The following is a 232,563-nucleotide window of genomic DNA, read 5'->3' as shown; positions in this document are numbered from 1 at the left end:
AAGTGTGCACAGAGATGATGAGTAAGCAGGATTTGGTGCACGTTATTTGGATAGCTAATACATACATTTTCAAATGAAAAATTTTAGTGCGATGCAAAAGTTAAATAAATGAAATATCCAGTAGTGAAATAGTCTGGAATTTTTAAAGAATGAGTTTAACTTAGATAAATGTGAGGTGCTGCATTTTGGGAAAGCAAATCTTAGCAGGACTTGACTTTGAAAAGTACATAAACAGAGGAAAGAAAAGCTTAAAAAAAAAGACAATAATTGAGTTAGTAGTTCTCAATGCAAGGGTGTAGTGAATAAGGTAGGTAAGAAATAGGAAGTGGAATAGGCCATTTGGCCCCTCGAGCCTGCTCTGCCATTCAGTAGGATCACGGCTGATCTGACATTCCTGCCCTTTTTTCCCCATAACTCTTGATTCCCCTGTTGATTGGGAATCTATCTATCTCTGCCTTAAATATAAACATGGTCCCTACAACTCACTGCAGCACAGTGTGCCAAAAACACTCAGCCCACTTTGAGAAGAAACCCCTAAGTCATAAATTGGTGACCCGTTATTCTGAGTCGATGCCTCCTAGTGTCCTAGACTCTCCCATAAGGGGTAACATCTTCCCAGCATTTACCATGTCAACCACTTAAGAATCCAGTCAGTATAGTCCTAAACTCTTGAAACTTTGCTCATAAGACAATCCCTCCATACCAAGATTGATCGGCCTAGCAAACTGACTAAACGGTCGGCTGCTTTCTCTTTGCAGATGCTGTTGAACCTTTTGAGTTTCTCCAGCAGTTTGTTTTTGTTTAGAACTTTCTGTAAACTGTCTCTAATGAAGGGGACCGAAAGTAAGACTTCCACTCTTATACTGCAACCGTCTTGAAATAAGGGCCAATATTCTAATAACCTTCCTGATAATCTGCTGCATCTTTGTGGTAGCTTTCTGTGATCCGTACGCAAGTACCCGTGACCACCTCCTGTGTTGCAATTTGTCTGTTATTAAATAATATTCTGTTCTTTTGTTTTCCTTTACAAAATGAACTTCACATTTTCCCACATTTATACTCCATTTGTCAACTTTTTGTCCACTTAACCTTATCAATATTTCTCTGTAAACTATTTGCATCTGTCATATGAAAATTTGGCTATAGTTCATTTGCTTCCTTCCTCCAAGCCATTAATATATATTAACAATTGTAGTCCTAGCAGTGATCCCTTTGGAACCCACTGGTCCCGGGTATACAGAATTTTAGTGTTCCTGGTTATAGGGCGTAAGAAAAGTGGGGGTATTTGAAAAGGCTGGACACATGATTAGTTTAAAAGAGAATATATTTGGGATGATATGCTAGTAGCATCATCACGGCTATAAGGTTGAACTTAAGAAAGACTTGCATGTATAAAGCATTTCAAAGCCAGTGAAGTATTTTTGTAATTGCTGTTGTAATGTAGGAAATCTGGAACCAAATTTGCATGTAGTAAAATGCTGATAACTGATATAAATCAGTGACCCAATAATTTGTGTTGTGATGCTGACTGAAGAATAAGTATTGCCTAGAAGATTGGACAAAATACCCTTGACCTCCTCCAAAAAAGTTATATGATCTTTTACAGCCACCTAAGTAGGCAGATGGAACCTTGGTTGAACATCCAAAAGACAGCACCTTTCAACAGTTCTGTATACTGCTAGAGTGTCATCTTGAAATTTGTGTGAAGGTATTTTATTTTTTTTACATGATGTGGGACATCATTGGCTAAGTCAGCTTTTGTTGCCCATCCCTGATTGCCCTTGAAAGGATTGTGGTTAGTCACTTTCTTGTTCTGCTGCAATCCACAGTTTGTTATAGTGGAGGTGCTATTAGAGAGGGGAATACCAGAATTTTGACGCAGTGATCATGAAGTAATGGTCATACAGTTCCAAGTCAGGGAGGTATGTGGCTTGGAAAGATTTGGGTGATGGTGCCATTCATTTCCTGCTGCCCTTCTGGATTTGAATTTGAATACATGGTCTACTGATTCAGAGGCAAGAATGCTCCCAATAGCTAGTAAAGTATGGGAAAAAAAATCAAATGCTGGAATATAGTTATGAATCCCCAAACAGTCAGGAGATTTGATGGTATATGTAAGTAAATTTCTTGAACTGCCAATACAATAGGGCAATAGGAAAGAGATTCCAACCACTTTAAAATTAACTGGATTTGAATCAGTGTAATAGGATTAAAGTTGAGATTTTTTTACAAAACGTTCAGTACTGCTTGTTTAACCAGTACGTGATGGACTAACAAAGATACACGTCTTACCTAGTTTCAGGAAATTGAGCTGGACAGATGGAAGATGTAGAATATTTTCATGGTAATGATTATAATGCAGTTATCTTTTGCCTGGTTATGGAAAAAAAGGACAAGTTTTGTAATATAATGAAATAAACATAAACAATGCTGGAACTGTTCATCCTTTTTTCTCCGCCAGACACTGTCAGACTGCTGTGTTTCTCCAGTGTACACTGCTTTTGCTTGTGATACAATGGCTAATTTTCCTGTCTCTAAGCCATTCTATGCTGAAGAACCATTCCAGGACCCAGCCAAGGTAAAATGCTTTCATGACATTGCGACACAGGTTGAGTCTTGTAAATCCTTCCAAATATTTTGGCATGGTGACGCAGTGGTTAACACTGCTGCCTCACAGCCTCGGGTAACTGTGTGGAGTTTGCAAATTCTGCGTAGGTTTCCTCCGGGTGTTCTGGTTTCTTCCTACAATCTGAAGATGTGCAGTTTAGGTGAATTGGCCATGTTAGGTTGCCCATAGTGTTCAGGGACGTGTAGGTTAGGTGTATTAATCAGGGGTAAATGTAGAGTAATAAGGTCAGGGAATGGGTTTGGATGGGATACTCTTCAGAGGGTTGGTGTGGACTTGGGCCAAAGGGCCTGTTTTCAAATTGTAGGGATTCTATGATTTTACATGCCAGTAGCAAAGGATAAGAATGAGAGAGATTCATGCTCAGTTATGTGATTTTTAAAAAAAAAGCTTTGACCAGTAATATTCATAGATCTGGACCTTTACATCTAAATAAAATCACATGATGCTACTGCTTTGACTGCTTGGGGATGGGGCATTTGTCTGGATGACTGATGTTGCATGGCCTTCCACTAGGGTGGATTAGGGAATTTGGTGGAATTCATATCATTGCAGTTTGGCCCTGCGTTTGAGTTGCCAACTTCAGAAGAATGGAAAAAAGTCAGAGACTTGGAGTAAATGTACTCACTTGGGTAAAGGCCAATTCTGGCTGCAATGTGATTTAGTAAAAATATAGTTTATATAGTTGCAAGGCTTGTGAAGGTTTGTAGCTCAGGTTGAGGTTTAGGATGTAGATTTGCTCGCTGAGCTGTAGGTTTGATATCCATACGTTTCATTACCTGGCTAGGTAACATCATCAGTGGTGACCTCCAAGTGGAGCGAAGCTGTTGTCTCCTGCTTTCTGTTTATATGTTTGTCCTGGATGGGGTTCCTGGGGTTTGTGGTGATGTAATTTCCTGTTCGTTTTCTGAGGGGTTGATTGATGGTAACAAGATCTGTGTTTGTTTATGGCGTTGTGGTTGGAGTGCCAGGCCTCTAGGAATTCTCTGGCATGTCTTTGCTTAGCCTGTCCCAGGAAAGATGTATTGTCCCAGTCAAAATGGTGGTTTTTTTCATCCGTGTGTAGGGCTACGAGGGAGAGAGGGTCGTGTCTTTTTGTAGCTAGCTGGTGTTCGTGTTTCCTGGTGGCTAACTTTCTTCCTGTTTGTCCTAAGTAGTGTTTGTGGCAGTCCTTGCATGAAATTTTGTAGACGACGTTGGTTTTGTCCATGGGATGTACTGGGTCTTTTACGTTTGTTAGTTTTTGTTTGAGAGTGTTGGTGGGTTTGTATGCTACTAGGATTCCAAGGGGTCTTAGTAGTCTGGCTGTCATTTCTGAAACTTCTTTGATGTATGGTAAGGTGGTTAGGGTTTCTGGCTGTGTTTGGTCTGCTTGTCGTGGTTTGTTCTTGAGGAACCTGCAGACTGTATTTTTTGAGTATCCATTCTTCTTGAATACATTGTATGAGTGGTTCTCCTCTGTTTTCCAAAGTTCGTCTGTGCTGCAGTGTGTGGTGACTCGTTGGAATAGTGTTATGATACAGCTTCGTTTGTGTGTGTGTTGGGATGGTTGCTGGTGTAGTTAAGTATTTGGTCAGTGTTTGTCAGTTTTCTGTACATGCAGGTTTGTAGTTCTCCGTTGTCCTTTCTTTCGACTGTGACGTCCAGGAATGCGAGTTTGTTGTCTGTTTCTTCCTCCTTGGTGAACTTTATGCCTGTGAGGGTGTTGTTGATGATGTTAAATGTCTCTTCTATCATGTTTTGTTTCAAGAGAGTTCCACCCACGAACAACTGTACTTCCTGCATGAATGTTTGAGAAAACAGGTACTGCCAAAACGTCTCCAACACAAACCGCCGATTAAAAACATCTCAAGCCAGAAGTTTAACAGAATGAAACGGCCGCAGAATGCTCCGAGATCTAATCAATGTCGCCCACCACAGACTCCGAAAATACAACCGGGAAATTGTGCCCCAAAAACTGTTATTCAAACAAGTAACAAATCAAGAATGGACACACGCGGTAGAACGAGCCATAAACGACAAACGCAGATAAAGAAAAATCGGGACCTGAAGAAAAAACTTGACAAACTCACAAGCAAAGACAAAACGATAACACAGGCATGGATAAAGAACTTATCAGACACAGAAAAAGCGGTACTAGTATAAGGACTAAATTTCAATTACCAAGACGCTGACAAGAAGGATTTCCTTGCGGCATTAGAAACCACATTGAAGGACAACAATCTCACGGAAGAAACACAACAAACTATCAGACAGACAGTTGCACCTACTCTGAGCTGAAAGAGAGAAGGAAACAAACTGAACACAAGAAAAGAAAGCCCTAGAAAACCTAAAAAAAGACAAAAACATCGTTATATTACCTGCAGACAAAGGTCGGCGCACAGTCATCCTGAACAGAAGGGATTATACGGAGAAAGCCAATGCACTACTCGCAGACACCAACACCTACCAACAGGTGGCGCTAGACCCGACCCCACAACGAGGAAACAAAATTACATATCTCCCAAGAAAACTACACAATTCCAGACAATTAAACAAGACGGAATTCCAGAAAATGAAACCAGACGGGACCAACACCCCACGATTCTACAGACTACCGAAAATCCATAAACCAGGAGCCCCCCTCAGACCCAAAGTCTCGCTACCCGGAACACCAACTTACAGACTGGCCAAAGAACTATACGCAAGACTGAAATACCTAGTAGAAGAGTCACGGCACTCCATCCATTCCACACAGGAATTCCTAAAAATCATCAAAATAGAGGAAGACGAAACAATGATCTCATTCGACGTAACAACACTGTTCACCTCCATCAACATTGACCTGGCAAAGGAAACACTTACCACACTTTTAGAGGAGACCATCACACACACCCCAACCACCATCAACACATTACCAACGAAAACATCATGAAGCTAGTGGACCTGTGCCTCACTACCAACTTCACCTTCAACAACATAATCTACAAACCAACGGCACACCCATAGGATCTCCGCTATCAGGATTCGTAGCAGAAGCGGTAATGCAAAGACTAGAACAAACAGCCCTACCATCAAACCAAAAATCTGGGTCCGCTACGTAGATGACACTTTTGTCATCACAAAACGAAACAAGATAGAAGAGACATTTAACATCAACAACACCCTCACAGGTATAAAAGTTCACCAAGGAGGAAGAAACTGACAACAAATTCGCATTCCTGGACGTCAGTCGAAAGAATGGACAATGGAGAACTACAAACCTGCGTATACAGAAAACCGACAAACACCGACCAAATACTTAACTACACCAGCAACCATCCCAACACACGCAAACGAAGCTGTATCAGAACACTATTCCAATGAGCTACCACACATTGCAGCACAGACTAACTTTGGAAAACAGAGGAGAACCACCTGTACAACGTATTCAAGAAGAACGGATCCTCAAAAAATACAGTCCGCAGATTCCTCAAGAACAAACCACGACAAGCAGACCAAACACAGCCAGAAACCCTAACCACCTTACCATACATCAAAGAAGTTTCAGAAATGACAGCCAGACTACTAAGACCTCTCTGAATCCTAGTAGCACACATACCCACTAACACACTCAAACAAAAACTAACAAACTTAAAAGACCCAGTACATCCCATGGACAAAACCAACGTCGTCTACAAATTTCAATGCAAGGACTGCCACAAACACTACGTAGGGACAAACAGGAAGAAAGTTAGCCACCAGGAAACACGAACACCAGCTAGCTACAAAAAGACACGACCCTCTCTCCCTTGTAGCCCTACACATGGATGAAAAAACCACCATTTCGACTGGGACAACACATCTATCCTGGGACAGGCTAAGCAAAGACATGCCAGAGAATTCCTAGAGGCCTGGCACTCCAACCACAACGCCATAAACAAACACACAGATCTAGATACCATCTATCAACCCCTCAGTAAACGAACAGGAAATTACATCACCACAAACCTCAGGAATCCCATCCAGGACAAACCTATAAATAAAAAGCAGGAGACAACAGCTTCGCTTCACTTGGAGGTCGCCACTGATGATGTTACCTAGCCGGGTAATGAAACGTCTGGATATCAAACCTACAGCTCAGCAAGCAAACCTACACCCTAAATTTATATAGTTAAAGCAGTTTCTCGGTGGTGGGAAGTATTCAACGAGAAGATAACAAGAGTGCAAAACAAATGTTCCCACATGGTAAAATTCAGGCGTCTTTGTGTGGTATGATGTTGTTACTGATCACTTGAATGACGTCAGGAGGAGAGAAGGCAGCAGCCTAGAATGAAGACTCTCTAGAAAAACACTAGAAAGCTATATTTAACCAACTGTGTAGATATTTAAAAACAGTGCTACAGGACAGTAATAATTTGAAGAGATTAATTAATGGTTAATAATAATTTGGGCGGGGGAGGTGATGCCCGTGTGGTATTATCGCTCAACTATTAATCCAGAAACCCAGAATAATATTCTGGGGATCTGCGCTCTGGAGTCGCATGTAGGCCAGACTAGGTCTTTTCATTTCCTAAAGGACATTAGTGAACCAGATGGGTTTTTCTGACAATTGACAATCGTTTCATGGTCATCAGTCGACTCTTAATTCCAGATTTTTATTATTAAATTGAAATTCCACCACAGAGCTGAATTCCAGAGGTGACAGCCCTTGACATCAAGGCTGCATTTGACCCAAGTATGGCATCATGGGGCCCCAGCAAATCTGATCTGGAATCAATGGGTATCGGGGGCAAACACTCTGCTGGTTAGAGTCCTACATGGCACAGTGATGATTGTGGTTGTGGAGGGTCAGTCATCTCAACTCCAGGACATCTCTGCAGGAGTCCCTCAAGGGAGTGTTCTATGCCTGACAATCTTCAGCTGCTTTATCAATGACCTTCCCCCTCTCATGAGGTCAGAAGTGAGGGTGTTTGCTGATGATTGCACAGTATTCAGCACCATTCGTGACTCTTCAGATACTGAAGTAGTCTGTGCTCAAATGCAACAAGACCTGGACAATAGCCAGACTTGGGTCGACAAGTGACAAGTATCATTTGCATCACACAAATACCAGACAATGACCATCACCAGTAAGAGACACTCTAACCACTGCTCCTCGACATTCAATAGTATTACCATCACTGAATCCCCCATTGTCAACATCCTTGGGGTTACCATTGACCAGAAACTCAACTGGATTCACCACATGAACGCAGTGGCTACAACAGTAGGTCAGAGACTAGGGATACTGCGGTAACTCCCCTCCTGACATCCCCAAGTCTATCCACCATCTACAAGACACAAAACAGGAGTGTAACTTGGAAATCTACCACTGTTACTTCATAGCTGTTGTGTCAAAATCCTGGAATTCCCTCCGTACTGGTATTATGGGTCAACCCACAGCAAGTGGATTGCAGCGATTCAACAAGACAGCTCACCACCACATTCTCAAGGACAAATAGGGATGGGCTTTCAATACTGGCCAGCCAGCGATACCCAAGTCCCAAAGTGAATAAAAATGTAGAGCGAGCAGCCTCTGGGACAGTGTACATGCAGACACCAACAAAATACTTTGGACTGGTACCTCAATGGTTGAAAGCACAAGATAAAGTCCTGGGATAGTGAGGAACATACAGGTTAGAATAAAGCAAATAATAAGCATGTCGGATCCTAAAAGCCTACAAGTGTATAGGAAGCAAAGGGGAGCATGAAAAAATATTGGCAAAGAAAACAAACAAGAGATAACCTATGTTTGAAAAACACTGAGTACATGTTTTTGGAAATGAAGGGAATGATGCAGACATTGTAGTTAGGGAAGAGCAGTGTGAAGTATTGAGTTAGATAAAGAGGAAATATGAAAGGATTTAGCATTTTTGATGTAGATAAATATGCAGTCCAGTAATGAGAAGCAGGGAAGAATGTGGTGGAAGTTTCTATCATTTTCCAATTCTATCTGACCATGACTATGGTCGCTATCATTGGTATTCACTCGCTAATCAGTATGATTGTTTACTTAGGAAATTCTGTCATAAGTTTTGTGGGTCCTCGTGTGGCTGATGAGCCAAATTCTAGAGTCACATCACCAACCACACGTTTGGCAAGTGTTTGAGAGATGGGATTAGTCTTGACCGTGAGATAAACTGAGGACTGCACTGTCCTGCTCTTCTGATGCTGCTTGACCAGCTGTGCTTTTCCAGCACCACACTCTTTGACTCTTGGCCTTGAGGTCACTGGTATTTCTCCAGTTCTTTTTCTGCAATTCATCTTGTGCCAGGCATTGTGCCCCTTCATACAGCAGTTTCCTCCTAGGTGGTTTCTTCTGAACAAGGGCCTCTCATGCATTGACATCTATGTTGCATTCTTGAGGGAAGTCTTCATGGAGGCTTTAAAATACTTCCTTGATCCTCCTTTTGTTTGAGCTCGGCAAAAAATACTTCCTTTGGTAGTCAGAACTTGGGCAGATAATCATGGCTTCAATGCTGGTGCTATTAGCTGCTTAAAGGATACTGATGTCAGTATACCTAGCCTCCCAACTGAGGCAGAGAATTCCATCTCAAACAGCATTATTGGTACTTTTCAATGGTTTTTAGGTGGTGTCTTTATGTAGTCCACATTTCTAGCCATATAGACAAGTCAGAAGAATGATTGCATTATACACAAGGATCTTGGTATCAGTTAGAAACGCATTACTGCAGTTGCTGGAATCTGTACTGAAAACAAAAAAAGTGCTGGAAATCACAGTGGGTCAGGCAGTGGAGAGAAAGCGAGCTAATATTTCAATTCTAGATTACTCTTCTTTAGAGCAGATTTTGCTATCAGCACAGATGTCACTATCGTTGAAGATTCTGAATTGCCTGAAAGCGGCGCCTACAGTTTGATGTAATGTTGAATCTCTGTTTCAATGTCAGCCTTAAATGTTCCACATTTGGAGGGATTTTTATTGAACTTAATGGAGGGATGAACCAGAACTTGACCTGGGACTGATTGGTAAAGGGTTTCAGCCTTGAGGTTGAGACCAATTCTTTCGATTGCTTCCGCAAAGAAATCAAATGTACTGTGAAGATTCTCTTTGGCAAAAGCAGAGATGATGTTATTTTCTTCTTGGATTTCATCCAGTTGAAAGTTGCCATTCGTCCTGCAGGCACAGTCTATACCACTAAGAAGCTTCTTGACCAGATAAAGCTAGTGGCAATGAAGATGGAGAAAAAGGTGGGGATGATAACACTTTGCTGCATGATCCCTGTCCTAGCCACAAAACATTCTGTCATATTACAGTTGGTGGGGATGATTGACATCTTGTGGAGACAGACAATTGATTCATTTCACTGGACAGGATCTTCGATAGCATTTCCTGAATGACTGACTGAGTTAAAAGCCTTCGTCAGGTCAATGAAGGCCTTGTAGAGTGGTTGGTGTTGTTGTTCTTGGAGTTACTAAGCAGTGAAAATCATATACATAGATTCACCGTTTGTATAGTGCTGAAGTAAAAAAAACTGATAACTTTCTGCCATCATTTAAAAAAGTACAAACCTAATAATTACAGGCCAGTTAGCCTAACTTCAGTATTGAGTAAATAATTCTTAAAATTCTGAGGGACGATATTATTTCTTATACAGAAACATGTAAAAAAAAGACAACCAGCATGAATTTAAGCTAAATTGTGGCTGGATAAGTAAATTGAATTTCATAGCAAAGAACTTGACTGAAAAAAAACATTTTGTCAAAGCTTTTCATCTTGCACGCGTGAGGACAATTTGCACCAAGAAATATCAAAGTCCATAAGTACGAGAGAAGAGTAATTATTAGTGACCAGTAAATTGATGGATAGAGGCATTGCCACAGAGAACACAGCAGTTAACGATGACAATAACTGTCCAGCTTTAAATTTTAAACTAGGTAGATAGACATTGGTCAAGGCACTGTCCTGCGAAATGAACCAGTGAATGACTATTGTTATTTTGTTGAATTGAGACAGGTGCAGTATGGTGTACATGTTCTGTCCATAAGTACCTAATATATAATATATTCAAAGTGTGGAAGAAACTTAGTAGCTCTGGTAGCAACTCTGAAGAGAGAGATTTAACATTTCCACTATGACTTCAGAACCCAATTCCTATGTATATCAGTTTTGCATGGTTATTTTGAACTTTTTTACAAGATACTTCGTACCTTGGAATATTATTTTGCAATTTGTATTAACATACTTTTAGTATAATGATAAAGTGTGATTCTTGCCAATGTCACTTTCTTTTTGAAGAACCAAAGAAGTCAAATGTGTTTTGACAGTATAGTTAATTTAGTACTTGACTTTTAAATATATATATCTATTACTAGAAGTGGGAATTCTTCAGAACATTTGGGATGCTATTAATCATTCAGATGTGAAACCACATGTTGTTTCAACAGGCTCATTATGCTAGTGGTGCCACACAGTCTTGGTGAAAACCTTGTGTGCTGCTTTTCTAACTTTCTGGATGATACCAAATCTTAACACAGGGTGACAAGTCAAGAACTGACCTTGCACAGTTTGTCTATTAACAAGACATGTAGAGCCCGGCTTTTACTTGTAACTTTTTTCTTTAATTCAGAATGAAAAATGTTCATGAAAGATTTATTACTTCACTTTATTATTTTGCCTTTAATCTTTTATCTTCATTTCAACAAGTATTTTCGCAGAAATCACAAAAGTAAATGAACTTTATACTTGTATATTTACACTTTAAACACCTAACATTCACAATAAAGGAAGGAAAACATACACAATAATTTTAAAACAATGCGCAGTTTGTGTATTATACCAAGAAACATACAAAAAGGTGCATATATGTACCATAAAGAATTTGCACTTATTTCATACCTTTCCACAGTTCTTTACAGCCGATTAGATACATTTGAAATGTGGTCATCTTTTTGAAAATTCTTAATAGGATGTGGACACTACTAATAAGTCATCATTTATTGCCCCATTTTAATTTGACTTAAGGCAGTGAGCTGATTTCACAAAACAGTTATATTGTGAAGTTTCACCCATATTGCTGATAAAAAGAAGTTACAGGAGTGTGAGCAGTAACAGTTTTCTGACTGTTTTTGTCTTAGATCTTCAGTATCCACGGTTCTTTATTTTACCTTGTTTGGTCTTCTGTTCTGCTAAGTTGCAGTTGTATGATTACAAGCTGAACATTCAATGGTTGGCAAGCAGATTTAACTCGAGTCCTTTCATTTTCAGGACTTGAAATTGCATGCAAAACCTTTTAAGCTTTCACATTCCTAATCTATACAGTTGTTGCAGGCTTTTGTTGCACTGTAGTTGCCCTTTTGTTTTTAGCTGCATTTGCCATAGATTTAATTTACTTTAATATGTAAAATTATTTGAAGCCAAAGTAGTTTGAAGCTGTTCAGACTGTTGCAATTTGATATTAAGCTACTGCATAATGCTGGCTTTGAAACTCAACTAAAACAGCTGCATCATGTTAGTGGCAAATCCTATTATGTTGCTTCTGAGCAGCAGCATGAAACAACTAGCTTCACTGGATGCTCAAAGTTTTGAGAAATCTTAAAGCCTGACTGCACCGACCAGTTCATGCTTGCAAAACTCCGAAGTTGAACCTTAGATTTTGGAATTGGACAATATTTGATTCCATTTTCCAGTTTATTTCTGAGGGTAGTACTTTGATAAGAATTCATCTGCATGGTTTAAAATTTCAAAATTTGGCAGTTAACCATCAGTCATTAATTGATTCTAACATTATTCATTATAAATTATACATTAACAATTTTAATATTTTAACATTCTATCACTCTCCATGTCAATGCCTATACCAGAGTTTATTTGCCAATCATTTAGCACTCTATTACAAAATAAATGTGTTTGCCCGTTGCAACTTTTTGCAAATTGTTCTGATGAGCACAAGATTTTGACAAAATGTCATTGTCCTTTTTCAGTGATACTCAAATTCTGTGCTACCAAATGACTTAAATGGTTGAACTTGTGTCAGTTTCAATACTGTTTTTCATTTATTGAAACAAAAGGCAAAGTACTTTACAAAATGGTTTAATAAGTGCATGCATTTCTGATACAATGATCAATAAATTTATTCAACTATTGAATTTGTTTACATTTGTAAACATTATACATACAAAGCTTTTGATTAAGTAACTTTAACAGAATTTTTTCTCATTACTGCTTTTGTTGGAAGACTCAGCCAATTGTACAGTGTAATTAAACTGATCAAAATTAGTGGCACAATAAATGCTATGTATGCTCTGTCTGCACATGTCATGCAATGAATGCTTATTGCAGATTTCTTTTTGTATAGTATAATAACCAGTCTTTAGTGAGGAACCTTGGTATTTAAAGACATTTCCAATAAGCTGTAAATATATAACCAGAGATTAAAGACGTGAGCAGTCTTAACCATACAAGTAATCAATCAGAAGTTTCAGTACAAACACTTTACAGCTTGTACTCCAGTTTTCACAAACGTATCTCATCATCTGACTGACATTTCATACTGTAGTTCTGGATAGATCCTGGGAACTTTGGCAACTTGAAACATTAAACACCTTATGTTGTCGATTCACCTAGCTTTGTGAAAGATGACTAGTACATCAAGGCTCAATGGCTAGTGACTTGTTCAGAGAAAAAAGTGCAAGAGGAGGTCTGCACAAATAGCTAACTTGCTGATGCGATTGACCAATTGTTTTTCTGTTGCATAGTTCACACACTAGAAGAAATGTTGTATGTGAGTATTTATTTCAGATGTAACAAGAAAGGAGATTGTTGTGAAGTGTCCTCTGATAAACCTGGGACATGTTAATCCATGCAGAATTTCTGACCAGGAAGGCTGCTACCTACTAGATGCAGAATACTGATTTCGTTTCTGTTGCAACAGTTCTGTAATCGCCAGAAGTTTTTTCAAGACATGCTGAAAAATACAGACATCAGGAATGTCATCAGATACTGTTAACAACACATGAAAACATGTCCCTAAAACTATATATGATTTAATATTGATTTACTTATTTAATGTATAGGACATAGACAAGGAAGCAAGTTGGAATAGAGCATGGTGAAACAGATTAGAATCACTGATCACAGTCTGTATTGTAAAGCAGGAGCATAGTAGATTTATGATGTAAGCCAAGAGATCGAGATCGAGATCAAGATCAGATATAAAGGAGTAGAAGCAGAATAGAGATTCAAAAAGGATAGCAAGAGATCAGATAAAAAGAAGCATGGAATCAAAATGTGAACATGAATGAAATCAAACACAGGAAAAAAACAATATGACCTCACAAGCAGTGTTAAGGTTGAGAAAGTAAGCCAAAGTATAAGATAAGAATTAAGTAAATTGAAAATCATTAACTATAAATTATAATCTAAGATTTTTAGAAGTTAAAATAAAATGTTTCATTTAAAACTCCTATAAAATGAGAAGCAGCTCATGCAGCAGTAACTCACATGTCTATTTATTTATTTATGTACAGTTTAACAGTTGCACACATAGGAAAAAAGTAGAGAGTTTGGACTCGATGGCATGCTCACACTGCTCAATGTGAACAATCCTGGATACTTCTGGAATCCTTGATATCCAGGTCTGTAGGAAGTGTTATCATCTGCAATAATTTGTGCTCAAGAGATTCATAACTTGAGCCAGAAGTGATACCAACTGCTGCTCATCAGTGAAGTTAATAGCTTCATAAACAGTGCATTTATAGATGTCATATCTTACAGTTTAAATACTTGCAGACAGAGAATTACTGTGGTTAATTGATTTAGATTACTTAAGTTACCAGACCAGTAAACCTAGAAACTCAGGGTAGTTCAACAATTATGGCTCAATTCATATGAATTAAGTTCCCATACATTGCCTTTCCCATTGCAACTAAAAATTTTAATTAGAATTTTCTTTAATTTTAATGAAGTGACAAAATTAAAAATGGGAGTTACCTGCTGGACTCCTCGTTCGTTGCTTAATGTGCGAAGTTCATCCGAATGTGCTGCACAAACTTCGTGCAAAGCTGCCAAGTCACGAGACAAATCAGTCCTAAAGTGCTCTGTAGTGTCAGGAAGCTCAGGGACATTCTAAATACAATGAAATATCTCATTTAGGTTTAAATTCACTTTATTTTTATTAAATGAAATCCAGGCTGGTCATCAAATGTGAACCTTGCAAGAATGCATCTGTTCTTTCCCAAGGTGAAACTAAATCTGTTGTGATGTGAGCACGTTGATGGATACAGATCCATTTAAAAAGGGACAAGATAGTTCCACAACATGGAATATCTGACAATCAGAAAATGAAGACATCATTTTCCCTTAGGATTATGTAATTTAGCTGTAGCATTGCCATTTATTGAATGGAGTTAAATTCTCATATACAATAAGAACACATAATTAAAACTCAGAGTACTTTGAGATGCTGATGGTCCAGTAATTTTGTATAAAATTCGTTCATGGACTATCAGAAATAATAAAATGAGTGAGAAATACAGATAAAAAAATGAGACATAGTTTTTTCCTGGTTTGTTTACAATTGTGATCAATTAAAGAGTCAGAAGGATAGAATAAACTAAGAAAATATTTGATCATATAAAACTTTTGGCACAGAAGGAAGCCATTTGGTCGATCATATCTGCACTAGCTCTTCAAATAAGCATCAGGACCAACTATCAATTCCCCTGCCCTCTTGAATGCCTCAGTTGAACCTGTCTCTACCACACTTCCAGGCAGGGTATTCCATAACTTAACGATACACTGAGTAAACAAGTTTTTTTCATATCAATCTTAGTTCTTTTGCAAATCAACTTTAAATCTCTGCCCCCTCATTCTTGTTCTTCTTTACAAGCGGGAACAGTTTCTCCCATCTAGTCTATCCAGTCCACTCATAATTTTTATAATGTTTATCAGATTTGCTCTTAGTAGTCTTCTCTCCAAGGACAGCAGTCCCAAAAATCTAATTCTATCCTCATAACTGAAATTTCTCATCACTGGAACCATTCTTGTAAATAATTTCTGCAATGCATTTATATCATTAATATAAGTAATACCCAGAACTGTACAAAATACTCCAGCTGAGGTCTAATAAGCATCTTTAGAAGTTTAACATCACTTCTTTGCTGTTGTATTCTATACCCCTATCAATAAAGCTGAGAAAACTGTATGTTTCAGTTATTGTTCTCTCCAACTGTCCTGGCTATCTTCAATAATCTATGCACATATACATCCAGGTCTGCTGCTTTGCACTCCCTTTAGGATTGTACCCCTATTTTCTGTCTTTCAACATTCTTCCTACCAATGCATCAGTTCACACTTTTCTGCATTGAAGCTCACTTGCCACTTATATGCCTACTCCACCAATCTATGTCCTATTAGAGTTCCACAGTTTACAATTTTTCCAAGTTTCATAGCATCTGAAAACTTTGGAATTGTCCTCTGCACATCAGGATCCATATCATTAATATATTCAGGAAAAGCAATGGTCCCAATACCGACCAATACCGTCCCAATATCCACTTAGCATTATTCTGTCTCCTATCACTCAGGAAATTTTGTATCCATGTTTCTTTTGCCCCATTTATTCCATGACCTATAACGTTCCTCATTAGCATTGTATCCAATGCTCATTTATACCGCACCAGTGTTTCCCTCATTGAACCTTGCTGTTACCTCGTCAAAAACTCCAGCAAATTAATTTGACATTTCTTCTTTCAAAATCCATGTTGATTCTCCTAATCAACACATCTTTCTCCAAATACCTACTAATTCTAACCTGAATAATTGTCCCTACCACTGAATGTAAATTGAGTGGTGCGTAATTACTGGACCTTTCTTGGTCAAGATCATAATGTTTGCAATTTTTCAGATTTCTGGCATCTTCCACTAAGTCTAGTGAAGACTGAAATATTATTGCCAGTGCCCCTGCAATTTTCACACACACTTTCTCATCTGGTCCTGGTAGCTTGTCGACTTAACGTACCAAACGAAGAAATGTCACTCGCCCCAAAACATTAACTCTGCTGTCTCTCCACAAATACTGCTAGACCTGCTGAGATTTTCCAGCAATTTCTCTTTCAGTTTCAAATTTACAAAATCTGCAGTTCGTTCTTTTTTTAATGTACCAACTCTACTGGTTTAGAAACTGAACAGTCACATAGAGGAAGAAACTCTGTCAATCACCTGGGCCTGAGTAGCATTTTTCTCTTTGCAAAGACAGATGCAAAATATTCTTTTAACATCTCAGCCATGACCCCTGCCTCCATGGTCTTGCCATTAGTGTTATGCTGGTCACTGTGGCTGTCTACTTCAGAAAATGAACGTGGATATAGAAGAGCAGGGTGAACAGCAGGGTTAGGTGCAGGCCAACACGTAGGTTGAGAAGGGCTCAACTCACAAAGAGGTCACAGCCACAGGGCTCCTCAAGATGCACAATATGTGCAGGAAGCCCAAAGTATATCTTGGACACTGATGAAACTGCCAGGTGCCGGAGTGGGTTAGGAATGCTACAGTAGAGGGTGCGAGGCCACTGGTTCCTTTGTGCACCCACACATGCAGCAATTAGTGAATGATGCCATCTAACCAAGATCTCAGTGATTGATTTTGTTTCCCAATGATGAAGGCAGTGCTGTAACCCAGACAATAGAATTCAGGAACACTGCAGGGATCCTTGAGGTACAAGGTGTCATTGATTGCACACACGCAGTGTTGAGAGGGCTACAGAATAATGCTGCATGATTCATGAATAGGAGGGGCTCCATTTGACTAATGTTTAGGTTACCTATGATTGCCATTATCACTTCCTGGAGATGTATGCCGATTACTCTGGCTCGAACATCCTAGAGTGCTTGTTTATCTTGTTTGTTTGGGGGTGCATGTGCTTTATAAGATTGGTTATCAGCAGGACAGGGGGTGCTCACTGCAACAATCCTTGACTGCTGTGGAGCACAGGTGTGATACTCGTCCCTCATCTAGGACCACAGTGGATCACAGTATAGGGCTGTTGAAGATACAGTTCTGCTGCTGGGAATAGTGACAGAATTTGAGTACAGGAATACAGACATCTTCCTGCAATTGTACAGGGCATTTGTGAGTCCACACCTGGAGTACTGTGCGCAGTTTTAATCTCTTTAGCCAAGAGTATCTTTTCTCAGATAAGTAGGGAGTTCAATGAAAGTTTACTAGACTGATTATTGAGGTGGCAAGACTGACACAGAGAGAGAGAGAGACTGGATCAGTTAGTATTATACTCACTATAGTTTAGATAAACGAAGGGGGGTGATCTTATACAAACCAATTAAATTCCACCATGACAAGAGGATAAATGGAGAAAGAATGTTCCTGATGACCAGGGAATCAGGGGTCACAGTTTCAGGATACTGGGTGGGCCATTTACCACTTGAGCAATTTCTTCAGCCAGAGAGCAGGGAGCCAACGGAATTATCTTCCACACAGAGCAGTTCTGGGCAAGCACTGAATGCTTTCAAAGAGCTACATATAAATATATACTAAAGCTGGGGAAACAAAGGATTTGTGGAAAAGCAGGAACAGGGTACTGAACTGGGTGATCAGTCATAATCATGTTGAATAGTGAAGTAGGCTTGAAGGGAAAGTTGGCTGCCCTACTCTGGCTCCTTTTTTTATGTTTACCCATATTCACAGCCATTGCAATTCTCAACCTTGGGATTTAAATCCCATTTTACCTCTCCCGCTTCACTAGCTTTCTCAGTATGTACTGCTCTCTGTCTCTAACTCTAGCTGTTATGCACATCCAAGAATGCTTCTTCAGCTGTCTAAGTCTGGAGTTTCCACTTTCAGCCTTTCTCTGTCTTTCCATCTCCCCTATCTGTTTGACTAAACTTGGTCTTAATTCCCAGTATCTTCTTCACATCATGTACTTATTTGTGTTAAAGGAAATTAAACGTAATCCTGTGGATACTGTTAATTCAGCTAATTTGAAAACAAAATACAAAGTGGACACAACCAATGTGTTCTGGTTCAGATATATCAACTGTTGTCTTAAAGATTATTAATTTTTGGGGCAACTAAGTGTAACTTACCCCTAATTCATCTAAGAACATAATCATCCGGTGCTTGTTGTTCTTGATAAATGGATTTACACCTTCCATGTAGGGCTCCTATTAAAAAAAACTTGCATCATTATTCCAACTTTGATAATAAATACCCCACAGCATATGGAACATAAGCCTTAATTGTAAATTCACTAAGTCTAAATTGTCTGAGTCAATTCTATTTAAGAAATACAATGGTACAAGATAATCAGCAAATGAACTAAGAAGATTACCCTGACATATTGTTTCAAACACTGATCATTGAAGTTTTCCTCAAAATTATTGAAGTTTTAAAATTACATTAGCAATATTAATGTTCTAGTTTTACATTTATAACTTCTATTTCATTGTTCTGGTTTCATGTCCTAATCATTTCTTAGGAATATCTTTTTCACAGTGATGAGGTGTGCAAATGATGACTATCACTACACTTCCAGGTCCCTTTCTACAACTCCTACTGGCAATACGTATAATTGCATATAGCACTTAACTAATTATTCACTATCCTATTATATGCTCTTTCTCTAGTATCTTCTCAATGGAGTCAACTGTGATGCAAGATGTACGTTTTGATTTTGGGATTTTTGAACTTCGATCTTGTGGAATTTTTTTTTGTGCATCTCTGAAGGGGTTTAATGATTATCTTGGAGATATTTCATAAATCATAGAATCCCTACGCTGTGGAAACAGGCACTTCGGCCCAACAAGTCAACGCTGACCCTTCAAACAGTAACTACCCAGACCCATTTCTTCTACCCTATATTTACCCCTAACTAATGAACCTAACTTACATATCCCTGAACACTATGGGCAATTCAGCATGGCTAATTCACCTAAACTGCACATCTTTGGATTGTGGGAGGAAATCACAGCATCCAGAGAAAACCTACACCAACACGGGGAGAATGTGCAAACTCCACACAGACAGTTGCCAGAGGCTGCATCAAACCTGGGTCCCTGACGCTGTGAGGCAGCAGTGCTAACTCCAGAGCATTTCTTCTGCAGCCATGGTGCTTTATTTTTCTAAAAAGAGTCTACATTGGATGTTTTTTGTTAAGCAATAAACTGTTGTGCATTAGGTTTCTCAGTTAGGAGATCAAGGGTTGATTTTTTTTCCCTTTTTTGATGAGAAAGCTTGGGAAGAAAACTTTTTAGTTTTAGTTTGGATCATATTCAGAAGCCTTAACTGACCTGGATGTGTAGACAGTTGCTCCCAAGAGGAGGAGGTAGCTAAGCACTGCTAGAAAGAAGTTCCTCAGTGTAAGTAATTGTGTCTAAAAGTTACAGACCAGAAGTATACAGATACAGCCCTGAAGGAATTAAGCAAAGCTTTGAAAAAGTAAATACTCAGTTGAATGAAAGCACCAGAAACCATTCATCAAATTCTGAAAATGAAGAATTGAGCCACCGTTGAATTTAGCTCTGTGGACATCAAAGAGAAACGAATTCTCTAGTTGTGAATATTGTAAAGGAACGTTTTCAAGATTAATGAGATTCTATTTTGTTGTATGTTTTGAAATCAAATTTGTGTTATATATACTTTGGTTTATTCTATTTTCGCTTCATTTCTTTGCATTATAAATATATTTTATTGTTAAATTGAATCTGCAACCTTGTGTATGTGTGTTTGAGTAAAAGACGACCTCATTAAAACACAACGAAAAAGTCAAATCAGATTTCAGTTGGGATCTGCCTTACCCAGTAATAACAGCCATTGGAATCATAATACTATTCCATAAAAAATCTTGATGATAAAACATAGTGACTTCAGAATGGGATAAAAATATTATTGAGGTTCTTTGACACTGACACTGTTGTGATGAGGAAAATGCATGTTTCAATATAATGGTATTGTGTTTTGAGACATTACTTATAAAGCAGTGGAAGAATTTTGAAGGATACAAAAGCTTCAACAAAATTAGTTTAGCTTGAACTTCTAAGATTCAAAGTGAGTACCTTAGCTCCAAATTCCACCAAATTTGCTAAATTTTGAAGTGATTTTGCAACAAGAGTGAGAGTTCTTGCAGCTGTAGAAGAAGGAGGATCTAAAAATAGAACAACAAAAATAAGTTATTATTATTCTGTTATCCCATATTTTATGAAAATTCACCTGATTTCTACCAAGTTAATCAATGATCATGCAATCAGAAATAATTTTGCAAATTTTAAGCGTAGTTGTACAGGGCATGATTTCAAACTTCACACGATAAGTTCAAATGCAGAATACCAAGCAACTTCAGGATGCCTTGCAGGTTAGCAAAATGTAAAGATCAGATGTAAAATAAAGAATAATAAAGTGATATACTTTTGTTGATGTAGTGACTGGAACCAGCTGGATCTTGTTCACCATGAGATCCTTGATTGGGGTTGTGAACCTAAGCCAATCAGGAAAGCCCTGGATGACTAATATAACCAGAAGATCACACCTGCGCACAAAACAGGGGTGTTGGGGAAATTATAAGCACTACTGCAGTTGGGGCTCAAAAATATATAACCAGGAGATTTAGAATCTCCTCAGTTTAGAGCACTGACTCTGTGCTGGCTGGGTCACAGTCAGCATGTTATTGGTTTCTGTGTTTTTTTAAAAAAAGGGGTAAACCAAGTTCCTGAACTGGCTGGATTATATAGTCAGTTTGTTAACTGGTACTCCTTTCGTGAGGACTGATTTCTAAACTCCTCATGCACACAATGTGTTTCAGGTGAAACTCAGTTCTCATTAGGGGGTTGTTTCACTGGCTGGTTACAGCCTGTGTGCTACTCTTTTTCTCTTTCACTTTTGAGAAAAGGACAACGTTGATTTTTGTGGCATTCTAGTTTTGTTTTTTTTTGCATGTGTCTTGTAGGACCTTGGATCAATCTACCAATTTACTTTCTTCTATGTGTGAGCCTAGTCCTGCGTGTTCTTTTAAATGAAGCACTAGGAGAAGATATTCAGTCTCACACTCTTAATTTATTTTAACCAGTAAGTGGACAAAGCATTCAGAGCTCTGGGTCTAAACCCCTTTACCCTGACAAACTACCATGTGTGCTAGTTCAAAAAGTAAGACCTCATTCTGTCCCTGCCCCAGTCTTTTATACAAAAAAAAGTCATACAAACAGTGAGGTAGAATTATCTTCTCATTGGCTGTTGATCTGACTCCATTCCCCACCTCCTCGCACTCCCAGATGTCTGACCTCACGTGAGCTTCTTTTGCCCGCGAAATGGAGCATCACGCGACCTCCTCGGCCCGCTTCCGGTGTGCGAAACGAAACGTCACGTGACCGCCCCGCACTCTTCCGGGCGTGAAACGGAACATCACGTGACCACCTCGCACTCTTCCGAGCGTGAAACGGAACGTCACGTGACCGCCTCCTGCGTGGGTTACACAGCATCTCCACAGGCTTCTGACTGCTGCATACATTCACAGTCACAGCCAGCCTTCAGTTTTTCGAGTAAGCCATATATTTACAGTCTTCACTGTTCTTTGGTGTTTGGACTGAGCCCTTGTGAGAAACTACAACTTTCCAGATGAGCTGTTCCTGTGGATAGGCCTCACCCTTGGACTAGGCCTCTGCAAAGACTAAACACCTGTGTGTGTGCTGGGAGGTGAGCACTTGCTGTATCCTGAAGTTTGGGAGAAGACCTTGCCTTCAGGAGTGGACCAAACCCCTGTGAGTTAACTGCACCTTTAGAATGTACTGTGTTCCTGTGAGTGGGCCTGGTTCTCCAAGGATGGGCCAGGACTCCATGGAGACTGAGTACCTGTGTGCTCTGGGGTGTGCATTTGCTGCCTTTGGGAGTGGACTCTGCCCTTGGTTGTGGACTCTTGTTTTTAGCAACGGACTCTGTATTTGGAGTGGACTTCATTTCTGACAATGCACTTTTTATACTGGAGTGGACTCTGTTCATATTTTGAAGTGAACTGTCTATCCTAATGTATTCTGTGCATCATAAAGGTCTCTGATAATTAGCTCTGTCATGTTGCTTGTTGGGTTATCACCTGCACTGTCGTCTGTGTCCTTGGGTCTGACAGGCCTTACTGAGCTGGGAGGCTCATAGGTTGTCCTGAGAGCCAGAGGATGATAGGCTATCCTGTGAACCTGATAGTTGGTAGGCTGTCCTGATAGCTGGAAGTGGGTAGGCCACCCTGATGCCAGTTGTTGTGAAAAACAGAAGGTGAGTAGGCTGTTCTGAGCGCTGTTGTCCTGAGAAGGGGTAATCGGGATGGGCTGTCTGAGAGGTATTTGGAAGGTGTGTCAGAGCAGCTGGGAGCCAGAAGGCGCATAGAGGCAGGCTGAGGTCCGGAAAGCTTTTGGGCTGCCCTGCATGCTACCTTCCCAGGGGAAGGGGTTGGGCTGTTCTAGAGGTGGCCGGAAGGTGTGTCAGGGCAGTCCGTGGGCCAGATGATGCATCGGGGTGGGTGAGAGCCCAATGGTATGTTGGGGCAGACAGAGCCAGAAGGCGGGTAGGCCATCCTCAGCACTTTCGCCCTGGGCGGGCTGTCCTAGAGGTGGTCGAAAGGTGTGTCAGGGTGGATTGAGAACTGGAAGGAGCATGGGGTGGACCAAGAGTTGGAAGGTACGTAGGGATGGGCTGCCTAAGAAGGCTGGAAGGTGGGAGGGGTCCTGCTGGGTTTCTGGGGCTCCGAATTGTATGCACTGTTTCTTATGTAATTGGATAGTCTTATATGTACTTGTCATTGTTACTGTTTTGTGGTGATTGAAACTGGGATTTGAGGTTTGTCCTCCTTTCCCTGAAAACTGGTTGAATGGGGTTTGGGGCCTGGCTTTGCTGCTCCTCTCCCTTGTAAAATTGCTGTTTCTCTGTATACAGCTGTTAATGTTAACTGTTTTGTAAACTGTGAATTGTTTAATAAAATTTTTAAAAGGAAAAAAATATAACCAGGGGATCACACCTGCACGCACACAACAGGGGTGTTGGGGAAATAATAAGCACCACTGCAGTGTGGGGGGGTGGGAGTCTCAAAAAATATACAACCAGGAGATTTAGAATCTCCTCAATTTAGAGCACTGATTCTGTACTCGCTGGGTCAGTGTGTTATTGCTGCTGTTAGGTTTCCCTGAGCGAAAACCAGAAACTGATTCCTGAACTGGCTGAGTTATATAGCCAGTTTGTTAACTGGTATTCCTTTTTTAGTGAGGACCGATTTCTAAACTGCCTGATCTACACAATCAATGTGTTTCAGGAGTAACTCAGTTTTCATTAGGAGATTGTTGTTTCACTGGCTGCTTACAGCCAGTGTGTTACTCCTTTCTCTTATACTTTGAGGGGAAAAAAAAGGCAATGTGGATTTTGTGGCAGGGCTTGGCTCTTGCACTCTAGATTTTTTTGTATGTGCCTTCACTGTTTTTATTTTTTGTTGTTTTTAGTGTTTGGACTGAGTCCTTGTGAGAAAATACATCTTACCAGATGAGCTGTTCCTGTGGGTAGGCCTCATCCTAGGATGAGGCCTCTGTAAAGACTAAGCGTGTGTGTGTGTGTGTGTGTGTGTGTTTGTGTGTGCGCGCGCGCGCTGGGAGGTGAGCACTTGCTGTATCCTGGCAAGTTGACCCTGCCTTTGGAGTGGACCAACCCTCTGTGCATTAACTGCACCTTTACAATGTACTGTGTACTGTATTCCTATGAGTGGGCCTGGTTCACCAATGATGGGCCAGGACTCTATGAAGATGGTGTGCATTTGCTGCTATCAGGAGTGGGCTCTGCCCTCGGTTGTGGACTCCATTTCTGACAATGCACTTTGTATACTGGAATGAATTCTACATTTTGAAGAGAACTGTTTATGGTAATAGACTCTGTACCAGAAATGACTGTTTGTTGATCATTGACTTTGTCTTGTTGCTTGTTGGGTTTATCACCTGCACTGAAAATGTGTTGCTGGAAAAGCGCAGCAGGTCAGGCAGCATCCAAGGAGCAGGAGAATCGATGTTTCGGGTATAAGCCCTTCAGGAATCATCTGCACTTATCACCTGCACTGTCTTGTCCCTGGGTCTGGGAGACCTCTCTGAGCTGGAAGGCTCATAGGTCAGCCTGAAAGCTGTCACCCTGAGAGTCGGAGGGTGGACAAGCCATCCTGTGAACCTGAAGGTTGGTAGGCTGTCCTGAAAGCCGGAGGGTGGGTAGGCCACCCTGTTGCGGGTCGCCCCCAAGAGCCAGAAGGTGGATAGATCGTTCAGGGTGCTGTCCTCCTGAGAAAGGGTGATCAGGATGGGCTGTCATAGAGGTGGTTGGAAGGTGTCAGAGTGGCTGAGAGCCAGAAGGTGTGTAGGGGCTGGCTGAGATCCGGAAGGCTTGTGGGCTGCCCTGCATGCTGTCGTCCCAGGAAGGGGGGGGCAGGAGGTGGGAATAAGGGGTAACTCAGTTCTCATTAAGAGATTTGTTGTTTCACTGGTTGGTTACAGCCTGTGTGCTAATCTTTTATCCTTTTTTCTCTAAGTGAAAGATAAATGTTAATTTTTGTGGCAGGACTTAGCCCTTGGACTCTAGTTTCTTTGTATGTGCCTTCACTCTTTGGTGTTTGGACTGAGCCATTGTGAGAAAATACATCTTACTGGATGAGTTCCTGTGGGTCGGCCTAAACCTCTGCAAAGACTGAACACTTGTATGTGGGCTGGAAGGTGAGCATTTGCTGCATCCTGGAATTTGGGAGTAGACCCTGCCTCCGGGAGTGGATCAAAACCCCTGTGAGTTAACTGCACCTTTTACAATGTACTGTGGGCCTGGTTCACCAAGGATGGGCCAGTTAGTTCTGGAGATTGGATAAAAGCAAATTACTGCGGATGCTGGAATCTGAAACCAAAAGAGAAAATGCTGGCAAATCTCAGCAGGTCTGGCAGCATCTGGAAGGAGAGAAAAGAGCTGACGTTTTGAGTCTAACTGAGCTGGTTGGCTGCCCAGCATGCTGTTGTCCTAGGGAAGGGGACGGGCTGTCCTAGAGGTGGCCAGAAGATGTTCGGGCCATTCACAGGCTGGTTGGTACATCGGGGTGGGCGAGAGCCCAATGGTACATAGTGGCAGACCGAGAGCTGGAAGGCAGGTAGGCCGTCCTCAGCACTGTCACCCCAGGCAGGTACTCGGGTGGCCTGTCCTAGGTGTCCTCTAGGTGGGTAGGCTGTCCTGGCCACTGCTGTTCTGGCAGGTGGTGGGTTGGGGAAGCAGGACAGGCTGTCATATAGGTGGTCGGAAGATGTCAGTGCGGACCAAGAGCTGGAAGGGACGTCGGGCAGGCTGTCTTAGAGTGGCTGGAAGGTGGGAGTGATGGGTGACTTCCTGGGGGTATTGTATTGTATGCTCTGCATTTTTTTATATAATTAGGCTGTCTTATATGTATAAACGTCATTGTTATTGTTTTGCAATTATTGAAACTGGGATTTGAGGTGTGTCCTCAGTTTCCTAAAAACAAGTTGAACCTGGCTTTGCTGCTCCTCTCCCTTATAAAATTGTTGTTTCTCTGTATACAGCTGTCTAATGTTAATTGTTTTAATAAACTGTATTGTTTAATAAAATAACAACAACCAGAAGATCTCACCTGCACCCACACAACATGGGTGTTGAGGAAAATATAAGTACTACCGCAGTAAAGTTTCAAAAACAAAACTACCAGGAGATAGTCAGTCCCCTAAACTGAGGGGACTCTGTGTCCCAGGTTAACTGCTAACTGGTGCTACAATCAGGAAAGCCCTAGCTGAGACAAAGAGAAAAAAATAAATAACTAGGAGATTGTGCCCTTAATTTAGGGAACAAAAATATACCAGATTAGAATCTCCTTCGTTAAGGGAAAAAATGTAACTAGGAGATCCTCAATTCAAGGAACTGACCCTGAGCTGGCTGGCCATAGTCAGTGTACTGTGTAAGTCAATAAAGGGTGACTTGGTGTTGGTTACCAGCTTCTGTACAGTTAGAAAAAAGTCAGGACATTTGGAATCCTTTCAGTTTAGGGCACTGACTCTGAGCTGGCTGGGTTATAGTTCCTGCTTTTTGGAGGAAACCTGATTCTGGAACTGGCTCAATTATGTAGACAGTTTTGTTAACTGGTATTCCTTTTTTAAGTGAGTACTGATTTCTAAACTCCTAGATCTATAGTCAGTGTTTCGGGTGTAATTCAGTTCTCATTAGAGCATTGTTGTTTCACTGGCTGGTTACAGCCTGTGAGGTATTCTTTTTCTCTTTTTTTGAGAAGAGGACTATGCTGATTTAGTGGGAGGACTTAGCCCTTGCACTCTAGTTTTCCTTTTTTTTAACATGTTTTCACTTTTTGGTGTTTTTGGACTGACCCCATCTTTCCAGAGCTAGCCAGCCCCATGTGGATAGGCCTGGCCCTTTTTGTGGGTGACGAGGTATCAGTAAAGATCTGTGTGCTAGGAGGTAAGCAATTGCTGCATCCTGGAGTGGATCAATCCCCTGAGTTACCTGCATCTTTTATAATGTACTGTGTTCCTGTGAGTGAGCCTAGCCCTTTGGGTGGACTCTGCCTTTGGGACTGGACCAAACCTCAGAGTTAACTGCAGCCTCTCGATGTACTACATTCGTGAGTGGACCTGGTTCTCCCTGGAAGGGCCAGGCTCTATGGAGGCTGAACACATGTGTGTGTATATGTGCATGCTTTGAGGTTGGCATTTGCTACATCTTAGAGTTTGGGTGTGGACTCTGTACAATTTCCAGTACAAAGACAGAGAACTTTGTGAATTCTCTTATGTATGTGGGTTTTGTAATTGTGTAAGTGTGGGCCAAAATGGGCTAGTCAGTGCATGGGGTAGCTGGGAGCTGGAGAGCCTATGACTAGCCTGGGCTGTGGGGGGGTCTATTAGTATGCAGGGTCGTTGGGGGGCTAGGCAGTTCAGTGTCCTCGTAAGGGGGGTGAGCAGGACGGGCTGTCCAAGAGGTGGCTGGAAGGTGTCAGGGTGGACAGAGCTGGAAGAGGCATTGGATGGGCTGCCTTGGAGAGGGGATGGGTGGCTTGCTTGCTTTGGGGGGGGTGGGTGGAGGAGAATCTGTATTTTCTGCAGTTTCTTATCTAATCACACTGTCTTGTATGTATTTTTTCTTTTTTTTAAAAAAATCTCCTGGGTTTTTTCCTCCTCTTAACCTTACCCCTGCACTACTGCCTAACTGGAGCTGGCAGCATCTTGTATGTATTTTTTTACTGCTACTTTTGTGATGACTGAAAGTGGAGATTTGAGGTTTGTCCTCATTCCCTGAAAAGTGGTTGAACAGTAGGGTTTGGGGCCTGACTTTGCTGCTCCTCTCCCTTGTAAATTGCTGTTTTTCTGTATACAGCTGTTAATGTTAACTGTTTGTTTGTAAACTGTGTACTGTTGAATAACAGTAGGGGACTGGTGTAGGGGACTGACTGTGCTGGCTAGGCCACAGTCGGTGTGTTCCTGTTGTTTGTTGGTTTCTTTGGACAACCTGATTCCTAAACTGGCTGGATATAGCCAGTTTGTTAATTGGTATTCCTCTTGGACTGATTTCTAAACTGCCTGATCTAAACGTGTTTCAGTTTTCATTAGGGAACTGTTGTTTCACTAGCTTGTTACAGCCTGTTACTACTTTTGAGAAAAGGATTATATTGATTTTGGGGCAGAGCTTATCCCTTGCATTCTAGTTTTCTTTTTTGAATGTTTTCACTTTTTTTGGTGTTTTGGACTGAGCCCTTACGAGAAAATACATCTTTCTAGATGAGTTGTTCCTGTAGGTAGGCCTGGCCCTGATTAATGGCCTAGCCCTCGGCGCGGGCTTGGGGGGGGGGGGGGCATCAGTATTTGCTGTCCTGGAGTTTGGGAGTGGACTCTGCCTTCAGAGTGGACCAAACCCCCCTGAGTTAACTACACCCTCACAATGGTACTGCGTTCCCATGAGTGGGCTCAGTTCTCTGTGGATTAAGCTGAAAATGTGTTGCTGGAAAAGTGCAGCAGGTCAGGCAGCATCCAAGGAACAGGAGAATCGACATTTCAGGCATCAGCCCTTCTTCTGATCTCCAGCATCTGCAGTCCTCACTTTCTCCTCTCTGTGGATTAACCAGACCTCCATGGAGACGGAGTACCTGTGCTGTGGGATATGTATATGTTGCCTTCAAGAGTGGACTCTGCCTCTGGTTGTGGAGTGTCTCTGACAATGCAGACTGGACTCTTTACCTGGGAATGCACTCCATTTTGAAGAGAACTGTTTATGGTAATGAACTCCGTACCAGAAAGGACTGTTTATTGATAATTGACTGTCTTGTTGAGTTTATCACCTGCACTGTCTTGTATGTCCCTGGGTCTGGCAGTCCGCATTGAGCTGGGAGGCTCAGATTGTTCCGAAAGCTGTCTCCCTGAGAGCTGGAGGGTTGGTAGGCTGTCCTGTGCACCGGAGGTTGGTTAAGCCACCCCAATGCCAGTTGCACCAAGGGCTGGGAGGTGAATAAACCATCCTGGGTGCTGTTGTCTGAGGGGTGGTGGGAAGAGAAAGAGTTGGTGGGTTGGAGAAACAGGATGGGCTGTCCTAGAGGTGGCTGGAAGGTGCTTAGGGGCAAGTTGACATCCAGAAGGCTTGTGGGCTGTCCTGATGGGCTAACCTAGAAGTGACTGGAAAGTGTCAGGATGGGCAATAGCCAGATGGTACGTAGAAGCAGACAGAGCGCCAAAAGGTGGGTAGACTGTCCTTAGCGCTGTCACCCCGGGCAGGTTTGGGGTGGGATGTCCTAGTGGTGGCCAGAAGGTGCGAAAGGCGGGTAGACCGTCCTGATTTCTGTCGACTGGGGGTGGGAAACAGGACGGACTATCCTAGAGCTGACAAGAAGGGGTGTACTGCCTCAGAATGGGAGCTTACTGGGGTAGTCTGTATTCTATGCACTTTTTAAAATTCTAATTGGACTGTCTTTCATATGTAATTTGTTACTGTTCTGTGATGACTGAAAGGGGGATTTGAGGTTTGTCCTCATTTCCCTGAAAATTGGTTGAATGGTAGGGTTTGGGGCCGAGTTCTCATTAGGGAACTGTTTCATAGGCTGTAATCAGCCTATGTGACTTTTTTTATTTTGAGAAAAGGACTGATTTTGTGGCAGGGCTTAGCCAAGGACTGTCTGATCAGTATGTGGTGCGGATGGGTGTCAGGTGTCCTTTCATTATAGCTATATTTGATCAGTGTTCTATGCACTGTTTCTGATTTGATTGCACTATCTTGTCTGTGTTTATTGTTTTATCTTTGGATGAAAATGGGATTTGAAGTTTGTCCTCATCTCCTTGAAAACTGGTTGAACAGTGGGATGTGGGGTTTGGCTTTGCCCTTTCCCCTGTACATAATGGGTTTTTTTTGTGAAGTGTATTTTGTACTGTTTTTAATAAAATTTTAAAAAAACAGGTGATGTCAAGTCTCCTCTGTTTGGGGGAACTGACTGTGGGCCGGCTGGACCAGTCAGTGAGTTACTGCTGCTGTTGGTTTCTGTTTTATTTTTGGAGAACCTGATTCCTCAGCTGGCTTGTTTACAAAGCTAGTTTTAACTAGTATTCCTTTTTTTTTGACTGTAGTCCTCAGTGTTTCAGGTGTAACTCAGCCCTCATTAGGGACCTGTCATTTCACTGGTTACAGCTGTGTGTTACTCTTTGTCTTCAAAGTAAAAAGAGAATTTTTTTTCTTGTGGCAGGACTTAGCCCTTGCTTTTTGTTTTGAATGTGTTTTCACTTCTTTGGTGTTTGGACTGAGCCCCTGTGAGAAAATACATCTTTTCCAGATGAGCTGGCCCTTTTGTGGGTGACTAGGCCTGTGCTTGCTGGAAGGTTGCATCCTGAAGTGGACCAAACCCCTTCAGTGTTCTGTGTTCCTGTAACTGGGTCTGGTCCTTTTGAATGGACCAGGCCTCTACGTATATTGAACACCTGTGTGTGTGCTGTGGATCCTACCATCTTTTTGGGAGTGGACCAAACCCTGAGTTAACTGCAGCTGCAAAGTACTGTGTTCCTGTGAGTGGGCCAGGACTCAGTGAAGACTAAATCCCTGTGTGCTGCAGGATGTGCTTGTTGGAGTGGACTCTGCCTTGTACTGGAAACTGGTATTGAGGATTTTGTGAAATCTGTTAATATATGTGGATTTCATAATTGTTTGAATACGGGCTAGTCAGTACATGGGGCAACCAGGAGCTGGAAGGTAGAATACTGGCCTGGGGGTGCGGTCTGTTTGTATGCAGGGTGGCTGGGAGTAGCTAGGCAGTATGTGGGGTAGGTAAGGCCAGGCAACGGAGTGTCTCTCAGGAAAGCTGGTATAGGGCAGGCTGGGAACCAGCTGATGAACAGCTGCTTCATAGGAATGCTGGACAGGAGAAAAAGTGGGTGAGTCAGAGCGACAGTCTGAGTTAGGAAAGCAGGTTGGGGTGGTTTAGTTAGTATGCGGGGTGATTGGGGGGCTGCTGTTTTTCCTGGAAGAAAGTGGGCTGGGGGAGGGTCAGTCAGTACGTAGGATGACCGGAGGCAAGAAGGCAAGCCAAAGATGGTGTGATTGGTGGCAGGTGTTGTTTTTAATGACTACGTTTTATGCACTTTCTTATTTGATTGGACGGTCTTGTCTGTAGTGGTTACTGTTACCTTTTGACAAAGTGGGATTTGGGGTTTGACCTCCTTGTTATAAGAGTGGTGTTTTTGTGAACTACTGTTTTGTTTGTCAACTGTATTTTCTACCACATATAAATGACCTACTTATTTTTCTTCTTAATCTGAGTGCAAAGGACTGACTCTAAGCTGGCTGGTCGCAGCCAGTGTACTGTGCACAAGTAAATTTAAAGGATGATAGAAGATGGGTCTCTCTCTGCAGTTATTTTAATGGAACAGAGTGATACAATTTTAAACACAGGAGATCTGGGGTACACGTACACACACAAATCTTTGAACTTAGCAAGTCCAGAAGTCTATGAAAGCGTTGGCTTTAATAAGAGATGATCCAAATACAAGGAAGTTCACCAAACCTCTAAAATATTGCTTTGTCTTAAGGTTGCGGTATGCTATTCATTTGAGCGCACAACTTAGGAAGGATGCTAGAATACAGAAAATATCAACCAAAATGGTGCTAAGGATGACAGCCATCAGTTACGTAGACAGACTTGAAGCTGAAAACATCAGAAGATCTGAGGTGTCCAAAATCATAAATGGTTTAATACAACAACAGCAAACTTTTAAATGTATTGGCTAGTTCTCAGCCCTTCCACCATTGAAAGTGAGTAGTATAATCTAAAATGTATTGCATAGAGATTATACAGCATGGAAACAGACTCTTTAGTCCAATCTAGTCCCACCTACTGGCACCCAGCCCATATCCCTCCAAACCCTTCCTATTCATAAACCTATCCAAATGCTTCTTAAATGTTGCAATTGTACCAGCCTCCACCACTTCGTCTGGCAGCTCATTTCATACAAGTACCACCCTCTCCGTGAAAAAGTTGCCCCTTAGGTTTTTATAATCTTTCCCCTCTCACCCTAAATTGAACCATACAGAAGGAGATTAGATCAATACCTAAAAGATGCTCTACATATACAGTGGAAAAATTGGGACTACCTGAACAATTCTAGTAGTGAATAGCCTCCTTCCATCAAGTACCATGGTAAAATTTTAATATTTTCATTGTTTAATAGATGCAGTCAAGACATTAACCTTCTAGAGAGAGAGCACAAACCTTTTCATCTGTGCAAGCATTGAAAGTGAGCTGCACTTGATCAGTACTAATATAAAACCCCATAAGCTTTGAGCACAAGAGCTCACATTTAAGTTAAGATCTACTCAAGGTATAAAAAGGAAAATCATTTCCACTGTCCCCCTTCCTTTTATCAGCGGTTTCTTTCATTCTTATTTATCCTCTTTATCACAGTTCCTCTAGTTACATAGTCTCCTCTCTTCACATAACATTTTGCCTTTTGTATAAGTTAACTAACCTCTGGCTTAATGTTTTGTAGACATATGCAAATCATGTTAACACAGCTGGTGGAATTTAAATTTACTGAATAAAATCTCATCCCTGTAATGGTGACCATTTGACCATCATTGATTGTAGTAAAAGTATATCTCTTTCCCTACTGGGAAAGAAAACTACCATCCTTATCTGGTTTGACTTGCATGAGCGTCCAACTCTCTCAGCATTTGAGCAAGAAGCATTGTCAATGGCATGGGACTCCAGCAGAATGAGAAGTGCATTATTGACAACACTACTGGAAATTTTACTGCAAGAAGAAAACTGTCCAAAGTGAGAGGAAAAAAGACATGAGCATGACATGAGTTTTGGGAAAGAAGCTGATTGGAAACATTCCCCAAACCTTATCAGTGTTTAGATCTTCAGGTTTTTTTTTAAGGAGTAGATTCCCTACAGTATGGAAACAGGCCCACTGGCCCAACAAGTCCACACCGACCCTTCGAAGAGTAACCCACCCAGACCCATTCCCCCACCCTCCATCCACCTCTGACTACTGCCACCCATATGGAAACTATTCTTATAAACTAAAATTTAAAAAAACACAAGTATCATTACAGCAATTTGCAAAGAGCAGAGAATCTCAAGAATTAATCTATATGCTAATTCAAATATTGGAGTAGATATTGAAAATATATTTGTGCTCATAGTTGAACATTAATGTTTCAAATCCACCCGAAAAAGTAGTGCTTTTGATCCTTGTTTAGCTTACTGCATAAGCCTTGTTAGAAATATTTCTAGTAAGGCAGTGATCACTGTTTAAAGGAAAAGATTATGGACAAACAGATCAACCGAAAAAAGGGGTTATGCTATAGAATGGTTTGTCTCATTTAAGTGTGATATGGAACAGGTTGGGAACCACTGTTCTACAGGCTCTCTAACTATATGGTGGGATGCCACACCATAGGTAATGCATTTATCATGGGTGACATTAATCTTCATGTAGATTGGGACAATCAGATTGGTAGATAAAGCCATGAGAAAAAATTCAGAATATTTGGGGGAGTTTCCCAGAACATCACGTTCGGGTCTAACCAGGGATCAGACTATGTTGAATCTGGGGATATGTAATGAGGCAAGCTTTAATAAATTTCAGACAGAAGATAATTAATTATTATGTCTTAATCTCTTTGGAAACAGACCACAGCATGGTAGAATTTCGCATTCATTCTGAGGGACAAATTTGTATTCAAAGCAACTGTTCTAATAAGAATAATTATAAAAGGCATGAGGACAAACCTGGTTGGAGTGGACTGAGAAAGAAGTTTCGCAGCAAAGACGGTTGAAGAATAAAAACAGATATTTAAGAAAATAGTTCAAGACTCTCAAGAAAAGTATATTTCAGTTGGGAAGGGGGATTCTAGGTAGGGGATAAGCCAACTGTGGTTAACTAGGGAACTTAAGGATCGCATGAAAATGAAAGATAACCTATACAAAGTGGGAAATATTAGAGGCAAGCCACAAACCAGCAAGAAACTACCCAAACGAGGATAAATTTGCAAGATTGTTCAAGATGGATTGCAACAGTTTTCATGAAGATATTTTTTAAAAGCCAATGTGAACATATGCTCCTTAGAGAAAAAGGCTGGAGAAATTATAATGGGGATGCAGAAAACAGCAGAGGAGATGAATAAGCACTTTGTTTAGGGTGTAGGTTTGGTATCCAGATGTTTAATTACCTGGCTAGGTAACATCATCAGTGGTGACCTCCAAGTGAAGCGAAGCTGTTGTCTCCTGCTTTCTATTTATAGGTTTGTCCTGGATGGGGTTTCTGGGGTTTGTGATGTAATTTCCTGTTCGTTTTCTGAGGGGTTGATCGATCTAGATACCATCTGTGTTTGTTTATGGCGTTGTGGTTGGAGTGCCAGGCCTCTAGGAATTCTCTGGCATGTCTTTGCTTAGTCTGTCCCAGGATAGATGTGTTGTCCCAGTCGAAATGGTGGTTGTTTTCATCCGTGTGTAGGGCTAAGAGGGAGAGAGGGTAGTGTATTTTTGTGGCTAGCTGGTGTTCGTGTATCCTGGTAGCTAACTTTCTTCCGGTTTGTCCTACGTAGTGTTTGTGGCAGTCCTTGGAAGGGGGGCACGCACATTTCCAGGATGGAAATCTACAAATAAGAGTACTACTGGGATCAATGCTAAGGGCACAGTTATTTTCGATTATTTATTTTAATGACTTTAGAAGAGGCAAGTTTAATGTACGATAATCAGGTTTACAGATGACAGAGTCTGCGGAGTGATAGACAAGTTAAGTGAATGGGCAAAATCTTGCTCTAAGGACTATAATGTGGGAAAATGAGGTGATACACTTTGGAATGAGAATAGAAGAACTAAATGTTATTTAAACAGAGAAAGATGCAGAATGCTATTAAACGGAGGGCTTTGAGAGTTCTTGTGAAGGAATTACAAAAACCTAGCATCCATGTTCAGCATGTAATAGTGAAGGTGAATGGAATGTTTGCTCTTATCAAGTATAAAAGTAGGGGGTGGCTTTGTTGAAACTACACATGACTAGTCAATTCACACCACAGCTTGAATACTGTGAACAGTTTTGTGCCCTTTATCAAAGGAGGTTATACTGGTATTGGCAGCAGTCCAGAGAAGATTTATTAACCTGACACCAGGTGTTTTATTAATCTGATACCAGCTGTGGGGAAACTGTCTTATTGGAGTTTAGAAGAAAGAGGTGAACTTTTTGAAATAGGGACTTGACGGTAGAAGTGGAAAGGTCAATTCCCATGGTGGAGAGTCCAGGATCAGATGGCATAAGGTCAGAATAAGGGCTCCCCCAATTTAGACACAGATGAAAAGGAATTTCTTCGGAGGGTAGGGAATCTGTGGAATTTTTTTATTGTGGATGGCTGTTGAGGCTGGATCATTAAGTACATTCAAGGCCAAGAGTTTTAATCAGTAAGGGAACCAAGGGTAATGAGGAAAATAGTTCAAAGTTTGCAATGCTCACATGCTATGGAAGAATAAGGACGAAAAAACAAATGTTGCACATGCTGAAAATACCTTAACAGGTTCTGATGAAAGATTATTGACCACAAAAATGAAGGCTGTTTCTCTGTCCACAGATGCTGTAACACTTAGAGCAATGCTCCTTTCTGAGCTGTACAACAGCTCAAACTAGACAGTATCCATGCAGAATGAGCACAAGTCAGCCCTTTTGAATCACCATGTGTGCATAGTTATGAAAAACATAGGTAGGGGCAAAACTTATCTACTGTCTTTCCCTGTAAGTGTGTAACAAAGAAAATGTCGAGGCTATGCAACTGCTGAGTATTTAAGGATATTCTATTTTTTTTTGAAAAATTCTATAGTTTTGCAATCTCTTGTTCCTGCGATATTGGTTAGGGCTACAAGTGCAGACAGACTCTTGAAATGAGTATAAAGGCAGTTTACTAGTAAGGCAATCCTGCAGACCAGGCAACTTTGCACTCTATAATTATACAAAGTAAGACAGTGAAGCTGGTTTCACCTCCATGTATACAAAAGGAGGAAAGCTGCAAGAATTTAAGTTGGATCCAAGAAGTGGAAGATGTAAAAGATACCATGGAAACAAATTATCAAGCAGTGCGAACTTTCATAAGGGAAGACTCACCCAAAATGATACTGAACATCCGTGGATTGAGAATAGCTGGACAAATCAACCGTAAGAAAACAAACCCACTACAACATAGAGAAAGAAAGAGAAAATAAATATTATACACAATTCACCAAATACATTGTAGTCGAGAAGAAAAACTTCAATACATGACAAGCAAACATTAAATGGAAGTAATATTCTCTCATTTTTCAATCTCTACATAAGATTAATGCAATGAGGCCTGAAGGTTAACTTTTTTTCAATTGTAATTTTTATTGATAGGTTTGTCAGGACAGTGAACTAGAAGATTTTAGTACCAGTGTTAATATATTAATAAATTCAAACATTCAATCTAAACCGAATAAATTTTCAGACTTTTTAGAAAACTGAGGGCTGGAAAGAAAAGCACAACTAACACTCTATCCAAGGTCTTGGCAAGCTGTGCAAATAAACAGTGGTCCATCTAAATTAATAAATATTGATATAAAAGTATTATATATTAACATGATCCTAATAAAGACTTAAGTGAAGACAGAAATTAAGGTTCCCCAATTCAATAATATCTTGGCTAATCAGATTATAAACTGAAATGTAAATTCTTGACAACTTTTCACTCTTGCTTAACAAGAATCTACCCTATAGTTCTCACTTCCATATCAAACCTGTTGGATAATTACAAATTGAGGGCCCTGCCCTCTGCACCTCTTTAGCTGTTTCACTTGCAGTCACACTCTCCTGCCTCTGGGCACTGACCAAATCAGATAACACAACCCAAGAGGTGTGACTACCAACTGGTACAAAGAATCTCCCACCAATCATAGTGCCTGTAGTTCAGTCTCTAGTTTTATAAACGGAGTCAAATTTATTTGAACTTCAAATATGTGCTGCAGTCATGCTTTAGTATCCAGAAACTCCTATAGGCTACCACAGTGAATCATCACATGTCCTGCTATCCTTAACATGTTCTAAGGAACTACTTATTTATTTTATTCAATTACATATTAAGCTACATTGTCATATTTTATTAACTCTACCACCAGTTCCCATTCTGTGTTGAACCTTAGATAGAGAATAAACTTCAGTAACTTATTATTCACCAAATAACTAACTGGTTCTCCTGCAATAACAACAACAATCAATTCCTGAGACTAAAAAGCTTTGGAAAAGCAAAAACAATAAAAGACCTCCTTCCTTTCCTCCCCTTAAATTCCTTAATCTTTATTCCAGTACTCCATTATAAATTAGAGGCCAGTCACACTAAATTAGATAGTTTTACAAACACGAGGACAGCAGTGATTTGAGAAGGCAACTCACCACCACCTTCTCAAAGGCAACAAGGCACAGGCAATAAATGCAGATGAGCCAGCAACGCCCACATCCCATGAGTGCACAAAATACAAGTTAAAAAGACTCATCTGAGTGAGGATCCAGTTTCAGCTGCTTCTTAACTAAGCTGCTATTTCATCAGAGGCATCTTATTAAAATCCTTTACAAGGTGGACAACAAACTGATTTCAGTTTAATGCCAAGAAGTTTAATGCCATCTAAATTAGATTTCTAGAAAATGAAAATTTATACTTTCTCACTCAAAAACTGCAAGCACTCAGTCCTAGCTCACTATTAAGTCTTATACCATATACAGTCAGGCAATGAGAAAACTGAATCCTCCATCACCAATAACATGCATTTAAAAAGCACCTGAACATCAAAATATCCTAAAGTGCATTATAAAGTACCTATGAAACAAGATTTGACACAGCTATATAAGGACAAATTATCAAAGCTTAAACAAAAAGGTAGGTTTGAGGGGGAAAGAGACATAGCGGTGTCGATGTTTAGGAAATAAATTCCAGAGATTAGAATTTAAGCAGGCGAAAATACAGCTTCCAAAGGTAGTGATTTTTAAAAGAAAAAATCAATATTCTGGGAGCTATCTTTGACCAGAATCTGAACCAGTCACACAAATGTTATGGCTTCTGCTTTCATTTAACTGTGGTCCCAGTTTCTGAAAGTTTCTCCAACAATGTTGCAACTGGAACAATACTTCAACTTCAAAGACCTCTGCACCACAAGAGGGACCCTCAGTTGCACTTCTATAGCATCACCTTTCAATTCCTATCCAAGACACATACTGACCTAACCCAAAAAGTTGTCTCTTAACCAGGGTAACATATTTTGGAAACATCTTCAATATCTGGACAGACACATCCATATACAGAAAATGAATAGAGGTTAGGCTATTTAGGACATAACTTCTCACTTTTCTAGTTTAAATTCTATTTGCCCCACCCTCTCAGCTGCTCATCACATACAGCTATGGCCTTAGCTCTGACTGGTTTACACAGATAATCCATGTTTTTCATTGACACGTAGGCAGGCAGGACACAGGCAAGTGGAAGTTGTTTGTTCGTGCAAAAACCACATGAAGAGGGCCAAAGGATCATCCCTGAATCTGGTCTCGAAGTATGAGCTGTTATTTGCTTAATCTTTGGCTCATATCAGAAGTTAGATCAATAACACAGTGATTTGTACAGTAAAAACAATTTTAAAAAATATTTCTGTATTACAATGATCACATACAGCATGGTTACAGCCCTTCCCTCCTAATCTATACATCCAATCCGGTAAAACCACCAATGACTGACATCCCTACGGCCAGCCTCAAGTTCTCATGGTCTTTAACAGGCACTATAATCTCTAGACTTTGGGATTTTTTTTATGCATCCTATTCATTTCCATTCTGAAGTTAATTGCTACTCCTTCAGGCCACTCAAGCTGGCTTTATCTTTAGAGAATCTGAGTTAGTTATTTATTATCTCACGTGCTGTCTTTATCAAATTCAGTTATTCCTCATATTTTCCACTGTCCTAATTGTGTGTAAAAATACAAAAGAGTTAGTTTTAACAAGGTGCTGTAAGATTTGTAATATTGATGTCTGTTACAAAGTTAGTTATAAAAGAAGTGTTAAATGCATACAACTATTTCTACTTCAGCATTTTGTGGTTAATGGGCTGTGAACAATCTATTTTGTTTAGGGCACAAAAAGAAATCATTTTCCTCATTAGTTAACTACACATCCAGATCTAAATGTTTTTTCTTTAATACTTCTATTAGGTGTTGGTTATATGTATATATTTTGTGTTGAAACTTATCCCTATGATTCTATTAAAAAAAGGTTCTAGCTAAAGATTTTTATGTTCCGAGTAACACTAACTTTATCTGTCATTCTGTTAGCTGCCGAGGGAGTTAAGCTATATCTTGCATCTGGTGTCCATCCATTTACTAGGACAATTATCTTTTCATTAATGAACGTCAGGGTTGGTCACTTGTCTGTTTGCCAAGTCTGTAAGCATGCTCTTATCAAAAACAGTCTGGAAAGGCGTACTTATGGTCTTGGAGTAGGTTCATTCAAAGATGTTGTCGTTTTCTTTAATTAAAGGCTGGAACTCACTGTTATTCTTGTTTATTTCCCCTCAGACATCTTGTGTTTTGATTCTAAGACATGCTGCCTCTTTCTGTTTGTCAGCTATTTTGAGAGTGCGAACATGGGCCATTTTCTTATAAGCAGGTATGGGTCGCCCCTACAGTCCATCACTCTTATTGTTTACCAAAAAATTGCTTAAGCCAGATACATTTCAGGAGATTCCCTCACTTCCTACCTAATCCCATTTTTCTTTCTGGCAGTCACCTCTTTGCCTGCACTTCCTTAAGCTGAAGGGCAATCATATCCTGAAATATGCTTCCACAAACCTTTCAGCCTTATGACATCTTCCAGCTGTCACTCAAGCTCCAAAATGCAGTGTGAGGTGCAACCTGTGTTTTTTCTGGGAACGTACACTTGGAGCACCATGGGAATTCAGTGCAGAGGGGACGAAGTGCTTTTTTGTTTTGGATCATAATTTGTAAATTTTTTTGTGGTTTATATTTTGTAAGGCTATATTCTTCCGTTCTAACAGAGGAGAATGAGGGAGCTAGCAACAGGATAAATTGAGGACCAAGATCAGGGGGAGGGGAGTCCTAGTTTAACAGTTGGAGCTTCAGGAGTTTGCTGATTGGAGAACAAATCAAACAGCAAAGTAGTGTGTTAATTGGCTCATTATTTTAAAAAGTGTTTTGTTTGGAAGAAAGGATTAGTTGTGAAACAACAAGAAGAAATGAAAGTCAGGTCCAGTATAATAAAATAATAATGAAAACAAAATAGGAAAGGGGATTATAGTAGCATAAGGGAAGTTAACATTATTCATAATAACCGTAATTAATTTTTAAAAAGGATAGTATTTAAGGGGTTGAGAGGGAGTCACGGCAGCAAAGCTTGCACCTGTGATTGCTCCTCCTGTGCTATGTGCCAACTCATGGAAGTTTCAGTTGTCCCTTGTAACCTTGTGTGCAGGATGTATGTCCAGCTGCAGCTACTGTTTGGCTGCAATTCAGAGCTAGAGATGCAGGTGAATTCACGGTGGAGAATCCGCCATGCAGAATATGTCATGAATTGCACGTTCAGTGAGATTGTCATGTTGCAGATTAAGATTAAACAGGCAGAAAGGGTATGTATGACCACCAGAGTAAGGTAGGTAGACATAGAGTCATAGAGATGTTCAGCACGGAAACAGACCCTTTGGTTCAATCCGTCCATGCCGACCAAATATCCCAACCCAATCTAGTCCCACCTGCCAGCACCCATATCCCTCCAAACCCTTCCTATTCATATATTCATCCAAATGCCTTTTAAATGTTGCAATTGTATTAGCCTCCACCACTTCCTCTGGCAGCTCAGCCTCCGACACTCCAGAAAAAATAGTCCCAGCCTCTCCTTTATAGCTCAAATCCTCCAACCCTGGCAACATCCTTGTAAATCTTTTCAGAACCCTTTCATGTTTCACAACATCTTTCTGATAGGAAGGAGACCAGAATTGCACGCAATATTCCAGCAATGTCCTGTATAGCAGCAACATGACATCCCAACTCCTGTATTCAATACTCTGATCAATAAAGGAAAGCATACCAAACGCCTTTTTCACTATCCTATCTACCTGCAACTCCACTTTCAAGGAGCTATGAACCTGCACTCCAATGTCTCTTTGTTCAGCAACACTCCCTAGGACCTTACCATAAAGTGTATAAGTCCTGTTAAGATTTGCTTTCCCAAAATGCAGCACCTCACATTTATCTAAACCCCATCTGCCACTTCTCAACCCACTGGCCCATCTGATCAAGATCCCGTTGTAATCTGAGATAACCTTCTTCGCTGTCCAGTACACCTCCAACTATACCTCTTATGCTCACATCCAAATCATTTATATAAAATGATGAAAAGTGAACCCACCACTGATCCTTGTGGCACTCCACTGGTCACAAACCTTCAGTCTGAAAACAACCCTCCACCACCACCCTCTGTCTTCTCCCTTTCAGCCAGTTCTGTATCCAATTGATTAGTTCTTCCTGTATTCCATGAGATCTAACTTTGCTAACCAGTCTCCCATGGGGAACTTTGTGGAAAGCCTTACTGAAGTCCATATAGATCACATCTATCGCTCTGACCTCATCAATCCTCTGAGTTTTTTGAAGAAGTAACAATCAAGTTTGAGAGACATTATTTCCCCTGCACAAAGCCATGTTGACTATTCCTAATCAGTCCTTGCCTGTCCAAATACATGTACATCCTGTCCCTCAGGATTTTCTACAACAATTTGCTCACCACTGAGGTCAGGCTCACTGGTCTATACTTCTCTGGCTTGTCCTTACCACCTTTCTTAAACAGTGGCATCACATTAGCCAACCTTCAGTCTTACACCACCTCACCTGTGACTATCGATGATACACTTCCCTAGCCTCTCACAGAGTTCGAGGGTACACCTGATCAGGTCCTGAGGATTTATGTTTCAAGACACCCCAGCACTTCCTCCTCTGTAATACGGACATTTTTCAAGATGTTACCATTTATTTCTCTACATTCTATACCTTCCACATCCTTTTGCACAGTAAATACTGATGCAAAGTACTCGTTTAGTATCTCCCCCATTTTCTGCGACTCCACACAAAGGCCACCTTGCTGATCTTTGAGATACCCTATTCTCTCCCTAGTTACCCTTTTGTCCTTAATGTATTTGTAAAAACCTTTTGGATTCTCCTTAACTCTATTTGCCAAAGCTATCTCATGTCCCCTTTTTGCCCTCCTGATTTCCCTCTTAAGTATACTCCTACTTCCTTTATACTCTAAGGATTCACTCGTTCTATCCTGCCTATACCTGACATATGCTTTTTTTTAAACCAAACCCTCAATTTCTTTAGCCATCCAGCATTCCCTATACCTACCAGCCTTTCTTTTCAACCTAACAGGAATATACTTTCTCTGAACATTTCTAAAGGCTTCCCAATTTCCAGCCGTCTCTTTACCTGCTAACACTTGCCCCCAATCAGCTTTTGAAAGTTCTTGAAGGTTTTCTTTCTGATGGATGTACTGTTCGAGATAATGTTGGAGGAAAGGACTGTGCAGGGGAAAGCAGTGGGAACCTACTTCATGGCACCATTGGTGGGTCTGCTACACAAGAGGGGAGGAAGAAGAATGGCAGTGCTATAATGGTGGGTAATTCAATTGTACAGGTGTACAAGAAATATACAGGTGTTTTTCAACTGCAAAGGAGACTCCATAATCATGTTTTGCCTTCCTATTGCTAGGATTAGGGAAGTCACTGAACAGCTAGAGGGCACTTTGAAGGGGAAGGGCAAACAGATCATGGCACATACTGGTATCCAATGACACAGGTAGATAAAGGGATGAAGTCCTCTAAACGGAATTTAGGGAGCTAAGCAGTAGATTAAAGAACAGTTTCAAAAGGTAGTCATGTCTGATTACTTCTGGTGCTATGTGCAAGTGAACATAGAACTAAGAAGTCAGTCTAGATGCATGCCTGGCAAGACAAATGGAGCAGCAGGGTTTTAGATTTCTGGAACATCGGGATTGTTTTTAGGGACAGTGTGACCTATACAAAGCACATGGGCTACATCTGAACCGGAATGGGACCATCATCTTTGGGGAAGGGAGGTTTGCCAGTGCAGAAGTGGGTTTAAACTAATTTGGCAGGAGAGTGGGTTCCTGAGAGGAAGTCCAGCAGTAAGACAGTAAGGACAGACCGTAAGGGAGTCTAGAAGGCACAGAAATCATTGGCTAGTTAAGACAAGGAGTTTGGCAAGTTTGGATGGTAGTTATTTAAATGCAAGGAGTCTGATAAACTAGGTAGAAGTGTTGAGGGCACAAATTAAAACATGGCAGTATGATGTAACTACAATATTGTGGGGTGGGGGCCGAGCACAGAGGTGGGAGGAAGGATAGGGCTGGGTTGGCATTTCAATATTCCAGGATGTAGGGTCTTCTGGGACGGAGGTAAAAAATAAGGGGTGTCACAGTATTGAGCAGGGAATAAATTACAGCAATAAGGAGGATAACATTTTAAAAAAGGTTCCTCAAATTAAGTCATGTGGGTAGAACTTAAAAGTCAAACAGGAACAATCACATTACTGGGAGCGTACTAACATTCCAGAGAAGTGTAAAAGTAGCATAGTGATAACTGGGGATTTCAATTTCCCCAACATTAACTGTGATAGTCACAATGTGGAAGACCTGCAGGAAGTGGAGTTCTTAAAATGCATCCAGGCAATTTATAAGCCAGTATGTAGAAGGCATTACAAGGGAGTGAACAGTCCTGTTCTTAATTTTAGGTAACCATGTTAGATAAGTGATTGAAGTATCAGCAGGAAAGCATTTTGTAGACAGTGATCATAACTCCATGAGATTTCAGATTCTAATGGAAAAGAACAAGAATGTGTATAAAATCAAAGTTCTAAACTGGGGAAGGTCAATTTTAACTAGATCAAGTGTGATTTGCCCAGAGTAGGCTGGCAGCAGGTACTTTTAATCAGTATCAGAGAACTGAAACACATTCAAGGAGTAAACAGGGAGAGTACAGGGGCAACATGTTCCAATAACGACAATGTGTTGGACAACAAATCCTATAATCGCTGGCTATCAAAGGGTATTCAGGATCAGATAAAGAGAAATGGGAGACTTATGGCAGACACTGAGCTCAAAATAGCAGAAGCCCTAGAACAGTACAGAATGTGGCACGGTGGTTCAGTGGTTCGCACTGTTGCCTCCCAGCACCAGGGATGTGGGTTCAATTCCAGCCTTGGGTGACTGTTTGTATGGAGTTTGCATGTTCTCAGTGGCTGTGTGGATTTCTTCCAGGTGCTCCAGTTTGGTCCCAGTCCAAAAATATATGTTAATTGAATTGGCCATGTTAAATTGCCCATAATGTATGGGCAATGTATAAGTTAGGTGGACTAGCTATGGGAAAAGCAGGGTTATGGGATAGGGTAGGGGTTGGGTCTGGATGGGGTCCTTCTGAGGGGGCTGGTGCAGATTCAATTGGTTAAATGGCCTTTTCCCCACAGCAGGGTGCATGGGGAAAATTAGAAAAGGAAACTAGGAGAGCAATAAGGGGGCATGAAAGAATAATGGCGTGGAAAATAAAAGGAAAATTCTCAGTTTGAGTACATTCAGGATAAAAAGGATAACTACAGAATATGTAGGATGATAATTTGTTCATAAAGCCACATGATACTTTGTGTCATGTGAGAGGGATGATATTATGTGGTTTCCCCTTGACCTTCTCTCCTCCAATGTGTTTTTTTTCAAGGAAGCTAGAGATAAAATAGGGGACAACAGGGCAGTCAGTCTAATCTCAGTAAGTGGGGAAACTACTGGAAGCAACTCTTAGGGACAAAATTAATCTGCATTTAGAGGGGCAAGGATTATTCAAGAACAGTCAGCAAGGCTTTGTTAAGGAAATGTTCATATCTGACCAACTTGACAGAACTTTACAAATAGGTGTGGTTGAGGGCAATGCATTCAGCATAGTTTACTTGGACTTTGATTTGGGAGGCTTATATAAAAAAAAAGGAAAAAACCCAAAGAATCCAAGGATTGTAGCTAATTGGATCCCAAATTAGTTGAGTGGTAGAAAACAGACAGCGATGGTAGAGCGGTGCTTTTGAGACCGATATATATTAACACACACGATTTAGACATGAATGTAGGAAGGTTAATCGGTCAGCTCACAGATAAAAATTGTGGGGTGGTAAATGACCAGGGTAGTCCTAGATTACTGGAGGATATAGACAGGCTGATCAGTGGCAAATGGAATTTGATCAGGAGTAGTGAATGGTCATGAACCTGGGCAGGGCAAACAAGGCAAGGTAATATTTGATAAAATGGTAGGATCCTGGGAAGCAGAGGATCAGAGGGACATTAGTGTGTGTGTGTGTGTCCATCATTCTTCTGAGGTAGCAGGATGAAGTGGTTAAGATAGCATATGGTCTTTATTAGTTGAGACACAAAGTTTGAGTGCAGGGAGGTTATTCTGGAACTGTATTAAAAGTTGGTTAGGTCACAGCAAGAGTATTGAGCACAGTTCTGGAATCCCTGGTAGGGATGTGATAGCACTAGCAGGGTGCAGAGGAGACTTGTCAGGATGTTTCCTGGTTTGGAGAGTCAAGTATGAAGACAATTTGGATGGACTTGCAGCAGAAGAAACTGAGGGGGTTGTGATTGAGATATATAAACTTGTGAAGGGCATAGACAGGCTAAACAGGAAGAAACTCTTGGTGGAGGCATCAATGATCAAGGAGTATAGATTTAAGTTAACAGGCAGTAGGTTTAGAATGGATTTGAGGTGATGGGAACCTTAAACACACTGCCTGTAAGGGTGAGAGAGGCAGAAGCTTTCACAACATTTAAGTAGTATCTGAATGTACACTTGTGACGCCAAAGCATACAAGGCTATAGATCAAATGCCTGAAAATGGGATTAGAATACTTAAATGGCAGCTTTTGACTGGCAGTGACTTAATGGGCTAAAGGACTTTTCACTGTGCTACAGATCTGTGTCTATGACTAGAAACATAAACAAGAATAATATGTTCAAGAGTACCACTCATATCCATCGCCAATCTTTCTGCTTCTCAACTTGCCCAATCCTCTCAGTGATTCTGGCTGCCTGTATTGATCCTCACCTTGCCCAGTCCTCTTATAACCAGTAGGTAAATCAGACTTTGTCAGAACCCTTAACTCTGCAGATTTATGGCTAGTCAAAGGTTCAAAGACAAACATGAATGAATGTCTGAGGGATAAATTACCTCTTAAACAGACTGGTTGTGCACTTATGCCAGAGGTGAATAAACCACTAGCTGAGATACGCTTGTGGCAGCTATTCATACAGAAATACGGAAAATAGATGCTGGAGTAAGCCATTCAGCTCTTTGAGCTTGTACCACCATTCAAAATGATCTTGACTCATCATGCAACTTCAGTATCCCGCTCCCTCTCCAACAGCCCTGAGCCCTTTAACTGCATGTCCAGCTCCCTCTTGAATCTATCTAGCAAACTGGCCCCAACAGCTTACTGTGCTAGAGAAGTTCATAGGTTCGCAACTGAATGAAAAAAGTCCTTCCTCATCGCAGACCTGAATGGCTTTTCCCTTTTTTTTTGGCTATTACCCAGATTTCTGGACTTACCCAACATTGGGGATATTCTTCCCATACGAATCCCTTCCAGTCGCATTAGGATTATTTATGGTTTCTATGAGATCCCCCCATATTCTTTTAAATTCAGTGAGTACAAGCCCAAATGATCCAGTATTCAGTGACCCCCCATATTCTTTTAAATACAGTATTTCCTTATATCTGCCATCCTGGGAATCAGTCTGGTTAGGCTTTGCTGGACTCCTTCAATAGTAAGAATGTCCTTCCCCAGATTAGGGGACCAAAACTGCACACAATCATAGTATCACAGAATTCCTACAGTGTGGAATCATCCCTTCAGCCCAACAAGTCCACACCGAGCCTCCCACCCAGACCCATTCTCCTACCCTATAACTCTACATTTACACCTGACTAATGTACCGAGCCTACACATCCCTGAACACTATGAGCAATTTAGCACAGCCAGTTCACCTAACCTGCATATCTTTGGACTGTGGAAGTCAGAGATATACAAAACGGAAACAGACCCTTCGGTCCAACCTGTCCATGCCAACCAGATATCCCAACCCAATCGATCCCACCTGCCAGCACCTGGCCCATATCCCTCCAAACCCTTCCTATTCATATACCCATCTAAATGCCTCTTAAATGTTGCAATTGTACCAGCCTCCACCACTTCCTCTGGCAGCTCATTCCATACACGTACCGCCCCTTAGGTCTCTTATATTTTTCCCCTCTCACCCTAAACCTCTAGTTCTGGACTCCCCGAACCCATGGAAAAGACTTTGTCTATTTACCCCATCCATGCCTCTCATAATTTTGTAAACCTCTATAAAGGTCACCCCTCAGCCTCCGACGCACCAGGGAAAACAGCCCTAGCCTGTTCAGCCTCTCCCTGTAGCTCAAATCCTCCAACTCTGGCAACATCCTTGTAAATCTTTTCTGAACCCTTTCCAGTTTCACAACATCTTTCTGTTAGGAAGGAGACCAGAGCTGCACGCAATATTCCAACAGTGGCGTAACCAATGTCCTGCACAGCTGCAACATGACCTCCCAACTCCTGTACTCAATACTCTGACCAATAAAAAAAAAGCATAACATACACCCTCTTCACCCTCTTCACTATCCTATCTACCTGCGACTCCACTTTCAAGGAGCCTGAAGGAAACCCATATGGACACCTGGAAAACGTGCAAATTCCACCCAGTCACTGGAGGCTGGAATCAAACCCAGGTCCCTGGCACTGTGAGGTAGCAATGCTAATCACTGAGCCACCGTGCTGCCCGTACAATATTCCAAGAATGACCTCAGCATGGCCCTACATAACTGCAACAAAACATCCATTCTCCAATCTTCTCACTATGAAGGCCAGCATGCTATTAGCTTCTTCACCAACTGCTGCACCTGCATGCCAACCTTTAGAAACTGTTCCATCATGACACCCAGGTCTCGATGCATCTCACCTTTTCCTAAACTGCCACTATTCAGATAATAATCTGCCCTTCCTGTTTTTGCCATCAAAGTGGATAACCTCATATTTATCCACATTATATTACATTTATCAAATATCAACTAGCCTGTCCAGGTCACCCTGAAGCCTCTTCGCATCCTCCTCACAGCACACCCTGCCAAGCAGCTTCATGTCACCTGCAAAATTGGTGATATTCACATTCCTTCATCCAAATTATTAATATATATTTTGGACAACTTGAGCCCCAGCACTGAATCTTGCAGTACCCCACTTGGAAAGCCTTCCACTCTGGAAAGGAAACATTTATTCCAACATATTGTTTCCGGTTTGTCAACCAGTTCTCTATCCACGTAAATACATTATCTCTGATAGCATGAGCTTTAATTTTGCTTAGCAATCTCTTACGTGGGACCTTGTCCAAACCCTTTTTGAAGTCCAGGTACACAACTTTCACTCTTGTCCACCCTACTGGCCACATCCTCAAAAAGTACAAGATTTGTCAAGTATGGTTTCCAGTTAATGAATCCATGCTGACTTGGACCGATCCTGTCACTGCTTTCCAAATTCTGAGTTATTTCATCCTTAACAATTGACTTCAGCATTTTCTCCACCACCAATGTCAGGCTACTGGCCAATAATTCCTCTTTTTCTCTCTCCTCCTTTTTGTAAAACGTAGGTTTACAGTAGCTACCCTCCAGTCTATTGGAACTCTTCCAGAGTCTCCAGAATGATGGAAAATGATCACAAATTCATCTACTATTTCAAGGGCCACTTCCTTAAGTACTCTGGGATGTACAGGATCAGGCCCTGGGGTCTTAATGAGTTTCAATGAGTCCTAAATGTCCCCATTTCTTGACTAATAAGGATTTCCTTCAGTTCCTCCTTCATACTTGACCCTCTGTCTCGTAGCATTTCCAGAAGTCTATTTGTGTCCATCTAAGTCAGATCTAAAGTATTTGTTCAACTGGTCTGCAATCTCTTTGTTATCTATTATGAATTCACCTGATTCTAACTATAGGGGACCTACATTTGTCTTCACTAGTCTTTTTCTCTTCATATACCTATAAGGTAAACAAAAAAGATATGACAAAGATATAATTCCTATTCTATCATTTGTGCTTATGGTGGAAGAAAATTTAGCATAAGAATGTTTTTTTTTCAGAAAACCTGGGTATAACATCAATTTTATCTCCTTATTGAGCAAATAAGGATTTTTTTTAAACAAAGTGCATAAAATGATGTAATTGGTTAAGTTGGAGAATGCTTTACTCCACCTTTTGGAGGAATAGACAGGATAAGATTTTGTGAACTAACTCATTCTGCCACCTGTTAAATGGATTTTGTGTTTTTTGTTTACAAGTTACCACAAAATGTTACAAGATGTCAGCAATGTCAAGAATTTTACCAAACCTTGGAGACACAAGAAGAAATTAATCCTTTCTGGTGATGGCTAAATTTTAAGTTTTTGGATTTACAGAGATGAGAGGTTATTAACTCATTAGGCTACTACAACAGCCACATTTTAAATGGATTTCAAGAATCACTAGGTACTGATATCACAGCAAGGGAAAAGTGTTGCGAATTCAAGGATTTACTTGATTTGTACCACAGGCTTTGCCTGAGGCATTTGACAGCAAAAGTTACTTCAAATCAATAAAAGCGTTTTCTCTCTGATGTCAAAGCAGTATTACAATCACCAAACTGGTGCACAATTGTTTTTGTAACTGGAACTGACAAAATAAATTTTTCTTTTAATATTGATAACCATAGAGAAGCTGGGACCATGCAGGGGAGATGAAGCTGATCAGGTTTTCAGGAAAGATTGTATTTAACAGAAAGGGGAAGGAGCGATGGTATTAAGGAACTCACTGCAATGCTGGATAAAGAGGATGTCCCAAAGTAGTCGAGGACAGAACTAGTCTGATTATAGCAAAGCAACAGTAAAGGTGCAATTGCATTGCTTGATGTACTTGATTGGTAACTGCAGCAGTTACCAATGGCTGAAAATGACAAAATGGGTATTAGGGATTTTCTTCTTAACTGACACAGACAATCAAAGGAAATTTTAGCAGATGTAGTATTTCATAGAGTTCAAATCATGGCCTTTACAGCCAGACAACAAAATGCCTCCGAGTCTTAGTAAAATGGGACTAGAATGCAGCATTAAGACTCTGATAATGCAGCTCCGATGAAAGTCATTGATTAGATTTCTGATTTTTATATGAAATAGAAAGGGAAAGCTTGACCTACCTGGGATGAGGCTTTTTAAATAATTATATTTTAGAGTAGACACATATTTGTAGAAGAATAGGCGTAAAAGGAAGGCAGTTAGCTCTAGACACAAAGTAGTTTTGATAAACGTCCTTGAAGAAACATTCTTCTCAGTCAGCAAGGAGGTTAGGACAACAAAACGGTATGAACAAGATAACCTTGTAGGAGTACCATGACCTGATTCCTTCCATGAACCAATGAACTTAAACTAAGGGAACAGTTCACTGAGCATCACAGCCGGGCCCGCAGGAGCTGACCTGACCTCACCTCCCAGTCACTGCCCATTTCAATTCCCCTAACCACTCCCTTTCCGATATGACCAAAGTTGACCGCCTTCATTGCCACAACAAACCACAGCACAAATTGGAGGAACAGCCCCTCACCTTCTGCCTGGGAAGCCTTAAGCCCAGAAGATTCAACATTGAGTTCTCCAATTTCAAATAGCCTCCCTTCCCAGCCCCTCCCCATCCCTTCCACTGCTCCCTGCCACCAACTGGATTCATTCCTCCCACTGACCAACCAAACCATACCCTTTACCTGTCTTCACCTATCTGCCTCCGCCACCCCTTTATCTGCAGCTCTCCCCAAACCCACCCCCAGTCCTGAAAAAGTGTTACATCTGAAGCGTCGACTTCTCCACCTCCTGATGCTGCTTGGCTTGCTGTGTTCTTCCAGCCTCTTGCCTGTCTATTTGAATTCCACCATCTGCAGGTTTTTTTGTCTCTAAGTTAACACATCCTAAGTCAAATTTTAAAAACAGTCTTGTGCAAAAACTTGACTCAATACTGTACTATAAAGCTACACCATGAAATGTTACCAATGACATTAGGTTTAATGGGATTAACTGATGTGATAAAAGACAAGGAGTCTGTGCTGTTTCAACTGTATATCTGAAGACCTGCAAGAACAAGTGTGAGACCAAACCATTAGCCAAGAAACAATGCTACATGCCCATAGTAACATACATGGCCACATAGAACTCATCACAATATTGTAGCTACTAAAGTCAAAGGGAAAGTAATTCTCAGATAGGCTTGTCAATGCTGTCTCCTACAGTTAATCTGCAATTTACTGTTTTCTTTTCCCCCCCAAAATAAGTTGTTTTTGTTAACTTACAGCTCAATTCAACAAAGCACCAGCATGGAATAGCTCTCCAAAATGGCAAATCACAAAAAATAATTCACAAAATATTGTTACCTCACAACTCTGGTCCTCATAGTGGGATTTTCTGGCCATTTCTGCTGGACAGATTTTTGTAAACATCCGTAAATGTATCTTAAAGCCCTGTGGAAATATAATACATTGCAATGACACATCAAGGTTTGCCTGGAGTTCAAAAACCCTTATTTAAAAATCAAGTACAATTTTACATTCTCTAAAGGCTGGTGATGCATCACATTATTATTTCTTCAGGATGCTCAAGTTGGTAACTATAGCATAAGGTCTTCCACTGAAAACATAATAAACAATATTAAGTCACTGGATACAAATGGGTCCTAAACAGGAACCTGCTGCCTGCAATCTGTATTATTCGATCCTTACCATAAATAATAAAGGTATGACAAATATGAACCTCATTCTTGAAAAATGGTACATTGCAGAAGTCATCCTAGGTACTGTGAAATCACTGAGTCAAACTCAGAGAACTCAAAACCCTGGTTGTGGAAAAGTTGTCATCTATTGCCACTGACAATAGGAAATCCAAGAGATGTCTGTGACAAGCCAAAAGTCTGGATTGGGAACCGCATTAGCTGAACTTGTACATTCTCGTTATTATGATCATATCAACCAAATAGTTAGGGTTTGCCAAAGCACAGAATCTGCAGACTTGGTTGAAACCACAATAACTTCATTATGTCTGTTGTCACTGTAAAGAAGTTGGCCAGCTGGACCTCATAGAATAGCAGTTCCCTGACTGGGGCTGTTAATCTGGTCAAATTAGGGCTATCCGGCTGATGTAAAAAGGTGAATGTCAGGGCTGAATACATAACTCAGTTGAAGGCAGTTTAGTGGGCAGCGCGGTGGCTCAGTGGTTAGCACTGCTGCCTCACAGCACCAGGGTCCCAGGTCCCAGGGTCACACTTGGGCGATTGTGTGTGTGGAGTTTGCACATTCTCCCCATGTCTGCGTGGGTTTCCTCCAGGTGCTCTGGTTTCCTCCCACAGCCCAAAAGATGTGCAGGTTAGGTGAACTGGCCATAGTAAATTGTCCATAGTCTTAGGTGCATTAGTCAGTCAGAGGGAAATGGGTCTGAGTGGGTTACTCTTTGGAGGATTGGTGTGGACTGGTTGGGCCAAAGGGCCTGTTTCCACCCTGTGGGGAATCTAAATCTAAAATCTATTGTCAAAGGAAAGGGTAACTGGTGATGGGATGCTGGCCTCTAAAGAGAGTTATTTCACTGGCCATGAAAATAAAGCAGTATCCTGAAGATACTCTCTCATAACCATTATTCTGAAGTTGGGAGTGAGCATTTTCTTATATCATGCCTCTGTTTGGGAAGGGTGACCCATTCGACTCAGTAATTGAGGACTGGGCCCAGTATGTGGAAAGAATTTATTTTGTGCAAATGACATTGTAGCAGACGATAAACGAGTAATTCTCCTGATAGCCTATGGAGCTGCAGCTTTTTCTGTCATGAGACATCAGATAATAAAACCTTTCAAAAACTGATTGACATTGTTTAGGAATATTATGACCTCGTGCCTCCATTAATTCTGAGGCACTATTGCTTTGACTTGGCAATTCAAGAACTAAGAGAAGCTGTATCAAGGTTTTTGACTAGGTTAAGATGACTGGCAGAAGCCTGTGAATTTGGTTTAACTCAATGAGATGCTCAGAGACCATCGAGTGTGTGGAATTGATGATATAACTACAGAAAAATGCAAACTGGCTGAAGCTCAGCTGGACTTCAAACAGGCACTACAACTGGCTTTACCATTGGAAAACGCAGCAAAGTGGAACATACGAGTTGCTAGACATTCTATGAAAGTGGTATTAGGAAGATGTGGGTGTACTATACCGTTAAGAAAGTTAATGGCTAACAGAGCTACCTGACAGCACTAAGTGTTCTGAACAAGATATAATATAAACTTTTGGTCCAGCAACTAGTATAGCTGGTTGCCTGGAGACAAAACTAAATTTGAATTAGGCCAATCAGTTTAAATTATACCCCCCCCCCAAAAAAACAAACTCCCAATAAAGTTTGAATTAAGTATACAGACAATATTGAAAGCCAATGACACAATCCAATGCCTTGGGGGTATAAAACCAGGAACAGCTGAACAGTTGAGAAAGAACTGCCAAAAGACCAGTATGCTGTTAGTCAGAATTCTCTGCGAGGTACCTGTCTAGAGTAGGGGTTTGCACAGAGAAAAATATCAACTCCGACTTGGAGAACATATCTACAGTAGAAGATATAAAGAGATGATTTGACCACTAGCCGGTTTTGAAATTTGAATTTTTCAGTAAACCTTACTTAGATTTAGATTACTTACAGTGTGGAAACAGGCCCTTCGGCCCAACAAGTCCACACCGACCCACTGAAGCGCAACCCACCCAGACCCATTCCCCTACATTTACCCCTTCACCTAACACTATGGGCAATTTAGCATGGCCAATTCACCTAACCTCCACATTTTTGGACTGTGGGAGGAAACCAGAGCACCCGGAGGAAACCCACGCAGACACGGGGAGAATGTGCAAATTCCACACAGGCAGTCGCCTGAGACGGGAAAAGACCAAATCTTAATTGGGGGTTTTATTGGACTCGAATTATAGAAGGGAAAGTAAAAAATAGTTGTTAGTTAATTACTCTGTTATACTTTAAGGAATAAAGTTGTTAATTTTTATGATGTAGGTATGCTCACTGAGCTGTTCCTGACTCTCTCATTCATATCCTTACATATAGGTAAAGAAGGACCCCACTTTGACTGGGTCAATACATCCATCCTAGGACAAGCCAAACAGAGACACGCACAAGAATTCCTGGAAGCACGGCATTGCAACCAGAACTCTATCAACAAACACACTGACTTGGACCCCATTTACCACCCCCTGAGAAAAAGGGCAGGAGATGACATCACCACCGGAAATGACATCACCAATGCAAGGAAACACAAACATATAAACAGAAAGCAGGAAAAACGAGCAGTGCTTCGTCTGGAGGCTCGCTGAAGATGTTACCTAGTATGGTGACAAAACATCTGAAAATGAACCTTCTAGCTCAGTGAGCAAACCTACACTCAGAACCTCAACCTGAGCTACAAATCTTCTCAACTTGTTAATTTTTGCTTTAAACTGTTCTTGGCCTCTCGAATTTTCACAGATTATCGCACGAGATAAATCTTTTCTGTGTTGCTGGTTTAAAGTTAACAGAGGGATTTATCCCATGTCATAAGAGTGGGCACCCTCTCCTGTCAGCCTGAACTTGGAAACACCTAGAGTGCAGGCAACTGTATAGCTTCACTCAGGAAATATTCTGAAAAGTAATTTTAAGTTGGCCCACAGCAAAACCCCAGAACAAAGTCAAGTTTCAGCTAAATAGTTACAATTTTCTTTAGGATCACACCCGGTAAGACATTGTAATTGTTGTTGATATGCAGATTTGAGATAGCGACAGAATCCTCTGAGACTTAAGCACAGCAAGATAACTCATAGGCCGGTATTTAGGAAGGTACCCAGAAGAGTTAATAACTGAGAAACTCTACTTGACTCACACAGACACAAAATTATTTGTCACAGATATTGGGCCATTGTTTACCAGCAAGGATTTTAGTTACTTCTTAAAATTGAATGGGATTTGATATATTGGTACACTTTAGATCATAGAATAGCATGGCAGAAAGAGTTGTTCAAACTTTGAAATACCCATTTGATGATGGGACCAACTGACATGCAACTATTGGGACAGCACCAGCAGAGCTGCTAATGTGTAGAAGACTCTGCAACCATGCTAAGTTCAATCTCCCCAGACCTGGTGGAGGGAGGGTGAAACAGTAGGAGAAACTCCAAAGCTAAACCCAAGACTCCAAGCGAGAGGGACAGTTTGATACAGGGGTCAAAATTAGCAGCAAAAATCATGGAATGCCTCACATGAACAGCAGGCATGATCGATGCATGAGTTCAGTGACAGTATGTTCCTGTTAATGAGAAGGGCAAGGCTGGTACATGTAGGGAATACTGGATGACTAAAGAAATTGAGACTCTGGTCAAGAAAAAGGAGACTTTGTCATATCAACAGCTGGGATTAAGTGAATCCATACGGGAGTATAAGAGCAGTAGAAGTACACTTAAGAGAGAAATTAGGAGGGCAAAAGGGGTCATGAGATAGCTTTGACATATAGAGTGAAGGAGAATACTATGGAGAGAATAGGGTATCTTAAAAGGTTGTACATGGAACCACAGGAGATGTGAGAGATACTAAATGAGTATTTCGCGTCCATAATTACTGTGCAGAAGTACTAGAGAACTTGGGGAAATAAATAGTGATGTCTTGAAAAGTGTCCATATTAAAGAAGAGTGCGTGCTCAAGGTCTTAAAACCCAAAGGTAGATAAATCTCTGGGACCTGATCAGGTGTATCCCAGAACTTGGTGGGAAGCTAGAGAAGAGATTGCTGGGTCCCTTGCTGAGTTATTTGTATTAGTGACATGCCAAAAGATTGGAGGGTGGCTAATGTGGTGCCATTATTGAAGATGGTAAGGGAAAGCCAGGGAACTATAAGACCAGTGAACCTGACAAAAATGGTGGGTAAGTTGTTGGGGGGGGATTCTGAGCAACAGGATTCACAAGTATTTGGAAAGGCAAGGACTGATCAGAGATAGTCATAGCTTTATGCATGGGAAATAGTGATTTGATTGAGTTTGTGAAGAGGTGACAAAGAAGATTGATGAAAGCAAAGTGGGGGATGGTGTCTACATGGACTTCAGCAAAGCATTCAACCAATTCTGCATGGCAGGCTGATTAGCAAGGTTAGGTCACATGGAATCAAAGGGGACCTAGCCAATTGGATACAAAACAGACTTGAAGGTAAGAGAGCAAAAGTGGTGGTACAGTATTGTTTTTCAGACAGAAATGCAGGGTGGGAGTTAGTATAGAGGAGGAATTTTAATGATGAGGTTTCTTTATAACACTCAATTCCTACATGATCAAGAATAGATCCATCTCAGCCTTAAATGTACACAAGGATCCTGCAACCACAGCTCTCTGTGGCAAGGAGTTCCAAAGACACTCAATCCTCCAAAAGAAGACATTTTTCCTCATCTCAGTTTTAAATTGGTGCCACTTTATTGTGGAACTCTACCCTCTGGCCCTCTACTCTCACATGATGGGAAAGGAACACTTAAGTTTGTACAAGGACATTCTTAACAATGAATGGCAATAATAAATTGCAGCAAATGGAAAACTTCAATTCTTTTTCATCCCCCTATCTTTCTAAAATTCTAGGTTTTGCCTTTCGAACCCAACTTTGCCCATCCCTTTATTAGATTAGATTAGATTATATTACGTAGACCGACCCCTCCGAAGAGAAACCCACACCCTATATTTACTCCTGACTAATTCACCTAACACTACAGGCAATTCACCATGGCCAATTCACCTAACCTGCACATCTTTGGACTGTGGGAGGAAACCGTAGCACCCGGAGGAAACCCACGCAGACACGGGGATAATACTCCAAACAGACAGTTGCCCAATGTGGGAATTGAACCCGGGTCCCTGGCACTGTGAGGCAGCAGTGCTAACCACTGAGCCACCGTGCCGCCCTGTAATGATGGTGGAAGTAGTCAGATCTCTAAGTTACTGTCCTACTCATCATATTTAACAGTATTTCAGATCTTTAGATATTTGTATCAATAATGTACAGCTACATATTTTGATACTTACTGAGGTAATTCTTCTGCAGCCATGAAAATCTTCTCAACCAATTCTGAGAGGAGGGCCAATAGGTGTGCCAGATTAGTGTTCACATCTTCATTTTTTTCAAGTTTGGAAGGATTTAGCTGTAAATTAGAAACAGAGTCATAGAATATCACAGCATGTAAAAAGACCCTTCAGGCCACTGTGATCTCACTGGTCATCAAGTACCTATCTACACTATTACGATCCTTTGTTTAAAAGCAATTGGCAATACTCTTATATGCTGTGGAATTTCAAATGTTCATCTGAATACCTTTTAAAACTTCCAATAACCACCACCCTCTGGATGAGAAAAAGTCTCCTTAAATCCCCTCTGAACCTCCTGCCCCTTGCCTTAAACTTGTGTATTTGGCTACTTACCCTTCTAGTAAAAGGGGAAAAAATAACCATAATATTCTTATCCATAGTCTAGGTCACTTCCTCAAAATAGTTCAGACATAATCGCCCCCAGCAACCAATGCTGTCCATCCTTGGTTAGTCCTGGTCTCTCTAAGTGAAGATAAATTCTGTCTCTCATAATTCGGGAAACTGGAGGAAAACTATGATGTCTGAAGTATTGGCCTGGAGATACCTGTTTTATCACTACCACTCTTCTTGAATGATGGTACCATATTAGTTGTCTTCCAATCTCCTGGTATTTCTCCTTGTCCAGACAGGATTTGAAGATGAACGTCTGGGTCCTCACAATCTCTCTCTCTCTCCCCTTTCCACAGAGGGCTAAGATAATGTTGTCTGGGCCTTGGAATTTAAACAGTTTAATCTTTGCTAAAATTGCTTATAGCTCCTCCCTCTCAATGCTAATTTGTTCAAATTAACACAATCTTCCTCCATTATTTAATTATGTACATCATTCTTCTCCACAGCAAGTACAGATTCAAAATAATTAAAAATAATTAAGACATTTACTTTGTGAGTTCTGCTGACACACAAGTTGCACTTTAGTCCCAAATGGGACCTACTCTTTCCCTGGTTATCCTCATCTTTAATATAAAATGTCTTTGGATTATCCTTTATTTTCTTTACCAATGCTTTATCATCTCCCTCTTTTACTTCCCCTCCTCCCCCAAGTAACATCATGTACTTTCTATATGCCTCGAGGGATTTGGCTGTTTCTTTGCTTTCGATATTCAAGAATTTTCATCTTATCTAACCTGTACATTTTCATGGCATCTAAGGTTCCCTGTGCTGCACTCACCCCACCCCTTTACTTTACAGGCCCTGCACACTCACTACTTCCTTCTTAAATGACTGCCACTGTTCGAATGCAGATTTCCTACAAGCGGCTGCTTTTAGTCCACTTTGGCCATTCAATGTTTTCATATCAAAACTGGTCTTCCTCCACACAAATTCTGAACCTTTTATTTCTTGTTCAACGCTATCCCTTTCAATAACATCTTTAACCTTACACAGTTATGGTCACTATCACCAACATGTTCTCCAACTGACACATTTACTACTTAATGACTCTGCTCCCCAAAATTAGGTCCAGCGTTGCTCCATACTTTTTAAAAAACAAAACTTTGAGTATTCCTACTCCAATATGGCTCCCTTGATAAACCAGGCTCTTCCTTTTTCACTCTATATTCTTAATACCACCCGCTGGCGTCTCCTGGTTCTTCTTCCACTTTTCTATGCCCCGACATCTCTCCACAAATCCCCTCGTGAGTTATTCACCCTTGGCAGTTCGAAGCCCTCATGCCTTATGCAGTCGAGATGAACAAAGGAAACAGTTAACCTTACACACAACTACACAAGTCTGATAGATGCACACCATCTTTGAACAAATAGAAACCATGAGCCAAAAGATTCTCATGTTTACCTGAGAATCTTGTTTACCTTTATCTTGAAGGAAAGGTATAATTTTAAAGACTGTTGAACAAGTGGGTATTCATGGTATGCAAATATATATCATATGAATCTGCTACAGGCCAGTAGGGGCTTTACATGTCTCAAAATTTATTACTGTATCTCAATCTGCTGACAGAAAATCAAGATTTTGCACACCGTTTATCATGTTTCTGACTCTTGTGGGCTCCACAAAATGACACACCAAGTTTTCAACCAACAAATATTCCTGCCTAACTCCTTACTGATATTATTTACATTTTAGGTATTCATGTTGCGTGCTTAATGGTAACGTTATACCATTTAAGTATTCAAATTGAAGCACAAAGTTGCGAAGTGTTCAGAAGGCAATGTCTGGTTATTGTATACCAGTGATTTTGATGTTAAACTGCTTTTATATTCCATGAAATGAGGAAAGGAATGAACATTTTCTCCTCCCAGAGAACATAAATACATTAGTCCTATCCTTATTACTAGATTCAGACCCCAGTATCTTACCTCACATGACTGTTTACTCTCCATTATCTTTAGAATCGTTTCTTTCAGAGCATGATGGATAAATGGTGTTGCAGTTGATTTCATATATTGCTCCATAAGTGTGCTTGCTAAAGTTGTGGCACGGAAGAGAGTGGTGGATTCATCTGAAGGAGTCGTCATATAAATAAAAGACAAGTTGAGTGTGGAAAACCATTTAGCTCTTGGATTGGAGCTAGGCAGATAAAACTGCATCAAGCCTTTAACTCCAATAATGAACTTGATTTGATTTCCTACAGTGTGAAAACAGGCCATTTGGTTCAACTATTCCACACCTACCCTCCAAAGAGTAACCAACCCAGACCCACTCTCTGAAATTTACCCCTGACTAATGCACCCAACACTATGGGCAATTTAGCTCAGCCAATTCACCTTATCTGCACATTTCTTGGATTGTGGGAGGAAACCAGAGCAGACACAGGGAGAATGGGAAACTCCACAGAGACAGTAGCCCGAGGCAGGAATCAAACCCGGGTCCCTGGCAATGTGAGGCAGCAATGCTAACCACTGAGCCACCATGTACAATTAACAGAAATTTGCACAATGTAGGAAATCAACAGTTTTTATTGGTTATTACAGATTTTTGTCACCTAACTTGATGAAATGATTAAAAATTTACAAGTTGAAAAATTCTAAACCATGACCAACACAATCACTGTAGCATAACATGCAACAAAATTAATTCTTAGACTGGCTGTCAAGGGAAACTATATTAAAGTTTGACGACAATTTCTTCAGATTTGTACTTTACTAATTCACCTACATATTTTAATGTTTTATAGGTTTTGTTAAAAGCTGATTCAGAGATTCCTAGGTTCCATTACATTTAACTTGTAACATTTAACATCCAAATGCTCTTTATGAATAAAATGCTCCACCAATTTACCTTTACATGTGCAACATTTAAAGACATTTCTGTGATTATTCTTCTCATTTACGTAGTGTCCAGCTAATTCTGTAAACTCTAGAGTGCAATCTCAAGATTCCACTGTCTGATAATAGTTAGATTTTTAGCACTAATTGAGCTGCCTTCTTGAACTGCTGCACAATGGACTGCACAGTCCATTTGACGTATTCCCACGATACTATGCTGCTGGAATGGCAATACATTTCAAAGTCAGAATGGAAGTGGCTTGGAGGTGGTGGTGTTCCAATATATATGCTGCTCTTGCCCTTCTGGATGGCAGCGGTTGTGGGTTTGGAAGCTGCTGAGAGAAAGTGCAGATTGCTGATGCTGGAGAGTCAGAGTTGAAAAGTGTGTCGCTGGAAAAGTACAGCGGGTAAGGCAGCATCCACGGAGCAGGAGAGTCGACGTTTCGGGCATAAGCCCTTCACCAGGAAGGTGGTGGGGGGCAGGGGACTGAGAGATAAATAGGAGGGTGGGGGGCTACGTGCGGGAAGGTACCTAGGAAGGCGATTGGTGGATGCACAAGGTGGGGGCAGGTTGATTGTGATAGGGTGGAGTGGATAGATGGGAAGGAAGATGGATAGATGAGGGATCAAGAGGGCGGTACTGAGTTGGAGGGTTGGATATGGAATGAGTTGGAGGGAAGGGAGATTTGGAAACTAGTGAAGTTAGCATTGGTGCAGTGTGGTTGAAGGGTTGCAAAGCGGAAGATAAGGGCTTCTTCCTCCAGAGATCTGGTGGCTTGGATCTGGCGGCTTGGATCTGGCAGTGGAAATGGCCCAGGATTTGCATGTCTTTGTTGGAGTGGAAGGGGAATTTGAAGCAGTTGGCCACAGGGTGGTGGTGTTGTTGGGTGAGTGTCCCCTAAAACGCTTCGTGAGTTGGTGGTCTGTCTTCCCAGTATAGAGGAGACCACATCAAGAGCAATGGATACAGTAGATGAGATGGGTGGATGTGCAAGTGCTGTCTAAAAAGTGTCAGTGCACTTTTGCAATGTAGAGAATAAACACTATGGCTACTGTTCAGATGTTGTCAAGCTTCTTCAGTGGGAAGCATTCCATCATGCCTTCTAAATGCTGGACAGGCTTTAGCGTGTTACTCATTGAAGATTTCCTAGCTTTTGACTGGCTGTTGCAGTAACAGTATTTGTGTAGCTGATCCAGTTCAGTTTCTGGTCAACTGTATCCCTCAAGATGTTTATAATGGTATCAATGCCAATGAACATCAAGGAAAGATGGTTAGATTCTCTTTTGGAGAAATTCATTCTTGCCAGGCAATGTTAAATGCAGTGTGTCTATTCAGGCCAGAACATAAATCAGATCTTGTTACATTCCAACATGGATTGCTTCATTGTCTGAGAAATCATGAAATGTGTTGTACAGTGTTAACAAGTGCACAAAGATTTTCACTTCTGACCTCATAATGGAAGATAGATCATTGACAAAGCAAATGAAGATTGCTGGGCCTAGGACACTACCCTGAGGAAATACTGCCTTGGAACTAAGATGACTGAATTCCAACAACCACAACAAAGCTCCTTTAATGCTAGGTCTGACTCAAATCATTGGAGTGTTACCATCCTGATTTCCATTCATGCAGTTTTGCTTGGACTTCTTGATGCCTGATTCAGACAAATATGACCTTTATGTCAAGGGCAGGCATACCCCTTTGTGTCTGTTCATGTTTGAACCAATGAAATCTGGGGCTGAACATGTCTGGTAAAATGCAAACTGAACATCAGTCAGGAGGTTACTGTTGAGCAAGTATGGCTTAACAGAACTGGTGATGACTCCTTTCATCAGAGCAGACTGATGGGCAAGTAATTGCAAGATTGGATTTGTTCTGCTTTTGTTATCAGGACATGCCAGAGCAATTTTTTATATATCAAGTAGATGCCAGTGCTACAGCTGCATGAAAACAGCTTGGTGAGGGGGCATGGAAAATTTTGAAGTACAAGTATTGTTGCTCGAATGCTGTCAGGGCCCACATTGTTTGCAGAATCTAGTGCTGACTGGCATCTGTGATTCTGAGGATTTCTGGACATGGCAAAAATAGATCATCTAACTTGACACTTCTGACTAAAGATTGTTACAAATACTTCAGCTGCATCTCTTTCACTGATGTACTCAGGGCTCCTCCATCATTGTGAATGGAAATACATGAAGCCTCTTTCTCCTGTTAGTTGTTCAAATATCCACGATCATTCATGACTGGATTTGACAGGACTGCAAAGTTTAGATCTGATCTACTGGTTGTAGAATTGCATAGCCAAGTCTATTTCTTGAAGCTTATGATGCTTGGCATCGCCCCTGTGATGTACCTTTACCAGGCTGACACTTTATTTTTAGCTAAGTGTTATATTGCACACTTGATAGTAATAGGAATGCCAGGGCATGAACTTGCAGATTGTAGCTGAATACAATACCAATGCAGCTGATTGCTCATGGCACCTCAAGGTTACCCAGGCTTGAATTAATTGATCTGTTTGAAATATATACCACTTATTGCAGGACCACAAAAGATGATAAAGGAATATTCTCAATTGAAGATGGGATGTCATCACCACAAGGTCAGTAACGGCCACTTCTACAATACTGCCATGGACAGGTGCAGCCACAGCAGGGAGATTGGGGAGGATGAGTTCAAGTATGTATTTCTCTCATTAGTTCCTTCAATACCTGCTGCACACCCAGGCTAGCAGGCTATTTCCTTTAAGACTCGACGAGCTTGTTCAGTCATGGCCACTACCAAGCTACTCTTAGCAATGGACACTGAAGTTCCCCCACCCACAGTATGTTCTGTACCCTTGTTAAATGCTGCTAATCAGTTGAGAGTGCAGTTACTTTTTCCATGTTTAGCTAGAGGTAAGGAGACTTCATGGGATCTACAGACAGCGTCAGTGTTGAGAACACAATGTTGAGGGTAACTCCCTCCTGGTTGTGCATCATGTGCCACTATTTCTGCTGCTGGGTCTATTCTTCCAGAGAAACAATGTGTACCCAGGGACGATGATGGTATTGTCTGGATTGTATGATTCTGTGGGTACAAAACTGTCAAGCTGGTCTTTTTACTAGTCTGTAAGATTATTTTCCCAATTTGGACATTATATCCCAGAAATTAGCAAGAAGGACATTGCAGGGTTGATAAGGCTGAGCTTGTTTCCAGTGCCTTAGTTGATGCCAGGTAGCCCGCTCGATTTCATTCCTTTTTTAGACCTGTTAGATGTTTCATACAACTAAGTGACTTGCTAGGCTATTTCAGAGGCCAGTTAAGAGTTAACCACATTGCTGCGGAACTGTCAACATATGGAGGCCAGACTAGGTAAGGATGGCAGATTTAGTTCAGTAAAAGGACATTAGTGAACAGATAGATTTTTATAAGATTCAATGCTGGTTTCATATCATTGTTCGACTTTTAGTTCCAAATTTTCTTTCTGATTTCAAACTTTACATCTGCCATTATAGATCCCCAGACCACTACCTGTGGGTGTCTGGGTTATTTGTCCATTGACGATATCAGCATTTTATTGACAATTATTTAATTACCACAGAGAAATCATTAACAAGCGAGATGGGACTACACTTAAACTACAAGATTTACACAGTAATGTTTCCTCAATGCAAGCACAACAGTGTCTTAAATTGCTGACAGCACAATCATACAATGGTACAGGACATAACAATGAAAGCAGAAAATAGATGCCAGTCATCGGTCAATTATAATCACTTTATGGAATATCAAAAAGTGGCAACAAGGATGATATACAGAAAAAGTTAGGGCACTTAACAACATTCTGTGAATGGTACTCCACACTTGTGTTCCAGAACTAGCCACACTCTTAGCTAAATATTGCTATCTAACCAACAATAAGGCTGATTTTCGAGGTATGTCTTGTTCACAGAAAACAAGAGCAAAATAATTCGGTGAATTACTTACAACCTGTCTACTTTCAGTCATGATTTCATTAGAGTCTTGGTCCAAAAATGGACGAGAGTTGAATTTCCTAGTTGAGTGTCACTTTAAGAGCCCTAACAGAATTAAAATCTATGGGAAGCATAGGTAAACTCTCTACAGGCTGCAGTCAAACGTAAAATAAAGGAAGATGCTTGTTGTTAATACAGGCCAATGGTCTTAGGACCAGACCAGTGATACAGAAGTTCCTCAGAGTAGTGTCATCAGCTGCATTGATTTTCTTTCCAATAAACTCATAAGGGAATTTTTAGTCATAAATATGCAGCAAAATTTGAGTATTTAAAGCTTAGACTGAGAAGTGGCATAAGAACCAAGGCTGATTTGCCATTTAATACAATTGTGGCTGATCTTATCTTGGCTTTAACTCCACTTTTCTGCCTGCTCTCTGCAATGCTTTAACTCATTACTAATTTAAAAATCTGTCTGTCTGTCCCCTCCTTAAATTTATTAAGTTTCCTAATGCCCCCCACACTCCGGGCTAGTGAATTCCAGAATTCACATTCCTTTGAAGTAAGTAATTCCTCCACATTACTGAAGAAATCTGCCACACCTTAGCCTAAAACTATGACCTCTCTAGAAAGAGTGCCCTACATGGGAAGATATATGTTCTACACCTACTTGGTCAATCCCCTTTAGCATCTTACATTTCTCAATTACATCTCCTCTCATCCTTTGAAACGCTAGCAAGTAGAGACCCAAACTACTCAATCTCACCTCATTAAACAAGCCTTTCACAGAATCATAGCAGCAAGTCAGAAGTTACAGACCATCTGACTTGGAATGCTATCAGCATTCTTTCATATGTTGGGTCAAATTTGGGAACTGTACTTATTATACCTCTGTGGTTGTACTTATTTCAGATGGACTTCAGTGCTTTAAAGATGGGAAATACCACCACATTCTCAAAGGCAGTTAGAGAATGGTAATAAATGTTGGTCGTTGCCACTGCTGTTCACAAAACAAGAATGAATTACAACACAATTTCTGTAACTTCTAGAACAGATTATATTAAATGTATGTAAGCTTGGATTTTTAGGTTTTGAGTCAACAATTAACTTCTAACTATTTCTGTTGCCACAGTAGTTTATTTTAAAACTGTTTTAAGGCCCAGCTTTGGACTTTTCTTTACTTAAAATTGTTTTGCAAGTCGATAGGCAAATAATGGGGCCTCTTGGTGTGTTAGATATTTTTGAACTGGTTATTAAAGGTTAGGAAAACACCCTCTCACTGTGTTCCTTTAACGTTTTACTTCGAGCTTTGAGCAGACCTGTGAAGTACATGGAGGAAGACATGGTCCTGAGAAAGAATGGGTGTAGTGAATTAGGTTACTTGAAAATAAAAAGTTCATGTTATTGTTAATCTCAGAGCAGAAGTGTTGGGAGTAAGTCCTGATGAGGTGACTTACAGCTGAATGTCTTTTATCTCAGATGTGTAACAGCTCCAAGAAGCTTTCTGCAGTTTTAATCTATACTTTAAAATCACACGACTTAAACCTGTTAAGGTGCTGGAGGCAGGGATTCTACTGACAGTACTATAGAAGCTGTTTTTCGGTTTTATACCAGGGGTGCGCACTTTGGATATTAAACAAAAACTGTTGTACTTCTTGCAATAAAGAAAGGAATGTTTTGGGATTAGTGAGATTCTATTTTTGCTGTGTTTGGAAAAAAAAACCTTGAATTTGTATTATAAGTAGGTTTATTCTGTTTTATCTTCATTTGTGAACAAAATTTGCGACATTGCATACTTATGTTTCAGCAAGAGACCACATTGTTAAAACCAAAACAAAGCAAGAGCTATCAAGCCAAGTTTCAGTCTGGGGTCTGACTCCTCTTGTTATGACATCTGCTGAGACCATAACAGAATAAAGAACTAAAGTTCTTTCAGAAAGAAGATAAATTACTTTCTTAAAAAATAAACTAGTTATATAAACATGGTATTCAAATCAGGGTCTTTGAATGATACATATCCATTTCAGATTCAGCACCAAACTGGATATTTGAAGAAAATTAAGCTACAATAATTCAATGTTTTATAATTTTACATTGTATCACGGCATATGGAAAGTTTGAGATTAATCTTATCGTTAGTATTTATTGTTCGAAGTTTGCATCTCAATTAAAATATAGGTCAAAAAGTATACCTTGCATGATATAATAGTGGCATCCATTCAGATAAGAACTGTGGAACAGCAAGCTGTACCAGCACAACTATCACCTTTAGTATTTATTCATTAAAAACTAATGGAATATTAAATTATAAAGTGGAAAAACTATTAATTCAAACTCACTCAACTTGCATTTTTTTTGCGACATCTCAAATACACAAAAATGATTTTCAGTGCTTTAAATCTAAATGTCCATAACTAATATACTAAATCCAATAAACAACCTCGATTGACTAGGTTAATAACTTAAGTTCGATTGGCCTACCTTCCATACTAATTTCTCTGTCATTGAGTATTTGTAGTAAAAGCGATTCAAGTCTCTCATGCCGAAAAATTCTTAGTAAAATACTAGCCAATAACGTCCGATCCTGACCACACACATGGGATAAGGCATTTATCACATGGAATTCTTTTTGAAGAATAAGCTACAAAGAAAAAGGAAATCATGAACTATTCAAAATGTAATATACATTAATTTATTTTCATACACTTCCAATAAAATGTAATTTCAAGAAAAATATTTAAGATTTACTTAGACCTCCAAGTTCTGCATATTGGCAATATAATGATGGAAGTTAATCAAGACTGATTTGAAGCTCTGATACTCGAAGGACTTCTTTATACAAATTTGTTGTCAGATGCTAGCCACAAGATCACCTTGAAAGTCCTACCCTTTGTGTGCCCAAGTTAATTAAAATACTGACTGCCCACATCATAGCAGACCCATTTGTCCATCTCCACTGTTCTCATTGACCTACGGCTCCTAGTTAAGTAATCCTTGATAGTAAAATTAGTATACTTGTTTTCAAACCTTTCCATGACTTGAACCTTCAAATTCTTTCCAATCTTCTTTAGTTTGACAACCCTCCAAGATACCTGTGATGACTCAATTCGAGTGTATCCAATTTTAGGCGTTCTACTATTGGCAGTAACTCTGGGATTAGATCTTAAATTGTCTACCCCTTTCTTCCTTAAAATTTACCTTTTTGATGAAGGTTTTGATAACATGACTTGATAAGCTTATGTGACTGAATACCATTTTTTTGTTTTACAACCCTTTAAAAGTAATTTAAGATGTTTGACTATGTTAAGGGCATAATACTCAAACTCACTGTTCTTTTGGCAACAGGCTCTTATACAAACTTCATATTTCATGACACAATTAAAAATCTTTCTTTTTGCCAAATTGCGACAACACAGAATTCTACCTTCCAAATTCTCCATCTCCCTTCGCTAGGTAACCAGCTTTAAAGTTCTTACTTGAAAATTATGATTATTTCCTAATGAAGGGCACTTTACAAATGCAAACTTTTGCTCATTGCACAGCTTGATGATTAAGTGGGCAATCTCTCTTGTAAACTAAATTTGGAGAAGGAATTACTGATGTTGATTAGAAACAGCTGATCAATGAATATACTAATTTAGAGAGTCAAAAATGTGCCTGCACAAATAAATACTTGTGCAGCACACTAATGTTTGACATTATTTAGGCAGTCAACTAAAATCTACTTAGCCCTTTCTACATGCTTCTGCAGTTTCAATTTAAATCCAGTGGCATCCAGTTGAGCAAGCACCAGAGAACTGGCAATAAATATATACAAATTATACTTGGTAATACATAACTTGAGTACTGCCGATTTTAAAAAAAGGACATTTTGTCTTGTACTTATTAGGACATTTCTCAAGAATACAAATTCAAAAGGAAACCCAAGATTTATATGACATGAGAGGACTGTGCTAATTGATTGGAAAGTGGACTCTGATTGGTTGAGGCATTGCCACAGAAAATACACTTATAAATGCAGGTTGACAGTAAAGACAAATTTTGTCCAATCGCAGAATCACATCTAATAATGAACAATATGTTGCAAATGAGGAAGTTTTCTGGACAATCCTAAATGTAGAAGAAATTATGCTGACAATCAATTTAGGACTGTCAGTTGGACTCAGTGTAGCACACTTGCATTTGCTGGAAGCTTCATATGTTCATAGGTACCCTGTTCTTTGCAGACAGAAAGAACATATACATGCACTGTGACTGTTTCAAATGAACAAAATAGATGACAGCCATTTGCACTTTCACCTTGAGGGTCTGCAACAAATTGTTTGATCACTATTTATATGAACATATAAATCTGTTGTAATGAAGTTAGTGACAAGTGGGCGGCATGGTGGCACAGTGGTTAGCACTGCTCCCTCACAGCGCCAGAGACCCGGGTTCAATTCCCGCCTCAGGCAACTGTGTGTGGAGTTTGCACATGCGTGGGTTTCCTCCGGGTGCACCGGTTTTCTCCCACAGTCCAAAAATGTGCAGGTTAGGTGAAACAGCCATGCTCAATTACCCGTTGTGTTAGGTGAAGGGGTAAATGTAGGGGAGTGGGTCTGGGTGGGTTGCTCTTCGGAGGGTCGGTGTGGACTTATTGGGCCGAAGGGCCTGTTTCCACACTATAAGTAATCTAAAAATATTTAAGTGGACCATCTAAACATATCACTCAATCATTCACTTCCCCATTGTCAAGGAAAAAAATTTCAACTTAATCTGTACCCCTCGTGCTGTTAACCTGTAAAGTTAAAAGGTCCAGGTGCAGGCAAGTAGGATTATAGTGTTCTCTATCTTGCTTACAGTGCTATTAAGATTTAGAAATATTGCATCTTTTAAAATATACTGTTTTTCTGCTTTTAATACCAAAGTTCGTAACTTTACAGTTTTCAGTATCATATTTCAGCTGCCACCTGTTGCTCACTCAATTTGTCCATCCCTCTTTGCAGTCTGTGTTTGACTCACAGCTATTTTTTTTTAAATCATCAGTATATTTAGAAGAAGTCAAACAATAAATTGTCAATAGCTGAAGTCTCAGCACGGATCCTTGCATCACTAACAATCATAGCCTGCAATCTTGAAAATACCATTCCAAATCTTCATTTCCTATCAGCCTATAAATGCTCTATCCATTTTAATCCATCTCCTCCAATACCATAAGCTCATACCTTACATATTACGCTTTTGTATGCAAATTAATGAATGACTTTGGAAATCGGATCTACTGTCTCCTAATTATCCAACTAGATGTAACAATACATGGAATTCATTCAATCAGATTGTGAATTTTGAAGCATAACATGAATTCTTATCATGAATTCAAAAATACAGATGTTTTTATATTATTATGACTTGACAGGATAGTTCTGTTGGATTGCATTGTGAGATTGTTCAAAACAAGATGTGATTTTACTGTTATTGCAACTGACATTAGTGTTTAATATGATGGAAGAGACCAGAAGAGGAAATCAATTCAAAATCAGAGTTTTCCACAACTTGTAAACAGTGTGATTGATTTTCTCTTGTTTTAAAAAAAAAGATTGGCATCATACACATTTTAGTTAATATTTGATAGATAATGCTTAATGAAATTTACACACAAGACTATGAATACACAGAGCACCGAAAACAAACACATAAAACAAAAATACCTCTTTGAATTCACTGTATTCCTCTTCTGGCATGATTTTTTCCAATGAATACCGTGCTCTTACCCGTACAGAGCCTGGTTCAATGCCTTTTAGTGGAAAATGTGAACTGAGAGGAAACCACTCATCAATCAGTTGCCCTTTCTGTAACCTACTCAACAGGCAGCGCATGAATACTGAAAAACAAAAGTTTTTGTTAATCAAATTAAATTTTAATATTCAGATATATCAAATTCTGAATATCCCATACTTTTCTCCAGTTTAACATAAGGATGAATCATCTTGATTGCTAAACATCATAAACTGAGCAGGCTGGCATTCAATATTGTCCCCTTATAACTGTGACCATAAAATGCAATCCAAACTATATATTCAGCCATCACCAGAGTACCATACAGCCTTAGGCGGCTATTGAAATTCTTGATACATTTCAGTTGTGGGGAGAAAATAACAAAAGATTAAAGATTTTGGTGTGGAAAAGAATGCACTTTTGTGAAGTCAGAATTACAGAATCATTAAGCAACAATGGGCAGAGGTCAGTGCTACAGAGGATGCAAAACATGGGAATCACAATTGCAAATAACAGCACAAGTTCAATTGAGAGAAAGAAAAATTAAAACAAGTGAACATAATGACCATAAAGGAAGAGACAAATTATAGAATTTGAATAGAATTCACAGAACCAGCAAGCAACTAAGTGGGAAACACAAAATGTTGGGATGGGGGGGGGGGGGGCGGCGGGGGGGGGGGGGGTTGGAGAAGGATGGTGATACCAGGCAGTTCAGGACAGGGGTGGGAGAACTAGTGCCAGAGTATGTGTAAAATTCCAGTAAGCAGATGGAGATAGGACAGGGAAGACTTTGGTGGCCCTATCACTCTTAGGCCAGTTTAGTCATTTTATGACTGAAAAGAAAATAAAGAACTGCAAATGCTGGAGATCTGAAATAATACGAGTTATTTCCAGTGAAACCCAGTAAAGATTTGGAAGCATCCATGGACAGAAAACAGAGCTAATGCTTCAAGCCCAGTGATCCTTCTTCAGAATGGATAGCAGCTAGGAAAAGATGGTATTTATGCTGGCGATGGAGGGCTTTTCCCTTTCTTTGTGGGGGCATGCACTCTAGACAGAATGGAGATAGTAAGGTAGATAGATTAAGAAGCTACATAGGTAATAACAGGACTGTGAGTGAGTGAAAATGGGTTGGCTGTGCTGAAAGCAACCAATGTCATGATAGGACCTGAGGAATCCAGTGAGTAATAGACCACGAAGAACTTGCTCATGCTCTAAAATTATTAAACTCAAAATTAAACTGAAAGCGATAATGTCCTCAAGGTGATGAGGTACTGCTCTTCCATCTTATGCTGGGTCTAGCTGGAGTACTACAGCAGGCCTGAGACAGAAATGTTGGTAAGTGGCATGTTCAAGTGGCAAACTACTAGAAGCTTGGACTCATTTCTTTCACAGACAGGATGAAGGTGTTCTGCAAAGTGGTCACCTACTCTGTATTATCACACCAATGTAGAGATGACCACATTGTGACTCGTGAGGACATTAGACTAGATTGAGTGAAGTGCATGGAAATCACTACTTCTTATGCTAGGCAAGTCTGGGGCCTTAGATAGTGAGGAGATAAATGACCAAGCATTGCACCTTCTGCAATGGCATGGGAAAATACCATGAAAGCGTTGGGAGTGAAGACAGTGTGTCCCAGAAGAATGATCCCTGTGGAATACTGACAGAAGATAGGTGATTGGCAGGGGCATCTCGCTGGAGGTGGTGATCTTTGGATGTTGAGTGGCTTATGATTCCTTTGGATGTTGAGGCTGTTGGGGTCGAAAATGAGGACTGGGGACTCTATCTTTTTTGTGAGAGGGAAAAGGAGGAGTTCGGGCCAAGTATGGGAAGTGGGTTGGACATGGCCAGGGGACCGGTCAACCAGTCCTCAGTTGCAAAATAAGGTCACATTTCTGAGGCATCCCCACAGAAGGTGGCACCATCTACACAAAAGTGATGGAGATGGAGAAACTGGGAGTAGTTACAACAAGCAGGGAGCAAGGATGCATAGTAAAGGTAACTGTGGTAGTTGGTGGGTTTGTTATGGATACCAATGACTAGTCAATCCCCAAAAATGGAAAGATGTTAGGAAGGGAGAAGTCAGAAGTGGACCACGTGAAGGTAAGAGCAGGGAGAAAAACTGGAAGCAAAATTGACATTTTTCCAGTCCCAGGTGAGATTGGGAAACAGCACAAAGTACGTCATTTGATGCATTGCAGGAAGAGATGTGGGAAGGTACTGGAGTAGGACTGGAACAAGGAATGTTCCATGAACCCCACAAACAGCCAGTCATAACCGAAGGACATGTGGGTACCCAGAGTCACATCGTTGATCTAAGATCCAGCATTTACTGATTTTAATTTCACTAGTGATGTGTGGAAATAACCATAGTACATTGTCTGATGACCAATGTCTCAGTTCAATTGCAGCATAAGCGGAGGTTATCGAATATCTAAGGGATGCAGTGGAAGCTCTGCTTACGGAAATTAGATTGCAAAAATTATGGCTAAGGATATCAGTCTTCAAAAATCAAGTCCTTCGAGTTATGACTGTCCAGCAAACGTCCGTCAAAAGATTATTATAATTGCTGAGGTCCTGCTCCAGAGAAGAATCCAGAGAAGTATTCTGCCCTCTTTCCAGATGACAGTATTCACCTGCTGATCACTAACTCCACTGGTGACTCTGCCATTGCCCAGCAGCCAGCCAGTGTAGAATATTACTCCAAATGCAGAACTGTATTGCCCAAAGCAGACCAGAATGTTCTTGATGATATCACAGTCAAAGGATATAGGGAAGTCATTTAGAACTGAGACGAGAAGAAAGTTTTTCACCCAATGAATGATGAGCCTGTGGAATTCCCTGCCATAGAAAGCAGCTGAAGTCAAAACACTGAATACTTTCAAGAAGGAGTTAGATATGGCTACAGGGCTAAAATGATTAATGGGTATGGGAAGAAAGCAGGAACAAAGTACAGAGCTGGACGGTTAGCCACGATCATACTGAATGGTAGAGCAGACTTGTAGGCTGCATGATCTACTACTCTTATTTTCTGTTTCTATGAGCATTCTAAGCACACAATTATTTGATGCCATCCAGCAAAGCCATCTGCAGTCACCCTCAAAGTCAGTTGCCTTCGATCAGAAATGGTTCAGCCACTTGGGAGCAAGCCAACAGGCAAAATACAAATAGGTATAGAATGCACAAATGTATGGTTATACGAGGATTGTGGGGTTAAAAAAGAAGAGCATGTTTCAGATTTCATAATTTTGTTTGAATTATATTTTTCTGTTGGTTTTTATTTTTGCATTATCGTTTAATTGCCATAGAAACTGTTAATGTTCAAAGAAACCTGAACATTCAGTTATTTGCTGGATCCTAGTCAAGATTTCACTTTTTGAAACTTTTATTAAGGCAGTAAGATGTGGGAACAGAAGGCCATTCAGGACTCCATTCAGTGAGGATAACTCAGCCAAAACAGCCCCGTGATAAAGAACTCCACAGATCCACTACTCATCTTTGTCTTAAATACATAACTCCTTTTGAGATTATGCCCTCAAGATCCAGACCCGCCCATAAGAGGAAACAACCTTTCTACATCTACCCTAAGAACCTTGTATATTGCAATAAGGTCATTTTTGATTCTTCTATATTTCAATGAGTATAGGCCCAAAATGTCCCTCTGTAGCCTTGTGAACCTCTCTGGATTATGTCCCATGCCAATGCAACTTTCCTTTGATAAGAGACCCAAAACTGTTCACAGTATTCCAGCTATGATCAGACTAGTGCATTGTATAGTTTCAGCAAAATATTCCTAATTTTACTTCCCATTCACTTTGAAATAAAAAAAATCCTGAAACTGGATGCTAGCTTTCTGTGATTCATGGAGGAGGACTCCCAAATACTTCTGTTTTGTAGCTTTTGCCAGTCTTCATTAATTTAAATAATATTCAGCATACCAAAAATGCGCAATGTCTCATTCATTCACATAACATTGCATTTGTCAAGTTTTTGTTCACTGGATTAACCTGTCTATACCCCTCTTAAGGACGCTTTGTATCATTCTCAACACTTCTCCTCACATTTATTTCTTCCATCATCCATAAATGTGGCTATAGCACATTCAATACCCTCATTCAAGTCACTAATATATACCACAAATAATTGTGGCTCCAGCATTTATTCCTGTGGCATTTCACTAGTTAATTTTTATACGGTTGCTATGCTGAAAATGCACCACTTATCCCAATTTTCTGTTTTCTATTATTTAGTCCATCCTCTTGTAATGCTAATGTAACCACAATGGTCTCTTAACTTATTAAGTAGCCTAATGTGTCCTTTTTAATCCATTTGTGGAAAATGGGCATCACTGGCTGGACCAGCAGTTATATTAGTCTTCAGCTCACAAACCTGTCTTTTCAATCTGCTCACCTCACAGAACTTCATTTGTCTACGATACTCAGTTAGTTGAAGGGAAGCTTGTAACTTAATCTTGCTTTCTTTCCTATGACAACATGAAACATATTCACCTTCCATCTGGGCAGAAGTGTAATTATTTGACATGGATCCAAGGGAAATGGCACTCTTCCAAGGAGTCTATACATTTTTGTGAATAATTGATTTTGTCAAAATTCTTAAAACCACAGCAATATCTTTCAGCACCTACCATACTCAAACCCCAACTTTTGCAGGCAACTTTGAAGAATTTTAGAAAGCAGCAAATATATGTAAAATTGTTGCAACAGCCAGTTTGCATCATCAAGGCATTAACATATAATGATTGGTAATTCCTTTAAATAGCACTTGTGGCAACTGGAGATGGGAGGTGTGGTGGTTCTGGTGGGAGGTGGGGGTGTTTAGGGGAGCATCCGTCCTGCTGAATGTGCATTCCATCATGACTACATTATAAAAGGTTATTAATAGGTGCTCGGGACCTCAAAATGACAACATAGGCATCTAATCAGCATTGATGTAGACTGTTGTCATGATTTGGCTGCAAGGAATATTTCCCATGTGTGTTTGCTTTGCTTCTCCAAGCACGCTGACAACATCATCTGTTGCAACTCACATCAGAAGCATACCTACATGCTATGGACATTATGTGAAATCTTCAAAACCATTATCAAACAAGTGTTGTGAATGCAAATTTTGCACTACAAAACTCTGCTACTCTCTAGCTCAATAAAGCACATGCAAACTTTTCCAAAGCACTGCTGCCCATAACTTATGTTTGCACCAGTATACATACATAAGTCATTTGCTTCATTATAACCCTGCTCCTTTAACTGCACATTTTCCCCTGCATTTGCTTCACAAACATTGGTCATATTCTACAGTCTAAATTATTTAGAAATTAAAAATAATTTGCAAAACCACCACTGTTTTATTCAAGTTACACCTGGATCTTAACCTTTTTCCAAGTCCCTTTCAAATTATAGGACTTCTGAACATTGGCAGCAAACATTATCCTGAGACAAAACAAAAAAATTATATATACCCAAAAAGCTCATCATCCTAGGACTAACTTTTGGGTGGAGAGTAAAATACTTTTACGCAAAGTCAAACATACTTACAGATATCAGGATCCTTGCTCTTCTTTGTTTTGTTACTGAGACTTATCTCAAATCTGTTTATATCAGACGAGACATCACTAGGGAAATGAAGGAATAATTTGAGAATTCTGCAATCTAAGGAACTTGTAAATTACATGCCCTTGTATATGCCATAAACAAAAAAGGATGACGCATCAGCAGATAACAAACATTGAAAAAAAGAATACCATTGAAATAAGTACAAAAATCTCATCAATATGACATAATAAATGTGCACTTTTGCACATCATATCTAAGATAAAAATACTCCTCTATAAATCAGAGATGAATAATTTCAAGTAAACCATAGAAACCGGTTATCATTTTCACTCTCTGCTACAACATTAAAAAAAAATACACATTCAGCAGGTTGTTAGCTTAATTATTCAATTAAGAATTAGAGTGCTGCTTTTGATACTGAAAACTTTTATAAAAGGAAACAAAGGGCCGAGTAGGTCCCATAGTAAGGATCATGATGTTACCACAAAATGATAAGTACAATAGGAGACAAATTCAGGACCTTTGGGAGTGTGAATAGTGAATTGATGATAGAAAGATGGGAGATAGAGTTTAGATTAGATTAGATTACTTACAGTGTGGAAACAGGCCCTTCGGCCCAACAAGTCCACACCGCCCCGCCGAAGCGTAATCCACCCATACATCAACATCTACATCTACATCTACATCTACATCTACATCTACATCTACATCTACATCTACATCTACATCTACATCTACATCTACATCTACATCTACATCTACATCTACCCCTTACCTAACACTACGGGCAATATAGCATGGCCAATTCACCTGGCCTGCACATCTTTGGAGTGTGGGAGGAAACCGGAGCACCCGGAGGAAACCCATGCAGACACGGGGAGAACGTGCAAACTCCACACAGTCAGTCGTCTGAGGCGGGAATTGAACCCGGGTCTCTGACGCTGTGAGGCAGCAGTGCTAACCACTGTGCCACCGTTGTTGTTGAATGAACATTTTATGTCAGTTTAAATGACTTAAACATTTCACAAAGATACTTGAAAATCAAGAAACAAAGAGCAGAGCAACATAAAACTATCACTTGGGAAATGCATTGGGAAAACAATTGGTGCTAAAGTTTGTTAAATCTCAGGACCAGATGGCTTGCATCTTACGGTCTTAAAAGTAGTTGCAGAGATAATCTTCTAATATTCCTTAGATTCTGAAAGGGTTCTAATGGATTAGAAAATAGCGAATGCAACATATTTCTTCAATACAGGGAGAGACAATGCACAAAATTATTAGGCAGTTAGTCCTAATATCTAGAATCCATTAAGGAGGTCAAGTGGCGTTGAAATGACCATCAGCCATGATTGAACAGCAGAGTGGACTCAATGGGTCGAATAGCCTTACTTCTACTCCTATGTCTTATGGTCTTATAATACTTTGAAAATCGTAATGTAATCAGGCAGAGTCAACATAGCTTTCTGTAAGGTGTGGGGGCGGTGTTTAATTAATTGGCTATCCTGAGGAAGCGCTAAGCAAAGTAGATGAAGGGGAAGACATAGATGTGGCATACTTGGATTTTCAAAAGGCTTTCTCCACAACAAAGACAAAAATTGTTTGATTTGGCAGGTTATAATAAGAGCAAATCTGTGTGGCACAGCTCTAATGTCACAATTATTTATAAGATATATCAATGACTTTGACATTTAGATGTTTATTTGGTTGAGAATTTAGGAGGCATATTAGTAAGTTTGTTAAGGACACCAGAAGTGGTGGTATATTTGAAAGTGAACAAAATTATCTAAGATAACAAAGGGATCATGATCAATTGGGCTAATTGGCTGATGGAGTTTTATTTGGATAAATGCAAAGTTTGTATTTTGGCAAAACAAACAAGGGCAGGACTTATACAGTTAATGATAGGGCCCTAAGTAGTGTTGTCAAACAGAGACACTGGAGGACTCAGGTACATAGTTCTTAGAAATTTGTGTCACAGGTAGACAGGTGGCTAAGAAAGCATTTAGCACATTGGTGTTCATTGCTTAGACCACTGAGTAAAAGGAGTTGGGATGTCATATTGAGGTTATACAAGATGCTGGTAAGGCCACTGTTGGGAGTATTGTCTACCAATTCTGGTCACACTGTTATATGAAGATTATTAGCAAATTGGAGAGGGTTCAGAAAAGATTCAGTAGGATGTTGCCAGGACCAGGGTGTCTGAGTTATAATGAGAAGCTGGGACCTTTTTTCACTGCAGCACAGGAGGTTGAGGGGTGACCATAGGGAGGTCTTTAAAATCATGGAAGGGCATTGATAAGGTGAATGGCAACAGGTCTTTTCCCTAGGGTGGGGAAGTTTAAGATTACAAGGCATATTTTTAAGGTGAGAGAAGAGTCCTGAGGGGATACTTTTTCCACACAGAGCGTGGTTAGTATGTGGAATTAACTGCCAGAGGAAAGGGTGGATGCAGATACAGTTACATTTAAATGACATTTGGCTGGAGATTATGAACAAGAAAAAGTTTAGAGGGATACGGGTCAAACGCAGGCATGTGGGACTAGTTTAGTTTGGGAAACCTGATCTGCATAGATGAGCAGGTCCGAAGGATTTGTTTCCGTGCTGTATGACTATAAGCAACCCTTTATATAGTTGTTAAATTTGCTGACGACTTCACGTTACATGGGAAAGTGAATTGTCATGAGGAGAATAAAAAAAGAGTCTGCAAGTTAAGTGAGTAGGCAAAAAGTTGGTACACAGAGTGTAAGATGGGAAACTGTGAAGTTCTCCACTTTGGCAGGAAGAATAGAAAAGTGAGTACAGAAGTCTATTGTACTAGTCTAGATGCTCTGGTACATGAGCCTGAAAAGATTAATACAGCAAGTAATTAGGAAGGCAAAAGGAATGTTGTTGTTTATTGCAAGGGGATTGGATTACAAAAATAAGGAAGTTCTATTGCAGCTGTGAAACAGAAACCACATAGAACATTGAACATTACAGTGCAGTTCAGGCCCTTCGGCCCTCGATGTTGCGCCAACCTGTCATACCAATCTGAAGCCCATCTAACCTACACTATTCCATGTCACTCCATCTGCTTGTCCAATGACGACTTAAAAGTACTTAAAGTTGGTGAATCTCCTACTGTTGCAGGCAAAGCATTCTATATCCTTACTACTCTCTGAGTAAAGAAATTATCCCTGACATCTGTCACACCTCAATTTAAAGCTATGCCCCCTCGTGCTCGCTGTCACCATACTTGGAAAAAGGGCTCTCCCTGTCCACCCTATCTAACCCTCTGATTATCTTATATGTCTCTATTAAATCACCTCTCAACCTTCTCTCTAACGAAAACAGCCTCAAGTCCCTCAGCCTTTCCTTGTAAGACCTTCCCTCCATACCAGGCAACATCCTAGTAAATCTCCTCTGCACCCTTTCCAAAGCTTCCACTTCCTTCTTATAATGCAGTGACCAGAACTGTACACAATACTCCAAGTGCGGCCACACCAGAGTTTTGTACAGCTGCAGCATAACCTCATGGCTCCGGAATTCAATCCTTCTATTAATAAAAGCTAAAACACTGTATGCCTTCTTAACAACCCTATCAACCTGAAGGATGTAATTCCAGTCGAAACAGTCAGAGATAGTTCACTCAACTCATTTATGGGACGTAGGGCTTATGAAGAAAATTGAACGTGTGGTACCTTCACTCATTTTCATTTCAAGAAATGAGAAGTTGATCTTATTAAAACATAAGAGACGAGCAGATACCAGGAGGATGTTTCTTCTTGTGTAGACAGTACAACTTGGAGAGACAGATTCAAAATAAGACATCCATCTTTTGAAATGATGAGAAACTTCTTTTCTCTCAAAGGTTGGTTAGAATGTGGCACTCTCTGCCAGAGGAAGTGGAACTGAAGCACCAAATTTAGTTAAGGTTGAAATAGGTCGACATTTAATATGGGAACAAACTAAAAAGTGGAATTAAGACCACAGACAGATCAGAACTGGAGTCCTGCTCCGAAGTCTTATGTCACTGTTAATCAATACTATATATTTATGGCCCTTGTTCAGATCTAACCAATGAACAGGAACAGGTATACTTCTACACTATCAAGCACTTTTATTGCCTTCCTCCCAGTAGTCTTCTTTCTAAAGAAATAAAGCTCCACCTGTTCAATCTTTCCTGATAGTTATTAACTCAGTTCTGCTGCTATTAGTATTTTTAGTTCTTTCTCCAGTGCTTCTAATTCCTTTCTATAAACATTGGAACTGTTCACAATACTCCAAGTGTGATCTAATGAAGATTCGTCACAGGTATAACAGAACTTCTCTACATTTTAATTCTATCAGGGATTTTTTTTTAAAAAAGATGCATTAACGGTGTTGTAATTATCATTTTATTTTGAGTTTTGGGTCCCCTTTTTGGGTCTCCGGTCCCCTTGCTCCTTTACCCAAATGAATAATTATTTTCCAAGGAGCACGTAGCTTTCTTATGCTTTCTATCAAAATGGATCACCTCATATTTGCCCATATTACATTGTGTGCGCTTAAGGCAGGTCCTTGATCCATTGTGTGCTAATGCTGCATCATGAACTGTTTCGTTGGCAGTGAAGGTTTGCCATTGCCTTCTACTCTTAACAGGAAGGCAAAGAAGTAGGTCCCAAGTCTACCTCACTGAGATTCATGAACTAATTACACACTCACTTGGCAAATTAATTTAAAGCTTTCCTGTAATTTGTCAGACCCCACCTTTGTCTGAATTACAACTGCATTTGACATTGTCAATTTTGAAACTACGCTTCTGATTTCCAAGTCCAAAACAATTATATAAATGATAAAAAAAAGTGAGCAGGGGCAATTCACACTCCAAAGTTGCACACTCTTGTATCTAAGCAGTACCCTAGAATGTACCGATAGATATACAGGTGCCTGACAATTCAGTTAGTTTATCGGAAGAAATATCCAGCGTAAAGCATTTTATGACTTTTAAAAAGTATACTGTCCATCTTTAACCTGTAAGCTGTAGGACCGGGAATATTCTGTTGTCCACCAATACGATGAAAATTTAGAGAGCAGATATCCCAACAGATCTTGTGGAACACCATTCACCAATTTAAGTAATCCTTTCAACTCCTACTTTAATTTTCTCTTTTACAGCCAACTTACTAATTGTTGATGCTTGCCCCATGATGACTTTAGTCATTAGTACAATATGTTACCTTATCAAAAGTTTTTTCTTTTGGAAATATAAATTTACTATATTTACATTACTTACTGATTTTTAATTACATCAAATAACTCAATGGTCTTCTCTTCTGGAATTTGTACTTACTATGCTTTATTTTATTTTCAGCCTCTAGAACATATTCTATTGCATCTTTGATTAAGTATTCTATCATCTATGTTATTAAATTAATTGGTCGACAGCTATTGTACTTCTTCTATCACCATTTTTATATACAGGAATCACATAAGCCGTCAACTAATTTTCTGACAAGATTCTTTTTCTAATATTTTAAAATTTATTTTAGTGTCTCTTCCATCTTTTCCCAACTTCACATATGACTGGTGTAATCCACTCAATTTTATCCCAAGTTCAATTAGTTTATCAATTAAGCCCCTTTCAATGCTGTGTTTATCATGTTAGTGTTGTTGATACACTAATTTATTGAACGTTATTTAATATCACTGCATTTCCAAATTATTTGGGAGTTTGCATAAATCAAAGGACTTAATCAATTTTTTTATTAACATGCCTTTTATTAACATACTATAATCATTGACAATTTTGATTTGAAGATGTCCTCAAATCCCCTTTAAACTGCTAACTCCTTACCTCAAAATTGTCCTGATTATTGGAAAAATGTTTCCCTATCTACCTTGTCTATACAGCTTAGAACTCTGTACACTTCAAATCAGGTCTCCCCTCAGCCATCTCTGATCCAAGGAAAAGAACCACAGCATGTCCAGTCTCTCTTCATAGCTGAATTGCTCCAGACCAGACAACATCCTGGTGAGTCACTTCTGCACTCTCTAGTGCAATCACATCCTTCCCATAGTGCAGCAACTAGAACCGCAACACAGAATACCAGCTGCAACCGAATTAATGTTATAGACAGCTCGATTGTGTATTTGCTGTCATAATCAATCAACGCCTTGACCAATAAAAGCAAGTATCCCATGTGTCTTGTTAATCTGCCTGTCCGACAGCCTTCAAAAATATATGCATGCGCACACCAAGTTTTCTCAGATCCTCTGTACTTCCTAGGCTCTTATCATTCAATATGTACTCTTTTTGCCTTCTTAGTCCTCCCAAAATGCATTCACTTCACACTTTTCATGATTAAATTCTGTAACTGTTCAGCCCATTTAAAGGTCAACCTCAATTATCCGAACGACATGGGTAGGGAGTATTTTGTTCAGATAATCGAATGTTCCGCTAACACAGTTTACCCAAGCAGAGACCCTTGAGACCTTGTTTGGGTAATCCGAAATTCGGATAATTGATGTTCGGATAACCAAGGTTGTCCTCCTTGCTACTTACCACACCATCAATTTTTGTGTCATTTGTGACACAATGATCATATATCCTAAAATTCATGTCAACACAACAAACAGCAATGGGCCTAGCACTGAATCCTATGGTATGCCACTGGCAACGGGCTTCCAGTCGCTTTCCACTATCATCCTTTGCTTCTTGCCACTAAGCCCATTTTGGATCCAATTTACCAATTTTTCCTGAATCCCATGAGCTCTTAGCTTCTTAACCAGCTTGCTTTGTCAAAAGCTTAACTGAATTCCAAGAAGTCTACATCAACTGCACAACACTCATCTACACCCCTAGTCTCATCAAAAAAATTTGTTAAACAGGATCTCCCATTTACATTTCCTACTACATGCTATCTCAATACTAATTCATTCAAAATATCACAAACTATCTCCTCCCTGATTTCTGTACTGACATTGAGGACAGGTACAAAGTAATAATTTAACACAGTAGCTAATGGTACCATGTCTTCAATTTTGGTTCTGATGGACCCTATTCTTCTACTGCCCTTAATATACTTAGAAAATTTGATTTTCCTTAATGTTTTTCAGCTCTCCTAATTTCTTTGATAAGTAACACTCTGCACTTTTTATGCCCGTCTATGGCACGACTGCTTTGAGCCTTTAGTGAATACCATAAGCGAGATTTCCCTTTTTGAATCCTGCACATTCCTTGGCAAAATCACCACAGTCCCAGAAGACCAAAGAGCTACTCGGTCATTGCAAAAAGATGACTGGTGTTGTGTTTAACTTGAAGATCACAATGCCTCAGGTGTGGGCAAGGTTGGTAACCTCAGCCAATGCAGGAATTGAACCCATGTTGTTGGCATTAGTCTGCATCACAAACCAGCCATTCAGCGAACTGAACTAACTTAGCTTATCCTCAAAACAACTGGCAGGGTAGCATACCAGTGTGAGTGTACTCTCTTAGGCCAATATCCCCAACATCAAGACACTAGTCATCCATGACCAGCTGCGATGGGTGGGCCACTATCGATATGCCCAACACAATATTGCCAAAATAAGTGCTCTACTCTGAGCTCTGCCATAATAAACAATCACTAGGAGGGCAGAGGAAATGCTACAAGGACACCTCGAAAGCTTCCCTAAACAAATGCAACATCTCCAATGACATGGGGAAAATCACTTGCCTGAAAACGCACAAACTGAAGAAGCCTGTGTGAAGGCTCCAACCAATTCGAGAGTCACCTTGTACAACATGTCGAAGTCAAGTGCAAGCAGCGCAAGAAGCTTGTGGAATTCAGATCATTTCATCTACCTGCTCCTGTGGCAGAGTTAGTGGATCCAGAATTGGACTATCCAGCCACCACAACAGCCACTCCCCTCATGTAGAAGTCATTTAAGACATTTATAGCAACCTTGACAACTAGGATTCTCTGCAGTTGTTGGTCCCACCTTTCACCTTCATAGGACTATGTTGCCTTTGCACTCTCATTATGACCTTTTGAATGTCTCCTGAGCATAAAGGAAGTAGGAGTATACTTAAGAGTGAAATCAGGAGGGCAAAAAAGGACATGAGATAGCGTTGGCAAATAGAATTAAGGAGAATCCAAAGGGATTTTACAAATACATTAAGGACAAAAGGGTAACTAGGGAGGGAATAGGGCCTCTCAAAGATCAGCAAGGTGGCCTTTGCATGGAGCTGCAGAAAATGGGGAAGATACTAGATAAGTATTTTGCATCAGTATTTACTGTGGAAAAGGATATGGAAGATACAGACTGTGGGGAAATAGATGGTGACATCTTGCAAAATGTCCAGATTACAGAGGAGGAAGTGCTGGATGTTTTGAAAAGGGTAAAGGTGGATATATCCCCAGGACCTGATCAGATGTACCTGAGAACTCTGTGGAAAGCTAGAGAAGTGATTGCTGGGCCTCTTGCTGAGATATTTGTATCATCGATAGTCACAGGTGAGGTGCCGGAAGACTGGAGGTTGGCTAACGTGGTGCCACTGTTTAAGAAGGGTGGTAAGGACAAGCCAGGGAACTACAGACCAGTGAGCCTGACATCGGTGGTGGGCAAGTTGTTGGAGGGAATCCTGAGGGACAGGATGTACATGTACTTGGAAAAGCAATGACTGATTCGGGATAGTCAACATGGTTTTGTGCGTGGGAAATCATGTCCAACAAACTTGATTTGATTTTTTTGAAGAAGTAACAAAGAGGATTGATGAGGGGAGAGCAGTAGATGTCATCTATATGGACTTCAGCAAGGCTTTCGACATGGTTTCCCATAGGAGACTGACAAAGTTAGATCTCATGGAATACAGGGAAAACTAGTCAATTGGAAACAAAACTGGCTCAAAGGTAGAAGACAGAGGGTAGTGGTGGAGGGTTGTATTTCAGACTTCAGGCCTGTGAACAGTGGAGTGCCTCAAGGATTGGTGCTGGGTCCGCTACTTTTTGTCATTTACATAAATGATTTGGATGCGAGCATAAGAGGCACAGATAGTAAGTTTGCAGGTGACACCAAAATTGGAGGTGTAGTGGACAGCGAAGAGGGTTACCTCAGATTATAACAGGATCTTGACCAGATGGGCCAATGGGCTGAGAAGTGGCAGATGGAGTTTAATTCAGATAAATGCGAGGTGTTACATTTTGGGAAAGTAAATCTTAGCAGGACTTATACACTTAAAGGTAAGTTTTTAGGGAGTGTTGCTAAACAAAGAGATCTTGAAGTGCGGGCTCATAGCTCCTTGAAAGTGGAGTCACAGGTAGATAGGATCGCGAAGAGTGAAGGCAGCGTTTGGATTGCTTTTTTTTAAAAATTGGTCAGAGTATTGAGTACAGGAGTTGGGAGGACATGTTGCAGCTATACAGGACATTGGTTCGGCCACTGTTGGAATATTGTGAGCAATTCTGGCCTCCTTTCTATCGGAAAGATGTTGTGAAACTTGAGAGACTTCAGAAAAGATTTACAAGGATGTTGCCAGGGTTGGAGGACTTGAGCTATAGAACATAGAACATTACAGCGCCCTCAATGTTGCACCAACCTGTCATACCAATCTGAAGCCCATCCAACCTACACTATTCCATGTCACTCCATATGCTTGTCCAATGACGACTTAAAAGTACTTAAAGTTGGTGAATCTACTACTGTTGCAGGCAAAGCATTCTATATCCTTACTACTCTCTGAGTAAAGAAATTATCCCTGACATCTGTCCTATATCTATCACACCTCAATTTAAAGCTATGCCCCCTCACACTCGCCGTCACCATACTTGGAAAAAGGCTCTCCCTGTCCACCCTATCTAACCCTCTGATTATATGTCCCTATTAAGTCACCTCTCAACCTTCTACTCTCCAACAAAAACAGCCTCAAGTCCTTCAGCCTTTCCTCGTAAGACCTTCCCTCCATACCAGGCAACATCCTAGTAAATCTTCTCTGCACCCTTTCCAAAGCTTCCACATCCTTCTTATAATGTGGTGACCAGAACTGTACACAATACTCCAAGTGCGGCCGCATCAGGGTTTTGTACAGCTATAGCATAACCTCATGGTTCTGGAACTCGATCCCTCTATTAATAAATGCTAAAACACCGTGTGCCTTCTTAACATCCCTATCAACCTGGGTGGCAACTTTCAAGGATCTGCGTACCTGGACACAGATCTCTCTGCTCATCTAAACTACCAAAAATCTTACCATTAGCCCAGGACTTTGCATTCTGGTTACTCCGACCAAAGTGAATTACCTCATGCTTGTCTGCATTAAACTCCATTTGCCATCTCTCAGCCCAGCTCTGCAGCTTATCTAGGTCTCTCTGCAACCTACAACATCCTTCATCACTATCCACAACGCCACAGACCTTCGTGCCATCTGCAAATTTACTAACCCACCCTTCTACGCCCTCATCCAGGTCGTTTATAAAAATGACGAACAGCAGTGGACCCAACACTGACCATTGCGGTACACCACTAGTAAATAGACTCCAGGATGAACATTTCTCATCAACCACCACTCTCTGTCTTCTTCAGCAAGCCAATTACTGATCCAAACTGCTATATCTCCGACAATCCCATTCCTCCGCATTTTGTACTATAGCCTACTGTGGGGAACCTTATTGAACGCCTTGCTGAAATCCATATACACCACATCAACCGGTTTACTCTCATCTACCTGTTTGGTCACCTTCTCAAAAGAACTCAGTAAGGTTTGAGAGGCATGACCTATCCTTCACAAAACCATGCTGACTATCCCTAATCAAATTATTCTTTCTAGATGATTATAAATCCTGTCTCTTATAATCTTTTCCAACACTTAACCAACAACTGAAGTAAAACTCACTAGTCTATAATTACCAGGGTTATCTCTACTCCCCTTCTTGAACAGGAGAACCACATTTGCTATCCTCCAGTCTTCTGGCACTATTTCTGTAGACAATGACGATTTAAAAGATCAATGCCAAAGGCTCGGCAATTTCCTCCCTGACTTCCCAGAGGATCCTAGGATAAATCCAATCCGGCCCAAAGGACTTACCTATTTTCACACTCTGCAGGATTTCTAATACCTCTTCCTTGTGAACCTCAATCCCACCTAGTCTAGTAGCCTGTATCTCTGTATTCTCCTCGACAACGTTGTTTCCTCGAGTGAATAATGTCGAAAAATATTCAGTTAGTGCTCCCCCTATCTCCTCTGACTCCACACACAACTTCCCACTACTATCCTTGATTGGCCCTAATCTTACTCTCGTCATTCTTTTATTCCTTAAATACCTATAGAAAGCCTGAGGGTTTACCCTGATCCTATTCACCAACAACTTCTCATGTCTCCTCCTGGCTCTTCTGAGCTCTCTCTTTAGGTCTTTCCTGGCTACCTTGTAATCCTCAAGCGCCCTAACTGAGCCTTCACATCTCATCCTAATAGAAGCCTTCTCCTTCCTCTTGACCAAAGATTCTACTTCCTGCGCTCTACAACTTCCTCCCTGCCTGACAGGTACATACTTATCTAGGACACTCAGGAGCTTTTCCTTGAATAAGCTGCACATTTCTAATGTGCCCATCCCCTGCAGTTTCCTTCCCCATCCCATGCTTCCTAAATCTTGCCTAATCGCATCGTAATTGTCTTTCCCCCAGCTGTAACTCAGTGGCATACATTTATCCCTTTCTATCACTAAAATAAACATAACAGAATTGTGATCGCTGTCACCCAAGTGCTCACCTACTTTCCAAGTCTAACATCTGGCCGGGCTCATTACCCAGTACCAAATCTAATGTGACTTTTTGCCCCTTGTTAGCCTGTCTACATACTGTGTCAGGAAGCCCTCCTGCACACACTGGACAAAAACTGACCCATCTATAGTACTCGCACTATAGTGTTCCCAGTCAATATTTGGAAAGTTGAAGTCCCCCATGACAACTACCCTGTCTCTCTCACTCCTATTGAGAATCATCTTTGCTATCCTTTCCTCTACATCTCTGGAACTATTCGGAGGCCTATAGAAAACTCCCAAAAGGGTGACCTCTCCTTTCCTGTTTCTAACCTCAGCCCATACTATCTCAGTTGATGAGTCCCCAAACATCCTTCCCGCAACTGTAATACTGTCCTTGACCAACAATGCCACACCTCCCCCTCTTTTACCATCTTCCCTGTTCTTACAGAACGGATTAGCTGAACAGGCTGGGGCTGTTTCCCCTGGAGCATCGGAGGCGGAGGGGTGACCTTATAGAGGTTTACAAAATTATGAGAGGCATGAATAGAGTAAATAGACAATGTCTTTTCCCTGGGCTTGGGGAGTCCAGAACTAGAGGGCATAGGTTTGGGTTAGAGGGGAAAGTTATAAAACAGACCCAAGGAGGCAACTTTTTCACACAGAGGGTGGTACGTGTTTGCAATGAGCTGCCAGAGGAAGTGGTAGAGGCTGGTACAATTGCAACATTTAAAAGGCATTTGGATAGGTATATGAATAGGAAGGGTTTGGAAGTATATGGACCGGGTGCTGACAGGTAGGACTAGATTGGGTTGGGATATCTGGACGGGTTGGACCGAAGGGTCGGTTTCCATGCTGTACATCTCTAGGACTCTGACACTGCTCTGATGAGAGATTTCCTGCAAGCAGCTGCTCCTAATATACACTGGCTAAATCCTGTCTTACCTTATTAAAATTGGCCTGCACCCAATTCAGAACTTTTATTTCCATCTTTGCACTTACCTACAATTATATTAAACCTTACTAAATTATGGTCAATACCTCCAAACTACTCCCCCATTGTCATATCCAATATGTGGCCAGCTCTGCTCCCTAAGATTAAATCAATCACTATCCCCTCTTTGAAAGATGTTTCACACACTTAAAAAAAAGTCTCTTGAACACATGAAGAATTCTTCCCACTAACTTTTTCACACTTTATCCCAGATGTTATTGGGCGAGTTGAAATGCCTACTCTCATTGTCTTATTATTTTATATCTCTAAAATTTGCCTACTCATTTTCTCTATCTCTCTGACATTTTGGGGGTCTGGAGTACATCTCAGCAAAGTGATTGTCCATTTTATGTTTTAGGTTCTATCCATAAAGCATCCTTTAATGAGCTCTCTAAGATATCATCCCCTCTTACTCCAACAACTGAGTCATTCATCAACAGTGCAACGTTATCTCCTCTTTAACACTCCCCCATCTCACCGAAACATTCAAGATTCTGTAATATTGAGTTGCATGTCCTGAATCTCTTTCAATCACGTCTGTGTTAACAATGATGTCACATCTTCACATTAATCAAGATCCTCAACACATTTGCCTTACTCATAAGACTCTTTGCATTAAAATAAATACCATCCATGTTTCCTCACCTCTCTGTTTGCATCACTGACTACTGTATTACCTGCCAATTCTGTTCTCCCTCTCTTTCTTCTCATCTCTTGGAGAGGATGCAAACACTGTTAATTGTCGTAAAATCTATTTTGTTCATTTATGCCTTTTAAGGAAGGAAATCTGCCATTCTTACCTGATCTTGCTTACATATGACCCCAGATGCACAGCATTGTAGGTGACTCTGAACTGCTCTTTGAAATGGTCTAGCAAGCCACTCAGCTCAAAGGCAATTAGGTATAGGCTCTAAATGCTGGCCTAGCCAGCAACACCCACATCACATGAATGAACAAAATAACCTCCTTGCAATAAAGGACAACATGCCATTTATCTTTTTAACTGTCAATTGCACCTGCATGCTAATTTAGTTTCTGGTATGGAACAAAAAAAAACTTGAATGCCAGTATTTAATAGACTTTCACGAATGCAAATTCAAAACGTCTTATAGGATTTGGGTATTTTACGGGATTCATCACTGAGGTCAATGACTTCAGAGCTTGACCACTGCAAATGTTGCGCTGCAGTACTGTTGTGTTATTCTTCTACAAGCTATGAACAATAAGGTCTAAGTACTTCAGGGAGAGACAAGTGGTCCCAGAGTAAAATTTCAACAGAAGCAAGAAGCTTTGGCCATTCTGAGAAACATTCTTATCAAAATCAGCTAAATTGGACACTACATGTCCCTCCAGCTAGCACACTTCAAAGTTGTTGTTGAAAGCCTTCATATTGCTCAGAGACACCAAATTAGACACTTAATAATTGTGTGTTACGCGTAAATCTTCATAAAACATGAGTACTGAAGAGATTTTATTCTGAAAGGACTCACTCAAAAATGAATTCTTCTGTCCATACAGGATTCTGCCCTTCCCTGGCATGAGTTTTTGCTACTTGAACACTGTTTAGGGAGATGTTACAGTAAGGGTGTGTGAAATACTTCCCTGGAAGTTTATGGGCTTCTTCCACATACAACACCAGACTACTGACCTGAGGAAGAGAACAATTTTTTTTATTACATGATGGGAAATTTCACATGGCACCAGTGTCAGATTGCAGCAACGGGTTACTTATACTGTACACCTTAATGACATCCTTTGACAAATAATTTTATATGACAAAACTAAGCAGCCTAGTATAACCAATTATGCTGTGCCAATAACCTGCAAGAGGCATGTTATAATTAGTCACCTAGATGTGCAAAACTTAAATATTGCTGAAGTACAAACAGAAATGTTGTCAGAGCTTTTCAACTTGTACTCCTTGGAAATGTGGCACTTTTGTTGTCCTGTTGAAGCCCAGAACCTATTACTTCAGCAGGCTGAAGGCTTCTGTCTCCCTCTTTCTACCAGAACACTTGAAGTGTTCACCTACTCAGCAGCCAAAGAATTGTCAACAGTTGATGACTTTTGATGACATCCACAACTGGTCACGATTCTACAAACCAATCAGCAATCTACTGCCGAACAAATATCATTCTGCATGCACAAACCCTGCTGTTGTAGCATCTCATCTCTCCTTGCCCACTGTTTGAAAAACAAATGTCTAAACAACTCAGTTCCAGTGATTTGTTTTTAAAAGAACAGCAACTTCTTCCATGATTATAAACAGGCCTTTTTCCATTTTAGTCCTGAATTTAAATATGCAAGCTTTACAACATAAAATCAGAAATCAAGGACAATCACCTCTCCAGAAAGTTTCTGCGGCTGGAGGAACTTCAGCACAAAGTCATTGAATTTGAGACAAGCTGCAGACTCTGACACATCACAAATGGGAAGATATACACGGACCTTTTGTTCCAAGTAGTAATCAAAAATTCTTCGTATAGGATTGTCTACTTTGATCATCCCTTTGATCTGGTTGATGGATACGGGCAACAGATTGAAATATTGTGCAGATGTAAACATCCGACTGCCAGAACAATCCACGGTCACCCAAAATTATATGCAATGGGGATCCAATGGCTCCTTCTGGATTCTCATTTTTCAAAAGCATACTGTGGCCTGGCCTGATAAAAGAGTCACAGCTTTTGATGGTACAACTGCATGGCGACTTGTGATTGGAGAGCAGCACAATTCAATAATATTCAAGTAAAAGAGGAAACTTCGATTACATGATTCGGAGAGGTCCATGAAACTGACTTTATCTCAAAAAATGTGTTAGGATTAATTATCATCTATTTCTGGCCAGTGCAAATCACTCTATTGTAGCGAACTATTTGAGGAAGCATTGCATGCTGCAGCTTTTCCCATTCTTGGTCACCCCGCTGTGGCAGTTCTTCCTCAATGGTCAACTTCCAAGCTCAGAACAGATTGGTATGCTCGAAGACACTAGGGCATTATGCTGCAGGAATCAGGAGTAAATTCTTCAACCCCAATATGATCAGTAACAATACCTACATTAAGCTAATACTCTAATAGCAAATCTCTGTCAATGACCGATGTGATAGTTGCTGCTATCTTTATTTTATTGTTTGGAGTATAATTCATTTTCAGGCTTCAAGATGCCCTGCGTAGCATTCATCTCCTGAGTTGCCCAGTTCCAGAAGCTGCATGTGAGTTATGCACTGTAGATGAAGAGCCACTGTCATGAGAAATTAGCTCTTTAAATACTTCAACTGGCTTCCTGCCACTGCTACACAAAATTCTGAGAGAGCGTGGCCACACATTGCACCATGAGAAAATAGGAGTAGGTAAAAAGATATGGGATAATGTACCAAATGTTGCTTCTATCTAATTTTCCAGGTCCAACATCTCCAAAGGTCAGGAAATCTACACCAACCTCACGCTGTCCCATCCACTTTAACTTCACTTTTTAAGCCCTGTAAATGAGTGAACAAAATCCTTCTTCTTTTTACCTGTCGAAGACGCTTGTTGGAGGTTGATGGCAGTGGTTTTTTCAAGTTACTGCAAAATACATGCAAGCACTTCATCCAGTCCTATAAAAGCAGAAAATATTTATCATGAATATCGAGATAGCACTAAATAATTACTAACTTCATTTTCATCTTTTATTTAACTTTGACAAATTATTCAACCAACTATATAAGGTAAAGGAAGATTTTCAAATCGGGTAAAAACCACACTATTGCACACTAAGCAGTTCTGTTTCTAAGCATATAATGCATCTTTATATTATTTGGATCCTACATTTCAAAAGTCTAATCTATACACAACAATGAAATGTTTTTAAGAACTTACATGTACTAATTTTGGAAATATAACATGAACATCACCTTGTTCATCGCTAAGAGCTCTGCAAGATCGTTATAACAATTCAAATATCCCTGTCAGTTTATTTTGTTATCAGAAGTTAGCATAACTGTACATTTGGTTAACACAGACATTTCAAGGTTAGTGATCAACATTTTACCTGAACCTGTTCTGGAGTTTCCGTTGCAAAGTAGAAGATATAATGGTCTTCACTAAAGTGCTGCACTACTATTTGAAAACAGTTTGGCCTAAGAAAAAAGAAATTAAAGGCAACAACTTAAACCATGAAATACAAATAATCTTTGAAAACTACTTTAAATTAATCAAACTGCATTTTTTGATATCAACGCATGTTTCATAAATATTGGCTCAATTCTAATTTATTCACCTATTTGACACATAGGTGAGTGCTGAAAAAGCAAGTTTTAAAAGACAACTAGCACCTCATGAAGACAGTTATTTCAAATTCAAAAATGTTTGTCTACTCTTTTTGCTGATAACCATTGTACAATTAATAGACTATTATTTCTACAGTTTGGAAATCAAAATCTATAAAAATCTTAAATCTTTGATCAGGCTGAAGTATCTCAACATAATTTTAGCACTTAGAACAGAAACAGATTCTGAACAAATTCCTGCTTTCTGGAATTCAAATTCTGCTATTTGTCATGGTGTTATTTCAACCCATGTCTCCAGAACATTGGCCTGGGGTTCTGGGTTCCTATTCCAGTGAAATTATCAGTACACCACTGTTTCTCCTAGAGGATTTGGATAAGTACAACTTTTTAAAATGTTTCATAATGTTTTTAACCAACAAGTGTGTTTTTATGGTTTATGTAATTTTGATTAGACATTCTAACATCATTCTATAAACCAGAAAACTGCAAAATGTAGAAATGAACTAGTCCCTAGTCCTATCAATAGAGATTACAGAATACATAATCACAAAATGCTAGAAATACTCAGGTCAGTTAACAATGAAGAAGAGAGAAAAAGTTAGCATATCAGATCAATGATTCCCAAGTTCAAATGAAAGGCCAATAACTTGAAGCATTTATTGTTTATCCCATCACAGATATTTCGAAGAACATTTCCATAACGATGCCTTTTCATTGTCTAAAGTACTTTGATTTTCAACTATTTTAAGTTCCCTTGCTATAAAAGTGATGAAAAACTAGGCAAAATAACAGTGGTCAATTGTGCAAAAATTGCGAAATATTTTCACTAGAAATGGCTGCTGATGTTAAAGTATACGTATTTGAGACACAGCCATTTATCTAGAAATAATGGTGGTTATAAACTACTGAATGATTTAAAAACTTTCTTATTTTGAAATAGGAATGCAGATTTTATTCTGTTTACCAGAGAGAAATTTCTCTGTATCTTGGAAACAATAAACTATATTTAATCCTGTAACCAATATTTCCATGTATTTTATATTTTTATAGGTACATATTTTAAAAATCGTAATGGAAGAAACCACCTGAACTAACAAAAACCCTGTTTGAGGAATAACATTCCCAGGTGACTTCCTACTATAACGATATGTCCAAAATGTTGAGTACCACTTGGAGAAAGCACAGGGGATACCAAAAGTGGACAATGTACTCCTGGTGGGGGCCTTGCATGTCCATTGAAAGAGTGGCTCAACAATGCCAATACTGACCAAGCTGGTCAGGTCCTAAAGGACGTAGCTGATAAAGTGAATCTGTAGCAGAGGTTGAAGAACGCAACGGGAGGGGAAAACATAATGATGTCATTCTAACCAAATTGCCTATTGTAGACACTTTCATAAATGTATCCGTCGAGTGTTTATAGACAAAAAAAAAATGATGTTTGGACGAAATACAATATTCTTGCAAAGAACCAACTGAGGCATGATGGACCAAATAGCTTTCTTAAGGAGTTGTAGACTTTTTATAAATTTTTCACAGAAAAGGAGGATTATCAACTGTGCAATGCACTGTTATTGCAAATGAAGATGTAGCTGGAAAATTGCATGAGAGAGACCTGCTTCAAAATATCTGGGTAGTGGAAAGTTCTGAACTACAAAGGATTTGCCCAAGATAAAATAGATGGCACTTCAAACAGAGCTCAGCTGAACATCCTAGCTGAAGTTTGTTCATGCTGTAGAGGAAGATAAGTTAATATGGGGGGGCGGGGGGAAGAGAAGTGTGGTGATGGGGACCATGATAAACACTGAAGTAGTGGAGGAAGCATGCAAGTTGGAAGATGGCAAGTTCAGAAGGCTGGAAAAAACAAGAGTAATCCTTGCCTTTGTTAAATCAGACATAAAAGTACAATATCAAGGAGGTCATAAAACCCTTATAAAACAATGGTTAGGTCTCAGTATATGTTCAATTCCTGGCATGACATTCTGGGAAAGATGTGAAGGGCATGGAGGGGATATAAAAGAGCTTTATTAGAATGGTAGCCCAGATGAGGGACTTCACTAATAGAGAGAAGCTGAATAAATTGTTTCACTTCAAGCTGAGAAGTCAAAATACTGAAAGTGCTGAAAAGCACAAAATGCTGGAAATATTCAATGGGTTAAGCAGCATCTGTGAAGAGAAAGAGTTGCTGTTTCAAGTTGTTGACACTTCATTAGAAGAGGAGATTTGAAAGAAGTGTTCAGAATTATGAACCCTTTTGGGGCGGATTTCAGTATCAGAAAAATTGTCAGTCAATATACTCTGAAAGTATTTGGAATAAGATCCAGATATGCCATGAGGAATCATTGCTTTCATGCAGTAAGTTACTATGGCAGGGAATACACTAGCAGTAATGGTGGCAGAAGCAGACTTAATAGTAACTTTTAAAATGAAATCGATTGATGGGAACAAGTTCACAGTGTTATGGGAATAACCAAATAATGGTTAGCAATTTCGATCGCCTGGCACAATGGCAATTCAAGCTAAGGTGAGTGAGTGCGTGACTGACTATCATCTTGAGATGACAACAAACCTTACCAGTAAGTTAGTTATATGTTTGGAGAGGAATATAACAGGATATTTGTTATACAAGATCAGCACTATTGATCAGTTTGGAGGACAAACATGAAAATAAACCAGTTACGTTGAAAAGACTATTGAACAGCCTATGCTAGGCTGCAGTGCAATCTACCTTTTTCTCCAAACAGAAAATCAAATAACACATCATGAAAAGGATGCTACCACCCTCCATCACAAGTACAAATGGAAAAATTATTGGTACGTTAAAAATGTAATTATAAAGGATTGGTTTGAAAATGGAGAATCTCTTGTTAATGCAAGTTATAGATGGTCAGTGGCACTGACGTCATTTGTGTGGCTTGGAGATTGATTCATTTAATTATTTTAAGAGTATAGAAGCAAAAGTAGGACAGTTGGTCCCTTCAGTCTATTCCAGTGATCAATGGTGGATGATCAGCGAACTAACGCCAAATACCTGTTCTTAGCAAACAGAGATCTATCAACCTCAGTTTTTAAAATGAACACTTGACTTAGAATTTGTGGGAGAGAATTCTAAACGTCAACTGCCCTTTGTATGAAATGATTTCCTAATTTTGCTTCCATAACATCTGATCAAATTTTCAAGACCATGCCGAATAAATCCTGTACTTACTAACCAGAGGAAAAAGTTCACTATGTGCTCTTAATATTTTGAAAACTTGAATCAAATTATAACGTAGCATGTGAAATCATTCCATTTAATACATGGGTGATAGGTATCATTTTGGTTAACTACACAGCACTCCAAACAAAGTCAGTGTATTCTTGCTAAGGTGGGATGCTTACAAATGCTTACATTTCTCCAGGAAAGGTCTAAACAGGGCTTTACACAAATGAAGCCTGACTTCTAATCACATATATTCTAAGCCTTCAGATAAAAAGGCCAGCAGCTAATTAGCAATTATGATTATTTTTCCAGACGCTTTCACAACCCACATACTTAAGAGTGATAGTCATACAGCATGGAAATATACCCTTCATTCCAACCAGTCCACGGCGACCATGTTCACAAAATAAACTTGTCCTACCTGCCAGCACTTGGCCTGTATTCCTCTAGATCTTTCCTTTTCATGAATCTTTCCAAACATCTTTCAAATGTTCTAATCGTATATGCATCCACCACTTTGTCTGGCAGTTCATTCCACACATGAACCACTCTCTTGGTTTAAAACAAAAAGATGCCCCTCATATCCTTTAAAATATTTCTCCTCTCACCTTAAATTCCCTTTGAACTCCCCCACCCTCAGGAAAAGACCCTTGCCAATCACCTTATCTATGCCCCTCATGATGGCCCTGTACCTTTTATAAAGTACTTGGCTTAATCCTTTTAAGACCTAAAATAAATAATTTTGCTATTCAGTAAAATAAAGTCCATTTACTAGAGTTTAGCACATTCAATCAAAATCTCTGTAATTTTGTATTTCCACCTACATGAATTTCAATACCATCTAACTTTGGATCACTTACAAACTTTGAGTTACAATTTTTCACAGTAATCTAAAACATTAATATATACATGTGTGTGCGTGTGTATGTGTGAATTGTTAAGCTCTTAACACAGGTTTTTGAAAGGTGTCATGGGTCACATCTGGACAATTAAAGTAGCTGTCCATTATGCCTTTTCTCATATCCTGGCACTTAATCATTTCGTAATAAGGCCAATCATTTGCCATTCGTTGCAATTCCAATTAGCAGTTTCTTAAAATGATCAAATCCTTCTGGAGTTCTATTGAAGTAATATGCACTTTTCCTGTAATTTCGTCAGGTTTTCAAAGTTTTGATCAGATTAATTAGACTTTTTAAAAAGAAAGGTGGAGGCAGATTGCCAGCAAACCTGAGAAGTTTTGCCTTCTTATCTTCTTTTCAATTAATGTGGGCACAAAATAAATTCACCTTTAATAATGTTACTTAATCTGAGTCAAAGTTTTATGACTAAGTTTTTCCAGTTTAGTTAAAAAAAGAGTTCTCCGGATTCCCAAAGCATGGAATGCTTGACACAAGCTCTAGTTAAGGGAAGAAATAAATCTTTGAGACAGACGGTGAGAGAAGGAAATCAAGGAGGAAGTGCTTGGGTTTTGTTTTGGATTATTCCATGTTGAAGCGCTGAAAACATCAAATGGTATATACACATAAAAACAACTTTGAACAATAGATAAATTTATACCATTTCAAAGAAAACCAGAAATCAGTGGCAATTTCCACTTTGTAATTAAGCCCAGGGAAGTAATTAGTGGAGATGCCAGTGTTGGACTGGGGTGGACAAAGTTAAAAATTACACAACACCATGTTATGGTCCAATAAGATTATTTGGAAGTACAAGCTTTTGGAGCACTGCTATCTGACGAAAGCTTGTACTTCCAAATAAACCTGTCGGACTATAACCTGGTGTTGTGTCACTTTTAAGTGTGAGAACAGTTAGAGGCTTTATTTTGCAATATATTATTTCCGTAGATTTATGATTTCATTAAAACACTTAAACTACTGCTAGCTTTTGCCCAATGGATCAGCCAATTTCTGCATTCTGTGCATATTTATATCTCTTGAATACAAACACTGGGAACAGGAACATTTCTTTCCTTCAGCATCAGCCTTTTGTGCACAATACTTTCTCGTAAAAGTGGCACTTAAACCTGCCTCAGAAATCACTATTTTCATTTCATTTTCATTTTTCCATGCTAATTAACTTAAGGCTCAAAGTGTGTACAATGAACATGAAGTTATGTTGTAGTAGTCCCACAATTAATGGAAACTTAAAGACAACCAAAGCATGATTCTCAAAAGAATCCTAGTACCCTGCGAAGAGGCTTGAATCTTCCTTCTCTGGGCTAGATTCAAAGCGAAGTTCCAAAAAGTGAAAACTGTATTACTAAATATTTCTGTATATCTATTATATCTACCTTCAGTCAGTCTCCAGATCGCATAATATTCAAAATAATGTTTAATAAATGAAAATATTTTTTCCAGATTGTCAACTATAATTGGCAACCAAATTATCTGAATATAAAATTAGATACGGTTATCAGTATACCTTATTTGGTGATAAATTACAAGGTAGTCAAGGGAAAATTTTCAAGTTGCATTATTATAAAGAAAGTTGTGAAGAAATGTTGAACAGAGCGGCGAGGAGAGAGGGCAGAGAGAAACGAGGGCTGCTGAGTAAGTCAGCTGAGTGAGTCAGCTTTTCCCACATAAAAACAGACTTAGCTTGACAGTCAGGCTTTCACTTTGAACAGAGTGAAGAGAGAGGGCGGAAAGAAACAAGAGCTGCCGGGAAGTTTTTAAAGTGGGTAAGATCTAAATCGGAGACCCTACACTGTAGGGCCTCCCTCCCATCCACCACCTCTAACCTTACTAAGGGTCTGTAAACTCAGTAAGTTTTCAGGTATTCTCATTTCTATCTTCTTTTCTTCTCTTCTCTTCCTTATTAGTCCTGTGTGGGCTTTCAGATTAGCGGGGTATGGCTGATAGGGCTGTTGTATGTTCCTCCTGCACAATATGGCAGGTGAGACACATGACACATGCCTCTGCCGACCACATCTGCGGGAAGTGCACCCAATTCCAGCTCCTCAAAAATTGAGTTAGGGAACTGGAGCTGAAGGAACTGAGGATCATCTGGGAGGCTGAGGGAGAAATTGAGAGGATGAACAGGGAGGTGGTCACTCTGCAGACACAGGATAAGGACAGCTGGGTTACAGTCAGGGGGAGGAAAGGGAACCAATAGGTAGAGCAGGGATCCCCTGTGGCCATTCCCCTCAGCAATAAGTATACTGTTGTGGATACTGCTGGTGGGACAGCCTACCAGGGGAAAACCATAGTTATCAGGTCTCTGGCACTGAACCTGGCATCGAGGCTTAGAAGGGAAGGGGTGAGGGGGGGTAATAGAAAAGCGCTAGTGGTAGGGAACTCAATAGTTAGACGGATTGACAGGAGATTTTGTGGTCAGGAACTGGACTCCCGGAAAGTATGTTGCCTTTCTGGTGCCACGATGCTGGATGTCGCCGATTGGGTTTACAGGATTCTGAAGGGGGAGGGTGAGCAGCCAGAAATCGTGGTACATATTGGCACCAATGACATAGCCGGGAAGGGATTGAGGATCTGATAAGTAGCTATAGAGAGCTAGGTTGGAAGCTGAAGAGCAGGACGAGTAGAGTAGTGTTCTCAGGTTTGCTACCAGTGCTACGAGACAGTGAGGTGAGGAATAGGCACAAGTGCAGCTTAACACGTGGCTGCGGAGCTGGTGTGGGAGGGAGGGCTTCTTCAGATATTTAGATCATTGGGATGCCTTCTGGAGAAGGTGAAATGTGTACACGAAGGACAGGTTGCACCTGAACTGGAGGTGCACAAATGTGTTGGGTGGGAGATTTGCTCGTGTGGTTTGGGAGGTTTTAAACTAGATTACCTGGCGGGAGGTAGGAAGGGGTTTGGGTGGGAACCAGAGCTTCATTTCTGAGAGGTGAAGTACTTAGATATGGGGAAATGACACGATGTAGTGAATCTATCGGTAAGGTTATTCATGTGATGGAACAAAGGGATCGGTTAAAGTGTGTCTGCTTTAACGCAAGGAGTGTCAGAAATAAGAGATGTTAACTTAGAGCACAGTACTTGGCACTATGGTGTTGTGGCCATAATGCTGACGTGGGTTTCACAGGGGCAGGAATGGTTGCTAGATGTTCCAGGGTTTAGAATGTTTAAAAAGAACAGGAAGGGTGGAAAAAAAGGGGGTGCAGCATTGATATTCAGGGAGCGCATCACAGCTACAGAAACGAAGGCTGTTGAGGAAGGTTTGTCTACTGAGTCAGTATGGGTGGAAGTTAGATACAGCAAGGGAGCAGCCACCTCATTGGGGGTTTTCTACAGATCCCGTAATAACAGTAGGGAGATTGAAGAACTCATAGGTGGGCAGATCTTTGAAAACTGCAGATGTAACAAGGTTGTTGTTATGGATAACTTCAATTTTCCCAATATTGACTGGAACCTCCATAGTGCAAATGGTTTAGATGGAGCCATTTTTGTCAGGTGTGTTCAGGAGGGTTTCCTTACTCAGTATATCAACAGGCCGATGAGGGGAGAGGCCATTTTGGATTTGCTGCTTGGCAATGAGCCAGGACAAGTGTCAGATCTTGCGGTGGGAGAACACTTTGATGACAGTGACCACAACTGCCTCACATTTACCATAGCCTTGGAGAGGGAAAGGCGCAGTTACCAAGGGAAGATATTTAACTGGGGAAAAGGAAATTATGACACTATCAGACAGAAGTTAGGAAGTGCAGACTGGAAGCGATTGTTCCACAGACAGGGCATAACAGACATGTGGAGACTGTTTAAGGAGTAGTTCTTGCAAGTGATGCACAAATTTGTTCCTCTGAGACAGGTAAGAAGGGGCAAGATTAAGGAGCCTTCTCATCAAAATGAAGAAAGCAGCAGGAAACAAGGATCTAGCATACCTTTAGAGGATTACAGGCTTTCTAGAAAGGAGGTCAGAAATGGATTGAGGAGAACCAGGACAGGGCACGAAAAAGGCTTGGCAGAAAGGATTAGGGTGAACCCAAAGGTATTTGGCACATACATGAGAAATAAGAGAATGATCAAGGAGCAGGTAGGACCGATCAGGGATAGCATAGAGAACTTGTGCGTGGAGTCTGAGCAGGTAGGGGAAGCCTTAAATGGGTTTTCTGCTTTGGTTTTCACTAAGGAAAGGGACCTTGTTGTGAATGAGAACTTTGAGGAGCTGGGTAACAGGCTTGAACTTATCAAGATTGATGAAATTGATGTGCTGGAAATTTTGGGAAACATTAAGATTGATAAGTCCCCAGGGCCAAACCATATTTATCCTAGGTTGCTTCGGAAAGCAAGGAAGTTGTTAAGCCGCTGACGAAGATCTTTGCCTCCTTATTCTCCACGAGAGTCGTACCGGAGGATTGGAGGGAGGCGAATAGGGAAATCCCTGGCAATTACACACCAGTCAGTCTTACATCTCTGATCAGCAATGTTTTGGAAAGAATTCTGGAGGGATAGGATTTATGACTATTTGGAAAAGCATAGCGCGATTAAAGGCAGTCAGCATGGCTTTGTGAGGGGCAGGTCACGCCTCTCAAATCTTATTGAGTTCTTTGAGATGGTGATGAGACAGGTCGACCAAGGTCAAGCAGTGGATTTGGTGTATCTGGACTTCAGCAAGGCATTTGATAAGGTTCCCCATGGTAGGTTCATTCATAAAGTCAGAAGGTATGGGATACAGGGAGATTTGGCTGTCTGGATTCAGAATTGGTTGGCTGACAGAAGGGAGAGAGTGGTTTCAGATGAAAAGTATTCTGCCTGGAGGTCAGTGGTGAGCGGTGTCCCGCAGGGCTCTGTTCCTGGGCTTCTGCTCTTTGTAGTTTTTAAAAATGATTTGGATGAGGAGGTTGAGGGGTGAGTTAGTAAATTTGCCGATGACACAAAGGTTGGAGGTGCCGTTGATAGTATTGAGGGCTATTGCAGGCTGCAGCGTGACATAGGCAGGATGCAGAGCTCGACTGAGAAATGGCAGATAGAGTTCAATTTGGATAAATGCGAAGTGATGCATTTTGGAAGGTTGAACTTGAAGGCTGAATCTAGAATTAAAGATAGGATTCTTGGCAGTGTGGAGGGACAGAGGGATCTTGGTTCAAGTGCATAGATCCCTCACTGAGTGGATAGGGTTGTAAAGAAAGCATAAGGTGTTTTGGCTTTCATTAACAGGGGGATCGAGTTTAAGAGCCTCGAGGTTTTGCTGCAGCTCTACAAGAGCCTGGTGGGACCACACTTGGAATATTGTGTCCAGTTCTGGTCACCCTACGACAGGAAAGATAGAGAGCCTTTGGAGAGGGTGCAAAGGTTTACCAGGATGCTGCCTGGAACTGGAGGGCTCATCTTACAAAGAGAGGTTGACTAAGCTTGGACTTTTCCTGCTGGAGAGGAGGAGGAAGAGAGGTAACCTGATCGAAGTATACAAGGTAATGAGAGGCATGGATAGAGACAATAGCCAGAGACTTTTCCCCACAGCAGAATTGACTGGCACCAGGGATCATAGTTTTAAGATATTAGGAGGAAGGTATAGAGGAGACGTCAGAGGTAGGTTCTTTACGCAGAGTTGTGAATGCATGGAATGCATTGCTAGCTGTGTGGTGGAATCAGAGTCATGAGGGACATTTAAGCGCCTGCTGGACATGCACATGAACAGCAGTGAATTGAGGGGTGTGTAGTTTAGGTTATTTTATTTTAGATTAGGATTAATCCTCGGCACAACATCGTGAGCCGAAGGGCCTGTTCTGTGCTGTACGTTTCTATGCTGTATGTCATAAATGGTTCACACCGTATATTTTTAACAGACTGCGATGAAACAAAGACATATTTTGTTTAGAAGGCAAAACGTTTTTTGAAAATATTCTTTCAAGGAATGACGGCCAGGTCAGTATTTATTGCATATCCCTAATTGCCCAAAGGGCAGTTAAGAGTCAAATGCACTGTCTATCTGAAGTCACATTCAGTTCAAAGCTCATAAGGATGGCAGACGCCTTTCCCTAAAAGGATATCAAATGAACCACATGGGCTCAAACAGTAGATATGATTGCCACTTGATTAATTTTACATTTCATAATTTTATTGAATTCAAATTTGATGGTAGGATTAGAAACCTTGCCCTGAGAACCATAGCCTGGGGTTCTGGATTACTAGTCCAGTGACATTACCACTATGCCATTGTCCCATGGAGGAACACAGATTGTACTTGAAAGTATCATAAAATGCTTATCAATGATAGTTATATTGGGTATTGGAACAATTAGAAATTTCTTGCAACAGGACATTAAAAAATCTTAAGATACTTAATATGAAAAGACAAGTACTTAAATATTTAAGTATTCTCACCTGCCAAACAGACTGTCATGAACTCCATATACAGTACAAACACTGAGGTCTATTAATCCTTTTGGTTTTGTGGCTCTCTTTTCACTTTCAAAATAGATTAGTTGGGAATCATTCCCTTCCAAAATGAAATACAAGTTTTTCCATCGTTTACCTTTGCCTGGAATAAAAACACATTTAAGGTCTGTAGTTCAGAAAAAAAGTTATGGGAAAGGATCAGAAACAGTTGGCTCTTTATTCTGATATTATACACGATTATAGCTCAAATTCATTCTAGAAAGGATGTAATCAATTTCCATTCTATTTGAAAGAATCCAAATGCTCAAAACAGAATGTGAAATCCTTAGGCGGTTATAAATTAATCCCATCTTGCTGTTCAATACCAGGTCTAATACTGGTTGGCACAAGAATGTACTACTATAAGAATTTTTTAAAGTTATTATTGCCAATCTGACTCACTCCATCGACGTTTGGAATAAAATCACCCATGATTATTGCAGTGGCTTGTTTACATGTTCCATTTATTTATTCCGGCATACTCAACTTTAAGGTTTTATTACTATCATGGGGCCACAAACAACCTCTTCCATTTCCTATCTTTCTAAACTGATTTTATATCTTAATCTTTTAGGTCATACTTAGCATTCAAAACTGTATCAGTGTTATACTCAACTAACAGGGCTAGCCTACTACGTTTAGCTCATTTTCGGTCTTCCTGAAATGTCAAATAGTCTTCAATATGCAAGTTCCAGCCTTGCAAACAGGACTCTAATGGTAATCACATCCTTCATATTTAGTTCTATCAATGCAAACAATTCTTCCAATAGGGTGCATATTGTACAGCTTGGATTAGGAGGATTTTATATCAAGTATTTCCTGGATATTCTGACATTATACCTGAGAGATAAACAGAAATTCCCCAATATATTTTCCTATATTGTCCTTTACTTTTCTCATCAATTTTGTTAGTCTTTAAAAGGAGGTTATGATTAATGTAAAAGCAACATACAATACATGCTGAAAATCTAAAATAAAAAAAAACACCACATATCTGACAGACTTGTGGATAGAAAAACAACTAATATTTCAGGTCTTAGTCTTGCAACTGACTAATGATTAAGGTATAGTTTCATCATGTGTAGACTTGGCACACATGTAGGTCAACATGCTTTTCAGGTCATTTTATGGTGTTCTGTAGTTATGCTAATCAACAAAAATATTGCCCAAGCGAAAGAAAGGAGCTAAATCAGCACAAAATTATTAGGTGGTTTAGTTTATAAATTCAACAACGGAAAATTACTTTCTTCCAGTAGCAACCACACAAAAGGTCTGAAACCAATTGTTTGATTATGAGGAGGAGTCAAATTCAACAATCTCCAAGATAGGTTTCTTACTTTTTTTCCAGAGGTAGCCATCCTTCACTATATTCTTATAAAGTGCATCCTTTGGCTTGCGCCGGATTGTATTGTATATTTCTCTACCATCATACTCACTGAGTACTTGCTCTTGATGCTGAAGAAGATTAAAATCTTTCATTAACTCAATTATCCAAATAGCAAACCTGAAAGGGTAAAAGTCAACTACAAAATTATGCAATGTCAGAACTAAAATCTGCAGTATAATAGTCATGTTCCTTTGTAATTAAAACTACTAATTCGGCTCAACAGAGTTTACTAATACTGGACAACAAGTCGTGATTTATTCATCGACAGTCCACACCTGTCACAACCAAAAACAAACCTGGATTCATATCAAAAATGTTGCAGCTACACTGCTTTGTCCTGCAAATATAAAAACTCCAAAGGGAAACCACTTAATTGCCCCATTACACCTAATTTTGATTGGGTGTTAAACTGATATAAAAGAAACAAAGAAAATTCAACAATATAGTTCATTATTAGAACTGTCCTTCAGAGAAAAAAGAAAACAGAACTGACTGCTTTGGTTTAGACCGTATTTCGTTTTAGTTCACATGTCATTATTCGGACTCAAAGCAACCAAAGAAACTTTTGGGTCACCAGTTCCAAATAATACCTTTTCTTATGGACATCCATTAATTACCTAATTATCCAGTTAACAAATACAGCGAAAGAAGATTATCATTTGTCTTGGGAGACAGCATTCTTAAATAAGTGATAAAGAGGACGTATGGACTCATTCCACAAAACAGACTTTTAAGGAAAGTGATACATAACAGTATTAAAAAGGGACAGTAGATACAAACAGAGTAAATGGTCAATGGATACTTCTTGGGAGGGGGCTATTTAAACACTTATTTTCCTTGATATAGATTAATGGCCTGGACCTTAGTGTGCAGGGTATTATTTCAAAGATTGCAGATGACACAAAACTTGCAACAATAATGAACTATGAGGAAGATTGTGTGGAACTCCAGAAGGACACTGACAAATTAGTGGAGTGGGTGGACACATGACAAATGAGGTTCAATGCAAAAAAGTGTGAAGTGATACACTTTAGTTAGAAGAGCATGGAAAGATAGTAGAAAGTAGGCAGTAAAATGCTAAATGGGATGTAGAACAGATCACTGAAAGTGTCAAGATAGGTGGAGAACAGCTACTAGCAAAGCATAGTTCTCAGCTTTAATAATAGGGGAATGGAGTACAAGAGCAAGATGTTGAACTTGAGCAAGACACTTGTCGGACTACCTGGAGTAATGTATATAGTTGTGGGGTGCCATATCATGCATTCGAGAGAGAGTGCAGAAGGAATTTACAAGAATATGAGAAACTTCATTAAGGCAGATTGAAGAGATTGGGACTGTTCTTCATGGATAGAGGATTTCGGAATTATTAGCAGGCTGGACAGTGTAAATGGGGAGAAGTGTTCTTGTTCTTAAAAAAAAATGAAAGAGCATAGATTTAAAATGAAGTGTAAGTGAAGCAAGGGTGATGTGAGGGAAACAAAAACTTCACACAGGCGAGTAGTTAGGGTTTGGCATGTACTGGCTGGAAATGTGATGGAGACAGATTCAATTGAGGCATTCAAGAGGGCACTGGGATGATTATTTGGTTTGAAACTGTGTGGAAGGATATAAAGAAAAAGCAGGAGACTACCGTTATGTAAGAGAAGCAATCCAGGCATGATGGGCCAAATGGAGTCATTCTGCACAGTAAGAATTCTAAGATTCATCTAGTGGAGTGAGAAATAATTTACTGTGTAAGAAAATGTCTAGATCTTCAACTTGTGGAAGTTCTTTAGACTGTAATTTGTAGTTTGCATCAAGAGAAATCAGCAGGGACAAAGTCTGCTGCAAGCTTTGAGATGGCTTATTTTCAATAGGTGCATTGAAAGAGCAGCTTAATAAAGAACCGGCTGAAAATGAACCTTCATTTATTGAGTGAGCTAAATCTTTGCGTTGGGAACATATGCAAGTAGGAGAAAGTGAGGACTGCAGATGCTGGGGATCAGAGCTTAAAAATGTGTTGCTGAAAAAGCGCAGCAGGTCAGGCAGCAAAGGAGAAGGAGAATCGACGTTTCGGGCATAAGCCTGATTCCTGAAGAAGGGCTTATGCCCGAAACGTCGATCCCCTTTCTCCTTTGATGCTGCCTGACCTGCTGCGCTTTTCCAGCAACACATTTTTAAACATATGCAAGTATCCAAGACAGTGCAAATGGGTTACATTACAGCAAGGGAGTTAAGCCTCTCAAGGAGTTCAGCAAAAGGAAATAGGCGTTTAGTTGACTTTTGCCTCAAGGCAGCAACTCATTACAGTAGTTAGTATTTTCAGTCTTAAACTGAAAACTTTATTTTCACTTTTTTATGTTGAAGACTCTTGTCTTCTACTTTAATAAAGAAGCAAAAAGATAAAGAACTGGTTATGTATAAGAATGACAGTAATGCATTAAAAAGGGAAATAATTCATTGGAGGGCAAAGAGCAGGGATACTAGTGTGATTTCCAATAATTACTTAACTAAATGCAATCGTGATGGCAGTTCACACGATGTAGCTGTAGTACACGGGACCTGTTGGACACCAAAATGATTCAACCCTAACTCTTATTTGCAGCTACAGCAACTTTGGATCAGAGTCGAGGATAGGAGTCTAAGCTGAAGATGTCAGAGAGGGGGGTAAGCTACCTGGAAACTTTGGTCCAAGCGGCAGTCACACCTATTAAATTAAGTCATTCAAACTTGGTCTGTAATCAAGGATAGGTGTGTGTTATTATAATGAGACACGCATGGGGACCCAAGGAACAACTCTTATGGATGAAAGTGGAAACTGGGAGGGACCGGATCACAACACCATGCTACAGGGAGCCAATCAATGCAGGGGAGAAAATAACAATGTAAAGTTGATAGGGGTAAAGTATAATTAGATACTGTTCTCTTCAACTATGAATGGAAGCACTGAATGATGTGTGGTCGGCCTCGTATCAGGGTTAAATTACATAGTCTTGGTTTTGGAGAAGAACTTAGAGCACAAAGAGGGGAATCCAGTTGTTATCCACGTTGGTACTAGCAACAGTAAGAGGACTGGAAAAGAAGATCTGCAGAAAGATTTTGAACATAAGATAAACTAAAATACGAACCCTTAGATGATAATCTCAGGATTATGACCTTATGACTGGCATAAGGTAAATAAACTAAGATTTAAATGCAGGGCTGAACTTTTGATGTGGCAGAAAAGGGTATCAGTTCATGGGGTACTGACACCAGTGATAACGTAGAAGGGAGCTGTTCTAGTTGGATGGACCATTTGAACTGTGCTAGGACCACTGCCTTGGGAAATTCAATAATTCAAGCCATAGTTGGGCTTTAAATTTTTGGGGGTGGGGGTGGGAAAGGAAGGAGAACATGAGGATATGGGCTTGCAAAACAAAGATACAGCAGCATTGCAAGGTACCTATTTTGATAGTGATACCCAGAGTAGAACAGAAAGGGTCAGAGAATACAAGCATGAAAAATGTGAAGCAAACAAGATCAATGGGAGGTACAAAAAAAGAGCAAAGTTATTGGCTATTTAGTTGAATGTATGTGGTCTTTGAATCAAAATAAATGCACTAACAGCAGGGATAAAGGTAAAATTTAGTAGTTTTATAGTCTTTAAAGATTCATGGTCACAAGCAAATCGAAGCTGGGAATTGAGCATTCAGGGTAGAGACCTTTTTAAAGCACAGACAGAAAGGAAAAGAGTGGAGGACTGACTTTGTTAGTACAAGAATAGAAACAGAATATAGAAGACCATTCAACTCTTCAAGCCTGCTCCACCATCCAACTGGATCATAGCTGATCTGAATTTCCTCAGGCCCACTTTCCTGCATTTTCCCCATCACCCTTAATTCCCCTACTGATCAGAAATCTACCTTCTTCAGCCTTATAATTATGCACAAGGACACTGTCCCCAGGGTTCTCAGTAGCAAGAAGTTCGAAAGACAACTCCCAGAAGAAATTCCTCCTCATCTCAGTCTTAAATTGGTACTTCTTCATTCTGAGAGAATGTCCCCTAGTCCAAGAGGGGAGACATACTCAGCATTTACCCTGTCTAGCCCTTTAAGATTTACCAGAATGCTGCCTGGGTTGCAAAGATTCAGTTATAAAAGAGAGATTGGGCAGACTGGGTTTTTTTCCCTTTACAGCAGAGGAGATGCAGAGGGGTCATGACTGAGATGTATAAAATTGTGAGGGATACAGATAAGACAGACATGAGAAAAGTTTTCCACTTGATAGAGGAATAGATGACCGGAGGGCATAGATTTAAAAGGTATGGGGTAGAAGGTTTAGAGGAGATGTGAGGCAACAATTTTCATTCAGAGGATTGAGAGAGTCTATAACTCACTGCCTACAAGGGTAGTGAGAGGCAGAAACCTTCACAACATTTAATTTAGATATGCCCTTACAATACTAAGGCACAGAAGGCTTTGGCCCAAGTGCTGTAAAATGCGATTAGAGTTGTTATGTGACTATTTTTGATGAGCACAGATGTAATGGGTCAAACAGCATTTTTCTGTACTTTGGATCTCTGACTGTTGCTATAAAGGCCTACAAATCATTTACCCACTTCACTGCCTATTGCACCTGCATGTTTACTTTTAGTGACTGGTGTAAAAGGTCACCCAGGTCTTGTTGCACCTACTCCTCTTGTCATTCAGATAATAATCTGCCTGCCTATTTTTGCTAACATTTATCCACATTAATCTGCATCTTCCATGCAACAGCTCACTTATTAAGCATCCTCCTTAAAGCATACACTCCCATCCAGTTCTGTTTCATCTGTAAACTTGGAAATACAATATGCAGTTTCCTCAACTAATTAGTATTTATTGCAAATAGCATTGATCACTGTGGTACCTGACTGGTCACTGCTTGCCACTCCAAAAAGACCCATTTATTCCTATTTATTGCTCTTGTCCGCCAACAAGTTCTCAATTTGTTTCTGTACACAACCTCATGAGTTTTCATTTTGCATATTAATGTCTCAGTGGGACCTCATCTAAAGCCTTCTGAAATCCAAGCAAATCAGATCCACTGACTCCCCCTTATCTATGCTCCTGGTTCCATTCCATCCTCAAACAAACCCGGATTTGTCAAACATATCTTTTCCTTCATTAAGCCATGTTCACTCTATACTAGATGATTGTCTAACTGAAAGAAGACAGGTTGTTGTGATTAAGGAGACAGTTTCACATACTGAAAATGCAAGTTGTGATCACAGGGATCAGTCCTGGGGACAAAGTTATGTAGAATATGTATGAATGACTTCCATCACCCAAATCAATGTATTATCGCCAAATTTGTAGATGACATAAAAATAGGGAGGGCAAGTAATGAGGATAACTTAAGGAGTCTACAGATGATATAGACAGGAGTGGACAAAAACTTACCAGACAGAATGTAAAGGGTGATGTTATGCACTTTGGCATGAAGAATAGAAGAGTGAATATTATTTAAATGAGAAAAGACTGCAGAAAACTACAGCAGAGTGTGAATTAGGGGCCAAACCTCAAAAGGTTGTTTGGTCATTCCCATGTATGGAAGCTTTTCTAATGAGGAGTGGGCGAGCAGATTGGGTTTGATCTCACTGGAGTTTATACCTTGTTGAAATATAGAACATTCTTATGGACTAGGCAGATGCTGAAGGTTTGTTTCGCCTTTTGAGAGTCTAGAACCAGAGGGCATAATCTCAGAATAAGGCATCACCTATTTAAGATGGAGATAAGTAGCAATATTTTCTCTCAAAGAGTGATGAATCTGTGGAATTCTTTACCATTGAGGGCTGTCAAAGCTGGGTCATGAAGTATGTTCAAGGCTGACACTGACAGACTTCTTAATAGTAAGGGAATCAAAGGTTTCGGGGCAAAGGCAGCAAAATAGAGCTGAAAATCATCAGATTAACATGGTCACATTTAATGGCAGAGTGGACTCAATGGACCAAACGGCCTACATCTGTTCCTACATCTTTTCAGTAGAAATTACAGCATTATAGCAAGTGTGAACATTATCATGAAAGGTATATTAATTTCTACAAGCAAACATTTCTTCAAAACTCTTAGAACCAAAAATTTGCATTTTCACAGGTGTCCATCACACTAAAACTATGCCCTTCCTCTGGAGAAACTTTATGATACAAATTTGGATTCTGTCTAACTGGATTATGGTCACATATGCCATAGTCTAAAATTTGTAGATTAACATACGTATTTGCAATGGCCAGCAAAATAATAAAAATACAAAGAACATGTAAAAATAAATGGGAATACTTCAGAAACAACAAAAATACATTGGAACAGTGAATGGATCACACTAAGTTTACCCTCTGCACATTTAAAGAAGTCATTGAAAAAGCCAAACACCTATACTTTAAGAATTTAAAATCATGTGATGAATTTTGTAATAATGCTTTCTTTGGACAGATTGCAACTCACCTGCAAGGGGACAGGATCTATGAGGTAATAACCTTCAACAATCTGCTCCTTCCTATAGTGCTCAATGATTTCCTCTATACTGGAATAAAATGTGTACATATTTTTAAATAGATCATCAATATCATAAGCAATGAACTGTCTATATTTAAAAAACTCAACTGACTAATAGGCTAAATACATGTAATTCTTTTTCGGATTCTGCAATATAATATAATGCCTGTCAAAAGTTTTCAAGGTGAAATTATAAGTGCACTATACTGAAACATGAAAATACTCAAGTATTTCAAACTTAAGAGCTACCAAACATTATATATTGCAATCAAGTACATAGTAGGAACAAACATTACCAAAGTAGCTTGAACCACTAAATTTTTTTAATTGATTATACAAACGATTGTCTCAAAAAATCTGCTAACTATGACAGCATATGGATTAATTTCACCACTACTAAAATCTATGCCCAGAAATGGATTATAAACTGAGGGCAGATTACCATGACCTTCTTAAGAGAAACTACGGATGGGCAATAAATGCTAGCCAGCCAACGACCTCCCCACATCCCATGAGTGAATAAAAAGCTTTGTGTCAATACCAGGATCAGTGAGCACTGACAATATTGAAGGCTGCACTGGAGTAAGGGAAACAACGGATACCGCAAAACCTACAGGAAGTCTTATTGGTGATGCAGAGGTAGGAAGGACCCAAAAACAAGGTTTTCCTCACCTACATTCACTGACATGTGTTATTAATTAGGTATTCTTTACCTGCGTAAAGTATATTATGTATATATGTGTGCGCGCGTGCAAGAGTGAGAGTGCGAACAAGACAGCGAGAGAGCGAGATGCGAGATTCAGTGAGTGCAAGAGAAAGTGAGCGCCAGAGAGCGTGAGAATATGCGAGACAGAGAGGTCAGAGGACACACTGCAGTGTATTGCATTGTTTTCCACCCCACACATCCATATTACCTAAAAGAGAACTGTTGTAACTGTTAATTGAAACAATATGAATGCTGCATCTCAAAATATTCACTTCAATATACTTTGAGGTGTGATATATATAAACATAAACGTTTATGAAATTCAATCATTTAGTATTAAAATCATCCAACAGTCACAGCAGTCATTACAATGGCATTCACTACATTTCACTCCCACATAGTTCCTGAACATTTGTAGCCATGTGTTAGAAGCTGTAACCTTGGGGGTAAACATTGAATTCAGTAATTCAGTGACTTAAACTTCTAATTCTCACATAGCTGAGTATTCCACTGTTAAAAAGTTTTAAACTGTTTTCTCCCTTTCGCCCACCCCAGTGACCTGATACCATCTTCTCCACAGCAGCTTGGCAGCTCCATCTCCTATACCTTCCTGGCCTGGGGGAACAACCCCTGTGATTGTGGAGCATCAGAGATTTTGTCCATTCAACTTACAGGGGTAACTCTTCTCAGATTGTGAATCCCCATGACTGAATTTTCCAAGCAACTTTCAGGGATAAGTTTGCCCACTGTATTTGGAGCATTAGTCCGTAAAAAGAGGCTGGTGGGCAAGGTCAGTCAAGAGGAAGGATCATGACATAGGAAATCCTCCAGCTCTTGTGGGCAGCACGGTGGCTCAGTGGTTGGCACTGCTGCCTCACAGCGCCAGGGACCCGGGTTCAATTCCTGCCTCGGGCAACTGTCTGGGTGGAGTTTGCACATTCTCTCCATGTCTGCGTGGGTTTCCTCCAGCTGCTCCGGTTTCCTCCCACAGTCCAAAGATGATCAGGTTGGGTGAACTGGCCATGCTAAATTGCCCCTAGTGTTCGCGGCATTGGTCAGGGTAAATGTAGGGGAGTGGGTCTGGGTGGCTTGCTCTTCGGAGGATTGGTGTGGACTTGTTTGGCCAAAGGGCCTGTTTCCACACTGTAGGTAATCTAATCTAATCTAATCTCATTTTCTGTCTCTAAGATTAAAGTTCAGTCGATAGTTCCTGTAAATCCTTTGAGATATTTGCAAGGTCTAAACTACCTGTACCTCATTGGTATAATTCCTCTGGATTTAGGCAATTCTTTGAAGTAGGAAAGCAGATCACAGGACTGAAAAAGGTTTGTTCTAATAGATTTAGGAACATGGGTCATAAGAACATGAATAGGCACTTGAGCCAAACACGCTCCATCAATCAATATTATCCTGACCAATCACCCACTTTAATGCTTTTCTTCCCCTACGCTATCCTCATATTACTTCGTGTCCATTGAGAGTAGATATCAATCTCTAAACCTAATCAATGACAAACCTTCCACAGCCCTCTGGAGCACAGAATTCCAAAGATTCACAACCTTGAGTAAAAAGAAATAATATCCTCATCCTGGTCCGAGATGGCTTCATCATTATTTTGGTACTGTGCCTGGTTCAACATTGCACAATAAGAGGTAACATCTTAACTGCATCTAACCTGTATATCTGCTTAAATATTTTGTAGAGATTAATGAAATTACCTCTCATTTTTTGAAATGCTAGAGAATGCAGGCCCAATTTTCCCAATCTCTCTTGGTAGGCCAATCCAATCATTGGGATCAGACCTGGTGAAAGTTCGGTGCACTCCCTCAATTGCACGAACTAATTTCGAAGTAAGGGGTGCAGTTGAAGACTTTTCTACTCTTGTATTCAAATCTCCTTGTGTGAAAGGATAACATATTCCTAACTTTTTGCTGCACTTGCACGTTAGTCTCCAGCAACTTATTGACAAGAACACCTTGGTTCCTTTGTACATTTACACTTTCTACACTTTTTACCATTTAAGAAAAAATTCATATCCGTTCCTCCTAACAAAGTGGATCAACTCATAATTTTACACATTATATTCCTTGTTCTGCCATGTTCTTACTAACTCACTTATCAAAATCCTCTTTAAGCCACTCTGCATCATCACAACACACATTTCCACCCAGCTTTGACTGAGCCGAGAATGTGGAAATACAGGCGATTGCCTGTTTCTTCTGGTAGTACGCAGATGCCCGAAACCATAGATAATAGCAAACCCTACCATTTAAATGGGATGTTACCTCCCAGCAGCCCTCGAATTATTTCTGGAAGGTTCCATGTAATATTTTCGGGCCACGGTAAACCACGGATAACTGAAACCACAGAAACTGAATCCACGGATCCGGGGGTTCTACTGTATTACATTTGGTCCCAACATTCGGATGACTGTCATATATGTGAACACCTGGAGCCAAAGTACTGATCCTTGCAGAACCACACATTCGTCACAACACAAAATTTATACATTTATTCCTGCTCTTTTTATTGCCCATGAAACCAACCTTAACTCCATGCAAGTACATTTCTGTTAATTTTGCTAACAGTCTTCTGCAGAGGACTTCAAACATTTGCTGAAAATTGAAATACACTGTTCCATTGCTGGTCGCTAATACTCAGAGTCATAGAGATGTACAGCATGGAAACAGACCCTTCGGTCCAACTCGTCCATGACGACCAAATATCCTAACCTAATCTAGTCCCACTTGCCAGCACTTGGCCCATATCACTCTAAACCCTCCCTATTCATATAGCCATCCAGATGCCTCTTAAATGTTGCAATTGTACCAGCCTCCACCACTTCCTCTGGCAGCTCATTCCATACACACTACCACACTCTGCATGAAAGAGTTGTCCCAAGATCTCTTTTATATCTTTCCTCTCTCACCCTAAACCTATGCCCTCTAGTTCTGAACTCCCCCAACCCAGGGAAAAGACTTGGTCTATTTATCCTATCCATGCCCCTTATAATTTTATAATCCTCTTTGGAGGTCACCCCTCAGCCCTCGAGCTCTAGAGAAAACAGCCCCAGCCTATTCAACCTCTCCAGAGAGCTCAAATCCTCAAACCCTGGCAATATCCTTGTAATTTTTTTCTGAACCCTTTCAAGTTTCACAACATCTTTCCAATAGGAAGGAGACCAGAATTGCACACAATATTCTAAAAGTGGCCAAACCAATGCCTTGTACAGCCGCAGCATGACTTCCCAACTCCTATCTTCAATTATCTGACCAATAAAAGAAAGCATACCAAACGCCTTCTTCTCTATACTAACTACCTGCGATTTCACTTTCAAGGAGTTATGACCCTGCACTCCAAGGTCTCTTTGTTCAGCCATACTCCGAACGACCTTAAGTGTATAAGTCCTGCTAAGATTTGTTTTCCCAAAATGCAGCACCTTGTATTTACCTAAATTAAACTCCATCTGCCTCTCCTCAGCCCATTGGCTCATCTAATCAACATCATGTTGTAATCTGAGGTAACCTTCTTCGCTGTCGACCTCCAATTTTGGTGTCATCTGCAAACTTACTTACAATACCTCTTATGCTCACATCCAAATCATTTATATAAAATGACAAAAATTAGAGGACCCAGTACCAATTCGTGTGGCACTCCACTGGCCACAGGCCTTCCAGTCGGAAAAACAACCTCTACCACCACCCTCTGTCTTCTACCTTCGAGCCAGTTCTGTATCCAAGTGGCTGGTTCTCTCTGTATGCCATGAGATCCAACCTTGCTAACCAGTCTCCCATGGGGAACCTTGTTGCACGCCTTACTGAAGTCCATATAGATCACGTACACAGCTCTGCCCTCATCAATCTTCTGTATTACTTTTTTTAAAAACTCAATGAAGTTTGTGAGACATGATTTCCCATGCACAAAGCCATGCTGACTATCTCTAATCAGTCCTTGCCTTTTCAAATACAGATAAATCCTGTCCCTCAGGATTCTCTCCAACAACTTACCCACCAGTGATGTCAAACTCATTAATCTATAGTTCCCTGGCTTGACCTTACCACCTTTCTGACATAATGGTACCAAGTTAGCCAACCTCCAGTATTCTGGCACCTCGTTGTGACTATCGATGATACAAGTATCTCAGTAAGAGGCTCAGCAATCACTTCCCTAGCAGATCATGTCCTGGGATTTATCCACCTTTATGCATTTCAAGGCATCTAACACATCATCCTCTGTAACATCGATCTTTTTCAAGATTTCACCATCTAATTCTCCACATTCTACATTTTCCATGCACTTCTCCACAGTAAATACTGACGCAAAATACTCGTTTAGTACCTCCCCCATGTCCTGCGGCTCCACACCAAAGCTGCCTCGCTGATCTTTTGAGGGCCCCTATTCTCTCCCTAGTTACCCTTTCGTCCTTAATGTATTTGTAAAAACCCTTTGGATTCTCCTTAACCCAATTTGCCAAAGCTATCTCACGTCCCCTTTTTGCCCTCCTGATTTCCCTCTGAAGTATACTATTACTGCCTTTATACTCTAAGGGTGCATTGGATCTTTCCTGTTTATACCTGACGTATGCTTCCTTCTTTTTCTTAACTAAACCCTCAATTTCTCTCATCATCCAGTACTCCCGATACCTACCAGCCTTTCCTTTCACTAACAGGAATATATTTTCTCGGAACTCTGGTTATCTCATTTCTGAAGGCTTCCCATTTTTCAGCCATCCCTTTACCTCCGACCATCGGCACCCAATCAGCTTTTAAAGGTTCTTGCCTAATACCGTCAAAATTAGCCTTCCTCCAATTTAGAACTTCAACTGTTAGATCTGGTCTATCCTTTTCCATTACTATTTTAGAATTAATAGAATTATGGTCACTGGCCCCCAAAGTGCTCCGGCACTGACACCTCAGTCACCTGCCCTGCCTTAGTTCCTAAGAGGTAGGTCAAGTCTTGCACCTTCTCTAGTATGTACATCCACATATTGACTCAGAAAATGTTCTTGTCGACTCTTAACAAATTCCTCTCAATCTAATCCCTTAACACTATGGCAGTCCCAGTCTATGTTTCTAAAGTTTAAATCTCCTACTATAACCACCCTATTATTCTTACAGATAACTGAATTGTCCTTACAAATCTGTTTCTCAATTTCCTGCTGACTATTAGAGGGTCTATAATACAACACTAATAAAGTAATGATCGTCCCTTTCTTACTTCTCAGTTCCACCCAAATAACCTCCCTGGAAGTATTTCCAGGAATATCCTCTCTAAATACACAGTTGTAATGCTATCCCTTATCATAAACGCCACTCCCCACTCCTCTCTTGCCTCTCTTTCTATCCTTCCTGTAGCATTTGTATCCTGGAACATTAAGCTGCCAGTCCTGTCCATTCCTGAGCCACGTCTCTGTAATTGCTATGATATCCCAGTCCCATGTTCCTATCATGTCCTGAGTTCATCTGCCTTCCCGGTTAGGCCTCTTGTACTGAAATAGATGCAGTTTAATTTATCAATCCTACCTTGTTCTCTGCTTTGCTCCTGCCTGCTCTGACTATTTGACTTGCTTCTTTTCTCAAGTGTACCAGTCTCAGATTGATCTCTTTCCTCAGTATCTCCCTGGATCCCACTTCCCCCCCTTACTAGTTTAAATCCTCCTTAGTAGCTCTAGCAAATCTCCCTGCCAGTATATTAGTCCACTTCTAATTCAGTTGCAATCCATCCTTCTTGCACAGGTCACTTCTACCCAGAGAGAGATTTCAATGGTCCAAAAATGTGAATCCTTCTCCCATACACCAGCATTTCAGCCACGCATTCATCTGCTCTATCCTCCTATTCCTACCCTCACTAGCTCATAGCACCGGGAGCAATCCAGATATTACTACCCTTGAGGACCTCCTTTTTAAATTCCTGCCTAACTTTCTATATTTTCCCTTCAGATTCTCATGCTTTGCCCTTCCTATGTCATTAGTACCAATGTGTACAATGACTTCTTGCTGGTCCCTCTCCCCTTTGAGAACATTCTGCACCCTCAGATATCCTTGATCCTGGCACTGGGGAGGCAACATACCATTCTGATTTTTCACTGCTGGCCACAGAAACATGTGTCTGTGTCCCTGATAGACAGTCCCCTAACACGAGCGCTCGTTTGGAACCTGATGTACCCCTCATTACATTACAGTCAGTCTTGATGCCAGAAACTTGGCTGTTCGTGCTACATTCCCCTTAAGTCCATCACCCCCTACATTTTCCAAACAGCATATTTGTTTGAAATGGGAATAGCCACAGAAGAGTCCTGTACTGCCTGCTTACCTTTCTTGGAGTTAACCCATCTACCTGACTGTATCTGCAGTTTTTCTCCCTTCCTATAACTGCCAACATATCATACCCCCAGCTCTTGTAAATTCCACATTACCTCTAACTGTTGCTCGAACTGATCCATTCAATCTGACAGGATTCCCGGCAACATTTATTGCAGATAGAATCCTCAGTAACCCTTAAACTCTCCCGAAACTCCACACCTGACAAGAAGAGCATATCTCTAAACTAAAGGCCATTTTGCTCCTTCCAATCTACAGACCCAGAAAATTGCACTCTTATCTCTCTATAAAACACCACCTCAGATTAACTTAATACTTATGGCTTATATTTTTAAAATGTAATCAAGAGAGATCCCAATAAAAACAATCAAGAAAGAGCCCACTCTACTTATTATTCTCCCAAGCAGGTCCTTCCAAGATCAGTTGTGAATTTCGCTGTTTGTTAAGTTTTCCTTGACACACTCCAATGTCCAGTGAGACATGAATTCAAACAGTTAAGGCAGTAACTGCACAGATTCACTGCTGCGTCAGTTAGCAGTGTGGTTTTCTTTCTCTCTCTCTCTCTCTCTCTCTCTCTCTCTCTCCCTTACAGACCATGTGCTTGTGCCTTTGTCAGTCCTTCTCCCTTTCAAAAGTGCTATTGTTTTTACTGTTTTATCCCCAAAATTCCAAAACAATTGCAACAGCATATAAAACAGTAATTGCTGCTCCTGGGATTCAAGGAAATCATCTCCAACACCAAAAATACCTCATAAAAGGAGCAGCCTATTGCTGTCAGAAATGTTTCCCACCCTCCATCTTCGATTACCCAGAATCCTCATGAGCAGCTATCATTCTCCTAGACCTACTGTTATCCACTCCTTTGTCTGTCTAACTGTTCTTCTCCCTCTTTGTGCTCTATCTCCACCCATCATTTACTCCTTATGCCCTGCCCCCACTCTCTTCTACATAAAAACCAACTACCCGAGCTACCATCAGATCTGAAGGAGGGTTGCTGGACCTGAAATGTTAACTCTGGTTTCTCTCCACAGGTGCTGCCAGATCTGCTGATATTTTCCAACAATATCAGTTTTTGTTTTATACTGCTTCATTAACTCCCTTGATCAATTCTTTGGGTAACATCCTGAAGAAACTTCACCAGTTCGCGAAACACAACTTTCCACTCTCAAATTTACACTGACTATACCAAGTTAGATCATTATTATCCTTGCCGGTTTATCGCAGATTTTTATTATAGATTTTTAGCATTTTCTGTACTACTGTTATAAAGTTATGGTCTGTAGTTCCCCAGTTTTTCTCTCTCCCTCCCTTTTTTAAAAAAAATCAGTGGAGTGACATTTGGTACCTTCTAATCTATGGGAGCCATTGCAGAATCTAACCAATGCATTCAATATTTCCACAGCTACTTCTTTCAACATTCTCAGCTGTAGACTATCAAGTCCCAATGACCTATTAGCCTTCAGTCCCATTAATTTCTCCAACACAACATGATTAATATTAATTTCCACCAATTTCTCACTCTGCCTAGTGCTTTAGACCTATAATTCTGATATATTGCATCTTCCTCTGTGAAGTCAGAGATAATGTAATAATTCACCTCCTCTGCCATTTTACTATCCCCCATTATAGATTCTCCCGATTGTCCTTTTACAGACAGGCATATTTATCCGAGCAAAAATTCCCTTTATACATATAAAAGCATCAACAGTCCATTTTAATTTTTTTTGCTAACTTTCATTAATTTTCTATTCCCGCTTTGTTGATCAGTTTCTTGATTTTCTTTTTTCTATACTCTAAAATCCTCCCTTTCCTCAGCTTTACCATTATTTCGAGTAACATTATAAGCCTTTTCTTTTAAGGCCTATATAATCCGTAATGTCTTGAAGGGGCAGAGGTTTGAGCACAACTGACCAAACCAGCAAAGTACAAAGATTAAAAGGAAATTTATTATTTTGGAATTTCCCATATAAAAAAATACATTCTGGTCAGTCAGGACCCACCCACGAAACTGACCATATTGCTAGCTTGACATAGTAAGCTCACACCAATTATGCAATTAGGTAAAGCACACCTTTTAAATATTTTCACTCAAATAACTGATTTAAAAGGTTGTTATATTATATTGTTTGTAAAGGAATAGCAACTATATTTTATACAAATTGTTATCCACAGCACCATATTTAACTGCTGCACTGTAGCCAGGTGCCAAGCAATAATACGCCCTATATGGAGAACTCGAAGAAATGTGAAGCTCCAGTATTTTGAGTCTTATTTTCAACTTATCGAAACCAGAAGACATCTTGCTGTTACCATGTTTTTTTGTGATTAAGATTGAAGTACTAAATTGATCTAATTTTCAAAAACAGATGAATTTGCTGCAGACACAGAAAACTGGCTGAATCATGCAATAACAAAGCATTTATTACTGCAGCAATGATCATGCAGCCACAGGCCATAGCAAAATGGAAGCCCAGTGATGCCATAGAGACATTGAAAAAAGTAAAAGTGCAAGCTGACACTTTCTTAAAGAGCATACTGGAAATGAGGGAAGTGTCAGCTACTTTTTTTGTGGGCAGGTAAGAAAGGATTAAATCTGTTTACAAGCTGGGTGATGAGGGGGGATTACAGTAAAAGCCCAGAGAGAAAAAAAAAACAGAAAATTTAGTACACATTTCCAGTGAAAGTCAAATCATCAGATTCATTGATATGAATTTTAAAGACTGAGAAGGAACCAGATGAGCCTCTTGACAATTTTTAAGCAAGACTGAAAAATACAGCAAGTGATGTAATCTCAAGGAAACAAGTCAGAGAATTCCATTTACCCGGGAGCACAAAATGATTTGTTTGGAAAACAGAGTCTCACAATATTTCAGGCTTTTGAGTTCATGAAGCCATAAGCAGCCAAATGAAGATGCTGTTTCCTCAAATTTTCAGCCATCAGTTAAGTCAAGAGGGTTGTTGCAATGAAACAACAACAAAATAATTCACACCACAGAGAAAAAAGAAGTTTTTATGAGGGGTGGATCACCATGAATTCAGATATAAAAGAAAATATCCCACGTATAAATCAGACTCGAGAGTGTGTGTAAACCTAATTAACTGGAAAAAGACATGCTGAAAGAAGAAATTTGATTAAAGTGCAGCTACCTAGTGCAAACTAACAGGGAAATTGTGAAGGTAAAGAAACCAAAACGCAACTTGGAAGATGTCAGTAAGTTCAGGAACACAACAGACATAGAACAATACAAATGCATGAAATTTTTGGATACAACAGTTTCCACAGAAACACAGATAGTTACAAAGTAATATCATTCCACTCAGAATAGACATTTGGAACAATATTAATCAACAGCATATAATACTACATAGCCTCTACAAAGACAGAAAATATTTTGTAATACCGTATTTTCTTACTAAAAACACTCAAACATGAGCTAACAGGGAAAAGCTGTATTGGAAGGGACAATTCCTAAATAATTCACATCTTACGGAAGCAATTGGGAAATGATAGGAAGCAGTAAGATGGCCAGTATACTCAAGAAACCGGTTGTGATCTGAATGCTCCACATCTTATAGAAAAGTATTCCAAGTCAGAAACAAGGAGAATCTGAACCAAACTAATTTTGATAAAATGGCGGTATGCTTATAAGTCTTTTGGTTAGATTATTATATTATTATCACTATTAAGACAGCAAAAAAAAAACAATAATTCAACCTTCATGTAAAGCGCAAATATAATTAATAGGAATATTTGAAAGAGATCTCTCAGAAATAAGTTACAGATTGGGTAAGTCAAGTGGACTGGCATCAGTTTGCTGATGATTGAGAGTGGACTGAATGTGGTAATCCCCACCCCCATTCATCTATTGTACTCTTTGCTACCTTCTCCTCCACACCGCCTCCCCACCCCCCAACTCCCTCCATTTATCTCTACACCCTGGAGGCTCCCTGCCTCCATTCCTGATGAAGGGCTTTTGCCCGAAACATCAATTTTCCTGTTCCTCGGGTGCTGCCTGACCTGCTGTGCTTTTCCAGCGCAACTCTAATCTAAACACTGGTTTCCAGCATCTGTAGTCCTCACTTTGAGCTAGTGTGGTAATTGGCCAGGTTGTGGCATGGCTTTCTTTTGGTTTTGAAAGAACAAAAGCAAACACTCAGATGCTAGAAATTGAAAATTAAAAGCAGAAATTGCTAGAAATACTCAGCAAGTCTGGCAGCATCCTCAAAAACAGAAATAGTGTCAACAGAGTTAACACTTCAGATTGTTGAATTGTATTTTAAAGGAATGTCTGAATGGTGAAATTCAAGGGTAGAGGACGGAGAATTATTCTTCACTCAAATCCTTAGGGTGGCTTTTCATGTATCCAGCCATAGAAACCAATTAAGGAACTGAAAGAAAGCGTCCAAACTAATAAAATCCTCGTCAAGCAACGTCAGTTTTCTCTCTCTCCACAGAGAAAATGGTCTTGTATCAGAACATGAAAAAAGTGGGTACTAGAAAGGCAGGTCAAGGCTGCTGACTAATAAAGTGTCAGGCAGCACTAAAAGATTCCAAAACCATTGGTACAAGAGTCTTATTCCCCAATTAGCTAAGACTTTTCATCTACACTGCCTTTTCCTGTGGCCTGGTGTCTCCACTTTCAATGCTTTCCTGGACTGCCAAAGCAAAATCATTTTGATTGAGCCAGCAGCCTCAATACATTGCAGGGAGCTGTGTCAAATTCAGTAAAACAGTGTCACCATCTCAGAACACAACTATGTCATCAATTGGACTGATTGGCTGATAACTTCTGTGGAGCAGACAAAGTTCCCATCCTGCTCTGGGAAATTCTGTCAAAGAAAACAGAAAGAAGTGGGACAAGAAGCCACTCTGCCAACTGCAAAGGGTCAGGTAAATCCAGTTGTTTACATTTCCTGTCATAAATGGCATTTGTTCCACAAACATAACACTCACTAGTTCATTTAAGAAGGTTGAAATTTTTCATGGTGGGGAAAAACAGAGTGATCCCCTTGGTGCTAACGTTAGATTAAAAGGTATCTGCACATCCTAATTCCAGTTGTCAGGCATAAGCGATCTGTTAGAAAGAAATCTGCTTTTGGCGAGAACTCCATGCTTACTGTTGATCTGGATCAACATGCTAGAAAGCAAATGGGTTTATTTCTAATACAGTCAAAGAGCAGAGAGTCATAGAGCACAGAAACAGATCCTTTAGTCCAATTCACCCATGCTGACCAAGTTTTCCAAACTAAACCAGTCCACTTGCCTGCGTATGGCCCTTATCCCACTAAACCTTTTCCATTTGTATACCTATCCAAAATGTTTTTTTTTAAATGTTCTGACTGGACTTTCATCTACCATTTCCTCAGGTAATTCATTCCATACTTGGACCAACCTGTATGAAAAAGATCCCCAGGTCCCTTTTAAACCTTTCTCCTCTCACCTGAAAAATATGCCCCCTAGTTTTGAATATCCCCACCCTCGAGAAAACACCTTTGCTGTTTACCTAACTATGCCCCTCATGATCTTATAAACCTTGATAACATCACCCCTGAAGGGCTTATGCCCGAAACATTGATTCGCCTGCTCCTTGGATGCTGCTGCGCTTTTCCAGCAACACATTTTTCAGCTCTGATCTCCAGCATCTGCAGTCCTCACTTTCTCCTAACATCACCCCTCAACCTCCTTTGCTCCAGTGGAAAAGAAGTCACAACCTATACAGCTTCTCCTTTAACTCAACCCCTCTAGTCACGACAACATCCTGGTTCTCTCTACGGATACTGCCAGACCTTGTTATCAGCGTTGGTAGCAGTTGAAATATGGCTAGTTACAATCTCAAAAAAAGTGTCACCCATATAGGATAGAGATGTGGACAATCTTCTCACAGGCTGGTAAACCTGTGAAATTCTTTACCGTATAGGTTGTTAATTATATTCAAGGCGCAAGCTAGCAAAGGATCAAGAGTTATGAGGAACAGCCAGGAAAGCACAGTTGAGGATTATCAGATCTCATTGCTGGAGCAGACTCAGGGTGACTGGCCTATTTCTGCTCCTACATCTCATGGCCTTATGTCCTAGACATTGCACATATTATTTGATAACAACTCAAGAGGTGAACATGGAAGATTAAATAATTTGTGGTTTCATACACTTGGCAATTGCACTGGACCTCAAGTTTTCACTGGTTACACAAAGCAGTGCAGAACATTCATTATGGAGAATATCTATATTTCATTCCTACTTAGTTAGTGAGGACAGGAATCCTTTAAGTAGTCAAATACTCTAGTCTCGCTGCTTTTATACAAACTGATCAATGAACATTCTAGAATAATTTATTTCTAGTAATGAATCAATTGCTTGGCATTTTTAAGAATAAAATGCTCTACTTTTTGTTTTTTTTTAAAATTTACTCAAGATGTGGTCACTGCTAGATGGACAGCTTTTATTACTTGAGCCTTGTGGAATCAAGTAAGGAGCACTAAATTGAGAATTGCACTGACCTAAGAAATAATAGAATATATCAACCATCTAAATAGGAAATAAAACTGGGAAGTTGCAGCTGTGACACAGCAAAGTCAGAAATCACAATAATTGAACTAAGAAACTTTAGAAGGCATGTCATTGCAGCGAATTTCCAATTTATAGTCTTGTTTTAAATTGCATGAGAAAGATGTACAAATGGAAAAGGAATGCAGCATTGAAGACCACAGTTAAAGTGATCTTTAGATATTTGGAAAGCTTTGGGGAACAAATGTAGTCATGAAATCTTTGCTTCCCTATACTGAAATTCTACTGACATTGAAGAAGTAGTTAACCTTAACTTTTCACTATTCATACAAGCACCACATTGAATCCCTTGCATCAGGAAGTGAGAAGTCAACCAAAAATAAAGGTTAACTTGCCTGGAAAACAATATTCAACCAACTCTTAGTATTTATTCTCAAGGTCAACACAAACACAGCCAATTTAAAAGGAAGCTTAAAAAAGTTAACAGAAAATTCAAGTGCATACATTGTTTGAAAGCAATTAAATATTGCTATATTCAGTGTTTTTTTTTAAATCCATAATTGAGTGGAACTCCTTTGGCATGACTTAATTAAGTCAGGGAAAATAGCATGATGTGTTTGTCTCCGTTTCCTTATTATATTCTCAGTTTGTCCATTTGTCTTGGCTTGCTTTGACTTTTGTTTCTGTTTTTGCTCTATTTAGTCAGACTAGTTGGCAGCATTCATGAGAAGAGAATGTTAAGAGAGTTTCAGGTTTTTAATTTCCTAGGCTGGCACAAAAAAAGAAGCCATTTCAAGAGAGATATAGAAGCAAGGCCGTGCTGGTCACGCAGTACAGAATGGAAGAGTCTAGGGATTAAGTTAATACATCAACTATAATTTTTAGCTTCCTCTATCCTTAATTTGCAAAAACTGCACAAAAGAGAACGGTTACCTGTTGTAGTAGCGGCCACCCATCATAAATTGATTGCTTGATGTTGGAGATATTTTAAATCGTTGAATATTTTCATTAGTCCGAAAATAAAGCGAGTAGTCACCCGGTGTGTTATCTGATGGCCTTACAAGAAAGCCACATATTTGACCAACTAAATAAAAGAAATGCAAATTTATGATTCTCTCCGACACAAAGAAGCTCGCAATTAAGTACTTGCTGACAGTAGCTGGAATATATTGCAATTGATATAAAATGCCATGTTACGTTTTAGGGAACACGTGGCATTCAGCCCACAGCAACCTCTTCCATCATTCAAGTTTCCTGCATTCCACTTCTTACTGACGTGTTTTCTGACTACCATGTCCTATTTCTACCACCTCTAATTCCATCACTAACCTAACTTGTTGTGCAAGCTGCCTGCTCATCCCTAATATATTTTTTACCTATTCTTCTTAGTTCACCTCAACTCACTCACCCCTTACTCGTAATGGTTCCTTCATTCATTCCTTCATTCACTTTTGTTTACATTAAAGAAATTAGTGTGCTTTCAATCTACAACTTTCCTGTGCGTGTAATGTTTTAAAACTAATCTGAAATTCGGATGACGAAATATGCTGACCTAACTTAATTTTTAAAATTGTCTTGATAGTCAGAATGGTTACATTTTTCAACTATCATTAAGTTACAGATAAAAGATATTTCCAGTTTTCTTCAAAATTGAAGTTGGCGTTGAAGTTTGCTTTTTTCAACATAATCATCTTCCTGGAGGTTTTATACTTTCCCCTGCATGTATCCATGGACATATACCCTAGCTGTTTACAAATGCTATTAAATACAAACTTGATCTGAACAATGTTTTTAAAATGAATCTTTAAGTTTATTTTGAAACAAAAAACACTAAAAGCTTAAAAAGAAATTTAACGCATGAGCATATAAAATAGCAAAATTGCGTCAATGTGTGCACTCCATAAACAAGTTGACTGACTTAAAAAGGCAAGCATGTGTTTTTGGAAAAATTGAATAACTTCAAATAAAGTTAATGAAATCAACAAAAGTACAAAAGGTCACATAACAAATAAATTTAACTCTTGGTACTACAAAACATGCATTATTTTACAATTGAACATTCATTAATATTAGTTTCTGAAAGCACACAGTACAGGACCAAATTTGCCTCTAAACCATTTGGCTGTGCACACAGAGGTCTGTGCATGCTAATTGGTATGGCAATGCATTTTTTGATTCAGGAAACTGCTGCTGTGCATGTTGCAGCAGGAAAAATTAGACAAAAAGTAGTAGGGGAGGAAAATGCAGCAATAGGTAAGATTACAGGAAGCCATGACAACATTTGGAACTGCTAATAGATTGCCACCTACTGTCATTGTAGGAAAAGAATACTCAAGTTTACAGTTGGAAGTACAGATATTTCAAAGTTGCAATATACAATGTGTACCAAAGGGGTGAACCAATTTATTTTCTTGGATCCATATTAATGAACCAGACCTGAGTATGTAGAACACACAATTTCAATATTTGCATATTACCCAAATCTTGGAAGTAGTATGAACAGAGGTCCATGGTGAGACATCAAGAGGAAATAGAGGGGCTGACAAATTAGGAGGATATGAGGCAGATAAAACTTGGTACAAAGAAATGGGGTGATATTTTTCAGAAAGAATGAGGGAAGGTAATACAAAATAAAGCATACAATTCTAAAGAAAATGCCAGAAAAAAAAACCTTGGGTGGGAAGTTATGAGAGAAGTTAGAGAAAACACCATATATAAGGGACTTCAGTTGCTCGGATAGATTGCAGAAGCTGGGAATTTTCTCCTGAGAGAAAGTGGAAAGGAGATTTTATTGAACTGTTAAAAATCAAGAGAGGTCCAGATAGAAAAGATGAGCAGAATCTGTTTGCATTGGAAGGTGATTCAGTAGCCAGAAGACACCTATATAAGTTGAAGAACAAGTACCAAACAGATAACTTAAGCAAAAAAGCAGTTCGTGGTTAGATCTGCAATGCAGTCCGAATATGTCGTGATCCAACTGTAGCTTTCAAAAGGGAGTTGAGTAATTATCTAAGCCGGGAAAATAATCACACGGCTATCATAAAAGGTGAGGAATGGAGCTAGCCGAGTTGCCCTTGCAGAGTTCAAGCAAGGACACAACAGGCCTTGTATTCAAATCATTGTTTAATAATTTCAAAGGATTTTTGACTTAATGGACAATGGTACAGATGAGGTACAGGGATATGTCTTAGAAACACAAAATAACAATTTCATACAATTAACCACTGTAATAAATCAATACCTGTCATCAGCAGATTATATGCATCTTGCTTTGATATCTTTCCATGAAACCAGCTGAAAAAAAGGTGAAATTATGAAAGTTTTTAAAAACATTATTTAATAATATTATTTATAAAAGCAAAGCTGAGTTAACCAACCAAGCAAAATCAAATTGTACTGCAAAAGCAGTGAACTGAGAGAAATATTCATCTGCTATAACTTGGAGGTATTTTGGAAATGTAAGGTATGGCTGTAACAACCCACATGTTGCGCACAGGTACGAAAAATTGATGCAAGTTTTTTCCAGTCAACATCTCAGAAGTCAGACACTTTGGAATAAAATTTCTTACAAGACAGATTATATTCAGATCTTGCCCTCCACCAGTGTACTCCTCAAGTTCCAAGGACTAGGTTTTAGAATTCAGGCTTACAAAACTCCAGACACTGCTGCATTCTAAAGTTTAGATTAGATTAGGTTCCCTACAGTGTGGGAAAGAGGACCTTTGGCCCAAAAGTCCGCATCGACCTTCCGAAGATCAACCCACCCAGACCCATTCTCCTACATTTACCCCTTCACCTAACACTACTGGCAACTTAGCATAGCCAATTCACCGGACCTGCACATCTTTGGATTGTGGGAGGAAACCGGAGCAGCCGGAGGAAACCCATGCACACACAGGGAGTATGTGCAAACTCCACACAGACAGTTGCCTGAGGTGGGAATTGAACCCAGTTCTCTGGCGCTGTGAGGCAGCAGTGCTGACCACTGTGCCACCATGCCGCCCCATTGTCATGCTATCTTCAAGTACAAAGATCTTGTTGCAAGATTGCTTGCTGAGCTGGTAATTTGTTCTCAAACATTTCGTCACCATGCTAGGTAACATCATCAGTGAGCCTCCAGTGAAACACTGGTGCTCTCTCCCTCTTGTAATTCGGTTTGTTGTGGTAGGCGATATCATTTCTGGTTCTGTTTCTGAGTGGTTGGTAAATGGAGTCCAAACCTATATGTTTGTTAGTGGAGTTCCGTTTTGAATGCCAGGCCTCTCGGAATTCCTATGCATGTCTTTGTTTAGCCTGTCCCAGGATGGATGTACTGTCCCAGTCAAACCAGTGACCCTTTTCATCCATATGAATTGGTATCAGTGATAGTTGGTCAAATGGGCAGGTAGCTAGCCATCACATTACATGAGCATCAACTACCCACCAAAAGACATGACCAGCTATCACTGGTATCCATACACACAGACGAAGAGGGATACCAGTTCAATTGGGACAATACATCCATCCTGAGACAGGCTAAACAAAGACACGCACGGGAATTCCTAAAGGCCTGGCATTCAAACTGGAACTCCATTTACAAACATATTGATTTGGACACCATTTACCAACCTCTCAGAAATGGAATCGGAAATGATATCATCCACAACAACAAACCAAGACAGATAAATAGCAAGCAGGACAGAACACCAATGCCTCACCGGAGGCTCACTGATGATGTTACTTAGCATGGTGATAAAACGTCAGAACAAATCCGTCAGCTCAGCGAGCAAACTTACAACCTGATCCATAACCTGAGCTATAAATCTTCTCCAAAATCTCCAACAACAATCTTCATCAGGACACAATATTATTGTTTAACCAAGGAAAGAAGATTATTGAAATTTGCACATCTCAATGAAGAAACTGAACAGAGAAAAGGATCTCAAATGCTTTATTTGGGATAGCTGAACCATTTCCAAATAATAAGTAACCTATGGCAAGCAATTTAATTTTCTTTCCACCTTTTCTATTTATTTATTACTGTTCAAATGAATCGATATTTTAAAATAACATTTTCAGAGCTGTGAGAGATGTTACAATACACCTCAGGAGCTGGTGGGGTAGAGACACTGTTGTTGCACCACATAAACCCTCTTTCCATCTTTTGTAGTCAGTTGGATCTTCAGCATGTTGACATTCATCAAGTCTGAATTGAACAATTTACAATTCAAGCTAACGTGAAAACTACATCCACCTCTTGGATTTTCATTTGCCATTATGAAATGCACTTTTTCCTGACATGCTAATATTTACAAAGTTTAAATTTGCATCCCAGTTTTATCAATGAGCCAAGTCAATCCTCAATAGTGCCCTACCACTATGGCTGAGGAATACAAATTTACTATAGGCAGTGCTTTGGTTCTGTTTCTCATGTCAGCTGTATTGTTTTAGAATCAGTCCTAACATAAGATAGCCACCAGTTGGCCAATAGACATGTGACAGCTAAGACAAGCATTCAGTTCTCAGTACCAGGAACCTTTTTACTATCGACAGGAGATAATACCAATCAGCAATTAGTACATTCCTACCATCCATAGCCCTACGAATAGTGGCTTCATCAAACGGTGTTGCAGAAGTCCAGTTGCAGTTACTTGCTTTTCTGCAATCACATCATGGTAGGCATGAAGCAGCAGATACTTTGGTATATGTGTTGCCATTACTTAAGAAATGTGGTAAGGAAAAGCCAGGGAACTAGAGACTGGTGAGCCTTATATCAGTAGTGGGTAAGTTGTTGGAGGGGATTCTGAGGGACAGGGTTTACATGCATTTGGAAAGGCAAGGACTGATTAGGGATAGTCAATGTGGCTTTGTGCATGGAAAATCATATCTAACTAACTTGATTGAGTTTTTTTGAAGAAGTGACAAAGAAGATTGAAGGCGGCAGAGGAGTAAGTGTTGTCTGTATGGACTTCAGCAAGACGTTCAATAAAGTTTCACATGGTAGTCGAGCTAGCAAGGTTAGATCACATGGAATCCGGGGCTAGCTAGCGAACTAGATACAAAATTGGTAGGAGATAGAAGGTGGTGGTGGAGGATTTTTTTTTGGAGGCCTGTGACCAGTCATGTGCTGAAAGGATTGGTGCTGGGTCCACTGCTTTTCATCGCTTATATCAAATGATTTGGATGTGAATATAGAAGGTATGGTTAGTAAGCTTGCAGATGATGCCAAAATTGGTGGGTAAAGTAGACAATGAAGAATATTATCTCAGCGTACAACTGGACCACTGGGCTGAGGAGTGGCAGGTTGAGTTTAATCTCGATAAATGGGAGGTGCTACATTTTGGTAAGGTAAGCCAGGCAGGGCTTATACAGTTAATGGCGAAGCCCTGGGGAGTGTTGCCAAGCAAAGATATCCAGGGGTGCAGGTGCATAAAACCAATGTTGCCAACATTGGAGGGTTTGAGCTGCAGGAAGGGCTGGGTTTTCCCCCTGGAGGGTCAAAGGCTGAGGTGTAACCTTACAGAGGTTTATAAAATCATGAGGGGCATGAATAGGGTAAACAGCTCAGGACGTTTTGCAGTGTAGGGAAGTCCAAAACTAGAAAGCATAGGTTTAAGATGAGGGGCGAAAAATTTACAAAGGATCTCAAGAGCAACACTTTCATGCAGAGCGTGGTGCATTTATGCAATGAGTTTCCAGAGGTAGGTACAATTATAACATTTAAAGACATACTGATAGCTACAGTAGAGAAAAATGGGCCAAATGCTGGCAAATGGGACTAGATCAGCCAGTCGACAAGTGGAACCGAAGGGTCGGTTTCTGAATAACTCCAGACTTTATATCTCTATTATGTTACATATTCAAGATGAGATACTTTACGCATTTATTTCTAGACTTGAGAAACTTCTACTTGACTAGCAATCCAGAGGCATGGTGATGTCACTTCAAATCCCACCACAGTAGCAGGACCAATTTAAACTAATACCAAATCTGGAATTGAAAATTAGTAAAGATGATCGTTAGACAATGGAATTATTATAAACACCTATCTTATTCAGTGCTCTTGCAGGGTATGAAATCTACCTCCTTGCACAGTGGCCCACACATTAATTCTCATCACCTCTGCTGTTTATGATACTTTTCTCTCTGTGCAATGCTGCATTTTTCATATTTTGACAATTACTACAGTTAACTAAATATTTTAGAAGGGTAAAGTGTTTGGGAATAGCCTGAAGTCATGAAAATACATTATTTGAATGCAAGCCTCTATCATTTCTCTATGATGCCAAAACATTACTCTCTGACAAGTCCAAGTAATAAGGAGTCTAACACCAGAAGCCTTCCAGGAGCTGTAAGCTAAAGTCTCAGTTGCCTCATTAGCTAAATAAATAACCTGTCTTTAAACACATTAATAATTGCCTACTGGAAGGTGTGCTTCAACGTGCATGCTCGTATTCAAATTCAACGTCACATATTTGGCCTATCTCAGCACTAAAGATCAAATCCAATGTTTGGTCTGAGGTGAATCTGCCTCTCAGATATTAATTGATATACTTGAATCAAGTGCTAAAAATCATAATTGTTTCATGAAGTTAAACTCATTGATAAAAGAACTAGAAGCCAGAGGAAGAGAATTTTAATAAATGCATTGTTACAGTCTGGTATTCACTGGAGTTAGAAGCAGGAGTAGCTCATTCAGCCTTTCAGATCTGTACTGCCATTCAACAGTATTAGTTGTGGTCTCAACTTCACTTTTCTGCCTGACTCAATAACCCTCAACTCCCTCATATCAAACATCTAACTCAACCTTGAATAAATTCAAAGGTCAAGGCTTTACTGCTTTCAGGGAATGACAATTTCACATACAAACAACCTTCCAAAAGCAAAACTAAATTCTCCCTATCCTGATCTTAAAAGGGAGCTGCATTTTCTTTAAATGGTGCCTTCAGTTTTAGTTTTAGCCATAATAAGAGGAAACTTTCTCCTTGTATCCACATCATTCCTCCTAGTATTCACCATCTCAAGTGTTCTCAGAAGCTTACTTGTTTAAATAAGACTACCTCTCGTTCTTTTAAACTTGAATAAAGACCCAACTGGTTCAATCTTCCTTTATGCAGCAAAGGAAGGAAGAAGAAGCAGATATCTTGTCTTAACTATTTATGTTGCTTGTATATCTTTTTTCTAAAATAAGGCCCATATGTCTCTTCCTTCCAACTAAATGTGAAATTCAATTATACTTTTATCACTGTCATGTCAAAGCTCCTTTACCATCACACTTCTAACCAATCCTGTCTCATTGCTTATTACAAAGTCTAGAATCTCTCCCTGTTCTGTAACTATGCATTGTTGTGTCCCATTGGTTTTCCACATCTCCTTTCACATGATGTTCCCTTGTCATTTAGTTTAAAGCCCTCTCCACTACCCTTGTAGGATGCCAGGACATGAATCAAATTCTGCTTTTCCCAACAGTACAGTGCCCACTTTCCCCTTTACTGGTGTCCCACGAATCAAAACCGAGTTCCCACACATCTGTCTTTGAAACACAGATTGATCTCTCACATCTAGAGTTTAATGCATTGAAATCTGCTTTCAGCTAATGTTCAAAAGAGATGTAAAATATTTCCGTGTAAAATGAAACATCTGTAGTACTAGTGGGAAAAGAACTTGCAAGTGGGATGATTTGAGGTGCTAAATGGTTTCCCGTTTCATCATAATTATGCCCGAAATAGTAGAGAAGTTAGTTATTGCATACAAAAATCAAAGTTTCAAAATAAAGCTAGTGAACCTCAATCACAGAGAATTTGTTAATAGAGGTTATTCGCAAAAAATCCTACACATGCTGGCATCTGAGGTTTCACAAGTAGCTGTAGTTATAATTATGCCTGGTTATTTCTTCCCCCAACAACAAACAGTTGAAGGAGAGGAATGTAGAAAATGGTAACAGGAGGCTGTTCAGCCAATTGTTCTGTTCCGCTACTCCAGTTGAGCATGGTTGATCCTCTTTCATTCCATACTAATGCTCTCTCCCCATACCCCTCGATCTCTTTATTCTTCAGGAAGCTATTTCTGAACTAGATTTGGGACTTGACCTCTGCGTTCTCTGTTAGAGAATTTCACATGGTGACAGAGTGGCTCAGTGGTTAGCACTGCTGCTTCACAGCACCAGGGACCTGGGTTTTGATTTCACCCAAGGGCATCTGTCTGTGTGAAGTTTACACATTCTCCCAGTGTCCATGTGGGTTTCCACTGGGTGCTCCAGTTTCCTCCCACAGTGCAAAGTTGTGAAGGTTAGGTGGATTGGCCATACTCAATTGTCCATAGTGTCCAGGAATGTGTAGGTGGTTTAGTCATGGAAAATGCAGGGTGAGGGTAGATCTGGGTTCAGTCATGGGAAATGCAGGAGGAGGGTAGATCTGGGTGGGATGCTCGTTGAAGCGTCAGTGTGGACTTGATGGGCTGCATGGCCTTCTTCCACACTGTATAGATTCTAGGATTAAATAGCTTCTGAATGAAGAGATTTCTCCTAATCTCAGTTTAAAATGATCTACTGCACATCCTAAGACATTGACCTCTTGCTCCAGAATTCCCAGCCTAGGGAAGCATCATCCCTACATCAAATCTGTCCTTCACTTTCTTTCTAATGATATTTCTTCTCATTCCTCCAAAGCAAAACTGTGCGCAGTACTGCAGGAATAGGCACTCATAGGACCTGGACATCTGCACCAAGATTTCCTTTTTTTTAACTCAAATGCTCATCATCCACAAGCATTAACCCCTCTGGCTAAAAAAAAGCCCCATAAAATCCAGAGAGGTTAACAGCCACCAATTAAGAATAAAAGGGAGTGAGATCAAAGAAATTAAACTAACAGCCATAAGAAATATGCTATATGGATACATGAGATGTATGCAAAGTGACCCAAGGGGAGCATGTGAATAAACAGTGGCCCTGAGTTGCAAAGTAAAGTCCTGAAGGGCTGAAGTAGTTTCTGAATTTGTCTGGAATCAGCCACATTTATGTGGTGAGGCTTGACAAATCAGTGGATGAAGGTGAAAGAGAACGGTGTCCATGGAACATTCAATGACAGGCCCATAGAGATACAGTAAAATGACACAAAGAAACAAATAATGAGCTCCAGCTGCTAAGTAACCCCTTGACTTTCAAATCAGGAATTGTCTTTAAGACCATAAGAAACAGGAGTGGAAGTGAGGCCATTCGGCCCATCGAGTCCACTCTGCCATTCAGTCATGGCTGAAGGACATTTCAACGCCACTTCCCTGCATTCTCCCCCAATCCCTTAAATTCCTTGTGAGATTAAGAATTTAACAATCTCTGCCTTGAAGACATTTAATGTCCCGGCCTCCACTGCGCTGCATGGCAATGAATTCCACAGGCCCACCACTCTCTGGCTGGAGAAATATCTCCTAGTTGCTGTTCTAAATTGACACCCTCTAATTCGAAGGCTGTGCCCATGGTCCTAGTATCCCCGCCTGACAGAAACAATTTCCCAGTGTCCACCCTTTCTAAGCCATGTCACCCTCTAGTTTCCCAAAGCAGAAGAGAGAATTGTAGGCTGCAGGTAAGCAACTACAATCCCAACTCTCTTTTACTTACCACCAAAATTGGTGATCTCACTGTTTAAGACCAAAACAAACAACTGAAATTGCCCTTCTCAATCCTGAGAATCTGATTTTCTCATTCTTGCCCATTTTCCCACATTCCTTGCAGGTGCCCACATCGTTCAAAGCCTGGGAAAATTCTGCCCTTAAATGTCAAAATACAAGGATCTGGCTTTATTCATACTGAAGTAAAAGGTGCCTTCCATTAATAATTTGATAAAGTTCATTTTGGAGCAGTAAGGAAGATTGTTCAACTGTCCAAGCTAAATCTGAACTTAGACACAAGTACAACTTACTAACTATATGTGCCTTCATCATTCTTGTAATTGACTTTCCAAGTTTTAATACAAATGGTGCAATTTATATAGCTATGCCCAAAGTGAGTAGAATATCTTCACTTTTGTCTTTCTGCTTTTGATTCCTGATGTCATATTTTATTAGTAACGCAATGGAATGAAAGAAATGTTGAAAATCTTACATTTTTCCTTCATGTGGATCTTCTTCACGGTCCTGCAAACACAATCCAGATTGAGCAGTCAAACAAAATGAATGAATTTGTATCTGTACAAGTTAGGAATAAAGGCTTCACACATTCATAATGAAACTGTACTTTACACAATTTCTTTAAAACTTTGCATTAGTCTGAAAGTCACAGGACAAATTGGAAGAATTTTTTTTTCAAATTCAACCAGATTCAACTCAACTTGAGTTGATTCAGATTTTTAAATTGGGGAAAGATGATTCCTGAAAGATTGAAAGACAGACTCTGTCTCCTATCAATTCTTATGTGTTAACCCCCATACCATGAGGTTTATTTTCTGCAATAACCTTTGATATGGCATATCATCAAAGTACAGCATGTCTAATAGGTTCCCCTTTACCCACAGAGCATGTACTCCTTCAAAGAACTCAAATAAATTGGTTAAAACATGATTTCTATTTGACAATTTCATGCTGACTCTTCACAATTACTTTTTTCAGTTTTTCCCAGTACACAATTATAATTTCTTTAATGATTAAATCTAACACCACCCCAATGACACATATCAATTTGTCTGGCTCACAGGTTCCTGTTTCTTGCCTGCTTCCCTCTTGATTAGAGTTATATTTACTATTTTCCAGTTTGATAGAACCTTTCCTCAAACTACGAAATCTAAAATAATTTGCTTTCTACTTGGTTACAGAACATGTATTGTGATATGGCTTTCTCAAAAGCACTCTCCAAATTCATTATCCAAGCTACTGCTGCCAACTGATTTTTCCTTTATGTGTGAAGTCTTCCACAACTATTGCTATCCCTTATCACAAACATACTTTGTCCCACATTGCTGTTAGTAGTTAAGGGGTCTGTAGACCACTGCCGCCATTCAGTTCTGTTCCCTACTATTCCTCATTTCCACCCAAACTGATTCTACAGGTTCAATCTTACATTTTTGGTCAAGTGTCATTTTCACCTTTTCTGTTAGAGAGCTTCTCACCACAAGTTCAAGTGAATTCTCTCATAACACTGTCCCAAATCCATCTCACTAACTAACTATCTTATCTCTATGTTGCCCCTCTCATCCAATGTTAGCCTAATCCCAGTCAAAAATCCCAGCAGGACATGTCACAGACGGGGTACTGCAGAATGGACCGGCATCCCAGACACCATCTTTAAAAGATCAGTTTGTCTTCAGAAAAATACATTCCGTCCAGAGTTGCCCTCAACATGGAAGAGGAAATTGATACCTCTCTTTGTTGACAGAATGGTGTAGAGGAAGAGCATACTCTTCCTCGAGGACAAAGGAGGCTGTGACATCAGGCCCTATCTGGTCTAAGGCTGCAACAGGTCAGCATGATCTCAACTATCTGGAGAAACACCCAACAGTATATTCAAGAAGATCAATGATATTCCATGCTCTACCAGTGAAGTGCCAGCATCTTCTCTGCCACCCCTCACTCTCACTGCTACTGCACCCACTTCCGATCAAGGTTCATACTCTATCAATCTCAGCATTACATGCAACATTTTCCTTCCTCTCTGTCACCTACACCAAGTGCCCGCACTAGTAATCTCTGCTGCCTACTCATTCGCTCTGGACAAGTCATTACTTTTCCCCCACCTGCACAAAATGGTAGGCTGTAGCTTTCATCTTTGGTTAATATCTCTTTTTCTCTCATCACAGAAGAACACTATAGGACAGAAAGCGTCAAAATGCATGGTGGATTGCCAGACATTTGGTCCTTCACTTCTTACAATGACAGAGGCTCAGCCCTGACCACTCCAGGTGGTTACCTGACCATGTCTGAATGCTTAGACTGGTATCAAAGGCTGACGTTAACTCAATGTGCCTCGACCCCCAAGTGAAGGCTGTCTCACTTGTCTTCTCTTAGGACTGCTGACAATCATGACAAGTTTGTCATCTGCACCAAACAGCGATACAAGACAGAAGTACACTGGTGGGTGTAAAATGCAAAACAAAAAGGGCATGGCAAGGCAGTGCAGACATACAGTGATAGGTTCAATGTATGTAAGCACTAAGATAACAGTCTTGAGGAACAAATAATCCAGGCAGCTTTCTCTCTCCCTCCAAAAGGTCACATTGCTGTAATTCAGCAACCAGCTCAAACTCTGAGCAGAATGCTGCTAGAATCTCAAAACAGTTACTATAGCTGTTTGCCCTGGATCACAATGATATCCGGGAGCTTCCACATACCATAACCTTGACATAGTACTTGAACAGCCATCATTAAAGAATTTTAATGAATGAATTATATTATTCACTTATGGTGCCTTTTTAATGTATTTTATTAACTTTACCACAAATCGCTTTTTTACTATGTCAACATTTAAGAATAGAAATAACCATTACTACTTACTAGAAACTCCTCAAACAACTAAATCCATTCTTTACAGTACAGCAATATCAAACTATCAGCTCCAATGAATCTACCTCACTTTGTCTGCATGCAGCAAGACCTGCACAAAATCCTGCACTGGACAACGTAAGTACGAGGCCATCTCCAACAGGACAGAATCTAACCATTTCCTTTGCCCACTGAATGACATTCCTGTTGCTGAATCCACCACGATCAATATTCAACAGGTTTCCATTGAACAAAAACTTAACTGGACAAGCCAAATAAATATCAAGGTGACAAAAAGCAAGTCAAAGGCTGCTGCAACCAAGTGGACTCCTTTTGTCCTGGATGGTATCAGGCTTTTTGAACACTATTGGAGTTGTACAAATCTATATGTGCAGCGAGTACTCCGACAGTCATCTGACTTAGACCTTGGAGAGGGTGGATATGGTTTGGAGATTTGGGAGGCAAGTTCTCAACCATTTGACCAGCATTCCAAACTCCACTTTAAAGATGCATTCTCTCCACCATAGGTGCAACTACAGCATACTGCACCAATTACAAACTGCAATTCACACAGACGTCTTTAACAGCACCTTCCAAATATATGAACTTTATTACCTAGAAGGACAAATACAGCAGATGCACAAAAACACGGTCATCTGCAAATTTCTAACCAAACCACACAACATCCTAACTTGAAACTATATCTATATTCCTCCATTGTCACTCAGTCAAAAAACTGGAACTTTCTTTCAAACAGCAGAGATGGACTGCAGATGAACATGACATAGCACCTACTCACAGGCAATTATCAGCTAGCCAGTGACACTGCTATCCAAAATCTGACCGACTTGCAATGGTCGTGGAGAAAGAATGTGAAATCCAAGATAGAAACACTATCAGTTCTGATGAAGAGTCACTGGACTCGAAACATTCTTCCCAAAGATGCTGCCAGACCTGCTGAGTTTCGTCAGCATTTCTATTTTTGTTTCAGATCTCCAGCATCCACAGTTCTTTAATTTTTTTTCAAATCCAAAAGCTGGAACTAGATCAAATCACTTTTAATTTGATGCAGTTTTGTCTATTAAAAATACAGACCTGCTCACCTGAGAAATCTATCCCCCGAAAGCTGAGGGGGATCACATTTCAACCTACAAGGAGTGATCTTGGCTGCTGACCAACAATGCACAATAAGGACAACTGGAAAGAGTTTGAATAATTGCAATACATGAAGAATGGACAAGAGTCGCTGATCTTGCAAAAAAGATTATACTAAAATTATAAAGAAAATGCCAGAAAATTAGTTTAGCTCAACTTCAAACTTAAATTCCATCATTAACCAAGAGGTAAATTAGCTCATTAAATAACATACGACAATCAATTGTTTTTAACTATAATAATTCTCTATATATTTTATCTGTATAGACAATTGCCTTGAAACCTTAAAATGAAATTTGTCACCTAATTTCTTGCAACCTTTACTAACATTTCCGAAATGCCCAGAAACTCTGCCTTTCAACACTTCTGGACTATGCAGAATGGTTAAAAGGTCACATGACTATGGAACATTATTCTAATAGCTTTCCAAGATTCACAATTTTAAATTCATTAAAGAAAATGTCCAATGTGTGCTTTTATGAGGCAGACATTGGCATACAGCTTGTGTAACTAATTAAGGCACTGAAATCTTTAGAAAGATTTAGTTTCAGATACTCACCACCTCTTCTACCAAATCCTCCACAATGAGGCCTTGCTCATCTGTTCGTAGGTTGGTCACCCACATCCATCCATCCTCCAGTTCATTGTGAACAATGAACATATCCCCCTTCAGAAAACTGCATAAACATAATACCTACATTGAAACTGCAGCAACATCAAAACCATTTCCAAATTGAGATGAAAATAATTAATCTGCACCCCAAAACCTCATCAAATGAAACTTCTTACAAAACAATTGAATCAATTTAACAACATGGAAGAGGCCAGTAGCATACATAAGCTGAGGCAGCACAGGTTTGAGACTTTTCATAACCATATTGTTCAGAAGGTTGAAGATTTAGATTATTAAGTGCAGGATTTGTTACAGCCATGAATAAAGGAAAAATATAGTTTATTTCCTCAGTTACCAATTTCTTTATGATCCACAAGAAACAAAGATTCTTTTTCATTTTCATTGTTACAGTTTTGACAACTTGCAGATGGATGAAATCCTTAAATAACTCCTCAAACTGTTCACAAACACATCCCCAAAGATAGAAAGAACTATAAACGCTTAGATGGGAATTTAACTGGGAAACTAAATGTGAATCATAAATTCAGTTTCAGATCATACTCTGGATTAGTTTCAGGAAGTCTTTTATACAAGAGTTAGTTTGCTAGCCCTTCTCTATCAGCAGGAGAGATTATGTAATCTTTTCAAAAGTGAAGGAAATTGACAAATGGCATGCTTTGAAGGAAATCACGCAAAGAGCATATAACACACCAAATGAGTAAACCTTTTATGTTCTGTCAAAGAAACCAATACAGATTTCCATATCTCTGTCTCTCCACATTATGTGTATGCATAGTAAACTATAGAAAAATATACCATCCACGGAAATATTTTAGTTTACCAGTTTCACAGTGGATAGTGTATCATTATCATCAATTTTTTGCAGCAAATTACACAGATTCCTCAGTTGTGGTCCAAGGCAGAGAGAAAGGGAGCTAAAAGAGCTAAATTCTAAAAAGTTTTTTAAAAAATTGATGACACTGAAGCACATTTCCAACCACCCTCAGTTTAAAGAAAAGACTTCACAAAAGTCTCACACCATCATTGTTGAACAGATATCATACATTTGCTCCTCAAGTTGCTTCTGTGGACATTAATGTTTTGGTACTGGCAAAACTAGTCCAAGTGTAATCGAGGCCACAGGAATGATGACATGATAACTACTTTTAAAAGGAAGTTCAAACCCTGAAAGTCTGGCTGACCAAATGAGACAATGTTATACTGGAGGAGAAGCACGTCTGTTTTGCAGTTGTTCATAATATAATAACCTGGGAGTCTTTCATGACTGGCAGCAAGTATATTCCATTTTTACATTGTGATTTTCCACATTGTTATAAACAAGAAAACAGATTTTAAAAATCAGGTATGGGGCAAGTCCTCAAAAGTTAAACATGGGAGGTAATGAAGTCACTATCTTCAACTCCACCCACCAAGCTGATCATCCTTGCCAGCCCCTGTCAAAGTGAACCAGATTATCTACAATTTCAGTATTCTGTGTGATCTTACACTGAGCTTCTAAATCTATGGATGCCGGTTCGCTCGCTGAGCCGGAAGGTTTGTTTGCAGACGTTTTGTCACCATAACATCTTCAGTGAGCCTCTGAATGAAGCACTGGTGGTGTAGCCACTTTCTATTTATATGTTTGGGTTTCCTTGGGGTTGTGATGTCATTTCCTGTGGTGACATCATTTCCTATGATGTCGTTTCCTGTTCTTTTTCAATACACTGTATAGGTGATTTTTCTCTGCTCTGCATAGTTCCTGTGCTGCCGTGTGTGTTGGTTTCTTTAAATAATGTTCTAATGCAGCTTAGTTTGTGATATTGCAATGATTGCTTCTGTAGTTTAGTATTTAGTCAGTATGTGTTATTTTCCTGTAGGCGCTGGTTTGAAGATCCCCATTAGCTGTTCACTCCACTATGACATCTAGGAATGGCAGTTTGTTGTTGTTTTCCTCCTCTTCAGTGAATATTATGCCAGTAAGGGTATTATTGATAGTCTTGAAGGTTTCATCTAATTTGTTTTGCTTAGTGATGACAAAGGTGTCATCCACATAGCAGACCCAAAGTTTGGTGTGGATGGTTGGCAGAGCTGTTTGTTTGAGTCTCTGCATTACTGCCTCTGCTAAGACCCCTGATATCAGAGATCCCATGGGTGTTCCGTTGGTTTGTCTGTAGGTTTTGTTGTTGAAGGTGAAGTGGGTGGTAAGGCATAGGAACTCTATCAAAAACACATTGACTTGGATCCCATTTACCACCATTCAAAAAGAACGGGTACCCAATGAAGACAGTCTGCCAATTTCTGAGCAACAAACCCAATCAAGCAGACAAAACTCATCCTGAAAGTCAAGTCCCTCTCTCTCATGTCAAAAACATCTCGGAAATGGCTGCCAGACTACTCAGACCCCTTAGCATCATGGTAGCCCACAAACCCACCAACACAGTAAAACAGCAGCTAATGAACTTGAAAGACCCTATACAGACAACCAGCAAAACTAATGTCATTTACTAATGTCATTACCTTGCAAGAACTGTGACAAACAGGCCACCAGGATACATGAACATCAACTAGCCACAAAAAGACATGACCCACTCTCTCTAGTATACTTACATATGGATGAAGCAGGATACCAATTCGACTGGGACAACAAATCCATCCTAGGACAAGCCAAGCAGAATTCCTAGAAGCACGGTATTTCAATTGGAACTCTATTAACAAGCACACTGACTCGGATCCCATTTACCAAAGACAGGAAATGACATTACCATAGGAAATAACATCACTAACCCAAGGAAAGCCAAAGATATAAATAGAAAGTGGGCTTCACCAGTGCTTCATTCGGAGGTTCACTGAAGATGTTACCTAGTATGGTGACGAAACATCTGAAAACAAACCCTCCAGCTCAGCAAGCAAATGTATATCCGGAACCTCAACCTGAGCTCCAAATCTTCTCAAAACTTCTAAATCTATTTTTGACAAAATCTGTTCAAGTTCAAGTAGTGGAATCAATCCTAGCTTCTTTAATTCAGCAACATGTCTTTCTTTAGCTGCAAGTACTTGAGAAAGCTTCTGAATTTCCTCCTCCACTTTAGTAAGTTCATTTATCAGCTGTTCTCACTCATCACGTGTCATTGCACCTCCAAGGTCTGAAGTGGTAACCGCATCTTTGACTTCAAGTGCTGGATCAGCTTGCATCAGGCCTTCATTAGAGGTCTCCATCCCTCATCCTTTCTTTACAAATAACAGACAGCGGCAAGGGATGTTTTTTCCATCACCTGGCCCCCCATCTGCAGTGGTAACTCTAACACCCTGCTCTGTCTCTCAATTCCTCTGTATGCCACCAACTGCTACTGCCACTGCCTGCTCTCCCTCCTCCTGGAGCCAACAAATGAACTTCTAAAATGTATCATAAAACACCCAACTTTCATACCATTGCTCTGTATTCAAAACCACATCCTGCCTTTGTTGGTTCAATAATGGTGTTGTGTTAATGGACTTCCAGTTCTCAACCTCATTAAACTTCACCCCAATCCAAACAGATAGGATCTTAAGCGAAACCAAGTCATACTTACCCAAACCTCTGTGTTCATTAACCTAAAGTAACTCCTCCTTCCCCAGTTCTTTAAAGTTCACTCCTTCACATAAATCACTTCATTCTATTATGCCTCATCTTTGCAACTTCCTCAAGGCACACAATTGTCCAATAACAATGAATTCTTCCCCACCTGGTCTCTTAAACATCCACTAGATCCAGCCCCTCATCATTAGCAACCATCTGTTCAGCCTTGTACAGTTAAAGCTCTGACATTGCTTTTTTTTTTAAATAAAAGGCATTAAAAACTAGCCTACATATGTAAAATGTGACATGACAAGGCCAATAGAAAAAGATACTGATAGTCACTGGATTGATAACGGATTAGGTTCCTGTATCTATTCACAAGTCGATTCATACACAAGTCAGAAAACTGTGCAAGACAACATTAAGCAGCCGTTTGTAAGTAGAGCAAATGTTCATGTCAAATATTTAAAATTACACCCTCTATGGGATCATGTTCATAATTCAGACAGTTGGAAGTACAGGACCCCCTGTACAGGAGAAAAGATATACTTTATTAAAGCTGGTGGAATTATTATACAATGTGCTGGTTAGTCCGCGAAGGAATTTAAAAGGGTCCGTTTTGAGAAAATTCCATTAAAGAAAGGAGGCATTAGCCTTAGAGAAAGCCTAATAATATTTCAGATTGAGTCTGGATTGCCCAAAACTGTACAGTTAATTCCTAAAATTAGGAGGTTACAGGATACTCTGCTCATCCAGGGAATGAAATGAATAACCACGCTTTCCTCCAGTAGAGGAATCTAGAAAGAGTGAATAACCTCAGCATTCATATCAAGTTAATGCTCATGTACCAGGATTTCTGAGTGCACTCCTACAGGCAGATCTTTGTCTAACACCTTCAAAGCATCATGGGGAAGAGCAGAATGGTCTTATTTAAAATTAACCCATATCAGCCTTATTTTAATCAGTGCAGCTTGGTCCATCATCGGTGTGAGTGAAAACATACATGTAAGAGATGTGATTGTCTAGTGCAGAACTCAAGAGGGTGCTATTTGTTACATTCATAGGTTGTGCTTTCAAACATGTAGACTAAAAAGGTAGCAGAATCCATATCCATAAATGAAAGGCATACAAATAACACAATAACTGATGCCACTGAACCCAAGAAGGACCTATACCAAATCTGTATTTGTAACAATGTGTTTTAAAGTTGCGTAATCTTTCTCAACATTTATTTAAAACCACTGATCTTGAAAGTCATGAAGCAAAGCAAATTGAGACATTCATAACGTTAATTATTTGAGAAGGAAGGATATTTAATAAAAGGGGAAGAAAATAGCATCAACAAGATTGTAGTAGTAATGCTAATAAAGTTGAAGATCAGTCAGGCAAAGGGTGTACTATTGATTCAGATGCTTTGGTCTCCTTGCACTTAACTTGGTTTTGAAAAGTCATCCTGAGATGGTACATAGCTGTAAAGTAAATTGAAGTGTTAAAATAAGGTGATAATGGAGAATCAGAGGCCTACATTAGATGTTAGCTAAGCTAAGTGATGGTGCATGTGGGAAGAATAAGGGATCAAGTCCTACTAAAGGCATTAAGCATTTCAGGCTGCATATAAATGTAGGTTAAGAATGTGCAGAGGTGCCATCTTTGGAACGAAACATTAACTTTAATGCCTCTTCTCTATTTCATCAAGCAAAGATCTAAAAATTAACATAAGACCTCGACAGGTGTTATGGCTAAGATTATTCCTTCAAATAGTTCCATGAAGCAAAGTATGATTTGTTTCACATCTCAATGCTGTTTGAGAAAACCTGCTTGTACAATTGCCTGAATAACAATGATTATACTTGAAGCAATAACTCTATGGAAAACCTTGGGATGTTCATGGACATTTTTATTCCAAGAAGCAAATCAGGCAAAGCAGTAAGGAAATGGAAGGGACAACAATTAGTTAAGACACCTTACACAGAGGAATGGAGATCTTAGGGATGGGGAAGCAGAGATAACAATATTAAATTATATTACAAACATGAAAGGGCAAAGTAATGTACAGACTTAAACAAAAGGAAGACAATTGTGAATTTAAGTTGCTGGGGAAGCAGGTGAACACTTTGAGTTTCAGATTTTTAAAAAATGATAGACACAGTGCATAGGATTACAGGTTTGGTTGCAATGAACCTTTTTCTAGGATCAAAGGCATTGAAAATAGTGGTTCAGCATCAACAATTTCAAGATGTCACAGCAAATGAAATGATAAGGCCAGGTAATTGGGAGAAACACAGGCAGAGTTTCTTCCAAAATCTAAATGTGAAGCAACTGCAAACTTGAATTTTCTCCAACATGCAGAAGATAGTGAAGTAAGTGTATTTTCCTTGGTCTAGGAGCAATGAATACTGAAGTTGGTGTTCAAAAAGAATTCTCTTTTTACCAAATCAAGGAATTGACCAAAAGATATTCTAAGTGAAATGCTTTACTTTTACAGAGAAAAAAAAAGCAGTAACTTACCTAATCTCATCGGTGTCTGGAACTTTGGTGTATGGCAAGATGGCTCGAACTCTCCTTCTATCCTCAACAGGCTATAATTTTGGATAGGAGAAACAATTCTTAATTTTAGCAAATAAAAATATCAAAGTCGAAACTAAATATTTTGCTTAAAAATGTAGGTTTTCAAATGAAGCATTTTATGACTGGTCTCAAGGTAATAATACCTTTGTGAAGAACTAATCTTTACAAACTTTCAACTAGATGGAATTGTTGAAAATTTGACCCAGTCAACTGAGACAAGGTCCTGCTTAGGGAACAAAGCCACCTCAAGTCAGAACAGAGATATGAAATGTTGGAACCAATATTTATAAGAGATTATAATTTAAACAGATTAGTGGAACTCCAACTCACTTCCTCCCTGAGAAACTGACCCTATTCCTCCAGAAATCAGCAAACTGACAAAAACAAAGTGAGTGTTACACCGAATTCCATCTATCACACTTTTGCCCATTCACCCAGTCTATTAACTTGCAATTTTATGCTATCATTTATACTGTCTACAATGCTGCCTAACTTGGTGTTATCAGAAAATTTGGATATATGATTTTCTATGCTATTATCTAAGTACTTTTTAAAAAAGTGAATAATTGAGGCACTAACAAGATCCTTGTCAGACACCACTCGTGGCATTCATCAAGTTATGTACCTACACCCATCATCCTTACTGTGTCACCTGCCACTGAACCAATTTCCCAGCCATATCAGTAATATGCCAGTAATTTCACATAGTTCCATCAACAGCCTGACACACAGGGTTTTAATCAAATGCCTTCTGAAAGTCCAAATAAACAACATTCCCTTGTCCACTACAGGAGTCACCTCTTCAAAAAATTCAATGATGTTTGTCAGACAAGATCTACCAGCCAAGAATCCATGCAGATTTTCTCTGATTATCTGATAATTGTCAAGATGTTCAATTACCTACCTTGATTATAGACTCCAACAATTTCCCACCATAGAGGCTATCACAAAAAAAATTGTCTGGCCATTACTATTAAAGTCTTGTATTTAGGAGCTTGCTGAGGATACATGGACCATCACCTGACTACATTACAATAGTAATTCCACTTCATACAAAACTGCATGGGTTGTAAAGTGCTTCAAAGACATCCAGTGACTATGAAAACAGCTATATAAATGAAAGTTCTGTCTTTCTTTTCCAATGGTAGTCTTCACAATTCCCTACAGCAATTAAAAGAAAATACATCGATTCTTCCCACCAAATCTCACTGACCTCATACAATGCCTGATTTTACTTCTAAATTGTGGATTTTAATCAAGAAATTTGTTTTAAATAAATTAAAAACAGGTTTTCTGCTCAAGGCTTTATGTAATAATCATTGTCACTTGACATTTGCATTAGAATGTTTCTCTTTCTTGGTGACATTAAAGTGAGAATTGTCTTGCAGTAATAAGTAATCACATTTGATATGTCAACACCTCATATTCTAAATTACACCAATGCTATTTGACACCAATTTTCCAATTCTCTAACATTCAACTCTAATCCCCATAAATTTCACATGGTACTTATTTGCTTCCTAAAAAATATCTTGTTTTCTAAGAAGCCAATTGTTTAACACAATCAATAAGATTACATGATCCCAAAAATGGCGTATAATGCATATTTCAGATCTGAAAAAACAGAAAATGTTAGAAATATTGGTACAGCCTTTCATCATTATGTTATAAGATGTAAATCCATATGGGACCCCATAATGCTCCCAATACATGAATGCACTTACCAAACTCCAAAGCCAGATGAGTTAGCTGAACTCCTTCATAGTGCCCTTTGATAATTCACTAAATGTTCTGGTAGATAAGCAATGCAAGGACAGAGTTGTGTTTATCCAAGGTTCAAAATTAATGGGTTAAATTTTGCTCAAGATGCCAATAATTCACTGAACTGAACAGATTTTCTGTGGATTTTGCACTAGAACTTACTATGATACCCATGCATGGAATGGGGGTCCTGTGCGAACAGAACAATAAACCATATTTGCTTAACAATTTTTCAATTTGATTGATGAATGAAGAGGGAACAGTTTCAACTTGGAAGTACAAATTATAATATTAATTTAATAAATCATGTACAAAGAACAAATGAGAAGAAAAAATATGGTTTGAAGAGAAGAAAAATGTTTTAAACAAAATTTTTAATCTCCAGCAATAAATATAATCTGAAAGAATGAGGCTTCACACTTGTAAAAGTTTATTTTTAGTGCCAAAGAAGTTGTTTCATTGTATTTAAGACTTAATCCACTTTCAAAAATTAACCTCCACTGACAAGACAAAACCACTTCTGCTGAACCTTGCATCCATCTATCACACAAGTACAGAAACTTCAAACATTTCAATTACATTACCATACCAATTCTCCTCAGTAAGATATCATGACCATACAGCACCACTTCACCGGACAAACTAGAAATGGTTAATTATTTCTGCATTCGTTGGACGTTGTCAGATTTACATTTTAACAAAAAAAAACTGTTAGCTTCACCCTTATCTGGGCATCAAAATCCAACTTATTATAATAACAAAAAGGTCAAGAAGGAAAAACTGTACCTGCACATTCACTGCATGACTTAATACCCAATAATGATGTCTTGGCAGCATACAACTAATTTTCATGCTGAAAACATTCGGAACCTATTATACAAAATCCCCTCTATTTCACATCCATTTTTGTATCTGGGTTGAAAAGTTAAAATGGACAATAAAAAAAAGAAAGAATGAAGATAGAAGGGACAAAGAGCAAGAGCAAAAATTAAAAGAAAGCTGAAGTGGGGTTCAAAAAAATGATAAATTAATAAAATAACTTGTAGAACAACATCTAATAAGACAAAGAATAAGGAGGGAAGAAAACACAAGTGAGTGCATGAGTAGACCACAAAAAACGATTCAATGGACCTCTTCATATATATAAAAAATAAATCAGCCAGCTTTTCATTTATAAATCAAAATTTCTGTTTTACATTGGTCCACAAACTCTTCTCAATTATGAACTAACGCATTTACCTCTGGGGGTGCTACTGGAAACAGAAGCTTCTCTCCTTTTAATAAACAGGACACATGGCTGTAGTAACCTATCAAATCTGAGAGCGAAGAAAATCGTCGTCCACCGATGTAATAATCACCGCACATTGCAATTATCCTAGAATGAGTATTAAGACCACAAAGTTATAAAATTAATTTGATTCACAATTGCCACAGACATAGGTCAATAATTTTCCCAATGTAAAAATGATGTTTAGGCAATAATTTGACATGCATAGAAACTCAGTCGCAAAACAGGTTGAGTTGCCTTCAATAAAATCATTAGATTTTCTGCCAGAGTTAGTTAAAAAGAAATTGAAGGATTAGACAATGCCGTTGGTCAAGCAAGCTGGATTCTCATTCTTCAAGCCACAATAAGCTTTCACATCTAGACTTTGCCACTAAGAAAAACAAAAGGACTAACAGCAAAATGCAACAATCTCAAATTGCTACAGCAGCCCAAAAAATCTTAAACTTCATATTACAGATATCAACATGAAAAGCACCTAAATGCACAACTTAATGATATGCAGTTAACTTAAAGTAATAAAGCTCATTTTTAAAAATGTTCCTAACCTAAAAAGAGCTAAGACAAACACATCTCAATTAACACAGCAGAAATAAGACTGTCACATCCCAAAGAAATGTTAATAAAAGAGCAGAAATACTTTTGTAGATGGGAGATTAATTGTAAAGACTTTTCCTTTATATTTTTCTTTACTGTTGATTGTTGATTGAAATAGAAAAATAACAATTTTAGTAGTCACAGGTGAGGTGCTGGAAGACTTGAGGTTGGCTAACGTGATGTCACTATTTAGGAAAAGTGGTAAGGACAAGCCAGGAAACTATAGACCAGTGAGCCTGATGTTGGTGGTGGGCAGGTTGTTGGAGGGAATCCTGAGGGACAGGATTTACCTATATTTGGAAAGGCAAGCTCTCATTAGGGATACTCAACATGGCTTTGTGCATGGGAACTCATGTCTCACAAACTTGATTAAGTTTCTGGAAGAAGCAACAGAGAGAATTAATGAGAGCAGAGCAGTAGATGTGATCAATATGGACTTAAGTAAGGCGTTCGACAAGGTTCCCCATGGAGACTGATTAGCAAGGTTAGATTTCATGAATACAGGGAGAACTAGCCATTGATACAGAACTGGCACAAAAGGTAGAAGACAAAAGATGGTGGTGGAGGGTTGTTTTTCAGTCTGGAGACATGTGGCCTGTGGAGTTTCACAAGGATCGGTGCTGGGTCCACTACTTTTCGTCATTTATATTAATGATTTGAATGTGAGCATAAGAGGTATAGTTAGTAAGTTTGTAGACCACACCAAAATTGGAAGTGTAGTCGTCAGCGAAGAAGGTTACCTCAGATTTCAACGGAATATTGATTAGATAGGCCAATGGGCTGAGGAGTGGCAGATGGAGTTTAATTTAGATAAATGCAAGGTGCTGCATTCTGGGAAAGCAAATCTTAGCAGGACTTATACACTTAATGGTAAGATCCTAGGGAGTGTTGCTGAATAAAGGGACCTTGGAGTGCAGGTTCATAGCTCCTTGAAAGTAGAGTTGCAGGTAGATAGGATAGTGAAGGCGGCGTTTGGTATGCTTTCCTTTATTGGTCAGAATATTGAGTACAGGAGTTTGGAGGTCATGTTGCGGCTGAACAGGACATTGGTTAGGCCACTGTTGGAATATTGCATGCAATTCTGGTCTCCTTCCTATCAGGACGATGTTGTGAAACATGAAAGGGTTCAGAAAAGATTTAAAAGGATGTTGCCAGGGTTGGAAGATTTGAGCTATTGAGAAAGGTTGAATAGGCTGGGGCTGTTTTCCCTGGAGTGTTGGAGGCTGAGGGGTGACCTTATTGAGGTTTATAAAATCATGAGGGCACAGATAGGATAAATAGACAAGGTCTCTTCCCTCAGGGTGGGGAGTCCAGAACTAGAGGGCATAGGTTTAGGGTGAGGAGGAAAAATATAAAAAAAGCCTAAGGGCAACCTTTTCACGTACGTGTAAGGAATGAGGTGCCAGAGGAAGTGGTGGAGGCTAGTACAATTGCAATATTTAAAAAGCATCTGGATGGGTATATGAATAGGAAGGGTTCAGAGGGATATGGGCAGTGTGCTAGCAGGTGGGACTAGATTGGTTGGGATATCTGGTCGACATGGATGAGTTGGACCAAAGGATCTGTTTCCATGCTGTATATCTCTATGACTCAAAAGCCAATGTTTGTTGAGAGGTAGCTTAACCTTTCAAATAATGTAAACTGGCACTCACTGTAACTGCTGTTTATAAAATTGCTGGTTCAAGCACTATTAAAATAAATGTTTGTAGACAAGCTGGAGCCAAGAGCTGTGTACAAATGGAGTTTCAGCAGGCAATAAGTAGCTGATTGATAACTGGTCACTAGTCCACAGTCCAAGGATAAAGGCCTTCTGCCTGTCAACAACAACGTGATTGGCTTCCATATAACTGAACAGTTTGGGGCGGTGAACAAGATGGGGAGAAGTCATCAGATCGCCTCAAGAACAGGTGCGGTCTCTGTTCTCAGCAGTAAAAAAAAAGAGAACATTAATATATTTCCTGTTGCTGTAAGCTGTGGCTTTTAATTAAGAAGTCACAGTCCTTTAATAAGTGTGAACCAGTCACCCTGTGCCTCCTGCAAAGAAGTGATAACATCCGTAGAAGGAAATCTAAAAGCAGTACTGTGAGAAGCCCAAGAATCATCTCAGCAAATCCTGCTAACAAGGACGACTGCTTTTCCAGTCTTTCCCTCAGACCATAACATCCAATTTTTTTTCTGCTTCTGTCTACACGCATGTATGGAGTTGGAACTTAAAAGGGGGGGGGGGGGGGGGGGGGTGGAGCTTTAACTCCTAGAGTTATATACCAACGGTTCATAATTTCTTGCCTCTAGCTGGAGCTGTTTTTTAATATAAGAAATGATAATTCTTGTTTATTACAGAAACCTGCTCCATGCTTTCTCTCCATCTGGGTCTGAAAATTAAGTCAGTCAGGAATTCTGTGAGATTTTAAAAATATTTAACTTTTGGGATGGCTCTCAGAACAGCAAGTCTTGATTACCAGCACATTATTTTTATATATTTCAGTGAGATAATCAAATTTTCAGTTCTATAGGTAAGTTTATTTGGTGGAAGATTGAAGGAGACCCATGAAACAGATCTGCAACCTCTATAGTTGGAAATTACTCTTGCAAATGAAGTAAGTATCCTATTCAATGTTTTTCTACAATATATTATTTTGTGTTTCAACACTCTTTTAGGTGCCACATCAACATGTTTGATTAAAGTCTGACAAGTACTAAATTCTTTACAATCTACAATATCCATGAAAATTAAGGGCCAATTCGAAATAATTTCAAGTAATCAATGTTCTTGACGTAAGTCTTAATAAAAACTCAAATAAATCCTTGACTTTGAAAGCAGATATAAGCAAGTCCAAATGACTTGTAAAAAAAAGTTCCCAAATTAGTTAGAACTCAGCAGTGTGACCAACGCTACACTGCATTTTCATTAAGATTGGTGAACCAGCATCAGTTTTAGAAACATATCTAAATCTATTAAAAAACAGGGGCTAAGTTACATATAATTGTAATTTTCAAGAAACAGACACAATATGTTCATATAGCCCTATCCCACTCTCCATCTAATCCCTCCACCAACTCCAACATTAATTGCAGATATAAAATGTTAAACATATCACCTGAAATGATTGACCAAGCCTGTTTTACTTAGAAACGAAAGCACAAATGAACCTGGTCTTCGATCACTTTCCCTGATGAGATAGCTTCCTGATCGGCCTGCCTGACAAAGACGCTCTTCAGCGATTGTACGATCCAGCTTTCCATGATACCACCTGAAACAGTAAAATGAATAAATGCCCTTAGACTGCACCACAAACTGCAGACAATATGATTAAATGTAGTAGCTCTAGACAGGCATTAGTTGAAGACACCTTTTCTTAATAATCAATTTGAAGGAATCTATAAGTCAAGAAATCACTACAAATATTTGCATATTTTGACAGATGTTTTTCAGTACAGATTTTAACCACCAATTTCTTTTTGTCCAACAATGATTTTTTCTATAAGTTTATGATCAAACTCAGATGCCACTAAAATATCACACCAGACAAGAATAATTAATATTACATATATTCATCATTGTAGAAAATCTGGCAATTTTACATACGCATCTTTCAGGATTAAACTAATTAATTATTTGAGAAGAATAAGTCTCCAGCATAAAAAATGATGCAACAGGAAAATTAGAGCTATTGAAGATACGTCATAGTAAACTATCTCAACTTGGAACGTAAAAGTATGGATAATTAATATGGAAGCCAAACTTCTGATACCTTTCATTCTCAAAATTTCATATCTGAAAGTACACAAAAATAATATACAAGTTGGCAAACAATAAAATTTAACATGAGATGTTAGAATGGGTAAAAATAAGCTCTGAATACAATACTGATGACAGTAATGCAGGAGCTCGGTGGGGGGTGGGGAATACTGATTACACTATCCACCTAGCACTGGTGCATGTTGTTAATAATTTAGATTTTGTTTTAAATTGCAGAAGTTGATTAAATTTGTACGTCGTGACAAATCAAATGTGATAATGGAATCAAAGGCTTAAAATTATAGAATGACCTCAAGCAAGATATATGGGTGAGCAGAAATGAAACAATGACCAATTAAACTAATACAAACTAGTGTAAGGTACTGCACAATGGAAGGAAATGGATATGATGCTGAAACGTCCTCGCATGAAGTTGAAATAGGTCTAGTAAGTGTTGACAGACTCAACTTGCCAAGTAAGTCCCAGCAGAATATACCAGCTTTTAGCACAGAGTCAGAACTAAAGCCAGAGGGAGTAAGAAAGAGGTACCAATTTTAATTCTGCCACGGTCTTTCCCCAACTCACATCTATAATTCGTTATAGCTTCACTCCAACTCATCCCATCCGATGCCATCCTCTTAACCAATCCCCTTTAACAGTTGTTCTTTCAACACTATTCTCAAAATTTTCTTACTAAACTCTTTGCTACTTCTTTTCAAAATACACTGCTATCTAAGCTTTAAGTCACCCCTCACATTTCTATTTCTTGTTTTGTCTCTGTAATGTGCCTTGGAAGGACTTTGTGCATCAAATAGATGCTATATAAATAGGGAATTGCTATTTAGCAAATTATATCTTATTTGTATCAATGGCTAAAATAAATCATGCCACACTTGGAAAGTTCTCAATCATGTCCCATTAGCTTAAAATATGTACTAATTTTATTTGAAAGGTCTCCTGGCCAGTTTCCCATCCTCCTAAGAATGCAAAACAGTAGGCAATTGACATTTAGCTCCTAGAGCCTTCACAGTAGGATTATGGTTGGCTTCTAACTCAACTCCACATTCCTATCTTGCCATCTTTCCATTCCCAAAATTCCATTTATGTGCAAGAATAAACTACTTGGTCTCTCAAGCCTGCTCTGTAATTTGATAAGATTGTGACTGATGTAATCAAATTATATTACTGCCTACCCCCATCAAGAATCTACCTACCTCTGTTAAAACCTCTCTTCTTCAACAGGAGAAGCAGCAGCATTCGAAAGACTCATGACCTCAAGAAAAAAATTCTCCTTATTGATATCTTAAATCATGATCACTGGTTCCAAATTCTCCCAGAAAAGGAAACTCATTCAAGAGGTTTTCAGAATCTTATGTTTCAATAAAGTTACCTCTGACTGCAAGTGCCAGCAAATACAAGCATCACCTGTCCAACCTTTCTTCAAACTATCTGCCTATTCCAGATATTAGGCGAGAGTGAGTACTGCAGATGCTGGAGATTAGAATCAAGAGTGTGGTGCTGGAAAAACACAGCAGGTCAGGATAAATCCAAGGAGCAGGAAAATTGACGTTTCGGGCAAAAGCCCTTCATCAGGAATGAGGCTGGGAGCCCCGGGAGTGGAAAGATAAATGGGAGGGGGTGCGGCTGGGGGTAGGGAGGGAACTGAGAGTGCAATAGGGAGATGGAGGTGGGGGTAAGGATGATAGTTTGGAGGGGAGGGTGGAGTGGATAGGTGGGAAGGAAGATGGATAGACGGAACGGGTCATGAGGACGGTGCTGAGCTGGAAGGTTGGAACTGGAGTAACGTGGGGGGGTGGGTAACAGACAGACAAGTCTGGATGTGGTGTGTTGGAGATGGGCGAAGGAGTCCATGGAAAGTAGGCAGGAGTGTTGATTGAAAAAGTGAGCTCTGAGGCGGAGGCGGTGGAAGAAGTGTTTGACATCACAAAGCGTATTGAATTCGTTGATGTGTGAATGGAGTGGGATGGAGATATGGCCTTTGCTGAGGACTGATCACTTTAACTTGCCCTCCCACTCTGCCGAGGACATGCAAGTTTTGGGCTTCCTCCATCGCCACTCCCTTACCACCCAACGCCTGGAGGAAGACCACCTCATCTTCCGCCTCGGGACCTTCCAACCCCATGGTATCAATGTGGATTTCACCAGTTTCCTCATTTCCCCTCCCTCCACCTTACCCCATTCCTACCTTCCAGCTCAGCACCGTCTTCATGACCTGTCCCAACTGTTCATCTTCTTTCCTACCTATCCGCTCCACCCTCCCCTCTGACCTATCATCTTTACCCCCACCTCCAACCACCTATTGCAATCTCAGCTACCTTCCTCATAGCCCATGCCCCTCCCATTTATCTCTCCATCTCAGAAGTTCCCAGCCTCATTCCTGATGAAGGACTTTTGCCTGAAACATCGGTTTTCCTCCTCCTCAGATGCTGCCTGACCTGCCGTGACTTTTCCAGCACCACACTATCGACAATCTCAGATCAACAAATTTAGCAATCATTCCTTCCGTCCTTTCATCCAAGTCATTTATACAAAGTGCAAAACGTTACAGTCCTAACATCAATGCTTGTTACATCTTGCAAGTCAAAAAATGACCCACTTATGCTTGCTTTGTTTCTGCTTAATTCGCCAATACTCTAACAATGCCAACATGTTATATCTTACATCACAAGTTTGGTATAGTACATGTTCAAATATCTTCTGGTAATCAGAGTACAATACAGCCACTAGTTTTCTGTTATTCATAGCATACAAGTCTTAAAGTTAAGTTAGACATGATTTCCTTTCCACAAACCATACAGACTCAGGCTGACTAACTTGAACATTTTGAAGAACAGTTGGTTCGGATATAACACAATATTTCCATTCTCACGTAATAGTTGTACCATTTAAATTAGTGGGGCCAGAAACACGTTATAGCCAACACAGTTTGCATTCTATGAGTAAAAGTCTAAATTCTTCAATTGTGTTAAAGCCAATTTGATGTTGAAGAAACATGCTTTATAGCAGTTCAAATTGTATCCCCTATAATTTTTTGTTTTAATAATCGCCTTTTCTCCATATCAGATGTTAAGCTAACTGCTCTTGCAGTTCCTGCTTTCAGTCTCCCTTTTTGAATAAAAGGAGTTTTTTTCCCTATTTCCAAACTAATGGAACCTTTCCTGAATCTCTGGAATTTTAGAAAATTAAAACCAGCGCATCAACTAAAGCCACTTCTTTTAAGACTCTAAGTTGAAATTCATCAGGAATTGTCAGCCTGCAGTTCCAACAATTTGCTCAGTACCACTTACCTAGTGACTGTAAATTTCTTTAGTTCCTCTCCCCCTTCCACTTCTTGATTGACAGCTCTTTCTTTACTTGTATCCTCAGTGAATACTGATGCACAGATCTTGTTCTGTTCATTTGCCATCCCTTATTTTCCTTTACTAACTTCCCAAACTAATTTTCTATAGGATCATTTGCCTTCTCACTTGCATGTTGTAACAGTTAGTTTACTTTACAGTACCTCTGAGGAAGTTTCTCAAATCCACTTTGGTTTGATTTAGACAGCTTGTGTCACACACATGCAAATTTGTAACTACATACAATGAATTTCTAAACTGCAAGTACGTGAAAAATCATGGTACAGTCTTTTCCATCTTTATGATGGATTGTTTAAATTTTGCTTAAACACCTTGAAATTACAATCTAATCAAAGAACAGTTTCAGATGAAATATCTTATACAAAGTTGTACGATCAGCATCTAAAGATTTTACAGCAAATAAAAAGGACAGAGTCCAATGAATGAAATAGTATAAAGTTCTTCGTCTGTTCCAGAAATATACCTCCACATCACCTCAAACATAATGCATTGCAACCAATATAGTTTTACTAAAGGCGGAGGCTTTGAGTGACAGGCGAAAGATCTAAGAACTCAATGGATAGACTCAGGGGACCTGGGAATACATTAAAATGAAAAACACCAGTTCTGAAGAAGGGACACTGGATCCAAAAGGTTAACTCTTGATTACAGAGGAACCTCGATTATCCAAAGGATACAGGCTGGCAGTATTTCATTCGGTTAATCAAATTCATAATAATCAAATGCCGGATAAAATAGTTTAGCCGAGCATCGAGATTTTGTGATCTTGCTGGATAATTCGATATTGGGATAATCAAATGCCGAATAATTGAGGTTTGTCTGTAATTTCCACAGGTGCTGCCAGACCTGCAACTTCTGATTTCCAGCATTCATAGTTCTTTCCATTGTTTTGCTTAGCGTTAAAACCTAGAAATAGTTTGAACATTAATTTACTGAACAAATTTTAAGACTGAATTTATAAAGGTCTCTAAAATCACTTAAGGTTCAATAGTACCATTAAGTTAGAAGTGGCTATTTTTACATGAACATCTATGCTTCTAGGCATAGAGCAATATGCATAATAAAAACAACAGCATCGCTTCCAAAACATCATACAATGCTTTCCACTCAACTTTCTTCGTTATGGAATTCCAATTTTTATCAAAAATCAGACAGGCTACCAAATTTAAATACACTATGCAGACAAAATCATGAAATCCATTTTTCTGAACATTACCGCAAAATACAAATTTTCAAAATGTGATTTAAACAAGATTCACTGCAGCAAGCGCTGACATTTCCATTCAAGCTCTCCCAAACACTAAAAGCAAAAAAAAAATCAATAATCTATAATTCATGTTTTGGTTGCAGTCTTACACTAAGATTATCATTAAAGTTCACAAAATTTAAGCAATGCACATGCCCAAATTAGTCCTGTAGGAAAACAAATCAAGCCAAGATTAACAATATTGCTAAAAAAAATGTAAAAGTTATAATATGCCACAAATATACTCTAAAAAACCATTAGCTAAAGCTGAAATCATGCATAATAAACAATTGCAAACACTACACGATTACATACACTAGAAATATATAACTATCGAGGTAAAGCTATTTTGAATCATGGTAAGAGAGAGAGAGGAACATTTAATTTAGCACAAATGATACAGAAACATAAAAATACTGATTAATCTATTTTATCAGAGAAGTATTCAACCACTGAAGTATTTTTATTGCAGTTATCATAGATGAGAAATTCCCACAACAAAGTATAACTTCTAATGAAAACAGGAATATTCCATTGCATTGTACATTTCTTTACATCCTTACAAAATTTCAAAATATTATCTTAATCAAAAATAACTGACATATTTGTTACCTGCCTCACTGTACTAACTGCACTACAACTAAGCATGGAATTTGTCATTGTTACAAGGTGGCGAACGTAGTCATGCAGCAGTTTGCAGGTTGGTAAATCAGCTTTATTAAAGCATCTCTGAAAGCAGAATGTCAGAATTTATCATAATCAAAATGCAACAGATATGTACCGATTTTTAAAAAATTCTTAATATCCGAGCACTGGCAAACAATATTAATTTCAATTGGTTTACTGAAAATTTTAATCCGAATAGTTCATACAAAAACTTGAATCTCTGCCAAAAATAATAAGCAGTGTCTTCTTTTCGTCTGAGATATTAATGCACAACGATTTATATTGTGGAAACTGAGCATACATTCAATGTCCAATGTTCCAGGGTACATCAGTGTGTGATACTAATTAAGTACTTTTTACTCTGTCACTTGCTTATGAAAAACCATTCACTAGCTTTGTGGCAAAATGTATTGGATTATTCCTGAAGAAGGGCTAAGATAAAAGATAGGGAGGAGGGACGTGTGGGGGGGGGGGGGGGGGGGGGCGTTGGAAATGTGATAGGTGGAAGGAGGTTAAGGTGAGGGTGATAGGCTGGAGTGGGGGTGGGGGCAGAGAGGTCAGGAAGAAGATTGCAGGTTAAGAAGGTGGTGCTGAGTTCGAGGGTTGGGACTGAGACAAGGTGGGGGGAGGGGAAATGAGGAAACTGGAGAAATCCGAGTTTATCCCTTGTGGTTGGAGGGTTCCTAGGCGGAAGATGAGGCGCTCTTCCTCCAGCCATTGTGTTGCTATGGTCTGGCGATGGAGGAGTCCAAGGACCTGCATGTCCTTAGTGGAATGGGAGGGGGAGTAGAAGTAGATCAAGTGGATCCTTAGAAGAGTATAAAGGAAGTAGGAGTATACTTAAGAGGGAAATCAGGAGGGCGAAAAGGGGACATGAGACAGATTTGGCAAATAGAATTAAGGAGAATCCAAAGAGTTTTTACAAATAGATTAAGGACAAAAGGGTAACTAGGGAGAGAATAGGGCCCCTCAAAGCTCAGCAAGGCAGCCTTTGTGTGGAGCTGCAGAAAATGGGGGAAGATACGAAATGAGTATTTTGCATCAGTATTACTGTGGAAAAGGATATGGAAGATATAGACTACAGGGAAATAGATGGCGACATCTTGCAAAATGTCCGTATTACAGAGGAGGAAGTGCTGGATGTCTTGAAACAGGTAAAGGTGGATAAATCCCCATTCCAAGTATACCCTAGAACTCTGTGGGAAGTGATCGCTAGACCTCTTCCTGAGATATTTGTATCATCGATAGTCACAGGTGAGGTGCCAGAAGACTGGAGGTTGACTAATGTGGTGTGACTGTTTTAGGAATGGTGGTAAGGACAAACCAGGGAACTATAGAGCAGTGAGCCTAACATTGGTGGTGGGCAGGTTGTTGGAGGGGCATCATGTATATGTATTTGGAAAGGCAAGGACTGATTAGGGATAGTCAACATGGCTTTATGCGGGGGGAAATCATGTCTCACAAACTTCATTGAGTTTTTTGAGGAAGTAACAAAGAGGATTGATGAGAGCAGAGCGGTAGATGAGATCGATATGGACTTCAGTAAGGCGTTCGACAAGGTTCCCCATGGAGACTGATTAGCAACGTTAGATCTCACGGAATACAGGGAGAACTAGTCATTTGTATACAGAACTGGCTCAAAGGTAGAAGATAGAGTGTGGTGATGGAGGATTGTTTTTCAGACTGGAAGCCTGTGACCAGTGGATTGCCACAAGGATTGATGCTGGGTCCTCTATTTTTGTCATTTACATAAATGATTTGGATGCAAGCATAAGAGGTACAATTAGTAAGTTTGTAGATGACACCAAAATTGGAGGTGTGGTGGACAGCGAAGAGGGTTACCTCAGATTCCAACAGGATCTTTATCAGATGGGCCAATGGGCTGAGAAGTGGCAGATGGAGTTAAATTCAAATAAATGCGAGGTGCTCCATTTTGGGAAAGCAAGTCTTAGCAGGACTTATACACTTAATGATAAGGTCGTTGGGAGTGTGGCTGAACAGAGAGACCTTGGTGTGCAGGTTCATAGCTCCTTGAAAGTGGAGTTGCAGGAAGATAGGATAGTGAAGGCGGTGTTTGGTATGCTTTCCTTTATTGGTCAGAGTATTGAGTACAGGAGTCGGGAGGTCATGTTGCGGCTGTACAGGGCATTGGTTAAGCCACCGTTGGAATATTGCGTGCAATTCTGGTCTCCTTCCTATCGGAAAGATGTTGTGAAACCTGAAAGGGTTCAGAAAAGATTTACAAGGATGTTGCCAGGGTTGGAGGATTTGAGCTATAGGGAGAGACTGTTTTCCCTGGAGCATCGGAGGCTGAGGGGTGACCTTATAGAGGTTTACAAAATTATGAGAGGCGTGGATAGGGTAAATAGGCAAAGTTTTTTCCCTGGGGTCAGAGTCCAGAACTAGACGGCATAGGTTTAGGGTGAGAGGGGAAAGATAGATATAAAAGGGACCTAAGGGCTAACTTTTTCACGCAAAGGGTGGTGCGTGTATGGAATGCGCTGCCAGAGGAAGTGGTGAAGGCTGGTACAATTGCAACATTTAACAGGCATTTGAGTGGGTACATGAATAAGAAGGGTTTTGAGGGATATGGGCTGGGTACTGGCAGGTGGGACTAGATTGGATTGGGATATCTGGTTGGCATGGACCAGTTGGACTGAAGGGTCTGTTTCCATTCTGTCCATCTCTGTGACTCTGTGACACTATGTCAATGGATCAGTACATTCCATGTAAGTTCCATTAAAAAAGGGACTTCTAATGTCATGGATTAACATGGAGTTGTCAGCTACATTGCTAGCAATGTTAACACAATAATTGTGTTCAAATGTTTTGTACAAAAATCAAAATAATTGAAAATACAATGTTCTAAAGCAAACACCCAACTGTATTTCAAAAATTAAATTGATCTGAATCTTTATCCATATGCACAAAGTAGCAGGGCAAGTGGTTTTAAAAATTACCATTTTCTGACATTTATAATTAGAAATATGGACATAAATGCAAAGAGATCAAGGTACAGACTTACAATCACTGATCTGACCTTAGCTACAGTGCCATAGACAATTCATGGCATTATACTTCAAGAAACAGGTTGTGAAAACCAAGTGAGGAAGAATCAAATGACTCACTTCTCTTCCCTTTTCTTGTTCAACTCCAAGAACCCTTTTTTTTGGAAAGGTTATGCTTGCCAATTTAAAGTTTACTTAAATTTTCATGGACTCACAAAGAAAAACTATTCATGTTTTTGAGTTTAAATAAGTAAGAGTTTAGGTTTATAATATTTAACGTAAATCCTGAGTAAATGATAAAATATGCCCAAACTTCAACAATACTCCAAGCTTGGCATCATTCAAGACAAAGCAGCCAGTTTGACTAGCACTCTGTTCATCATGATTACTGACTCCCTTCCCCACCAACGAATAGCTGCAACAGTGCATACCATCTTCAAAACACACTGCAGTATCTCACCAAGTTAAAAGTTACACAACACTAGGTTATAGTCCAACAGATTTATTTGGAAGCATTAGCTTTCAAAGTGCTGCTCCTTCATCAGGCACAACCACCTGAAGGAGCAGTGTTCTGAAAGCTAGTGCTTCCAAATAAACCTGCTAGATTATAACCTGGTGTTGTGAGATTTTTAACTTTACATTCCAGTCCAACACCTGCACCTCCAAATCATATCTCACCAAGGCTTTTTCCAAAGGACTTTCCAAACTCAGAAACACTGGCTGGCTGGAAAGACAAGGGCACATCAGCACCTGCAAATTCTTCTCAAAAGACATATACCATAGTAATCAGGAACTGTACTGCTATCCCCTTATGGTTAAAATCCTAGAACTTTCTTTTAAACAGCACAGTGTATAAACACTAAATGAATTGGAGGGATTCAAGAAAGCAGCTTGCCTCCCCCTCTCCGGGGAAAGTAGGATGTACTACAAATTCTGACCATGTCAGCGATGCCCAGGTCCTGTTAATTAACAACTAAGTATTGTTTTAGCTTAGACTATTTAAACAGTACATCCCAAAGTTTTATCTTCTCTAATTAATAAATCTAATTTCTATTTAAACTAATCAACATTGATGGTTTCTATTGCCTCTCTGGAGAGTATGCCCCAAAACATGACATTTATATTGCAATATTGATTCCTATGAATAAGTTTGAATTTTCCTGTACAAGCTCAGGTCAAAGTTTTCTGTTCCACTGAACTGGGAATATGAATTAGCAATATGTCTCTACCTTTTCTATCTCAGTGGAAACATTCTCAATTTACCGAAAGCTTCTTCAATCTTTTCACCCTCTTGATCATTTCAATTGCACTCTTCAATTATTATTATGCATGGAGGGAAGAGAATACACTAACACCAGAAAAAATATAAAAGTTTTGCATGGATATAGTATTTCTCTTAAACACTGTGTGTGTATCAATGCCTTGCAGTTAATCAAGTACTGTTGAAGTGTTATCACTGTTGCAATCTACGAAATGCAGCAATCAATTTACGCACAGCTAATTCCCACAAACTGCAACAGGATAGTAGTCAATGTATTTTTTTGTTAGGTGGATTGAAGGAGAAATATTCGCCAAGATCTCAGGATCAAATGAGGGGAATCATGAGGCGGTATTGACTTCAAATTTGAAAAATAAGTAAATCCAGTGAGAGAATGAACTTTTCAAAATTGAGTACTGTGAGAGAGAAACAGGAGGAGAGGAGAAGCAAGTGAGAGAATGAGACAAGACAGAGGGGGACAGATAGAAAACATATGCATCACAGAGAGCAGGGGAGAGGTACAGAGGACAAGCAAGTGAGAGGGGAGGGAGAAAAGCACGAGTGAGTGAGAACAAGAGCAATATGTGAGCAAGAGACAGTGAAAGTGAGAAATGGAGAGACAGGAAGTGAGTGCAAGAGAAAGCCAGAGACACAAAGAGAACGCAATGAAACATTCATCCCGATATTCTGATCTATGCATAATCAAAGGCCAGAGAAACCCTAAAAGATGCACATCAGAACCCCTTAGAAATCCTGATTCAATAAGATAGTCGTCCCAGCGATTTAGACTTCTGATAGTAATTACCCAACTTCTGGAACCATCTAAAACCTGAACATCTTATGGGGCTGTGACAATATCCCTACCTTTTAGCATGGAGGCCTAGGTTTAAGTCCTACCCACTCTTGAGGGTGGGTGAGTAACATTGCTGAAAAGGTTGATTAAAAAATATAACACTTACCTCATCAGCCACTCACATGGCACCCTAAATACTATCGACATGCCTCATCTCCACAACTTTACAAGCAGCTTTGGATGTTTAAACTTTATTTACTGGAATACTAGTATCATAAAAAGGGAGCAAGGCTTCCACGAAGATTTCCCACATCTTTTTCTGTGAGGTTTCCTATTTCTGTAGACTTCTGCAGAATCTTTCATTGGATGAGGGGCCTGAATCTTTGCAGGTTAAGAACTGTGTTCTGTTTGCTCTGGGTTGGAAATGGGGAGTTCAAATCAAATCAAGAAAGAAAATTTAGGCCAGGTTTGTCAAAGAAATTTCAGAACAGTTTGACAAGTAATTAAAAATAGAGTAAAAGACAAAACATGGGAGTACTGGACTACACACAATTACTCTTTCACATGGACAAGATACCCAATGATCTCTCTTCTATGCTGCAAATTTCTATGCACAGAGCTACCTTCTTAAAAATTGTTCCTCTCACCAAATTATTGATGGGGAAGATTTAAAAGCAAAACAGCACTTCAGAACTCATCACTATTAAATGATGATAATTGGGCTTGCCTTTTAATATTTTGAAGCACCGTTAGAATTCATGAATCTTTTTTGGCATTCCTGGCAAATTAATTGAAAACGCTCCAAGAGACACCAGCTGGTTTAAATTCTTAAAGCACTTCTTCAATTTTCATACATAATGCAACCAAACATTCTTGCTTAGCAGTAAGACAAGTTACTATTGAAAATCTATGATTTGAGTAGAGTTTGCGCAGTACATGTAGTTCCTAGATTGAAAATAGCATAGGACTCAAAGTTATTGCTTACTTGAAATGAAAAGCTATAAAATATGTACATGCAGGAATTAATCAAAATCTGATTTTTTTTAATCACTTTAAAAAATTGTTAGAATTCTGAATGGGATGTTTCACAAAACATTTACCGGTTGAAGAATGCATTTAAGAGGCATCAACAATTAGAAACAATATAGGTTACTGTTAGTTAACTGAAACGCAGAGGTGATAATTTCAGAGTTCTAATTCCAAAGGGGCAGACTGCTCAAGCATAAATTAAAAGTAGAAAATTAACATTTGGCTTAGTAACACCAACAATCAACAAGCTAAGTTAGAAATAATTCTTTGTCTACAGGTGTTTAGATGTTCAGAGGCAAAGTTTGCCATAATTAACAATCACACTTCTAAAACAATAATGCAGGAAGGCACAAAATGAGGGCAAATCTATCTGAAACCACATGATGTGCTGAAGCTAACCAGATTGCATATTAATCATTTCAGTGAATTCCTGAGTGGAATTCACTAAGTGCGGGAAAAATTAACAGTTTATTCAATTAAACATTATAACTATTTTTCACAGAATCAGGAATTGACATCAAAAAGTTATTTCTAACATTACATCGCATGTTTCAAATTGATACATTGAATTTAAAACAAAACATTCATGGGACACAGTTGTCACTGGTTGGCTAACATTTCTAGTCTGTCCCTGCCTTTGAGTGAGCTGTCTTCTTGAACCACTGCAATCCACATGCCATTGGTTGACTCACAATACCTTTTAAAAGGGAGGTCCAGGATTTTGATAGAGCAACAGTGAAGGAATGGCAATACATTTCCAAGATAGGGTGGTGAGTGGCTATGGGGGGAAACGTGCAGGTCGTTGTGTCCCTGTATATTTATTGCTGTCGTCTTTCAGCTGGAAGGAGTCATGGGTTTGGAAGATATTTGGCAAATTTCTGCAACACAGCTTGTACATAGTATACACTGCTGCTACCAAACATCAGTGATGGAGGGAATGGATATTTGTGAATGTGGTGCTGATAAAGGGCAGATGTAGAAAGGATGTCCCCAATGATGACAGAGTCCAAAACCAGGGGTCAGAGTCTAAGGATACCATTTAGGATTGACATGAGGAGGAATTTCTTCTCCCAGAGAGTGGTGAGCCCATGGAATTTGTACGACAGAAAGCAGTCGAGACTAAAACACTGTACGGTTTCAAGAAGAAGTTGGATATAGCATTTGGTAAAATGGATTCAGAGTAATCAAAGATGGAGAACAGGAAGAAATTGTGGCTGTAAGAGCTGTTCCTTTTTTTTTGAGATGCTTTAGGTGTTGGAGCCAATTTCCTCAAATTCCAGGAGCAGAAATTACTGTTTTATAAGTGGTTGCATTGTTTTGAAACTTTGGAGAAAAACAAAAGAGCAAAATCACAGTACTTTCAAAAGGAGGAAGAGAGAACAATTACAACATCTAAAAAGGCATCTGGATGGGTATATGAACAGGAAGGGTTTAGAGGCATAAAGGGCTGGCAAATAGAACTCGATTAATTTAGGATATCTGGTCAGCATGGATGAGTTGGACCAAAAGGTCTGTTTTCATGCTACACATCTCTATGAACAAGGATATGGGGGAGAAGCAGAAACAGGTTAGTTGATTCATTTTTTTTTAAAAAGAAACACATTCATTCATGAGGTGTGGGCATCACTATCTAGGCCAGCATTTAGTGCTCACTGAAATTGGCCAGCGGGCAGCTAGGGAAAGATTTGGGTCAGGTGTCATATTTAGGCAACAGCAGGTGAAGATAAAAGTTTTCTTTTGCTAAAGGACATCAGTGAACTAGAGATGGGTTTTTACAACAATCAACAGTGGTTAGATGGTTGCCAAGAGGCTAGTTCTTTTTTCCAATCCAGATTTTACTGAATTCAGGTTTCACCATCTGCAATGGTGAGACTCAAATCTTGGATTAGTCAGGGACATGACCCTTAAACCACTGTCTCCCCAAGGTGCCAAAATGTTGTACTGAGCAATGTTGTATCCAGATTAGCATATTCATAGAATCCCTAAGTGTGGAAACAGGTCTTTTGGCCCAACAAGTCCACACCAACCCTCCAAAGAGTAACCCATCCAGACCCATTCCCCTACCCGATATTTTCTCTGACTAATGCACCTAACCTACACATCCCTGGACACTTTGGACAATTTAGTATAGCCAATTAATCTTTGGACTGTTAACCATGTGTATACAAAAATGTGCCATATGTCTCACAATTTATATTTGTGAATATGACTTTTAATTGAGAGGTTAAAGTATTAAAATTAAGCTAAATGGAAAATCCTGATCAAGAAACTAGTAATATTCCTGAAGTAAATGCAATAAAAACAGGTTGAGAATTAACTACAGTTAGTTACCTCACATTCACAATACAAGATTAGGGGGAGAGAGTTGTAAATATTGGGACAATGAATGACTCATTTCTGGACTCCTGGGTACAGTCAGGTTATCACATCCATAAAAGAAGCTTAAAGCAAGGAATCTGGAAGAACTGTAAAGTGACAGACAGAAATTAATGTAGGTTGTAGAATTCAAGAGTAGCCTTGAAGGTAAAACAATTTGTTTGAGTTTCTAGTCGATTCATCCCAAAACATATCATGTTGCCATAAATGTTGTGATTCAAGGGGAGCCTTGGATACAAGTAGGGTTATTATGTTTAATTTATCAGCGTGTTTGCCTGTACCACAGACAACGAAGTTTGAGAACACAGGCAAATGTAGCTTTGATTTAGTGGAAAATTGCATCTCATCAAATTGAGAAACCCAAAAGCAAATGAAAAATCTGCTAGCCTGCATTTTAAGCAGAAAATATTAACTTCATTGTTCACCACATGAAACGTGGGTGGGACATCATGAGTGAAATACATCTGGAAGACTAGCTCTAGCTTGCAGCTAGTGGGAGTTTACAGTGGCCACAGAAAGCACTGTGAGGTTGGTAATGGAAAAAAAAGGTGGAAGGTCACAGTCAAAAGTTAAATGGATATACACCCATGGATTATTATATCTGAGGAATAGATAAAATACTAAAGAAGAATTCATGCATATTCTCAAGGGGCAAGACATACATACATACTTCTGGGTTGGTTCCAGGAAAAGTGAAGGACCCTTCAAGATTCCACAAAAAATAAAATTGTGCATATAGCACTAAAGCTTATAAAACACTTTAATTTTTTTTTTAATCTACCCGTTTTGGGGTGTGGGCATCACTGCCTGGCCAGCATTTATTGCCCATCCTAGTTGCCCTTGAGAAGGTGATAGTGAGCTGTCTTCGTGAATTGCTGCATTTCACCTGCTGTGGCTTGACGCATAATGGCATTAAGAAGGGAATTTCAGGATTTGACCCAGCGACAGTGAAGGAACAGCAATATATCTCTAAGTCAGGATGGCGAGTGGCTTAGACAGGAAGTTGAAGGGCAGTATGTACTGCTCTTGTCCTTCTAGATGGAAGTGGTCATGTGTTTTGAAGGTGCTGTCAGAGGATCATTTCTGCGAGATGGTACACACTGCTGATACTGAGTGTCAGTGATGCTCGTGAATGTAGTGCCAATCAAGAAGGCTGCTTTACCCTGGGTGGTGTTGTGTTTCTTGAGCGTTGTTGGGGCTGCACTCATCTAGGCAAGTGAGAAGTATTCTATCACCGTCCTGACTTGTGCCTTGTAAATGGTGGACAGATGGGGTGTCAGGCGGTGTGTTAGTCATTGCAGTATCCAGAGCCTCTGATCTGCTGTTGTAGTCACTCTTTATGTGGTGAGTGCAGTCGATGGTCAACGATAACCCCCAGGATGTTAACAGTGGGGGAATTCAATGATGGTGACACCAGTGAATGTCAAGGGGTGGCGGTTAGACTATCTCTAATTGGTGATTGTCATAGCCTGGCATTTGTGTGGCGTAAATGTTACCTACCACTTGTCAACCCAAGCCTGGACACTGCCCAGAACTTGTTGCATTTGAACATTTACTGCTTCAGTATCTGACAAGTCAGGAATGGTGCTGGACACTGCGCAATTATCAGCAAATATCCCCACTTCTGACCTTATGAAGAAGGGAAGGTCATTGATGAAGCAGCTGAAGATGGTTGGGCCTAGGACACTAATGAACTTCTGCAGAAATGTCCTGGCGCTGAGATGACAGATTTCCAACAATCATGATCATTTTGCAATGTATCAGGTATGACTCTAACCAAAGGAGAGTCTGTCCCCAGTTTTGCCAGGGGTCCTTGATGCCGCACTTGGTTGAATGCAGCCTTGATGTCAAGGGCTGTCCCTCTCACCTCACCCCTCGAATTCAGATCTTTTGTCCATGTTTGAACCAAGGGTGTAACGAGTTCAGGAGGAGAGTGGTCCTGGCAGAACACAAACTGGGCTTCACTGAGCAGATGCTGCTTGATAGCATTGTTGACAATCTTCCATCATTTTACTGATTATTGAGAGTAGACTGATGAGACAGTAACTAGCAAAGTTGAATTTGTCCTGTTTTTATGTACACAGGAACCTGAATTTTCTGACATTCGGCTATCCGGCAAGGTCGCAAGGTCCCAATGCTTGGCTAAGCTATGCTATCTGGCATTTGATTATCTGGAATTCAATTAACTGAACAAAGTACTCCCCACCTGTGTCCTACGGATAATGGAGGTTCCACTGTACAGGACATACTTGGGCAATTTTCCACATTGTTGGGTAGATATCAGTGTTGCAACTGTACTGGAACAATTTGGCTAGGGTAGCAGCAAGTTCTGGAACACAAATCTCCAGTACAATTGCTGGAATGTTGTCAGGGTTTGTAGCCTTTGCAGTATCAATTACGTGATATTAAAAAACAGTTGAAAGCAGAGTGAATTGAATTGGCCAAAGACTGGTATATGTAATGCTGGGGACAACTGGAGGAGGCGGAGACAGATCATCCACTCTGCACTTCTGGCTGAAGAAGATGGGGATATTTGTGGAGCCTCATCCTCTAGCGAATGTTTCATTGTCTATCACCATTTCCAACTGGATGTGGCAGGATCACAGAGCTCAGATCTGATCTATTGGCTGTGGGATCACTACGTTCTATCCATCATTTGCTGCTTATGCTGTTTTAATGGTGGATTGATAGTCTAGCGATAATACCACCAGGCCATTGTCTTCTCTTATGCTGGTGTTTGCTTCATTTAATTTGTTATTTTTTTTATATATACATACACACACACACACATATACATATTTGTTTTTGTTAAAAACTGTAAAATCTTGTTGTACAGATCCTTCAGTTAATTGCTGGGTTTTCAGATTTCTTTTTCAATTGTTCCTGGACCCAAGAATCATAATTTAGTTCATGGCTATTTTTGAATAAAATGTCAATAGACTGTTCCACTAAAAATGCACTTAAATTTCAAAATAATTTCCAAAACATTAGATTTAATATGTTTTTGAAACAGCTAAACTGAAGATTATTAACTTTCAACATTTATATTCAATGCTTTGATATTTCTTTCAAAAAAACAATATTCATAGTAGTGGCATCTCTGAATCCAACTTTAATTCGTTCCAGGAGGCTGTTCCGATTGCAAAAAGTTCAGAGACCAAAACTATTTTCCCCATAAGAAATAATGGAAAGTGAATTAATCAGTTTCTGAATCCCCAAAAAAATTTTCAAGACACTTAACTGCAAATACACATGGTTAAGGTAAAATAAGATGAGTAAATGACCTAAATATCAAGTAATAGTAATAAAAACAAGAAATAAATGTACTAACATGAAAGTAATTTCATTTACCTCAGTGAGGAATGCTAATGGTGCATGTGGGAGCTGGAGGAGGAGGAAGGAGGGAGGGGGTTTACTGCTTGGAAGGGGAGTCACTTTCAATAATAACATCAGGTAACTGTGCTTCTGGTGTTTGCTCTCTTTGTCTCTTCATTCTCGTAACACTAAGACCACTTGTAGAGGGCTGGGGCTCACTGGACTGCCTGTCTTTAGAGAACCACCTTTCCAAAGTTGTCTGGTGTTGGCAACTTTTCTGAATTTTTCTGAAGTGGTCAATCACATTGTCATTGAACATGTTTATGCTCCTGCTGACCACTGCCTTGTTAGGATGCCACTTTTCAACAACGGCCTGTGTTTTAGACCACAGCAAGCACAGTTCCTTCATTTCAGCACTGGAAATGTTCCCACTAGCTCCCTCTTCCTCCTCTGAAGAAATTTCCTCTGCCACTTCTTCTTGCTGCATCTTGTGGGGGTGCTGAAGTTCTTCTGCAGTGAGTTCATTCTTGTCATCCTCCACAAACTCCTTCACATCCTCTTCACTCACCTCCAAGCCCATGGACTTGCACAGAGACACAATAACAGGCACAACAGGCAGTTCTTCGAAGCCTTCAAAGTCTCTCCCTGCAACACATTCAGGCCAGAATTTCTTCCAGACAGAGTTCATTGTCTTCAGAGATACTTCCTTCCATGCTTAGTCTATGATTCTTAAGCAATGGAGTATATTATAATGATCTTTCCAAAACTCTGAGGGTCAGTTCAGTCTCATTTGTCACCTCAAAGCATCTCTGGAACATAGCCTTGGTGTACAATTTTTTGAAATTTGAGATAACTTGCTGGTCCATGGGCTGATGAGAGGAGTGGTATTGGGGGGCAAGAACTTCACCTTAATGAAGCTATATTCACCCACCAAATCTTCTTCCAAACCTGAAGGATGAGCAGGAGCGTTGTCCATCACAAGAAGAGCCTTCAGGGATAGATTCTTTTCAAGGTAAGCCTTCACAGAAGGGGCAAACTCCTCATGAATCCACTCAGTGAAGAACTGCCTGGTAACCCATGCTTTCATGTTTGCCCGCCACATAACATTAAGCTTGCGCTTCATAACAATGTTCTTTTTGAACATGTGGATTCTCTGAGTGGTACACAAACAAAGGCTTTATCTTGCAGTCTCCACTAGCATTACCACACAACAAGAGAGTAAGAGTAAGCCTGTCTTTCATTGGCTTATGGCCTGGTAAAGACTTCTTTTCCTTAGTTATACAGGTCCGCCTTGGCATCTTTTTCCAGAAGAGGCCTGTCTCATCACAACTGAACACCTGTTGTGCTTCACACCCCTCAGTGTTCACAAACCCACTAAATTTCTTCACAAACTTTGCCGCTGCATGCACATTCGAACCATGTGTAACAACACTGTAGATCCCAGTTCTTTTCTTAAAGTTTTCAAACCACCCTCTACTAGCCTTAAACTCATCACTATCCGCACTACTTCCAGGCACGTCTTTTTTAAGGTCAGCATACAGGAGCCTGGGTTTCTCACAAATTATGCCCTCAGAGATGGGATCACCAACCAACTGTTTTTCGTCTATCCACACTAAGAGGAGTTTTTCCACCTCCTCTATAAAACTTCGATCTCTTAGCGGTCAAAGTCATAACACTTTTTGCCACATCAGCTGCTTTTATCACTTTTTTATTTTTCAGAATCGTACACACGGTCGATTTCAGCATCTCAAACATGGCAGCGAGATCAGACACACGCGTACTGCTCTCATGCTCAGCAATAAGTTCTTTCTTCAACTCAATTGTCGTTCTCACGGACTTCCTCTTACTCTTATTTGTGTCACTGCTCTTCTTGGGTGCCATGGTGAATGCACAAGGGTGATAATAACAAAAAAAAAAGCACAAATCAAGGTGAAAACATGAGGTAAGCTAGTGATGGACACACGATAGATGCTTTCACGACTACTTCCCGGGACGAACTGAACAAACAATATGCAACCTGAACGGTACATGGTGTTCGGATTCTGAAAATGTGTTCGGATTTTAGGGCAAAACTTTCTCAAAATAATTGTTCGGATTCCAATTTGTTCAAACAATAGGACCTTCGGATTCCGGGGTCAGCACTGATGGGATGTTGTGCCACTGTCTTGTGGACTTGGTCTTCATCATTCCTAGCGATGAGCTGCCACGCTGTCGTACTGATGTTGTGCCTGGCACTGTATTTGTGCTTGCTGCTGCTGATTTTGTGTTGTTTACTGGTGATACTGTTGATGTTCTCTCACTCGTTTGTCATATTGCTGGAGTGGCTGATAATCTTTTCTGCTTTACCAGCTTATATGTAGGTTAACAATGGATTTGGCATCTTTGCATCCAATTACAACGTTAATTCTCAGAAGTCTTCTGCTTCACCAATTACCTTTTGCTGTTTGGCCTGTCTTTTGGAAGTTTTGACCTCCTTCTAGTTGTGAAGTGAATTTACATCTTAACCCTCCTGGATGATGTACTTCACTTGGCAAAATTGTCTTCTATATTCTGCCATTCTGAATCTGCAATCAATTTCAATTCAGTCTTAAAAAGATTTGACCTGAGAATGACAATAAAGATTGATTAAGGTCAGGTTGCGCCTCTGCATTGTGAAAGCTCTCGTTGAACCTAGGAGATGCTTTTCTATAAACTTGTGTCACCATGGATAATACAGTGATGAGACTGTGATGAAGAAACTTTTATTAAACTCTGGATGCAATTATCACATATTACTCATCCATGAATCCTTTGCTCAGCGAACAGAACTCATATCACTAAAATGATTGTTGAGTTCTCAAATCTTTCAAATACAAATTTTGAATAATATTGTCAGAGAGATGTACAGCATGGAAACAACCCATCCATGCTGACCAGATATCCTAACCCAATCTAGTCCCAGCTACCAGCACCTGGCCCATATCCTTCCAAACCCTTGCTATTCATAAACCCATCCAAATGCCTCTTAAATGTTGCAATTGTACCAGCCTCCACCACTTCTTCTGGCAGCTCATTCCATACACATACCACCCTCTGTGTGAAAAAGTTACCCTGTAGGTCTCTTTTATATCTTTCCCCTCTCACCCTAAACCTATGTCCTCTAGTTCTGGACTCCCCGACCCCAGGGAAAAGACTTTGCCTATTTACCCTATCCATGCCCCTCAATTTTGTAAACTTCTATAAGGTCACCCCTCAGCCTCCGACGCTCCAGGGAAAACAGCCCCAGCCTGTTCAGCCTCTCCCTATAGCTCAAATCCTCCAACCCTGGCTTCAACCTTGTAAATCTTTTCTGAACCCTTTCAAGTTTCACAACATCTTTCATAGTTTCATACTGAAATGCCATTCTTCTCACGTGATCAAGAAACTCCCAGATTACACCACAGTCCATGGAGTACTTCACCAGCTATCACCTCTTTCTGCTGTAGATTTCAATATTTATGATATACAAGGCAAGAAGATACCAATCCAGTGGACAGCTATGCCGGCTCCAAGTATACACTTCTCAAAACTCTTGCAGCTTTCTTTTTTTGCTGAAGAAGTCCACTGTGCATCACTGTGGATAGGAATATTCTGGATCCATCCAGCAGAGCATCAGCTAGGGAGATGTCACTTCTGATTGACCAATATTTTCATACTGTTCCTGTTTCTTGCATCCCAACAGGCCATCCCTGGGATAACATGTTGAGACAGCATCTGTAACTTTCTCTTGATTAGCCTCAACTCTGAATTGGATTTAGGTTACACTATGCTCACCAGATGATGAAGCGTTGTATCTAGAGCTGTACTCTAGGATTTCTCTTGGTACAAAAATCAAGCTAGGTATCTGCTAGTACTATTTATCTTTCAGGTTTATGTAGTTATGCTGTTAAGCTACACAAATATTTCTAATGGATATACTCTAGTGAGTGATGATTGTTTTCCCCCTTGTCATGCTATTTAGGATCCATTTTAAAGTCACCATTCTAAACTCCATGAGAAACAGCACAGACTACACAACTTTCCACATAATAGAGTCCATATATGGCTGTTACCAATTGACTAAGCCTCCACCAAACTACCTACAATCCACTTATATCCTCTCTCAATTAAGGAGACCTCATACTGTATGCAGTTTTGGTATGGTCTCACAAATGGTACAACTAAAGCAAAGAATCCCTACTTTTATCTACAAGTCCTCTCAAATAAAGGATAATATTCCATTATCCTTCTTAATTGTTTCCTGTACGTAAATACAAATCTTCTGTAACTTAAACACTGGAATGCCTATACCACTCTGCATTTCAGAATTATGAAGTCATTTGTCACTGAGATTTTTACATTGCATTTTTATTCTTTCTGCCAAAGTGAATAATTTCATATTTTTCCATTCTATATTCCATCTGCTAGATCATTACTTAACCCATATTTATCCACCTGAAATCACAACTTTTTGCCAATCAGAAATTCATTTATGCATACTTTGTTTTCTGCCAGCAAAAAAATCTTCTACCCATGCTGATACATTACTTCCTACAGTGCAAGCTCTTATTTTCTTTTTTCAAAAACCTTTGATGTGACACCTTATGAAATGCCTTCTCCTTTATCCACAATGCATGTTACCCCTTCAAAGTACACCAATAAATTGGTTAAAACATGATTCCCCTGTAATGAATCTATGCTAGCCCCTCCCAGTTACTTTGAGGTTTTTTTTAAATGCACACCTGTAAACATTTTATTGATCAAATCTTCCCCATACAGTTAACAGACTTCTCAAATCGCATTTTTGGTCTCCCTCCCCTCCTGAGAAGTTGTAATTGCTACTTTCCAGTCAGTTGGAAATCCCGGAATCAAAAGAAGTTTGGAAAATTAACACCAAAAGTATCTATTACCTCATTAGTAACCTTTTTTAAAAGGGTCCAACCAGACCCAGAAAACTGGTCAACTTGCAGCTCCATTAGTTTGCTGAGTACTGCTTCTGCAGTGGTAACAATTTCTCCAAGTCTTTCTCTTCCTTCTAACTACTAATTTAATTAGTGGAGTGCACTTGTATCCTCTAAATTGAAGACAAAAGCAAAAGATCGGTTCAATTATCTATAACGCGCATTTTGTTAAAGCAACTTCATGATAATGCGATTGACGAATTGAGGACACTTTCTCCAGCCCAAACTTTTAAAACATATATTGGTTATAACGTGATTAGTTTAAATGGTGTTATTATGCGATTTTCTTATAACACATGTTATGGACCAGGCCAGACCCCCTCAAAACATTTTAAGAAGGTAGCTCAGATCTTAACTTTTTTTAGGGGATGAAAAGTGGATATTCCAGGAGTGAAGCAGCTGATCAAACCACTCTGCTTGAAGCAAAACAGAATTCATTTAAACACTACAGTTGAAACACAAACAAAATATAATTTAGAATAACTTAACATTTAAAAATCCAACGGACTCGAAATCACAACTTAAAGCTGTTCCAATTCCTGCAATATCCCATAAATATCCCTTGGCAAATCATAAATTCAAACACAGGTTCTTACAAGCAGGAGAGATTTCAGACAGATACTTCAGGCAAGACCTCTTTTCACTATAGCTACCTCTGCTACCATTAGCTTCTAACTGCCTGCCAAAACAAATTCAAACTAGAAAAAATCCTGAACTGGAAGAACTGGCCACTACCCTTTCATTGTAAAAATGCTTTGAAAAACCTGAAGGCCTCCTCGGATTGTTGCCTTAGGCAGTGTTTGTTAGCCATTTCGGCACCACTGACTTTACAACTTTTCTTGGGAAAAAAAAACAAGGAGAACATAATCTTGTTACGGGGCAGCATTGTCACACATGAGATTTCACAAGAACAGAATTACTGTATTACTGCAGAACTGACTGTACTTCTTTTTTATTACTTATTAGTAACTATCCATTATCATTCTCTCGAGAACCAACACTCATTCTTCTTACTCTCTTCCTTTTTTAGATACATGCAGAAACTCCTTTTATCTATTTTCAGATTCCTTGCAAGTTCTCTCATACACTAATTTCTTCCTTTGATTACCTTATTATTCATTCTCTGCCACTGTTTATATTCTGACTAACAATTTGACCTGTCACTTCTCTTTGCACAGTCAGTCATCCTTTTTCCCTCCATTTGAGAGTTTTTCTAACATTGTTAGTTAATTACAGATGATGGTTTCTCTCATTGTTATGCTTCTTTAAAGTATTAACATAGAGTATTCTGAAATATTCCCTTAAATATCTGCGACTGATCCCTGACTGTGTTCCCAGTCTAGTAGTGCAGTTAAGTTTTACTAGCTCAGCTTTCAGGCCAACACATTTGTCTTTTAAGTTTAAAATATAAGTCTTTTGACCCAATCTTCTCCCTTCAAAGTGGATGTAAATTTCAGTCACTGTGGCTGCTGCTGCCTGGAGGTAGCTCTGGAAGTCATGAATAATCCTGTCACATTACACAATACTATTCTCTCTGGCTAGTTCCAGAACATTCTGCTCTGAGAAACTCTCTCAAATACATTCTACGAACTCATTTGGGCTACTACTGCCAAGTTGATTTTCTAGTTTGCATGTAGATAAAGCCACCTATAATTATTATGCCCTTTTAATCACAAGCAGCCAATAATAATTATTTTGTATACTTCGTCCCACATTGTGCTTACTATAAGGGGGCATGTTGACCACTCCCCTGGTGACTTCCTTTCCCATTCAATCAGTGGAATTGCAGTAAATCGAAAATATTTTGATCTAAACAGAACAGCTTCTGATTGAAACTACAGCTCAGTAGAGAGAATAACCCAATCAATTGGCTGAAGCAGTCTGTGTCCCGCATGCAACAAAATAAGAACAAGAGTCAGTTTTATGCTGATAGGTGCAAGTAACATTCATACCACAAAAGTACTCAGTAATGATCAACTCCTATAGGATGGAGGAAAACAATGCAATATCATTGAAACATAGGATTTTTAAGGGCTTAACAAGGTAAATGCTGAGAGGATGTTTCCCCTCACTGGGGAGTCTAGGACTAGCGTGCATAGACTTAGAATAAACAGCAACAATTTAAGACGGAGGAGGAGGAGGAACTTCTCCTCTCAGAGGGTTCAGTGTTTTTGGAACTACTTGCCACAGAGAACTATTAGAGCAGATGTTGTGTATTTTAAGGCTGAAAGAGATAAATTCTTCATTAGGAGGAAGCACATTGTTACATCTCCCCTTGACCATCATTGAGACCGCCCCAACCAACATCCTGCAGATTACCAAACCAGAAACTTACTTTTATGAGCGTTATAAATAAATACGATTAAAAGATCAGATCAAACATAGGCAAGGAATTTTGCAACTCAACTCCTGACTCACCAGATCTGCAAAGCACAAGTTAATGGTATAATGAAATGCTGTTCATTTGCCAGGATCAATGCAGTTCCAACAAGTGAAAAGAGCGCACAGTACAGTGCATACAATGGTGTTCTAATTCAAAATATTATTACAGTTCTACAACTCCTCCTTCAAGCTTTTTCCTTCCTGTAACTGCAAAGCTGAAATAGAAACCTTTTTAACACAAGTTTCCATTTCATGGAGGATATCTCAGGTCATTCCAAATCTAACAACTTTCAATAAAAACGATGCTCACAATACAACAGCTGTAATGAAATATATCACAGTGGCATAACATTCCAAAACAAACCACAACATTCTACAAAATTTAAAATGGACCCTTTAAAAAAAAATTACAAAACCCAAATGAGATGAGATATGCTGTTCATAAGTAAACAGACTAATAAAGAAAACAAGGTGAAAATAATGCTTTCCCACTGAAGTTGAGTGGGGGATAACAACACTCAACAAACTGCATATCAGAAGAATGTTACGAAACTTGAAAGGGTTCAGAAAAGATTTGCAAGGATGTTGCCAGAGTTGGAGGATTTGAGCTATAGGGAGAGGCTGAATAGGTTGGGTCTGTTTTTCTTGGAATGTCAGGGGCTGAAGGGTGACCTTACACAGGTTTATAAAATCTTGAAGGGCACGGATATGGTAAATAGACAAGGTCTTTTCCCTAGGGAAGTCCAGAACTAGAGGACATAGGTTTAGGGTGAGAGGAGAAAAATGTCAAAGGACCTAAGGGCAACGTTTTCACACAGAGGGTGGTGCATGTATGGAATGAGCTGCCAGAAGAAGTGATGGAGGCTGGTATAATTACAACATTTAAAAAGGCATCTGGATGGACATATGAATAGGAAGGGTTGAGGGGGATTTGGGCCAAGTGCTGGCAAATGGGACTAGATTAGGTTAGGACATCTTGTCGGCATGGACGAAATTGTCCGAAGGGTCTGTTTCCATGCTGTACATCTCTAGGTCTCTAAGCTTGATACAAACAAGTCAAAGCAACCCGCTTAATCGGCAACCCATCCACCATCTAAATATTAAACCATTCCACACAGTAGCAGCAGCACGCATCATCTACAAGAAACACTGCAAAAATCAATCAAGTTTCCTTCAGTAGCACTTTCTTACAACCTCTACAATTTACAAGGATAGGTGAAGAGGGCATCCACTACAGTGTATACTTCTACACATAGGACTATCGTCTGCAAGTTCTCTCTAAGTCGTACTTTCTGACTTGTCAACAAAGCAGTTATTTTTCTGTCAAGTTGTTGACCCAAACAAACTTGCCACTCAATGACTGATTTCCATTCAGAAACCTATTCTCGCTAATGTTTGAATCCTTTTAATTAAGTAACAATTATTATCTTTTAAAGTTTTGAAGTTGAATCTTCTTCCTCTAACACACAGGCAGAGCATTCCAGAAATAAAGTGTGCCTTTATCTCATTTGCCAAAAAAAACACCTAAAATCACAAACCTGCGTTTTCTGATCTAAATGCTAGTAAAAGTACTTCTCGCTCTCCTCTCTGTGCAGATCCTGCATGATTCTATTTCCACTTTTAAATTTCAATCTCCTCTACCCCAAAAGGAGAACTGACCTAATTTATTTAGCTGAAATTCTTGATCCATGGGACCATTCTTAAATTTTACATGTACCTTCTTTAAAAACCAGACACAATACTCCAGATGAGGCCAAACCAATGATTTGTATAGGCTTATCATAATTTCCTTGCTTTTTTAATTTCATGAACACTTAAAAAGATCAGCTTCCCACATTCTTCATTAAAATGCTCTCTCAATATGCTCATACCTCACATCTCTGTAATGCCATTTGTTGAGAAAAGAATTCTTTGCTGGTATTCCTTAATTAAATCATTTTCAAAACTTAATTAACTTTATTCCAAATTATTGTCTCTTAGCTTCCTCACACTAGACGTTGGCCTGACTGGTCTAGTCGCTAGATTTATCCTGGCTTTTTTTTTAAAACTAGAATGTAACATTTGTAATTATCCACTCTTCTGCTGCCAACCCAAAAGTTGAACCTAAGTTCAGAAAATTCTGCCTATTTACTTCATACTTCCCTTCGTATCCTTGGACGCTTCTCATCTGACCTAATCATTTATCAACTCAAGTTCGGCAGCCTAACAAATATCCTCTCTTACTCTACATATCCCTTCTCAACTGCCCCAGCTTCAACTATGACGAGCAGCTCCTTATTCCCCTTGGTAAAGAAAGGTACAAGGTATTCATTTAGTATCTAGTCATGACTGCTACCTAAATGGGCAAACCTCCATTTTGGGCCATAACAATCCCCACAACTTCCTTCACTATCCTTTACTATTTCCTTTTGTTTTTAAAATGTTGGCTATACTTCTTTTATTAGCTTTTTCTTTTCCTCTGATTCTTCTACATTGTTTTCCAGTTGTGTAATCTACCCGATATCTGCCACAGAGTTTTCTGCTTAAACTTACTCCTTTTCTTTTCCCTCACCTGGAAAGTCCTGGATCTGTTTGCACTGTTTTTGTTTTCTGTATTGGGAATGTAGTTTGACTGTACCCAAAGAATTCCCTCTTCTAAAAAAAAGGGGCCCAATGTTTCCAATTTTACCTGTCAATCTATGACTCAGACGCACTTGTTTCGTTCAAGGTAGCTCTCCCCAATTATTCCATTTTTACCTCTCATATATTGAGCAAACCTACATTTTGAATTTGTAAAGCTTTAAACTAGTTTAAGCTATATGTTCTTTTTAAACTTAAATTCCAAATGGAGCTAAAACCTTATTGTATTTCATTGTGTAAGCAACATCAATTACAGAATTGCCAGTACAATGCATTTCTCAACTTAACAGTTAGCTAAGAACCAATAACCCAAGCCTCATGGCCTTCCCAGGTCATCCTTCTCAACATCCCATGTACATCCCAAATCCAACCCCCCATCCACATCCCTGCTATCCTGCATTTCCCATGGCCAGTCCCGCCAACCTGCACATCTCGGGGTTGTAGGAGGAAACCAGAGCACCCACAGAAAGCCCATGCAGGCATGGGAGAATGTGCAAACTTACACAAACGGTCTCCCAAGGCTGGAATTGAACCTGGGTCCCTGGCTCTTTGAGGCAGCAGTGTTAACCACTGAGCCACCGCACCATTGTGATCTCACTGTTCAAGACCTCATATTTTCCTAAATCCAAACAAAGTTTTCTCTGTCCTATCAAAGACCATGAATGTCTCCCATAATCCAGAGGTCATCTTCCATTTACAAAAATGCTCATATCTATACCACTGTGGTTCTGTTCTTACCATCTGTGCTTCTGATTTCCCATATTCTATTCCTCTCACTAGTCACTGCATGCCCTAGAACCCCTGGACTCACTGGTTGATCCGAGTAACAAAATCAAGCTCCACTAGAGACAGAGATCACATGACAAGAAATGATACAGAAAACAGTGAGCTGAAAGCAAAGTTCACCCCGCGCTGGCCTATTACCTGCCCTCGACCTCTTCATTTCCAACTGCCACCAGGACATTAACCGCCTCAACCTGTCTACCCCCTCCCCCACTCCAACCTCTCACCCTCACAACGCACAGCCCTCCAATCCCTCTGCTCCAATCCCAACCTCACCATCAAGCCAGAGGATAAAGGGGGCGCAGTGGTAGTCTGGCGCACTGACCTCTACACCGCTGAAGCCAACTCGAGGACACCTCTTCCTACTGCCCCCTCGACCATGACCCCACCCCCCCATCACCAAACCATCACCTCCCAGACCATACAGAACCGCATTACCTCAGGAGATCTCCCACCCATAGCTTCCAACCTCATAGTACGGGAACCTCGCACTGCCCGGTCCTACCTCCTTCCCAAGATCCACAAGCCTGACCACCTGGCCGACCCATTGTCTCAGCATGCTCCTGCCCCACTGAACTCATCTCTACCTACCTCAATACTGTCCAACCCCCCCTAGTCAAGGAACTCCCATATACGCTCGAGACACGACCCACGCCCTCCACCTCCTCCAAGACTTCCATTTCCCCGGCCCCCAACGCCTCATGAATATCCAATCCCTCTACACCTCCATCCGCCATGACCAGGGCCTCCAAGCCCTCCGTTGTTTTCCTCTCCAGACATCCCTAACAGTACCCTTCCACCAATACTCTCATTCATTTGCCAAAACTGGTCCTCACGCTTAACAATTTCTCCTTGGAATCCTCCCACTTCCTCCAGACCAAAGGGGTAGCCACGAGCACACGTATGGGCCCCAGCTACACCTGTCTCTTTGTTGGCTATGTAGAACAGCTGATTTTCCATAAATACACCGGCACCACTCCCCACCTCTTCCTCCGCTACATTGATGACTGCATTGGCGCCACCTCGTGCTCCTGCGAGGAGGTTGAGCAATTCATCAACTTTACCAACACATTCCACCCTGAGCTTAAATTTACCTGGACCATCTCTGACACCTCCCTCCCCTTCCTGGACCTCTCCATCTCCAGTAATGACGACCGACTTGATACTGACATTTTTTACAAACCCACCGATTCCCACAGCTACCTGGATTACACCTCTTCCCACCCTACCTCTTGCAAAAATTCCATCCCGTATCCCCAATTCCTCCACCTCTGCCGTATCTGCTCCCAGGAGGACCAGTTCCACCACAGAACACACCAGATGGCCTCCTTCTTTAGAGACCGCAATTTCCCTTCCCACGTGGTTAAAGATGCCCTCCAACGCATCTCGTCCGCATCCCGCACCTCCGCCCTCAGACCCCACCCCTCCAACCGTAACAAGGACAGAACGCCCCTGGTGCTAACATTCCACCCTACCAACCTTCGCATACACCAAATCATCCGCCGACATTTCCGCCACCTCCAAAAAGACCCCACCACCAGGGATATATTTCCTTTTCCACCTATCCACTCCACCCTCTCCTCCCTGACCTATCACCTTCATCCCCTCCCCCACTCACCCATTGTACTCTATGCTACTTTCTCCCCACTCCCACCCTCCTCTAGCTTATCTCTCCACGCTTCAGGCTCTCTGCCTTTATTCCTGATGAAGGGCTTTTGCCCGAAACGTCGATTTCGCTGCTCCTTGGATGCTGACTAAACTGCTGTGCTCTTCCAGCACCATTAATCCAGAACCTGGTTTCCAGCATCTGCAGTCATTGTTTTTACCTGGCATTATATGCACACAATCCAAGTTCATTTCCCAGCATTTCCCCCATAACTCCTTATTCCCTCACAGCTTAAAAACCTGTCTATCTCAACCTTGAACGTACTGATGTCTGCAGCCCTCTGAGAATTCCACAAATTCACTATCCTGAGAAGATATTTCTCCACAATTCTTTCTTAAAAGAATGACAAGGGGAAATAACCTCTCAGCATTTACCCTGCCAAACACTCCAAGAGTCTTATGTACATCAAAAGGAGGTCGCCTCTCATTTTTCTAAACTCCAAAGAGTACAGGTCCAACCTACCCAATTTCTCTTCATAAGAAAATCCCTCCACGCTCAGTATTACCTTCTCTAGACTGCCTCCAATGCCAGTATATCTTTAATCAGGTGATTTTACCACCTCGTTCTTGCTGTAAATCTCTCACTCTTATGCTTATCATCTAAGAATAAACGCCACTCATGCAGACATTCTGTTTCAAACTTACATACTGTGTCCTATAATACTAACACAGCCCTATAAATTGCATTCGCCCCAAGGAAAGTCATATTAAGTTTTTGTATTTGTATTTCAATCAATTGGTGATTTAGCCCAGGGTAGCAATTGCTCTCTTCCATGTCACTATGACAAGCTTACTGCTCAATCTTAAAAACTATCCATATCTGTGCACAACTGTTTTGCACTTTCCAATTTGGAACTCAATCTTCATCATATTGTTAATATTGCTCTCAAAGCGTTCAGGTACTACTCACAACAAGCAAGATATTGCCAGATTAGGCAATTTCCCAGACAATACAGCACTGCTGGTTGAACAATTTGGAAATTTGATTTTAGGAAAATAATCCATAAGCTTTTCTAATTTTTTTCCTCTTTTCCAACTGACAAGTGGATAGCTTATCACAAATATCTGACTGATTTTAATTCTATTTCATTGCTACAAGGTCCATAAAACATCCAAGGTAACAACTTTTTTCTTAAAGATTCTATGTCCTTCAATCATAGTGTTTCTGTTTGTACCCTTTTCTTATCTGCATCTACATTCTCCGCAGCACATATCTACACCCCTCTTTTAAAAATATTGCAATTTGGCGTCCTTTCTTACATTTTATTGATGTAATATTGCAACATTCATTTATCATAGTCTAGTTTGTCGGTTGCCATGATCCCCGTAGAGACCAATAACTTAAAACATTAGCCTTTTCAGTTAAGAACTGTTACTGTTTGATATTTTTTAAAAATCCCTTTTTGTGGGAAATTATAGTTTAAACTACAGAAAAGAATGTTCTTCCTTCATACTTATCACACATTGCTATAAACCCTGTAATTCTGCAGAATGCAAACAATCCAGAATGCACCCACCTTCAAAAAGACTCACATTTGTTTTGTTAAGTAGTAACTTTGAGCGACCACTTCCAGACACATCCAGCAGAAAAGCCTGTTTCTATCATTCTTTCCCACTGGCCAAATATTTCTCCAGGAAGTATCTTCTGAAATTCTTAGATGATTGTGGGATACATCTCTTTCAGTTCAAGTCCATCTACCTCCCACATTTAGCTGGGAAATTTCCAAAGCCAAGGAATCCCTTCCCTCTGCTAACCACACAAAACTATCTTTGATGATATTCAATTAATTGTAGGCAAATCTGTAACCCGGTCTCACACAGATGACAACCAACATGAATTCGACTGGGACAACACTACCATTATAGGGCAAGCCAAACAGAGAACAGCCAGGGAATTCCTAGAGGCATGGCACTCATCCACAGACTCTATCAACAAACACATCGACCTGGACCCAATATACCGGCCACTACAGTGGACAGCTGGAACGAACAACCGGAAGCAGCAGAGACAGGCCACTATAAATGCCGGAGGAAACAGCACAGAAGCACAGGAGGCTCCAAAGCACTGAGGATGTCACCTCGACAGGGGACGAAACGTTTGCAAGACAAATTCCCAGCTCGGCGAATAGAACCACAACAAACATAGTTTAAAGCACAGCTATCTACAGTTTTAGATTTTCCACACTTGTGGGATTTGGAGTCTCTCAAGTTTCCACTCTAAACACACGTGCTGCTTCCATTGTCTCAAAGCATAAATATCTTTCAACTTCTTTCATCAAAACAATCTAGGTCATCCTTTAATCCTTAACCAACACAAGTATGTTGTCAAGCAGAATTAAAAACTGATTACATGAATCCATAAATCATCTTCAAATTAAAAGCAATTTTAAAACAATCCTTTAAAAATCATTATTTGCAACAAGGCTATTTTCTATCTAGAGCTTTTTAAAAATAAATTCATGGCCTTCCCATCCCCAAATCTCCCTAACAGAATATTATTTAAATTGAGAAAAACTGCAGGAAGCTGTAAGACGAAGGAACGGAGTGTAACTGAACACAAAACATAGAAAGCTGGCAAACAATTGCAGCAGATAACCAGGAAGGCTAATGGAACATTGGACCTTATTTCAAGGAGTATAAGAGTAGACAGGTGCTGGTGAGAACTCATCTGGAGAACTGTGAACAGTTTTAATCCCCTTAAAGGAAAGCCATTATTTCTCTGAAGCCAAAGTCATATTGTGCAGAAAAGGCCTTTTGGTCCATCAAGTCTGTACTACCACTAAAAGTGCACGAATCCCAGTTTCCTGCACTTGAACCATATCCTTGAATGTTATAATATTTCAAATGTTTAAAAAAGGTGTTGCAAGATTTCCAGCGTCCATCACCTGACCTGACGGTGCAATCCAGATTCCCACTCCCCACTGAGTGAAAGTGTTTTCTCTCAAAATCTCCTTCTCCTTACCCTAAAACTAAGTCCCCTCATGACTGACCCCCTCCCCCCACCCCAGCCAAGGAAACAGGTGCTCTCTATTTACCTTATCCATACCCCTTAATCTTATACAACCTAACCATAATCACCCCCCCCCCCATCTCCTCTACTCTTAAGAAAACAATCCAAGCCAACTCTTATAGCTTAATTTCTCCATTCCAAGCAACATTTTGGTAAAACTCCACCAAAATCAGTCTAGTAGTATCACATCCTTACCAGAGTGAGGTGACCAGAAATGCACATTTTCTCCAGCTTTAGTCAAAGCAATGCTCTGTACAATTCCAATATTACTACCTTGCTCTTATACTCTATGCCTAGATAGACTGGTGCTGAAAAAGCACAGCAGGTCAGGCAGCATCCGAGGAGCATCTCCAGTCCTTGTTTTTACCTCTTATACTCTATGCCACAACTGATGAAAGCAAACGTCCCATATGTCTTAACTATCCTACTCACATGATCCGCTGACTTCAGGAATCTGTGAATAATTACCACAAGATCCCGCTGTTCCTCTAAACTACCCAGTGTACTGCCATTCATTAATTACTCACTCATCTCGTTTCTTTTTCCAAAGTCCACGACCTCGCACTTTGTCAGGGCTAAATACCATTTGCCACTGCTCTGTCCAGCTGACTAATCCATCTATATCTTCCTGCAAACTACAACCATCTTAGAGTCATAGAGTCACACAGCACAGAAACAAGACCCTTCAGTCCAACTCATCGATGCTGACCAAGTCTCCCAAACTAGACCTAGAACAGTACAGTGCAGAACATGCCCTTTGGCCCTCGATGTGCCAACCTGTGAACTAATCTAAGCCCTACACTATCCCATCATCATCCATATGCTTATCCAAGGAGGGTTTATATGCCCCTCATGTGGCTGAATTAACTACACTGCCAAGCAAGGCATTCCACACCCTTACCAGTCTGAGTAAAGAACCTTCCTGTGATATCTGTCTTAAATCTATCACCCCTCAATTTGCAGCTATGCCACCTCATACAAGCTGACATTATCATCCATGAAAAAAACTCTCACTGTCCACCTTATCCAATCCTCTGATCATCCTGCACGTCTCTATTAAATCCCCTCCTCCCTCTATTAAATCCCCAAGTCCCTCAGCCTTTCCTCATGAGGACTTCCCTCCAGACGAGGCAACATCCTGGTAAATCTCCTCTGCACCTTTTCCAATGCTTCCACATCCTTCCTGTAATGGGGTTACCAGAACTGTAAACAATATTGCAAGTGTTTTGTACAGTTGCAGTATGACTTCACAGCGCTGGAACTCAATCTCACTACCAATAAAACCTAACACACTGTATGCCTTCTTAACAGGACTATCAATCTGGGTGGCAACTTTCAGGGATCTATGTACATAGATACCTCTGCACATCCATACTACCAAGAATATTTCCGTTGACCCAGTACTCTACCTTCCTGCTTTTCTTCCCAAAGTGAATCACCTCACAATTACCTGCATTGAACTCCATTTGACACTTCTCAGCCCAATTCTGCTGTTTATCCAAGTTCCCCTGCAACTTTCTGCCATGCTGTCCACCACTCCACCAACTTTAGTATCATCTGCAAACTTACTAATCCATCCACCTATGCCTGCATCCAAGTCATTTATAAAAATGACAAACAGCAGCGGTTCCAAAACACACCACTAGTAACCAGGCTCCAGGCTGAATATTTTCCATCAACCACTACTCGTTGCCTTCTTACAGAAAGCCAGTTTCTAATTCAAACTGCAAATCACCCTCAAGCCCATGCTTCCGTATTTTCTCCAAGAGCCGACCATGTAGAACCTTATCAAAAGGCTTTACTGACGTCCATGTACACCCTACCATGCCCTACCCTCATCCACATGCTTGGTCACCTTTTCAGAAATCTCAGATTTGAGAGACACGACCTGCCCTTGACGAAACCATGTTGACTTTCTCCAATCAAACTGTTGCTTGCTAGATGATTATAAATCCTCTCTTTTATAATCCTTTCCAAAACCTTTCCTACAACAGACATAAGGCTCACTGGTCTATAATTACCTGGGTTATCTCTGCTGCCCTTCCAGAACAAGGGCACAACGTTTGAAATCCTCCAGTCCTCTGGTTCTAAACCTGAAAGACAATGATGACTCAAATATCAAGACCAAAGACTCTGCCATCTCCTCCCTAGCTTCCCAGAAAATCCTCTGATAAATCCAATCCGATCCAGGGGACTTATCAATTCTAGAATGTGAGAAAGTAGATGACACCTCCTCCTTATTAAACTCAATTCTTTCCAGTCTAATAGCCCATATCTCACAGTCTTGTTCTCTACAATATTTTCCTTTTCTTGAGTGAAAACAGGAGGAGAAATATTCATTTAGCACCTTTCCAATCTCCACAGGATCCACACACAACTTCCCACTTCTGTCTTTGACTGGCCCTAGTCATCCTTTTATTCCTCATGTACCTATAGAAAGCTTTAGAGTTCTCCTTTATTCTATCTGCTGATCTGCTCATGCCCCCTCCTTACTTTTCTTAAATCTCTCTTTAAATCTTTCCTAGCTAATCTGTAACTCTCCATCGCCTCATCTGAACCATCTCATCCCAACGTCACATAAGCCTCCCTCTGCTGCTTAACAAGAGATACAATTTCTTTAGTACGTCCTGACAGGGGCGTACCTATCGAGGACACAATATCTGTTCTTAAATCAGCTCCACATATCGATTATCCCCATCTCCTGCACTTTGCTACCCTATTCTTTACCTCCCAAGTCTTGCCTAATCGCATTATAATTGCCGTTCCCCCATCTATAACTCTTGCCCTGTGGCATGTACCTATCCTTTCCATCGTTAAACTAAACTTAACAGAATTATGGCCACTCTCTCCAAACTAGTCCCACTTGCCTGCATTTGGCCATATCCATTTCAATCTTTGAATTTCAATCATTTCAATTTACCGATCTTAATGTCTCTTAAATGTTGTAACTGTACTTGCATCTTCCACCTCCTCTTGCAATTTATTCTACATACAAACCACCCTGTGTGGAAAATGTTGCCCCCAGGTTCCTTTCAGCCCTTCTCCTCTCACCTTGAAAATATGCCCACTATTTTTCAACGCCCCCAACCTCAGGAAAAGACCTTTGCTGTTGACCTTATCTAAGCCACTCATGATTCTACAAACCTCTACAACATTACCGCTTAACCTACTATGTTCCCACAAAAAAAAAAGGCCCAGCCTATCCAGCCTCTCCTTATGACTCAAACCCTTTAGTCACAGCAGCATCCTGGTTCTCTCTACATATACTGTTAGACCTGCTGGGTTTCTCCAATGCTCCTTTTTTTAAAATTTCAAACTCCAGCATCCGCAGTATTTTGCGGTTGATAATGTAACTCTCAACACACTTGGCACTGTTCAACAATTGCTATCCAATTGCGGGATCACATCTAAGACAAATTTTAATTATCAGAATTCTTCTAAGATCTCCAAATGATTTGCATGTGAACACAGGAAGCATAGTTAGTAAGTTTGCAAAAGCACCATTATTGGAGATGTAGTGTACAGCGAAGAAGATTACCTCAAAGTACAACAGGATCTAGAATAGATAGGCCAATGGACTAAGGTATGGCAGATGGAGTTTAATTTAGATAAATGTGAGGTGCTGCATTTTGAAAAGGCAAATCAGGGCAGGACTTATACACTTTAGAATCCCATCTATAGAATCCATCTACAAGACCCGCTGTTAAAGAAACACTGCCGGCATTCTTAAAAATCCATCCCACCCTGGCAATGTTTTTCTACAACCTCTACCATCGGAGAGAAGGTACAGAAGCCTGAACACACACACACCAGCGAATTTCGCAACAGTTTCTCCCTGCTGTAGTTAGAATACTGAATGGACTCAAACTCTTAGCATTCGCCTGTATCTGTGTTTTTGTTTTTGCTGCTGTTTACCTATTATTTACTATCTATGCTACTTTGTGATCTGTCTGTATTACTCACAAGATAAACCTTTTCACTGTGCCTTGGTACATGTGGCAATAATTCAATTCAATTAATGGTAAAGATCCTAGAGAGTGTTACTGAACAAAGAGACCTTGGAGAGCTGGTTCATATTTCCTTGGAAGTGGAGTCGCAGGAGGGTAGATTAGTGGAGAAGGCTTTTTGCATGAGTTCCTTTATTGGCCAGAGTTAAAAATCACACAACACCAGGTTATAGTCCAACAGGTTTAATTGAAAGCACTAGCTTTTAGAGCGCTGCTCCTTCATCAGGTGGTTTATTGGCCAGAGCATTGAGTAGAAGAGTTGGGAGGTCATGTTATGTCTGTACAGGACATTGGTTAGGCCACTTTTTGAATACTGTACGCAGTTCTGGTCTCCCTGCTATAGGAAGGATTTGTGAAATTTGAAAGGGTTCATAAAAGACTTACAAAGATGTTGCCAGGGTGGAGGATTTGAGCTGAATAGGCTGGAGCTGTTTTCCCTGGAGCATGGAGGCTGAGGGATGACCTTATAGAGGTTTAGAAAATCATGAAGTGGATGGATAGGATAAATAGACAAGATCTTTTCCCTGGGGTGGTGGAGTCCAGAATGAGAAGGCTTCAGTATAGGGCGAGAGTTGAAAGATTTAAAGGGATCTAAGGGACAACCTTTTCACACAGGGGGTGGTGAATGTATGGAATGAGCTGCCAGAGGAAGCGGTGGAGGTTGGTACAATTACAGCATTTAAAAGGCATCCCAGTGGGTATATAAATAGAAAGGGTTTGGAGGGGTATGGGACAAGTGCTGGCAAATGGGACCAGATTGATTTAGGATATCTGGTCAGCATGGACCAGTTGGACAGAAGGGTCTGTTTCCATGCTATACATCTCTATTACCCTATAAAATGTATCTCTTCGCTATTAACCATCTTACCAAGCGATGTAGTCTGCTAACTTGCTTGACATGCCCACAAACATTTTCATCTGTATCATCTGTTTATACAACAAACAATAATGGTACCAGTTTTGATGCTTGTTGTGCTCCACTGGACACTAGTCACTCTAAAAGCCTTCTACCACTATCCTGTGTGTCCTATTACGAAACCAGTTTCAAGAAAACTTGGTGAGATGTATCTGAATTCTATGTGCTTTAACCTTCTCAGTTTCCCATGTGGGACCTTGTCAAAATCTTTGCTAAAATCCATATACAGAGGAACCTAGATTATCCAAATATCGGATTATCCAAAGGGGATCTCAAGGTCCCGACAGAAACATTACGTCAAAGAGCTATTTCAAACTTGATTTCATCTTTTGTTTACAGGTACAATGATTAAAATGAACTCGGTTCACTGAAATGCTGCAGAGAACAGTCCTGGTCAGTCCAGGCACCGTCTCCAAATAACTGACCTCCTGTCTCTCTCTCTCTCTCCTCCCACACTTCTGAGTTCTACACAGGGGTGAACCCTAAACCCAACCTTCCCCAGATAATGCCTCCAACATTGTCCTGGACAGGTGGAACCTGTCAAAAGCTGTGTGTGTGTGTGTGTGTGTGTGTGTGTCACGCTATGTGGCGACTTACCCCACAAAGGCAGCACCAGTCTTACTGTTGGTGTACGGTTCGGCTGCCCGGGAGTAGGGAATGGAGGTTGAATGGTGGGTGGGGGTAGGGGTTGGGGGAGTGGGGAGCAGGGATGGGCCTGTGGAGTTGGAGTGAATGGGGTTTGGAGGTCAGGCGGGGGTATGTGGGGCAGGGTTGGGAACAGGGGCTGGGGTCTCACGGGTGATGTGCTGCTGCTTCTCTCCTAAACAGGGAGCAGACTTCACAGAAAACTCCGAGCCCCAAAGGAAATCAATTAACTGAATGAAATAGTGCCCGCCCATCTTGTTTGGATAATCAAGGTTCCTCTGTAAATTACACTAGCTGAACTTCCTTCATCCACGACTTGATCAGATTTTTTAAAAATTCAACAAATTTGTTTGACATTACCTTCCTCTGGATGTAGGTTTGCTTGCTGAGCTGGAAGATTCATTTCCAGATGTTTCGTCACCCTATGTAACATCCTCAGTCGAAACAGTGTACATGATTCCTGCTTTCTATCATATAAATACAAAGCAGGAATCATATCCAGTGCTTTGCCTGAGGCCCACTGAAGATGTTACCTAGTACGGTGATGTAACACCTGGAAATGAACCTTCCAGCTCAGCGAACAAACCTACATCCAGAATGAGGTAAACACAATGACTGCAGATGCTGGAAACCAGATTCTGGATTAGTGGTGGAAGAGCCACTAATCGACGGCAAAAGCCCGTCGATTTCGAAGCTCCTTGGATGCTGCCTGAACTGCTGTGCTCTTCCAGCACCACTAATCCAGAATCTATATCCAGAACCTCAACCTGAGCTACAAAATCTTCTCAAAACTCAAAGTCTGTAGTTTGAGGCACGACTGGACCTGTGCCTCACAACACACTTCACATTCAACAACCAAATATATGAACAAATCAACGGCACACCCATGGGCTCACCCAACTCTGGACTCATAGCAGAAGTGGTAATGCAAAGATTAGAACAAACAGTCTTACCGCAAATTCAACCCAAACTCTGGGTCAGATATGTGGATGACACCTTTGTAACCATTAAAAACACAGAAATAGAGAACACACACCGGATCACCAACGCCACACTCACAGGAATCCGATTCACTAGAGAGGAAGAAAAGGACAACCAACTCCCATTCCTAGACGTGATGGTACAGAGAACACCGAATGGAGAATTCACCACAAAGGTATACAGGAAAGCCACACACAGACCAAGTCCTAAACTACGAAAGCAACCACCCCAACACACAAAAGAAGTTGCATCAAGACACTATTCAAAAGGGCCACAACACACTGCAGTACACCAGAACTGCAAAAAAAAAGGAAGAAGAATACCTATACAATGTATTCGCCAAAAACGGATACCCGCGCAATTTCATCAACAGATGCCTAAGGGAAAGACAATGGAATGAGGACATGCCACAACCCAAAGGACTAGCCACACGACCATACATCAAGAGCATTTCCAGACTACTGCAATCACTAGGACTCATAACAGCACACAAACCAACAGCCACTCTCAGACAACAACTCACCAGAACGAAGGACCCGATACCCAACATGAGCAAAACCAATGTAGTGTACAAAATCCCATGCAAGGACTGCACAAAACACTACATAGGACAAACAGGAAGACAGCTAACGATCCACATCCATTAACACCAACTAGCCAAGAAACGACACGACCAGCTATCCTTAGTAGCCACACACGCAGATGACAAGCAACATGAATTTGACTGGGACAACACTACTATTATAGGACAAGCCAAACAGAGAACAGCCAGGGAATTCCTAGAGGCATGGCACTCATCCACAGATTCAAGTAATAAGCACATTGACCTGGACCCAATATACTGACCACTGCAGCGGTCAGTTGGAACTGACAACCGGAAGCGGCAGATTCAAACCACTACAAATGCCGGAGGAAAGATCACAGAAGCGCTTCACAGGAGGCTCCCAAGCACTGAGGATGTCACCTAGACAGGGGACGAAACGTCTGCAACACAAACTCCCAGCTCGGCGAACAGAACCACAACAACTTCTCAAAACTCACTATGACCTTCTTCTGACAAATCCATACTTACTATCCCTAATTAACCCATGCCTTTCCAAGTGGATATTAATTCTCTCCTTCAACATTTTCTCCAATTGTTGACCCAATAATTTCCTAGTTTATCTCCATCATCCTTCTTGAAAAGTGAAACCAAATAAGCCATCCTCCAATCCACTGGCACTTCTTTGTGACCAGAGAGGATTTAAAATTTTATGTCAGAGTCCCTGCAATTTCCTACCTCACCTCCTACAGCAGCCTGGGATGCAATTCATTCAGACCATTTTTAAACCTGACAGAGACTGCAATACCTCTCCACTTCCTATGTCAAACTCTACAAGTTCCTCACAGTTCCTTTTCCTGAATTCTAGATCTACATTCTCCTTTTCCAGATTGACGACCAAAGATAGGTATTCTATAACTTACTAATAACCCATTCCTATTAATTTCCCCATAAAGGCTCCATGTTGAACCTGCACTCTCCCAATTACTTTTGAATGACCATAAAACTCTGCTGCAGACTTGTCTGCAAGGTGCAGCTCCCAGTCAACTTTGTCCAGATCCAGCTTTATTTTAATAAAATTTGCCTTGTCCCAATTCAAAGCCATCCTTTGCAAGCCATCTTTTTCCTTGTCCATAACAAATTAGAATCATACCATGTTGTGGTTGCTATTGCTAAAATTCTCCCCCACTGTCACATTGAACACTTGTCTGGCTTCTTTCCCAGAACCAGATCCAGCATTGTGTCATTCCTTGTTGGGCATTCTACATATATTGAGACCAAAAAAAATTCCCTTAGATACATTTCAAGAGATCCACTTGTCTAAACCCTTAGCACTATGACTATCCCAATTTACGTTGGGGAAGTTGAAATCTCCTAGTATTACATAGTTATTACTCTTACACAAGTCTGTGAAGTGTCTACATATTGGCTCCACGATTTCCCATTGATTCTTTGGTGAGCTATAAAACACTCCCAGTAAAGTGAACTGACCTTTTAAAGTTCCTAAGTTCTACCTACAAAGCCTTGTTTGAGGACCCTTCCAAGAGATCATCTTTCCTTACTGCAGTAAATTGAGACTTTAATTAATAGTACTACACCACCATCCTTTTAAACCCTCCACTGTCTCGTCTAAACATTCTGTATCTTAATGTTGTCAGTTGCCAATCCAGCTCTCCCCTCAACCATGTTTCCATGATGGCAACAATATCACAATTCTATGTGTCAAACCTTTAACTCATCAGAAACAAAAACAGAAGGTGCTGGAAAAGCTCAGCATCTGTGAAGAAAAATCAGAGTTAATGTTTCAAGTCCAGTGACCCTTCCTCAGAACTGACAGTAGCTCGGAAAATGCTGGTTTATATGCAGAAGATAGGGAGGGTGTAAAGAGTAAACGATAGGTGAGGATAGAGCCCAAACAGAGCGAAGAACATTTGGACAAAGGAGTGATAACAATCTGGCTACAAGAGTGAAAAGCTGTTAATGGAGACTGTTAGTGGCTAACAATAGATAGTGTACAGAAGTTTTTTAAAAATCACAACGCCAGATCATAGTCCAACAAGGTTATTGGAAGCACTTGCTTTCAGAGTGCTGCTACTTCATCAGTTAGCTGTGGAACAGGATCATTAGACACAGAATTTAATCGCAAAAGATTAGTGTCACGCAACTGAACTGTAATCTTTTGCTGTAAATTCTGTGTCTTATGATCCTGTTTCACAGCTACCTGATGGAGCAGCACTCAAAGCTAGTGCTTCCAAATAAACTTGTTGGACTATAATCTGGGTGTTGTAATTTTTAACTTTGTCCATCCCAGTCCACACTGGCACCTCTACAGCAATAGGTACTGTGTAATGGCAGACTATGTTATTTTGTTATCACAAGATGGATAGATTTGTGATCAGTAATCAAGGGTTACAAGGTAAGTGAGGAGGTGAAGACTGTCAGCCAAGATCCAATTGAATGAGTAGGCTCAAGGGGCTGCACAGCTGACTCCTACTCTTATTTCTTATGATCTTATACATAGCTACGAAGTACTTAATCAAGACCAATCACTAACGTGAAAATGTGCCAAACTTCAAACTTGCCCTCTTTCTGCAGTACAATAATTTGCAGAACAACAAATACCTCCACAGAAAGGCACAAGACAGAGATGCCAACAAAACAGTAAAATACAGGCTTTATTCACAATTCATCATTGATTTTTCTCTTCAAGTAACTTTATAAGCATTTTTGTTTTTCCATTTGACAGAAGTGTCTCTGAAATAGATAATGAAACTGCACACTATCCAGACAAAACCAAAAACAGAAATCCTGAAATTTACCAGATTCCTAACAAATCTAATGTCTAAAATTTTAAAAGGCACTCAGTTCTTCAATTACACACTGATGAAGGTACACAAAGGAAGAAAACGATTATCTCAAAGTTGATTGCGGCAAATCAGGGATGTAGAGGTGTGGAGAACATGCCAAAAAAGTGAGAGAAGCAATCAGAAAGCAGGCAGATGTTAGTAATATTTATAAATACAACCAAACTTGAATGACAATTCAGAACATATCAACAAAAAAAATCATTAAGTGAATAAACTGAATCAGTGAAATGATTATTAGTAAGGTCCTCAGTAATTTGAGTGAAATACAACTTTAAACAATAAAAACTAGATGATAATTCATGACAGTAATTAAAATTATTTTTTGATTGCCTCTAATAGAAAAAGGTTTATATTTTTAAGTGTTATGTCTGATAGTATGACTGTCAGGTTGTTGCCTCGGACTAGTCAGAGTCAACGCTCCCAATTTTGGTACTGTTCTTAATATTATAATTTCTAAGGAGAAAGTGAGGACTGCAGATGCTGGAGGTCAGAGTAGAGAGCGTGACACTGTAAAAGCGCAGCAGGTCAGGCAGCATCCATGGAACAGGAAAAATCAACGTTTCAGTAATAAGCCCTTCATCAGGAATGTATTTCTAATAGCTAGGTGGATGCCAGGTGGTCCGTTTGGTTTCATTTCCTGGTTGAGATTTTGCAGTGATTGATGCAACTGATTGGCTGACTAGGACATTTCAGGGAGCAGTTGATAATCCATGAGATCACACAAAATAGTAACAGGAACAGGCTGTTCAGCCCCTCGAGACTGCTCCATCATTCAATATTCAGTGGGGGGAGCTGTTGGAGGTGGGGTTGCACCAGGTTGGGGGGCAGGGTTGGACCAGGTTGGGGGCGGTGCTTGCACACTTTGTGCTGGTGGGAGGGAGGGAGGGGGGCAGGGTGTCGCACGCTGTGTGCTGCTGCATCTCCTGAATAGGGAGCAGACTTTAAAACTCCAAGCCCCAGAGGAAAGGCATTTAAATCGATTTTCCGAATAATCAATTATCCGAATGAAATAGTGCCTGCCCATCTTGTTCAGATAATTGAGTTTCCACAGTAAAAAGGACCAGTCCCACAGTTCTCAGTATCAAGCATTTCCGAAGACATTCAACCCTTTGAGAAAAGAAATTCCTCCTTATCTCAGTCTTAAATAACATAATTTTATTCTGAGACTATGACTTTGGTCCTAGGAGCTCCCATGAAGTGAAATCTCCCTTCAGCATTTACCCCATCAAGTCCCTGAAAAGAACCTTATATGTCTCAGTGAGATCACCTCTCACTCTTCTACATGCTGGAGAGTAGAGTCCCAACTCTCTAGCCCTTTGATCATAAGACAATCTCTCCACACCTGGGATCATGCTAGTGAACATTCTCTGAACTACCTCCAATAAAATATCATTCCTTAAATAAACAGAACCAAAGTTGCTTGCAGTACGTGGTCTCACCACCACCTTGTATAGTTACAGCAAGACCTCCCTACAGTTATGCACCAACCATCTTGCATTATGCACCAACATTCCATTAGCCTTCCTGATTACCTGCTGCACATGTGCTAACTTTCTATATTTTGTGCTTAAGTAGGCTCAGTCCCTTCATGTTGCAGCTATCAGTTGCTTTGCTTTGTTTCAATAATATACTGTTCTTTCATTCTCCCTTCCAAAATGAACAACTTCACATTTTCCCACATTGTAGTCCATCTGCTAACTTTTCACCCACTTAATTATTCTATTAAGACCTCTCTACAATCCTGTTGTATCCCCTTCGCAACTTAGCATGTCACCTATTTTTGTGCTGTCTACAAATCTGGCTACAGTATATTCGCTTCCTTCTTCCACTGACCCCCCACTGATTGCAGATTGCCAAACCGAAAAAGAATGCCTGATCCTCACTTTCTGTTTCCTACCCATTTGCCAATTCTCTATCCACATCAACATGCTACTGCTGACACCATGGGCTCTTACGTTTTGACTTAATATCTTGAGAGGTCCCATGCCGGACACCTTTTGGAAATCCAAACACAACACATTTAGTCGTTCATCTTTATCCATTCCACACTGCTATGGGTCTGGAGTCACATACAGGGCAGCCCTGATTAGGATAGCAGATTTCCTTCCATGAAAAAGATGAATGAACCAGATAGGTTTTTCCTGATAAACAGCATGGTCATTATTAGATTCTCAATTCCAGAAATTTATTGAATTCAAATCTCACCATATGCAATGGCAGAATTTGAACCCAGGTCCCCAAAACATTAGCTGAGTTTCTGGTTTAATAGACAAGCAAAAATATCACTTTGTTATCACGGCCCCATAAGTGCTCATTAATTGCTAAATGTCTAATTCATAACATGGGTGAGTTGATGGTGATTTTCTTAAAAGAAAACCTATCCAACTTTCTGCATCGTCCTGCTACTCAATCTGGATTCAGCTGATAGTTCCTCCAATTAAACATGGAGGAGAATAAAAATCTTCTGGCATTGCCTCAAACTTCTTGCCCTAAACTCAAAATTAAAATCCTCCCCATCATTCTAGACTCAGTCAAACTATCACAACCTCAATATCCTATCTAACCTTAAGTAATGCTTCTGACTTCAAATCCACGCCATCATAATAACACCATTTTTCCACCTCCATACAATCACTCATTTCCACTGCTAGGTTTAGCCCATCTGTCACTAAAATTTCAGCCATGCTTTTGTTAACCTACAAAATTTAATTTTCCAAGGCTGTTGGCTTGCTTCCCTCATCTTCCACCAATCACAAACTTAAGCTCTTCCAACCTTTAGCTACCCCATCATCCAACTTGGATGCATCCACCTTGTACTTGATAGTCTATAATCAGCTCCAGGTCCAATGCTTCGGCTTCAAAAGAACCAGAGTTCAAATCCTGCCCCAAATACTCAAAATTCTGCATTACTCAAACTATGACCATTTTTTTTCTTTTTCACATCCCACATTTGTCAATAGTTGGTGTTGTCTTCTGACAAAACATTTAGTTTTTACTCACTGGAAAAATGAGAGGAGATGTTTTGAAACAAAAGCCCAAGGAGTCTTCTTTGGGTAGATGTTGAGAGGATGCTTTCTCTGAAGTAGTAAGTTTGCAAAATCATACCAAAATTGGAGGTGAAGTGGACAGTGAAGAAGGTGACCTCAGAGTAAAATGGGATCTTGAACAGATGGGCCGATGAGCAGCGGATGGAGTTGTATTTAGATAAATGTGAGGTGCTGCATTTTGGAAAGGCAAATCAGGGCAGGACTTATACACTTAATGCTAAGGTCTTAGGGAATGTTGCTGAACAAAGACCTTGAAGTGCAGATTCACAGTTCTTTGAAAGTTGATTCGCAGGTAGATAGGATAGTGAAGGCGGCATTTTGTACGCTTTCCTTTATTGGTCAGAGCACGGAGTATAGGAGTTGGGAGGTCATGTTGCGGCTGTACAGGACATTGGTAAAAACAATGACTGCAGATGCTGGAAACCAGATTCTGGATTAGTGGTGCTGGAAGAGCACAGCAGTTCAGGCAGCATCCAAGTAGCTTCGAAATCGACGTTTCGGGCAAAAACCCTTCATCAGGAATAAAGGCAGTAAGCCTGAAGCGTGGAGAGAAAAGCTAGGGGGGGGGGGGGGGGGGAGGAGGGGAGAAAGTAGCATAGAGTACAATGGGTGAGGGGGGTGGGGGAGGGGATGAAGGTGATTGGTCAGGGAGGAGAAGGTGGAGTGGATAGGTGGAAAAGGAGATAGGAAGGTAGGACAAGTCATGGTGCGGGTGTCCCGGAGATGTTCACTAAAGCGCTCTGCTAGGAGGCGCCCAGTCTCCCCAATGTAGAGGAGACTGCATCGGGAGCAACGGATACAATAAATGATATTAGTGGATGTGCAAGTAAAACTTTGATGGATGTGGAAGGCTCCTTTAGGGCCTTGGATAGAGGTGAGGGAGGAGGTGTGGGCGCAGGTTTTACAGTTCCTGCGGTGGCAGGGGAAAGTGCCAGGATGGGAGGGTGGGTTGTTTGGGGGCGTGGACCTGACCAGGTAGTCACGGAGGGAACGGTCTTTGCGGAAGGTGGAAAGGGGTGGGGAGGGAAATATATCCCTGGTAGTGGGGTCTGTTTGGAGGTGGCGGAAATGTCGGCGGATGATTTGGTTTATGCGAAGGTTGGTAGGGTGGAAGGTGAGCACCAGGGACTTTCTGTCCTTGTTACGGTTGGAGGGGTGGGGTCTGAGGGCAGAGGTGCGGGATGTAGACGAGATGGGTTGGAGGGCATCTTTAACCACGTGGGAAGGGAAATTGCGGTCTCTAAAGAAGGAGGCCATCTGGTGTGTTCTGTGGTGGAACTGGTCCTCCTGGGAGCAAATCCGGCAGAGGCGGAGGAATTGGGAATACGGGATGGCATTTTTGCAAGAGGTAGGGTGGGAAGAGGTGTAATCCAGGTACCTGGACAGGACATTGGTTAGGCCACTTTTGGCATACTGCATACAATTCTGGTCTCCCTCCTATAGGAAGGATGTTTTGAAACTTGAAAGAGTTCAGAAAAGAATTACAAGGATGTTGCCTGGGTTGGAGCTACAGGGAGAGGTTGAGTAGGCTGAGGCTGCTTTCTCTGAAGCATCGGAGACTGAGGAGTGACCATAAAGAGGTTTATAAAATCATGACGGACATGGATAGGGTAAGTAGACAAGTTTTTTTCCCTGGGGTGGGGAGAGTCCAGACTGGAGGGCATAGATTTAGGGTGAGAGGGGAAAGATTTAAAAGGGAGCTAAATGGCAACGTTTTCACACAAAGGGTGGTGCGTGTATGGAATGAGCTGTCAGAGGAAGTAGTGGACTCAAAAATAAAAATTGCAGATGCTGGAATCCAAGGTAGACTAGCAGGAGGCTGTGAGAACACAGCAAGGCAGGCAACATCAAGAGGTGAAGAAGTCCACATTTTGGATTAAACGTTTCTTCCGTCCTGTTGCTGCCTGCCTTGCTGTGTTCTCCCAGCCTCCTGCTTGTCTACCTTAGATTCCAGCATCTGCAATTTCTTTTGTCTCTAACCAAGTTTGTACCACCGCAAAGTTTCTTCAAAGGATGCTCCCTCAGAGTCCTGGAAGGGTTTAAAGGGATATAGGCAAAATGCTGGTAAATGTGACGAGATTAATTTCAGATATCTGGTCAGCAGGGACGAGTTAGATCTAAGGTTCTGTTTCTATGCTATAATCTTCATGACTCTATAAGTGAAGTGAATCGAAAGACAGGGAATACAGTTTAAAAATAAGAGATCTCATATTTAAGACAGAAATAAGAATGCATTTGAGCAAGAATGTGCGTAACTGAAGAATCATTTTCCTCTTTTTAATTCAACTATTTTGAAGTAAAAATTAACATTCCAGCAAAGCAATTTGTGACATTACACTCAAGTTGCTATGTAAATACAAATTGTAGCAGTTGACCTAATCACATCATCGGTTTTGGGATTTGACTTGACCAGGCATAAGTTAAACTAGGATCATAACAATTCACATCATTCAAATATTCCAACAAGAACTAATTTCTATTGTACACACTTGCATACATCTTCTGCCACCACCAATTTCACGTGTGAAAATACTCTCTCTCCAGGTTTTTAGTTATAAACTTGACAGATTCACGCTTATCCCCCTTCCCAGACTCAAATGGACAGCCCATATACAAGTCTTTGATCTATTAATCTCCATCCTCCAGTGCTTTTCCACAATTCTCTAAACATTCGTGTTCTCATCATCCCCACCTTATAACTTAATGTCATTTGCACACATCATAAAATATGGACTTTCTGCTTAGTTTAAACAAAGCAATCCAACTTTGACTTTGTAACTCTCACTCAGCCTACACCACTTGTTATACTTTTCTTGGCTGCCAATCATTTCTTCTTATATAGAGAGGATATAGCAGTGTTGAGAAAGTTTTTTTAAAAATCACAATGCATTCAAAACCAATGGAAAGAGTTCTGACCATACGTACAAATCAATTTCAAATAGATAGTGACACCATAACTGGCAACTGCATCAAGATTACTACCAAAACTAAACAAGAAAATTAAGGTGTTTGCACTCAAAAGTGTTATTGTAGCATATTATCACAGGTAACCAAAAATGATAGTCATAAGACTTGATCAAAATCCTAAAAAGGTGCAAATTCAGAATTGGAATTACAAACCAATCGATGAAACATTAGCATTGACACACAGACAACAAGATCGCTAGAAGAGCCTAGTCCTATACTTAAATCGGAGTTGGAAAAAATCAAAACCACAACATTATGAGTTAAACATCAGTATGATTAACAAAAGTTCACTTATAATCATGGTATTGTAAGGCTGTAATAAGTATTTTAAAATAGTCAGTAGCTTTACAAACAGAGGTCATTCCACACGACCGTGAGCAACTGAGAACTGATATCCAGGAATCACAAAACACACACTTTCCGATAACCTGTAATATTCTAATTTCCAGGACGCAAGTCTGACAGTAGCGTTGGCACATACCTTCCTGATCAAATTTATAAAAGTATATTTTTAAACTTCGGAATAACTCAGTTCTTTTCAAATGATTAAGCATTCGCATTCCCAGTTCATTTTATGACACACCTGATCTACTACAAATCAAACTATTCTCCCAAATGAAGCGATTCACAACAGACACGTTCAAGCGATATAACAGCAGTAACAAGTAAACAAAAGCAGAAAAGGTCAAAAATCTATCCAGATTTCCTCCAACAGTCACACCACATTTCTGATATCCACAGACAACCTCCAACGTCATTCCAGGTCCTGTAAAGTATCAGTAACGTAGAATATTCCAGCATTGCAGTATCAAACACATTTAAAAATGTACATTGCTCAATAGTGAGGCAATTTTGAACATCTCTAACATTCAAAACCTCAATTTGTATGTGGTAAATACTAGCTAGGAAATGAGCTTCCGGCTGTGTGAACTATGAATTCACACTCCTCGTTAGCAACAGATAAAGTATGTTGCGTTGTCTTCTTTTCTATTAGCTTTATGTTTACAATTATTTTAGGTCAGGTGTGATGGAAGGCCTACGGCTCTGGTTCTTTGTTCTCAAGAACCTTCCTTCCCTCCCTCCTGGCCCCCCCTTGACAAGCCCCTGGGCCGCTGTCTGGTGCGGGCCGTTTCTCGCTCATTACTCACTGGTTGGTTGGGGGAGCCGTAAGCGGGATCGCCACTTCTTCCTCTTCAAACTCATGCCCGTCGAAAGAATCCACTTCGTCCGGGGGCATGGGGAGGGCAGGACTGTTGGTGAGAGGGGCAGCCCCGACAGTAGGTTCGGAAAGGAACGGAGCCGGAGGCGGCGGCGGTGATGATGATGAGGATGGTGGTGGCGGTGGCGACGACGATTCAGACTCGAGAGGCCGCACGGAGCTCAATTCCGGCACTTTCTGCGGGGAAGACTGGAAAACAGCCGTCTCGCCATCTGCGCCCGGAGCCGCCACGGTCACAGCAGCCGCCAACAGGCACTCGTTCCCGACTTCCGCCGCCATCATGGTCACAGCCCCGCGAACTGGCGCACACACACAATAACAGGGGGGTATCGGAGGGGCGGGTGGAAGAGGAAAAACTTTTTATGTCTAAAACCATCAACATGCGACAGGAGTGGGGTGGGGAAAGTGGAGACGCAACTTTAGCACGGGAGCAGTCGGCGGAGAGGAGAGTTCATGACTTCATCTGTCTTTCTTCCTTCCGTCCGTCCGCCCGCCAGTCAGTCAATTAGTTAGTGACAGGGGAGGTTGGAAGCCGCAAGGCCACTCAGTCGCTCCGTGTGGGTGGGGAGCGAACGGGGGGGGGGGCGCTTGCTCACTCAAACTCCGGCTCCAAGCGGGTGAAGGCTGGAGCGCGAGACGCAGCTCGCGGTGCAGCCGTTGAACAGTGGCTAGCGCACGCGATCCAGACGGTTCAGGTCCGCGGCCCAGCTTCTCAGTCACAACACTAGACGCACAGTAAGTGTAAACGAAGAATAATATCCTTTCTCTCACACACACTCCTCGCCTCTTGCGCAACTTTACTTGTGCTATATCCGTTTCAGGCCCGAGAAATCGACTTCAATCCGGGGAAACGATGTGCTCTGCAATCCCGCAACACCTCGGGCTACAGAAATCAGGATGCGTGGGCATATCGTGTGTGTCTTTGTGTGCAAAAGAAAGACAATGAAGGAAGCTGATTTGTTAGTCTTCGTTTTTGGGTATTACGTTTATTCGCTCTGACTGAAAACGTAAAGACTGTTGAGCTGCATGTTACTTCTGATAAGATATCCTCGGGCGTTTACGTCACGTGTGATCTGTCTTACTCCTGATCCTGAGATCTCACTGAGGAGTCTTCCTCGATGTCGACAACCGAGTATCAGATGTCGAACTTCCGCATCTTTTCTATAAACGAACATGAATGAGGTTGTTGTGCGAAAGTCAACAAACCTCAACTTCCTTATTTATTTTTATCACAAGCTTTTTTTAAAAAAAAATCAAAGTTACTTATCAACTAGTAACCTACTGAATATGTAAACATCTATTTTAAATACGTTTCACAGGGAAACGCACCAGTCCACGTTAACTTGCTTACTGTCAAAATAGTAGTTGGAACCACATATAGAATCATAGAAAAATTAATGGACAGGGAAAGGCCAACTGATCTATTAGGCCTGCCCAATCACAGTTATGTTGCAATTAAATGCAATACAGACTTTATTTATAGACTCAGATGTACAACATGAAAATAGATCCTTCGATCCACCTTCTGGATTAGAGTGGTGCTGGAAAAGCACAACAGTTCAGACAGCATCCGAGGAGCAGGAAAATCGACGTTTCGGGCAAAAGCCCTTCATCAGGAATACAGGCAGAGTGCCTACAGAGTGGAGAGGTAAATGAGAGGAGGGTGGGGGTGGGGAGAAAGTAGCACAGAGGATAATAGATGAATGGGGGTGGGGATGAAGGTGATAGGTCAGGGAGGAAGCAAAGAGTAAATGAGTGAATGGGGGTGGGGATGAAGGTGATAGGTCAGAGTGGAAGGTGGAGTGGATAGGTGGAAAGGAAGATAGGCAGGTAGGACAAGTCATGGGGACAGTGCTGAGCTGGAAGTTTGGAGGTGGGGGAAGGGGAAATGAGGAAACTGGTGAAGTCCACATTGATGCCCTGGGGTTAAAGTGTTCCGAGGCGGAAGGTGAGGCGTTCTTCCTCTAGGCGTTGGGTGGTGAGGGAGCGGTGGTGAAGGAGGCCCAGGACCTGCATGTCCTCAGCAGAGTGGGAGGGGGAGTTGAAATGTTGGGCAACAGGGCGGTGTGGTTGATTGGTGCGGGTGTCCCAGAGATGTTCCCTAAAGTGGTCTGCTATGAGGATGCCTAAACTTAACTCTGCTTAACTCTTACCTGCTCATACCTTATACACTTTCTCAAAATAAGGAGACCAAATCTGCACACAATATATCAGGTGTGGCTCATCAATGCCCTGCATTATTGCAGCAAGACATCCTTGTTCCTGCATTTAAACCATCTCACTATGAAGGCAATATACAGTTTGCTGTCTGCTGCCTATTTACAATCAGAGAAACTCTACGGTTTTGAAAGAGACCATTCGATCCATTGAGTCCATACTGATCCTCATAGCATCCCACCTAGACCTAGGCCCCTTTGCATTTACCATGGCTAATCCATCTAGCCTGCACATCTTCAGATTTGGGGAGGAAACCAAAATACCTGCCAGAAACCACATGGACAGAACTCTATGGAGAATGTGCAAATTCAGCCTAGGCTGGAATCAAACCTGAGTCTCTGGCACTATGAGGCAGCAGTATTAACCACTGAGCTACCACGCTGCTCATTTTCAGTGATTGATGCACATGCACACTCAGGTCTTGTTGAACATTCCCTTCTCTCAATTTACAGCAATTCAAATAATAATCTGCCTTTCTATTTTTGTTACCAAAGTGGAGAACCTCACATTCCTACCTTACTCCCACAGCCTTTCCAAATCACACTGCCACATCTCTGTATCATCCTCACAGCTCACCCTTTCCACCCAGTTTTGTGTCATCTGCAAATTTTGAAACTTTTAGTCCTTTAACATACATCGTGAATAACTGGCGTCCTTGTACTGATTCCTGTGGTACCCCACTAGTCACTGCCTGACATTCAGAAAAAACCCACGTTTTCCTCCTAGTTGTTTCAAGTCTACCAATCAATATTCTATCCACCTCAATACACTACCCCAATCGCATGCACTTCAATTTTACACATTAATCTCCTGTAGGACTTTTTTGAAAGCTTCTGAAAGACCAAATAAACCACATGCACTGGTTCCCATGATCAACTCTACTAGTTACAGCCTTGAAAAATTCCAGTAGATTTGTCAACCACAGTTTCCCTTTTGCAAATCCGTGCTGAATGTGTCTGCTTCTACCACTATTTCTAAGTGCTTTGCCATGAAATCCTTGATAAAGGACTCAAGCATCTTCTCTAATTCCAACATCAGAATCACAGATCTATGATTCCCTGGCTACTTTGTATCCTGCACCTTTTCAAATAGTAGAGTCACATTAGCTACCCACCAATCTGTAGGAACTGTTCAAGAGTCTAAAGAATCTTGGAAGATGACCACCGATGCATCCGTTATTTCTATGACTGCTTCCTTAAGTACTCTTTAATGTAGATTATCAGGCCCTGGTAGATTTATCAGTCTCCATTCCTATAAATTTCTCCATTTCTCCACTGCACTTGTCTCCAATTTTGTTTTACCTTCTAGCCACTGTTAGGTCTAAACCATTTAGTTTTTGACTTAGTTTGGGATCAGATAGAGTACCAAATTTTAAACGCTATATGATTGTCAACAAAAAAAAATGCATCCTTTATTCTCCATACCAATTGCTTGCTTCTGTTCTGAAATCCACCTCCTCTATTTGTCACCTTCAGACTCAAATCTTCTGATGCTCCACCATTCCTATTCTCTACTGTATGCAAATGTCAGCTGGTTTGCTGGTGTCTGTTGTACCAGGCTCAATTCAAGTGCAGGCAAACAGGATTAATTTTGTTTGGGAAATCTGCTCAGCATGGAAAGTTTGGACCAAAGGATCTGTTTCTGTTCTCTATGACATTGTTCCGTTCCTTTCTGATCTATGTTCGCTCATTGTTCCTCACCCAAAGCCTCCAATTTAAAATTCGGATTTTTTTGTTTAATTATCTTTGTAGGCTTGTCCCCTTCCTCTGCAATGTGTAACTTAATTTGGCTTCCCTACCTCCCACTCCTGTGACTGTAATCCATTTTCTCATGCTTATTATTAAAGCAAAATACCATTAATGCTAGAAATCCAAAATAAAAATGGAAAATGCTGGAGACATTCAGCAGGTCTGGTAACATCTATGGAGAGAGAAACAGTTAATATTTCAATAATATATACTATTTGTTAAAACCAACGGATATACTTCTGAAGTTGTAAAATCATGGATGGGAAGCCAGAACAATGAGGCAATTTTCACAGAAATGCTGCCTTTCAAAGCATAGGAAACCAAGCAGAAGTTGTTTTTAGACATTCTGCTTCAAAACGTAGAGAAGAAAAGAACTTAAGAAACAGGAGTAGACGTATGCCATTAAGCCCTTCAAGCCCATGTGCCTTTTCGTACAATATTGGATGATCTTAAGCATCGTTTTCCTATACTTTATCCCTATATCCCTTGATGCTTATGTAGAAATCGATCAATCTCACTCTTGAACACAATCAATGACTAACAGCCCTCTGGGGTAGACATTTCCAAAGAGACACTATTCTGTGAATGAAGAAATTGTTCCAACTGCCATCTTCTTCTGAGATAGTTAACCCTGGTTCTTAACATTCCAGACAGATGAAACATGGTTCCAACATTTATCCTGTCAATCCCTGTTAGAATTTTGTATGTTTGAATGAGGTCCCATCTCATTCTTCTGAAGTCCGGAGGATACAGATCCAGTCTACTCCACCTTTCCTCATACAACAATCCCATCATCCCAGGAATTAGTTTGGTAAATCTTTGTTGTCCTCCCTCGATGTGAAGAATATCTTTCCTTGGCTAAGGAGACCGAAACTGCACATTGTACTCCTAAGTCTCCATATTAAATTGCAATAAGATTGTATACTCAAATCCCTTTGTATTAAAGGCCAACTTACTTTTGATGTCTTAATTATTTGTAGTACTTACATGTTTACTTTCAGCAACTCTAGAACACCCAAGTCTCTTTGAAGTTCAACACTTCCCAATCTTTAACGTTTAAGAAAAACTCTATTTCTGTTTTTCGAACCGAAGTGGATAACCTCACTTTTCTCTGCATTCTACTCTACCAAATCTTTGCCCACTCACTTATTTCTCCAAATCCCCTTGAAAATGTATTAGCACCCTTCTCACAGCTTGCACTTCCGTCTAATTTTGTTTCAGCTGCAATATCAGAAATATTACATTTAATCTCCATATCCAAGTCATTGATATATATTGTGAATGGCCTAGTTCCAAGCAATAATCCTTGCGATTCCCCACTAGTCGCAGCCTGCCAATCTAAAATGACCCATTTATTCCCACAAATAAAAGTGAAGCACTGTAGATGTTGGAGATATGAAACAAAACAAAGTTCTGGAGAAACTTTGCAAATCTGGCAGCTGCTGGATATTTGAAATAAAAACAGAAAGTTCTGTAGAAACTGTACAGATCTGGTAACATCTGTGGAAAGTGAAACAAAGTTAACATTTAGTTTGATTATAACCCTTCTTTGGAAGAGTTTCCACAGCCCTTTCTGTTTTTATTTCATTTATCCTGAATTTATGTATGGATTAATGGGCAGAAAACAATCCAGTGCTATCCAAACTCTCATGTGGAACCTTTTCAAAAATGTTCTTCAAATCTAAATATTCCAAATAAGTTGGTTCCCTTTCTGCTGGTTACATCCTTAGTTTCAAACAGTTTTGTCAAACATGATTTCCCTTTCATAAATCTGTCCTATCAGTCAAGTAGAGGTAGATTTTTATTTATCTCCTCTTACTTTCAATCATACTCCTGCCTCAAATGCTCCCACGTTTTATTTAAACTTGTACTGGCACCTGTCAAATGCATTATAGCCAGTCTGGACATTTTTCAAATTCCACAATACCAAATAAAACGTTCATAATCAGGCATCTGACTAGAAAATAACACCTTTACTACACCTTGATTAATTTCTAACATTAATCAAGGTTGCTTTCCTGCATTTTGCAAATGAACTTTATGCCGGAGAATGCAAGTGGCAATTCCTAATCTCAGGGTACATCTTAATTTCTACCAATGGAAACTTTGTTCATAACTGTCCCTTAAGGAATCCAGTCTGAAGTACACTGCAGGTTAGGAGCTGCAACCAGGATTGACAAATCAAAAATTATTAATGTAATAGAATGCTGCCTTCATGAATTAAGGTAAAAATGAGAGGACTTGCATATCTATGTGAAGAGATTATTAGAGAGCAGGTTAGAAGTGGATATAGGTGGTGAAAGACCGACTGCCTTCACGAAAGGCTGCTGCTCTGTCTGGAGAATATAATTTCAGAGTGGTTGGATTAAACTGCTAGTTTTTACATTGGAATTTATTTTTACTTTGTGGCATGTGGGCATTCCTGGCTACATCAGTATGTGAAGGGCTTTTGCCCGAAACGTCAATTTCGAAGCTACTTGGATGCTGCCTGAACTGCTGTGCTCTTCCAGCACCATTAATCCACATCAGTATTTATTGCCCATCCATCATTATCTTTGAGAAGATTGTGGTGAGCTGCCTTCTTGAGCCATTGCATTATCTGGAAGGTTGGTATACATACAGTACAGTGTGGAAGGGAATTCCAGAATTTTCTTTACCCAGTAACAGTGAAAGAATGGTGATAGAGTTCCAAGGCAGGATGGTGTGTGACTTGGAGGGGATACTGCAAGGTGGTGATGCCCTTTGACCATCTTTGTGGTAGAGGTCACGGGTTTGGAATGTTCTATTGAATGACCCTTGCTGTTGCTGTGCATTGTGTAGATGATAGACACTGTTACAACTGTGCAATTCATGGTGAAAGGTGTGAATGTTGGAGATGGTGGATGAATTGGCAATCATCTAAGATGCTTTGTCCTGTAAGGTGTCAAGCATCTTGAGTGATCGTTGGAACTGCACTCATCCAGGCAAGTAGAGGGTACTCCATTACACTCCTTACTTGTGACCTAAGATGGTAAACTGCATAGGGCACTCAGGAGGTGAATTACTCACCACAGAATTCCTAACCTTGGATCTTATCTTGTAGCTACAGTGTGTGTAACATTGATCCAGTTAAGTTTCTAGTCAATTTTTAACCCCTTGGATGTTAATACTATGGAATTCAGCAATGGAGAAGCTATTGAATGTCAATGGGAGATGTTTAGATTCTCTCTTGTTGTCTTGTGTACATGTGACACAAATTATACTCAACATTTATCATTCCAATATTGCCAAAGTTCTTCTGCATATGGACTCAGACTGCTTTGCTTTCTGAGGAATTACAAATGGTACTGAACATTGTGTAGCCATCAGCAAACATTCCCAGTGCTGACTTTATGATGAATGCAAAGTAATTGAAGAATCTGAAAGATGGTGGACCCAGGACTTGACCCTAAGGAACTCCTGTGGTAATGTGCAAAAACCATAAACACCTCCCTTTACGCTTGTATGACTTCAACAAACAGAAAACTTTTCATCTGATTCCAACCGACTTTAGTTTTACAAGGGCTCATTGATGCCATACTCAGTGAAATGTTGCAGTAATGTCAAAAGGGTTCACTCCCCACATCATCTCTGGAGCTCAGCTCTTTTGTCCATGTTTGGACCAAGGCTATAATGATGTTGGGTTATGAGTGGCCCTAACAGAACCCAAACTGAGTGTCAGTTGATTTTTCTGGATAGGACTGTAGACAACTTTCCACTGCTTTGCTGAAAATCAAGAGTAAACTGATTGGATAATAATTGTCGAAACGTATGGTATTGGAAAAGCACAACAGGTCAGGCTGTATCGAAGGAGCAGGAGAGTCGATGTTTACGGCATAAGCTGTGCTGTGCTTTTCCAGCACCACACTTTTTGACTCTGAACTCCATCTTCTGCAGTATTTACTTTCTCCTTGGATAATAATTGGTTAAGTTGGGTTTGTTCTGCATTTTGTGGATAGGACATACCTGGGGAATTTTTCAAATTGCTATGAAGGTAAACCAGGGTTGTAACATTTGGAAAAGCTTGGCGAAGGACTGCATCTTAGTCTGGAGCTAAATTACAGGTAGAATGTTGTCAGGAACTATAGCACTTGTGGTGTCCAGTGCCATTAGCTGTTCCTTGATAACTCATGGAGTTGATTCATTTGAAAAATGACATCTGTGGTGCTGTTAGCCTCAGTAAAAGCCTGAGGTGTGTAATTTGCTCAGCATTTCTGGCTGATGATGGATGCAGATACTTTAGATTCATGTTTTGCACTTTTGTCCTGGGCTCCCCTATCATTGAGGATAGGGATATTTGTGAACACTCCTCCACCATTAGGATGCATTAATGATGGAAGTATAACAATAAGGACAGATCACAACTTTAAAATGGAGTTTTGAGATCCCATGACTTCTAATCCTACTCGTGTTAAAGATTTCATTTAGTGTTAATGCTCCATCAGCAGTGTTATGGGAAAGTAACAAACAAAAAAACTCTGGCACTTAAATGCTTCCACTTATATTTATTTGTGTTTCTGAGCCTTGAATTTGCTATCACTGTTACTGCTTATTTCTTGGAGAGCATTAGAGCCTTTTATTACAGAAGTTATTTTGACATCTCCTTATAGCATGATAAAATAAAGACGACATTACATTCTATTAGAAAAAGAAAGATGTAATGAATACAATTGGTGCTTTTAGTTGCTTTACTCACTACTTTGTTGCTTTATCATTTATATCTTCACATAATAGATTGGGTACCGTCATCAATATAGCAACTTAATCACATTCAATGTGAGCTATTTTGAGTACACGCCAACACTAATTCCATCATTGTATTCTCCCTTGGGAAATTAGAGGGAAAATCCTTCTGTGTTAATCAAGAATCAGTTTTTTTCTATTTTCTTTTAATGTTCCAATTTGATCACCATATATATTTATTTATCCAACTCTTACAGTCTAAGTCATTGTATTATAAGTTGCCAACCATTTTAAGAAGTGCGTATGAATGCTAAACTAAGTTGATGATTCTTCTGGATTTATGAATTAATCAAATTGGTCCAAATTAATGCATATTTCTGCAAAATAGCATGACATAAGAGAAACACTCGCAACAAATTACTTTTGAAAGAAACAGTTGTTTTCTAAACAGATATAGTAGTCTATTTGTACACAGTAAGCTTCCATGAGTGAATGATTGTATCAGTTTTTCTTGGGATGGGTTGAGGTATAAACATTGGCCAGAACCTCAGAAGGACTCAAATTCATCTTCATATAGTGCTATAGGATCTTTTTATATCAATAGGCCTCATTTTAGTATTCATCTAATGAAGAAGACTTTCATATTAGAAGTGTCAATTTGGTGACGTGCTGGTTTATTTTTACAACAACAGTTTTTTTAGTTACTAACCATGGAAATTTAGCAAGGTCCAAAATTGTAAGAAAAGACATCCAATACCACAAAGATCACTGGTAGGCCAGGAGATTAGGAAAGATTTAGAAACCAGCAAAGATTTCATTTTAAAAAAGGGAAGAACTTGAAGTTTGACAGAAAACATGCAAGAAATACACTTCTATAAGTGTACAAATAGAAAGAGTTGGTTAAAACAAGTGTTGTACCTTACATGGTGAAACTCAATAATTAAAAGTGGAAAGCTGTAGATGCCATGTCACTGAGTACATTCAAGAAAAAGATTGGTAATTTTGTTTAGATATCGATGGCATTAAAATGTATGGAGAAAAGGCAGGAATATGCTGTTAAGATAGAGGATTAACTGGGATCATATCAAATGTTGCAGCAGGCTCAAAGGGCCAAATTATCCTGCTCCTAGTTTCTATGTTTTATAGGAAAAGAAACATCCCATGAATGTAAGAAAATCAAGAATCAAAAGGGATGGAAGAACTTGAAACAGTTATTATCATTACAGAAAAAGTAAAAGGAAAATTAATGACATTTATGGCTGATAAGGCCCTTGGATCTAATGACTTTCATCCAAGGGTCTTGAAGGAAGTAGCTACAGAGTTCATGGATACTTTAAATTTAATCTTCAAAAATAGCCTAGGTTCTTAAATGGTCTCAGTGTATTGGAACCTCTTTACGAGATAAAAAAGATAAGAAAATAGGAAAGTGTAGGTCATTAGGCCTGTCATTGAAAAATACAAGAATCCATTCTTAAAGAAGATATAGAAAATCATGAGTCGAAAGGTTCAACACTGGATAAGCACAGCAGGTCAGGCAGCATCCAAGGAGCAGGAGATTTGATGTCTTGATTCTTTTATCAGGAATGTATCAGTTTGTGTGGGGGTGGGGGGGGGGGGGGGTAGTGGTGGTTGGGGAAGGGGGCTGACAGATAAATAGGAGGGAACGTTAGGTCTGGGGGAAAGGTAGCTGGAAAGGTGATAGGTAGATGCAGGTGAGGGGTGCTGGTGATAGGTTGGAGTAGATAGGTGGGAAGGAAGTTGTCCCACCAGGTGGGACAATTCAAGAGAGCAGTGCTAAGTTGAGGGTTGGATCTGGGATGAAGTGGGGGAGGGGAGACGAGGAAACTGGTAAAATCGACATTGGTACAATGTAGTTGAAAGGTCCAAAGTCGGCAGATGAGACGTTCTTCCTCCAAGTTTTGGGTGGCTAGGATTTGGTGGTGAGGGAGGCCCAGGACTTGCATGTCCTTGGTAGAGTGGGAGTGGGAGTTGAAGTGGTCGGCCACAGGGCGGTGGGGTTGTTTGGTACCTCCCAGTCCACCAAAGACGTGCAAGTCCTGGTCCTCCTCCACCACCAAATCCTAGCCATCCAATGCCTGGAGGAAAAATGTCTCACCTTCTGCCTTGGGACCCCCCCTTTTCCCAATTCCTGATGAAGGACTTGTGCCAGAAACGGCAATTCTCTTGATCCTCAGATTGTGCCTGACCTGCTGTGCTTTTCCAGCGTCACATTGGCGACTCTGATCTCCAGCATCTGCAGTCCTCACTTTCTCATCGAAAATCATAATACTATTAAGCAAAGTCAAGGTGATTTTGAGAAAAGGAAGCTTTGTGAATCATGTTTGACAAATTTATTACAGTTCCTTGAGGAAGTAACAAGCAGAGTAGATAAATGGGAACAACAATATATGTACTTTATTTGGATTTCCAAAATATATTCGATAAGATACTTATCATGAATGATATATTTTATAAAGAAAGTTAAGCCATCCTTACAGTGGACACAAAATGGTTTTCAAAACCCACATGACTCTTCTGTGGGATTCAACTGTAGCCAGAGGCAAACAATCAGACTATGTTATTTCAAGTCTTAATCACAAAGGGTCTTTAAATAATTCAAGCTTTCCAGGACTGTCAATTGAACATTAAAAATGAATGAAGACTTAAAACTTATTTCATTTTGTACAGAACATGGGTTTGGTCATCACAGGGAATTCCAGAACAACTTACTTTGATTTGTGGAACAATGATTCATTAAAGTTAACATTTGCAGCTACCTTGTATCGTTATGATAAAAGAAAGACTGAGCACAGCCATTTTGAAGCAAACCATCTGAACACCAGCAAAACAATTTGAATTGCGACTCAGTAGGGCAACAGAAGGAAGGATGTAGGGGGAAAAAAGAACAGCTTAAGGACTGCCTGTTGCCAGGCTACCAAGAACCATGACCTGTAGTGATGTAAGAGTCAAATAAAAGAGCTTTCACTCCCGGAACATATCCAGCCCATCTGTGGGGGTCATCTCCAACTATATAATTATGGAAGCCGGTGCAGCTGCTAAATCCAACTTAAAATTGCAATTCTGGTCATGAAGAATCTGAATTTTAAAGCAAGCCAAGCCTGCAATAATATGAGAACTGATCTAATTTTCATCTTCATATGAAACTTTTATCCTTACTTCAAATATCTGTATCTGTATTTGAACTAAAAAAAATTGCTCAGTAACTTTCAGCAATAGTCATGTAACAAGCTAATCTTTTATCACTTTAAAACACAGAGCTGTGCTGACGGTTATTTTTAAGTTGAAACACTCCAATTGAAAGGGACTATGTGAAAGCTTAGACAAGTTCTAGTTCATAGACCACTGTAAGGAAGCTTGTGGTAAATGGTTGTGACAGTTCCACCTAAAAGGTTTCTGCACAAGTTATGAACTTGTGTTAGGGTGGTGTATTAGCATAGATAGAGAACTGACTAACTGACAGAATGTACAACATATATAGAAGAGCAAACTTAACTGGTGGAGTGCCACAGTGATCAGTGCTGGGCATCAACTGTCTCGCTTAGTATAGCAAAATTTGCTGACAATAAAAATAAGGGCAGGAAAGCAAGTTGCCAAAAGGATACACAGTCCTTTTTTTTGTTGCTGATTCAGGTGCACAGAGAAAGCAGAATTAGTGACTCCACAAAATCAACCTTTAAAAATGGCTGTCTGGACTTGTAATTTTCAGTATGTGGGTGTGGGGTTGGATTGGTATCCAATGCAGAGTTGGAATTGGAATAAAGGCTGTCTAGAGGCTCCAGCACAATGCATTCTTCTGGACATCACTCTTCTCCCACATGCAGATTCTACATGTTTTATCAATACCACCTAATGCCGTGTAAGTAACTCCATGAACTCCACACCATCCATGCCAATCTGCCCCTTTATAGCTGCTTTATCACAATACCACCAATTCACATCAACCCCTGTTTACCCCTTAACCCTCCACATGCACACACACGCACACACACACGCACCTGTTCAGAGATGATATTACACACTTCTAAAGCAGGTGGGATTGAACCCAAATCTCCTGGCTCAGAGTTAGGGGCACCACCTTACAAGAGCACATGTTGGCTGTCCATGTGAAATGTAGATAGTCAGAATATGCATGTAAGGATGATTAAAATTATCATAAAATCGTAATGTTGCAGAAGAAGGCCATTGGGCCATCCTGGCTCTGACCCTTTGACCAGAGAGTGATAGAGATATACAGCATGGAAATAGACCCTACGGTCCAAACTGTCTGTGCTGACCAGATGTTATGGACTAGGCCAGACCACTTAAAACATTTTTAAGCAGGCAGCCCAGATCATAACTTTGCAATTTGTTTTGGTAAGTATACAGTCAAAATGACACAGATTAAGTTAGCAAATTTGACTACCAGGTTTAAACAGACAAAAAAAATTATTCACAAAATCACACAATGGAACACTAGGAACAGAATAAAGAACTCTTACAGAACTCAGTCTATCCAACTAGACTTAAGTATGCTGTTCCAAATATACACAACACTCCCAATAAGCAAACCTCCTTTAAAACACAGTACAAGAAAGAGTCAGATGCTTACAGGTTGAAGTTAGAAGGGCAGAAGAGAAAGTTTCCACACAGCTCACTGTTGAACTCCCAACCAGTTCTGGGCTGAACTAAACTGCTCAGCTAGAGAGCTGATCACCCCCCTTTCATTTTACAGGTCACTTCTAAAACATGACCACTTTGGCCTAAAGTCTCATCTGTTTACATCTATAAAAAAGGTCTTTCAAAATCCTTTTAATCTCTGTACCAAACCAGTCTGGTTTATTATCCCTCTGAAAAAAATCAAGGACAGAGTATCCTTGAGCCAAGGAACAGTTTTTAGCAAAAGAAGGAGTAGCTTTGTGACACAGATGGGCCATTTGACAACTCATGGCCCATATCCCTCTAAACCTTCCTATTCATCTTCTCATCCAGATGCCTTTTAAATGTTTTAATTATAACAGCCACCACCACTTCCTCTGGGGGGGAATGTTCATTCCATACATGCAACACTCTCTCCTTGCAAATATTGCCCTTTTTAAATCTTTCCCACCTCATCTTAAAACTATGTCCTCTAGTTCTGGACTCCTGCACCCCAGGGAAAAGACCTTGCCTATTCACCCTATCCATGTCCTTATGATTTTATAAACCACTCTTTAAGGTCAGCCCTCTGTCTCTGAAACTCCAGGTAGATTAGCGTCAGCCTATTCAGCCTCTCCCCATAGCTCAGATCCTCCAACCCTGGCAATATCCTTATTGAATCATAGAGATGTACAGCATGGAAACAGACCCTTCAGTCCAACCCGTCCATGCCAACTAGATTTCCTAACCCAATCTAGTCCCATCTGCCAGCACCCGGCTCATATCCCTCCAAACCCTTTCTATTCATATACCATCCTTTTAAATGTTACAATTGTACCAGACTCCACCACTTCCTCTGGCAGCTCATTCCACAAATGTACCACCCTCTGTGTGAAAAAGTTGCACCTTCTGTCCCTTTTATATCTTTCTCCTCTCACCCTAAACCTATGCCCTCTAGTCTGGACTCCCCCACCCCAGGAAGAAAGACTTTGTCTATTTATCCTATCCATGCCCCTCATGATTTTGTAAACCTATATAAGGTCATCCCTCAGCCTCCGGTGCTCCAAGGAAAACAGCTCCAGCCTGTTCAGCCTCTCCCCATAGTTCAAATCCTCCAACCCGGGCAACGTCCTTGTAAATCTTTTCTGAACCCTTTCAAGTTTCACAACATCTTTCCTATAGGAAGGAGACCAGAATTGCATGCAATATTCCAACAGTGGCCAAACCAATGTGCTGTACAGCTGCAACATGACCTCTCAACTGTACTTAATACTCTGACCAATAAAAGAAAGCATACCAAACGCTTTCTCCACTATCCTATCTACCTGCGACTGTACTTTTGAGAAACTATGAACTGCACTCCAAGATCTCTTTGTTCAACAGCACTCCCTAGGACCTTACCATTATGTGTATAAGCCCTGCCCTGATTTATCTTTCCAAAATGCAGCACCTCATATTTATCTAAATCAGACAACACCTGCCACTCATGGCCCATAGGCCCACTTGATCAAGATCACATTATACTCTCAGATAACTTTCTTTGCTGTATGCTATGCCTTCAATTTTGGTGCTATCTGCAAACATTTTCATCAAACGTCCTATGTTCACATCCAAATAATTTACATAAATGACAAAAAGCAGTGGGCCTAGCAAGGGGTGGTGCGTGTATGGAATCAGCTGCCAGAGGAAGCTTTAATTTATACTGTTTCTTGTTCTTTGTACCAAATTATGTCACCTCACACCTCTCTCCATCGAATGTCATGTGCCATTTATATAATAATCTTGGAAAACGAGATGTTAGCTCAAATTTTCCAAGATCGGTCAGAATCCCTATTTCTAAACAGTTAAGGCAAATAGTTATTTATTTATCTTCCTATGATTTTTTAGGCCTGACTTTCTTCTTATGTCATGTGGCACAGTAATCCTCATAGCAAGAGCATGTAGAGTCATTGAAAGACACATGTCCTTTTTACAGCACTAGCTATATATTAGCATAAGTTTAAAAAGTTCAAATGTCCCCAAATTCCTACGAAAATCTACAGAGAAAGTTAAAAAAAATCACACAACACCAGGTTATAGTCCAATAGTGCTTATTTGGAAGCACTAGCTTTTGAGGCACTGCCTATAAACCTGTTAGACTATAACCTGGTGATGTGTGATTTTTAATTTTGTTCACGCCAGTCCAACACTGGCACCTCCAAATTATGACGACAAAGAAGGTGAAAGTGTAAGGTAAGCATGTGAGGATTAGAATGACAGATGAGTGGGTGGGTGAGAGAGAAGAGTGGGAAGATGGACAAGGGGTTATACAACCAGATACATGATGGAATACAGTGGCAAGTGGATAAGTGGTTAAGTTGGGATGCTATTTGAGTAGATGAGGAGCTAGGATGGCTGGTGTGTGGATAGGACCGGCTCCTTATGGATGGGGTTAGGGAGTCTGGGATGTCCAAAAGGTTGAGACTGTAGTTAGGGTAGGCAATGTGAGTGATTGGGGGAGGAGGGATCAGTTATAGGGTTATATAAGTGTTAAAGCCAAGTTTAATCTTGAATCTTTCCTGGGTAATTATCCATGCAAGTGAGTTTGAATGGTCTGAAGTCTCTGGCTCTAACTCAGAGTCAGAGAGTTTTTCAGAGGATTCAGGATGCAGGGTAATTGTTCATCAGAAATTTAAACTTCTCATCCAGTTACCTCATCATCATTACATTGGGACATCCTTGGGTACTAACATATAACTTTTAGGGTAAATCTACTATTTAACTATCAGATATCGGAAAAATTGTAGCATTAATACTCATACAGTAGATTTATATGTTTTGTTGAAGCAGAGTATTGAGATCTTTACATCATACCAGTAGGAACCTTTGATTGGCATACTTAATGCATGCAGTAAGATTTCTGATCCTCTAGCAATTCTTTTGTATTTTTCCTTTTTGTGCTTTTCTTGAAGTCAATAATGTCTTCATTTAGTTACAATTTTCAGCATCTTGCCCAAGTATGTATTTTCAGATTTGAACCTATTTGCGTTATGTTGACAGGTTTTTCCACTGTGGAATGAATCACACATGAAGGAAACACTATCTTTATCTTGTGGATACACTTTCCAGTAGGGATTTTATACTCCCTAGCCAGGGGACATGACATCAGATGTAATACTCTGTTGTGGCCCAATCAAATCTGACAGATATGACAAAGCAAAACAAGGATCTTCCTGGTCTGTATATAAAGTACCAACTGAATAATCAGTGGTATGAATTTCAATTATTGCTTACTTTAAAATGTTTTATCAAGCAAAAATTGTAAATTGTAAAAACTGTTTCTCGACTATTCTTTGTTTAATATTTCAACCCATTCACAAATAAATTGCCTTTCCAAAAATCATTATATTACAGTGAGTGAAAATAAAAAATAAAATACTGAAATAAAACAGAGAAAGATGAAACACTGAATATGTCAGACAACATTGATGGGAGAAGAACAGTAAATGGAGAACATTTTTCTTCTAGAAATGGGAAACAGAATTTAGGATTCTTAGGGGAAACAGTCACATATTCAGAATTTCTTGGAAACAATGCACCTAGTGCAGTCTTTCAACCCTCTTCTCATATCCCTCCACTTGCCTTGTTTTCAGCCAATAATCCCATTCCCTCTTAAATACATTGACTGAAGCTGCCTCCATTTCTTAGGTAGGACATTACAAATCCCAAACACTGAATGAAAATGTTTTTTTCTCATTTATTCATTACTTTATTTTTCTGTGATTGCCTAACATCTCCCTCTTGTACTCAATTGTTGCACCAATGGGAGCAGTTTTTCTCGATTCAAACTCTTCCATGATTTTACATACCTTTATCATCATCTCTTCTCAACTTTCTTGACAAGAAAACATCCAAATCCTTCTAATCTGTTGACATAACTGAACTTACTCATCCCTGGAATAACTTTTGTGAGTCTTTTTTGTGCTGTCTAATACCTTATCATCTTCTGAAAATGTGGTGCTCGGAACTAGATACAACATGCATGCTGAGATTGAACCAGTTTTTTTTATACAAGTTTAAGATGACTCCCTTGCTCTTTGTACTCTAAACTCTTATTAATAATGATCGAGAGATCAGTGTTCACAATACTTCAAGATTTAAATTATCCACAACTTTAAAATTATAACCTGTGCACTAAGATCTAAGTTATTAATAGTTATTAGGAAGAGTAAAAGCTTAATGTAACCATTCGTGATCACAATGACAAAATTTCTTTAAATTTGAAAACATGCAGCAGCTAACTTTATTTAATTAACCTGCATTTGTACAATTAACTGTTCATTATGTTCTGGGATCTCATAATTAGTGCATGCATAATTTCCAGTCTCCCTTCCCTTCATGTCTTTGAATGCAACTCATCCTGCCCTTGTGCTTTATCAATTTTAACTGCAGAGAGTTCCAGTGTCACAGCCCCCAAGAGAGAAAAAATTCTGTTTATCTCTAAAAGGAGACACCCAATTTTAAAACAGTGCCTCCTAATTCTAAATTGACACACAAGAAGAAATGTCCTCTCCATTTCCATCTTGTCTGGATCATTCAGGATTTTACACAGTTCAATCAAATCAACCCACGCTCTTCTAAACAAGCCCAGCTTGTTCCATCTTCAAAAGATAATCACTCATTCTAGGTGTCAATCTAGAAAATGCTCTCTGAACTGCCTCTAATGTACTTATATCCTCCTTAAATAAGGTGCTCAAATCAGCACACAGTTTTCAAGATGTGTTCTCACCAAGGTGCAGCATAACTGAAGTATGTTACTTTTATGTTCAATTCCTCTCATAATAAAGGATAGCATTCCACTAGCCTCCTTGGTTATACGTTGTACCAGAAGTATGTTGGCGTGAGATGGTGATGACTTTCATTGTTTAAGAGATCTTAAAATATCTGCTAGGAGACAGTTTACAGAGCCCACATTTGCCTCATAAAGTTAGGTTTTCTTTTTGTGTCCAATCAACAAAGCACACTCATTTCTATTCCTCTTTTCTCAACATTTGTAACTCTTCTCAGATATTGCTAAGGAAGCAATGTCCTCTGTGGAGTGGTGAAAGGGTATCTGCTTTCAGTCTTCTCTTTTGGTGTATACTATACTGCATTTCCTCTGTCATTTCCTCTTCTTCCTGCTCTTGTTCTAAGTTCTAAGGGCATATATAGAAATATATGGAAGTGAACCCCAGGATTGAGGGCCTCATGACAGAAAAGTGGGAAAAATGGATTTTCCTTCTTAAAGACAGTAAATTAACTTTGCAGAATGCTTTCTTAGCAGTACAGCTGATAAAAAGTCTAAATGCTTAAGTCAAGGGTGACAATTCAGATAAACACGTGAATAAAGCCTGTATAACCAAACACTTCCTGTTTTGACAAGTCATTCAAGAATATTAAAATAATTCTAACCCTTGCCTGTTTTTTTTTCAACATGCATTAGGTAGACTTTTGTTGCATACTGTAAAACATGTGAGAAGTGACATAGATTTTGACTATGAACAATAATAAGGAGGGTGGTAGTGAATCAAGAGCCAATTAACAATCTTGCCTGGTTTTTATTTGCAGAGAAATTAGTGACTTTTTAAAAAAATATTTATTCACAGGATTTGTATCTATCCAACATATATTGTTTATCCCTAACTGCCTTTGAGAAAGGGCCAATGAGCCACAATTTTGAAACACTACACTTCCTCTGTGGTAGATATACCCATACTGTTGTTAGAAAGGGAATCCTAGGATTTTCACTTGGTGACAGTGAAGGAATGGTGACACAGTTTGAAGTCAGGATGGTGTGTAGTTTGAATGTACAGCTGGTGGTGTTACTATGCATCTGCTGCCTTTACTTTGCAAATTTAGAAGGTGCCATTGAGAGAACTTTGGTGAATTGCTGAAGTGCGTCTTATAAATGAGACACAGTTCTGCCAATGGGTATTGGTGGGAGTTGATGCTTAAAATGGTGGATTAGGTGCCAACCAGGCAAATTGCTTCATCCTGGATGCTGACAGCTTTCTAGGGGGTTGTTGGAGTAAGTAGAGAATGTTACATTACGTATCCGAATTGTACCTTATGTATGGTACCTCTGACCTGCTCTTCCAGCCACAGTATTTACATAGCCAGTCTCTTTCAGTTCCCTGTCAATAATACCCTCAGGATATCAATCATAGGATATTCAACAATCGTAATACTATTGAATGCAAATATAAAATGATAAGACTCTTTCTTGTTGGCTTTGAGCAGGTAATGGTGTGCTGCCTTCTTAAAACACTGCAGGCCTTGGGATATTGGGCCACCCACAGTGCTGTTATGGAGGGTCTTCCAGGACCTGGAACCAGCAACAGTGAGGGAACAGTTCAAGTCAGACAGGGATGATCATTAGACAATAACTATAAGAGCAGAAGTAGGTCATTCAGCATATTGAGTCTGCTCGACCAATCAATGAAGTCATGGCAGATCTGATAATCCTCAACTCCACTTACCTTCCTTTCCCCTATTAACTTTGATTTTCTTCTTATTAACATTCCGTTCAGCTCAGCCTTGAATATACTTAATGACCCAGGCTCTATAACTCTCTGCGATAAAGAATTCCATAAACCACAACCTAGTGAGAGAAGAAATTTGTCTTCAGCTCTCTCTGAACTGGGTGACTACTTACTCTGAAATTATACTGTCTTGTCCTAGATTCTTCCAAAAGGGGAAACAATCTCACAGCATCTATTTTGAGAAGCCCCTAAGAATTTTTTTTATGTTTCAATAAGTACCGTCTCATTCTTCTAAACTCCAGTGACTACAGGATCAAACTACTCAACCTCTTTTCATAAGAAAATCCTTCCACACCTGAGATCAAACTAGTTTACCTAGTGATTGTACTGCATTTATTTCCTCATCTCTACCCAGTTTAACCTTTGATCGTTTGCCATTTTTGGAATGTTTTTCATGTCTTCTACCATGAAGACTAATGCAATCTATTTATTCAGTTCCTCCTCCATATCCAGGTTCCTTATCACTAATTTCTCAGCCTCATTCTCTAAGGGACTTTTGTTCGCTTTGGTCTCTATCTTCCTTTTTATACAAATAAAACAGCTCTTGCTGTCCATTCCATTTGCTAGCTGACCCTCAAAATATATTTTCTCCTCCTTGGATAATGTTAGGGGTTGAAAACTCCTCATATGCCACTCTCTGCGCCTTCTACCTGTCTCACCTGAAGTCACACCCTCCTGTCTCTGAACACAGACAAGTTTGGATTTAGGGGACGTAACCAATTCCTGGTCAAAATGTCCACCTAATTATCTCTTCCCTGTTGCAATGCAATTTCTGCAACAGCCTCTAGCTCTTGAACTCAGGTCTGAAGTACCTCAAGTTACAAACACTGACTTGCAGTTGTGTTGACCCTGGATTACCTTGGTGTCCTGCAGCTTCTATGTACACTTTGCTGCTAAACAAAAGTAGATTGGGACAGCATGCATTAACTGAGTGAGATTTGCCCAGCTTCTTGTGGACAGAGCATGCCTTATTAATTTTCCACATTGCTAGATAGACGTCAGTGTGTTAGCAGTACCAAAACAAGTTAGCTCAGCATACACACAATTTACATCTATGCACCACTTTGGAGGTAGTAGCTGCCAACAGCCAATTTTACTGGAATTTAGAATGTCTGAGCAAATAATTTTTTTTGCAGGGAATTCTACTAGTATCCAACAAAAATTACAGAAATCATTTTTGTGAAAACTCCTACAAAAAGCAGGGGCCAGAATTTCATAATTTACCAGCACATAGAGTCATAGAGTCATAGAGATGTACAGCATGGAAACAGACGCTTCGGTCCAACCCGTCCATGCTGACCAGATATCCCAAACCAATCCAGTCCCACCTGCCAGCACCCGGCCCGTATCCCTCCAAACCCTTCCTATTCATATACCCATCCAAATGCCTCTTAAATGTTGCAATTGTACCAGCCTCCACCACTTTCTCTGGCAGTTCATTCCATACACATACCACCCTCTGCGTGAGAAAGTTGCCCCTTAGGTCTCTTTTATATCTTTCTCCTCTCACCCTAAACCTATTCCCTCTAGTTCTGGACTCCAAAGACTTTGTCTATTTATCCTATCCGTGCCCCTCATAATTTTGTAAACCTCTATAAGGTCACGCATCAGCCTCCAACACTCCAGGGAAAACAGCCCCAGCCTGTTCAGCCTCTCCCTGTAGCTCAGGCCCTCCAATCCTGGCAACATCCTTGTAAACCTTTTCTGAACCCTTTCAAGTTTCACATCTTTCCAATAGGAAGGAAACCAGAATTGCAAGCAATATTCCAACAGTGGCCTCACCAATGTCCTGTACAGAAGCAACATGACCTCCCAACCCCTGTACTCAATACTCTGACCAATAAAGGAAAGCATACCAAATGCCTTCTTCACTATCCTATCTACCTGCGACTCCACTTTCAAGGAGCTATGAATCTGCACTCCAAGGTCTCTTTGTTCAGCAACACTCCCTAGGACCTTACCATTAAGTGTATTAGTCCTGCTAAGATTTGCTTTCCCAAAATGCAGCACCTCGCATTTATCTGAATTAAACTCCATCTGACACTTCTCAGCCCATTGGCCTTTCTGGTCAAGATCCTGTTGTAATCTGAGGTAACCCTCTTCACTGTCCACTACACCTCCAATTTTGGTGTCATCTGCAAACTTACTAACTGTACCTCTTTTGCTCGCATCCAAATCATTTATGTAATTGACAAAAGTAGTGGACCCAGCACCGATCCTTGTGGCACTCCACTGGTCACAGGCCTCCTGTCTGAAAAACAACCCTCCACCACCACCTTCTGTCTTCTACCTTTGAGCCAGTTCTGTATCCAGATGGCTAGTTCTCCCTGTATCCCATGAGATCTAACCTCGCTAATCAGTCTCCCATGGGGAAGCTTGTCAAACGCCTGACTGAAGTCCATATAGATCACATCTACTGCTCTGCCCTCATCAATCTTCTTTGTTACTTCTGCAAAAAACTCAATCAAGTTTGTGAGACATGATTTCCCACGTACAAAGCCATGTTGACTATCCCGAATCAGTCCTTGCCTTTCCAAATACATGTACATTCTGTCCCTCAGGATTCCCTCCAACAACTTGCCCACCACTGAGGTCAGGCTCACAGGTCTGTAGTTCTCTGGCTTGTCTTTACTGCCCTTCGTAAACAGTGGCACCACGTTTGCCAACCTCCAGTCTTCCGGCACCTTACCTGTGACTATCGATGATACAAATATCTCAGCAAGAGGCCCAGCAATCACTTCTCTAGCTTCCCACCAAGTTCTTGGGTACATCTGATCAGGTCCTGGGGATTTATCCACCTTTACCTGTTTCAAAACATCCAGCACTTCCTCCTCTGTAATCTGGACATTTTGCAAGATGTCACCATCTATTTCCCTACAGTCTATGTCTTCCATATCCTTTTCCACAGTAAATACTGATGCAAAATATTCATTTAGTATCTCCCCCATTTTCTATGGCTCCCCACAAAGGCCGCCTTGCTGATCTTTGAGGGGCCCTATTCTCTCCCTAGTTACCCTTTTGTTCTTAATATACTTGTAAAAACCCTTTGGATTCTCATTAATTCTATTTGCCAAAGCTATCTCATGTCCCCATTTTGCCTCCTGATTACCCTCTTAAGTATACTCCTACTTTCTTTATACTCTTCTAAGGATTCACTCGATCTATCCTGTCTATACCTGACATATGCTTCCTTCTTTTTCTTAACCAAACCCTCGATTTATTTAGTCATCCAGCATTCCCTATACCTATCAGCCTTCCCTTTCACCCTGACAGGAATATACTTTCTCTGGATTCTTGTTATCTCATTTCTGAAGGCTTCGCATTTTCCAGCCTTCCCTTTACCTACAAACATCTGCCTCCAATCAGCTTTCGAAAGTTCTTGCCTAATACCGTCAAAACTGGCCTTTCTCCAATTTAGAACTTCAGCTTTTAGATCTGGTCTGTCCTTTACCATCACTATTTTAAAACAAATAGAATTATGGTCGCTGGCCCAAAGTGGTCCCCCACTGACACCTCAGTCACCTGCCCTGCCTTATTTCCCAAGAGTAGGTCAAGTTTTGCACCTTTTCTAGTCGGTACATCCACATACTGAATCAGAAAATTGTCTTGTACACACTTAAGAAATTCCACTCCATCTAAACCTTTAACACTATGGCAGTCCCAGCCGATGTTTGGAAAGTTAAAATCACCTACCATAACTACCCTATTATTCTTACAGATAGCTGAGATCTCCTTCCAAGTTTGTTTCTCAATTTCCCTCTGACTATTGGGGGGTCTATAATACAATCCCAATAAGGTGATCATCCCTTTCTTATTTCTTAGTTCCACCCAAGTAACTTCCTTGAATGTATTTCCTGGAATATCCTTCCTCAGCACAGCTGTAATGCTATCCCTTATGAAAAATTCCACTCCCCCTCCTCTCTTGCCTCCCTTTCTATCCTTCCTGTAGCATTTGTATCCTGGAACATTAAGCTGCCAGTCCTGCCTGTCCCTGAGCCATGTTTCCATAATTGCTATGATATCCCAGTCCCATGTTTCTAACCATGCCCTGAGTTCATCTGCCTTCCCTGTTAGGCCCGTTGCATTGAAATAAATGCAGTTTAATTTATTAGTCCTACCTTGTCCCTGCCTGCCCTGACTGTTTGACTCACTTCTGTTCTGAGCTGTACCCATCTCAGATCGATCTCTTTCCACCGCTCCCTTACTAGTTTAAATCCTCCCAAGCAGTTCTAGCAAATATCCCTGCCAGTATATTAGTCCCCTTCCAATTTAGGTCCGAGGAGGAAGTTTAACTCTTCCATCCAGTATAATCTGGGAAAATATAGATTAAAATCCAAATGAAATGTCTCCACAGATTGGCCTGCAGCCATCGTTGGAACTAAGTCGACAGAGAAGGCCACAGAGCCAGATGTGTTGACACCCTGGTCTGCAGCAAGAGAATAACTCCAGGCATCTGGCCTATTTCTTATTGCCTCAGTTTGAGTCTGCAAGTAAACTAGGAACTTTCAGTCATCTTCTGTAAATGTCCAATTAACTCAAATCAATTTTTGTTTCTGATCTTCAGAAAAATGAGATTGGAGCAGGGTGATGCCAGAAAACCAGAATTCTGGCTAAACTCTGCATCAGCCTAACTATGCAAGTGAAAATTCAACCTGAGGTGCTGTTCCTCTAGCTTGTACTCAGTTTTGTTGGAAAACCACAGCAGACCAGGCTCAGAAAGATTAGAGTGGGAACAGGGTGGAAAATTGTGACTAGAAAGTGAAAATCACATTTGCAGACTGAACCAGAAGGATTATTTGGAGTCTTGATGAAAAGAGAAGACGTAAAAGAGTAGGTATTGAAGCTCTTACATTTTTATAATAAAAGGGAATTAGAAAGGGAAAGTTGTCACAGTAATTGAGGAATTGAGGAAGCAGTCCCTTTGGAATGCTGAAACACAAGGAAAAGAGAAGATGCATTTGGTATTGGAATTGTACAGGAGTGCACTTGTTTCCAACTCCATGTCTTAGAATTAAAGAATCATATAGTACCTTCAGTCCATCAAGTCTGTACCACCCAAAACTTTAAAAAATAAAAAAAATCTATCTAATGTGCTTTGTTTTGGATCAGTTGAGTGGTTTGACTATCTCAGAGAGTAGCCTCATGAATACAGACAAATTGGGATCCTATAGTCTCATTATATTGCTGATACATTTTTAACTGCCAATTAAGTATTACAGTTCCTACTGGCAGTTTGTATAGAAAAATCTGACATACACTCAGTAGAATGAGCAAAGTATGAAACTTAAATTCATTAATCCAAATAGTAAGTGCTCCAAGGAGTTCCTCAAAGCTCAGAATCCCCAGTATCCTCCTGAACTCAATTCATAACTTACCTTATTGCCAACCTGATATCTAAAAGGCAGCAAACTACCTATGGACATTTTATTCAATTAGCAGTCAACCAGATGTTAATGATATTCTTCCATTGGATAGGCACCCTGAGTCTTATGATAGCTTTCTGCCTGCCAGATAACAAACCTCCCTGAAGACGGGTGAGAGAAATTAATTTTCCAAGTCTTACTACAAAGTACAGATGGCAGCCATACTGTGGTTGACCAAGATTCAGTTGTTATGTAAAGAATTCAAAGCAAAGGATTTGTTTCACATGAGAACATTCAGTTCTACGTGAAGACACGCCAGTAAAATTTAAACTGGCTTTTTAACCACTATCCACGTGTAACCTTCAAAGGGAAAACAGAATTGTAACTGCGGTGTGAAACAATCCACAAGGGGTAGCTTGCTGTTGAGCAGGCAGTCATGACCCCCACATTATCTTTGTAGTCACAAGAAATCACAATCCAGTCTACTTCGACTTGCTTCTTCCCCGTGCCCTGACTGCCATGAAATGCTGCTGTTTAATGTTCTCTTTGCATTCCATGAGTCTAATTCTCCAGACAGCACTCAATTTATATCTGCAGCCATTTCTGGCTGTGTGAGACCTCTTTTGAAATCCGCATTTTGGAATTATAAGAACAAAATGTTTGTGGGATTTTATAGTTCTGACCCCTGATCATGAAACTTTCTCCACATAGAATCTTAGAATTATATACCACAGAAACAGACCCTTTGATCCAACTCATCCATGCTGACCAGACATGCTAAACTGATCTGGTTCCATTTTCCAGCATTTGGCTCATATCCCTCTAAATCCTTCCTGTTCATATAACCATCCATATGCCTTTTGAATGTTGTAATTGTTCCAGCCTCCACCATTTCTTCTGGCAGCTCGTTCTGTACATGCACCACCCTCTCTGTGCAGAAATTGTCCCTCAGGTCCTTTTAAATCTTTCCCCTCTCACCTTAATCCTTTGCTCTCTAGTTTCAGACTCACCTATTCTGGGAAAAAGAGTTTGATTATTCACTTTATCTATTCCCCTCATTATTTTTAGACCTCCACAAGATCACACCTCAGCCTCCAACACTCCAGGAAAATAGCCCCATCTTATTCAGCCTCTCCCTATAGCTCAAACTGTCCAATCTTGGCAACATCCTTGTAACTCTTTTTGAACCCATTCAAGTTTAAGAACATCCTTCCTATTGTAGGAAGACCAATCCCAGAATTGAATGCAATATTCCAAAATTGGTGGAACCCAATGTCCTGTACAGCCACAACATGACATCCCAACTCCTACATTCAATGTTCTGACTAACGAAGGCAAGCATGCCAAATACTTTCTTCACCAGCCTGTCTACCTGTGACTCCAATTTCAGGGAACTATGCACCTGTACACGTTGTTCAGCAACACTCCCTAGGCCTTATCATTAACCGTATAACCCTGCCCTAATTTGCCTTAGCACTACATCTCACATTTATTTAAAGTAAACTCTATCTGCCACTCCTCTGTCCATTGGCCCATCTAACCAAGGTCCCATTGTACTCTTAGATAACCTTTTTACTGTCTACTACACCATTAATTTTGGTGTCATCCGCAAACTTACCAAGCCTACCTCCTATATTCACATCCAAATCGTTTATGTAAATGGAGAAAATGATGAATGAAGTAAGATTTATTTTCATTCATTACACAGGGTGAAAAAGAATTAAATATATAAAACAACAACCACACACAGTCAAATGTATTCATTCTCTTAGCTTTTGTCAATGATATCTTTTCAGTACAAGAGTATCTAAAACCACATTAGTTTTATCAGCAATGTGGGTGATTTTCAGGTTATACAGTTGAAGGAATAAACTCCAACTGAATAACCTAGCTTAAACCTTTCCACAAATGGAAGTGGTCAACATCTGTGGTCTCTCTCTGAAACTATTTCATGTGTATAACACACAATGTTGGACAACCAGTAATAAACCAAGAGTTTCCTCTACCATGGGCTACTATCTCTGATGGTTATCTTAGTTTTTTGCAAAAGTAACCAATTAGTCTATCAAATTTAGATTCTTCTTCCTGAAGGAGAACTGCCCCCTTATCCCAATACTACTCGTAATGAAGGCTACTTAAATGCTTGTTTATGGTTTTAGTGTTGCTTATTCTTTGAAATATTACAAATAAGTTTAATAATCACCCCTTCAAGCAAAAAACAGAAGGGAGGGTAGGGATTAGGTCATTTGAGGAGTTAGTGTTTTAATAACTACAAACCCAAACCCCGCTTTCAATTTTAACTGAGACTGGCCATGGTTGAGAACTTTCATTTGACGGGCAGTAAATTCAAACTTTTCTGCAGAAAGTTTCCAGCAGTGAGGAGTTCAGTAGCACAGTGATTACACAACATACAACAAACAAAATAGCAGCAGAAGATCATCCAGCCCCTCGAACCTGCTCTCATATTCATTAAAATCATGGCTATTCGAAATTCCACATCCCCACCTTTTATCAATAACATTTGATTCCCTTAATGAACAAGAACGTAAAATATTTTTAAAGGTCCACCTTCATTACATTCTGTGGCAGAATTCCAAAGTCCCACAATTCTCCATGAGAAAACATTTCTTCTAGTTCTGATCTGAAAGGGTGACCCCTAATTTTAAAACAATGCCCCTAGTTCAGGACCTGAGCCATAAGAAGAAACAATCTGTTCATGTCCATACTGTCAAAACCATGCAGGAACTTCAATCATCTCAATTACTGTGGAAACAAACCTAGCCTGCCCTACTTATTCTCACAAGACAACCCATTCTTTCCAGGTATCAAGAGTGGTTAGCACGACTGCCTCACAGCATCAGGGACCCAGTTTCGATTCCTGCCTTGGGTGACTGACTGTGTGGAGTTTGCACATTCTCCCAGTGTCTGCGTGGGTTTCCTCCGGGTGCTCCGGTTTCCTCCCACAATCCAAAAGATGTTCAGGTTAGGTGAATTGGTCATGCTAAATTGCCCATAGTCAGGGGTGAATATGAGGAATGGGTCTGGGTGGGTTACTCTTCAGAGGGTTGGTATGGACTTGTTGGGCCGAAGGGCCTGTTTCCATACTGTAGGGAATCTAATCTAATGTAAACTTTCTCTGAACTGCGTCCAATGCATTTACAGCCTTTGGTAAATAAGAAGAAAGTCAACATGGCTTTGTGTTTGGGAAATCATGTCTCAAAAATTTGATTGCGTTTTTTGAGGAAGTAACAAAGGGGATTGATGAGGGCAGAGCGGTAAATGTAATCTATATGGACTTTAGTAAGGCATTCGACAAGGTCCCCGTGCGAGACTGATTAGCAAGGTTAGATTTCACGGAATATAGGGAGCACTAACCATTTGGATACAGAATTGGCTCAAAGATAGAAGACAGAGGGTGGTGGTGGAGGGTTGTTTTCAGACTGGAGGCCTGTGACCAGTGGAGTGCCACAAGGGTTGGTGCTGGATCCACTACTTTTTGTCATTTACACAAATGATTTGGATGCGAGCATAAGAGGTACAGTTAATAAGTTTACAGATTACACCAAAATTAGAGGTGTAGTGGACAGCGAAGAGGGTTACCTCAGATTACAACAAGATCTTGACCAGATGGGCCAATGGGCTGAGAAATGGCAAATGAAGTTTAATTCAGATAAATGCGAGGTGCTGCATTTTGGGAAATCAAATCTTAGCAGGCGTTATACACTAAATGGTAGGGTTCTAGGGAATGTTACTGAACAAAGAGACCTTGGAGTGCAGATTCATAGCTCCTTAAAAGTGGAGTCGCAGGTAGATAGGATAGTGAAGAAGGTGTTTGGTATGCTTTCTTTTATTGGTCAGAGTATTGAGTACAGGAGTAGGGAAGTTATGTTGCAGCTGTACAGGACATTAGTTAGGCCACTGTTGGAATATTGTGTGCAATTCTGGTCTCATTCCTATCGGAAAGATATTGTGAAACTTGAAAGGGTTCAGAAAAGGTTTACAAGGATGTTTCCAGGTTGGAGGATTTGGACTATAGGGAGAGACTGAACAGGCTGGAGCTGTTTTCCCTGGAGTGTCGGAGGCTGAGGGGTGATCTTATAGAGGCTTACAAAATTAT

At 40.1% G+C, this 232,563-nt stretch overlaps 1 protein-coding gene across 2 annotated transcripts; it reads right to left on the bottom strand.

Annotated features, from left to right (window-relative positions):
* Positions 1 to 11,392: 11,392 nt before the first annotated feature.
* Positions 11,393 to 204,115, bottom strand: rasa1b (RAS p21 protein activator (GTPase activating protein) 1b). Of its 2 annotated transcripts, none has more exons than XM_072582822.1 (26): positions 204,024 to 204,115; positions 203,152 to 203,521; positions 152,904 to 153,056; positions 149,163 to 149,298; positions 146,103 to 146,173; positions 139,985 to 140,102; positions 135,902 to 135,933; positions 128,069 to 128,121; positions 125,761 to 125,911; positions 111,247 to 111,325; positions 104,757 to 104,874; positions 103,366 to 103,522; positions 92,649 to 92,736; positions 92,134 to 92,214; positions 90,109 to 90,266; positions 75,914 to 75,990; positions 70,292 to 70,464; positions 67,086 to 67,245; positions 59,742 to 59,884; positions 57,366 to 57,481; positions 51,679 to 51,765; positions 36,221 to 36,288; positions 20,651 to 20,739; positions 18,683 to 18,760; positions 14,577 to 14,711; positions 11,393 to 13,551 (listed from the first exon to the last, which is right to left on the bottom strand). In XM_072582822.1, exons 2-26 carry the CDS (start codon positions 203,502 to 203,504, stop codon positions 13,474 to 13,476), a joined length of 2,952 nt encoding a protein of 983 aa, XP_072438923.1. In that variant the 5' UTR covers positions 203,505 to 203,521; positions 204,024 to 204,115; the 3' UTR covers positions 11,393 to 13,473. The 2 variants fall into 2 exon arrangements, with proteins under 2 accessions (XP_072438923.1, XP_072438918.1); XM_072582817.1 differs by lacking the exon at positions 204,024 to 204,115 and adding an exon at positions 203,819 to 203,926.
* Positions 204,116 to 232,563: the final 28,448 nt, after the last annotated feature.

The sequence above is a fragment of the Chiloscyllium punctatum genome, chromosome 2 (genome assembly GCF_047496795.1).
Source record: "Chiloscyllium punctatum isolate Juve2018m chromosome 2, sChiPun1.3, whole genome shotgun sequence".
Taxonomy (NCBI): domain Eukaryota; kingdom Metazoa; phylum Chordata; class Chondrichthyes; order Orectolobiformes; family Hemiscylliidae; genus Chiloscyllium; species Chiloscyllium punctatum.
This window is presented reverse-complemented; position numbering and strand designations above follow the sequence as displayed.

Coding starts and splice junctions, on each gene's coding strand:
- rasa1b (XM_072582822.1), bottom strand. CDS start 203,504: ATGATGGCGGCGGAAGTCGGGAACGAGTGCCTGTTGGCGGCTGCTGTG. Junction 135,934..139,984: donor AGGATTTGGTAGAAGAGGTG/GTGAGTATCTGA, acceptor TTGTGTTTGCAG/GACCGTGAAGAAGATCCACA. Junction 90,267..92,133: donor CCAACAAGCGTCTTCGACAG/GTAAAAAGAAGA, acceptor TCTCTTCCTCAG/GTCAGTAGTCTGGTGTTGTA.